This window comes from Pseudophryne corroboree, chromosome 9 (assembly GCF_028390025.1).
Source record: "Pseudophryne corroboree isolate aPseCor3 chromosome 9, aPseCor3.hap2, whole genome shotgun sequence".
NCBI lineage: Eukaryota > Metazoa > Chordata > Amphibia > Anura > Myobatrachidae > Pseudophryne > Pseudophryne corroboree.
In genome coordinates this window covers 254,434,837-254,723,194 of record NC_086452.1, presented here as the reverse complement: position 1 = coordinate 254,723,194, position 288,358 = coordinate 254,434,837, and the positions used below count along the sequence as shown (strand labels likewise).

General features: G+C 44.4%; 2 protein-coding genes and 1 pseudogene across 16 annotated transcripts in view; 1 reads left to right on the top strand and 2 right to left on the bottom strand.

Annotated features, from left to right (window-relative positions):
* Window positions 1–81,014, top strand: part of TPR (translocated promoter region, nuclear basket protein) — a 605,901-nt gene extending 524,887 nt beyond the window's left edge. Inside the window, exons 44-51 of the mRNA XM_063940231.1 lie at window positions 16,981–17,049; window positions 20,082–20,173; window positions 21,012–21,118; window positions 21,337–21,432; window positions 28,293–28,449; window positions 53,283–53,398; window positions 80,001–80,099; window positions 80,843–81,014. Of these exons, the coding sequence (XP_063796301.1) occupies window positions 16,981–17,049; window positions 20,082–20,173; window positions 21,012–21,118; window positions 21,337–21,432; window positions 28,293–28,449; window positions 53,283–53,398; window positions 80,001–80,099; window positions 80,843–80,889 (783 nt within the window). The 3' untranslated portion in view covers window positions 80,890–81,014. The remainder of the gene's footprint in view (window positions 1–16,980; window positions 17,050–20,081; window positions 20,174–21,011; window positions 21,119–21,336; window positions 21,433–28,292; window positions 28,450–53,282; window positions 53,399–80,000; window positions 80,100–80,842) is intronic.
* Window positions 81,015–117,341: 36,327 nt separating this feature from the next.
* Window positions 117,342–254,804, bottom strand: PRG4 (proteoglycan 4). 15 transcript variants are annotated; one of them, XM_063940216.1, is made up of 33 exons: window positions 254,771–254,802; window positions 254,156–254,253; window positions 214,637–214,759; window positions 203,890–204,006; window positions 201,251–201,358; window positions 192,897–192,959; window positions 191,499–191,612; window positions 189,822–189,941; window positions 188,248–188,391; window positions 185,193–185,303; window positions 174,351–174,506; window positions 172,747–172,854; window positions 171,803–171,910; window positions 171,569–171,637; window positions 168,723–168,782; window positions 166,953–167,063; window positions 165,605–165,664; window positions 164,627–164,695; window positions 164,266–164,325; window positions 161,007–161,075; window positions 158,866–158,973; window positions 154,749–154,862; window positions 153,609–153,719; window positions 147,120–147,218; window positions 143,840–143,956; window positions 143,010–143,591; window positions 134,562–135,503; window positions 132,245–132,325; window positions 130,416–130,552; window positions 125,026–125,182; window positions 121,924–122,118; window positions 121,140–121,265; window positions 117,342–117,853 (listed from the first exon to the last, which is right to left on the bottom strand). In XM_063940216.1, exons 2-33 carry the CDS (start codon window positions 254,226–254,228, stop codon window positions 117,753–117,755), a joined length of 4,713 nt encoding a protein of 1,570 aa, XP_063796286.1. In that variant the 5' UTR covers window positions 254,229–254,253; window positions 254,771–254,802; the 3' UTR covers window positions 117,342–117,752. The 15 variants fall into 15 exon arrangements, with proteins under 15 accessions (XP_063796286.1, XP_063796287.1, XP_063796300.1 ...); XM_063940217.1 differs by having other exon boundaries at window positions 153,609–153,716; XM_063940230.1 differs by lacking the exon at window positions 134,562–135,503 and having other exon boundaries at window positions 254,771–254,804.
* A 5,062-nt stretch (window positions 254,805–259,866) lies between these two features.
* On the bottom strand, window positions 259,867–259,986 carry LOC134961581 (5S ribosomal RNA; annotated as a pseudogene).
* Window positions 259,987–288,358: the final 28,372 nt, after the last annotated feature.

The window sequence follows — 288,358 nt, the reverse complement described above, 5'->3', positions numbered from 1 at the left end:
TCAAGCTCTCATTCAGGCGGTTTCATCTCTTTTAAAACGCTGAGTAGTCCTTGCAGTTCCCAAACACCAGCAAGGTCAAGGTTTTTACTCCAATCTTTTTCTCGTAAAATGAACCTGTTTTGTTTTAAACCAATCCTCAACCTGAGATACTTGGAAAAGTTCAAGATTGAGCCCATCATTCAATCATCTGCACCATGTAAGTAGAGGAGTTTTTGGCTTCCATCAATGTAAAGGACGCCTACCTTCACATTCCCATTTGGCTGGGTTATTATCCTCATCTGAGGTTTGCAGTGTGCCCTTTGCATTTCCAATTTCAAGCTCTTCCATTCTGCCTTTCCACGGCCCCTTGGGTGTTCACAAAGGTTATGGCTCACATGATTGCGGTACTGAGATATCAGGGAGTCAACATAACGCCCTACTTAGATGACCTGTTGCTGAAGGCTCCTTCAGAATCGATGCTTCGACTACAATTACAACTCACGATAGACACTCATCAGCAATTTTGGTGGATAGTAAGTTTTCCACACTTCTTTCCTCTCAAAGGATGGTATTACTAGGCCTACTTTTTGACACAAAATGTTGGCGGATTTTTCTCCCACAAGACAAGATTCAGGATCTACTATCCTGGGTCAGATATCTGTTACAGTTGCCACTGGTCCCAGTCCTCCTGTACATACAGGTCTTGGGCAAGATGGTGGCAGTGTTCGAGGCTGTATCTTGCTCCTGGTTTCATGCGCGATCCTTTCAGTCTCAGATCCTACATTGTTGGTTGCGAACGGGACCACATATGGACAGACAGTTGGGTTCGCCTGTCGGTCTCTACTCTGGTGGCTTCAGGCATCCTATCTGGATGATCATGACAATGGCCGCCAGCCTTACGGGCTTGGGAGCTGCATTTCAATCTCACCATTTCCAGGGTCTCTGGGACAGTTGAGAGTGTTCGCTTCAGATCAACATTCTAGAATTGAGAGCGATTCGATATGCACTGCTTCAAGTACGGACTCTCGCCCAAAGACATCCAGTGTGTATTCAGTCGGACAACGCAACAGCAGTTGCCTCTATCAACAAGCAGGGCGGAACTTGCAGCTGGAGAGCCATGCTAGAAGTATCCCAATTCCTCACTTGGGCAGAGCATTGGATTCCAGCCATCTCTGTGGTACACATTCCGGGAGGGGAAAACTGGGAAGTGGATTTCTCAGTCACACGGTTCATCTGGTAGAGTGGGAACCTTCACCAAAAGGTCTTTCTATCCCTGGTATCTCTTTGGGGCACCCCAGAAATAGATTTCATGGCGTTTCGATTGAACAAGAAGCTTCCGCGGTACGGATCCCTATCCCAGGATCCTCAGGCGGTTCTAATGTCATGACCGCTACATGGGCATTTAGTCTTGGGTACGTGTTTCCACCTCTTCCTCTCATTCCACTTCTGCATTTGACGAGCACTACCAGTTATTCTCGTGGTTCCAGATTAGTTTCGGCACCAGTAATACACTCTACTTCGCAGCATGGTGACCGTGGACCCTTACCGTCTTCTGGTGCTTTCAGATCTTCTTCAAGGACCTTGTCACCACCACGATTTACCTTGTCTGGTTTTGCCGGCATGTTCTTTTAATCCCGCATATTAAGAACTAAGAGGCTAATTCAGTTTGGATCGCAAATCGTGATCCAGCCAGAATTTTTGCGTTTGCCCCGTGGGCGCATGCACAGGTCCCATCCTTCACACGTGCCCACATTTACTGCGGGCGACCCGCAGTTATTATAAATGCCATGGCCTGATTGACGGGCAGAGGCATTCGCGGGGTGGCAATGCTCCATTTCCAAGACGGAGCATTGCAGGGGCGGTGGCATGGAAACGGAGGCGCGAACGGGGGCCATCCCCAACCCCCCCCTCCCTTTATCTTGCTTTGGGATATCCCAGCAGTAAGTGCGCAGCGTCTCCCAGATGGAAAATTGGGACGCTGCGATTCATTTCCCTTTTTGTCTGGTTTATTGACTGTTGGTTCTGTTTTTTTTCTCTTTCTGCTTTGTTAAACTTTAACTGAGGGTTTTCTCCTGTGCACAGAGGGTTGATGGGAGGAGTTGGTTCTTTTCATAGCTTTGTACCAAACTACATACACACACTGTAACTCAGCAATAAGTGCGCAGCATCTCCCAGACTCTGAGAAATAGATTTTACGGTGAGTAAAAAATCCAATTTTCTTAACCATTAACTTAAATCTTACAATTAGCTAATGCTACACATTCAAGAAGATATTTTTGTAAAGGTTTTTAGTAGTTTTACTTAAATTTAATAGTCAGAGATTGACACAAATTCAGTTGTGCACTTTTGTTTCCGATAACCATTATAAATTTTCAAATTTAGTAAATCAAAGTAGACTAGTAACTGTACAACCTAACTTTTCAAATGAAAGATATGACCAACCTTGTTTGTGTTCTGTTGCTACTGTATGTGAGACTCTCTTGTTAAGCATAAATGACTGAGACCTAATCAAAGGGTTGCAAAGGGACACAACAATTCAATAGTCCCAAAAAGTTGTCTGAAGAGCATTGGGTACTGCTGTACCATCATTCCTGCATTATATGTCCATTCACATACAGTACATAAACTACATTAAGAAAATGCTGTATTCTCATGGTGTGCAGCTTTATGTATTTTATGTCTATCCTTTGTTGTGGGAGGTTATTGAAGGTCCTTTCAAGTCACTGATGACTCATCTGTACCCCATACATAATAATCAGTAGTGAGTTGATTGTATAACTAGCTCGCCTGTATAGCGGCTAGCTGTGTGTGTTTTTAGTGACTTTATTACAACTTTATTACAACATTCAATACACGCCTGTGATTTCAGTTACCTTCCACCTGCTTACTACAGCGGTGTCCTTATACATCCTTGCTGCAGTCACGCTAAACAGCCCTTCAAGTTTCACCATACCGTGACGGGACTTTGTAGCGCCGAGCATCTTTTTTGCGTCTTGTGCCACAAAAATGCGTTTTAGAGGCAATGTAAAGCCATAGGACGCACGGGCAGCTTCTGCTGATTAAAATGATTTGTGATATGACTATATTCTGTGTGTAATAGCGGCTGTATCTGCATCCGAAATGAAACGTTAGTGTTTTCCAGGAAAACACTGTAGCATAGCATTTTGTATGCAAATACAGCTGTAGTCACACACAGAATATATGCATGCTGCATATAATTTTAATCAGCAGACGCTGCTTGTGCGTCCTATTCCATTACATTGCGATTAAGACCCATTTACGCAATAAATGCAAATTAAGACACTCTGCGCAACTAAGTCACACGGCACTCACGAGTTGTGTAACTCAACTTGTAGCGCATGGATCAAAGTTGTTAGAGGACACATCTGTATACAGCCCGGAAACTCCTTATGGAATAATTTGCTTATATATTGCAATCCTTCTTCCATCTAATTGCCATTTCTCTAGCATCCATAAGGGATATTGGGGAGACTTAGTATGATGGGGTCCAAAGGAGCCGCCGGTGTACTGGCTCCTCCTCTCTATGCCCCCTCACGTAGGCAGTTTAGAAAAAAGTGCCCTCAGAAGAGGATGCGCATCTCTGCAGCTCCAGGGAGTTTTCTTCAGTTTATTGTAAATCTTTGTTATTTTCGGTATGCTGTTTGGGTAACAGCATACCTGCACCGTGGAAGTTGGGGGAAGGGGTAGTCCCTGGCCTTGCGACGTGTCAGAGCCGCTTCCCCGCTGCGGGACCACCGTCCTGAGAGCTTGTTTGTTCAGCGAGGCACTGCGCCTTAGCTGTCGCAATCGCAGCATGCCGCATACCCCTTAAAACTAGCCTGAAGGTGACTACAGTGGTGAGTACGAACCGGTGGCCCTGCTAGGGGGTCCCCCGGTTCAAGGTGCGGCTGACACGCAGGGGAGGCATACGGGACCCTTTTGGGTGGGACCCGCTATAGCCCCCTGTGTACACTGGCTAGCGGTGGCTTAAACTAGCACTTGTGTGATGTTTTTAAGCACTTTAGGAGACATTGCCAGTATAAAAATCTCTGTAGCTCTGGCGCCATTGGGGAGCCGGAGCTATCTCAGAGCTGGACCAGCAGCATTTGGGCGCCTTCCTCTGCTTACTGCAGCAGCAGGCTCACACAGCTCCTCCTGACACTCAAGACACGCTTTAAAACTGGTACAGGGTGTAGCAAAGGGGGAGAGCCTCTATTGTACACAATCTGTGTCCTATGCAGGAAAATAAGACATAAATAAGGACAGGAAAATAAGAGACAGGGGATATCCCCTTCACCAAAAAACTCACAGGGGGCACCTGTGTTAACAAGAGGGACGTTACCTGGCAAGGAGAGGGCTCTGGGACTGCTGAAACGGGGCCCCGTTTTTCATGCACACATCACCATATTCCTAGATATCTCTCTAAACCGGGTATGCCCTCTAAAGTTTTTTAAGGGAATTAAATAAAGTGTTTTATATTATCCAACACCGGTATATTCTTTCGTTTTACATTGAGGATTTACCGTGGAAGTTGGCTGTGAATTTTAAAGAAAATAAAGACCCACCTGCTTTGCTTTTATACAAGGCTCAGACTGTGAGTTTTTTGGTGAAGGGGATATCCCCGTCTCTTATTTTCTCTATATGATGAAGTTATGAGGATGGAATGTCTACCACGCCTTAGATAATATATTCTCTTGTGAGTTCTTTGCTGAAGGGGGCATCCCCTGAGATTCATGGTGACGGTGTTCTACTAATGAATGATTATCTTTGCCTCTTCTTCTCCTCACGATTGTGAGTGGTTTGGTTTAGGGGGTTAAGACCCCGACTCAAATTTACATATCATCACTGGTGTGGCAATTGTTTATTACCTTGAATGTGCATTCATACTCAAACAATACTACACAAGGTTTTTTGCATTTTTTCTATCCCTTTTTTATGTTACAAACGTCGCACTTGAAGGGAAAAGAAATTGTGAAGAGGAGTGCCAAAACCAGGGGAGTACATTTTTTCTATCAATTAACATTTTGTTTTATTGGGGCGCACATATGAACTAGAGATAAGTCTGTTTTTGTTGTATTGGTTTGGGGGATTCTGGGTGCAATCCCATTTTCTTTAGTACATTAGAGCTGCCCATTTGTGCGCAAGGAAAACAGCACCAATTTCCATTTTTGTGTCTAGCTTCTCCAAATAAGTCAAGCTGATAAACCGAGTTAAAATAAATCATCACTTCAGACAACAAAGGATAATTCATCAGTCGATGAAAGCTCTATATACTCTGCTTCGGCACACGAAGAACAGATAAAAGGGTATCCCCTCAGTAAATAAACTGAAAAAATAAGAGCAGTAAAGGCTAGTCCGTTCATAGAGGCAGCAGAGCCTGGGTTAAAAATAAGGCACCCTTATTTAAACGTCCCAAAACACGAACAGCTGAGAATCAGGAAAATGTTTGGGCTACGTTCCAACAAAAAAAAAGGGGGGGGGGGGGGGGGGAGTGCCTCCTAAAATAGGTATGCATACTGGATAGTGCAAAAACCTATATGGCCTCTGCCGTCAACATCAAAAGAGTAATGGTTTTTTTAAAAAAAACCATAATGTCTCTGTCTAGGGCAGTCATAAGGCCAGCCGTGACTTCAGCTGGCATGAAAGCAAATAGCTGCCTGGGCTGAGGTACTGGAAGACGGTTTTTCGGTACCTGCAAGGGAGCAGGAGTCCCATATAAGTTTACAAACAGGCAGCAAAGATATTGGTTATGCTTTTGGGGCATCAACCTTAACATTAGCTGTTAACAGATCAATTTTCTTAATACAGGCAAAGCTGATTCAGAATCAAAGGAGGTTCTGGGAACTTGACTTTGGTTTAAAGTCTCTGTTGAGTAAGCAGATAGTGGGGAATCAGAAGCAGACTCCAAGAAGGTCACGTTTCCTTCCACATATAACCCCTAGTTAGGGGTCTGGTTTAGGCCTTTTCGGTCATAACGGAAAAGCAATAGGTTCGTAACAGCGACCAGAGAGCCAGCTTCCAAATCAGAGGATAACTCATCAGCATGATGGTACAGGTCTTTTTCTGGGGATCCCAGGGAAGGGGGCCGACCTCTTAGATTGCACAGATATGGTAACAGATGCTGCGGGTCAAGAAGCGGTGGCTCTAGTTTATGCTTTCCTTTTCAAGAGCATCTTCCTCGAAGATTCTTCAGCTCCAGCCCATTCCGGGCAAAGGCGAAGATAAGGGGATTGCAGACCGTTCAGAAATGACTTTTGTCAGGAGTAGTCATCCCGGTAACCCATGCAATGGGGACAGGGGGTTTACTCCAACCGGAGGTTGATTCAGAAGGATTATTTACTCCATTCACAATCTCTAAAATCCTAAACAGTTCACATGGAAGCACTCCATAGTTAGGTAAGGAACCAGTATATTACATAGTATCCCAGGATGCTTAACTACAGGTTCCTATAGCACTGTCCATCAGTGTTATTTCAATGTTTACCATCCTTCGGCAACATTCAGTTTTAGGTCTTACCCGTTGGGTAACCACAGCCCCAGAGTATGTTCTAAAATAAATTATGGCTGTTTATCTCCGCAAGCAGGGGATAAGAAAAATTGGCATACCTCGACCACCTTTTTTCTGGAACAAATACAGGAAAGGTTTCTGTGTCATCCTGAACAGACAATAACTTGTCTGTAGGGGTACGGGTGGTTCATAGATGGGGCAAGGTCATCCCTGGTTTCGTCACAATGGATTATTCACGGGGAGGCTGAACTGAATCAAAGTCTGCAGAAAGTATTTACCTTGGGATAAGATATCCAAGGTACAGTCAAGGACTCAGGAGGTGTTACACAGTCGAACAATATCAATTCACGCAGCATGCGAATGATGGGTTTGATGGTGTCAACATAGGTGGAGTATGAAGATTTCCACTCAAGACTTCTGCAGCTTCTGTCTACAGCCGCATCACACCTGATGGGTCCAATCTCATATGATGCTGGAAGTCAACCAGTGTTGTGCCTGATTTAAGAATCTCTGATTGCAGACCAGCTGTGAATACCAGGTGTTGTATGTGGGCCAAATGGACAGTAAACTAACAAAAGTAGTACTGTCACAGAAGGTGGCTACAGACATCTTATTTAAACAAGGGAACAACCTTGTTGGATATCAGGTTGGGAGTTCCTGATAACAAATTCCAGTCTCCGGGGCTGGGGAAGGCCATTGTCCGAAAGATTAATATTCTGGGACTAAGAATCACAGAAGAAAGTTGCCTGCTAATTAACCTTATTAGTATTTCGGGCCACGTACATGATCATGGTTCGGGCAAGGGACATTCCTAAAGGAAAACTAGTCCAGGTCCGCAGAGCAAGGCAATGGCAATAGTGTACCTCAACCTTCAGAGAGGAACACGCAGCTAAACAACAAGGAAGGAGGTAAGACGCATACTAAAGTGTGCAGAACTCCATCTTCCAGCCTTGTCCGCAGTATTCGTTCCAGCAGTCCTAAACTGGAGAGTAGACTTTCACAGGCGACACGCCATTCAGTTAAGCGAATGGGCTCTACACCCAAAAGTCGTTTCAGACTCTGGTAGACAAGTGGGGTTTGCCAGAGATAGATCTCAGGACGTCCCATCTGCAAAAGACCCATACAAGGGTCAGGAACAAGGGATCAGGTAGTGATCTTTTTGTACGTCTTTCGATAAAGGGGGAATTTCTTTTCACTTGTGTGTATCCTCGGCTCATCCTGCTACCACAGGATGGTGAGGAAAAATACAACAAAGGTGCCTTATCTTTTTCCTCCAATCATCCTGCTACAGAGTAGTGAGGAAGATAAAAGAAGCTAAGGGTGCCGTAATTCTAATAGCTCCGGCTTGGCCAGAAGGCGTTGATACACAGATCCGCAGAGAATGTCGATGGATGCTTAATTTATGATTCCTCAAACGGCCAGATTTGCTAATGCAGGGTCCTTGTTATTACAAGACATCTGGATCAGCTGTCTTTTACGGCGTGACTCTTGAAATCTATATCCTGAAGTCAAGAGGATTCTCACAGGTAAATCGTACAATGTTCAGAGCAGGAAAGACTTCCTCGGCTCATATTTACCACCGAATATAGCAAGTCTATAATCATTGGTATAATGGAAGAATTATGGACCCAAAATCTTTCAGAATTTTCAGGGTTCTAGCATTCCTTCAGGTGGGAGTGGATAAAGGTTAAGGATGGCCTCCTTGAAAGTGCTAGTGTCAGCATTAACTGCATGGTTCTGAAAGAAAATGGCAAATTTTCAGGATGTGCCCACTTTTTTCAGGGAATGCTGCATATTCAGCCTTCCTTTTGTTCCGCCTGCGGTGCGTTGGGACTGTAGTGTAGTCCTCAAAGCCCTTTAAGTTGCTCCAAAAAAAAAAAAAAAGTGGATTTTAAATGGTTAACAGCTAAAGTTCTCTTTCTGCTGACTATGGCATCAGCTAGAAGAGTATCAGATTTAGGAGCACTGTCATGTTAATCTCCTTTTCTGATATCCAGATAGTCGTTCTCAGAACTAGATCTGAGTATCTTCCTAACGTGGGGTCTAAATTTCACCTTAATGAAGAAATTGTAGTCCCGTTTTTTTCAGGTATCGGGACTTTCTTCGGGAGATGCGTCGCTGGACGTAGTCCAGGCATTAACCCAGTGCCATCTAAAAGACAGATTCTCTCTTCATTCTCTACTGATTTCACAAGAGAGGATGGCCTGCTACTAAACAGACGCTGGCAAGATGGCTTCAAATTATGATTTCAGAAGCATATTCTCAAGGTGATCTCCCCGTTCCGGCTAATGTCTCTGTTCACTCTACTCGTAAGGTAGGTCCTTCATGAGCAGCACAGCATGGTGCTTCAGCAGAACAGATAGGTAAGGCAGCCATATGGTCTTCCATAACTCACTCTTAGACCTTATGCCTTGGATACTTTGCCTCTCATGATGCTGAATTCAGGCGAAAGGTTCTTCTACCAATCAGGAAAGTCTCCACCACTAAAAATTGCTTTGGGAAGTCCCATTGTTATCCTGTGGATAACCTGTGGACCCTGCCGGAGAAATATACGTTATGGTAAGAACTTAACGTTGATAACGGTATTTCTCCTATGTCCACAGGTTTCCACAGGGATCCTACCCTGACGCACCTGATTTGAGAATCTTTATACTCGCTAAACTCTTCCCTCTTGCATGGAAGAGTGTGCATGTGTGTTCTTCTCGCCTGAATAGGGTTCTACACAATGCTCCTGCCTAAATGCTTTGGAATACAACTGATTTGCCTAAGCCATATATGGACTAGTGTTCACGCTAGGCAGTTTTAGCAGGGCGCAGCGCACTGCCCGATTTTTTAAGGGTAAAACTGCCGCCCGCTTCCTGCCCTCACAGCGTGTAAAGATGCCGCGCGCATGCGCACGGCATCCATTCACGCTGAGAGCGCGCTTGGGGGAAGCCCAGCACCTCTGTAGGTGCTGGGCACGCCCCCAACAGTGACGCCGCCCACACCCCCATTTATTACCCGCGATGATCACGCCCCCCTATTTTGCATGGCCGTGCGCGCTAGTGCCCCTCTAGAACCGGCGCCCGGATTCTAGAGTGAACACTATATGGACGAGCCCGTTGCATCCTGGGAGGACTGAAAGCTTATGATCGTTTGGTGCCAATCCACTGTCGCTCCATAATATCCCATTGTTATCTTGTGGAAACCTGTGGACATAGGAGAAATACCGTTATCAACGGTAAGTACTTACCATAAAGTATATTTATGGAATGTACTTGATAAATGTTACCTCAAAGCTGATTGGTTGCTATGAGTGGTCCGCTTCTCCACTCTTTTAACTGCTTATACATCAACCCCTAAGTGTATTCTTGTGCTTGTAGACCACTTTGACATTCAGAATGTCAACATTCACCATGTAAGCATCAGACTGCCAACATAGTCTCAATGTCGACATGGACAGGAGGTCGGCATTCACAGTCGACATTGGCGTTATGTTCAGATCATGTCGACATTATTAACGTGTGCCTGTCTGCTCTGTTAATTGAAGGTAGTACCAGCAGCAGTTTATCCTTTTTTTATATTGATAAACCTATTGTGAACATGTGTGTTACGTATTCTTTTTGTCGAAGTTGTATAGAATTTACATATGTGGTATTGGTATATAGCTTATAAATATTGTGTCCTGTTCTATTTCTCTAACGTCCTAGTGGATGCTGGGGACTCCGTAAGGACCATGGGGAATAGACGGGCTCCGCAGGAGACATGGGCACCCCAAGAAAGAATTTAGATTCTGGTGTGCTCTGGCTCCTCCCTCTATGTCCCTCCTCCAGACCTCAGTTTGAATCTGTGCCCGGACGAGCTGGGTGCTGTTCAGTGAGCTCTCCTGAGCTTGCTGTAAGAAAGTATTTTGTTAGGTTTTTTATTTTCAGGGAGCTCTGCTGGCAACAGACTCCATGCATCGTGGGACAGAGGGGAGAGAAGCAGCCCTACTCTCTGAAGATAGGTCCTGCTTCTTAGGCTACTGGACACCATTAGCTCCGCTGAGGAGAAGCTCCCCAGGCTCTCCCCTGCAGATCACGGTAGAAAAAGGGTAAAAAGAGAGGGGGGGCACATAATTAGGCGCTAAAAACACAAATACAGCAGCTACTGGGTTAACATTAAGTTACTGTGTTATTCCTGGGTTATATAGCGCTGGGGTGTGTGCTGGCATACTCTCTCTCTCTCTCTCCAAAGGGCCTTGTGGGGGAACTGTCTTCAAAAAGGGCATTCCCTGTGTGTGTAGTGTGTCGGTACGCTTGTGTCGACATGTCTGATGAGGAAGGCTATGTGGAAGCAGAGCGGGAGCAAATGAATGTGGTGTCTCTGCCGACGGCACCGACCCCTGATTGGATGGATATGTGGAAGGTTTTAAATGATAATGTTAATTCCTTGCATAAAAGGTTAGACAAAGCTGAAACCTCAGGACAGTCAGGGTCCCAACCCATGCCTGATCCTATGTCGCAAAGGCCGACAGGGTCTCGGAAGCGCCCACTATCCCAGATTATTGACACGGATACCGACATGGATTCTGACACCAGTGTCGATTACGATGATGCAAAGTTACAGCCAAAATTGGCTAAATCCATCCGTTATATGATTATAGCTATTAAGGATGTGTTGCACATCACAGAGGAAACCCCAGTCCCTGACAGGAGGGTTCATATGTATGGGGAAAAGAAGCCGCAGGTAACTTTTCCCCCCTCACACGAGCTCAATGAGTTATGTGAAAAGGCTTGGGAATCTCCAGATAAAAAACTGCAGATTTCCAAAAAGATTCTTATGGCGTATCCTTTCCCGCCAACGGACAGGTTACGCTGGGAATCCTCTCCTAGGGTGGACAAAGCTTTGACACGCTTATCCAAGAAGGTAGCCCTGCCGTCACAGGATACGGCTACCCTCAAAGATGCTGCGGATCGCAAACAGGAGGTTACCCTGAAGTCCATTTATACACATTCAGGTACCTTACTGAGGCCGGCAATCGCGTCGGCTTGGGTGTGTAGTGCTGTAGCAGCATGGACGGATACCTTATCTGAGGAACTTGATACCTTAGACAAGGATACTATATTAATGACCCTGGGGCATATTAAAGACGCTGTCCTTTATATGAGAGATGCTCAGAGAGACATTAGCCTACTAGGTTCTAGAATAAATGCTATGTCGATTTCTGCCAGAAGGGTCCTGTGGACTCGGCAATGGACAGGTGATGCCGACTCAAAAAGGCACATGGAGGTTTTACCTTACAAGGGTGGGGAATTGTTTGGGGAGGGTCTCTCGGACCTTGTCTCCACAGCTACGGCTGGGAAGTCAAATGTTTTACCATATGTTTCCTCACAACCTAAGAAAGCACTGTATTGCCAAATGCAGTCCTTTCGATCACAGAAAAACAAGAAAGTCCGAGGTGCGTCCTTTCTTGCCAGAGGCAGGGGCAGAGGAAAGAAGCTGCACAACACAGCTAGTTCCCAGGAACAGAAGTCCTCCCCTGCTTCCACTAAATCCACCGCATGACGATGGGGCTCCACAGGCGGAGTTAGGCCCGGTGGGGGCGAGTCTACGAAATTTCAGCCACAAGTGGGTTCACTCACAGTTGGATCCCTGAGCAATAGATGTTGTGTCTCAGGGATACAAGCTGAAATTCGAAGAGATGCCCCCTCACCGATACCTCAAGTCGGCCCTGCCAGCTTCCCCCTTAGAGAGGGAAATAGTGTTAACTGCAATTCACAAATTGTATCTTCAACAGGTGGTGGTCAAAGTTCGCCTCCTTCAGCAAGGAAAGGGTGGTTATTCGACCATGTTTGTGGTACCGAAACCGGACGGTTCGGTCAGACCCATATTGAATTTAAAATCCCTGAACGTGTACCTAAAAAGGTTCCTGTTCAAGATGGAATCGCTAAGAGCGGTCATTGCAAGCCTGGAAGGGGGGGATTTTACGGTGTCTCTGGACATAAAGGATGCATACTTTCATGTCCCCATTTATCCACCTCATCAGGCGTACCTCAGATTTGTGGTACAGGATTGTCATTACCAATTTCAGACGTTGCCGTTTGGTCTCTCCACGGCTCCGAGAATATTTACCAAGGTAATGGCGGAAATTATGGTACTCCTGCGGAAGCAAGGGGTCACAATTATCCCATACTTGGACGATCTCCTCATAAAAGCGAGGTCAAGAGAGCAGTTGCTGATCAGCGTAGCACGTTCTCTGGAAGTGTTACGGCAACACGGCTGGATTCTGAATATTCCAAAGTCGCAGTTGTTTCCTACGACTCGTCTGCCCTTCCTGGGCATGATTCTGGACACAGGCCAGAAAAGGGTTTATCTCCCGATAGAGAAGCTTCAGGAACTCATGACACTGGCCAGGGACCTATTAAAACCAAAACAGGTGTCAGTTCATCACTGCACTAGAGTCCTGGGAAAGATGGTGACATCGTACGAGGCCATTCCTTTCGGCAGGTTCCATGCGAGGACCTTTCAATGGGACTTACTGGACAAATGGTCCGGATCACATCTTCAGATGCATCGGTTAATCACCCTATCCCCCAGGGCCAGGGTGTCTCTCCTGTGGTGGCTGCAGAGTGCTCACCTTCTCGAGGGCCGCAGATTCGGCATTCAGGACTGGGTCCTGGTGACCACGGATGCACGCCTCAGAGGGTGGGGAGCAGTCACACAGGGAAGAAATTTCCAAGGTCTGTGGTCAAGTCAGGAGACTTGCCTTCACATCAACATCCTGGAACTAAGGGCCATTTACAACGCCCTACGTCAAGCAGAGGCCCTGCTTTGCGGTCAACCAGTGCTGATTCAGTCAGACAACATCACCACTGTGGCTCATGTAAACCGACAAGGCGGCACAAGGAGCAGGGTGGCGATGGCGGAAGCCACCAGGATTCTGCGCTGGGCGGAGAATCATGTAAGCGCACTGTCAGCAGTGTTCATCCCGGGGGTAGACAACTGGGAAGCAGACTTCCTCAGCAGGCACGACCTCCACCCGGGGGAGTGGGGACTTCATCAAGAAATCTTCGCACAGCTTGCAAGTCGGTGGGAACTGCCACAGGTGAACATGATGGCATCCCGCCTCAACAAGAAACTACAGAGGTATTGCGCCAGGTCAAGAGACCCTCAGGCGATAGCGGTAGACGCCCTGGTGACACGTGGGTGTTCCAATCGGTCTATGTATTTCCTCCTCTTCCTCTCATACCAAAGGTGTTGAGAATCATAAGAAAAAGAGGAGTGAGAACAATACTCATTGTTCCGGATTGGCCAAGAAGGACTTGGTATCCAGATCTGTAAGAAATGCTCACAGAGGACCCGTGGCCTCTTCCTCTAAGACGGGACTTGTTGCAATAAGGGCCCTGTCTGTTCCAAGACTTAACGCGTTTGACGGCATGGCGGTTGAACGCCGGATCCTAGCGGAAAAAGGCATTCCAGATGAGGTCATTCCTACGCTGATAAAGGCTAGGAAGGACGTGACAGCTCAACATTATCACCGTATATGGCGAAAATATGTTGCTTGGTGTGAGGCCAGGAATGCCCCTACGGAGGAATTCTAGCTGGGCCGTTTCCTTCACTTCCTACAGCCAGGAGTGACTTTGGGCCTAAAATTGGGTTCCATTAAGGTCCAGATTTCGGCCCTATCCATTTTCTTTCAAAAAGAGCTGGCTTCTCTACCTGAAGTTCAGACGTTTGTGAAGGGAGTGCTGCGTATTCAGCCTCCTTTTGTGCCCCCGGTGGCACCTTGGGATCTTAACGTGGTGTTGAGTTTCCTGAAATCCCACTGGTTTGAACCACTCAAAACGGTGGAATTGAAATATCTCACGTGGAAGGTGGTCATGCTACTAGCATTGGCTTCGGCTAGGCGTGTGTCAGAATTAGCGGCTTTGTCACATAAAAGCCCCTATCTGGTTTTCCATGTGGATAGAGCAGAATTGCGGACCCGTCCACAATTTCTGCCAAAAGTGGTTTCATCCTTTCATATAAACCAACCTATTGTGGTGCCTGTGGCTACTACTGACTTGGAGGATTCTGAGTTACTTGATGTGGTCAGGGCTTTGAAGGTTTATGTAGCCAGAACGGCTAGGGTCAGGAAAACAGAATCTTTGTTTATCCTGTATGCTTCCAACAAGCTTGGTGCTTCTGCTTCAAAGCAAACTATTGCTCGCTGGATCTGTAATACGATTCAGCAGGCTCATTCTGCGGCTGGATTGCCGCTGCCAAAATCAGTTAAGGCCCATTCCACTAGGAAGGTGGGCTCTTCTTGGGCGGCTGCTCGAGGGGTCTCGGCATTACAGCTGTGCCGAGCGGCTACTTGGTCAGGTTCAAACACTTTTGCAAAGTTCTACAAGTTTGATACCCTGGCTGAGGAGGACCTTGTGTTTGCTCATTCGGTGCTGCAGAGTCATCCGCACTCTCCCGCCCGTTTGGGAGCTTTGGTATAATCCCCATGGTCCTTACGGAGTCCCCAGCATCCACTAGGACGTTAGGGAAAATAAGATTTTACTTACCGGTAAATCTATTTCTCGTAGTCCGTAGTGGATGCTGGGCGCCCGTCCCAAGTGCGGACTTCTTCTGCAATACTTGTATATAGTTATTGCTGCAATAAGGGCTATGTTATTGCTGCATCAGGGTTGAACTGATGCTCTGTTGTTGTTCATACTGTTGACTGGGTAAGTTTATTTATTATTTATTTATTAACAGTTTCTTAAATAGCGCAGCATATTCCGTTGCACTTTACAATTAGAACAACCGTAATAGATCAAAACTGGGTAAAAACAGACAGACATAGAGGTAGGAAGGCCCTGCTCGCAAGCTTACAATAGGGAAATAAAGTTTATCACAAGTTATACGGTGTGGCTGGTATGAGTCTTGCCCTGGATTTCCAAAATCCTTTCCTTGTACTGTCAGCTCTTCCGGGCACAGTTTCTCTAACTGAGGTCTGGAGGAGGGACATAAAGGGAGGAGCCAGAGCACACCAGAATCTAAATTCTTTCTTTGGGTGCCCATGTCTCCTGCGGAGCCAGTCTATTCCCCATGGTCCTTACGGAGTCCCCAGCATCCACTACGGACTACGAGAAATAGATTTACCGGTAAGTAAAATCTTATTTTTTTCGTTAGAGGTTTGTGATGTGTACAATAAGTGTAGAGGAAAAATATATATATAAAATTAAAAAAATCAGTTTCTGCAAGATGTGTGCGCCTTGTCTTTGTGCTGTGGATTACACGGTTTCTAACAGAAACTGTTCTAGAAAGTAACATCGGAGCTGTGGTTTAGTTGGACTCCTGTAAACTCCTACCACTTTGCCATACTTTGACTATAGAAATTATTTTACTAAATATTTATTTATTTATTTATTGCATGATGGGCAGAAGTTTGAATTGGAATGATCTCATGAATTGAATTGTGAGCTTAAAAGCTTGTAATTTTTATTTTCCTAACAATTTTACATTCTAATAACCGAAAAGCAATTTTTTTTTCTTAGTAGAACGGGATTAGGTACTTTTGTCTTATATTAAGAGCATATCAATAGGATTTGTGCCAATTTATGGTTTGGCACCAATGTGTGAAGCCCTTTACTGTATGTAAGTTACCACCGTTCTTGCGGAATCCTTTGTTCAAAGACCATTAATAGACCTAGAGGTGTCCACTTTGTGTTCATGGATGCCAGAAATTGCCCATTTACTCTGATTATTGTAGCTTCTTAACGCTAACATATGGACTGTACTGCAGGGCTTTTGTGCTGGTGTGCTCCTATGTTTTTTTATGAAATGATTGGGTTTTGACTTGTTTCAAACAACCTCAGGTTGGTCTTTTCTGCTCATTCTTTTTGCCATAAGGTAAATGAATCGTTACCCTATCCTGAAAACACAGTAAAAAGTAATTATAGAGGAGAAAGGGAAAAATTATCCCATACCCACGTATATGCTTTACTCGTCATTTAAAATGTGTTAAAGGATGGAAAAGTTATTAAAATTGTTGAAGGCTTTTGTCACTGATTAGATCTAGTGTTCTTTTCCAGTTAATGAGTAACTGAAATGCAGCCGTATTTGATAGAGGTAAATCCTGGGAATACTGTGAAGGTATACATTGTATCTCTATCTAAATACATCAGGTATGTGGAAGGTTCAATTGATCAATAAGCTTTATCTTTACATTCACTGAAGCAGAGGCTGGTAGACTTGGCCCCATTGCTTGCCTAGTATATTTACATTGTAAAGAGCTGAACGCAGGTGTCCAATATTAAGTTCAGTATATGAAATACACAAATATACGAGTGCTTTATAGTAGCTTTGAAAAGGCCGATGTTGGTAGTATTCCCTAATCCTATTTGTAGTGTACATCAGTCAGGGGCAGTAGTGTGAGTTCTGTAATACTTTCCGAAAAGATTCTAAACTATCTTCACCTGTTTCAGGTTTGGAATGATCCCTCGTGGATACTTAATGTCATGGATATTTCTATTTATTTATTTTTAATATTTTCTGTTTAGAGAATTCAGATGACCCGCAGACAGTCTGTAGGACGTGGCCTTCAACTTACACCTGGTTTAGGTGGCATGGTAAGCAGAAATTTATATATTTTTTAATTCATCCTTTAAATACATCATGTTTGCATCATATTTTCTATGTTATCCCGTGATGTTTATGCTGGATTTATTTTAACTGATATTGATAATGATTTAATGCAATCTTTTGGGTATATTTCTCTGTTGATATGTTAACAGTTTTAAAACGTATCCCTAAAGATGTAGCCACGCTCATTTAGCCCGCGGGGTACACACGATGATCGGCACCATAGAAATCCTATGGGTCATGGGTGCAAATTAGGTGCACGTACATTGCACTAAACAAGTCGCAGCCACAACCAGCGTGGCTACATCTGTATTTACCTTAATCTATGCTGGACACATGGGTATAGAGTTTGGTAAAAATAGTATGTACTTCTTCAGATTAACGTACAATAATTTAAACTAATCCCATTTTGTCACCAGAAGCCTCTTGGAAACTTCAGTTTTTTTATAGCAAAGCAGGACAACAGCGAGAGGAGAGAGTAATATGCTAAAACAACAACAATAAAACAAGCCTAAAAAAAACTAAGAGGCTGATGCTAGATTGGATAAAAACAAGTTTACACCTTGGCATAACCACATTGCACTTTTTGGGGTGGTGATTTTAAAATGTGTGGACTGATTTAGAATTTGGAGTAGTATGTCCTGGCTCAACTGTAAAGGGGACATATACCCCCAATGCCTATGCAAAATACAGAACCCCTCCTCCTTTTGATGAGTGTCAGAATCCGTGTCCAAATTGAGATGACTATTGAAGACCATTTTGGGCTGAAACAGCCTTGTTCTTCATGAAAAGATAAAAAAAGGAGACCTACCAAACTCTCCAGCCATGGAGATTGTTTGAAAGTAGGGTGGTGTAAGGCTGGGTACACGTCTGGGTGAGAGAGTGGCCCATTAGGTAAGTATACACACTTACCAATCGGTTCTCCTATATGTGAGGCTACATGTTATATCTGGGCGAGCATTTCAATTTGACTAACCAGCTGTGATGTTCGTTCGTGAGACAGTGTATGGATGATCGGTGGGTCGCCCATACACACACCCAGATTAAAATGTCTGCAATAGCTGGAACATTCAGCACCACCCATTACATGCTACTGCTGGTTTTTCTCAATGCCAGGGCACTCTTGCCACCCCCCTGCTGTTGATTTAGATAGACTGCCTCTGTTACATCTCCAGATTGTGGTATGAAGGACCTGCCTTGTATGAATTAGACTTCTCTGACTACAGAGTTGCAAATCACGCAGACTTCCAGCAGATTTGCTTTGACTCCCTCCAGGGTATATGATTTTTGGCTTTCAATTAAGTAAAAACACTGTGCTTTCATGGGAAATAATCTGGTTGGGAAACCTTTTACACGGAGTAGCTTGCAGATACAACTTCGAAAAACTCTATGCCCGTGTTCCTGTCACCTCACTGTATGCCTCAATGATTCATTGCCCCTCCCCCACTGGACTCCAAAAGGTTTTAATGTTAATGTAATGCTTTTTTTTCTCCGTTAGAACTTTTATTTTAAATTACAACATAGACAAGATTATGCACTAGAAAAAGTCTGTTTCATTGGGTTGGGTATGGTATGCCGGCGTCCAGTATCCCGGCGGTCAGCTTACCGATGCCAGGATCCTGTCCGTCAGGATGCCAGCATGGGGGGAGCGCAACTAAGCCCCTTGCGGCCTCTGTTCCATTCCCACTCTGTGGGTGTCGTGAACACCCACGAGTGGGAATAGCCCCTATTAGCCGGGATTCCGGCTGTCTGCATTGTCAGTGGTTGGGATTCCGGCGTTTGTATCCTGACCGCCAGGATTCTGACTGCCGGCAATGTAACCGCATCCCCTTCTATTTGGCCTTTTGTATAGAACGCTATGCTGCTTCTGGCATACAGTATATGGCCGTGTGGTTTTGCTCTCTTGCCAAGTTCTTATTAAATGGGCAGTACATTTGGGCCTGGGAGCTTTTACTTTCAGTAACTTTTAATGAGGGTGTTTCCTAATTTTATTAAAAGATGGGTCATAGTAATGGGGGGTACACACGTAGTGATATGTGCTGCGCGATCTAGCACACAACGCTCAGCACACATCTCTTCTCCCTGCTCAGCACACATCGGATGTGTGCTGAGCGGGGGACAGAGATGTGTGCTGAGCGAGGTGGTGAGTCGCTCACTACACCCAGCGGTGAAGTGAGCGATCTAACAAGATTGACCAATCTAAAGTCAGCAATAGCTGTGTACTCTCCTTTAGTGTTGTGTCTTTGTTTTTTTTGTTAATATAATCATAATAATAAACAACTTTGTAGGTTTTGTCTCACACAGACGCTCCAACATGAACATGTACAGTATGCGTCCTGATTTGGGGTCTTTCAGCATTCTTGTTGTTAATGTGAATTTTGGTTGTTCTGTTCCCTTTTTTTTACCATATGTAAACAAGAGGGGTGTGTGTATATGCTGTGCGTGTATTATTTATATATATATATATATATCCATCCAGTGGACAAGCGGCACTCACGGGACTTCATCAATAAACGGTACAATCACCCCAATTCTTGCGACGTTTCGGTTTTATTGCAAACCTTCGTTAGGCATGACGAAGGTTTGCAATAAAACCGAAACGTAGCAAGAATTGGGGTGATTGTACCGTTTATTGATGAAGTCCCGTGAGTACCGCTTGTCCATTAGATATATTTACAACTAGCACGGTTGTTTAAAAGGGGACCGGGTGAGCTGCTTTTATAATGAAATGAGTGGCGAATGCATTCTGGATAGATCTCTCTCTCTCTCTCTCTCTCTCTCTCTCTCTCTCTCTCTCTCTCTCTCTCTCTCTCTCTCTCTCTCTCTCTCTCTCTCTCTCTCTCTCTCTCTCTCTCTCTTTTTCTATCTCTATATATATATTACACACACACACACACCCCTTTCCACGTTAAGAACGGCACTAAGAGACTCTTCCAGTTGTGCAAAACACTGTATAGCTGTATAAATATCTATATAAGGAAAAAGACTTTTCATTTACTTTATTTTCTTTGCGGCACAGCAACATTTCTTTGATGATGAAGACCGTACAGTGCCGAGCACTCCAACCCTTGTTGTTCCTCATCGCACAGATGGCTTTGCTGAAGCAATTCAGTACGTTTTCAATTTGTTGTTGTACATCATTCATTAAAGAATAACCAAAGTACAGTAGCATGCATTTAGGGTGTGTGGAAGTTTCCTTCTGTATTCATTGATCGTTTATGCTGAATTCCTTTAAGGCTTTCAAATATCAATCAGTGGTGACAAATAGAGAATGCATAGTTACTAATACAAGTGTTTAGTGAATTCTGCTCTTAAGGGAAATAATTGTACATTAAAACAACGCTGTAAAACTATGTCTTGGTAATATTATGAACAGATGAAGGTTCACAGCCAGGTCAGCAGTCAACAATGTCCAGTCATTGTCCAGTTATATCCAGGTATTGCCAAATCCTGTGAAGTTTAAAAATTATTTGTCCACATAGTTTGAGTCATTCATCTTGGCGTTTTAAGTATTCCCTTTGAGTTATATAGTGGGACATGGACCAGGATTCCTTACAGCAAGTCCAGATGTTGAAACCTTGACTTGCCAGGGCTTTCTGCCTCTGAGCTTGTGAGTGCAATAGCTGGTCTTCCACTCCTGTGTTTCTGAATACATATCATGTTTATCGAATAGTCTTCTCTTAAATTCACCTTCCAGTTTATATCCATCACATATTATTCTGCACCATTTAACTGGACACTTGCTCAGAGTATGACGTATCTATCAAGTTTCTATGCCTGCTGTTATAGCATCCACTACAAAACACCATCTTGTTTGTTGTTGCACAAGTTAAAATTTGTTTAGAATACTTTTGCACAACTCCCCACTTTATACTACAGCTTGTTATTTGTGCTCTTACCTGCTCCAAGAATTGAAAAGTTAAACTTTTATTGTACTGAATATTTTCAGCTCACCACAAGTTGCGGGAGTCCCTCGGTTCCGCTTTGGGCCACCAGAAGATATGCCTCAGGCAAGTTCCAGCCACTCTGACCTTGGCCAGCTAGCATCACAAGGAGGTGAGTCCTGTAGATACAGTATCAGTAGCAATGTTGAATGGCTGTTTCATTTCTATGTAATTTAGTCCAAAATTGTTCTTCAGTAAAGGTTTCTCACTATATAACTAGTAATCAGTTTGGTATTCTCCTATCCGTATGCAGTTCATTATTACACTGAGTATTTCTAACAATGAACAAAAATGTAAGGAATACTCACACACTTGTATATATGTTACCAGGCTTAGGAATGTATGAAACCCCTCTCTTTCTGGCTCATGAAGAAGACTCAGGTGGTCGCAGTGTTCCAACTACACCCCTTCAAGTCGCAGCACCAGGTATAATCGTATATTATAAAATATTAAGCACAATAAGTATATTTGTTATTGCTCTTAATGATTGGGCGAGTAGTGTAACCTGTCAATATATCCTTAATGCTTTTACTTTAGATAAATAATACATAGGCCAGATCCTGGTTTGCCACTACAGTTTCCACATTGCATGATTGGAAATGTTTGATGAGTGACATGGCAGGACATGCACCATTCATGTACGTGGGTTTGAATTGTTTGCTGAAATATGAAAGAATCTTGAGTTTGTGGAATGAGTCCATATATGGCTTAGGTGCTGGGGCAGGTGGACAGTCCTACAAGACAGATGTTTAAACATTTAAGGGGCCATTTGGCTGTTTGGGCATCCATCAGAGGAATTCAATTGTTGCTGTAATTGGCGCCTGTTATTTTACATGGCCCAAATTGTAGGGGTTTAGCCACGAATAGCGGCTAATCTTGTCTAAAGTCCTGGTTAGGGAGCCCAAACCACGGACTCGGATATTTCTTCTTGCTGCCTCATTAGGGAACAATGGGCTTTTAAATAGAGCAACAATTGAAAACCTATAAATTGCTCCCTTAGACTGTGTTGCTTATTAAATATACCAGCCATTATGTGCTATTAGTCGAAGATCAGAGTGGTTTCACAAAGTCCAATTTTTACTATGTTCCCTTCATTTTTGGGTAGTACTTAATTGGTTTTGTAACCTTTCTCAATTGGCATTTTGCTACTACTGATAATGGACTTTGGGGGTAATTCCAAGTTGATCGCAGCAGGAATTTGGTTAGCAGTTGGGCAAAACCATGTGCACTGCAGGGGAGGCAGATATAACATGTGCAGAGAGAGAGAGTTACATTTGGGTGTGGTGTGTTCAATCTGCAATCTAAATTGCAGTGTAAAAATAAAGCAGCCAGTATTTGCCCTGCACAGAAACAAAATAACCCACCCAAATCTAACTCTCTCTGCACATGTTATATCTGCCCCCCCTGCAGTGCACATGGTTTTGCCCAACTGCTAAAAAATTTCCTGCTGCGATCAACTTGGAATTACCCCCTTTATTTTATAGCTCTGTATTTATGGCTATTGTATATTTCTCTAACGTCCTAGTGGATGCTGGGAACTCCGAAAGGACCATGGGGAATAGCGGGCTCCGAAGGAGGCTGGGCACTCTAGAAAGATTTATGACTACCTGGTGTGCACTGGCTCCTCCCACTATGACCCTCCTCCAAGCCTCAGTTAGATTTCGTGCCCGGCCGAGGTTGGATGCACACTAGGGGCTCTCCTGAGCCCTTAGAAAGAAAGTATAGATTTAGGTTTTTTATTTTCAGTGAGACCTGCTGGCAACAGGCTCACTGCAGCGAGGGACTAAGGGGAGAAGAAGCGAACTCGCCTGCTTGCAGCCGGATTGGGCTTCTTAGGCTACTGGACACCATTAGCTCCAGAGGGATCGACCGCAGGCCCAGTCCTTGGTGTTCGGTCCCGGAGCCGCGCCGCCGTCCCCCTTACAGAGCCAGAAGCAAGAAGAGGTCCGGAAAAACGGCGGCAGAAGACATCAGTCTTCACCAAGGTAGCGCACAGCACTGCAGCTGTGCGCCATTGCTCCTCATACACACTTCATACTCCGGTCGCTGGGGGGGGGGCTCCCTGAGAAGCAATAAAAACACCTTGGCTGGCAAAAACTCCACAATATATAGTCCCAAAGGCTATATATGTGGAAAATACCCCTGCCAGAATATGGAAAAAAGCGGGAGAATATGCCGCGGAAAAGGGGCGGGGCTATCTCCTGCAGCACACTGGCGCCATTTCTTCACAGATCCGCTGGAAGGAAGCTCCCTGGCTCTCTCCCCTGCAGTCCACACTACAGAATAGGGTAAAAACAGAGAGGGGGCACTAAATTTAGGCGCAATATATATATTATATAAAACAGCAGCTATAGGGGACATAACTCAGTCCCTGCATTATATAGCGCTCTGGTGTGTGCTAGCATACTCTCACTCTGTCCCCCCAAAGGGCTTTTGTGGGTCCTGTCCTCATTCGGAGCATTCCTTGTGTGTGTGCGGTGTGTCGGTACGGCTGTGTCGACATGTTTGATGCGGATAATGATGTGGAGGCGGAGCAGATGCCTTTAGAAGGGATGTCACCCCCTGCGGGGCAGACACCTGAGTGGATGGGCTTATGGAAAGTAATGAGTGCACGTATAGACTCCCTATATAAGAAAATCGACGACATGCCAAATGTGGGATAGCCGACTTCTCAGCTCGTGCCTGCCCAGGCGTCGCATGGGTCATCAGGGGCTCTAAAACGCCCGCTACCTCAAGCAGACCCAGATGTCGACACTGATACTGACACCAGTGTCGACGACGATGAGTCTAACCTGATGCCCACTAAGGCCATTCACTGCATGATTGAGGCAATGAAAGAGGTGTTACACATTTCTGATATAACTACAGGTACCACTAAAAAGGGTATTATGTTTGGAGAGAAAAAACTACCCGTAGTTTTTCCCCCATCAGATGAATTAAATGAAGTGTGTGAAGAAGCGTGGGCTTTCCCTGATAAAAAAATTGGTAATTCCTAAGAAGGTACTAATGGCGTTCCCTTTCCCGCCAGAGGATAGGTCACGTTGGGAAACACCCCCTAGAGTGGATAAAGCGCTCACACGTTTGTCTAAAAAGGTGGCACTACCGTCTCCGGATACGGCCGCCCTCAAGGAACCTGCTGATAGAAAGCAGGAGGCGATCCTGAAGTCTGTATATACACACACAGGCATTATACTTAGGCCAGCTATTGCGTCAGCTTGGATGTGCAGTGCTGCCGCTGCGTGGTCAGATAAACTGTCAGAAAACATTGACACATTAGACAGAGACACGATCCTGTTAACCATAGACCATATAAAAGCCTCAGTCTTATATATGAGAGATGCACAGAGGGAAATCTGCCGACTGGCATCTAAAGTAAGTGCATTGTCCATTTCTGCTAGGAGAGGCTTATGGACTCGCCAGTGGACAGGAGATGCGGATTCAAAAAAGCACATGGAAGTGTTACCATATAAGGGTGAGGAATTATTTGGGGATGGTCTCTCGGACCTAGTTTCCACAGCAACGTCTGGGAAGTCAGCATTTTTACCCCATGTCCCCTCACAGCCTAAGAAGGCGCCGTTTAATCAGGTTCAGTCCTTTCGGACCCAGAAAAACAGGCGTGGAAAAGGCGGGTCCTTTCTGTCCAGAGGCAGAGGTAGGGGAAAAAGGCTGCAACAAACAGCAGGTTCCCAGGAGCAAAAGTCCTCCCCCGCTTCTTCTTCCAAGTCCGCCGCATGACGGTGGGGCTCCACAGGCGCAGCCAGGTACGGTGGGGGGTCGCCTCAAAAATTTCAGCGATCAGTGGGTTCGCTCACAGGTGGATCCCTGGATCCTGCAAATAGTATCTCAGGGGTACAAGCTGGAATTCGAGGCGTCCCCACCCCACCGGTTCCTAAAATCTGCCTTGCCGATTGCTCCCTCAGACAGGGAGGCGGTGCTAGCGGCAGTTCACAAGCTGTATTCCCAGCAGGTGATAATCAAGGTACCCCTACTTCAACAAGGCCGGGGTTATTATTCCACACTATTTGTGGTACCGAAACCGGACGGTTCGGTGAGACCCATTCTAAATTTGAAATCCTTGAACACGTACATAAAGAAATTCAAGTTCAAGATGGAATCGCTCAGGGCGGTTATTGCAAGCCTGGACGAGTGGGATTACATGGTATCCCTGGACATCAAGGATGCTTACCTACATGTCCCCATTTACCATCCTCACCAGGAGTACCTCAGATTTGTGGTACAGGATTGCCATTACCAATTCCAGACGCTGCCGTTTGGACTGTCCACGGCACCGAGGGTATTTACCAAGGTTATGGCGGAAATGATGATACTCCTTCGAAGAAAGGGAGTTTTACTTATCCCGTACTTGGACGATCTCCTAATAAAGGCGAGGTCCAAGGAACAGTTGTTGGTGGGAGTAGCACTATCTCAGGAGGTGCTGCACCAGCACGGCTGGATTCTGAATATCCCAAAGTCACAGCTGGTTCCGATGACACGGCTACTGTTCCTGGGTATGATTCTGGATACAGTCCAGAAGAAAGTGTTTCTCCCGGAGGAGAAAGCCAGGGAGTTGTCATCTCTAGTCAGAGACCTCCTAAAACCAAAACAGGTATCAGTGCATCGCTGCACACGGGTCCTGGGGAAGATGGTGGCTTCTTACGAAGCAATTCCCTTCGGCAGGTTCCATGCCAGAATCTTTCAGTGGGACCTGTTGGACCAGTGGTCCGGATCGCATCTTCAGATGCATCGCTTAATAACCCTGTCTCCAAGAACCAGGGTGTCTCTACTGTGGTGGCTGCAGAGTGCCCATCTTCTAGAGGGCCGCAGGTTCGGAATACAGGACTGGGTCCTGGTGACCACGGATTCCAGCCTTCGAGGCTGGGGGGCAGTCATACAGGGAAGAAACTTCCAAGGACTATGGTCGAGTCAGGAGACTTCCCTTCACATAAATATTCTGGAACTAAGGGCCATCTACAATGCCCTAAGTCGAGCAAAAGCCCTGCTCCTACACCAGCCGGTGCTGATCCAGTCAGACAACATCACGGCAGTCGCCCATGTAAATCGACAGGGCGGCACAAGAAGCAGGATGGCGATGGCAGAAGCCACAAGAATTCTCTGATGGGCGGAGAATCATGTACTAGCACCGTCAGCAGTGTTCATTCCGGGAGTGGACAACTAGGAAGCAGACTTCCTCATCATACACGACCTCCACCCGGGAGAGTGGGGACTTCACCCAGAAGTCTTCCAGATGCTGGTAAACCGTTGGGAAAAACCACAGGTGGACATGATGGCGTCCCGTCTCAACAAAAAGTTAAAAAGATATTGCGCCAGGTCAAGAGACCCTCAGGCGATAGCTGTGGACGCTCTAGTGACACCGTGGGTGTACCAGTCGGTTTATGTGTTCCCTCCTCTGCCTCTCATTCCAAAGGTATTGAGAATAATAAGAAAGCGAGGAGTAAACACAATTCTCGTGGTTCCGGATTGGCCAAGACGAGCGTGGTACCCGGAACTTCAAGAGATGCTCTCAGAGGACCCGTGGCCTCTACCGCTCAGACAGGACCTGATACAGCAGGGGCCCTGTCTGTTCCAAGACTTACCGCGGCTGCGTTTGACGGCATGGCGGTTGAACACCGGATCCTAAAGGAAAAGGGTATTCCAGAAGAAGTCATTCCTACGCTTATTAAGGCCAGGAAAGATGTTACGGCAACGCATTATCACCGCATATGGCGAAAATATGTTGCATGGTGCGAGGCCAATAAGGCCCCAACAGAGGAATTTCAACTAGGTCGATTTCTGCATTTCCTGCAAGCAGGAGTGGATATGGGCCTAAAATTAGGCTCCATTAAAGTACAGATCTCGGCTCTGTCGATTTTCTTTCAAAAAGAACTAGCTTCAGTACCTGAAGTTCAGACTTTTGTAAAAGGAGTGCTGCATATTCAGCCCCCGTTTGTGCCTCCTGTGGCACCTTGGGATCTCAACGTGATGTTGAGTTTCTTAAAATCACATTGGTTTGAGCCACTAAAGACCGTGGATCTGAAATATCTCACGTGGAAAGTGGTCATGTTATTGGCCTTGGCTTCAGCCAGGCGAGTGTCAGAATTAGCGGCTTTATCATGTAAAAGCCCTTATCTGATTTTCCATATGGATAGGGCAGAGTTGAGGACTCGTCCCCAATTTCTCCCTAAGGTGGTGTCAGCGTTTCACCTGAACCAGCCTATTGTGGTGCCGGCGGCTACTAGTGAATTGGAGGACTCCAAGTTGCTAGACGTTGTCAGGGCCCTGAAAATATATGTTTCCAGGACGGCTGGAGTCAGGAAAACTGATTCTAAGCAGTCTATTGCTCGCTGGATTTGTAGTACAATTCAGCTTGCACATTCTGTGGCAGGCATACCACAGCCAAAATCTGTAAATGCCCATTCCACAAGGAAGGTGGGCTCATCTTGGGCGGCTGCCCGAGGGGTCTCGGCTTTACAACTTTGCCGAGCAGCTACTTGGTCAGGGGCAAACAAGTTTGCAAAATTCTACAAATTTGATACCCTGGCTGAGGAGGACCTGGAGTTCTCTCATTCGGTGCTACAGAGTCATCCGCACTCTCCCGCCCGTTTGGGAGCTTTGGTATAATCTCCATGGTCCTTTCGGAGTTCCCAGCATCCACTAGGACGTTAGAGAAAATAAGAATTTACTCACCGGTAATTCTATTTCTCGTAGTCCGTAGTGGATGCTGGGCGCCCATCCCAAGTGCGGATTGTCTGCAATACTTGTACATAGTTACTGTTAACTAAAGGGTTATTGTTGAGCCATCTGTTGAGAGGCTCAGTTGTTCTCATACTGTCAAACTGGATATAGTATCACGAGTTGTACGGTGTGATTGGTGTGGCTGGTAAGAGTCTTACCCGGGATTCTAAATCCTTCCTTATTATGTCTGCTCGTCCGGGCACGGTGTCCTAACTGAGGCTTGGAGGAGGGTCATAGTGGGAGGAGCCAGTGCACACCAGGTAGTCATAAATCTTTCTAGAGTGCCCAGCCTCCTTCGGAGCCCGCTATTCCCCATGGTCCTTTCGGAGTTCCCAGCATCCACTACGGACTACGAGAAATAGAATTACCGGTGAGTAAATTATTATTTCAAAGAGATAGAATTGGCATTGGTCAGTATATTAGTTTCATTAGAGTGTTAATTAGAATTTTTTTGTGGGGTGGGGGGGGGTTGAACAGGTTTCTCCTTTTTAATTTGGGATGTTTTTGACCTTGTTTGCTTTAACATTTGTGATGGAGTACTCTTTGTCTTGTAGTTTCAGTCTTTGCCGAAAACCCCAGTGCTGACACTTCTGACCACGCCTCCCAGTCCGTTCCAATGGTTACAACTTCCACTGGAAATGTTTCTACAGCTGTGGAGTCCGGCACAGCAGATGAAGGAGATGAAGTGTTTGCGGAGGCAGAATCTGAAGGGTACACTCTGCTTTCAATATTTTGTAACTGTTTTTAGTTTAATTGCTAATTGGGAAAACAAACATAGAACTGGATCATACCAGTCACCCTAGCCAAAACAGCGTGTGTGTGAGGCAAGAAAAGGGATCAGACTAACTATAAAATAACATGACCTTACACTGTTATGTTTTTTATATATGTGTGTGTGTGTGTGTATATATGCGTGTGTGTATATATGCGTGTGTATATATGCATGTGTTTGTGTGTGTGTGTATATATATATATGTATATATATATATATGTGTGTGTGTATATATGCATGTGTATATATGCATGTGTATATGTATGTATATATATATATATATATATATATATATATATATATATATATATAATGTGTGTGTATGTGTGTGTTCTTTGCTAAACTTGTAATAAGTATTATGAAATTACCGTTTTGCTAAACAAACCTCTCCTCCTTCCGAGTCTGGTCCGTTTTGTTACATGGTACAGGAGTTTGACCACTTTCTTACAGACATGTCTTGTGTTCCTCCTCCCATCAGTAACTTTAGTTACTACCCACTGCTGCTTGGCCACTGTACACTCTCCAGCTGGTTTCAACTGTGCACCATGTCCTTGTGATTGCAACACAGTCACTACTATCATTAGGCTCCTTCATTGGCTATTAGGCTGTGGTACTTTGCTTTGAAAAATTTTTGCCGCCTTTGTCAAATAGGTGCTTGATAAGGACAAAACTAAAGCGGGTCAGTTTTGGGCAGGTAAGACAGGACCCACACCCCCTACAGATTTGTCTTCCTACACCTAGCATTTTTGAATCGTGCATAAGAATAAGACTTTTTAGAGACGCAAACAATTGTCACTATTCAATAATTGTTCGGGCTCACGTGCATATCGCGCATGTCACGGCCAAGCAGATGAGGTTTAGCTGCGTAAAACTGCTGAACCAGTCTAAAGCCCTGCTTTGGGCAGTAGTCTGGACGCGCAAAGAGTTTGCTCCTCAGGAGACTGTGAGAAAAAATGCGTATGGGGGGGAGGGGGGAATCACCCCGAAACTCACCCCTGTCGGAATGTCCACCTTCGGGATTTTGGCGTCTGTAGCACAACCGCTGGGATCCCAAGCGTCGGCATTAAATACTGAATCCGCCTAACCATGCCTCTCCCCGCAGCCTACACTTAACACCGTCCCTTGGGGGTGCCTAATCTAATCCTCCTTTACCATGAAGTATCATGGGGATAGGAAGATAAAAACTACCCTAAAGTCTATATACACGGCAGCCTGTATATCGCAAAGACCGGTCATTGCGGGTTGCTGGATGACCCATGCCATTCATTCCTGGGCCATTCATTTTCAGGGGGGCCCCTCTGGAGATATTGCCCTTAGTTACTATGGTAACTCTCCTAAAACACATTCAGGACACTACCTGTGTCCTCTGTGATTCCCTCAAGGAGATGGGGAACATTAATGCTCGGATTTCTGCCATGGCAGAGTCGGCGCGCAGGGCCTTGTGGTTGCGTTAGTGGATTGCGGACGCAGAATCCAAACGTAGTGTGGAATCCCTCCCCTTTTCTGGGGAATGGCTTTTTGGGGTTGAATTGGATACCTGGATTTCCAAAGTTACGGCTGAAAAATCCACATTTCTCTTACGTCCTAGAGGATGCTGGGGTCCACCAGGAGCCATTGGCTGGGGCATAGACCAGGGTCCACCAGGAGCCATTGGCACTTTAAGGGTTTGAGAGTGTGGGCTGGCTCCTCCCTCTATGCCCCTCCTACCAGACTCAGTTTAGACAATGTGCCCGGAGGAGCCGGTCACAGCTAGGGAAAGCTCTACTGAGCTTTTCTGGAAAAGTTTATTTTTAGAGTTTATTTATTTTACAGGGAGGCTGCTGGCAACAGCGTTCCTGCAGCGAGGGACGAAGGGGGGGAGCAGTGTCCGTCCTGCGGGGTCTGAGCCACTGTCTCCGCTGACTGAACACTGAGCTCGGATCGTTCCCTGTCACAGGGGGGCGCTCCCCCCAGCAGCATGCCGCCAACCCCTTACAGAGCTGAAGATGTGGTGAGTGAGACACCGACCCCTTTAGCAAGCGGGGGGGCGGTGCGAAGATGGGGGTAGCGGGGAGGGAGCGCAGTATTAACTGCGCTCCTGTGAAGGCTCAGCAGCACATGGTGCGGCGCTGTGAGGGGAGCCCTGGCCCAGCGCTTACCCCCTACACTGGTCCAGAAGCCTGTCGGGGTCCGCGGATCTCAGCCAGCACATTTTCCTCAGGCCAGTATAATCTATGAAGAGCGGGAAGACAGCGCCTTTAAGGGGGAGCGGAGCTTCTCCTCAGAGCGGACCCAGCAGCGTTCCAGCGCCATTTTCCTGCCTGCACAGCGCTGAGAGGAAGAATAGGTCCCTCCACAGCAACTCCAGCTATCTGTACATGGTACCAGGGGGTTGTAGAAGGGAGGGGAGGCTGTAATAAGACTGTGTGTCCTATTAAGGTGCACAGTCAGTGCTCACAAGGGGTCTTCCTTTGCTAAAAGCGCTGTGTGTGGGTTGGCTCCAATCTCTGTGTCTCTCTTGCCATTCTTGGGGGGGAAACTGTCTGCCCTCATCTGTGTGTGTGTTTGGGGGTCTCCTTTAGTTATGTCCAGGGACACTGTGTCATATGCTGCAGAGGATTTATCCTCCCAGGATGATCCCATTCCATGTAATCAGGATAGCACTGGTTTAGCACAGATACCAGCAAGGGAAACTGAGTGGTTTTCCTCTATCAAATCCTGGATTTCTCAGATTTCTGACAGGGTTGCAAGTAATGAATCTGCAACCCAGGTATTACAGAGCTCTATGGCAGTATGGCCGGTTTCTGGTACCCCAGGAGGCCCCGCTGTATACCCCCACAAATGTGCGCTTGTGCAGGTCGCACAAGACAACACTGATACTGATTCTGACACCACAGACGGTGATGGGGTTGTGTTGCGGGGGTCCGCATCTCTTGCAAAGGGGGTGCAATTGTTGATAGAGGCCATCAGGGATGTGTTGAATGTTAATGATACCACACCTGAGCAGGTTGAGGAGGCATTTTTCACTGAAAATAAAAAAGCCTCGCTAACCTTCCCTGCGTCAAAGGAATTGAATGTTATATTTGAAAAAGCATGGGTAAACCCTGAGAAAAATTTCCAGGTCCCTAAAAGGGTCCAGGTGGTGTTTCCTTTTCCTGAGGAGGATAGGAAAAAATGGTAAAACCCGACGAATGTTGACGCATCTGTGTCCATACTCTCAAAGAAGGTGGTTTTGCCTGTTCCAGGATCTACCGCCTTAAAGGAGCCGGCTGATAGAAAAATTGATAACATACTTAAATCAATGTACACTGCTTCAGGAGCCATATTACGTCCCACTATTGCTACCGCATGGATTGCAAAGGCAATAGTAAAGTGGTCGGCTAGATGCTTGAGGATTTGGATATGATGGATAGGGATGATGTTGCATTATATTTACGCAATATACATGATTCAGCAGGTTTTATGGTAGAATCCATGAAAGACCTGGGTTCCATGGCTGCAGGAATATCTTCCATGTCTGTTTCAGCTCATCGGGGACTGTGGCTGCGACATTGGTCGGCCGACGCGGAATCCAGGAAAAGTGTGGAGGCCCTACCCTATACAGGTCAGGCTCTCTTTGGGGAAGCTCTAGACGTGTGGATATCCACGGCTACAGCGGGTATGTCTCCGTTTCTTCCCTCAGCTGCACCTGCTCCGAAGAAATCCTTTTCTTCATCTGCAACGCAGTCCTTTCAGCCTAACAGGCCTAGAAAGGCCAGAGCGTCCAATACCTTATTTAGGGGAGGTCGAGTTAAGTCCAAGAAACCTGCAGGTTCCCAGGAGCAAAAGCCTGCTTCAGGTACGCCAAAGTCCTCCGCATGACGGTGGACCACGCGGCCTGGAGATGGGGCCAGTGGGAGCCAGACTCAGACACTTCAGTCACGTCTGGGTATTGTCCAAGGAGAAGCTGCTGCAATCCATTGTTCTCAGGAGTCATGGTTGGATTCTGAACCTTCCAAAGTCACGTTTGGAAACAACCCAGAGGTTGTCCTTTCTGGGAATGATCTTGGATACGGAAGTGCAAAAGGTGTTTCTTCCGCAGGAAAAGGTGTTGGTGATACAAGCTTATGGTCTGGGATGTCCTGAAGCCAGCCTGGGTGTCGGTTCATCAATGCATTCGCCTATTGGGAAAGATAGTGGCCTCTTACGAGGCTCTCCAGTACGGGAGGTTCCACGCTCAGACTTTCCAACTGGATCTCTTGGACAAGTGGTCGGGATCTCATCTCCACATGCACCAGAGAATTCGTCTGTCGCCAAAAGCCAGGATCTCACTCTTCTGGTGGCTCCAATTGCCTCACCTTCTGGAGGGCCGCAGGTTCGGGATTCACGACTGGGTCCTTCTAACCACGGATGCGAGCCTTCGGGGCTGGGGAGCAGTCTCTCAAGGAGTAACCTTCCAAGGAAGGTGGTCAAGCCTGGAAGCCGGCCTGCCCATCAACATCCTGGAACTGAGAGCCGTCTACATTGGTCTTCTTCAGACGGCCCCTCTTCTAAGAAATTGAGCCATTCAAGTGCAGTCGGACAACGTAACAACAGTGGCTTACATAAACCGACAAGGCGGAACGAAGAGCAGAGCGGCAATGTCAGAGGTCACAAGAATACTCTTCTGGACAGAAAAGCACGCGTTGGCGCTGTCAGCCATCTTCATTCCGGGAGTAGACAACTGGGAAGCAGACTTCCTCAGCAGACACGATCTCCATCCAGGGGAGTGGGGTCTCCATCTGTATGTGTTCAAGGAAATAACAGACCTTTGGGGCTTACCCCAAATAGACATGATGGCCTCTCGTCTCAACAAGAAGCTTTGGAGTTATTGTTCCAGGTCGAGAGTACCACAGGCAGTGGACGCCCTGGTGTCTCCGTGGGTGTTCCAGTCGGTGTACGTGTTTCCACCACTCCCACTCATCCCAAGAATCCTAAAGCTCATAAGAAGAACAAGGGTTCAAGCGATCCTCATTGCCCCAGACTGGCCAAGAAGGGCTTGGCAAGCGGACCTTCTGTATCTACTGCGAGAAGAACCAAGGCCTCTTCCTCTTTGGGAGGACCTGCTGCAGTAGGGGCCGTTCGCTTATCAAGACTTACCGCGGCTACGTTTGACTGCATGGAAGTTGAGCGCCTGATACTTGCTCGAAAGTGCATTCCGAAGAAGGACATAGCTACCCTGATTCAGGCTAGGAAAGGGGTAACGTCTAAACATTACTATCGTATTTGGAAGAAATATGTCTCTTGGTGTGAGTCCAAGAAGTTTCCTAAGGTGGAGTTTCAACTCGGACGTTTTTTCCTCTTCCTGCAAGCAGGAGTGGATATGGGCCTGAGGTTAGGATCCATTTTCTTTCAGAAACAATTTGCTGCCCTCCCTGAGGTTCAGACTTTTTTTAAGGGAGTTCTACACATCCAACCTCCCTTTGTACCGCCTACGGCGCCTTGGGACCTTAACGTGGTGTTGCAGTTCCTCCAGTCGGATTGGTTTGAGCCTCTACAAGAGGTTGAGGTCAAATTTCTTACATAGAAGGCGGTCACGTTGTTGGCCTTAGCTTCTGCTAGATGCGTGTCTGAATTGAGGGCTTTATCCTGTAAAAGTCCTTACTTGATCTTCCATGAAGATAGAGCTGAGCTCAGAACACGTCAGCAGTTTCTTCTGAAGGTTGTGTCGGCATTTTATATCAACCAACCTATTGTGGTGCCAGTGGCTACTGACTCCTCAATTACATTAAAGTCCTTGGACGTTGTAGGAGCTCTGAAGATATATGTGAAGAGAACTTCTCGTCACAGAAAGTCGGACTCTCTTTTTGTCCTATATGATCCCAAGAAAATTGGGTGTCCTGCTTCTAAGCAGACTATTTCTCGCTGGATTATCCAGCACGCTTCTTCTACGGCAGGACTGCCGTGTCCAAAATCTGTTAAGGCCCACTCTACTCGTAAGATGGGGTCTTCCTGGGCGGCTGCCCGGGGTGTCTCAGCAGTGCAACCTTGCCGAGCTGCAACTTGGTCTGGGTCGAACACGTTTGCAAAGTTTTAGACGTTCGATACTTTGGCCTCTGATGATCTGAAGTTAAGTCAATCAGTTTGCAGGAGCCTCCACGCTCTCCCTTCCGTTCTGGGAGCTTTGGTACATCCCCATGGTACTAATGTGGACCCCAGCATCCTCTAGGACGTAAGAGAAAATAGGATTTTGGTACCTACCGCTAAATCCTTTTCTCGTAGTCCGTAGAGGATGCTGGGCACCTGCCCAGCGCTTCGTTTTCCTGCAAACTTTATTTGGTTCAGTACAACTTCGTTTGCATTGTTACTTGGTAAGTAATGTTTCAGCAGTTGCTGAGTGTTCAAGCTTCGTTGGCTTCTCGTGCCTTGTATGTGTGAGCTGGTACGAATCTCGCCACTATCTGTGTATAATCCTTCTTTCGAAGATGTCCGTCTCGGGCACAGTTTCTACACTTAGTCTGGTAGGAGGGGCATAGAGGGAGAAGCCAGCCCACACTCTCAAACTCTTAAAGTGCCCATGGTACTAATGTGTACCCCAGCATCCTCTACGGACTACGAGAAAAGGATTTACAGTCTCGCCGGCGAGACGCTCCTATCCAGGGGCCGTCTGTCCAGTCCTTTCAGTTTCACAGATTTCGATCGAAGGCCAGAGGTGCCTCCAGTGCGGTTAGAGGCACCAGAGGTAAGTCCAGAAAACCTGCAAGCACCAGTTCTCAGGAGCAGTCCACCGGTTCTGCTACCACTAAGGCCTCGGCATGACTGTGCCCACCTACCCCCGAGCAAATCTCAAGGTAGGAGCTCGACTGTATCACTTCAGTCGCGCCTTGGAGACTTCCTGCATGGATGCCTGGGTCAGAGAGCTTGTTTCTCAGGGCTACAAGCTGGTGTTCGACAGTACTCAACCAACCCCCCCCCCCCCTGCCCCCACCTTCCAGGCACTGCCCTTCAGCCTGTCTATAGCCCCGAGGGTATTCACGAAGGTGATGGCAGAGATGATGCTTCATCTCCGGGTCCAGGTGGTCAATGTGGTCCCTTATCTGGACAATCTTCTGATAAAGGCAAGATCTAGGGAGCTTTTGTTGCTCCGTATCGGCCGCACCATCCATCTTCTGTCAAACCATGGGTGGATCCTCAACTTACAGAAGTTCCACCTGGAGCCAACTCGGAGGCTCCTGTTCCTGGGGATGTAGCTGGATACTGTGGCACAGAAGATGTTTCTACCAGAGGACAAGGCGAAAACACTTCAGGAGATGGTCCGCATGGTGCTCCGACCTACTCGAGTGTCTGTACATCTTTGCAGAAGATTGTTAGGAAAGTTAGTTGCCTCATACGAGACGATCCAGTATGGGAGGTTCCATGCCAGAACGTTTCATTTGGATCTCCTGAGCAAGTGGTCTGGCTGTCATCTACAGATGCATCGGATGATTCAGCGGTCACCTCAGGCCAGGATTTTCCTCCTGTGGTGTCTACAGTCCCCCAACCTCCTGGAAGGCCGCAGTTTCGGTATTCAGGATTGGACCCTCTTCAGGACGGATGCGAGTCTGAGAGGATGGGGAGCTGTCACCCAAGGGGCGCAGTTCCAGGGCAGGTGGTCAGCCCACAAAAGCCTCCTTCCAATCAACATTCTAGAACTTCGAGCGATCTACAATGCCCTGCTTCAAGCCTCTCCTCTACTCAAGGATCACGTAATCCAGGTACAGTCTGACAACGCCACGGCGGTGGCGTATATATCAATCGACAAGGAGGGGCAAAAAGCAGAGCCTCATGCGAGAGGTTTCAAAGATACTCCTCTGGGCGGAAAGAAATGCAAGAGCCATGTCAGCGATCTACATTACAGGTGTGGACAACTGGGAGGCGGACTTCCTGAGTCGTCACAATCTCCACCCGTGGGAGTGGGGGCTCCACCATCTGGTGTTCCAGCAGATCGACCTGTGGGGTTGCCCACAAATAGACATGATGGCTTCTCGTCTCAACAAGAAACTTCCCTGGTATTGCTCACGAACCAGGGACCCTCAGGCGAGGGCAGTGGACACATTGGCGTCACCTTGGCCGTACCGGCTAGTCTACCGGTTTCCTCAGATCCCGTTGCTCCCAATGGTGCTAAAGCGAATCAGGAATCAAGGTGTCCAAGCAATTCTGATTGCCCCGGATTGGCCTCTGAGGGTGTGGTATGCTGATCTTCTGGACATGTCTGTCGAAGTCCCTTGGCCTCTACCACTAAGAAGAGATCTTCAACAAGGACTGTTCGTCTTTCCGGACTTACGGCAACTTCGTTTGACGGCATGGAGGTTGAGCCGAACATCCTAGCTCACAAAGGCCTTTCCAAGAAGGTTACTACTACCATGGTTCAAGCCAGGAAACCAGTAACGTCAAAACACTATCATATCTGGAGAAGATATGTCTTCTGTTCCGAGGAACGCATGTATCCGCCTGCAGAGTTTCACTTGTGACGTTTTCTGCAGGCTGGTGTAGATAAGGGCTTACGTCTGGGTTCCATTAAGGTCCAGATTTCAGCCCTCTCCATTTTCATCCAGAAAAATATTGGCAGTGTTGCCAGAAGTTCAGACTTTCTTGCAAGGGGTACTCCACATACAACCACCTTTTGTGCCACCTACGGCACCCTGGGATTTGGATGTAGTGTTGGCATTTCTACAGTACTCCTGGTTTGAACCTCTGATGACGGTAGAAGACAAGTACCTCACGTGGAAGATGGTGATGTTACTGGCCCTGGCTTCTGCTTGACATGTCTCAGAATTGGGGTACCTATCGTGTAAAAGTCCGTACTTGGTCTTTTACGAGGACAGAGCAGAGCTCCGGCCTAGACAGCAGTTCCTGCTGAATGTTGTCTTTCACCTGAATCAACCTATTGTGATTCCGTCCAGTTCTGAAACTTCTCCTCCGGAGGCATTGGATGCTGTGCATGCCTTGAAGATCTATGTCAAGCGCACAGCTCGGGTCAGAAAAAACGGATTCCATGTTTGTGCTCTATGATGCGCAGAAGAAGGGTTGCCCTGCTTCAAAGCAGTCCATTGCTCGTTGAATTAGGCTATCTAACAGTCCTATGTGTCGGCAGCCTTACCTTTTCCTAAGTCTCTGAAGGCTCACTCTTCAAGATCAGTAGGCTCTTTCTTGGCGGCTGCCCATGGAGTCTCGGCCTTGCAACTATGCCGAGCTGCTACCTGGTCGGAGAAACACCTTTGTGAAGTTATACAAGTTTGATACCCTGGCCAAAGAGGATACCCAGTATGGGCAGCCGGTGCGGCAGCAGTCTCCATACGTTTCGCCCTTTCTGGAAGCTTTGGGACATCCACATCGTACTAGTTACCCCCAATATATCCCGTATGGATGCTAGAAAAAATAGGATTTTAATACCTACCGGTAAATCCTTTTCTCGTAGTCCATAAGGGATATTGGGCGCCAGCCTCGGTGCATTGACTTTTCTGCAGGTTCTTGTTCTATAGTTACCTGTTCAGCTGTTGCCAGCCGTTGCTGGTTGTTATGTTTGTGGTGTGCTGGTATGTAAATCTCACCACCTTTTGTTATCATGTTCCTTCTCTCATGCTGTATATGTCCTTTCTCCTTTGAGTACGTTTTTACCTATAACTGCCTGTGAGAGGGGGCATAGAGGGGAGGAGCCAGCACACCCAGTTGAAGAAATTTAAAGTACACTGGCTCCTTTGGACCCCGTCTATACCCCATTGTACTAGTTTACGCCAATATCCCTTATGGACTACGAGAATAGGATTTATCGGTAGGTATAAAAATCCTATTTTTATTTTATTTTTTCACCCCCCTGCAGCCTGAACCCGCCATGCTGGACGTTTTTATTAAAGGGGCAATCATGTGCAAGGCTAAACCATGCCGTGTACATGATTGCCCCTTTTAAAAAAAAAAAAAAAAAATTCAGAGTTCGGCCGGCATCCCGGAGTTCTGACTTCATTACATCCCTGCCCGTGTGGCAGAATAAAATAGGGATATGCAAGGAAAGCAGAGACACTCCCATACTATGCAATAAACAATAAGGGTTTTATTTTGTACATCAGCAATGTTTTAGTTTATCTGCCTTCTTCCTTAAGTTATATTCCATAATTATATTAAAATTAAAATGGCTGATCTGTCTACTTGTCATTACAACCTTCTGTGATGCTGGTGTCAATTCACAGCACACACAGAGAATGTATGAAAAGAGACCATTACTTAGTGTGATACCCTCATGTACTGTATATTTGGTACATGTTCAGTTAAATTCTCAGTGCGCAATACATACTGGTATATTCAATTAAAGTCGGATCCATTCCGACATGCATTTTTCGTAATGGAACCAAAAAGCCCTATTCAATGAGCGGCCAAATCAGACTGTCGACGGCAGCAGGGGACGCGCTGCCGGGATTGAGAAGCCTGGCCAGGGGGACGCCCTGCTCAATCCGAATTTCTGATTGAAATTATCAGAAATAGGACCAAAACCTGTCAAATTTGTTCCTGTTTCAAACAGAAGCACACGGATCGACGGCTATTCCACCGACCAACGTGCTTTCCGACAAGTCAAATTCCCCGACTTGTCGGAATAAAAAGCCGGGAATTGAATAGGTCGGAACCCCTTCCGACCTGAAAAAGTCGAAAACTGACGTCTTTCCGACAAGATGGCAGTTTTGACAGCAATTGAATATACCCCATAGCCTTGTAAAGTATTATCAGTTTTAAGAAATTGTACTTATCAACAACTTATTTAAGGAGATATGCCCATAAAATTAAAGACCCACATACATTATGTAATATGTTCAAATAGATCAAATATTGTAAACAGAAATTCAAAGTGAAAAGTGCTTATCTGACATCAGCTCTTGGATCCCCTATTCCTATATCAGGAGTAGTTAGAGGGCATAAAATACCCCAAGGACTGTCTGTCCTGGACACATTTTGGATCATTTTATTCCATATATATTTATATTGATGTGAATAACATCCTAGAATTATTATTCCAGAGGCATTGTTTACTGTGCACTACTTGTAATGCAAAGTAGGTCATACTGGAGACCCTCTGCTACCATTTATGTATATATAGTGGTGTAGAATTTGTTACAATCTGCATAGAATTGAATGCTCATTTATGTTTGTAATTTCTGCATTTATAGGATTTTCTAGGGCACAGTGAATATATTGTTTCTCTGACGTCCTAGTGGATGCTGGGAACTCCGTAAGGACCATGGGGAATAGCGGCTCCGCTGGAGACTGGGCACAACTAAAGAAAGCTTTAGGACTACCTGGTGTGCACTGGCTCCTCCCTCTATGACCCTCCTCCAGACCTCAGTTAGAATTTTGTGCCCGGCCGAGCTGGATGCACACTAGGGGCTCTCCTGAGCTCCTAGAAAAGAAAGTATATTTTAGGTTTTTTATTTTCAGTGAGATCTGCTGGCAACAGACTCACTGCTACGAGGGACTTAGGGGAGAGAAGCGGACCTACCTGCTTGCAGCTAGCTTGGGCTTCTTAGGCTACTGGACACCATTAGCTCCAGAGGGATCGAACACAGGCCCAGCCTCGGTCGTCCGGTCCCGGAGCCGCGCCGCCGTCCCCCTTGCAGAGCCAGAAGCAAGAAGAACGTCCAGGAAATCGGCGGCAGAAGACTCCGGTCTTCATTAAGGTAGCGCACAGCACTGCAGCTGTGCGCTATTGCTCCCTGTGCACACCACATACTCCGGTCACTGATGGGTGCAGGGCGCTGGGGGGGGGGGGGGGGGGGGGCGCGCGCCCTGGGCAGCAATTAGAGTACCTTAAGAGTGGCAAATCACACATAATATAGCCTAATAAGCTATATATGTGTAAAATACCCCTGCCACATTATGATTATAAGAGCGGGAGAAGTCCGCCGAAAAAGGGGCGGGGCTATCTCCCACAGCACACTGGCGCCATTTTCTCTTCACAGTGCAGCTGGAAGACAGCTCCCCAGGCTCTCCCCTGTAGTTTTCAGGCTCAAAGGGTTAAAAAGAGTGGGGGGGCCACTAAATTTAGGTGCAAAATCTGTGTATTATAGCAGCTATAAGGGAAAAATCACTGTGGGTAGTGTGAATCCCTGCATTATATAGCGCTCTGGTGTGTGCTGGCATACTCTCTCTCTGTCTCCCCAAACGACTTTGTGGGGTCCGGTCCTCAGTCAGAGCATTCCCTGTGTGTGTGCGGTGTGTCGGTACGGCTGTGTCGACATGTTTGATGAGGAGGCTTATGTGGAGGCGGAGCAGATGCCGATAAATGTGATGTCACCCCTTGCGGGATCGACACCTGAGTGGATGGACATGTGGAAGGAATTACGTGACAGTGTCAACTCCTTACATAAAAGGTTTGACGACATAGCAGATGTGGGACAGCCGGCTTCTCAGCCCGTGCCTGCCCAGGCGTCTCAAAAGCCATCACGGGCCCTAAAACGCCCACTACCTCAGATGGCAGACACAGATGTCGACACGGATACTGACTCCAGTGTCGACGACGATGAGACTACTGTACATTCCAATAGAGCCACCCGTTACATGATTACGGCAATAAAAAATGTGTTGCACATTTCTGATATTACCCCAGGTACCACAAAAAAGGGTATTATGTTTGGGGAGAAAAAAGCTTCCAGTGGTTTTTCCCCCATCTGATGAACTAAATGTGTGAAGAAGCGCGAGTTTCCCCCGATAAGAAACTGGTAATTTCTAAAAGATTACTAATGGCGTACCCTTTCCCGCCAGAGGATAGGTCACGTTGGGAGACATCCCTTAGGGTGGATAAAGCGCTCACACGTCTGTCAAAGAAGGTGGCACTACCGTCTCAGGACACGGCCGCCCTAGAGGAGCCTGCAGATAGAATGCAGGAGGCTATCCTGAAGTCTGTATATACACACTCAGGCATTATACTGAGACCAGCTATTGCTTCAGCATGAATGTGCAGTGCTACAGCTGCGTGGTCAGATTCTCTGTACCTTTAGACAGGGACACTATATTGCTAACCATAGAGCATATTAAAGACGCAGTCTTATACATGAGAGATGCACAGAGGGATAATTGCCGACTGGCATCTAAAATAAACGCAATGTCCATTTCTGCCAGGAACTCGGCAGTGGACAGGTGATGCTGATTCTAAAAGGCACATGGAAGTTTTGACTTACAAGGGTGAGGAGTTGTTTGGGTATGGTCTCTCGGACCTCGTTTCCACAGCTACAGCTGGGAAATCAACATTTTGCCCCATGTTCCCTCACAGCCAAAGAAAGCACCGTATTATCAGGTACAGTCCTTTCAGCCCCGGAAAGGCAAGCGGGTTAAAGGCGCGTCCTTTCTGCCAAGAGGTAGAGGGAAAAAGCTGCAGCATACAGCCAGTTCCCAAGAACAAAAGTCCTCCCCCGCTTCCTCTAAGTCCACCGCATGACGCTGGGGCTCCACAGGCGGAGCCAGGTACGGTGGGGGCCCATCTCAAGAATTTCAGCGACCAGTGGGCTCGCTCACGGGTGGATCCCTGGATTCTACAGGTAGTATCTCAGGGGTACAAGCTGGAATTCGAGACGTCTCCCCCTCGCCGTTTCCTCAAATCTGCCTTGCCGACAGCTCCCTCAGACAGGGAGACAGTGCTGGAGGCAATTCACAAGCTGTATTCGCAGCAGGTGATAGTCAAGGTACCCCTTCTTCAACAGGGACGGGGTTACTATTCCACAATGTTTGTGGTACCGAAACCGGACGGTTCGTGAGACCCATTTTAAATTTGAAATCCTTGAACACTTATATACGAAGGTTCAAGTTCAAAATGGAATCGCTCGGTGGCCTAGCGGTAATAGGGAGAGGACGCATCGGAACAGGGCTCTGACTCCAACCCTGTTTAAAAACCCCCTACAGGTACTCACAGCCATATATATCTCCCCCCGTGCTCCCCCACTGTACCTGGACACCTCCTGTGCTGACCGCGGACGATCGCGGAGCCGAGGGACTGATTGTCCGGATTGCGGCCTAGGTGCTCCGAGGATCCGGGGACTAGAGTGCGGCGCTTACCCGCTTCCTGAGCTCCGGGAGGCGGGCGCCACGCGATCGCGCACAGAGACGCACAGAGGGGCCGTGGATATTCCCCCGACATCCCTCCACTGCCTGACACTATCCCTGACCCCTTGAGGGCTCCATCAGCTGGGACTCCTGCCAGGGGGAGACTCCAGGGCAGAGTATAACTGTGAGGGGATCGTCTCCTGTGAGCTGCGGCGGCCATCTTGGATTCACAAGAGAAATATTAGATTTGCCTGTCTGCTGCCTGTCGTGATCCTGGTAGCTGCAGGTGGAGTACTTGGACCCACTGCACACTCCTGCATCCAGTGGAGGGGCCCCCTGGTTGCTGACCCTTACCTATCGGTGACCAGAGCTGCAGACGCTTTTGTGAATCACACAGGACCTAAGTATCACTCAGTGGAAGCAGTGATTGAAAGATCATCCTCCACTACGTCTCTGCATACGGTGTCCTCCTTGTTTCCACATGCGATATTCTCCCGGACGTGAGCTACTAGATATACTGCACACTGCTGGACAGGTCCCTGTGTCTTCTCACGGATTCCCACCCCTCCTGGGTCACGTCACACCGCTTCCACCGCATCGAAACTTTCTATTTTCTTTGAGCACACTTGCTACACTTTTGAAAATGCCTGGCTCTGGGGCAGCTTCCATGCACGCCTAAGGTTGGACGGAGCGACCCCCCTGGGTGATCTCGCCCTTTATTTCCCCCACACCCGTACCTGCTTGGTCTCCATAATCCCCCTGCCTATACTTATTTAGTGTTTACCCACTCAGCACTGGCCTGGTCCACATGCAGAAATCCTCGTCAAAGACTCCTAAACAAGGGGGTGCTGATATATCTCAACACTTCACTAGGGCCACCAAAGGCATTCAACAAAGGGGCCCACCCTCCCCAGTCCAAAGCTTAATGGAGACTCCAGCTAAATCGGCCCCGGCACTTTCCACGAAAGATGATATTTTGGCCCTCCGCTCTCTCATTACTGACTTTAAGGGAATCCCTGGAATCCAAGCTAGATAGTGCAGTGACCTCCATTAGGTCAGATATCTCCTCCCTCGCCTCCAGAGCTACTAAAATGGAGTCAAGACAAGATGCCTTCCAAAAAGCTCTAAATGACACGGGCAGGGACCTAGACCACGTGATTTCTGAACTCGCTGACCTCCGCACTAAAAATGAGGACCTGGAAAATCGCGAACGCAGATGTAACCTCCGCATTCGAAACATCCCGGAATCTGTTACTGCGGACAATCTAGAGCCCTATCTCCACACTCTCTTCGCCTTTTTGCTACCGGACCTTGGCGACACTCATCTTCCACTAGAAAGATCTCACCGGGCCCTACGTCCCAAACCCAGAGAGGGTGAACCCCCCCATGATGTGATCCTGTGCTTTCTTAAATTCAAAGACAAGGAGAGGGTCCTTTTCTCTACGCGAGGCAAATCCTCTTCAAATCATCCACACTTCAATTTTTCCACGATCTGGCCCCCCTCACCATCGCCAAACGAAGGGAACTTCGTGATCTCACTAAGGCTCTACGGGATAGGAATATCAGGTATCGTTGGGGGTTTCCCTTCAAGTTGATTGTGGATCTTCACGGAAAGACTGTTATTGTACGGGATCCTCGTGAGGGCAAAGACCTATTATCACACATCGAAGAATCGGGACCCTCCCCTGATTCGGATCACCCCAATTAACACCATATTACAGTACCAAGCAGGACTTCTTCAGGACCCCCCTCCCCGATGAACTCACTCCAATCCAGGCAGCGGTCTTAAGACTTTTAACACCTTTGGCGTTTCATTACCCTACCTTTGCAGACACTGCCTGAGCGTAATTTCTGATTTTTGCTACTGTACAACTCTGAGTGTCTCCTCAACCCCCCCCCCCCCTTTTTTTTTTTTTTTTTTTTTTTTGTCTCCTGTTTTAACTTCAGGATGGTTACATATGCTGTTAATCTATATTCTCCTGCTATTAATGTTTTCCTTCCCTATGTGCACCCTACCATGGTTCAGATTCCAGGCATGCACTCCTTGCTATTTGAACCATTTGATGTTATTTGTCGCACATGCCTCAGCAATATTCTCCAGAACCCGTGACGTATACGTTCCCCTCATACAGTGGGGCGACATATCACACTTATGGCACCAAGTAGCATTTTTCTATAGGGGTGTCCTATGTTTTTTTTGTGTTTTTTTTCCTCTTTATCCTCTCCCCTCCCCCCTTGCTGAATTCGCTCCGTACCCTGCAGATGTCCTCACGTTCTCGACCTACGTAGGTTCAACATCCCACCCCTATCAAACCCACCTGAGCTCCATATTAGCTCACCTCTAGTACCACACCATGTGCGCCCTCTCATGCTTTTTCCACCCTGGTTGACCAGGTATCGGGCCTGCTCTCAGAGCCATCCTGACATTTCTATTAATGCCTAGATTATAGGATTGCTACATCTATGGTTAGACTTTACCCTCACGCTTTTACTGTTTCCCCTCACTGGGTGTGCTCTTGTATGGTTTGACTTTTCTAAATGTACCATTTGTTACTTGAATCAATAGGTATGGTAGGTGGTGTATTCACCAAAATCCGTATTAGGCATGTTCTCCCCAATTGTTGGGGCTGTTTTTCACAACTGTAGCGTTGCTCCGCATTTTACCGTGGGGTTTCCCTCCCTTTTTTTTTTCTCTATCCCCCATTCCCCTTTCCTCTATCGCCCAGGGGTGCTCGCTCCCCCCCCCTGACCTTTGCATATATACCTCTAACTTGTAAATCTTTTCACTTTCCTTCCCACTACGTTCTCAACACACCACTCTCCGCTCCCTCATAACCTTTTCTCTTTTAACGATATCCCCTTTTTTTTTTCTATTTCTTTTTTCTTATTTCTTTATTTTTCACGCTTATCTCTGGGGCGTTCAGGAGATTCTTTTTCCTTCGCCCACTTGGATTCTTAAATCCTATTTGTCGAGTACCTACCACTACGTTGCGTCGGGTGTTATCTTCTCTCACCTAACTTTTCTGCTACACTCAACCCGACCCAAGTAGAGTACTCTTCACCTTTCTCCCTCTCCTTTTATTCTCTTATATATATTTTTTCTTTTCCTTTTTACTTTCTCTCTCCCTCCTCTCTCTCTCTCTCTCTCTCTCTCTCTCTCTCTCCCTCCTTTCCTCACTCTTCCTCTTTTTTCTCTTCTTGACACTAAGCGAGCCGTTTCTCCTATCCAGTCTTCCCTACCCATATCTCTCTTACTCTTGCCTTACTTCTCACCCACCATGCCCTTCACCATAGCTTCCATGAATGTCCGAGGCCTTAATGTCCCCCAGAAACGGTCACACCTGTTTCGCACGATCCGCACTCTACAAGCAGACATAGTCCTACTCCAGGAAACTCACTTCAGGAACCCAGACCACCCCACCATAGCTTCTAAACGATTCTCCACGGTATTTTATTCTTCAAGCAGCTCCAAACATAATGGAGTGGCTATTATGATTAGCAACAAACTTCCCTTTGTTCTATCCTCGGTTCACACTGACGCGGATGGGAGGTATATTATTTTAGTTGGCAGGCTGGGTCACCTAGAAGTGACCATTGCAAACATATACGCTCCCAACTCGGGACAACAACGATTCTTTAAAACTTTTTTCACCGATCTACATAAACATAGAGCGGGCTATGTATTCTTGGGAGGTGACTTTAACGCAGTACTTGACCCGCTCCTTGACAGATCCACTCCCCAGAGAGGCACCCGCCCCAGCCCAATCTCCCTTGCTTTTTCTAAACAGATAAAAGAAGCCTCTTTGTTTGATACATGGCGAGCCCTCAACCCGTCCTCCAAGGACTACACTTTTTTTTCCGCACCGCATTGCTCATACTCCAGAATTGACTACCTGTTCTGTGGTCCTATGGCCACCAAACATATCCTATCCTCTTCCATCGTTCCTAATGTCTGGTCAGATCACTCCTCAATAACTGTTGCTTTTGACCTCTTAGACGTACCTAACTCCCGCCTTTCCTGGCGCCTAAATGAAACTCTCCTTAAGATCCCATCCTTTAAATCTAAAATAGAAGATGTTTTGACTGACTACTTTTCCTTAAATAATCCTCCCACGGGCTGTTCCCCTTTAGTCTGGGAGGCACACAAGGCGGTCCTCCGTGGTCACATAATTAGCTTTGCCTCGCACCGTAATAGGGAACATAAGATACTTCTCAAATCTCTCACCGACCAAGTCCACACCTTTGACTCTCTTCATAAGAAAAATCCCACGGATGCTAATTATAAACAGCTATTTGCCGCCAAGGCAGCTCTTAATGCCCTCCTGACAGAAAAAATCGAGAAATCCCTCCGTTGGCTTAATCAGCGCTTCTACGAAAAGAGTAATAAAGCTGACTCACTCCTAGCAAACAGACTGAAGGCTCGTAAAGCTCTCACATCTATTGCATCGATCAAAGACTCCAACGGCACTACTCACTATAACCCTTCGGACATCAATTCTATCTTCAAGGAATACTACACACGACTATACAATTCCCCAGACATTGACTCCGCTGCTTCTGATGCACGTATACCCACCCCAGACTATTTAGCTTCATGCTCTTTGCCAAAACTAGACTGCCCCACTTCCGAGGCACTATGCCGTCCTATCTCAGAGGAGGAGGTACTTGCAGCTCTTCAGATGCAAAAGCCGTCCAAAGCCCCGGGCCCCGATGGCCTACCTTTCGCATATTACAAAACATTTGGAAGCTCTCTTGTTCCCCACCTAACTTCACTTTTCAATAAAGTTTTTGCTGGCGACTGTTTCCATAGCGAAACCACTAAAGCTTTAATTACGGTCATCCCCAAGCCAGGAAAAAATCGACTACTGGTCTCTAACTACCGTCCCATATCCCTTTTAAACACGGACCTTAAACTTTTCGCAAAAATACTGGCCTTACGTCTCAACCCGCTCCTCCCATCTCTAATACACCCCGACCAAGTCGGTTTTGTTCCCTCCCGTCAAGCTCTAGATAACACTAGACGTACCATTGCCCTGGTTCACCACGCTAACGTTAACAGGCTCTCCTCTATGCTATTAGCTTTGGACGCAGAAAAGGCTTTTGATAGTCTCCTGGGATTTTCTCACTCAAACTCTCCATAGTTTTGGTTTCCAAGGTGAATTCCTCCACGCCATTACAGCACTCTACCACAACCCCTCCACTTCGGTCCTCACAAACGGCATCCTTTCGGACTCCTTTCCCATTGCTAACGGCACACGCCAAGGCTGCCCCCTCTCACCCCTTATTTTTGCTTTAATAATAGAACCCCTGGCATGTCGTATTCGACTTAACCCGGACATCTCGGGCTTCACCGTCAAGGATTCACAATACAAACTCTCCCTCTTTGCCGACGACGTTCTTCTAACACTTACCAATCCAATAATCTCCCTGCCTAATCTATTTAAGGAACTAACCTTATATGGGGACCTCTCCGGTTATAGAATTAATAATGATAAATCAGAAGCCCTGCCCCTACATGTTCCAACGGACACATTGACACTGCTCAAATCCAACTTTGACTTCACTTGGCGTCACAGCTCCATCAACTACTTAGGTATCCATATTACTAAATCGTATCACTCATTATTTGAAGCGAATTACCCCCCCCCCCTATTTAAAAAAATATCTCAGGGAATTCTATCTTGGCGAAAACACTTTATTTCTTGGATAGGTAGGATTAACGCTATTAAAATGAATGTTCTCCCCAAATTACTATACCTTTTCCAGACCCTGCCTATCCCGGTTCCACCCCGTACCCTGAAAACTCTCCAGACCCAATTCTGCAAATTCATTTGGAATGATAAGAAGCCCAGATTATGTAGGGAAATCCTGCAGAACAGTTCCATATGTGGAGGCTTGAGCCTTCCTTCCATTCCAAGATACTACCACGCCACGGTCCTGAGTCAATTAGTGGCCTGGCACTCCCCGCGATGTGTGAAACGGTGGGTGGACCTGGAGGGCGATCTGGCCCAGGTTGACTCCGTTTCTAGCATTCCGTGGCTTCCCAGACTACACCGACCTACAAACATCAAGTCCATTCCCACAGTATCCCTCACATCGTCGATCTGGGACTCACATCAAAATAAACTCCCCACGTATCCCCATCCCCCTTAACTCCTATCTGGAATAACCCTTCCTTCCCCCCGGGCCTCTCTCCTCATATGGCTTCTATCTGGTCCAGCGCAGGTATCACCCGTCTACACCACTTCCTCCATAATAACACACCCTACTCCTTTGCAGACCTCCAGGCAAAGCACTCTATCCCCACGTCCTCGTTCTACCAATATCTCCAAATCCGTGACTTCGCTCTGTCTGTTACGAGGAAAACGCCTATTTCTACTCTTCCCACCCCTCTCGAACGCCTCTGTATTCATTGCTCTATGTCCCGAGGCATTATTTCTACATTATATCGAACTGTTTTGACACCCGTCCCCCCTTCTCGTGCCCCGCATGAAATCGCCTGGGAATCTGACTTGGGGAACCCCCTCGAAGACTAAGTCTGGGACGATATACGTTCGACTATTTCTAAGTGCTCAATCAGTGTATCAGTTAGGGAAAACTCCTACAAGGTATATACACGATGGTATCTTGTTCCAGACCGCTTACATCAAATGTACCCCAATACGTCCAACCTTTGTTGGCGCCGGTGTGGTCAAGTTGGATCATTTTTCCATATTTGGTGGAGCTGTCCCAAGATCATCGTGCCCTTTTGGAAATTGGTCCAGAACCTGATTAATTCGGTCATTCCCTTTTGTCCCCCACTTCCTCCTATGGTGCTTCTTTTGTGTGCCCCGGCCTGCCAGCTGTCTAGACCCGAAAACAAACTGGTACTTCATATTTCTTGTGCCGCTAAGCTTCAAATTGCTAAATTATGGAAACAAACCTATCCTCCCACGCGTCAGGAACTGGTGAACCGTATTTGGTTTGTGGCTAGAATGGAACATCTTTCCTCTCTGCTAAACGACACTGTGGACAAATTTCATGAAGTATGGAATCCCTGGTACTCTGAATTTCAAATGGACCCACCAGGCCTTAACTGATACCTCATCACTTCCTCTTCTGCCTCCTCTCTTTTCATACCCGGCTCGTTCTCTCTTCTACGTTCTTTCCCCACTCCTCCTGCTCTCCTCCCCCACTCTCCCCTCCTCCCTTCGTTCATTCCTCCCCCTCGTTTTCTCTTTCACTCCTATTTCGCTCTTATATTTTCTCCCCCCTTTCTTTTTTTTTTCTTCCTAAACTCTCCCAGATGCTCCACTGGCTGGCCCTGGCGAGTAGTTCTTCTCATCTCCCTTGTCTTCTCTCCTTCTCTCTTTGGTCTTGTATCTGGTTTTCTATCTATTACTAATTTTTCTCTTTCTCTCTTGATATATCAGATTTTTATATACCCATTATCTATTTTGTTATAGTTTGATTTTATCCGTAATCCAGAGCATTATATTGAGAACTTATTATATATTCCTGTTTTCTCACGCTCTATACCAACCGTACTCCTGTCTTCTATGTAATGTTTTCGTTTGTTCTATTAATAAAACTTTAAGATTTAAAAAAAAATAAAAAAAAAATGGAATCGCTCAGGGCGGTTATTGCAAGCCTGGACGAAGGGGATTACATGGTATCACTGGACATCAAGGATGCTTACCTGCATGTCCCCATTTACCCCCCTCACCAGGAGTACCTCAGATTTGTGGTACAGGACTGTCATTACCAATTCCAGACGTTGCCGTTTGGTCTGTCCACGGCACCGAGGGTATTTACCAAGGTAATGGCAGAGATGATGATACTCCTTCGAAGGAAGGGAGTTATAATTATCCCGTACTTGGACGATCTCCTTATAAATGCGAGGTCCAGGGAACAGTTGTTGATCAGAGTAGCACTAGCTGGGTCAGTGCTACAACAGCACGGCTGGATCCTGAACATTCCGAAGTCGCAGCTGGTTCCTACAACGCGTCTACTGTTCCTGGGGATGGTTCTCGACACAGAACAGAAAAAAGTGTTTCTCCCGGAGGAGAAAGCCAAGGAGTTGTCATCTCTAGTCAGAGACCTCCTAAAACCAAAACAGGTGTCGGTGCACCATTGCACGCGAGTCCTGGGAAAGATGGTGGCTTCTTACAAAGCAATTCCATTCGGAGGGTTCCATGCAAGGATCTTTCAGTGGGATCTGTTGGACAGGTGGTCCGGATCGCATCTTCAGATGCATCGGCTGATAACCCTGTCTCCAAGGGCCAGGGTGTCGCTGTTGTGATGGCTGCAGAGTGCTCATCTTCCAGAGGACCGCAGATTCGGCATACAGGACTGGGTCCTGGTGACCTCGGATGCCAGCCTTCGAGGTTTGGGGGCAGTCACACAGGGAAGAAACTTCCAAGGACAATGGTCAAGTCAGGAGACTTCCCTACACATATATATTCTGGAACTAAGGGCCATTTGCAATGCCCTAAGTCAGGCAAGACCCCTGCTTCAAAACTAGCCGGTGCTGATCTAGTCAGACAACGTCACGGCGGTCGCCCATGTAAACCGACAGGGCGGCACAAGAAGCAGGATGGCAATGGCACAAGGATTCTCCGATGGGCGGAAAATCATGTGTTAGCACTGTCAGCAGTGTTCATTCCCGGAGTGGACAACTGGGAAGCAGACTTTCTCAGCAGACACGACCTCCACCCGGGAGAGTGGGGACTTCATCCAGAAGTCTTCCAAATGATTGTACACCATTGGGAAGGGCCACAGGTGGACATGATGGCGTCCCGCCTCAACAAAAAGCTAAAATGTTATTGCTCCAGGTCAAGGGACCCTCAGGCGATAGCTGTGGACGCTCTGGTAACACCGTGGGTGTACCAGTCGGTGTATGTGTTCCTTCCTCTGCCTCTCATACCCAAGGTACTGAGAGTAAGAACTATACTCGTGGTTCCGGATTGGCCAAGAAGATCTTGGTACCCAGAACTTCAAGAAATGATCTCAGAGACCCATGGCCTCTGCCGCTCAGACAGGACCTGCTGCAGCAGGGGCCCTGTCTATTCCAAGACTTACCGCGGCTGCGTTTGACGGCATGGCGGTTGAACACCGGATCCTGAAGGAAAAGGGCATTCCGGAGGAAGTTATCCCTATGCTAATTAAAGCTAGGAAAGAAGTGACCGCATATGGCGGAAATATATTGCGTGGTGTGAGGCCAGGAAGGCCCCAACGGAGGAATTCTGCTAGGTCGATTTCTGCACTTCCTACAGTCAGGGGTGACTATGGGCCTAAAATTGGGTTCCATTAAGGTCCAGATTTCGGCTCTATCGATTTTCTTCCAAAAAGAACTGGCTTCACTACCTGAAGTTCAGACATTTGTTAAGGGAGTGCTGCATATTCAGCCCCCTTTTGTGCCCCCAGTGGCACCTTGGGATCTCAACGTGGTGTTGGATTTCCTAAAGTCGCATTGGTTTGAACCACTTAAAACCGTGGAACTAAAATATCTCACGTGGAAAGTGGTCATGCTGTTGGCCTTGGCTTCGGCCAGGCGTGTGTCAGAATTGGCGGCTTTGTCTTGTAAAAGCCCTTATCTGATTTTCCATATGGATAGGGCGGAATTGAGGACTCGTCCCCAATTTCTCCAAAAGGTGGTTTCAGCGTTTCATTTGAACCAGCCTATTGTGGTGCCTGCGGCTACTCGTGACTTGGAGGACTCCAAGTTGCTGGACGTAGTCCGGGCCCTAAAAATCTATGTTTCCAGGACAGCTGGAGTCAGAAAGACTGACTTGCTATTTATCCTGCATGCGCCCAACAAGTTGGGTGCGCCTGCTTCAAAGCAGACTATTGCTCGCGGGATCTGTAGCACGATTCCACTTGCACATTCTGCGGCTGGACTGCCGCATCCTCAATCTGTAAAAGCCCATTCCACGAGGAAGGTGGGCTCTTCTTGGGCGGCTGCCCGAGGGGTCTCGGCTTTACAACTTTGCCGAGCAGCTACTTGGTCGGGGTCAAACACATTTGCTAAATTCTACAAGTTTGATACCCTGGCTGAGGAGGACCTAGAGTTCGCTCATTCGGTGCTGCAGAGTCATCCGCACTCTCCCGCCCGTTTGGGAGCTTTGATATAATCCCCATGGTCCTTACGGAGTTCCCAGCATCCACTAGGACGTCAGAGAAAATAAGATTTTACTCACCGGTAAATCTATTTCTCGTAGTCCGTAGTGGATGCTGGGCGCCCGTCCCAAGTGCGGATTGTCTGCAATACTTGTATAATAGTTATTGTTTAACTAAAGGGTTATTGTTGAGCCATCTGTTGAGAGGCTCAGTTATATTTCATACTGTTAACTGGGTATAGTATCACGAGTTATACGGTGTGATTGGTGTGGCTGGTATGAGTCTTACCCGGGATTCAAAATCCTTTCCTTATTGTGTCAGCACTTCTGGGCACCGTATCCTAACTGAGGTCTGGAGGAGGGTCATAGAGGGAGGAGCCAGTGCACACCAGGTAGTCCTAAAGCTTTCTTTAGTTGTGCCCAGTCTCCTGCGGAGCTGCTATTCCCCATGGTCCTTACGGAGTTCCCAGCATCCACTACGGACTACGAGAAATAGATTTACCGGTGAGTAAAATCTTATTTTTTTTAGCCCCTCACCGCAAATTGTGTGTGTACTGTATATTGAAGGAGAGGGCTCTCTAACAACAGTGGCAAACTATCAATCCGTTTAATACGTGTGTATATAAGTATATCCTTATATATAAGTGAAAGTGATATATTTGTTTTTTCTATTTTTAAAGAGTTAGCACAGAATCAACATTAGAGATTGAAACGCGACAAGAACAGGAGCCTGTCCAGCCCTCCGGAAGTGACCTTCCGTGCACTAGCCAAGACCCTCCTAGTTCTTCATCTGCAGGTAATTTAATTTTAAAGAGCAAGTCATTAAAGGAGCTGAAAACGTTATAAAGCCTTTCACACTCCCTTGTCTTCTTATCACAGTATATTATGGCAGCTCCTGTTTAGGTAACCCAGGCAACTGCTTAGTCCGTTACTACTGTATGTTTCATTTGTATCCGGGAAGGCTAGGTAAAACGTCTTGAGGGCAGTAGCTGTATGAGGAATGGCACATATCTGCTTTCAGGAGCAAGATAACATCATTTCCAATGCATCTTAAAAGCCACAAACTATTTAAAAAACCCTGGACAACTTATTTTTTTTTTTTAGTTGAAGTCACATATGGCAGCTGCACAATTAGTATATACTAGTGAGTCACACATACTATGGCAATATGCAGTCAGTGTCTATAGATATGACCACATACACCTAGCCTCAATACGCCATGGTGTAGAGAAATTACTTTTTCTTTAAATTTGTGTCGTCTTTGCACTGCAGACACATCAATCTGTACCAGTGACGCCTGTCTGTGACTTTAACCACACCGGAGTTAAGCCTAGTACAGACGGGGAGATTTACCCAGAGATGTGTGCTGAGTGCTCTATCACAGACCGCTCAGCACACATCTCTCCACCCCCCCGCCCCCCCCTTCCCTTCCCAGCACAACACAATGTATGCTGGGGGGGGGGGGGGGGGGCGCGCTCATTTCACCCAGCGGTGAAATGAGCGATGTGCTAGAATGTGTTTGCTTCCAGGCCAATCTAGCACCGGCGATGGTGACGTGCGGGGCCGCGCATCGCTGTCGCCCCTTTACCCGGTGCGATGTGTTCTTAATTTCTAAGCAATCTAGTCAGATTGCTTAGAAATTAAGTGAACATCGCTCTGTGTGTACGCCCCTTTAGTATTTCAAATGTGCTAAATGGTTTATCCAATTAGCCCTGACAAGCTGGCACTTATCGGGGATTATGTTTCGCTTGTCTCAGACATACGAAGCAAAATCCCTGATAGCCAGCCCTGAGAGACCCGCTTTGTTCGTGAAAAACACATGGGTCCAGGATCTTATTTTGGATCCCATGTGTTTTCAACTGAAAACTGGACTTTTTTGTCCTAACAAAACTGGCTATAATTGGATAGCCCAATTTTGACCACTTGGCTAAAAATTGCAATATTAGTATTTTTTGCCTGAAAAATTTGCGCTGCTAACAGGATACCCTCCAAAGATATAGATTTAAAGTGGCAGAATTTGATGTGAAAAAAAAGCTACGGCTGCTGCATCATAGCACTTCATATACATATACAGATTCAGACTTGTTCGCACATATATGTACAAGTGATGCATATCAAATTAAATGGGACCTGGCGTGTCGAGAAGGGCAGTTTATCACAGCAGAAAGAGTGTATAAGGACTCATTTATAGGGTCATACTGTTGACATTCTGCATGTTGACAACAGAAGGTCGCCAGTCATGATGTCGAAACAGTTTAAACTGACATTAGGGTTGACTAGAATCCGGAAGGCCGAACCCGGAAGTCGCGGCACGCGACACACACAGGCATCTCCATTCTCTCACAGCCGCTGCGGCAGCGTGCGCACCCGTGGACACAGCCAAAAGTCCCCCATCCCCTGCACCCAGCAAAAGTCCCCCATCCAAGTTTCCATGGACCAAGCAGGACACATAGGAGGATACACGGGACTGTGCACTTTTTAGGAGCGCTCCTTTACACACTGGATGGGTGAAGTATATCCATCAGCACTACACATTGCATGTGATAAATAACTAAATTAATCTCCCTCCAGTGGCTGTATCTTTTATATCAGAAACTTTGGTGGTTGAACTTTCCATTAAATCAGCAGCCAGTTTGTGTGGAGCCACTAACAATTCTATGCATGTGCATGCGTTTGAGCTTTTGATTGAAGTAACATTGCTCTAACCAAAGCGTCAGTCTGTGTGGCACTATTAACAACTTATGTGGAGTAACTAACAAATTTATTCTGTTCCCTTGTTTTGCACATGTTATTCATGTTTTAGTATGTTCATTTCTCTATCGTCCTTGTGGATGCTGGGGTTCCTGAAAGGACCATGGGGAATAGCGGCTCCGCAGGAGACAGGGCACAAAAAGTAAAGCTTTCCGATCAGGTGGTGTGCACTGGCTCCTCCCCCTATGACCCTCCTCCAGACTCCAGTTAGATTTTTGTGCCCGGCCGAGAAGGGTGCAATCTAGGTGGCTCTCCTAAAGAGCTGCTTAGAGAAAGTTTAGCTTAGGTTTTTTATTTTACAGTGAGTCCTGCTGGCAACAGGATCACTGCAACGAGGGACTTAGGGGAGAAGGAGTGAACTCACCTGCGTGCAGGATGGATTGGCTTCTTGGCTACTGGACATCAGCTCCAGAGGGACGATCACAGGTACAGCCTGGATGGTCACCGGAGCCGCGCCGCCGGCCCCCTTGCAGATGCTGAAGTAAGAAGAGGTCCAGAATCGGCGGCTGAAGACTCCTGCAGTCTTCTAAAGGTAGCGCACAGCACTGCAGCTGTGCGCCATTTTCCTCTCAGCACACTTCACACGGCAGTCACTGAGGGTGCAGGGCGCTGGGAGGGGGGCGCCCTGGGAGGCAAATGAAAACCTTTTTTGGCGAAAAATACCTCACATATAGCCCCCAGAGGCTATATGGAGATATTTAACCCCTGCCAAGATTCACTAAATAGCGGGAGACGAGCCCGCCGAAAAAGGGGCGGGGCCTATCTCCTCAGCACACAGCGCCATTTTCTCTCACAGAAAGCCTGGAGAGAAGGCTCCCAGGCTCTCCCCTGCACTGCACTACAGAAACAGGGTTAAAACAGAGAGGGGGGGCACTGATTTTGGCGATATTGAGATATATATAAAGATGCTATAAGGGAAAACACTTATATAAGGTTGTCCCTATATAATTATAGCGTTTTGGTGTGTGCTGGCAAACTCTCCCTCTGTCTCCCCAAAGGGCTAGTGTGGGTCCTGTCCTCTGTCAGAGCATTCCCGGTGTGTGTGCTGTGTGTCGGTACGTGTGTGTCGACATGTATGAGGACGATGTTGGTGAGGAGGCGGAGAAATTGCCTGTAATGGTGATGTCACTCTCTAGGGAGTCGACACCGGAATGGATGGCTTATTTAGGGAATTACGTGAGAATGTCAACACGCTGCAAGGTCGGTTGACGACGTTAGACGGCCGACAAACTATTAGTACCGGTCCAGGCGTCTCAGAAACACCGTCAGGGGCGTTAAAAACGCCCATTTACCTCAGTCGGTCGACACAGACACAGACACGGACACTGAATCCAGTGTCGACGGTGAATAAACAAACGTATTTCTCATTAGGGCCACACGTTAAGGGCAATGAAGGAGGTGTTGCATATTTCTGATACTACAAGTACCACAAAAAAGGGTATTATGTGGGAGTGAAAAACTACCTGTAGTTTTTCCTGAATCAGATAAAATAAAATGAAGTGTGTGATGATGCGTGGGGTTACCCCGATAGCAAATATTGGCGTTATACCCTTTCCCGCCAGAAATTAGGGCGCGTTGGGAAACACCCCTTAGGGTGATAAGGCGCTCACACGCTTATCAAGTGGCGTTACCGTCTCCAGATACGGCCGCCCTCAAGGAGCCAGCTGATAGGAAGCTGGAAAGATATCCTAAAAAGTATATACACACATACGGTGGTTATACTGCGACCAGCGATCGCCATCAGCCTGGAGATGCAGTGCTGGGTTGGCTTGGTCGGATTCCCTGACTGAAAATATTTTATTCATATAGAGCATTTAATAGGATGCATTCTATATATATGTACGTGAGATGCACAGAGGGATATTTGCTCTCTGGCATCAAGATAAGTACGTTGTCCATATCACCCAGAAGATGTCATGGACACGACAGTGGTCAGGTGATACAGATCCCATACGGCACATGGAAGTATTGCCGTATAAAGGGAAGGAGTTAGTTGGGGTCGGTCCATCGGACCTGGGGACCACGGCAACAGCTGGGAAATCCAACCTTTTTACCCCAAGTTACATCTCAGCTGAAAAAGACACCGTCTTTTCAGCCTCAATCCTTCCTTTCCCATGAGGGCATGCAGGCAAAAGGCCAGTCATATCTGCCCAGACATAGAGGTAAGGGAAGTAGACTGCAGCAGGCAGCCCCTTCCCAGGAAAAGAAGCCCTCCACCGCGTCTGCCAAGTCCTCAGCATGACGCTGGGGCCATGCAAGCGGACTCAAGGTGGGGGGGTAGTCTCAAGAGTCTCAGCGCGCAGTGGGATCACTCGCAGGTTGACCCCTAGATAGTACAAGTATTATCCCAGGGGTACAGATTGGAGAGTCGAGACATCTTCTCTTCGCAGGTTTCTGAAGTCTGCTTTACCAACGGCTCCCTCCGACAGGGAGGCAGCATTGGAAACAATTCACAAGCTGTATATCCAGCAGGTGATAATCAAAGTACCCCTCCTACAACAAGGAAAAGGGTATTATTTTTCCACACTATATTGTGGTACTGAAGCCAGACGGCTTGGTGAGACATAGTCTAAACTGAAATCTTTGAACACTTACATAAAAGGTTCAAATCGAGATGGAGTCACTCAGAGCAGTGATAGCGAACCGGAAAAAAGGGGACTATATGGTGTCCCTGGACATCAAGGATTACCTCCATGTCCAAATTTGCCCTTCTCAACAAGGGTACCTCTGGTTCGTGGTACAGAACTGTCAATATCAGTTTCAGACGATGCCGTTTGAATTATCCACGGCACCCCGGGCCTTTTACCAAGGTAATGGCCGAAAAGATGTTTCTTCAAAGAAAAAAGGCATCTAAATTATCCCTTACTTGGACGATATCCTGAAAAGGGCAAGTTCCAGAGAACAGTTGGAGGTCGGAAGAGCACTATCTAAAGTAGTTCTACGACAGCACGACTGGATTCTAAATATTCCAAGAATCGCAGCTGTTTTCCGACGATACGTCTGCTGTTCCTAGGAATGATTCTGGGCATAGTCCAGAAAAAGGTGTTCCTCCGGGAGGAAAAAGCCAAGGAGTTATTCGACCTAGTCAGAAACCTCCTAAAACCAGGCCAAGTATCAGTGCATCAATGCACAGGAGTCCTGGGAAAAATGGTGGCTTCTTATGAAGCGATTCCATTCGGCAGATCTCAGGGGATTTGCTGGACGAATGGTCCGGATCGCATTTTCAGATGCATCAGCGGATAATCCTGTCTCCAAGGACAAGGGTGTCTCTTCTGTGGGGGCTGCAGAGTGCTCATCTTTTAGAGGGCAGCACACTCAGCATTCAGGACTGTGTTCTGGGGACCACGGATACCAGCCTGAGAGGCTGGGGAGTAGTCACACAGGGAAAAAAAAAAAAAAAAAATTCCAAGGAAGTGTGGTCAAGTCTGGAGACTTCTCTCCACATGAATATACTGGAGCTAAGGGCAATTTACAATGCTCTGAGCCTAGGAAGACTCCTGCTTCAAAGTCAACCGGTGCTGATCCAGTAGGACATCATCATGGCGGTCGCCCACGTTATCAGACGGGGCGACACAAGAAGCAGGAGGGCAATGACAGCAAGGATTCTTCGCTGGGCGGAAAATCATGTGATAACACTGTCAGCAGTGTTCATTCCGGGAGTGGGCAACTGGGAAGATTTCCTCAGCATAAATGAATTCCACCCGGAAAAGTGGAAACTTAATCTGGAAGTTTCCACATGATTGTAAACCGTTGGGAAAGACCAAAGGTGGTTATGATGGCGTCCCACCTGAAGCGCCAGGTCAAGAGACACTCAGGCAATAGCTGGGACGCTCTGGTAACACCGTCGGTGTACCAGTCGGTGTATGTGTTCCATCCTCTGCTTTTCATACCCAATGTATTGAAAATGATAGGAAGGAGAGGAGTAAGAACTATACTCGTGGCTCCGGTTTGGCCAAGAAGGACTTGGTTCCCGGAACTTCAAGAGATACTAAGAAGGGTCTTGATTCGGCAAGAACCGTGTCTGTTCCGGGACTTACCGCAGCTGCGTTGACGCCAAGGCGGGTGAACGCCGGATCCTAAGGGAAAGAGGCATTCCGGAAGAGGTCATCCCTACCCTGGTCAGAGCCAGGAAGGAGGTGACCGCACAACATTATCACCACTTAGGTGAAAATATGTGCCAGGGTGTGAGTCCAGGAAGGCTCCACGGAAGAATTTCAACTAGGTTAATTTCTACATTTCCTGCAAACAGGAGTGTCTATGGGTCTCAAATTGGGTCCATTAAGGTTCAAATTTCGGCCTGTTGATTTTCTTCCAGAAAGAAATTGGCTTCAGTTCCTGAAGTCCAGAAGTTGTTAAGGGAGTACTGCATATACAGCCCCTTTGATGTCTCCAGTGGCACTGGGCGATCTCAACGTAGTTTTGGGATTCCTAAAAAATCACATTGGTTTAAACAACTCAAATCTGTGGATTTGATATATCTCACATGGAAAATGACCATGCTGTTGGTCCTGGCCTCGGCCAGGCGAGTGTCAGAATTGGCGGCTTTATCTCACAAAGCCATATCTGATTGTCCATTCGGACAGAGCAAAGCTGCGGACTCGTCCCCAGTTTCTCCTTAAGGTGGTGTCAGCGTTTCACCTGAACCAGCTTATTGTGGTACCTGCGGCTACTAGGGACTTGGAGGACTCCAAGTTGCTGGATGTTATCAGGGCCCTGAAAATATAGTTTCCAGGTTGGCTGGAGTCAGGAAATCTGACTTGCTGTTTATCCTGTATGCACCCAACAATGCTGGGTGCTTCTGCTTCTAAGCAGTCGATTGCTCGTGGGATTGGTAGCACAATTCAACTTGCACATTCTGTGGCAGGCCTGCCACAGTCTAAATCTGTTAAGGCCCATTCCACAAGGAAGGTGGGCTCATCTTGGGCGGCTGCCCGAGGGGTCTCGGCATTACAACTTTGCCGAGCAGCTACGTGGTCGGGGGAGAACACGTTTGTAAAATTCTACAAATTTGATACCCTGGCAAAAGAGGACCTGGAGTTCTCTCATTCGGTGCTGCAGAGTCATCCGCACTCTCCCGCCCGTTTGGGAGCTTTGGTATAATCCCCATGGTCCTTTCAGGAACCCCAGCATCCACAAGGACGATAGAGAAAATAAGAATTTACTTACCGATAATTCTATTTCTCGGAGTCCGTAGTGGATGCTGGGCGCCCATCCCAAGTGCGGATTATCTGCAATACTTGTACATAGTTATTGCTAACTAAATCGGGTTATTGTTGTTGTGAGCCATCTTTTCAGAGGCTCCGCTGTTATCATACTGTTAACTGGGTTCAGATCACAGGTTGTACAGTGTGATTGGTGTGGCTGGTATGAGTCTTACCCGGGATTCAAAATTCCTCCCTTATTGTGTACGCTCGTCCGGGCACAGTACCTAACTGGAGTCTGGAGGAGGGTCATAGGGGGAGGAGCCAGTGCACACCACCTGATCGGAAAGCTTTACTTTTTGTGCCCTGTCTCCTGCGGAGCCGCTATTCCCCATGGTCCTTTCAGGAACCCCAGCATCCACTACGGACTCCGAGAAATAGAATTATCGGTAAGTAAATTCTTATTTTTAAGGAAACTTTTAAATCACTCTTAATAAATTGCTACATGCATTTGTATCAAAACAGCAGCTGACATTTATTTTTTGTGCGCCTTCATTTACTTTTTTTGTTCATTAGGTTTGACATCAGAATGCCAGCATTTGACATTGTTATAATGTCAGCAATTCCATTATCCTTAGTGTTACTATTGGTGATGGACGTACACTCCAAACACATTGGCAACATTTCAATAATATAGACGCTACGTTAGTGTCGGCATGATCAATGTCAACATTCACATGTTGATCATAAAGACCGTTAAAAATGTTTCAGGGGTAAACAGGAAGATAATGCTCTGCACTTTATACATATTCTTACTTAGACTTCTTAGGGGAAAAATGAATTGGGCTAGTTGTATGTGTATCAAAAGTTTCCTACTGCAAGCTCAATACACATCTTTTCTCTTACGTCCTAGAGGATGCTGGGGTCCACATTAGTACCATGGGGTATAGGCGGGTCCACCAGGAGCCATTGGCACTTTAAGAGTTTGAGAGTGTGGTCTGGCTCCTCCCTCTATGCCCCTCCTACCAGACTCAGTTTAGAAAATGTTCCTGGAGGAGCCGGTCACAGCTAAGGGAGCTCTCCAGAGTTTCTCTAGTAAAGTTTATTTTAGAGTTTATTATTTTACAGGGAGGCTGCTGGCAACAGCCTCCCTGCTTCGTGGGACTAAGGGGAGTAGTAGTTTCCGCCCTGCGGGGTCTGAGCCACTATCTCCGCTGACAGGACACTGAGCTCCTGAGGGGATAGATTGTTCCCCGCCACAGGGGATCGCTCACCCCAGCAGCATGCCGCCACCCCCTTACAGAGCTGAAGATCAGTGGCGAGTGAGTCACCGACCCCCCCTAGCAAGCGGGGGGCCGGTGTGAAGATGGCGACATCAGTGTAGGAGCGCAGTATTAACTGCGCTCCGGAGGCTCAGCGGTACATAGTGCGGCACTGTGAGGGGCGCCCTGAGCCAGCGCCTACACAGGTCACACAGCCTGTCGGGGTCCTGGGATCTTAGCCAGCATAAATCTTCAGGCCAGTATAATCCTAGGAAGAGCGGGAAGACAGCGCCATTTTGGGGACGGAGCTTCTTCTCAGAGCGGACCCAGCAGCGTTCAGCGCCATTTTCCTACCTGCACAGCGCTGTCCAGGAAGAGCAAGTCCCTCCAAAGCAACTCAGCAACTCCAGCTATCTCTCACGGTACCAGGGGGTTGTAGAAGGGGGGGAGGCTGCAAAATGACTGTGTAACCTTTTAAGGTGCACAGTCAGCGTTGATAGGGGTCTCCCTTTATATTAAAAGCGCTGTGTGTGGGTTGCCATAATCTCTGTCTCTCTTGCCATTCTTGGCGGTGAAACTCTGTCTGTCCTCCCCTGTGTGTGTGTGTGGAGTGTCTGTGGTCTCCATTAAGCAATGTCCAGGGACCCTATGTCATATGCTGCAGAGGATATGTCCTCAAAGGATGATCACATTCCATGTAATCAGGAATGCACTGGTTTAGCACAGATTCCAGCAAGGGAGCCTGAGTTGGTTATCCTCTATCAAATCTATGATTTCTCAGATTTCAAATAGGTTTGCACAAAATGAATCTGCAACTCAGGCTCTACAGAACTCTATGGCAGTCTGGCCCAGTTCTTGTACATCAGGGCTCCCCGCTGTATATTCACATAAATGTGCACTTGCACAGATCATGCAGGATGATAACCGATTCTGATACTACAGACGGTGATGGGGATGTGTTGCGGGGGGCAGCATATCTTGCAAAAGGTGTGCAGTTGATGATAGAGGCTATTAGGGATGTGTTGAATATTGTTGATACAACATCCGAGCAGGTTGAGGAGGCTTACTTCACTGAAAATAAGAGAGCCTCACTAACCTTTCCTGCATCAAAGGAATTAAATGCTATTTTTGAAAAGGCTTGGGAAAACCCGGATAAAAAATTCCAGATACCTCAGGGTTCTGGTAGCGTTTCTTTTCCCGGTAGAGGATAGGAAAAAATGGGAAAACCTATTGTTTACGCGTCGGTATCCAGACTTTCAAAAAATGTGGTTTTACCTGTTCCAGGATCTACCGCCTTGAAAGAGCCGGCTGATCGTAAAATTGATAATATGCTCAAATCCATGTACACGGCTTCTGGGACAATACTACATCCCACTATTGCCAGTGCTTGGATTGCCAGAGCTATAGTAAAGTGGTCAGGCACGTTACTTGAGGACTTGGATACTATGGAAAAATGTTATGTTGAATTGTTTTTACGTAACATTTTAAGATTCGGCAGGATTTCTGGTAGAATCCATGAAAGACCTGTGTTCCATGGCTGCTGGAATTTCTTCCATGTCTGTATCAGCTCGTCGAGGACTGTGGTTGCGCCAGTGGTCTGCCGACGCGGAATCAAGGAGAAGTGTGGAGACTCTACCCTACACAGGTCAGGCTCTCTTTGGGGAAGCTTTAGAAGGGTGGATCGCTACGGCTGGTAAGTCACCCTTTCTACCCTCAGCTACACCTGCTCCGAAGAAACCCTTTTCTTCAGTTAAATCACAGCCCTTTTGGTCTACCAAGCCCAGAAAGGCTAAGCCGTCCAACACCTTCTTTCGGGGTGGTCGGCCCAAGTTCAAGAAACCTGCAGCTGCAGGTTCCCAGAAACAGAAACCTACTTCAGGTACACCAAAGTCCTCCGCATGGCGGTGGACTGCACGCACTGGAGGTGGGGCCGGTGGGAGCGAGACTCAGACATTTCAGTCATGTCTGGGTGTCCTCTGGCCTGGAACCCTGGGTGCAAGATATTGTGTCCCAGGGGTACAGGCTGGAATTTCAAAATCTCCCTCCTCACCGATTTTACAGATCAGGCTTGCCAGCTCTGCTCGCAGACAAAATTGTCCAGCAAGAAGCCGTCCAGAAGTTGGTGGAGGCACAGGTCATTGTGCCAGTATCGCCTCATATACAAAACAAGCGTTACTATTCAAACCTCTTCGTGGTACCGAAACCGGATGGTTCGGTTAGGCCTATTCTGAACTTGAACTCCCTCAGAAAGTGGTTTAGTGATTTTAAATTCAAAATGGAGTCTCTAAGGGCAGTGATATCAGGTCTGGAGGAGGGGGAATTCCTAGTATCCCTGGATATCAAGGATGCGTACCTCCACATTCCGATTTGGCTGCCGCATCAAGCTTATCTGCGATTCGCACTGTTGGACTGTCATTTTCAGTTCGAGGCCCTCCCATTCGGCCTCTCCCACAGCACCGAGGGTATTCACCAAGATGATGGCGGAAATTATAAATCTCCTCCGCAGGCAGGGGGCGAACATAATTCCGTATCTGGACGATCTGTTGATAAAGGCATCGTCCAAGGAGAAGCTGTTACGGTCCATAGCACTCACGACCCAGCTTCTCAAAGAACATGGTTGGATCCTGAATCTTTCAAAATCACATTTGGAACCAACCAGGATGTTGTCCTGTGTGGGAATGATCCTCGACACGGAGGTGCAGAGGGTGTTTCTCCCAGAGGATGGTTGGTGATTCAAACGATGGTCCAGGATGTCCTGAAGCCAGCCCGGGTGACAGTTCATCAGTGCGTTCGCCTTCTGGGGAAGATGGTGGCCTCTTACGAGGCTCCGCAGTACGGGAGGTTTCACGCTCTGTCCTTCCAACTGGATCTCATGGACAAGTGGTCGGGATCCCATCTACACATGCACCAGAGAATACGTCTGTCGCCAAAGGCCAGGATTTCACTCCTCTGGTGGCTGCAATTACCTCACCTTCTGGAGGGCCGCAGGTTCGGGATTCAGGACTGGATCCTTCTAACCACGGATGCAAGTCTCCGGGGCTGGGGTGCAGTCACTCAAGGGGAAACCTTCCAAGGAAGGTGGTCAAGTCTGGAAGCCGGCCTGCCGATAAACATTCTGGAACTAAGCCGTCTACAATGATCTTCTCCAAGCGGCCAATCTTCTGAGAAATCGGGCCGTTCAAGTGCAGTCGGACAATGTGTCAACAGTGGCTTACACAGACAGACAGGGCGGAATGAAGAGCAGAGCTGCAATGGCAGAGGAGGTAACAAGAATACTCCTCTGGGCAGAAAAGCACGTGTTGGCACTGTCAGCAATCTTCATTCCGGGAGTAGACAACTGGGAAGCGCACTTCCTCAGCAGACACGATCTCCATCCAGGGGAGTGGGATCTCCACCCGGAGGTGTTCAAGGAGGTAACAGATCTTTGGGGCGTACCCCAGATCAACATGATGGCCTCTCGTCTCAACAAGCAGCTTTGGCGGTATTGTTCCAGGTTGAGGCAAGCAGTGGCGGTGGACGCCTTAGTGACTCCGTGGGTGTCCCGTCGGTGTACGTGTTTCCTCCACTTCCACTCATCCCAAGAGTTCTAAAACTCGTAAGGAGAACAAGGGTTCAAGCGATCCTCATTGCTCCAGACTGGCCAAGAAATACTTGGTACGCGGATCTTCTGGATCTGCTGCAAGAAGAACCGAGGCCTCTTCCTCTTAGGGAGGACCTGCTGCAGCAGGGGCCGTTCGCCTATCAAGACTTACCGCGGCTACGTTTGATGGCATGTTTAAACGCCTGATATTAGCTCGAAAGGGCATTCCGAACAAGGTTATTCCTACCCTGATACAGGCTAGGAAAGGAGTAATGTCTAAACATTACCATCGAATTTGGAAAAAATATGTCTCTTGGTGTGAGTCCAAGAAATTTCCTGCGGTGGAGTTTCAACTGGGACGGTTTCTCCTCCTTAACATGGTGTTGCAGTTCCTCCAATCGGACTGGTTCGAGCCTCTACAGGAGGTTGAGGTCAAATTTCTTACGTGGAAGGCTGTCACTTTGTTGGCCTTAGCTTCTGCTAGACGTGTGTCAGAGTTGGTGGCTTTGTCTTGTAAAAGCCCATACTTGATCTTCCATAAAGATAGGGCTGAACTCTGGACACGTCGGCAGTTTCTTCCAAAGGTTGTGTCGGCATTTCATATCAACCAACCTATTGTGGTGCCAGTGGCTACTGACTCCTCAATTTCATCAAAGTGCTTGGATGAAAATCTATGTGAGGAGGACTTCTCGTCACAGAAATTCGGACTCTGTTTGTCCTGTAGGATTACAAGAAAATTGGGTGTCATGCTTCTAAGCTGGATCAGGTTCACTATCAGCATGCGTATTCTATGGCAGGCTTGCCGTGTCCTACGTCTGTCAAGGCCCACTCTACTTGTAAGGTGGGGTCTTCCTGGGCGGCTGCCCGGGGTGTCTCGGCGTTACAACTTTGCTGAGCTGCAACTTGGTCTGGGTCGAACACGTTTGCAAAGTTCTACAAGTTCGATACTTTGGCCCCTGATGATCTGAAGTTCAGTCAATCAGTTCTGCAGGAGCCTCCGCGCTCTCCCTCCCGTTCTGGGAGCTTTGGTACATCCCCATGTTACTAATGTGGACCCCAGCATCCTCTACGGACTACAAGAAAAGGATTTACCGTTAGGTAACCAAAATCCTATTTTCCCCATGGTAGGCACCTAGCCACTCCCTACGCAACACACACCCACCCACAATACCAATCCCCTTTCCAGGGCAGGGCATGTACAATATTTAGGTTTGGACCAGGTACAAGTCTGTCTGTGTTTCTTGAAATATGTTTTTATTTTATAATTGTTTTTGTTGTACCGCATTCCAGTGTCTGTCCTGTAAGTGCTTTATGTCTGGTACCCTCTTTGCAAAGTGGATATCCTTATCCAGTGGTTCTCAAACTCTGTCCTCAGGACCCCACACAGTTCACGTTTTGCAGGTCACCCAGCAGGTGCTCAGGTATATTCATTACTCACTGACACATTTTAAAACATGAACTGTTTGGGGTCCTGGTGATAAAGTTTGATAACCTGTTTCCTAATATTTAATAAACCTTTTACCTGCCAACATTTTGCAAGTGGGACATTCGCTTTGTGAAGCTGTAACTGTAGAGATATTTAAGTTGCTGGACTTTTGAAATACATTGTTTAAAAAGGCATGTTGTAACATACAAGGGGTGTGCAATAAGTTTCCAGATGCACAAAAAGTATTGTTTCTGCAGTAGGCATGTCAGTCTGACATTCTGTGCTACGCTCCATCACCTCCCTCAGCGGCGCTGGGTACTCACACGCCCTGGTTCCCTTAAGGCACACATCACTGCTGCTGCTCTCCTGGATTGCGTGGCCGCACTTAAGGGAGGAGGTAAGAGGGTCCCCTAGCTGGGACCCGCCGAAGTCGCAGTCCCAGGAGACGGTCCGCGCCGCTGGCGTGGACACTGTGACTGTGCAGGGACCCCACTATATCCACCAGGGCAGGGAGCACAGGTCAGATTTACTAAAATCCGTTTAACATAGGCTCCATAGTACCCGGTGGTGAAGTCCAGCAGAGGGGATAAGGCGCTGACCTGTAGCCCCTCCCCCAGCTCCAGGCGCCATCTACTGCAGGTGTTCCCGCCCTGGAGCTGCATATCTCTCTCCCTCACTCCCTTTCAGCGTTTGGGCACCATTTCACAGAGCTGCGCTGATCCTGGGACTGCTGGGCACGGTCTCATCTGTAAGGCGGCCTGTCTCATCAGCACTGTGCATTTACAGGACACTTAAGTATTCTACATGTTAGACAGCGTTAGTTAAAAACAAGTGCACTCTATATGAATATTTAGTACAAGTATTCTGTGATCTACATCCAGTGTTTACTGTGCATTATTATATATATATACATACTTGGCTATATGTAGTATTACTAGTCCAGTGCAGTTTTATTGATTATATGTAATAATTTCTGCATTGTACTTGTTACTGTGTTTGCCTATAGCTGCTGTGTGAATTCTTTTCTGTTTATCACACACATTACTACAGGTATCACTATATTCTGTACCCTGGGGATCTTAAGTCCATCAGGGTCTCATATACCATGTAGTGTTCCACAGGATATACTGTTTAGTATTTTTCACTGTGTGTTTTAGTCACTTGATACTGCTTAAATCCTCTGTTGTGCTGTGAATTTGCTGTCTCATAACACACAGGGTTTTTGTCAGGTATTGTTTGTCTGGCTATATTGTACTGTTACGCCCTACGGCTACATTCCCAATAATGTCTGCTACACAGGGCAGGAAATCCGCCGACGCTCCTGCATCATGCAGTGCTGATGTCACGGATTTATCTGAGGAAAAGATTTCTGCTGAGGGTTCAGGTAGTGGGTGTTCTGCAAACCTCCCCCCTGTCAGCCCGCAGCATCTGTGGCACATTAAGACCCACCTTGGGCTGCATTTTCCAATAGCACTGCTGACGCCCCCTGTGGGACCTCCTGTGCCATTACAGCCACATATAGTCCCTGTAGTTAATCCATCATGGACAGATACTCTGTCAACCCAGTTACAGCAATTAAATCAGTCCTTGGTTAAGCAAAAACCTAACCCTCGCCCTTCTGGGACCAAAGGGTCATCTAAGCGGGCCATTTCTTCCTCACAATCTACTAATATTTCAGATGATTCTTCTGATTCGGATGAGGAATATACTGATCCATCAGATGCTGATACTGCTGCTTCTGATGATGATTCTACAACACAGGCTGATGTCCCTGACCTAGTGGAGGTTATCAAGCTGATTCTTCAGGTTGATGATGACGTTGACCCTCCTGACACATCTAAGAAACCTGATAAGTTCAAACGTCAGAAGGTTACTAAATTAGTTTTACAACATTCTGACCATTTAATTGACATACGTCAAGAATCCTGGTCTTCTCCAGGAAATAAATTTTCCCTGTCTAAAAAGATGCTAGCTTGTTATCCTATTTCTGCGGAGTTCAGTAACAAGTGGGAAACCCCGCCACCAGTGGACTCACATGTAGCCCGTCTTGTGGTGTCATCTACTCTGCCTGTCACCACCGTCACCTCTTTGAAGGAACCAACGGATAAACGTGTGGAAGGTTGCTTGAAGTCTATTTACACCCTTATAGGTGCTGTACATAGACCCACTATAGCGGCCTCTTGGGCTGCAAAAGGCATTGAAGCATGGGTTCAAGCTATTGCGGAAGAGCTACCTCTTAATTTTTCTGACACTGCCAGACAATATCTGTCATATTACCACAGCCTCCCATTATATTCAGGAGTCAGCCTCTGATGCAGGTGTTATGGCGGCTAAGGCATCTACTACGTCTATCCTAGATCGCTGAATTCTGTGGTTATGGTCCTGGTCGGTGGACCTGGACTCTAAGAAGACCTTGGCGGTGCTCCCTTTTAGGGGAGATATACTATTTGGGGAGGTTCTGAACAAGATTGTGACCGACTTGGCGTCAGCCAAGGCTGCGTTTCTCCCAAGTACTGATCCTTTGGCTCCGAAGGCTACAAGTACTACTTTTCGTTCCTTTCGCCCTCCAGGTAAAGCAAAGGTTCAGGCACTTCCAAATTCTCTAAGCCCAAATTTAAACATTCTTGGTCTGCCCGTCAGCCTGCTTCTAAACCAGACAAGCCTGCTCCATGATGGGGCAGGCCTCCCCCTGGGGGAACCCTGCATCTACGAACGCTGCTTGAGGATCCCTTGTTATTTCTCCGAAGACCGGAACCTTGTGATTGTGTTGAGACGCCATCAGGCCCCACTTGTCCACTAGGAGTTGAAAGACTTCTGGATGAAGACTCCACTCTCCGGAGTGTACGTCCTGACGACTGAGGAAGTCCGCTTCCCAGTTGAGGACTCCCGGAATGAACACTGCCGGCAGATGGTGTTCAGCCCATTGAAGCAGTGTTCATTCCGGGAGTCCTCAACTGGGAAGAGGACTTCCTCAGTCGTCAGGACGTACACTCCGGAGAGTGGAGTCTTCATCCGGAAGTCTTTCAACTCTTAGTGGACAAGTGGGGCCTGATGGCGTCTCAACACAATCACAAGGTTCCGGTCTTCGGAGCAATAACAAGGGATCCACAAGCAGCGTTCGTAGATGTACTGGCAATTCCATGGATCTTTCAGCTGCCATACGTGTTCCCTCTGGTGTCTCTTCTGCCCAGGGCGATACGGAAGTTCAAGAAAGTAGCAGGAATACTACTTCTAGTTGCTCCAGCGTTGCCCAGACGGCATTGGTTCTCAGACCTGCAGGGTCTCTCGATGGAGCGTCCCCTTCTACTTCCTCAACGACCAGACCACCTTGTTCAGGGCCCTTGTGTCTACCAGGACCTGGCACAACTGGCTTTGACAGCGTGGCTTTTGAAGCTTCACTCCTGAGGGCCAAAGGATTCTCTGAGGTGGTCATTCAAACTATGTTAAAAGCCTGTAAACCGGCTACGGCTCGGATTTATTATAGGGTCTGGAATTCTTACTTCACCTGGTGTGCTACTAAGAATTATGATGCATACAAGTTCAGCACTGCCAGACTTTTGGCTTTTCTTCAACAAGGCCTGGACTTAGGCCTTCGTTTGGCCTCCCTAAAGGTTCATATATCTGCCTTGTAGGTGTGGTTTCAGAGAAAAATTTCTTATCTTCCTGACGTTCATACTTTCACTCAGGGTGTTTTATGGATTCAGCCTCCCTTTGTCTCTCCTGTGGCTCCATGGGATCTGTCTGTTCTGAATGCCCTGCAAGAGTCTCCATTTGAACCTCTTGACTCTGTTGACCTTAAATGCCTTACTCTTAAGGTCCTCTTTCTATTGGCTGTTGCCTCTGCTAGGAAGGTGTCGGACTTGGGCGCTGTGTCCTGTCGTCCACCCTTTCAGATTTTTCACCGTGACCGTGCAGTTCTTAGAACTCGCCCTAGTTATCTTCCCAAGGTGGTGTTATCTTTCCACCTAAATCAAAAGATTGTGGTTCCGACCTTTATTTCTCCTGGTTTGTCTTCCAGAGTGGTCTTTGGATGTGGTACGGGCACTCCGTATTTATGTGGAGAGGACTGCCTCCATCCGGAGGTCAGATTCTCTTTTTGTCCTTTTTGGTTTTCACAAACGTGGCTGGCCTGCGAATAAGCAAACTTTGGCCAGATGGATTAGAATGGTGATTTCACAAGCTTATGCGCAGTCTGGGCTCCCAGCTCCTGCTACTATTAATGCCCATTCTACTCGGTCTGTTGGACCTTCTTGGGCGGCCCGCCGTGGCGCGTCCCTGGTACAATTGTGCAAGGCGGCTACGTGGTCCTCAGTGAACACGTTCATCAGGTTCTATGCCTTTGATACTTCCGCCTCCCAGGATGCTTTGTTTGGACGCCGGGTTCTTGTACCTGCTACAGTGCGTCCCCTCCCATGAGGAACTGCTTTAGGACATCCCCGATTGTTATACCCTGTGGAATACCAGTGTACCCCGCTGCAGAAAAGGAGATTTATGGTAGACTTACCATAGTTAAAACTCTTTCTGCGAGGTACACTGGATTCCACAAGGCGCCCACCCTGACGCACTTAGCTTCTTTGGGTTTGTATGGCATTAGCCGCTGGTACCTTCTCCTGTCTTGAGAATGTGGTTCTATGTGGCTAACATCTACCGTCTCTATTTTACCTGCTACTGCATTGGACTGGTTAACGAAACGGAGCTCCAGTGCCTGGAGGCAGGGCTATAGAGGAGGCGGTGCAGTGCATCCTGGGGACAGTCAAAGCTTTAGCCTGTTGGTGCCTTGGATCAAGAACCAACTCTACACCCCGATGTTATTCCCTGTGGAATCCAATGTAACTTGCAGAAAGAGAATTAAGTATGGTAAGTCTACCATAAATCTCCTTATTTACAAACAAAGTGAACATTACAATTTATCAAAGTTTTCGCCAGAGGAGTCTCTGCAGTGTTGCATGCGCTCAAACCACTTGGTGAAGCAGCTGGACAACTCCGAAGCAGGTGTGTCTTCTACATGCTGGATAAAGGTCTCCACTGCAGCTTGCGGTGACTCAAAACGAATTCCACGCATCTTTTGCTTGATTTGTGGGAACATAAAGTCACAGGTGGCCAGGTCTGGACTTCTGCGGCAGATGACCAAGCTCCTGGATGCGTTCATGGACCAGAAAATCCTCTACTTCACAGGAATTGTGGGCAGGTGCATTGTCATGATGAAGGGCACCACAAGAGCAAATACTTGGACAGCGCCTGGAAATGTCTTCCAGCACTTGCAGCAGGCATTGGTTGGCGCACCAGTCTACAGTGACTGCATGTTGCTGCAGTAGTGGTATGGTAATTACATGACCAGTCTTGGCCTTGAAAACAGCCACCCTCTGCTTGGCCTTGCTGCCCTCACGTCCCAATCTCCAACTTGTGTCCACTGGGCCGACTATTGTTTGGTTTCGGGATAAAGCACCACTGATGATCTCCCACACACAGTTTGAGCGTCTGCCATCAAACCTGCCAGCGTATTCCAGCATCAAGTCACCTGAGCCGCCCTCTGCTCTCAAGTCAGCTTATGGGGCAACCAGCTTGCAGAAACCTTGCACAGGCCAAGATTTTCATGGCGTATCGAGTGGGTGGGCCCTGATGAGAGGCCTATCTCCTCCTTATGGTCACCCTGGCACTCAACTATGGCCCACATGACAACAATGTTGTGTCCTCGATGATTGCGGACACAGGTCTGCCACAGCGCTCTTCATCTTCCAAGGACCGTCTTACGTCGAAATTCTGCAAACCACTCAGTCACAGTGGTTCAGGATGGTGCTTACTCCCCAAAAGCAGCTTGCAGTCGTTCAAAACTCTTCTTCTGTCGCAGACCACTCTTGTAGTCGATCATGGCTCTCCAGAAAGAAGTGAACATGCTTACTACTTCGGTGTGCAGTGCTGATTATATACGATTCTGTGCCTTGACATTTCACAAGAACTGTAGTCAGAGGCAGATTGTCTACTCTAGCTATGCACATCTGGAAACTTATTGCACACCCCTCGTATAGTAAAGTGCTATTGCATAATGTTGTGGTGTTTTCAATCTGCTGTTTGTTGAAATGTCACAAACATGTAAATAGCAGCATTAACTTTTATTTCCAACTGTAAATGTAAAATTCAGATTGTTTCCCATGCCTGTGATAGTTATGTTGTGTAGTGTTTGGCGCACACTTATTTGTATAAAACATTGTTTTATCTTACTTAGTATTCCAACTGTGTTTTTGAATGCCAATGTTCCACATGTGGAACATGTGTCCATCTTCCATTCTATTTTACATAGCAGCCCCAAATGTTGTATACAACATTGGAACAAATCTAAATTCATCATACTAAATTTTCTAAGCAATCTGACGTGGTTCATGGTGTGGCAGGTAACAAATTAACTTCAAAAGTTAGAGAAATAAAGCGACCGAGGTAGACATCTTTGCTTTCTGATAGTTCAGTGTACACAAACTTTGTTGATTGCACAAAATTATTAAAACTATTGTTTACAATTATCTTCAGGCTGTGCATATAAGGTGTATATGAAACGTAAATGCATTCTGTGTTTAGACTTGGGTCCCATCTGCAAGACATCTCACTATGGTATAAATATATATTCCAAAATATGGCAAAAATCCTATTTATACAAGCATTTTGGATATGGAACACTTAACCTGTAGTATCATTTATTTTATGGCAGACGTGGGTGTAGTATGATATTCCGGCGGCGGTATACTGTACGCCGGGATCCCAGCAGCCGGCAAACTGAATACCACCCGCAGACGTAGTTATTTGGTACAGACAGTGAAAGATATAGCAATGTTCTCATGTAGTGAAGAGCTGGAACCATAATGGCACTGATGCAGCAAGTTACTGAGAACAGGGTTGAAATTGTTGGCTAAGCAGCAGGATTTCAGGTGAATGCATAATTCACATGTCACAATGTTGCTGCTTCTCTCATTTTCCACGGGTTTAATTAACACTATTTCTGCTGCGGGGTACACTGGGCTCCACAGGGAATGACATTGGTGTGTAGAGTAGGCTCTTGATCCGAGGCACCAACAGGCTCAAAGCTTTGACCTACTTCCCAGAATGCCTAGCGACGCCTCCTCTATAACCCCGCCTCCGTGCACAGGAGCTCAGTTTTGTAGTTGGTGCCATGCAGTAAGCAGGCATACAACAGGGGGGCTGCTCCAGGAGCCCTGAGAAGAAGCTTTTAAAGAAAAATGATGACAGGGGTTGCAGCACAGGGCACTGTCTGTTTTAGATGTCAGTCAGACATCTCCTGCTGCAGCTCCATCACCTCCCCCAGCGGCGCTGTACACTCCCGCGTCCTGGTTGCCGGGTACCTACAGCGGAGGCTACTGTTTTCTTCCAGTTAGTCACACACACGACCGCTGTTCTCCTGGATCGCGTGGCCGCACTCAGGGAGGAGGTAACTGGGTCCCCCCGGCGGGACCCCCTGTAAATAGCGATCCCGCGCGGCGGGCTGCGTGCGCTGGCGTGGACACTGTGGTAGTACAGGAACCCCACTAGACCACCAGGGCAAGGACGCAGGTCTGTTTTCTCTCATAAACCGTCTATATAAGCCCACAGTACCCGGTGGTGAAGTCCAGCAGGGGGATAAGGTTTTGACCTGTAGCCCCAGACCCAGGGCGCCATTTAGAGTAAATGTTCCCGCCCTGAAGCTGCATCTCTCTCTCTCCCTCACTCCCTGTCAGTGTTTGGGCGCCATTAGGACAAGTTGAGCTGATCCTGGGACTGTTTGGGCAAATCCTCCTCTGTAAAGCCGCCTGCATATCAGCGCTGTGCATTTTACAGGACACTTAAGTATTCTACATGTCTGCTGACAGTGTTAGTTAAGAAACAGTGCATTTAGTCAGGGTTATATAGTACAAGTACCCTGTGATATACATCCAGTCTTTACTGTGCATTGTTATATCTATTGAGTGCATAGCAATACATAGTACTACTCTGTATTGCTAGTCCAGTGCAGTTTTATTGCATGTCATAATTTCTGCATTGTACAGTGTGACTATATGTGTGTGCATATAGCTTCTGTGTGACCTCCATTTCGTGTATCTCACTCAGATTGCTATCCCGATATTTTATAACCTGAGGGGGCTAAATGCGTCAGGTTTATCATTTAATATAGGTAGTTCTCAGGATATACTCGGTGTGTATTTTTCTCTGTGATTTTTAGTCACCATAAACCTCTTGAATTCCCTGTTTGTGCTGATATACTGCGCAGGGGGTTCTTGTCAGGTATTGTGCTGCTGATATTGTACTGTGTTGCCTTGTATTGAGCTTTCGGATAGGTCGGCTACAAAGGGCAATGGTGCTGGAGCTGATCCCACATTGCGTGCTGGTGATGCTGCAGACAGGTTCTGGGGGATCCTTACCCCCAAGTGGGACTGTAGCAACGGGGGTTCAAAATGACCTACCTTGGGCTACTTTCTCCACGCTATTGAATACGCTGGTAACTAGACTAACGCCCCCTATGGGACCTCCTGTGTCGGTACAACCGCTTATTGTCCCCGCGGTTAACCCGCAATGGGCAGATCAACTGTCCGCTCAGTTACAGCAATTGAACCAATCACGGACTACTCAGAAGTCTAATCCTCGCCCGCCTAAGACCAAGGGGTCCTCTAAGCGGACCATTACTTCCTCACAATCCACCAGTGTCCCAAACTCCTCGTCTGATGAGGATGGCGTTTATACTGATCCCACAGATTCTGATCCTGAAACTTTTTTGATGGGGAATCTGTTTCACAGGTGGATGTTCCTGACTTGATGGAGGCTATCAGGACCATTCTTCAAATTACTGATGACCCGGAGCCTGATACTGCCCCTAAGAAACAGGTTTAAACGTCAGAAAGTGGTTAAACAAGTTTTACCTCATTCTGACCATTTAGTTGACATACGTCAGAATTCCTGGGAAAATCCAGGAAAGAAGTTCACGCCTCAAAAGAAAATGCTGGCTCGCTACCCCCTCACTGCGGAGCTATGTAAAAATTGGGAAACACCCCCGCCAGTGGATTAGCAGGTGGCGCGGCTGGTAGTATCCTCAGCTCTGCCGGTAATCACCGTCACGTCTCTGAAAAAACTGACGGATAAGCATGTGGAGGGTTGTTTAAAGGCAATTTACACCGTAACTGGTGCTGCACATAGGCCCACCATTGCAGCGACATGGGCTGCAGAGGCTGTTGAAGCGTGGGCTCAGGAGCTGGAGGCAGAGTTGCCTTCCAACGCTTCTGATCATGCTAGACCAGTGGTTTCCAAACTTTTTTGAATCACGGCGCCCTAGAATATCAGAATTTGTTTCACGGCACCCCTAGGCCAAAAATTTCTTATTGAGAAATTTAGAAAGAAATATTACATTAAGTAGATCACGTTTATATATCATCCTTAGGGTCAGTTGTGTGGTGAGGGACAGGATTTGCTTCTGTTTGGCCACATATTTTATGACTGGCAGCCACCAGCACTGGTTTTGCCTATTATATTGACCATGAATAATTTGAATTGGTCCTGGACCACCAACCCAGGGCACCCCTGCAAGTGTCCCGAGGCACCCCAGGGAGCCACGGCACACAGTTTGGGAACCTCTGTGCTAGACAATGTCTATCTTACATTGTCACAGCTTCTCATTACATTAAGGAGGCAACTTCTTATGCCGGTTTTCTGGCGGCCAAGGCTTCTACTACGTCCATTTTGGCTCGCCGGATTCTCTGGTTACGGTCCTGGTCTGTGGATCTGGACTCTAAGAAAACCCTGGAGGTACTCCCTTTTAAGGGAGACATTCTTTTCGGAGAAGACCTCAACAAGATAGTGGCTGACTTAGCCTCTGCTAAAACAGCATGTCTATCTAGTACTGCTCCTTCGGTGCCGAAGGCTGAAAGTACTCCATTTCGCTCCTTTCGTCCTTCAGGGAAAGCAAAAGGTCAGGCGTACCCGAAACAGGTTCGCACTTCCAAACCCAATAAATCCAAACCCAAAAGAGCCTGGGCTGCCCGTCAGCCTGCTTCCACAACTGAAAAGCCTGCCGCATGACAGGGCGGGCCTCCCTCTGGGGGATCCCAGGGTGGGGGGGCCGACTTCTAGGGTATACCCAGGAATGGTTGAGGACCACTTCCGATGCCTGGATACGGGAAGTCGTCACTCGAGGTTATGCCGTATCCTTCAAGAATCGTCCCCCTCATCGATTTTGCCAGACAGACGTCCCTTCGGATCAGGTGATGGCAAAACCTCTTTATGCAGTGGTACAGTCCCTCCTAGACACAGGAGTGGTAGTACAGGTGCCTCTGGTTCAGAGAGGCAAGGGGTACTATTCACCGCTGTTCCTAGTCCCGAAACCGAATGTGTCCTCCCGGCCCATTCTCAACCTCAAGTCCTTGAACAAATTTGTGAAGGTCTCCAAGTTTCGTATGGAAACTCTTTGCTCTATTGTTCTGGCCTTGGAACATGGGGATTATAAGGTCTCCCTGGACATACAGGATGCTTACCTGCATAGTCCCATTGCAGTGTCGCATCAGCAGTACCTGAGGTTTGCGGTTGGCAACCTCCATTACCAATTTTGGGCGTTACCTTTTAGTTTGACCACGGCTCCACGAGTCTTCACCAAGGTCATGTCGGTAACAACGGTGTACTCCGCCATTAAGGGGTCAGGATCATACCGTCCCTGGACGACTTGTTGTTCCTGGCAAATTTCCCAGAAATTCTCCTACGCCATCTGGATCTGACTATCCAGTTTCTGCAAGCCCACGGGTGGCTCATCAACTGGAAGAAATCTTCCCTGGTCCCTGCTCAGAGCATGGTGCACCTGGGGGCGTTGTTGAACACTCACAGCCTGCGGTTGTTTTTGTCTCAGGAGTAAGTCCTGAAGATTCAGGACAGGATTTGATGCTTCCTATCTCATCCACAAGTGTCGATACATTCAGCAATGTAAGTGCTAGGTCTCATGGTGTCTGCTTTCGACATGGTGGAGTATGCTCAATTCCATTCCCGCCCTCTGCAGAAGCTGATTCTTGCCAAGTGGGACGGCCTGCCTCACCGAATCAGGTCTCAAATGATCTCCTTGTCTCCGTAGGTCCGTCTGTCACTGAGCTGGTGGCTTCAGGGCCAACGATTGAGCAGGGGTTGTCCCTTCTGTATCTCCAACTGGGTCCTTCTGACGAATGCCAGTCTGAGAGGTTGGGGCGCGGTGTTGGAGCAACACTCCCTTTAGGGGCGGTGGACCAAGGAGGAATCTCTCCTCCCGATAAACATTCTGGAACTGCGCGTAGTGTTCAATGCTCTGAACTTGGCCCAGCATTTAATACAGAACAGACCTGTTCAAGTACAGTCGGACAATGCTACCACGGTGGCGTACATCAGTCATCAAGGCGGCACTCGAAGCAACATGGCAATGAGGGAAGTATCAAGGATTCTTCAGTGGGCGGAACGTTATCTGCCAGCGATATCGGCAGTATTTATTTTGGGGGTCCTAAACTGGGAAGCAGACTTTCTCAGTCGTCGGGACGTACACGCCGGAGAGTGGAGCCTCCATCAAGAAGTGTTTCTACTCCTCGTGGACAGTTGGGGCCTTCCAGATGTGGACCTGATGGTGTCTACACAATCACAAGGTTCCGGTCTTCGGAGCAAGGACAAGGGATTCTCTAGCAGCGTTCGTGGTTGCGCTGGCCATACCATGGAACTTTCATCTGCCATAGGTGTTCCTTCCGGTGTCACTCCTGCCTAGAGTAATAAGGAAGTTCAAGCAAGATGATGGAATCCTACTTCTGATCGCTGCCGCGTGGCCCAGACGGCATTGGTTCTCAGGCCTTCAGGGTCTCTCGTTAGAGCATCCCCTTCTACTTCCGCAGCACCCATATCTCCTCGTTCAGGGTCCCTGTGTATATCAGGATTTAGCCCGGTTGGCTTTGACGGCGTGCCTTATCTTGTTTTTCACTGTGCTCGGGTGGTTCTTAGAACACGTCCCAGGTATTTACCTAAGGTGGTGTCTTCTTTCCACCTTAATCGGGAGATTGTGGTTCCGGCCTTTGCCTCTCCTGAATTGTCTTCCAAAGAGCGGTCTTTGGATGTGGTACGGGCTCTCCGTATATACGTGAAGAGAACTGCCTCCATTAGGAAGTCGGATTCTCTTTGTTCTGTTTGGTTTTCACAAATGTGGCTAGCCTGCTCACAAGCAGACCCTAGCCAGATGGATTAGAATGGTGATTGCACATGCTTATGTATAGGCTGGCCTTCCAGCTCCTGCTACCATAAAGGCCCATTCTACTCGGTCGGTTGGACCTTCTTGGGCGGCCCACCGTGGTGCGACCCTAGAACAATTGTGCAAGGCGGCTACGTGATCCTTGGTGAACACGTTCATAAGGTTTTATGCCTTCGATCCTTTTGCCTCCCAGGATGCTTCCTGTGGACGCCGGGTTCTTGTGCCCGCTACAGTGCGTCACCTCTCATAAGGAACTGCTTTAGGACATCCCCAATGTCATTCCCTGTGGAGCCCAGTGTAACCCGCAGCAGAAAACGAGATTTAAGGTAAAAACTTACCGTTGTTAAATCTTTCTGCGAGGTACACTGGGCTCCACAAGGCGCTCACCCTGACGCACTTAATTACTTTGGGTTGGTATGGCATTAGTCGCTGACACTTTCTTCCGTTGTGAGAATGTGGTGTATGTGGCTACTAACGGTTGTCGTCTCTTTTGCCTGCTACTGCATTGGACTGGTTAACAAAAACTGAGCTCCTGTGCACGGAGGCGGGGTTATAGAGGAGGCGGCGCTTGGCATTCAGGGAAGAAGGTCAAAGCTTTGAGCCTGTTGGTGCTTCGGATCAAGATCCTACTCTACACCCCAATGTCTTTCCCTGTGGAGCCCAGTGTACCTTGCAGAAAGAGATTTAACAATGGTAGGTTCTTACCATAAATATCGTGTTTTGTTGTGTTTTCATTTCTATTACTTTTCATAAGTTTTGTATTGTTGACATCCAGTTTTTGCACATCAGACAGTATGGGGTATATCTACAAAGCAAATGCCAACACTTTTAAATGGGTTTGACCTAAAAATTTGAAGAAGCACCAAGATGTCCAAAATGTGCCAGATTTTGCACTTAGAAGAGCTGCTTTAAAGGTTGAGGTCAGAACTGCTGATAAGCTGTCGCCGTTTCTGAACTATACTCGGACGTTTCGTATTGCTCATCTGGAAAGTAGACCAATTCCAATTTTTCTTCTTATTTTAAATAGACACAAGCAGCAGCCAAACAAAGCCCCTCAGAAGAGTGAGGCTTCATCCTCAAGGTGGAAGACCTGGTGTTCGTGGGCGTCAGTTTAACAGACAAAGAGGTGTGTTTTTAGTTCTATAAGAATTGGTCACTTACAAATTTACTCTGCTATCTTTAGATATTCACTGCTTCATATTACAGACTTTTGGAGGTTATTTCAATCAAACCGTAAACTTGTTAACTAATGAACTGGACCCAGCATGTGCCAGGTCTGCTCAGCCTTCCCCACTTTAATAACTCAACTTTTATTGCTCTAACCAAAGCATCAGTCTGTGTGGAGTTACTAACAAATACAGTATATGCTGTTCCCTGGTTTTTCATTATTTGTTCAAGTTTTTAGTATGCTCATTTTAAAGTAACTTTTAAAATCGCTCTTAATAAATTGCTATACGCATTTGTATCAAAACAGCAGCTGACATTTACTTTTTGTGCGCCTTCATTAATTCCTTTTGTTCGTACATGCACTTTAAGTGGATTTTCAGGTCCACCTTGTGAAGGCAGCCAGATACATGTCCGTGCATATTTACACATTCTTTTTTAGTACATTGGTATCCAATATAGCGCCTGACACATTGTATGTTGTCCTTTTGCCCCACTGTAATACTTACCTCCAATGCCAGCACAGTGGGAAGGAGTTAAGTATGTATTTATTTTCATTCAATGAGGAGTGTACAATTAACTATATCTGTAATGTCTGCTAAATAGTAGTAATCCTCTCAATCAAAAAGGCATTCTAATTAGCAGACCTCCTTTACGATCATTTCAGGCTATTTAAATGTCATTATTTTTTTCTCTCTTTTGCAGGAGTTCCTTTGGGGAATAGAGGCGGGATAAACAGAAGCAACTTCTGATTCCATTTTATGTTTTCTTTCATTGTGAATACACAGGCTAATGTTTCTGATTTTAAGAGTTCGTTAAATTTCAACATTTTTGTTTTTGTAAAAGTGAAATTAAAGATTTATTAACAAAAAAAAAATTCTGAGATTTTAATCTGTTTAAAACCAGCTCCTTTTTCAGAAGTAAATATATACAAAAGGTCAGACAAACTTTTGCTAATACCGATACAGGTCATCTTTGTATTCTCATAAGTTTTTTGTTTTGCTTGATATTAATTTATTGACATGCTTATTTTACTAGAAGAAATTAACGGGTTTGGATCATGGGGTCGACCACACTAAGGTCGACCACTATTGGTCGACAGTAAGTAGGTCGTCATGGTTTCTAGGTCGACGTGGTCTGTAGGTCGACATAAGTTGTTGTTGGTTTTTTTTTGGGGGGGGGGTATAATTGTTGTTTTCTCCGTAGAGTGACCGGGAACCCCAATTAGTACACGGTGTCTCCTCGCATGGCTCTCTTTGCTCGCCATATTTCGGGCAAGGTGCCTCACTGTACTCGGCACAGGTTACCATTCCCAATTGTAGTCCACGTGGATTGTAAAGCATGAAAAAGTTTTTTAAAAAATTAAGAAAAATTTGAAAAACTCATGTCGACCAAGCACATGTCGACCTACTTACTGTCTACCAATAGTGGTCGACCTACAGACCGGATACCGAAATGAACTATACATGGTGACCAAGGTTTAGCACTGTTTGCACAAAGTTGTTTTCATCTCTTACAGTAGCTCTATAATTTAATACTTACTGGTTTTGACTTCATTTCTGGTTTTCTAATGGTTTGTTGCCCACTTAAGATTGGTTACTACTGTATATATACTATGATGGTATATGTATGTATTCATTGTTCTCCACAGATTTTTTTTCCAGCTGGGTGGGGGTCTTCGCAAAAATAAAATGTTTAAATCCTGACCTAATACTTAATATTATACTTAATACTGCACAATTAGTTTGTCACAGACACAATTACTGCCTGCCATAGAATGCTTAGCATCTCCCAGATAATGCCCCAACTAGTTGGTACCACAGAATATTAAGCAGCTCCAGAGACTAGATAATGCCCCCACAGAATGCGAAACAGTTCCCAGAATAAATAAAGCCCCATGGAATGCTAAGCAGCTCCCAGGTACTGCCCTAACTTTATGGCACCACATAGTTTTCTCATACGTCCTAGAGGATGCTGGGGTAACATCAAGAACCATGGGGTATAGACGGGATCTGCAGGAGACATGGGCACTTTAAGACTTTCAAAGTGGTGACCTGGCTCCTCCCTCTATGCCCCTCCTCCAGACTCCAGTTTAGATTCTGTGCCCAGTGAGACTGGATGCACACTGAGGAGCTCTCCAGAGTTTCTCAGAAAAAGACTTTCTTTTTCATCCACTAGGGGTCACTGGAGTACTCTTGGGATATGGACGGCTTCCGCAGGAAACAGGGCACTGAATATTTAAATTTAGAACTCTCCACCCCTCCATATTCCAGAGTACCTCAGTGTTTTTTCTGTGCTCACTGCACTAACAAGGCTTGTGTGGGGCTCCCACACTTTTCTTTGAATATTTTTTGATTTTCATTTTTACTTTTTTATTACAACTTAAACACATCCCTTCCCAGTTTCTACTAAAAACATGGGTCCGGGATAGTGCCGCTGCACGGAGGCAGCGCATGGCGTGTCGGTCCTCACAAAGAGCACCCTCACAGCCACATGCAGCTCACTGTCTGCTGCAAGAGCTGGACGGAGCTTACAGAAAGAAGCCCCGTCGCAGCCCTCCCTATAAGGAGACAAGGTATGCTGGGGGGGGACGGGGCGGTCAGCGCACACTGCCGCCCCGCTGTGTGGGGTCCGTGTTATCACCGCCGCCCGCACCCGCCGCTAATACAGCCCAGCCGCTCCGTCCGCGCTGTACGTACATCAAAGTACCAGCGCTAAGAGGGGGAGAACCGCCGCAGCTCAGCGCTCTCACTAGCGCCGCCGGAAGCCGCTACGCGCCGCTCCAGCCAGCCGAACTCCGTTCACACGGCCGCTCTCCTCATAAGCGTCCCCCGCCTCCCTGCAATGACACCAAGGTCAGCTTCCAGGCAATCGCTCCCCGCTGAGACACAGCGCTACACGGAGCACAGGGGGAGGGGGGGGTACAAGTCCGCTCACAGGCAGCGCTGCTGCAAGGGAGAAAAACTTATATGGGAAGAATAGGCTGCATGACAGGCTGCCAGATTTCGTGTGCATAGATCCATTATATTAATAGACTATTAAGCCTATATTACACTGCAGTCAGGTACAGGTTATAAAGGCATGTATTGTAACCTGACCTGTGATTATAACTGTAAGCATAGCATGGGGGCCATTTTAACCATGCTTCCTGTTTCTTCCAGTTTGTGATTCCAGAACGTTCCTGTCCTACATCTCTACTCCACCGGATGGCGCAGGGGTGTTAGTGGGAATTTTGGTTCAGGTTTCATATAGGCTGGCCATGTGAACTGCACTTCGGCTATATATATATATATATATATATATATATATATTAGAGATGAGCGCCTGAAATTTTTCGGGTTTTGGTTTTGGGTTCGGTTCCGCGTCCGTGTTTTGGGTTCGAACGCGTTTTGGCAAAACCTCACCGAATTTTTTTTGTCGGATTCGGGTGTGTTTTGGATTCGGGTGTTTTTTTCAAAAAACACTAAAAAACAGCTTAAATCATAGAATTTGGGGGTCATTTTGATCCCAAAGTATTAACCTCAAAAACCATAATTTACACTCATTTTCAGTCTATTCTGAATACCTCACACCTCACAATATTATTTTTAGTCCTAAAATTTGCACCGAGGTCGCTGTGTGAGTAAGATAAGCGACCCTAGTGGCCGACACAAACACCGGGCCCATCTAGGAGTGGCACTGCAGTGTCACGCAGGATGTCCCTTCCAAAAAACCCTCCCCAAACAGCACATGACGCAAAGAAAAAAAGAGGCGCAATGAGGTAGCTGTGTGAGTAAGATTAGCGACCCTAGTGGCCGACACAAACACCGGGCCCATCTAGGAGTGGCACTGCAGTGTCACGCAGGATGTCCCTTCCAAAAAACCCTCCCCAAACAGCACATGACGCAAAGAAAAAAAGAGGCGCAATGAGGTAGCTGTGTGAGTAAGATTAGCGACCCTAGTGGCCGACACAAACACCGGGCCCATCTAGGAGTGGCACTGCAGTGTCACGCAGGATGTCCCTTCCAAAAAACCCTCCCCAAACAGCACATGACGCAAAGAAAAAAAGAGGCGCAATGAGGTAGCTGACTGTGTGAGTAAGATTAGCGACCCTAGTGGCCGACACAAACACCGGGCCCATCTAGGAGTGGCACTGCAGTGTCACGCAGGATGTCCCTTCCAAAAAACCCTCCCCAATCAGCACATGATGCAAAGAAAAAGAAAAGAAAAAAGAGGTGCAAGATGGAATTGTCCTTGGGCCCTCCCACCCACCCTTATGTTGTATAAACAAAACAGGACATGCACACTTTAACCAACCCATCATTTCAGTGACAGGGTCTGCCACACGACTGTGACTGATATGACGGGTTGGTTTGGACCCCCCCCAAAAAAGAAGCAATTAATCTCTCCTTGCACAAACTGGCTCTACAGAGGCAAGATGTCCACCTCATCTTCACCCTCCGATATATCACCGTGTACATCCCCCTCCTCACAGATTATCAATTCGTCCCCACTGGAATCCACCATCTCAGCTCCCTGTGTACTTTGTGGAGGCAATTGCTGCTGGTCAATGTCTCCGCGGAGGAATTGATTATAATTCATTTTAATGAACATCATCTTCTCCACATTTTCTGGATGTAACCTCGTACGCCGATTGCTGACAAGGTGAGCGGCGGCACTAAACACTCTTTCGGAGTACACACTTGTGGGAGGGCAACTTAGGTAGAATAAAGCCAGTTTGTGCAAGGGCCTCCAAATTGCCTCTTTTTCCTGCCAGTATAAGTACGGACTGTGTGACGTGCCTACTTGGATGCGGTCACTCATATAATCCTCCACCATTCTATCAATGTTGAGAGAATCATATGCAGTGACAGTAGACGACATGTCCGTAATCGTTGTCAGGTCCTTCAGTCCGGACCAGATGTCAGCATCAGCAGTCGCTCCAGACTGCCCTGCATCACCGCCAGCGGGTGGGCTCGGAATTCTGAGCCTTTTCCTCGCACCCCCAGTTGCGGGAGAATGTGAAGGAGGAGATGTTGACAGGTCGCGTTCCGCTTGACTTGACAATTTTGTCACCAGCAGGTCTTTCAACCCCAGCAGACCTGTGTCTGCCGGAAAGAGAGATCCAAGGTAGGCTTTAAATCTAGGATCGAGCACGGTGGCCAAAATGTAGTGCTCTGATTTCAACAGATTGACCACCCGTGAATCCTTGTTAAGCGAATTAAGGGCTGCATCCACAAGTCCCACATGCCTAGCGGAATCGCTCCCTTTTAGCTCCTTCTTCAATGCCTCCAGCTTCTTCTGCAAAAGCCTGATGAGGGGAATGACCTGACTCAGGCTGGCAGTGTCTGAACTGACTTCACGTGTGGCAAGTTCAAAGGGCATCAGAACCTTGCACAACGTTGAAATCATTCTCCACTGCACTTGAGACAGGTGCATTCCACCTACTATATCGTGCTCAATTGTATAGGCTTGAATGGCCTTTTGCTGCTCCTCCAACCTCTGAAGCATATAGAGGGTTGAATTCCACCTCGTTACCACTTCTTGCTTCAGATGATGGCAGGGCAGGTTCAGTAGTTTTTGGTGGTGCTCCAGTCTTCTGTACGTGGTGCCTGTACGCCGAAAGTGTCCCGCAATTTTTCTGGCCACCGACAGCATCTCTTGCACGCCCCTGTCGTTTTTTAAATAATTCTGCACCACCAAATTCAAGGTATGTGCAAAACATGGGACGTGCTGGAATTTGCCCATATTTAATGCACACACAATATTGCTGGCGTTGTCCGATGCCACAAATCCACAGGAGAGTCCAATTGGGGTAAGCCATTCCGCGATGATCTTCCTCAGTTGCCGTAAGAGGTTTTCAACTGTGTGCGTATTCTGGAAAGCGGTGATACAAAGCGTAGCCTGCCTAGGAAAGAGTTGGCGTTTGCGAGATGCTGCTACTGGTGCCGCCGCTGCTGTTCTTGCGGCGGGAGTCCATACATCTACCCAGTGGGCTGTCACAGTCATATAGTCCTGACCCTGCCCTGCTCCACTTGTCCACATGTCCGTGGTTAAGTGGACATTGGGTACAACTGCATTTTTTAGGACACTGGTGAGTCTTTTTCTGACGTCCGTGTACATTCTCGGTATCGCCTGCCTAGAGAAGTGGAACCTAGATGGTATTTGGTAACGGGGGCACACTGCCTCAATAAATTGTCTAGTTCCCTGTGAACTAACGGCGGATACCGGACGCACGTCTAACACCAACATAGTTGTCAAGGACTCAGTTATCCGCTTTGCAGTAGGATGACTGCTGTGATATTTCATCTTCCTCGCAAAGGACTGTTGAACAGTCAATTGCTTACTGGAAGTAGTACAAGTGGGCTTACGACTTCCCCTCTGGGATGACCATCGACTCCCAGCGGCAACAACAGCAGCGCCAGCAGCAGTAGGCGTTACACGCAAGGATGCATCGGAGGAATCCCAGGCAGGAGAGGACTCGTCAGAATTGCCAGTGACATGGCCTGCAGGACTATTGGCATTCCTGGGGAAGGAGGAAATTGACACTGAGGGAGTTGGTGGGGTGGTTTGCGTGAGCTTGGTTACAAGAGGAAGGGATTTACTGGTCAGTGGACTGCTTCCGCTGTCACCCAAAGTTTTTGAACTTGTCACTGACTTATTATGAATGCGCTGCAGGTGACGTATAAGGGAGGATGTTCCGAGGTGGTTAACGTCCTTACCCCTACTTATTACAGCTTGACAAAGGGAACACACGGCTTGACACCTGTTGTCCGCATTTCTGGTGAAATACCTCCACACCGAAGAGCTGATTTTTTTGGTATTTTCACCTGGCATGTCAACGGCCATATTCCTCCCACGGACAACAGGTGTCTCCCCGGGTGCCTGACTTAAACAAACCACCTCACCATCAGAATCCTCCTGGTCAATTTCCTCCCCAGCGCCAGCAACACCCATATCCTCCTCATCCTGGTGTACTTCAACACTGACATCTTCAATCTGACTATCAGGAACTGGACTGCGGGTGCTCCTTCCAGCACTTGCAGGGGGCGTGCAAATGGTGGAAGGCGCATGCTCTTCACGTCCAGTGTTGGGAAGGTCAGGCATCGCAACCGACACAATTGGACTCTCCTTGTGGATTTGGGATTTCAAAGAACGCACAGTTCTTTGCGGTGCTTTTGCCAGCTTGAGTCTTTTCAGTTTTCTAGCGAGAGGCTGAGTGCTTCCATCCTCATGTGAAGCTGAACCACTAGCCATGAACATAGGCCAGGGCCTCAGCCGTTCCTTGCCACTCCGTGTGGTAAATGGCATATTGGCAAGTTTACGCTTCTCCGACGACAATTTTATTTTAGGTTTTGGAGTCCTTTTTTTACTGATATTTGGTGTTTTGGTTTTGACATGCTCTGTACTATGCCATTGGGCATCGGCCTTGGCAGACGACGTTGCTGGCATTTCATCGTCTTGGCCATGACTAGTGGCAGCAGCTTCAGCACGAGGTGGAAGTGGATCTTGATCTTTCCCTAATTTTGGAACCTCAACATTTTTGTTCTCCATATTTTAATAGGCACAACTAAAAGGCACCTCAGGTAAACAATGGAGATGGATGGATTGGATACTAGTATACAATTATGGACGGGCTGCCGAGTGCCGACACAGAGGTAGCCACAGCCGTGAACTACCGCACTGTACTGTGTCTGCTGCTAATATATAGACTGGTTGATAAAGAGATAGTATACTCGTAACTAGTATGTATGTATAAAGAAAGAAAAAAAAACCACGGTTAGGTGGTATATACAATTATGGACGGGCTGCCGAGTGCCGACACAGAGGTAGCCACAGCCGTGAACTACCGCACTGTACTGTGTCTGCTGCTAATATATAGACTGGTTGATAAAGAGATAGTATACTCGTAACTAGTATGTATGTATAAAGAAAGAAAAAAAAACCACGGTTAGGTGGTATATACAATTATGGACGGGCTGCCGAGTGCCGACACAGAGGTAGCCACAGCCGTGAACTACCGCACTGTACTGTGTCTGCTGCTAATATATAGACTGGTTGATAAAGAGATAGTATACTCGTAACTAGTATGTATGTATAAAGAAAGAAAAAAAAACCACGGTTAGGTGGTATATACAATTATGGACGGGCTGCCGAGTGCCGACACAGAGGTAGCCACAGCCGTGAACTACCGCACTGTACTGTGTCTGCTGCTAATATAGACTGGTTGATAAAGAGATAGTATACTCGTAACTAGTATGTATGTATAAAGAAAGAAAAAAAAAACCACGGTTAGGTGGTATATACAATTATGGACGGGCTGCCGAGTGCCGACACAGAGGTAGCCACAGCCGTGAACTACCGCACTGTACTGTGTCTGCTGCTAATATAGACTGGTTGATAAAGAGATAGTATACTACTAATATTATATATACTGGTGGTCAGGTCACTGGTCACTAGTCACACTGGCAGTGGCACTCCTGCAGCAAAAGTGTGCACTGTTTTAATATAATATTATGTACTCCTGGCTCCTGCTATAACCTATAACTGGCACTGCAGTAGTGCTCCCCAGTCTCCCCCACAATTATAAGCTGTGTGAGCTGAGCAGTCAGACAGATATATAATATATATAGATGATGCAGCACACTGGCCTGAGCCTGAGCAGTGCACACAGATATGGTATGTGACTGACTGAGTCACTGTGTGTATCGCTTTTTTCAGGCAGAGAACGGATATATTAAATAAACTGCACTGTGTGTCTGGTGGTCACTCACTATATAATATATTATGTACTCCTGGCTCCTGCTATAACCTATAACTGGCACTGCAGTAGTGCTCCCCAGTCTCCCCCACAATTATAAGCTGTGTGAGCTGAGCAGTCAGACAGATAATCAGATATATATAATATTATATATAGATAATAGATGATGCAGCACACTGGCCTGAGCCTGAGCAGTGCACACAGATATGGTATGTGACTGAGTCACTGTGTGCTGTGTATCGCTTTTTTCAGGCAGAGAACGGATTATAAATAAAACTGGTGGTCACTATCAGCAAAACTCTGCACTGTACTGAGTACTCCTAATGCTCCCCAAAATTAGTAAATCAAGTGTCTCTCTAATCTATTCTAAACGGAGAGGACGCCAGCCACGTCCTCTCCCTATCAATCTCAATGCACGTGTGAAAATGGCGGCGACGCGCGGCTCCTTATATAGAATCCGAGTCTCGCGAGAATCCGACAGCGTCATGATGACGTTCGGGCGCGCTCGGGTTAACCGAGCAAGGCGGGAAGATCCGAGTCGCTCGGACCCGTGAAAAAAAACATGAAGTTCTGGCGGGTTCGGATTCAGAGAAACCGAACCCGCTCATCTCTAATATATATATATATATATTAATATTACACACCTTAAGTAACAATTTTACTGAGTCGTGCAAGTGTCTGTCTTTGTCTATTGTGTTGTCTGTCTGCATAATGAGTAAGGCACCAGCAAAGACTAAAAAGAAGTTTTACTGCAATGTCTGTACATGAATCTACCACATGTACAGTATGTTTTGTAGGTTTCCACTCCGGAAGCTGGTTTCATTCCCGGATCCTATGTTAAGCAAATGTAATGGCTGGGTTGAAATCAGAATTGGCCGCCGCTCGACATGAGCGGCAAGATCGGAGTCTCGGGTGAGACCGCCAGAACTAACGGAGGAGTCTCAGCCTTTGCAAAGTTCCAAGTTCACTTTGGGTACAAAGGATACATTTAATTTGTCTTATAATTTACCCGTTTCTGCTATGTTGCAGTCTGACGATTCTATGCCAGACCTCACGGCGCTAAATAAGGGTGAGGAGGGCAAATTAGACCAGCAGTCAGATAGTGCAGCTTTGGACAGCCCAGACATTGATAATCTCATCAGGCCAGTGCGTCAGTCTCTGAAGTTTACAGAGACTAAGGAGCCTCTGACATATAATAAAGTCGTATTTACTAAACGACAGATATCTCCAATGGGGTTCTTATTTAGGAATATCTTAATTAGATGTTAGTAGAAACACGAAAGAACCGAATAACCGGTTCTATACCTCACAGATTTAAGTCTAGTTACCGGTTTCCACAGTCAGTGACATCTACATTAGAGAATCCGCCATTGGTGGATTCGTCTGTGTCAAACCTTTATAAAGACCTTTCAGACGTAAGATAGAAGGGCATTTGGGTCACTAAGGCGCTAATTGTATGGATAACAGAACTCAAGTCTACTCTACATGACGATCACCTTATACTTATCGCTAATCAAATCTGAGAAGCTGCTGAGTATCTATGTACAGCTTCTGCTGCCGGCTGTCAGCTCACTTCTCGCTGTTTATCGTTGCTAGTTACAGCACGACAAGCACTCTGGCTGCGTTCTTGGCAAGCGGAGTCAGAGGTCAAAAGAATACGGTGGCCAAAAGTTGTTTGGTCCTAAATTGGACAAATGAATTTCTCAGGCCACGGGGGGGGGAGTCTAGTTTCCTGCCATTGCCTCCTCCGGTACCGAGACGATAATACTCTGGCCCGGCGTTCAAATCCTTTAGACTTCAGTCCTTTCAAGGCTGTGGTAGAGAAACAGCCATGCCTAGTAACGTCGGGGCGCTAAGGTCACATACAAGCCAGTGGCTTAACGGGCTCCCAGGCCATCTCGGATTTCCAATTGTGGGAGCACGCCTTCAGACGTTACATTTGCCGGGGTTCCAGACATCCACTGACGGATGGATCCGCAATTTAGTGTTAAAACAAAGCTGTCTCCCGCCACTGCGCTTTTTCAAGACAGGACTGCCTCTGTCGGACGACAAGAAGGCGGTTCGGCAAATTGCCATTCAGTCTCTGCTGGATTCAGCCGTTTTAATTCCAGGCCTTGTACAACAAGGTCAGGGTTATTATTCCAGTCTGTTTGTGGTACCGAAGCCGGATGGCTCCGTCAGGCCAATATTGAACTTAAAGGGTCTCGATCAGTAAGTCACTTACTACAGATTAAAGATGGAATCTCTGCGGTCAGTAATTGCAGATTTAGAGCCACAAGAATGCATGATTGCGCTAGATCTCAAGGATGCGTACTTACACATTCCGATTTGGTCACCTCATCAGAGGTTCTTGCGTTTTGCAATACGCCACAACCATTACCAGTTTCAGGCTCTACCGTTTGGCCTCTCGTCAGCGCCTCGGGTATTCACCAAAGTGATGTCTGTGATGATAGCTCATCTCAGATCCCTGGGAGTGACAATTGTTCCGTACTTAGACGATCTGCTCATAAAAGCTCCGTCTCAACAGATGCTCCTCCAACATGCGCTGCTGACGTACAATGTACTGGTTCACCACGGTTGGATTGTCAACTTCAAGAAATCACATCTAATTCCGTTTCAACGACTTCAATTCCTAGGTATGATTCTCGATACGGTAAATCAAAGAATTTACCTACCACAACAAAGTACAGATTATTCGCCATCTGGTACAATTAGTGCTCAAGCCACGCACAGTCTCGGTACATTTTGTGTATTCGCCTCTTAGGAACAATGGTGGCGGCTTTCGAAGCGCTTCAGTTCGGAAGATTTCACTCACGTCCATTTCAACTGGATGTGCTCGCACAGTTGTCGGGCTCGCATCTGCAGATTCACCACAGGGTGAGGTTGTCGCCAAGGGCAAGGGTGTCTCTACTCTGGTGGCTCAAGGTACACAGTTTAACCGCAGGCGGCTGCTGGAATTGGATAATTCTAACGACAGACGCGAGTCTCAGAGGTTGGGGAGCTGTAGTTCAAAAAATTGTCATCTCCAGGGTCTCTGGGCGGATCACGAACGATTGCGGTCTATAAATGTCCTGGAACTCCGCGCAATTTACAATGCGCTACGACAAGCAGTACAATTGCTTCGGTCTCAGACTGTCCAGGTGCAGTCAGACAACGCGACGGCAGTCGCATACATCAACAAGCAATGAGGAACGAGAAGCCGCATGGCAATGCGGAATGTAGCTCGAATCCTCAATTGGGCAGAATACCACCAGGTGATATTGTCGGCAGTGTTCATTCCGGGAGTGGACAACTGGGAGGCGGATTATCTCAGCCGTTGGGATTTTCATCCAGGAGAATGGACATTAAATCCAGAAATGTTTCACATGTTGGTCCAGAGGTGGGGTTACCCTCAAGTTGACCTGATGGCGTCTCGCCACAATCACCAAACGCACCAGTAGGTGTCCAGAACGAGAGATCCAAAGGCAGTGGCGGTGGATGCTCTCACAATCGCTTGGCCGTACAGCCTAGTGTATCTGTTTCCACCGTTCCGCTGTTCCCTCTGGTGCTAAAACGGATCAAAAGAGAGTCTGTCACAGTCATACTAGTGGCGCCTCATTGGCCTCAGAAAGCTTGGTTCTCCGGTCTCCGCGGACTACTCGCACACGATCCTTGCCCGCTCCCACTACGTCCGGACTTGTTACAACAGGGTCCGTTCCTTTACCCCGATTTAGCGCGGCTGCGTTTGACGGGGTGGCTATTGAGAACGTACTCTTAAGGAGAGAGGCCATTCCAGAATCGGAAGCCAGTTACGGCAGCTCATTATTACAGAATTTGGCGTGCCTATATAGGTGGGTGTGAAGCTCGGAAGTTTCCGACATCATCTTTCAAGTTATCCCGTCTTTTGTTGTTTCTACAGACGGGGTTAGATGGAGGACTGCGTTTATCTACACTAAAGGTGCAGGTATCTGCGTTGTCAATTTATTTTCAAAGCCGATTGGCTCTATTGCCGTCGGTACACACTTTTCTGCAAGGTGTCCTCAGAGTACAGCCTCCATTCATTCCACCTACAGCGCCATGGGACTTGAATCTGGTTTTAGATTTCTTACAGTCTTCACATTTTGAAAGTGGATATTACTTGGAAAATAATTTTACTCCTAGCCTTAGCTTCGGCAAGGCGTGTTTCAGATTTGGGTGCCTTGTCAGGCAAGCCACCGTATTTGGTGTTTCATGATGACAGAGCGGAATTTCGGACGAATCCCGCTTTCTTACCAAAGGTAGTGTCATCTTTTCACATCAATCAACCAATAGTAGTTCCTGTGTTAACCGGACATTCTGGAACTCTGGATGTGGTACGCGCATTACGCGTTTATGTATCCCGAACGTCTACAGTTCGTAAAACGGATACTTTGTTTGTTCTCTATGATGCTGCCAAGATAGGTTGGCCAGTTTCTAAGCAGACCTTATCCAGATGGATAAAACTGACTATACGTCAGGCTTACCTTCATGCTAGGTTACAGCCGCCTACATCAGTAACAGCTCAGTCCACATGTTCTGTGGGACCTTCATGGGCATCTGGTCGTGGAGCTTCTACGACGCAGCTTTGCCGTGCGGCTACATGGTCATCAGTGCACACGTTTGTGCGCTGTTACAAGTTTGATACGTTTGCGGCATCAGCATCTAGCTTTGGCCGCATAGTGTTACAGGTGCCAAACAGCTCTCCCGCCCACAAGGGAAACTTTGGTACGTCCCAAGAGTACTCCAGTGACCCCTAGTGGATGAAAAAGAAAATAGGATTTTGGTACTTACCAGGTAAATCCTTTTCTTTGAATCCATAGGGGGCACTGGACGCCAACCCAGAGCAGTTTTACCTGGTTTGTGGTAAGCTCAGGGGATCTTTATGGTAACACACTTTCACCGACTGGTTCAAATTATAAAGTTCTATCGGTTATGGTGTCAACTGTTTAGTTGTCAGTAACGTTTATGTGTCAACTTTATTGTTGTCCGTTATGTTATATGTAATTCTCCATTGTCAACCTCTCTATAGCTCCTGTTCGGCTCAGTAAAAAACACTGAGGTACTCTGGGATATGGAGGGGTGGAGAGTTCTAAATTTAAATATTCAGTGCCCTGTTTCCTGCGGAAGCCGTCCAAGAGTACTCCAGTGCCCCCTATGGATTCAAAGAAAAGGATTTACCTGGTAAGTACCAAAATCCTATTTTTGTTAGGTTTATTATTTTGAGGGAGACCTGCTGGCAACAGGCTCCTTGCTTCGTGGGACTGAGGGGAGAGAAGCAGACCTACTTCTGTGAGTTTCAAGGCTCTGCTTCTTTGGCTACAGGACACCATTAGCTCCTGAGGGTCTGAACGCTAGGTACGCCTAGATGCTCGTTCCCAGAGCCCGCCGTCACCCCCCTTACAGAGCCAGAAGACAGGTGAGTAGAAGAAGATCAGAAGACTTCAGTGACGGCTTTGAGGTACCGCACAGCATCCACGCTGCGCGCCATGCTCCCACACACCGGCACTACAGGGTGCGGGGGGGGGGGGCAGCATGAAAAACGCCATGTAAGACTGGCATTGTGGTTTTTAAGGGCCAAGGCACTAAATCCGAACCCCCGCCAGTATAAATATTTTAAAAAATAGCGGGGCTGAAGCGCGCCTTCCAAAAACACACTACTGTTCATAACAGGGTGAAAAAGAGGAGGGGCACAGTTGATTGGTGCAATATAAGTTAATGAAAAAGCACAATATATACAGATTGGGCGCTGGGTTTTGAGCTGGAAAACTCCTTCTGTGGTTCCCTGACAGAATTTACTGGGGTCTATCTCTTATAGCCAGTGTAATGTCGGTGGGTGTTTGGTACACGTGTGTCGGCATGTCTGAGACTGAGTGCTCTGCCACAAACGGCTGTGGGAATGACCCTGTCGGCACCGCCGACTCCCGATGGTACTTGGTACATGTAAAGAGTGTCAACATGTCGGTAGATGTATGTTTCTCTGACGTCCTAAGTGGATGCTGGGACTCCGTAAGGACCATCGGAAATAGCGGCTCCGCAGGAGACTGGGCACAACTAAAAGAAAGCTTTTGGTCTAACTGGTGTGCACTGGCTCCTCCCTCTATGACCCTCCTCCAGACTTCAGTTAGAATCTTGTGCCCGGCTGAGCTGGATGCACACTAGGGGCTCTCCTGAGCTCCTAGAAAAGAAAGTATATTTTAGGTTTTTTATTTTCAGTGAGATCTGCTGGCAACAGACTCACTGCTACGAGGGACTAAGGGGAGAAGAAGCGAACCTACCTGCTTGCAGCTAGCTTGGGCTTCTTAGGCTACTGGACACCATTAGCTCCAGAGGGATCGAACACGGGGCCCGACCTCGATCGTCCGGAGCCGCGCCGCCGTCCCCCTTACAGAGCCAGAAGCATGAAGATGGTCCTGAAAATCGGCGGCAGAAGACTTCGGTCTTCAACAAGGTAGCGCACAGCACTGCAGCTGTGCGCCATTGCTCCTCATGCACACCTCACACTCCGGTCACTGATGGGTGCAGGGCGCTGGGGGGGGGGGCGCCCTGAGCAGCAATATTAATACCTTGGCTGGCAAATAATCACAATATATAGTCCCAGAGGCTATACATGTGAAAAATACCCCTGCCAGAATCCATAAAAAAGCGGGAGAAAAGTCCGCCGAAAAAGGGGCGGGGCTATCTCCCTCAGCACACTGGCGCCATTTTTCCCTCACAGCTCCGCTGGAAGGATCGCTCCCAGGCTCTCCCCTGCAGTTTTCAAGCTACAAAGGGTAAAAAAGAGAGGGGGGGCACTAAATTTAGGCGCAGATATATATATTTAAGCAGCTATAAGGGAAAATCACTCAGTTATAGTGTTCATCCCTGTGTTATATAGCGCTCTGGTGTGTGCTGGCATACTCTCTCTCTGTCTCCCCAAAGGGCTTTGTGGGGTCCTGTCCTCTGTCAGAGCATTCCCTGTGTGTGTGCGGTATGTCGGTACGGCTGTGTCGACATGTTTGATGAGGAGGCTTATGTGGAGGCGGAGCAGATGCCGATAAATGTGATGTCACCCCCTGCGGGGCCGACACCTGAGTGGATGGTTATGTGGAAGGAATTACGTGACAGTGTCGACTCCTTACATAAAAGGTTTGACGACATACCAAATATGGGACAGCCGGCTTCTCAGCCTGTGCCTGCCCAGGCGTCTCAAAAGCCATCAGGGGCTCTAAAACGCCCGCTACCTCAGATGGCAGACACAGATGTCGACACGGATACTGACTCCAGTGTCGACGACTATGAGACTAATGTAACTTCCAATAGGGCCACACGTTACATGATTGAGGCAATGAAAAATGTGTTGCACATTTCTGATGTTACCCCAGGTACCACAAAAAAGGGTATTATGTTTGGAGAGAAAAAAACTACCGGTAGTTTTTCCTCCATCTGAGGAATTAAATGAAGTGTGCGAAGAAGCGTGGGCTTCCCCCGATAAGAAACTGGTAATTTCTAAAAGGTTACTAATGACGTACCCTTTCCCGCCAGAGGATAGGTCACGTTGGGAAACATCCCCTAGGGTGGATAAAGCGCTCACACGCTTGTCAAAGAAGGTGGCACTACCGTCTCCGGATACGGCCGCCCTAAAGGAACCTGCTAATAGAAAGCAGGAGGCTATCCTGAAGTCTGTATATACACATACAGGTATTATACTGAGACCAGCTATTGCTTCAGCATGGATGTGCAGTGCTGCAGCTGCGTGGTCAGATTCCCTGTTGGAGAATATTGATACCCTAGACAGGGACACTATATTGCTAACCGTAGAGCATATTAAAGACGCAGTCTTATACATGAGAGATGCACAGAGGGATATTTGCCGGCTGGCATCTAAAATAAGTGCAATGTCCATTTCTGCCAGGAGAGGGTTATGGACTCGGCAGTGGACAGGTGATGCAGATTCTAAAAGGCACATGGAAGTTTTGCCTTATAAGGGTGAGGAGTTGTTCGGGGATGGTCTCTCGGACCTCGTTTCCACAGCAACAGCTGGGAAGTCTGCATTTTTACCCCATGTTCCCTCACAGCCAAAGAAAGCACCGTATTATCAGGTACAGTCCTTTCGGCCCCATAAGGGCAAGCGGGTTAAAGGCGCGTCCTTTCTGCCCAGAGGCAGAGGTAGAGGGAAAAAGCTGCAGCATACAGCCAGTTCCCAGGAGCAAAAGTCCTCCCCCGCTTCCTCCAAGTCCACCGCATGACGCTGGGGCTCCACAGGCGGAGCCAGGTACGGTGGGGGCCCGTCTCAAAAACTTCAGCAATCAGTGGGCTCGCTCACGGGTGGATCCCTGGATCCTTCAAGTAGTATCTCAGGGGTACAAGCTGGAATTCGAGACGTCTCCCCCCCCCCCGCTGTTTCCTCAAATCTGCCTTGCCAACAACTCCCTCAGGCAGGGGCAGTGCTAGAGGCAATTCACAAGCTGTATTCCCAGCAGGTGATAGTCAAGGTGCCCCTACTTCAACAAGGACGGGGTTACTATTCCACAATGTTTGTGGTACCGAAACCGGACGGTTCGGTGAGACCCATTTTAAATTTGAAATCCTTGAACACATATATAAAAAAATTCAAGTTCAAGATGGAATCGCTCAGGGCGGTTATTGCAAGCCTGGACGAGGGGGATTACATGGTATCACTGGACATCAAGGATGCTTACCTGCATGTCCCCATTTACCATCCTCACCAGGAGTACCTCAGATTTGTGGTACAGGATTGTCATTACCAATTCCAGACGTTGCCGTTTGGTCTATCCACGGCTCCGAGGCTCTTAACCAAGGTAATGGCCGAAATGATGATACTCCTTCGAAAGAAGGGAGTTTTAATTATCCCGTACTTGGACGATCTCCTGATAAAGGCGTGGTCCAGGGAGCAGTTGTTGGTCGGGGTAGCACTATCTCGGGAGGTGCTACAACAGCACGGCTGGATTCTAAATATTCCAAAGTCACAGCTGGTCCCTACGACACGTCTACTGTTCCTGGGGATGGTTCTGGACACAGAACAGAAAAAAGTGTTTCTCCCGGAGGAGAAGGCCAAGGAGCTGTCATCTCTAGTCAGAGGCCTCCTAAAACCAAAACAGGTGTCGGTGCATCACTGCACGCGGATCCTGGGAAAGATGGTAGCTTCCTACGAAGCAATTCCATTCGGCAGGTTCCATGCAAGAACCTTTCAGTGGGACCTGTTGGACAAGTGGTCCGGATCGCATCTTCAGATGCATCGGCTGATAACCCTGTCTCCAAGGACCAGGGTGTCTCTGCTGTGGTGGCTGCAAAGTGCTCATCTTCAAGAGGGCCGCAGATTCGGCATACAGGACTGGGTCCTGGTGACCACGGATGCCAGCCTTCGAGGCTGGGGGGCAGTCACACAGGGAAGAAACTTCCAAGGACTATGGTCAAGTCAGGAGACTTCCCTACACATAAATATTCTGGAACTGAGGGCCATTTTCAATGCCCTAAGTCAGGCAAAACCCCTGCTTCAAAACCAGCCGGTACTGATCCAGTCAGACAACATCACGGCAGTCGCCCATGTAAACCGACAGGGCGGCACGAGAAGCAGGACGGCGATGGCAGAAGCCACAAGGATTCTCCGATGGGCGGAAAATCACGTGTTAGCACGGTCAGCAGTGTTCATTCCGGGAGTGGACAACTGGGAAGCAGACTTCCTCAGCAGGCACGACCTCCACCCGGGAGAGTGGGGACTTCATCCAAAAGTCTTCCAACTGATTGTAAACCGTTGGGAAAGGCCACAGGTGGACATGATGGCGTCCCGCCTAAACAAAAAGCTAGAAAGATATTGCGACCCTCAGGCGATAGCTGTGGACGCTCTAGTGACACCGTGGGTGTACCGGTCGGTTTATGTGTTCCCTCCTCTTCCTCTCATACCAAAGGTACTGAGGATAATAAGGAGGAGAGGAGTAAGAACTACACTCATTGTTCCGGATTGGCCAAGAAGAGCTTGGTACCCGGAACTTCAAGAAATGATCTCAGAGGACCCATGGCCTCTGCCGCTCAGACAGGACCTGCTGCAGCAGGGGCCCTGTCTGTTCCAAGACTTACCGCGGCTGCGGTTGACGGCATGGCGGTTGAACACCGGATCCTGAAGGAAAAGGGCATTCCGGAGGATGTCATTCCTACGCTGATTAAAGCTAGGAAAGAAGTGACCGCAAACCATTATCACCGCATTTGGCGAAAAAATGTTGCGTGGTGTGAGGCCAGGAAGGCCCCAACGGAGGAATTTCAGCTGGTCCGTTTTCTGCACTTCCTACAGTCAGGGGTGACTATGGGCCTAAAATTGGGTTCCATTAAGGTCCAGATTTCGGCTCTATCGATTTTCTTCCAGAGAGAACTGGCTTCACTACCTGAAGTTCAGACTTTTGTTAAGGGAGTGCTGCATATTCAGCCCCCTTTTGTGCCTCCAGTGGCACCTTGGGATCTCAACGTGGTGTTGGATTTCCTAAAGTCACATTGGTTTGAGCCACTTAAAACCGTGGAATTGAAATATCTCACGTGGAAAGTGGTCATGTTGTTGGCCTTGGCTTCGGCCAGTCGTGTATCAGAATTGGCGGCTTTGTCATGTAAAAGCCCTTATCTGATTTTCCATATGGATAGGGCAGAATTGAGGACTCGTCCCCAATTTCTCTCTAAGGTGGTATCAGCCTTTCATCTGAACCAACCTATCATGGTGCCTGCGGCTACTAAAGACTTGGAGGCTTCCAAGTTGTTGGACGTAGTCAGGGCCCTGAAAATGTATGTTTCCAGGACAGCTGGAGTCAGAAAGACTGACTCGCTATTTATCCTGTATGCGCCCAACAAGTTGGGTGCACCTGCTTCAAAGCAGACTATTGCTCGCTGGATCTGTAGTACGATTCAGCTTGCACATTCTGCGGCTGGACTGCCGCATCCTAAATCAGTGAAAGCCCATTCCACAAGGAAGGTGGGCTCTTCTTGGGCGGCTGCCCGAGGGGTCTCGGCTCTACAACTTTGCCGAGCAGCTACTTGGTCGGGGTCAAACACATTTGCTAAATTCTACAAGTTTGACACCCTGGCTGAGGAGGACCTAGAGTTTGCCCATTCGGTGCTGCAGAGTCATCCGCACTCTCCCGCCCGTTTGGGAGCTTTGGTATAATCCCCATGGTCCTTACGGAGTCCCAGCATCCACTTAGGACGTCAGAGAAAATAAGAATTTACTCACCGGTAATTCTATTTCTCGTAGTCCGTAGTGGATGCTGGGCGCCCATCCCAAGTGCGGATTGTCTGCAATACTTGTATATAGTTATTGTTTAACTAAAGGGTTATTGTTGAGCCATCTGTTGAGAGGCTCAGTTGTTGTCATACTGTTGACTGGGTATTGTATCACGAGTTATACGGTGTGGCTGGTATGAGTCTTACCCGGAATTCAAAATCCTTCCTTATTGTGTCAGCTCTTCCGGGCACAGTATCCTAACTGAAGTCTGGAGGAGGGTCATAGAGGGAGGAGCCAGTGCACACCAGTTAGACCAAAAGCTTTCTTTTAGTTGTGCCCAGTCTCCTGCGGAGCCGCTATTCCCCATGGTCCTTACGGAGTCCCAGCATCCACTACGGACTACGAGAAATAGAATTACCGGTTAGTAAATTCTTATTTTTTCTCAAGAGAAAACTATATGGGGGACACAGACGTGTGGGTGACCATGTCGGCACCAACAATATCTGACTGGGTAAAAAAAAAAAAAAAAAAAATTTGCATGATAATGTGATGCATATCAGAAAGGGCTATACCTATATGTGTATATATATGTATAGTAGGATTACAAAAATCTGTGGCCCAGGCACAGACATAGTAATATTTATGGAGGGGATCATGTTCATAGAATATATTTCCCTCAGACCCCTCGGGGTCGCAAAAATGGTTATTTTGCCCATTTACTACTCCCTGATGTCGACACGAATACTGTTTCCTATGTCGACCGTAATGTTTCCTGTCTTGATCCACAATATAATGTACAGCATTCAGTACGTGTTCATACACATTAAGAATGTATTAACGTCACTAGGGACCCTGCTGGTCCTGTCAAAAGGATAGATAGATAGATAGATAGATAGATAGATAGATATCTATCTATGTATAGGTGTGTTGGAGCTTTCATGCTGCTATTTTGAAATATAAATTGACTCACTTAAATCTCTGAGTGCCGCGGTATGTTTTCTGCTGTGTGATACCATTGGAGCTGAGGGCACCGGAGTCCAGTGTTTCATCTGTGGGAGTGCCGGTTTGAAGGAATTGTTAGTATATATATATATATATATATATATATATATATATATATATATATGGTGAAAACAGCGCCTACTAGTGCAGTATATTAGGATCCTTCAAATGAAAACCTCCACCATTTCAATAACACCCTTAGAAAAACGCAAGTACCATCATTAAATCGCACGCTCTCAAAATGGGAATTCCCGAACTGGATAGATTTCTCCCTTCAGCTCCAGAACCTCATGGTACTTCTAATGCTCAATGATCACCAATGAAAAGAAAAAGGGTAGCCGAAATAGTGTAATAAAGTTTTAACACCAGTTTAATTGTTAAAAAAACAAAGCAAATACCCGTACATCAAAATAATGTAAAAATAGCTTATCTGATGTGTAGTAGATACAGTTCAGTCTCTCTCTCTCTCTCTCTCTCTCTCTCTCTCTCTCTCTCTCTCTATATATATATATATATATATATATATATATATATAAAAATTTATGATGAATGCTGAGGTAAAGCTCCTCATGTGCTGAGCGCTCTGTTGGAAAAAAGTCTAGGTCAGCCCTGACGAGATGTTTTCAAATCCTCAAGAGGATTCCAGGTGTTTATTCTTTTCCCGCCGCGGAGAGGATAAGGTTGGAGCTCCCCCCCTGTTCTGCACGGGGCCCTATCACACAGGATCGTATGCAGGAAGCTACGTTATATTCTAGTTAGGTGTCCACGCGTGCGTAAATTATACTGCGATTACATGCGCATGGGGGAGTGATAGTATTCAGAAATGGTCGGTTACCTTGTCATCCGACGTAGATACCCTGGGGAAAGATGGGATATTCCTTTAGTTGGGTCATATCTGGGACACTGCAGCTTACTGCTATGCGACTACAAGGGAGTTTGCGGGCCAGTTCCATGGCGGTCTTGGCTAGGAGGCCGTGATAGAGTCACCAATGGAATGCTGATGCTGACTCCGAGGAGAAAATTAAGTTTTCTTCCCTATGAAGGTAAAGCCTGGTTTGGTGACGGCTGAGTCAGTTTGATCTCGGCGGATGCCGCTGGTAAGTCTACCTTTTCTTGCCCTATGTTCCCTGACAACGGATGATGACGCATCATTGTCTGAGGCAGTCATTTCGGCATAATAGGTACAGGCCCCCCTTTCTTTGCAGGTTGAGAAAGGAGAAGAGGGAAGAGGTCAGCAACCTCTTCAAGATCACAGGACCAGTTATCATCCTCTGTTTCTGCCACGTCCACAGCAGGACGCTGGGTCTCTCTTGTGGTAGCCCACGCCGGTGGGTCCACGTCTAAAAACTCTTCCGTCAGTCCTGGAACTGACTGGGACCCGTGGTTTTGAAGAATAGTGTCCCAAGGGGGGCATACTGGAGTTTCCAGGCGGTTCCACTCACCGATTTGTCAAATCGACCTTACCGACTCTCCTCAGGACGGGAAGGTAGTATGCGACGCAATGCAAGGGTCAGGATCAGGTCATTGTCCTGGTGTCCCTGTCGCAATAAAAATTTTAAAAAAAAAAGCTGTTAGTCAAGCCTCTTCGTGCTCCTGAGGCCGGACGGCTCGGTCAGACCTGTCCTATATCTGAAATTCCTAAATTTCTAATTAAAGAAGTTCAAATCCAAGATGGAGTCTCTCAGGGCAGTTATCTCCAATATGGAAAAAGGATAAAGGAGGTCTAATTACGGTTTTCTTCCGCATTAGGCTTACCTGAGGTTTGCATTTCAGGATTGTCATTGCAAATTTCACCAGGGTGATGGCGGTAATGATGGTTCTCCTTGGATAGTAAGGAGGCACATTATCCCGTAATGGGCCGGTCTCCTGATTACAGCAAGATCAAGTAACCAAGTGGTGCAAACATTGCATTCTCCCTGACAGTTCTTCAAACATCCCTGTTGGTCCTACTGACTCGTTGTCGGCTTTGGGGATAATACTAGATACAGAACTAATGATAGTTTGGGTTTTCTTCCGGTGGAAAAGGCTCTGTGGATCTAGAGTCGGGTCGGACCTACAACAGTGTCAATCCATCGATACATTCGGTGGCTAGAAAAGATGGTTGCGGCCTACGGGGACATTCGTTTGGCAGGTTCCATGCCAGGGTGTTCTGGTCCAGTTGGACAAGTGGTCCGGTTCCCACCTAGGATAATTCTGGCTTTCAAGACCAGAATCTCACTCCTCTGGTGGCTGCGCAGCTCTCACTTCCTAAAGGGGCGCAGGGTCGGGATCCAGGCCTGGATCCTAGTGACCACGGATACATGCCTCCGAGGCTGGGAAGCCGTTACACAGGGGGGAAAAAACTTCCAAGGAAGAGGGTCAAGTTAGAAAACTTGTCACCGCAATAACGGTCTAGATTTAAGGGCTGTTTACAGCGATTTTCTACAAACGAAAAACATAAAAAAAAATGGCAGAAGCCAGAGGGATTTTCCGCTGGGCGGCAAAACATACAAGCGCTCTGTCGAAAATGTTCGTTCCAACAGTGGACCACTGGTAAGCAGACTTCCTCTGCAGACACGATCTCCATCCAGCAGTGACAAGTCTTTGGGGAATTCCTCAAATAGACATGATGGTGTCTCGCCTCAACAAGAAACTTCAGAGATATGGTTCCAGGTCGAGGGAACCCCAAGCAATAGCAGTGGATGCACTAGTGACACCATGGGTGTTTCAGTCGGATGTATTCCCTCCGCTTCCACTCTTTTTCCAAAAGGGCCTAAGATCATAGGAAGAACAAAGGTTCAGGTGATCCTCATTGTTCCAGACTGGCCAAGGAGGGCTTGGTATCCAGATCTTCAGGAATTACTCATAGGAGATCCCGGGCCTCTTCATCTACGAGAGGATCTGTTGCAGCGAAGGCCGTGCGTGTATCAAGTTTTACCGCGGCTGCGTTTGAAGGATTGGCGTTTGAATGCCAGATTCCTAGCCCGAAAGAGTGTTTCCAGTAAAGTCTTTCCCACACTACTTCAGTCTAGGAAAGGAGTAATGTCTAAACGTTACCACAGAGTTTGGAGAATGAGTCTTGATGTGAATCCAAGAAGCCTTCTACGGAAGAATTTCAGCTAGGACGTTTTCTCCATTTTCTACAAGCTGGTGTGGATGAGGGCCTAAAGTTGGGCTCAATTAAAAGTACAAATTTCAAAAATTGGCCTCCTTTCCAGAAGTTCAAGCTTTCGTGTAAGGTGTATTGTACATCCAACCTCCATTTGTGCCCCGGTGGCACCGTGGAATCTTAGCGTGGTGTTGCAGTTCCTTCAATCACATTGGTTTGTACCTTTACAGAAGGTGGAGTTGACATTCATCACTTGGAAAGTGGTCGTCAGGTTGGCCTTGGCATGCGCAAGGCGAGTGTCTGACTTAGAGACCTGGTCTCACGGGAGACCTTATTTGATCTCTCATGAAGATAGAGCAGAGTTGGAAACGCGTCAACACTTCCTACAGACGGTGGTTGTTTTCTTCCACATGTACCAACCTATTGTGGTGCCTGTGGCTACTGATGCTTTCGCTGAGTCAAAAGTCTCTGCAGGAGGTCAGAGTTCTGAAAATGCATGTCGCCAAGACAGCTCCGTCTAGGAACACAGGCTCTGTTGTCCGGTTGGCTCCCAACAAGATTGAGTGCTCTGCTTCCATGCAGACCGTTACGCGTTGGATCTGTGGTATGATTCAGCTTGCTCATCCCACGGCATGATTGCCTTTACCGAAATACGTGATGGCCCATTCTGTTGGACAGGTGGGCTCATCCGGGCCGGTGAACGGGGGGATCTCGGCATAGCAACTTTGTCAAGCAGTTGTTTAGCAAACTGTTTGGCTATTTTTTTACGGGTTTGCCACCTTGGCCGATGATGACCTCAACTTTGGTCAATCGGTTCTGCAGAGTCATCCGCACTCTCCCGCCCGTTCTAGAGCTTTGGTATAACCCCATGGTTCTTGATGTTACCCCAGCATCCTCTAGGACGTATGAGAAAATAGGATTTTAATACCTACCGGTAAATCCTTTTCTCTTAGTCCGTAGAGGATGCTGGGCGCCTGTCCCGGTGCGTACTGTATCTGCAGATATTGACTATGGTTACACACTGGTTGTGTTACAGTTTTTGTGTCAGCATATGCTGCAAATTCTCAATGCCGTTGGCTTGGGTTCTATTGAATGCCACGTTCTGTGGCATACTTGAGGTGTGAGCTGGTAAGATGCTCACCGTGGTTTAACAATAAATCCTTTCCTCGAAATGTCCGTCTCCCTGTGCACAGTTCCTTAAACTGGAGTCTGGAGGAGGGGCATAGAGGGGGGAGCCAGGTCACACCACTTTGAAAGTCTTAAAGTGCCCATGTTTCCTGTGGATCCCATCTATACCCCATGGTTCTTGATGTTACCCCAGCATCATCTACAGACTAAGAGAAAAGGATTTACCGGTAGGTATTAAAATCCTTTCTTTTTTTTTTAACAGCTCCTAGAGTATACTACACAGAACAGAGACACTCTGAAATTGTGTTCACTGCTGCTCAGTCAGGCGACTGTTCCCGCCTGAACAGTGCGCCCTTGCTTTTATACAGGGTGAGGGAATGTAGCCCTCATCCTGCACTGTGATAGGCCACGCGCCCGCCCCCACCACCCACAACACTGATCTTGCAGTGAAAGGAGTCCATCCCTGACACACGGCACTCTCACCAATTAGATGTTGTTGCAGGTGGCCACTGATTCCGGACGGAGCGCCCAATGGGAAGATCATGTGTCACTGACGTCAGCATAGCTCGGCCGTGTCTCAGTCATATGGTCATCCCATCGGGCTGTCCGTCCAAAATCAGCGTCCACCTGCAACAAGGTCTAATTAATAAGAGTGCCGGGTGTCAGGGGACTCTGAGTCTGTGAGTGCCGGGTGGCATGGCATCTCTTGCCGGGCGGACCGCCCGAAACTTTAAGCCTGGGGAGAACACTGGTATTAAAATGGACTAGCAAAGTATAATCTACAAGTTGCAGGTGTCAGTGGAACGCAGTAAGCTACAGTTGAAAAAGGGATGGCAAAATAAAATATGTAGAGTCACTTTAATGCCAGGAGGAGTGTTAAAACTATCTCTTCTAAATATTAATTTGATAAGAATTAGCTTTCTTTCACTAGCACGACATTACTGCTTATTTTTGATCATTGTAAATCTTCGTCACTCTAAAAATGGGTGATATTCATTGTGGTGTTGTTTTTTTGAGGACATGAGATCTGTGACTGTTATCTTGAAATCATTTTTGCAACGTTATTAAAAATAAAAAAGGAGTTATGGTAGACTTACCATTGTTAAAGCTCTTGCTGCAAAGTACATTGGTTTCCACAGGGAAACATCAGGGTGTACAGTGGATCTGGGTCCAGAGGCACCAACAAGTAAAACTTTAGCTGTCCCAGGATGCATAGGGGCATCCTCTATAACCCCGCCTCCAAGCATTGTGAGCTCAGTTTTGTTAACCAGTCCAGAGAAGGTACCAGTGGCTAATGCCATACAAACCCAAAGAAGCTAGGTGTGTCAGGGTGGGCGCCCTGTTTAACCCAATGTACTTCGCAGAAAAAGAGTTAACAATGGTAAGTCAATCATAACTCTCCTTTTCTGTAGCAGGATATATTGGTTTCCACAGGGAAACATCAGGGATGTCCTAAAGCAGTTACTAAAGGGAGGGGACGCGCCTTAGTGGATATGAGTATCGGGCATGCAAAGGAAGCATCCTAGGAGGCAAAGGTATAGAACCTAAGAAACATGTTCACTGAGGACCATGTAGCTGCCTCGCACAATTGTTCTGGGGACGCGCTACGGCGACCTGCCCAAGAAGGTCCGACAGAGCCAAATGAGCCTTAATCGCAGCAGGAGCTGGGAATCTAGCCTGCGCATAAGCATGTGCAATCACCATTCTAATCTACCTGGCCAAGGTTTGCTTGTTCCCAATCCAGCCACGTTTGTGGAAACCAAACTGGACAAAGAGGGCATCAGACAATCTAATGGAGGCAGTCCTGTCCACATAGACACGGAGAGCCCTTACCACATCCAAAGAACGTTTTTTAGTCGATAAGCCGGGACCACAATCTCTTGGTTAAGGTGAAATGATGACACCACCTTAGATAAATAACCGGGCCGAGTTCGTAGAACTGCCCTGTCACGGTGAAAAATGTGGACAACAGGAAAAAGCGCCTAAGTCAGATATCAGTCTTGCAGAAGAAATGCCAAGCAATAACAGGACCTTGGCTGTGAGCCATTTAATGTCCACCGATTCAAGAAGCTCAAATGGAGACTCTTGCAGGGCTTTCAGTATAACAGACAGATCCCATGGAGCCACCGGGGGGACACAGGGAGGCTGAAAACGTAAAACACCCTGAATGAACGTATGTACGTCAGGGATAGAGGCAATTTTGCGCTGAAACCATACTGATAAGGCAGAAATATGAACCTTGAGGGAGGTCAGATGGAGGCCTATGTACAGGACTCTGCAGAAAAGCAAGGGACGTTCTGAATATGTGGGCATCATAATCCTTATTGGCACATCAGGTGAAGTAAGAATGCCACACTCTGTAATAAATCCGGTTAAAGGCCAGCTTACGGGCCTTCAGCATAGTCTGAATAACAGCCTCAGAGAACCCTTTTGACCTTAGGAGTGATGCTTCAAGAGCCACGCCGTCAAAGCCAGTCTGGCCAGGTCCGGGTAGAGGCAAGGGCCTTGCTGTAGGAGGTTTTGGCGCTGAGGAAGAAGGGAGAGACCCTGAAGGTCTGAGAACAAGTCCCGTCTGGGCCACGCCGGAGCGACCAGAATCAGCCATCCTCCTTCCTGTTTAAACTTCGAAAGTACCCTGGGCAGGAGTGACACCGGAGGGAATGAGTAAGGCAGCTGAAAGTTCCATGGAACTGCCAATGCGCCCACAAACACTGCCTGAGGATCCCTGGTTTGTGATCCGAAGACTGGAACCTTGTAATTGTGTAGCGACGCCATGAGGTCTACGTCTGGCAGACCACATCTGTCCACCAGGAGTTGGAAGACTTTGGGATGAAGATGACACTCCCCGGAGTAAACATCCTGGTGACTGGGGAAATCTGCTTCCCAGTTTAGGATGCCTGGAATGACACTGCCGATATTGCTGGTAGATGGCGTTCTGCCCAACACAGGATTTTGGACACTTTCAAAATTGCCATGCAGCTTCTAGTGCCACCTTGATGGTTTATGTATGCCACCATGGTGGCATTTTCCGACTGTACCTGAACAGGCCTGTTCTGTACCAGGTGCAGGGACAGAGTGCATTGAACACTGCTCTCAGCTCCAGAATATTGATTGGAAGGAGAGATGCTTCCCTGGTCCAACGACTCTGAAACGAGTGTTGCTCCAACACTGCTCCCCAGCCCCAAAGACTGGCGTCCGTTGTTAGTAGGACCCAGTCTGGGATCCAGAAGGGACAGACCCTACCCAATTGCTATTCCTGTAGCCACCAGGTCAGCAACAGACAAACCTCCAAAGTCAGAGATCATTTGAGATCTGATGAGGTAGTTTGTCCCACTTGGAAAGGATCAATCGATGTAGAGGGCGGGAACGAAATTGAGTGTACTCTATCATGTCGAAGGACAACACCATCAGGTGAAGGACTTGCATCGCCAAGTGTACAGACACTCTGGATCAACGAAGGAAGTGCCTTATCCAAAACTTGAAAACTCTCACAAACCTGTTAAATGACTTGAGGTTGAGTATAGGCCGGAATGGGTTTCGTGACCAGAAACAGGGTCGAGTAGTAACCTCTGCCCATCTGGGACAAAGGAACCGGCACTACCACTCCAGTATTCAGGAGGGAGTTCACAATCGTTTGTAGAAATTGCGCTTTCAAACGGGTCCGATGGGAGAGCCGTTGTGCAGAACTGGTGAGGGGGGACATCTCTTGAATGAGACAGCGTACTCATGAGAGACAACTTCCAGTAACCAAGCATCTTAAGTGGTCATGAGCCAGACCAGGGTGAACTGTAGAAGTCTGCCCAGGAGAAGGCCCACCCCATCATGCAGCAGGCTTGTCATGTTTTGCAGCAGGCTGACTGGCTGCCCAGGGCTGTCTTTCCTTGGGTTTGGCAGTTTTGGAAACAAGAGGTTGTCTAGGGTATGACTGACCTTTTGCTTTCCCTTGAGGTCGAAAGGAGCGAAAAGTGGTGCTTTTTGCCTTCTGGGAAGGATTAGAAGTGGGGATAAATAAACAATATGGTAAGAACTTACCGTTGATAACGGTATTTCTCCTAAGTTCACAGGATAACATTCGGACATAATGAAGCGACTGCAGATTTGCAGTAATCGGTCAAAGCTTTTTGACCTCCCAGCATGCAACGGGCTCATCCATATATCCCCGCCTCCTGGCTCAGGCATATCAGTTGTATTCCCAAAGCTCAAGGCAGGAGCATCATACAGTATATTGCCCTAATCAGGTGAGAAGCACAGACATGCACACCCTTCCGTACAAGACTGAAGAGGTTAGTGAGTAAAAGGATCCTCGAATCAGGTGCGTCAGGGTGGGATCCCTGTGGATCCTGTGGGCTTAGGAGACATACCGTTATGAACATTTAAGTTCTTACCATAATGTATATTTTTCCGGCAGTGTCCACAGGTTATCCACAAGATAACATTGGGATTTCCCAAAGCAATTTAGTAGTGGGGACACTTCTGATTGGACAGGATAATCCTTCGCCCAAATTCAGCGTCATGAGAGGCAAAAGTATCCATGGCATAATGTCTAATGAATGTGTTAATGGAAGACCATGTGGCTGCCCATGATGGACCTACCTTACGAGTAGAGTGAGCAGAGACATTAGCCAAAACAGGGAGATTAGCTTGAGAATATGCTTCTGAAATCGTCATACGAAGCCACCTTGCCAGTGTCTGCTTATCAGCAGGCCATCCTCTCTTATGAAGTCCTTAGAGAATGGAGAGAGAATCTGTCTTTCTGATGGCACTGATACAATCCACATAGATCCTTAAGGCACAGACCACGTCCAGTGATGCATCTCCCGCAGAAAGGTCCGGTTCCTGAAAAGCTGGGACTACAATTTCTTCGTTAAGGTGGAATTTAGACACCACCTTAGGTGCTTTATCTAGATAAAAAAAATCAGACATGGGGAACGACATGACATTTCCCCTAAATCTGACACTCTTCTAGCTGACGCCATGGCCAGTAGAAAGAGAACTTTAGCTGTCAACCATTTTAGATCCACTTTATTAAGTGGTTCAAATGGGGCAACTTGATGGGTCTTTAGGACTAAACTTAAGTCCCAAGGCACTGTAGGAGGAACAAAAGGAGGTTGAATGTGCAGCATTCCCTGGGGGGGAAAAAGTACGCACATCCTGTAAGTTGGCAATTTTCTTTTGGAACCATACAGTCTATGCTGACACTTGCACTCTCAAGGAAGCCACCTTCAAACCGTTATCTATTCCTGCCTGAAGGAATGCTAAGATCCTGGAAATTCTGAAAGACCTAGGGTCCATTTTCCGTTCACTGCACCAATGAACATAAGTTTGCCATATTCGGTGATTTAAATGTGAGCTGAGGAAGGTTTCCTTGCTCTGAGCATTGTTTGAATTACCTGTCGTGAAAATCCGCTTGACTTCAGGATAGAGGTCTCAAGAGCCACGCCGTCAAAGACAGTCGATCCAGATGTCTGTGATAACAAGGACCCTGCGTCAGTAGATCTGGACATTGAGGGAGCAGGAATGGAGCATCCATCGACATTCTCTGCAGATCTGTGTACCAATATCTTCTGGGCCAAGCCAGAGAAATTAGTATCATAGCACCCATTTCTTGCTTTATCTTTCTCACCACCCTGGGTAATAAGGTGATTAGAGGAAATGCATAGGCCAGATGAAAATCCCATATCACCGACAGGGCATTCACAAATATCGCTCTGGGATCCTCTGTTCTTGACCCGTATGCAAGAACTTTGTTGTTCTAACGGGACGCCATGAGATCTATATCTGGCAACCCCCACCTGTCGACTAGGGTCTGGAAGACTTCCGGATGTAGAGCCCATTTGGTTGCCTGAATAGCATGTTGACTGAGAAAATCCATTACCCAGTTTAGGACTCCCGGAACGAACACTGCGGACAAGGCCGGATAATGAAGTTCTGCCCACCTTAGTATGTCACTTACCTCCTTCATAGCTTTTTGTCTGTGAGTTGCTCCCTGATGGTTGAGGTGCGCTACGGTCATCGCATTGTCTAAACGGATCTGAACTGGCTTTCCCCAAAGGATGTCCTTTGCCTGAATCAGTGCCAAGTATATAGCCCAAAGTTCCAATATATTTATTGGCTGGCAACCTTCTTCCTTGGTCCATTGCCCTGGAAACAAAACCTTCCTGACACTGGTCCCCAGCCCTGGAGACTAGCATCCATTGTCAGAATTTCCCAATCTGATATCCAAAAGGGTCTCCCTTTGTCCAGATGGGATGTCTGTAGCCACCAGGCTTTTGACCTTCTTACTTCCATCGTAAGGACCATAGTCTGCATTTTTATCATCTGATGTAACCCATTCCATTTGGCAAGGATCAGATGCTGCATAGGCCTCTGTGCATACTCCACCATGTCGAATGTTAACACCATCAATCCCATCACACGCTTGCTGCGTAAATGGATACATTTTGACTGCGTAACAACTCCTGAATCCTTGACTGAACTTTGAATAACTTGTTCAGAGGTAAAATTACTCTCTGAAGGCTTGAAACTAGTACAGCCCCCAAGTGAGTTATCCGCTGTGACGGAACCAGAGACGATTTTGCCTAATTTGAGCTGCCCGTGCTTCTACAGACACGTTATTGTCTGTTGCAGATGACACAGGAGCAATTCCTGCGACTGTGCCAGCATTAAAAGATCGTCTAGGTATGGAAAAATTCTTATCCCCTGCTGGCAGAGATAAGCTGCCATTAGCACCATAATTTTGGTAAATACTCTGGGGGCTGTGGCTAACCCAAAAGGTAGGGACTGGAACTGAAAATGCTGTTGGAGGATAGCGAATCTGCGATAGCACTGATGGGACCGAGCTATAGGAACATGTAGGTAAGCATCCTGGATATCCAGAGATACCATATAATCCCCTGGCTCCATGGCCAAAATGATGGAACGTAAAGTCTCCATATGAAACCGAGGTGCCCAAATGTATTTGTTCAGCACTTTCAGATTGAGAATGGGCTGGAATGACCCATTTGGCTTCTGAACTAGAAACAGGTTGGAGTAAAAACCCTGTCCTCATTGTACAGGAGGAACTGGAATGATTACTCCTGACTAAACCAATTTCTGAACTGCCTCTTGCAAAGGCCTGGCCTTCGTCTCTACCTGAGACGGGCTGGTACAAAAAAATCTTCGGGAAGAGCGCTTCTTGAAGGCAAATGTATAACCTAGAGATACTGCTTCCTGCACCCAGGCATCTGTTGTAGACTGCTGCCAGATCTGTGCAAACTGAAGAAGTTGGCACCTCACCCTGGGATCCCCCAGGTGGAGGCCCACACCATTAGGGATATGACTTATTTTCTGTTTTACCAACCGGTCCTTTGGTAGTCTAATGATTTTTAGTCTTACCAGACTTGTATTATTGGGGCTGCTTGCCATCACTTATTCCTTTTAGCTTTCCCTTGAGACCGAAAGGACCAAAAAGCTGGAACTTTAGGTTTGAATTTGTATGTGGAAGGAAACTTTACCTTCTTGGAGTCTGCTTCTGACTCCAAAATTTCTGTCAATTCTTTACCAAAAGAATATCTCCAGAAAAAGGTAAAGATTCCAAAACCTTCTGAGATTCTGAATCAGCTTTCCACGTACGTAGCCAAACTGCTCTGCAAGCAGCTACTGTTGAAGATGATGCCCTGGAGGCAATAGTACCCATATCCAATGCTGCTTCTTCCAAGAACATCGCAGCCTGTTTTATATGTGCTACTGTATATGGGAGTTTTGCTCTCTAGATGCCATTGAAAAATCCCCTTCCAATGCATCCACCCAGGCAGCCACTGCCATCCAAGCTGAAGCCATGGCTGGTCTTATGACTGCCCCAGACAGGTAAAAAAAAATTTTTAAAAACCATCCACTCTCCTATCCGTGACATCATTTAATGATGTTGAAGGCAGAGGTGATGTAGATTTTCACACTAATTGAATCACATGCGTATCTACTTTGGGAGCCACATCCCTTTTTAAACAATCCCCAGCTGGAAGAGGATAATTGGAATTCAATTTCCTAGGAATTCTAAACTTCTTACTGGGCATAGCCCAAGCCTCTTCCATGATTTCCGTCAGCTGATCTGACCCAGGAAACTCAGTCTTAACTGTTTTGGGACTTTTAAACACAGGTGCCTTGGTTTTTAATACAGGATCTGCTGATTCCTCCAAGGATAGAATGGCTTTCATTGCTTTAATTAACTCGGCTATATCCAATGAGCTGAGACCTTCCTCCTCCTCTTCGTATGCCGAACCAGAGCTTATTGAGCTTTCATCCTCTGATGAATCCTCATTTGAAATATGTGCAGCCTGTGAGGAGGAAGATATACTTACCATTGGCTTATCAGCCTGTTTCTTTTGAGAGGCTGCTGCTGGAAGTGAAAAACTGCAGGTGGGAAACTGCATGTAAGGGTTAATCGTGAAACCTATCCCTGGTACAGGAGTTGGAATTATCCGCTCAGCTATACTGGATAATGTTTGTACAAAAATAGCCCAAGGGACATCAAACTGCACCTGAATTTGCCTTGTATTTTTCAGGAGACCCTGGTGAAAGCTAAAACAATTTGCACACAAACCATCCTGAACCAGATACTGAGAGGTTAACCCAGCTTTGCAAGACAAACATGATATGAGTGTTGGTGTTGCTGTGAGTGTATCTTCCTCAACTTTGCTGCTCTTAGACATGACAAATAATCAACACTTACACAGTGTACTAGACAATTTGTGACTGTAATCTCTTTAAGCTTTTTAAAGTGACATACAATCCGACCCTACCCTGCTATGTACCAGCATTGAGGATTGGAACAGAAAAAACTGACAGAATAAGAATACTGTATATAGTAAAGTCAGCAATCACACTAGCAGTCAGTCATATGTTATACCTTAGTATAATAAGCAATATGAGCACATAATCAACTACAAATACATTTCAAGTATGTAGGAGAACATATTACTGAATCATGTTAATAAAGATCTACTGTATTCAGACGCATAGCAAAAGAAACAGTAATTGTATACAGACTCATGCAATAGGAACTTATCTAACTATTCGTACTCAAAAGGTACTGTAGATAGGGACTTAGTGCTGTATTACCCGTACTCCGTAAAGTGGGAGACTCACCCCGCTTTCAGGACCGATTAATACGTTTGTGATTGCTGAGTGGATCCAGACGCTACTAGTGTACACTGCCTCTCAATGAACCTATAGTGCAGTAGTTTCCAAACTCTTTTTGAATCACGGCGCCCTAGAATATCAGATTTTTTTTCACGGCACCCCTAGGCCAAAAATTTCTTATTGAGAAATTTAGAAAGAAATATTACATTAAGTAGATCGCGTTTATATGTCATCCTTTGGGTCAGTTGTCTGGTGAGGGACAAGATTTGCTTCTGTTTGGCCACATATTTTATGACTGGCAGCCACCAGCACTTGTTTTGCCTATTGACCATGAATAATTTTAATTGGTCCTGGACCACCAACGCAGGGCACCCCTGCAAGTGTCCCGAGGCACCCCAGGGAGCCACGGCACACAGTTTGAGAACCTCTGCTATAGTGAACACAGACGCTCAGTGAACACAGACGCACCCGTCACACAGCTGCCTATGGTGCGACTGGGTCCCCTTCGTATACAGTGTCTCTGATGGAAGCAGGAAAACAGTTCATGGTGGAAGACTCAGAGGAAACTGGTCATGAACCGGGGGGAGGTTCAACCAGGTTCCCCCCTTTTTTTCAACCAGGAGAGCGTCTGACTCCCCACTGCTGACATCAACCCTAGGGATCGCGGCCTCATACTATTCCTGGAGCCTATGATCCCTAAGGCCTAACGCTGGTGAACCCGAGGTGGCAGCCGCGTCAGCGACTGTTTGGAAGTCTCCTCCCAAAACAGTGTGGCGGTGTCCGTATTCCCCTTCTAAGCGGAACCAATGCCTTACCTTCTCCTCGTGCTCCAGCCACAGCCTGGTAACATCTGCTGGACCTGCTAGTATATACAACACAGACGCCCGCCGAAACAGCCTTGTACTCGTGGGTAAGCGTTGTCGCGACTTGGCGGAGAGTTGTTGGAGCGATTCTTTCTAAGGTTTTTCTAAGACACTTTTTAGAAAGATCACTCAAGAAAAAAATAGTAAGACTTTAATAAAAATAAAATTAAGCTTAGGGCTGCTAAAAACCAGCAGCCCTCTGACCATGGTTCGGCACCTGCCACACCAAACAAAAAAATGATTTGCCTGAGCCAGGAGGTGGGGATATATGGACGGGCCCGTTGCATGCTGGGAGGCCAAAAAGCTTTGATCGATTGGTGCAAATCCGCTGTTGCTTCATCATATCCCACTGTTATCCTGTGTATAACCTGTGGACCCTGCCGGAGAATGCAACGTTTGTCGGTCACATATCCTTTCTCTCAAAAACTCGATAAACTGTCAGAGTCTTGGAAAAAAACCTGGTAATCGTTTTCAGATGCCAAAGAGATTCCAGGTGGATTCATTGGTTTCAAGGCTGTCGAAGAATATGGCATTACCAGTCCTGGGAGCTGCGACTATGAAAGACCCATCTGACAGAAAATTAGACACTACTTTAAAGTCCATCTTTACAGCGGCTGGAGTGTCGCTGGGTCAATAAATCAGTAGAACACTGGGCCACGAAGTTAATCAAGGATCTATAGTCTAGGGTTCTGATTGACGAAGTGATTATTTTGGCAGAACACATTAACGAATCTACAGTTTACTTAAATTAAGCTACTGGTCAGGTTAATTCCAGAATATCTGCATCTGCTATCACAACTAGGAGAGCATTTTGGCTGTGTTCATTGCAGTTAGATGCAGAATCCAAGAAGGCTGTAGAAGCTCTTACATTTGCCAGAGAGTTCCTTTTTGGTAATGAATTATACAAGTGAATTTCTCATGCCATGGGAGGAAAATCCACTTATCTCCAAACTCCGACTACACATAGAAGACGTCCTTATGCAGGGACTTCCTTTTGTTCCTTTCGAACAGCACAGGCCTGTCGAGGAAGAGGAAAGGCTACACCTCAGATGTAGAGGGACGTGGTAAACTGCAACCAGTTGCCAGTCGCCAGAAACCTAAACCTGCAGAAAAGACTATGGCATGACAGCCTCTCCACCCATCTGGGAGTATCCAAGGTGGGGGTAACCTTTGAAATTTTCAGACAGCTTGTTTTCTCCTATCCACGGATCTGTGGGTTTCGTAATCTCGTATCCATGGGATACAAACTAGATTTCAAAGTCTTACCACCAGCCAAGTTTTTCACAACAGGTTTGCCCATAGCACAAGACACAAGAATTGCCCTCCAGGGGGCAATATAATCCCTGGTGAACTCAGCAGTGTTAATCCTGGTTCCACTTCACCAAAGGAAGCAGGATTTCTATTCAAATCTTTTTGTAGTTCCAAAACCAGATGGATCGGTAAAACTAATCCTGAATCTGAGTCCCTGAATCAGTTTCTGGCTTATTACTGATTGTAGATGGAATCGATCACTTTGGTCATCGCAAGCTTAGAACCTATGGAATATCTAGTATTACTAGATATAAAGGATGCCTACCTACATATCCCGATCTAGGAACCACACCAAGCGTTTCTCAGATTCACGATACAACAGGACCATTTTTCATTCAGAGCCTTACCATTCGGACTATCTACAGCTCCTAGAGTATTTATTTATAAAAATCATGTCAGTCATGATTGCTCATCTCAGGTCATTAGGAGTTACAATCATCCCTTACTTATACGATCTGCTTATAAATGCGCCATCCAAAGTTCTTCTCCAGGAGCACGCTCTGTTAGCTTATAACATCTTAGTAAGACACTGTCACAGCATCTTCCATTTTTAGGGATGATACTGGACACGAATGCTCAGAAAGTCTAACTACCGGAGTACAAAGCACAGATTACCTGCTGTTTAGGCCACCCTAAGCAATTAATTTTATGCCGAATTATCATGCAGACCCTATTTACCATGTACCAGGAACTGAATTCAATGTGGCCGGTTACTATTATAAGACAACACACACATTTGCAACAAATAACTCACACACTTATTAAGCTTATTTACTATTTACTAAGATGCTACTGCAGAAGAAACTGCATTACATTTCTGGAATTGTATTTATTTGATTTTGTTTTTGTATCGATACAGTGTGGAGGCTTTCAGAATCATGGTCCATAAAATGACATTTGTTGTTTACTTTTAATTGCATCAAAACAAGTTATTATTTTACCTTTTTTAAAGGCACCTGTAATTTAGATTTTCTTACCAATAAATATTATTATTTTTTAACAGTTTTCTCATTGAAGTTGGTCAGACAGAATTACAGCATTTTTGTAAAATAAATAGTCTATAATTTGTTTTTAGCATATTTTTACATTTATGTATCTTATTTCCAAAGTAAAAGTAAAGTCTTTATTGATAAAGTAGTTTAATATTATAGTAGCTTCATGTTTTCCGTTCATTCTTTGCACTTGTACCAATCCTTTGATGTTTTCTGCTCGGATTCAGGTGGAGGTTTCACTGCTACTTTGCTTGACATGTTTATATTGTAGTATTTATCTGGAAAGTAAACAATGTAATTACTAAATATATAAGCAGTTCCTAAAATATCAATTTATTTCCGTTGATAATACTTAAGCAGGGGGGATTTCAAATGCTATTGCCCCGATCTCCCATCTAAAGTGACCATGAGATCGCAGGGGGCAATATTCAGGCAACAGGGGGCCTATGGCATTGATCGCACCAATTAAACCCGAGTAAACTAATGGGCGCGATCGGGAAAAGTGCAGTTTGGGCGCCCAAATGGATCACTTTTCACACATTTCAGCTCACCACCCCCCCCGGCAGGTTCAAGCTGAAAAGTAGATGCCAGCAGCCAATAGCACCCGAACGGAGCTAGATTTGAATATCTCCGTTCAGCACAATCTAGTGGCTGTCGGCGTCAGGAATATTTCAATCTCGCCCAGAAAGTCTATATTTAGTCCACACAGAGAAAAATAGAGAAGATACATGTTCTATTACATGAGTAACATACTAGAAATACGTCTCTCTTGCTTTGTTTTCCAAAAATATGGGATCCTTATGTTGTGTGGCTGCAAACATATACAAGAGATGTTCTCAGAGCTGCATGTAATAATGTTTTAATCTGTGGTTTAAATGTAAAACGTTTAGTACAAACTTATTTTTAGTGTAGCATAAATGAGTACTGCAAACTAAATAGTTTTTCTCCATATGGATGAAAATTTTGGGGTACTCATTGGGGCAGATTCAATTAACTGTAATATTCAGCTGCCCTTTTATTTTGCCTTATTTGCCCATTATGGTAGGCTGAACATCACTTGTTGACCTCTATGGGGTGAGTGCAAAAATTAGCAATGATGCTGGTCACAAAATGCTGTCATGGAACGGCACATTGCGTTTGCTGACTGAATTGTTCATTTGAATGTGTCCAATGATATCGCCAATGATCTCTAGTATTATGTTTCAACAGCAAATCCTCTATAATAATAACTAAAAATGAAAATAAAAAGGTCCTGCATAAAAAAAGAAATCAATATGCACAAGTAGTAGAAATAAAATAAAAAAAACATTTAAAGCCATTAATATGTATGTGTTTTGTATCTCTAAAGCTGGGCACAGACTAGATGATAGCGAGTACCCAGCGATATCGTGTGCAGCGGGTCCCAGCGGGCTGGCTCCATCGACAAGTGCAAACACACTTGCCGATGCGGCGAACGACAAGCATCGGGGGGTGGGGAGCAGGGGCCATGCTGCATTTGGCAGCATGACCCTCGCTGGCTGTATTGCCTGATGGACATGCATGCACGGCCGACGGGGTGATGTTGCTGATGACGCGCTGGAGTACACATCATCAGCAACATAGTGCATACACATTGGACGATATAGTGAACGATGTGTCTGTATCGGCCACATCGGACACTTTATTGTCCAGTGTGACTGTGTACCCAGTATAAGATGCTAGAGGTTGCGATTTTATAATTATGGTTTTGTTTCACCATTGTTGATCGGTTCTATTTTGAGATATACTGTATGTACTACACTGGTTTTTGCATCTGAGAAAATAACTGTCTTGGGGGCCCATTTATCATTAAATATTTGCTTCGTAATCCACAAAAATACCCATTTGGGGGGTTAACAGCAAATATTTAGTATCCCCAAATATATCCCAGGGGGACCGCAGCAAATATTTCCAATACCTGATGTGATCCTGCCATTCCCACCGGCAGCCGTAACCCCCCCCCCCCCCCCCCCCACCCCAATAAGTTTCTTCGGGGTATGCGGTTACGCTAGATTTACCAACTTACAGAATGCAATACATTCCGGAGATTGCCTAGCGCCTTCTGATGATGGCAGTAGCCCGCTTTAGCCTGTGGGCTGCACATCGTAGATTCAGACGGCAGAGGGTTCCCCCAGAACCCTCCCTGGCTGTGACCACCGTGCACGCGTGGTCCTGTGCAGAAGTCCCGGCAGCACTCAGAGCACATCACAGGGACAGACTCTTTTCAAGGCCTCTGTCCCTGCAGGTGCTCAGTGATGCATCCTGCCAGAAGAATTTCATATTGCAATATGATTCTGCATGCTGATATCGCACCCAGATCGCATCTCCAATGTGATAATTAATAAATGGACCACTTTGTACAATAAGTACCTTAGTCAACTTCTCAATGTATGGTGAACACCACAGACTGACATTGGGGTAAAATAAATGTGCAATGCTCATTCATTTCTAAGGAAAAGTAAGTGAGATGTATGGAAGAGGTGTGATGTACTGTTAAACCACCTTATGCATCTTCTAATTCTTTCCTGAGCACAAGATATTAGTAAAGTACTAGGATTTAAATAAAATGTTAGCTGTGAATTTGACTTCTCCCTCCAGTCTAAGTGATAAAATTAGGTACTGCTTCTTAGGGTATTTTCTTCTATTACCAAGGTACTGTATACAACACTATAACGTATCTGGACTGTATAATAACATTATTATTATTTTATTTAAATAGCACTTTTCTCCTAATAGGACTCAACATTTGCCTTTTATAACACAAAATACAGAACAAGCTTAACAGTAGATATCAGTGAAATAGTAAATAGGAAAGTCTTGAGTCTATTTTTGAAGAATTCTAGAGTAGGGGCTTCTTGCACTGTGCGGAGAAAAGCGTTCCATAGAGTCGGAGCCACAAAGCTGAAAGCTTGACCCCCAGATGAATTCTAATGACAAAAATAATGCATTTACACTTGGAAATACATCTAGGGCCTAATTCAGACCTGATCGTAGCAGCAAATTTGTTAGCTAATGGACAAAACCATGTTCACTGCAGGGGAGGCAGATATAACATGTGCAGAGAGAGTTCGATTTGGGTGTGTTATATTGTTTCTGTGCAGGGTAAATACTGGCTGCTTTATTTTTACATTGCAAATTAGATATTCGTTCGAACACACCCCACCCAAATCTAATTCTCACTGCACATGTTATGTCTGCCCACCCGTAGTACACATGGTTTTGCCCATTAGCTAACAAATTTGCTGCTATGATCAGGTCTGATATTAGGCCCTTGGTTGTTACTTTCAGTACAGTCCATGGGTAGTACACCCCTTTAATGCTAGTGAGGAGGTGACTGTATTTTTGTCTGTTTTTACGTATGCTTATTTTTAAATGCACAACTTGTAATCTAGTGCACGTAGACAAAAAATAAATAAAAATAAACATCATGAAGATGTTGCCCTAAATATAAGTTTAAAGTAATAAAAAAATCTTACTCCATGTACTTTTTACCCAGCTGCAAAAGCTGTAATTGTCCTGAAATATATTATAATTGTTATTATTTACCTTTATTAAACACAAAATAATCAAATCCATCTTGCTTCTCCGGATTTGCAAGAGAAACTGCAGAGATAATGTTGTTTGGAACTCCTCTCCAGGTTGAACGAACAGTAGTCTCTTCATGAAGAATGCCTGAATACAAACATTAAGCAGTTATTACATTTCCTAAATGCAAAATGTTAAATTAAATACAGACATACAGTAGGCAATAGAAGCAATATTTTTATGTTCCAAACCATGGTGCTTGAGTAGTAACAAGGCCCTCATTCAGATGTGGTTGGAGGTGACCCCTTCTGCACATGCTCAAACGGGTCCTGCAACGCAGGACGCAGGAATGGCATCAGTGACTGACAGTATAATGTCATTTGGAGGTGGCGACGTGGTCTGTTTGTGAGAACAGGATTGTCCCCGCCAGCTAGGGAGAAGGAAGAGACCAGGGATCGCTATTGCACTGAGATTTCCTGGCCTCTGTGACACATCCCCAGGGATTCCACAAGCCACCCATTGGTGCAGGGGGAGATCCAGTACTATGTCCATGGGCACAGTTCGGATCAGTCATGCAACAATGGCACCTCCACATCTGAATGTGGGCTCAAGTGCAAACTGGCATGGCGGAACTTGGTTTATATCGCAGTATGTTGGGGAAAATGATGATGTACAGAGAAATTAATCGGACTTGTATTTCATATATTACATTTGTTGCTTCTGCTTAGCCACCAGGGAAGCCTATAAATGCCTCCAAGAAAAAAATTGTAGCATGTATATATCAAATAATGTTAGTTAGCATTACCTAATGGCTGCTGATGTTGTACTTTGGAGATCCTACGATGTATTACTATACGATGTCGCACGGTATTTCTTGGAAAACGATACTTTACAGTTTGGACTCTTTGGGAGTAAATGGGGTATTGTACGACGGGACGTTTCTTTTTAATGCACTTCTTGGACTGTTCTTGACGAAATGTGTACTTTTGAACATTTCCACCTATGAAACAATTTCATAACAGTATATTACATTCTCAATACATTACATAGGCAACACTAAGTCATTGTAAATTATGGAGTATAGGCCACCAAACTCCTGTACAGGGTTTCACTGAAAATCGGGGGGGGGGGGGGGGGGGGATTACAAAACTAAAATCATTACAATGAAAAGTTTTCGATTCTGGACAAAATGTTGCTTCTTCAAGTCTTTGGGAGGTTGGAAGGCTGAAATGTACCTGCAGTGATTCTAAATTGAAAATTGCTTAATAAAGTATCCATAAAACTTTTTGTCCACTTTATTAGCTGTGCTTTGCCTCAATACTGAATTACAAATGATCTCATAAGGTACACTGGGCCTAATTCAAGGTTGATTGTAAAAGCAAAATCTTCATCTACTGGGCAAAACCATGTGCGCTACAGGTGGGGCAGATATAACATGTGCAGTGTGTTAGATTTGGGAGGGTTATATTGTTTCTGTGCAGGGTAAATACTGGCTGCTTTATTTTTACACTGGAATTTAGATTTCAATTTGAATGGGTATCTGGACTCCAGGTTGACACACCTTAGGTCGACGCCAATTGGTCGACACCTTAGGTCGACATGGAAAGGTCGACATGAGTTTTTCACAATTTTCTTTCTTTTTTGGAACCTTTTCATACTTAACGATCCACGTGGACTACGATTGGAACGGTAATCTGTGCGGAGCGGAGCGAAGGCACCATGCCCGAAGCATGGCGAGCGAAGCGGTGCACTAATTGGGGTTCCCGGTCACTCTGCGAAGAAAACGACACCAAAAAAACATACTCATGTCGACCTTTTTCCATGTCGACCTTGTTCCTGTCGACCTTTTGTCCATGTCGACCTAAGGTGTGTCGACCTTTTTGTTGTCTACCTGGAGTCCCAGACCCTTTGAAAGCACCCCAACCAAATCTAATTCTCTGAACATGTTCTATCTGCCACACCTGCAGTGCACATGGTTTTGCCCGTTAGAGGAAGATTTTGCTTTTGCGATCAACCTTGAATTAGGCCCACAGTGTGAAAATGTCTGATCAATTGTTCTTGGTCAATTTTAATTAGTGAGAGAATTATGGTTTTAAGGGCATGACATTGTTAATGTTCACTTTTTGCACAAGCTAATAATAATAATAAGCATAAGCTGATGTTTGAAATACAGAGTTTATGCCAGTCTTCACGCAGACACTATACACAGTAGAAATAAAGAGGACCATGTTCTATAGGGGCACTTACCGTGGTGTAAAATCCACTCCTGCCTCACCTGCTACCACTGCGAAGCAGGAACTGGCTATCGCAATTGTTACCAGTAACAGACCTGCCAAGGGGTATCTGGACTCTAGGTCCACACCCATTAGGTGAGCCCCCATTGGTCGACAGTGGATAGGTCGACATAAAAAAAAGAGGTCGACATGAGTTTTTCAAATTTTTTTATTGTTTGAACTTTTTCATACTTTACGATCCACATGGACAATGATTGAGAACGGTAACCTGTGCCGAGCACAGCTAGGCACCTTGCCCGCAGCATGGCGAGCGAAGTGAACCATGCAAGCGGATGCAGTGCACTAATTGGGGTTCCCGGTCACTTGACTGAGAAAACGACACCTATATAACTCATGTCAAGCTTTTTTCATGTCGACCTTGTTCGTGACGCCTAAATGTCTGTGTCGACCTTTTTCTAGTGTCAACCTACCCAATGTCGACCAATAAGTGTCGACCTAGAGTCCCATACCCCCGCCAAGGAGGGTGAATGTTAAATCACTCTCTCGGCGGTGTAGGCAGCAAAGAAGAGACTGGACATGCCCAGTCTAAGAAGTCCAGTCCTGTGCAGAGGAGAGGTTTGTTTTTTTCAACAAACTTTATTGACACACGACCAAAGTTACAGAGCTCACTATTTCTCCAGGGAGGAGAAGCAGATACCGGCAGCTGCAGGAGCTGACACCCAATGTTAGGTGTCCTCTCCTCTTAGTAAACGCCCATACACACTAGAAGATGTGAAAGATGAACAATGGAAGATGAGCATTTCCCTTCTATTCCCTGACAAACGAGATTGACTGTACACACTGAGCTTTTTTACAAATGATCTGAACGATCTGCTCTGCTGGGATTGAGCTACTTGCATGGAAGACTGACAACTTGCTTCAAATGACCACAGGTGCGCGCATCTTTCATCGTTTGCTGTGTACACACTAGAACGATTTGATCGTTCACAACCATCGTTGTCGCTCATATCTATGGAAAATATCTTCTAGTGCAGTCATGTCAAACTCATGGTCATCCAGCTATGTGAAACTGCAAGTCCCAGCATGCTTTACCAGGTGATCAGTGGAAGGTATGCTGGCAAAGCATGCTGGGACTTGTAGTTTCACAACAGCTGGAGGGCCACGAGTTTGACATGCCTGTTCTAGTACGTATGGGCCTTGATACCTGGGACATTTAGCACTGCCATAGTTGCCTATGGCAATGCTAGTAACACAGGTGAAGTGCGATATTGTAGCCCATCAATGGTAGCAGGCTGCGGTGAAAATCCCTTGAGTATATACCGAGAAGTGGTATGTACACGGATTTTCTCTGCCTTTAGCATTTTTCTCCCTACACGAGTGTGCCTTGCTATGGCGCGGTGTGCAAAATGCCTTTAAACATTGGAGCCCTAGGGCAGAGGTAACAGTGCCACAGAAAAAAAAAATCATAGGCCCCTAGTCTCTGCGGGTCCCAGAGGCTTCAGCCAAGTCAACCTTATGGATAATACAGCCCTGGTCATCATACACTTAACAATTCTCACCATCAGTACAAACAGAATGATTACTCTGTGTACTACAGTAGCTATCTTACTCTTACTACCGCAAATACACACACAAACAAAAAATAGAATGCATACAGTATGACTCAAACCTACCTGTTTTGAAGAAATAGACGGACTCTGGCCTTGTATTTAATCCAGCCACTGGCAGAACAGCGGTTACTTTACCACTGAGTCCACCAAATCCTTTAGTAATTTCTTTTGGATATCCTTGATCCATAATATCGTTGGTAAAACGCCAATAACGTGGTCCCTATTACAAAAGAGGAAATGCTGTCTCAGAAAGGTACCATTATTTAACATACTGTAAAAACATACCAGGTGTACCTAAACATATTCACCCAAATACTTTATATTCTGCAGACAAATCAACAAAGTGTAAAGTGCCACAGAAACAGGATAAGTATATGTGGATACTGCAGGTAAGAAAGATCACTTGTTCATACTAGAGATGAGCAGGTTCGGTTCTCAGAGAACCAAACCACCCCGAACTTCCCGCCAGACTCTGAAACCAGAACGATGCAAAATGTCATCATCCCGCTGTCGGATTCTCAAGGGTTTTGGATTCCATATAAGGAGCCGTGCGTCGCCGCCATTTTCACTCCGGAATTGGAGAGTGTAGCGAGAGTACGTGTGTGTGCGGGAGGGAAAGTGGGGTGGTAATTCCAGTGTTGTCTGGTGCTGCTCAGTCCAATGTAGTGTCTTGTGCTGCATCAGTCCAGTCACAGTGGTGGTGTCCTCTGCTGCCGTATGTACAGTGCTGCTGTATAAGTCCAGTCCAGTGTCGGACTGGGGCATGAAGGGCCCAACCGGGGAATGCAGTGATAGGGGCCCATACTTAGGGGTGTGGCCAGCCTACAAAGGGGGGGTGGCCAGCCTCCACAGAGGCTTGAAATACACAATAGTTTAGTGCAGTGTAATGCAACATATCTACCATGTATAAACAAGTGCAGAGTCTGGAACCTGATCCCTAGAGGAAGGAGTGGGCCCTCAGGCAGTGGGGTCTACCAGTGGTTTCCCTGGTACCTCTGTGGGCCAGTCCGACCCTGGTCCAGTCCATTGGTGCTGTGTTGTGCTGCATCAGTCCAGTGGTGGTGTCTTGTGCTCCATCAGTCCAGTCACAGTGGTGGTGTCCTTTGCTGCCATATGTCCAGTGCTGCTGTAGAAGTCCAGACCATTACAGTGGTGCTGTGTTGTCCAGCATCAGTCCAGTGCTGGTGTCCCTGTGCTGCCGTATATGTCCAGTGGTACTGCCATATAAATCCAGTCCAGTGGTACTGCCGTATATATGTCCAGTTGTACTGCCGTATATGTCCACTGGTACTGCTGTATGATTCCATTGATACTGCAGTACAGATGGGTCCATGTTTATCTTGACCTTTAATAGGATTAACTGAGACTGGGCAGTCGGAATTAATCCCTTGCTGTATTGTTCTCTGTATTGTATTGCAGCTGAGAACAATAGATGAAAGGTTTATGTTAATAAACTATGTTGTGCTTAGGCACAGCAACTAGTCAAGATAACCGTGGACCCATCTGTATATGTCCAGTGGTACTGCCATATAAATCTAATCCAGTGGTACTGCCATATAATTCCAGTGATACTGCAGTATATGTCCTGTGGTACTGCCGTATAAATCCAGTGGTACTGCTGCTTAAATCCAGTCCAGTGGTACTGCCATATAAGTTCAGCGGTACTGCCATATATGTCCAGTGGTACTGCCGTATATCTCCAGTAGTATTGCCATATAAATCCAGTGGTACTGTCATTTTTGTTCACTGGTACTGCCTTATAAATCCAGTGATACTGCTGTATATGTCCACTGGTACTGCCGTATAATTCCATTGATACTGCCATATAAATCTAGTCCAGTGGTACTGACATATAACTCCAGTGGTACTGCCGTATTATTCCAGTGATACTGCCGTATAAATCCAGTCCAGTGGTACTGCTGTATCATTCCAGTGATACTGCTGTATAAGTCCAGTGGTACTGCCATATAAACCTGGTCCAGTGGTACTGCTGTATAATTCCACTGGTACTGCCGTATATGTTCAGTGCAACTGCCATTTAAATACCAGTGGTACTGCCATATAAATCCAGTCCAGTGATACTGCCATATAAGTCTAGTGATACTGCTGTATATGTTCAGTGGTACTGCCATATATGTCCAGTGATAATGCCGTATATGTCCAGTAGTATTGCCGTATAAATCCAGTGATACTGCTGTATAAGTCCAGTCCAGTGGTGCTGCTGTATAAGTTCAGTGGTGCTGTCCTGTGCGGTATATTATTTACTCCAAATAAAGGGGTTATTAATATTTAATCCAAATAATTTTTACAGGGTTTGCCCTCTGTGGTGTAGAGGTATGCTCTCCTGTGCTGCATTTTGTTATATAACGCCAGAAAAATAATGGAGAACAAAAATGTGGAGGATAAAATAGGGAAAGATCAAGAACCACTTCCTCCTACTGCTGCTGCTGTCACTGCTGTTGTTGCTGCTGGGAGTCGATCGTCATCCCAGAGGGGAAGTCGGAAGACCACTTGTACTACTTCAACTAAGCAAATGACTGTCCAACAGTCCTTTGCGAGGAAGATGAAATATGACAGCAATCATCCTGATAACTGAGGCCTTGACAGCTATGTTAGTGTTAGACATGCGTCCGATATCCGCCATTAGTGCAGTGGGACTGCAGTGCCAACCCTAGATGGGCCAGGTGTTTGTGCCGCACACTTATGTCACTTAGCTTGGTCATACAGCTACCTCATTGCACCTCTTTTACTTCTTTGCATGTTGTGATGTTTGGGGACTAGTTTTTTTTTAAGTGCCATCCTGTCTGCCACTGCAGTGCCACTCCTAGATGGGCCAATTGTTTGTGCTGCACAATTGTGTCGCTTAGCTTAGTCATACAGCTACCTCACTGCACTTCTTTTACTTCTTTGCATGATGTGCTGTTTGGCAGTGCCGTAACTAGGTATTTTAGCGCTGTGTGTAAGAAACGGCATTGGCACCCCCCCCCCCCATGCACGACAGGGGCAGTGCGTGCCGCAGACGCGTGAATAATATATAGGGCGTGGCTTCATGGGAAGGGGGCGTGGCCAAAAATAATACCAATTCATACTACGGTGCATAGTAGTCTCCATTATTCAAGTTACGCTACACAGTTAGCACCACTACACCAGGTAGAGCCCCTTTTTACACATTACAGCAGACAGCGTCCCCTTTTTACACATTACGGCAGACAGCATCCCCCTTTTTACACATTACGGTAGACAGCATCCCCCTTTTTACACATTACAGCAGACAGCGTCGCCTTATTACACATTACGGCAGACAGTGTCCCCCTTGTTACACATTATGGCAGACAGCATCCTCCTTGTTACACATTACGGCAGACCGCATTCCCCTTTTTACACATTACGGCAGACAGCGCCCCCCTTTTTACACATTACGGCAGCCAGCGTCGCCCTGAGAGAGATACTTACCAACTCTCCCCGCTGGCAGTCAGGCTCCTCGTGCAGGCAGATCCATTCCCGGGCAGCAGAGAAGGAGGAGGGAGGGGGACTGGAGCTGCAGCAGCGCTATGTCATTGGTGGAGGTGCCGCTGCAGCAGCCCCCTCTCCTTCCGCATTGGCTGCCCGCCACTGTGAATGCTGGGATGAGGGAAGCGCATCCCAGCATTCACAGCAACGCCGGGCAGCCAATACAGAAGGAGAGAGGACTGCTGCAGCGGCGCTACTACCAATAGCACTGCTGCGGCTCCAGTCCCCCTCCCTCCTCCTCCTTCTCTGCCTCCAGCGCTGCTGCTCCCCTCCAGCGCGGCACACGGCACAGAACTGGCGGCTTGTAATGAGTCAATTTGACTCATTACAAGCCACTGCCCGTGCGCCCTCGAGGTAACTGCGCTGTGTGCCAGGTACACCTGGCACACATGTAGTTGCGGCGCTGATGTTTGGGGACTATTTTTTTTTTTTTTAAAGCCATTCTGTCTGCCACTGCAGTGCCACTCCTAGATGGGCCAGGTGTTTGTGCCGCACACACTTGTGTTGCTTAGCTTAGCTCGGTGCAACTTTTGGGCCTAAAAACACAATTGTGAGGTAACTAGAATAGACTAGATATGAGTGGAAATTAATGTTATTGAGGTAAATAATAATATAGGATCAAATTTACCCCCAACTTCTGTGATTTTAGCTGTTTTTATGTTCTTTTCAAAAATCATCTAGATCCAAAACCAAAACCCGAAAGGGTGGTTTTGGCAAAACCAATCCAGATCCAAAACATGAGCAGGAATCCAGATCCAAAACCCGAAAGGGTGGTTTTGGCAAAACCAATCCAGATCCAAAACACGATTGAGGATCCAGATCCAAAACACAAAACACGAAAAGTGCCCGCCGCACATCTCTAGTTTACTTAAACACACTCCCCATGGAGGCGTGCCCAAAAGTAAGCAGTATTTTATATACAGTATTACCCAGAATAGTGTGACAACAGCAGGAGCTCACAGATATTTGAATATTCCCCTTTGGGTATTAATTTATTTATTTTTTATTGAAAAATATATTATTTTTTTTATTTGTTTTTTTGCTCTTGGGGTAATTCAGTTATCAGCTTGGCCATGATGGCACATATTTTTTACACTGTAGCATGGACCAGGAGTATTCCTGGGATGACTCCTTTCAGACTGGACCAGTGTCTGCTACCTTCTACGCTGCCGCTGCCTCCTTCTGCCAAGTGAGTTACCAGCCGCCTGCTTCAGCCATGATAGCCAATCAGCAGCTTTTAAACATAATCCAGGATAAATAACCCAGGTCTTGCTTTTCACACTGTAGGTTATCCGGGTATGTCCCAGGTTCAACCCTGGTTGCAACTAGGGTTGAATTCCCAGGACACACCCTTGTACATCAAGCCAGGACCCGGGTTACCCCAGCAAAATCCCTGGTTAGGTGTTCAGTGTGAAAGGGGTAATATTTGCACCCCGTGAGGTTGCATACCTTAAACATAAACGCACTTTTAGGCTTATAGTAGCTGTTTTTACCAATTTTTATTTTATTTACTATAAAGTAGTGAGTACTTGTAATTGGGTGTTTATGCATTTATTATTATTTTTTAAAATATAACTGATCACAATATTTTACATGAACTTTTTGGGAGATGAGGTATATGACAGCAGTATTCCAATGTAATGTTTTAATGGGATTTTTTTGTACAGAACATGTGACTAATTTATTTAGATTCAAAGGAAAATAAAATTGGATCCAATATAAGTTGCTTCTAGTATACATCTATTAACGATATATTGGTTTCTTGATGTAATAGTTCATGCACAAACAAGTTCACAGACTACAGCGAGGAATCAATCTATTCCACAATAAATAATTTAGATTAGGTTGTAGTAATTTTTCATACTTAGATTATTTTATTTTATCTTTTAGTTTGGACTAAAAGGTCAACAAGAATCATTAAAAATACACAATCCAATTCTTACCTTGAAAAAGAAAGTCTTGGCACCACAATTGCATCTAGTAAATACGGTGTCAATCGGAGATGGAATACCCCACACTTCACTGATCTTACGTGGGCTTTCTGTCACTCCTCCCTGATTTAGCGTCCAAAAGTAGTTACCTGAAATAATCCAAAAATGTTTAAAAGAACACAATATTTTGATGTGTTTAGGATATGACTTTATACTATATCCTAGACGGAATCCAGTTAAACAATACTGACTCCAACAAGAGTATTCAAAAATTTTCATGGAAAACAGGGTTTTCATGATTTTTGTAACAATTCTATTTCTCCAGAAGAAAAAAATTCAGTTTCTCACCAAAAACTTGCGGACTTATGTATTCCTCGGCCACGATCTGGTATAAAATTCATACTTCTCAGGGATTTGGTTTCGCCTGCCTGAGACAGGCGAAACAAATTCCATGATAAGTGCCAGCATCAGGGCTAATTAGATAGCCATGTGGGCTGTAATTTTTGTAGGTAAAATACTGTGGCTAATAAGATACGCCCAAGTGTTAATGAAGATCATTTGTCTAGAACTACAAGAATGATTAGAATTTTTAATCACAAGTTTTTTTCTTTTCATGGACTAAAACAAACTAAGAATTTGAAAAAGGCACTGCAGACTAATATATAAGAGATTTGATCGTTCTGTAATCAACAACTTTTACCTTAAGGATGATTAACTTGAACATTTTGTTTAATTACAAATAAAGAAACATTAAGAATCATTTTGAAGCTTATCACAACTGAAAATCATGTGAAAACAGCAGCTTGATTTAATTTCAATGCTATTTACCAAAAACAGGAGAGATCTGAAAAAATTATACAGACGCCATTTTTTTTCCAGTGGGTACTGTGGTCTTCATCTAATTAACAAGTTCTGAAATCAGGCTTATTCGAGCTTGATCACCTGATAGCTACAACCATATTTAGATGAAATAGCCATTATTAGGGTAAATTTACTAAGATGTGAGTTCTGTTTATGATGGGATGTTACCCATAGCAACCAATCAGATTCCAGGTATTATCTTCTAGAAAGTGCTAGATAAATGAGAAGTAGAATCTGATTAATTGCTATGGGCAACATCCCATCTTAAATAGAATTTCCATCTTAGTAAATTTACCCCACAGTGTCTAGGTACAATATAGAAATCCTTCCCCAGGACCTATGCAGTAGGTTATCTGAGTCTGAACATATAGTATAGTGAGAAGTGAACTACTATAACTTATTACTCTTTGCTGAAATGCGCTTTTATCGGAGCCACTGTCCCAGCAATAAATGTTTCAAAAATAGTTCTGAAAAACAATTCCTTTTTGCTGAGTTATGCCCAGAAGAAGCATTTACAAGTGGATTTGGGAATACACTTTTAAAGTATGCTATATGTAAATAGGTGTAAATGTGTAATAACCCATACAAAAACTAACTGGATATCTACAGTTCGTTTAATTCTAGCACTACCGGGATGAATGCTAAATGATGAAAAATTATAATGTACAATGTTCAGTAAAAAAAAAAAAAAAGAATACATCAATGGAATCTGCTATCTATGTTTCCCTCATTTGGAGCATTTTGTCTAAAATCTACTAAATGACACTTGCACTTTGACCTCTTTTCTCTTCATTAAACTGTGGGCCAGAGAAGACACTCATGGGTATAACTCTAGATAGCAGTTGCAGTATTCTATAACTATAGTATCATTTGTAGTTACATTTGATTCTGGATTATAGTTATATTGCTGCATAAATGTCATACCTTTTATTCCTTTTTTGGTCACACATATAGTTAACAAAAAGAACCAATTACGTTACCTCGAAACACCACCATAGATCCATTTTGCAGAGTAGTCATTCCATCTGCTGGTTTCCCAATACACAAATTCTTCTCTGGGTCTAAAAGGTCACATAATTACCATTTATTCAATACTCAATGGAATGTTATGTATTTCCTCGCACTCTTTTTGCTAAACTAATGTTTCCTGCCTTCAATATTTTTTTCAGTTCAGTTATATGAATTTGAATATTTTAGATAAAGCTTGGATATCTCTTGTGCTGTGTATCCCCTCCCATTGTCTGTAATCATTGAAACGCTTTTATTACTTTAGTACAGTGGTTCTCAAACTGTGTGCTGTGGCACCCTGGGGTGCCTTGGGACACTTGAAGGTGCCTTGAATTGGTGGTCCAGGACCAATTCAAATTATTTATGGTCAGTGTAATAGGCAAAACCAGTGCTGGTGGCTGTTAATCATATAATATATGTGGACAATCAGAAGCAAGCCTCACCACACAACTGAACGTAAGGATGACCTATAAATACAAATTATTTCATTTAATATTTCTTTCTAAATTTCTCAATAAGAAGCTTTTGACCTAGGGGTGCTGTGAAAACAATTCTGATACTCTAAGGCGCCGTGATTCAAAAAAGTCTGCAAAGCACTGCTTTAGTAGACAGAGCTAAGAAATGTAATAGAAATGTGCCGTCATTGCACCCTGTAATTTACATATAATCAGTTGAGATTTTTAAATTGTATAAATCAGGGAGATACTGTGTCTTTTTTTTTTTTTATTGTTATGATCATTTATGCTTTTACAAGAAAAAAATATCTAGTTAAACCTATGTAATATTTTTCAAGGAAATGGGAAAAAATAGTGGAACATCCTAGTGAGTGTAAAATGAGGGCAACATTTAAACGACCTAAATGTCGGGAAATATATGGATAAAACACACAAAGCACTTTGTATAGTAGTGTTAAATACTGTAGTTTGATCTAGCATGGCAGAATTTCATGAAATTTCACATTTTTAGAAAAACTGAAATCCAAACTGCTCTTATCTGAGTAAGCATGTCCTTCTCTATACATAGAATATACACTATTTGTGTGTAAGGGTCAAATTCTTAGTCGGATGCAGCAGAGCAATGTTTCTTGTCTGCGCATGCACACCGATTTGGTTCATACAACTCACAGTACAAAGTTAGATGCGCGGTAGCAGAAACGTACAGGGTGTTCCCGGGCGGTGAATAGGAGGTAATGGGGAAGTTAAACAGACGCATGGAGATATTGCATCTTATAGGAGTGTTGCAGGTGCATTGCTGAGAGAGGTTGTGTACAGAGCCGTTCACGACGCCATATTCGGACAGATCATCTGCACCTGCCATAGGGCTGCTGCAAGTTTATATGAGCGACCGATGGTGATTCTAAAGTTGCACCAAGTGATAATTCTGTGTCTACTGAAACTGAAAGTAGGCGTCTCCGCTGTACTCCAGAGAAGAGTTTTGTAGCACCATTTGCATAAAGTTGCAGATAAGACTGTAGCAACATAGGCAAAGATTGTCACAACAATGTGTGCTGAACATTTGCAGCAAAACACATTGTCATTGCTGCAATGCTGGAGCTCTGTTAACCCTTTGTTAACCCTTTAGCGTTTCAGAGACGTTGATCTTTTCCACTTTTGTTAAAAATGCTAAAATAGCAGATAAATGAATGAAAGGTACTTAGGCAGAAAATGGGATATTTCTTTCTGATTATTTGTAACTTTTTAATCTAATAAAATCACCTTAGATATATTTAAAAAAAAACTATACTCCTGACTTATATATTAATGAAAAATCACCAACAAACTATTCATAATAAGGAAGCCAACTCAACCCTTACATTAAGTAACATCAGGCCTGATTCTGAATTGAGAGTAGGGCATGAAAGAGCAAGTAACTGTGCACATGGGCATACCATAATGCAATGTAGGGGTACAAATACATAATTTCTTATTATTATTATTATTATTATCAATTTGTTTGGTTATTTTTTTTGCATGCAGGGTAAATACTGGCTGCTTTTGCATGTAGCCCACAAATATTGGACAGATTTTTTTTTTACTGCAATTTAGCTTTCAGCTAGGACATGCCCCTCTCAAATCTAAATCTGTCTGCACTTTTCAAATCTGCCCCACCTGCTGTGCAGCATGGTTTTACCAAGGTGCACAGGTACTTGCTCTTTTTTCTTTACTCCCATTGTTAGTACTGTACCTCATAAAATGTGTTGTGCAAAATGGTAAGAGATGACTTATATCCTGTGAATAATGTGCAATTATGAATAAATACAGTACATTATATTTAAAATTATTCACTTACCATATGAGCTTTTGATTTTATTAAGCAACAATAACCATACTGTTGGCTTATATATGTTCTGACCAGGTACGATTGTTATATTTATCACTGGAGAATTATTCATTCTCCTATATATTTCTTCAACAATCTCAATGATTCTTGTTTCTGGTTGTTGGTTGAAGTTAGATGCCGCATATGTGTATCTTGGGGGGATATTTCCATAATTTACAGTAGGCTTCCTTGTTTCTGGAGCTGGTGTACTTACAGGTGGTTGCTGTTGTTGCATTTCCATACACATGTCGGTGATAAGCTGCAGGTCATGGTCTGATATTCTCAACTTTATTCCTTCATCCTTAAGCAAATCGCAAACATGAAATGGGTTTTCTAGCTTTGTGATGTTAATATTATTTCCCATCTCTTCATCATTCATTTTCCTGGCTGTTGGAACTCTAGTAGGATTTGTTGTTTTGGTGGAATACATGGATGGGGTGGGTGTCTTTGTGTTGACAGGTTTTGTTGTGGCGTCATAAATTGTTCTCTTTGTTAGAGTTGGCCTTTGCTCTGGACGTACTGTGCTCTTGGCCCGTGAAGAAAGCTCTAGTTCCTCTTCAGGTTTTTTAGTAGAAACAGTATGAACTGAATGCTTCATTGTGGTTTCCGTGGCTACTGTGATGTCTTTATCTAACACTTTTCCAGGTGTAGCAGTGGTAGAAAATACCATATTGTTGTCAGTTGTTGTTGTTTGTGCTGATTTGGTAGTTGTGCTGTATTCTGCACTACTTGTTGGTTTAGAGGTGGTATACTTATTATTATCCTCAAGCGGTGTTTGTTTTGTTGGATCCACTGGCGTGCTATTTAATAACATTGATTTTGTTGTTTCCTGCAGTATTTCAGAGATTGTTGTAGCAATAATATCACTAGAATCTGTAGTGCTTTGGTCCTTGGGAGTTTTCAGTGTGCTCACTGTAAAATTAAAAGAAGGTGCATGTAAATGATATGTTGTGTTTGTTACCATACCGCTTATGTGTTTAGTATCTGTGAAACTGCTCTTGATTAATGACATTGTGGATACACTAGTAGGGACATTTTGTTCAGTCTTACCTAAACCTTGTGTACTAGAGCCAATTCCATGTATTCTGTTTGTGGTATGAGCAGCTGGGGAAAACATTGAACTTACAATTCTATGTAGAGTTGTGGGTGAGATGGGCCCACTTGCATTCTTACTTACAGTTGTAGACATTCCACTTGTTTCTGTGCCAAAACGAACACTCAATAAGTTGCCTTTTGTAGTACCTGAAGATCCTTCACTAGATTGACTTGTAACTTGTGGATTCTCAGTATTTGTTTTTCCTGTGTGCAAATGTTGAGCACTAGTGGTATGCGGAACAGATAAAGTGTTAGTACTAGAAAAATCTGTGTTTCTGACAGTTGTAAGCTGTTTATCTAACAATCTGAAAGCTGTGGAACTTGGTGTAACATTTCTTATAGTGACTGATGTGGATTTTTCCATGTTTCCTTCTGTAGAACTGGGTCTTATATCAAGTGTGGTAAATCTGACTCCCTGCCTGGTGGGCTGTGTAGTCAATGGTCTGGTTTCATCAGTCTTTATTGGGGGACTTCCTTCTACATTTGTCACAGCAGATGACTGATCAGTACTGGAATCTGTATCCAATACTGTAGTGACTGAACCATTAGTACTTACAGTAGTTACCATTGCTTCTTTTGCAACTATTGTGCTAGTTTCTTGTTTTCTGTTGGAAACACCTGTAACAAATGTTGACTGTCTTGTTGTTTCAGAAGATAACATACTTGTTGCCCTTGTCAGTGGTACCCTGCTTGCTTCTGACATGGATATTTGGGAAACTGGGCTTGTTTTCCCTGTACTGGAGGCAGTTTTTTCTTTAGCATTGTTGTAAACTGTACTGAAAGCTGAAGACACATAATTTATTGTTGACACCTGTCCTGCACTTACTGCTACCTTATCAGTTCCAGCATTTATCAAACTGGGTTCCTCAGTAGACACAAAGGAATACATAGGACTAACAGCACTTGCTGCTACTGTAGATATTGTACTAGCAATAACAATTGTTGATAATTGTTCTCCTCTTACAGCCGTGGGCAAAGCTGTTCTGTTGGATAGTTCTCTACTTAGCTGATCTGGAGTTTCCTGCCATTGTGTTGTAAAGTCTGTTCCATGTGAATCTGTCTCAGTTACTATAAGTGTTGAAAAATTATCTGTCTGTGGTATTTTAGGAGGAATTGTAGAGAGACTAGACATGCTGGTTGTAGGTATGCTATCACCAATGGGGGCTGTATTAAGTTCTGTTACCTCCGGACTAGTTGCTAACTCTGGTGTTTTGGGAGGAGATGAAGAGAGACGAGACATGCCGGTTGTGTGTATGTATTCAGTAAAGGGGGCTGTTTTATGTTCTGTACCCTCTGGACTAGTTGCTAACTCTGGTATTTTGTGAGAAGATGAAGAGAGACCAGACATGCTGGTTGTGGGTATACTCTCAGCAATGGGTGCAGTATTATGTTCTGTACCCTCCGGACTAGTTGCTAACTCTGGTCTTTTGGGAGGAGTAGAAGAATGACTAGACATGCTGGTTGTGGGTATACTCTCAGCAATGGGGGCTGTATTATTTTCTGTTCCCGCTGGACTAATTGCTAACTCTGGTGTTTTGGGAGAAGATGAAGAGAGACCAGGCATGCTGGTTGTGTGTATGCCTTCAGTAATGAGGGCTGTTTTATGTTCTGTTCCTTCCGGACTAGTTGCTAACACTGTTGTTTTGTGAGGAGATGAAGAGAGACTAGACATGCTGGTTGTCGGTATACTCTCAGCAATGGGGGCTGTTTTATATTCTGTACCCTCCAAACTAGTTGCTAACTCTGGTGTTTTGGGAGAAGTAGAAGAAAGACTAGACATGCTAATTGTGGGTATACTCGCAGCAATGGGGGTTGTATTATGTTCTGTTCCCTCCGGACTAGTTGCTAACTCTGATGTTTTGGGAGAAGATGAGAGACTAGACAAGCTGGTTGTGTATATACCTTCAGTAATAGGGACTGTATTATGTTCTGTTTCCTCCGGACTAGTTGCTAACTCTGGTGTTTTGGTAGGAGTAGAAGAATGACTAGAAATGCTAATTGTGGGTATACTCGCAGCAATGGGGGTTGTATTATGTTCTGTTCCCTCCGGACTAGTTGCTAACTCTGGTGTTTTGGGAGAAGATGAAGAGAGACTAGACATGCTAGTTGTGTGTATACCCTCAGCAATGGAGGCTGTTTTATGTTCTGTTACCTCTGGACTAGTTGCTAACTCTGATGTTTTGGGAGAAGATGAGAGACTAGACAAGCTGGTTGTGTATATACCTTCAGCAATAGGGACTGTATAATGTTCTGTTCCCTCCGGACTAGTTGCTAACTCTGGTGTTTTGGTAGGAGTAGAAGAATGACTAGAAATGCTAATTGTGGGTATACTCGCAGCAATGGGGGTTGTATTATGTTCTGTTCCCTCCGGACTATTTGCTAACTCTGGTGTTTTGGGAGGAGATGAAGAGAGACTAGACATGCTGGTTGTGTGTATGCCTTCAGTAATGGGGGCTGTTTTATGTTCTGTACCATCCGGACTAGTTGCTAACTCTGGTGTTTTTGGAGGAGTAGAAGAATGACTAGAAATGCTAATTGTGGGTATACTCTCAGCAATGGAGGCTGTATTATGTTCTGTTCCCTCCGGATTAGTTGCTAAGTCTGGTGTTTTGGGAGGAGATGAATAGAGACTAGACATGCTGGTTGTGTGTATGTCTTCAGTAATGGGGGCTGTTTTATGTTCTGTACCCTCTGGACTAGTTGCTAACTCTGGTATTTTGTGAGAAGATGAAGAGAGACCAGACATGCTGGTTGTGTATATACCCTCAGCAATGGGTGCAGTATTATGTTCTGTACCCTCCGGACTAGATGCTAACTCTGGTGTTTTGGGAGGAGTAGAAGAATGACTAGACATGCTGGTTGTGGGTATACTCTCAGCAATGGGGGCTGTATTATTTTCTGTTCCCGCTGGACTAATTGCTAACTCTGGTGTTTTGGGAGAAGATGAAGAGAGACCAGGCATGCTGGTTATGGGTATGCTATCAGCAATGGAGGCTGTATTATGTTCTGTACCCTCCGGATTAGTTGCTAACTCTGGTGTTTTGGGAGAAGTAGAAGAATGACTAACAATGCTAATTGTGGGTATACTCTCAGCAATAGGGGCTGTATTATGCTCTGTTACCTCCGGACTAGTTGCTAACTCTGGTGTTTTGGGAGGAGATGAAGAGAGACGAGACATGCCAGTTGTGTGTATGTCTTCAGTAATGGGGGCTGTTTTATGTTCTGTACCCTCTGGACTAGTTGCTAACTCTGGTGTTTTGGGAGAAGATGAAGAGAGACCAGGCATGCTGGTTGTGGGTATACTCTCAGCAATGGGGGCTGTATTATATTCTGTACCCTGCGGACTAGTTGATAACTCTGGTGTTTTTGGAGGAGTTGAAGAGAGACTAGACATGCTGGTTTCATTATACCCATTGAGCAAAGAAGTTCCAATAGACTGATCTGTATGCTGTGTTGACAGTCTTGATTTCTCTGCATTAGTTGTTGCTGAAGTTGTCACACTTGATGTTGCTCCAACACCTGGACTTTTAGTGGTAAGTGAATTATTTCCATATGGAACTTCAGTACTCAATAGGTCTACAGCGTCCATTGTAGGCAATGGATCTGTAGGTACCAGATCTGCCATTTGGTTTGCTGTAGCTTCTAATGGATTTTCTGTGTCTGTTGCTGCAACGGTAAGTTGATTATCTGTAATTCCCATCAATGTTACAGTTGTTGAGTCTCTTACAGTTGCTATACTGGTGGTTTGTTCAATGTTTGAATCAATAGCTGAAACAAATTGCTTTGAATGTGTAGTTTCTGTAACTACTGCATCTAAGACAGTGCTACTTTTTGCTGTAAATGTAGTGGTAGCACCTGAATTAGTATCACTACTAAATGATACTGGAGACTTAGCAGTTACTTCCCCATCTATAGTCACAGGTGATAACTGTTGATCACTGGTCATACTATAGGGTAATGAAGTTGAGTGTAAATGACTTGTATGTTGTTGTTCCGTAATATCTGATGATATAGCATATGGCATTGTGGAGCCAGGCAAATTTTCATCCTTCAATGTGACAAATAATGTTGGATCTTTTGGTGTGTGAGAAGTTCCTTCTGTTCTCTGGGTCTGCTCCTCATTTAACGTTTCATTTACTGAAACAACTAATTCTGGACCCACATCATCAGTAATTGTCACATTGGAGATGTTCTTTGTTTCTGTTGTAAGTTTACTAGTATGAATAGAGTGTTCAGTGGAAAATAAAGGATTGGTACTGTCAGTAACTAGTGCTGTGACATGTTTCTCAGTGCCTTCATCTTTGTTGACTGTTGTTAACTCTTCCTTTATATTATTGTTTAAAGTTGTTTGCAAATCATCAGTGCTCTGTTTTGCAGTAATGGTCTGTACTTTACTGGAACTAGAAAATATTGTTGTCTGTGCTGTGTTAGATTTTATGTGGTCTTCAGGTGAATGTGTAGAGTCAGAACTTGTCTCTGGCTTCTGTGTACTTAATGTCTCATTCACTGAAATCAATTCTTCTAAACTTTCTACAGTTGAAGGTATTGTGCTTATGATATAATCTGTATTTGTCTTTTGTCCTGACACAAAAGTGTATAAGCTACTAGACTGATCACTAAGTGTAATATCAGTATTATGGTAAAAAGACACTGGAGTGCTTTTATCTATTTCAGTAGAATCACTTGGTGTAACTGTTGTCAATTGTCCTTCTGTTAAGGTTGTTAAGGTATTCAGATTATAAGTAGTTTGAATTTCTTCTGTACTTTCCCTTTCTGTTAGTTGCTCAGGTGTTATATTATTTAGTGTGTTAGAACTAGACACCAATTCTGCAATTGTAACTGGTGCTGATTGACTTTCTGGTGACTCTGTAGTTCTTTTTTCTTCTGTATTACTACTAGACGGGCTTACTGCATTCTGTGTATGCAAAATATCTCTCTTTGTCATAATGGTTGTTGTAGTGTCTTCCAGTATTGGAGATGTTTTATGTATGCTCCCAGTAGGTCTCAGAGTTGGCAAAACTGTATGTTCTTTGGTGACTGTGAAAGTTACATTTAAAGTTTTTTTTTCATGTTCTGTTACCAAACTTGAGCTTGTTTTCTGGTCAGCAGGGAAAGGTGTATTGTTACTGCTGGATGACAATGTAATACTTGTTGATATTACAGGTGGTTCCCGTGAACCTGACTCTTCGGGCAAAGATGAAGTTTGTAATTGGTCTGCACTTATTACAGTTCCCAGGGATGTGATCCCAGTTGTGAAACGAAACAAGTGTTCTGTTACTGTCTCTTCTGTAACTGTAGAATCTAAATTATTTATATTTGTTTCTTTATCAACCATAAGAGTATTTGTGTCACTTTGTGTCTCAGTACTTATTTTACCATTATGTGTCACCAAGGCCTGGTCTTTGTTGTCTGTTACATCGTTGGGTGCTGTTGATAATAGTTCTCCTGCAATGACAGACTGGTTTGAATCTGTGGCAGTTGAAACAGATGTAATTAAATTGTCACTGTCTGGTAACAGTATAACATCTGCTGTCATATGTGATGTTCCTAATATGCTTACAGTCCCACTCCAACTAGATGTCTCCCTTTCTGAGCTGGATTGCCTGTCATTGTTAGTAGTAACCATATCAGGAATGGTTGTATAATGTGTGGGAAGTGTATTTGTTGCAAGTGTATTTGTCATAGGTACTGAGCCAAGCCCATTAACACCTCTAGTCCCGATAGGCTGATTTGTACTTTGGTTTTCACCGGGTTGAATAAATAATGAGTCTGATGTTGTTTGCTGTTCCTTAGTCATCACAAGTGCTGAATGGTCTCTATTTCTCAGTGTTGTATGTATTGCGTCATTTGTCAGCCCAGTCTGTGCTGTGGTTATTGCAGTTAAAATACTATTTTTATTTGTGTTAGTGGTGTCCTCCACAGTATTTCTAGATTTAGTGAAGGCTGTAAATATGTTATTATCTGTTAATGGTATTGTATTATTTCTATTGTTATATGAATCTATAGTTGGTGGCTGTTCTTTTGTGGATTCGTGTGCTGTTGCTCCTAGTAACTGAGTGGTCTTTTCAGTAACATTCAGGGATTCAGCAAAAGTTGTGGACTGAGTAGGAAGTATCTGCGGAGTACCCACTTTATCTGGTACAGTTACTTTGTCCTCTACATGAGGAGTTTTGGTTTTTAGACTTAATAGATCTTGACTTTGCTCTGTTGTAACCATAGTGCGTAAACCATTATTTTCATTTCTTTCAGTAGAAATTACACTAGGAACGAGTTGTTTCCATGTGGAGGTATCAGCACTGACATCAGTAGTAACTCCATACTGAATTGGTAAAGACGCACTATTCAAGTTTGTGGATAGTATAGTATGAGATATATTAACATTTTCTCCTACAGTAGAGACCAGCATTTGTTTTGTTGGATCTACAGCTGTTAAGTCAGAACCCAATAAGTGTTCTGCTATAGTTGTAACAAGTGTTAGATTATTTGCATCTTTAGTCAAACTTTTCTCTACAGTTGATCTGACAGTTAAGGGATGTATTTCTTCTCTGTTCTCTTCTCCTATAACTGTTGGCCCTGAAGATGTAGGAAGAACATTATCTGGCAGATTATCAGCACTGGGTTGTACAGTAGCCAAAGTGGATTCTGTTCCTTCTTTAAACTGCATTTTATTAAATGGCTTAGTGGTTTTTACACTTTCTGCTGGTAATGTTGTGACTTCAGCATTAATTAATAGGTTATTCAAGCTTGGTATATTTGGCTGTTCATATGTTGTAATGGCATCCACTGTTTTTATTATGTCTTCTGTATTCCTTGTCTGAGAACCTACATTGTCTGTATTTGCAAGAATCTTGGTTGTTACTGTAAAATCTAGGTTTCCTGTTGTCCTAAATGCCAGCTCACTTAATAGCTTATTGTTTTGCTCTAAATCTGGCAACTGTGTTGGCACTGATCTTCCTGGTGATCCTTCAATATAATCTTCATGTATTGGATTGGGTGATTTTTCCTTATTAACTCCTTCAGTTGTCTCATAATGTAATGGACTGATTGTGACTGTTGTCACTTGTCTGTTTTTTCCTATACTGAGTGTTCCTCCATTATAACTCCCAGTGATTCCTCCTTTATATGTTGTACTGTCTGTTATAGCCATCTTGGTGGGTGTGGAATAACTCAGTGGATTGTGTTTATCCTTGGTATCCTCCTGCAGCTGTTCTACAGTGGATCCACCGTGTTGTGATAGTTCTGTGACTGCTTCATTGATGTTTTCAGTTACAATAGCAGATGTTACCAAATCATTAAATGCAATTGTGTACTTATTATTCTTACTTTGTTGAACTGGAGTGTTTGTCATCATGCTCTGTCCTGTGGTTCTTTCCTGTGGAGTGTGGGTGCTCATTGTAGTGGAAGTTTTTACAGATTGTCCTGTAGACACAATATTGGAAATACTTGTTGCCTTATATGAGGTTAAGGCCTGAGTGTGGGGACTCATTGTGGTGGATGTTTTTGCAGGTTGTTCCTCAGTAGACACAGTGCTGGGTGTACTTGGTGTTGCCTTTTGTGAGGATAAAGTCTGAGTGTTTGGGCTTATTGTAGTTGAAGTTTTCTCATGTGTTTCTCCCGTTGTCAACAGATTGGGTGTACTTGGTGTTGTCTTGTATGAGGTTACATCAGTACTACGTGTTTGTGGCTTTGTTGATGGAATTACTGTAGCTTCTGTTTTTTTTGTTCCTACTGTAGTTTGTGATTCAGTAGTTGGTGATTGGGTAATTAGAGTTGTAGCTGCCATAGTAGTTGGCATTCCACTGCCTTCATCTCCAGAACCTTCAGAAATAAAGGTGGGTTCAGGCGTTGGAGGGAACTTTTTATCTTTTTTACGCTTTGGTGGCTTTAATGGCTGTTCTGGTTCCTCTAAAAAATAAAAACATAAAAATGAAATACTATTTTTTTGTCATTTTTTGTACTATACAATAATCAAGACTTATTTTGCAAGAATATTGACATTTTTGTCACATTGCCCATTGTTCTTATTAAAAGCAACTCCAACAGTAGATTTCCAGAATTTGAAATGTTGTCATTTCTTTGACCACATTTTAAATAAAATCACACAAAAATAAAGAAAATCTATAAAAAAAAATTATTAGTGTATTATTTCTTACCAGGAATCTTCTTTAAGTTTTTCTTATTTTTCCCTGTCATCCGCCTCTTACTTTTTTTGCTTCTACTATGTGATGTTGATGACTGAGAAGAACTGGAAAACTCACTCTCCACAGTTTCTGATTGAAACATTCAAAATAAATGGATTAGAACCCGGATGAATGACATATTTAAATGTAAATGATCATAATCAGTCCATAGATAATGGCTATAGCGAGAAATAGTGTATAGAAGTAAAAAAGCTAATAGCTGGAACAAATATCTATAACTAATCTTATTTAAGTTTCACCATACGTTTATTCTACTGTACTTGCGTTGCTAAAATATATTTCGTATACTATCTAAGACAACATGGTTATGATATAAAAAACTTAGGTCATTCACTGCAACCAGATCAAAATCTATAATGAATGTTTAAAGGTGCATACACACTGGGCGTTTTTGCCCAGCGTGTATGCACAGCGATGATCACTGACATCGCTGTGCTGAAAAGCGCTCAGTGCGTACACACTGAGCGCTTTTCCCCCCTACCCAGCGATGTTAGCGGGGGTGAGCGGCTTTCCATAGCAGGACATTATGGAAAGCCGCTCACCCCACCGTTCTTCTACTGGTAATACCAGTAGATGAATGGCGGCGGCTAGCGATGATGCGGGAGCGCGCATCAGCGCTCATCGTTCATCTCCGGGGCATACACACTGGGCGGCTTTGTGCTGAAAGCAGCTCAAAACACCAAAAGTGAGCTGATTTCAGCTCAAAATCACCCAGTGTGTATGGGCATTAAGTGCTAATAGTGTGAAATGGATGGACTACAGAGATCCCTATACAATGTGCCTAAACATGTATACTGTATTTTGAAAATAGTATTATTTTCTTACGAGTAACTACCGAAGTTATATTTATACGAGATCCAATGTAAAATGGGGATTTTCAACATGTCTCTGTAAAAGTAAGATTACATAAATTGGCATTCGAAAAATAAAAAAGGGAATATTTAAATATGTGCATAAATCCTTACATACATTCTTCATATGAACTCAGAATTTGGGCTAAATGTGATTAATGAACATGTGAAATCACTTATTTCTGTTATTGCTGGTCTTTAGAATTGGATATTGTGTTTATTAGATATTAGCGAAGGCATTTGTATCTGATAGTTCTGTTGTACAAACATTTCATTAATCAGGACATACTGTTTTGTCCTCAAAACTGGAGTTTAAGTCTTTAGTTTATAAATAATCATGGTCATTTAGTTTATAAACTAGTTCAGTCATTGCTCTTATTACTAATTTTACTACGTCATTTAAAGGAAAATCTCTGTAATAGTTTCCATATGGCAGGAATGGACATAATAATTTAACGCTGGGTACATCCCCTGACATGGACTAAAATTACTCCATAGACATAGGGGGTAATTCAGACCTGATCGTAGCAGCAAATTTGTTAGTAGTTGGGCAAAACCATGTGCACTGCAGGGGGGGCAGATATAACATGTGCAGAGAGAGTTGGATTTGGGTGGGGTGTGTTCAAACTGAAATCTAAATTGCAGTGTAAAAATAAAGCAGCCAGTATTTACCCTGCACAGAAACAATATAACCGACCAAAATCTGACTCTCTCTGCAATGTTATATCTGCCACACCTGCAGTGCACATGGTTTTGGCCAACTGCTAACAAAGTTGAGCTACGATCGGGTCTGAATTACCCCCATAATCTGCACATCTTGATCCTGTTCAGCGTTGCATGATAAAACCATAGTGTTTTAAAACAAAATTTTTGTCCTTTACTGGAAAACAATGTTACCCTTTATTACGTACTACATGTTAAATCACGAAATGGCATAATGTGTCGCAGCTAAGTCACAGAATGGCATACTGTGTCGCAGGTAAGTCACAGGATGGCATAATGTGTCGCAGATAATTCACAAAATGGATTAATAGGTCACTGATAAATCACAGAATGACATAGTGTACTGCAGCTAAGTCACAGAAAGGCAAAGTGTTTTGCAGATAGAAGCCACAAAATCGCATAATGGGTCACAGAATGGCAAAATTTGTCAAAGCAAAAAGTCACAGAATGTCATAATGCATCACAGATAAGTTACAGAATGTCATAATGTGTCACAAATAAATCACAGAATGGCTTCATGTATTACAGATAAATCACAGAATGGCATAATGTGTCACAATTAAGGGGTCTATTTACTAAGCCTTGGATGGAGATAAAGTCGCTGGAGGTAAAGTACCAGCCAATCCGCTCCTAACTGCCATGCCACAGGCTGTGTTTGAAAAATGACAGTTAGGAGGTGATTGGCTGGTACTTTATCTCCAGCGACTTTATCTCCATCCAAAGCTTAGTAAATAGACCCCTAAGTCACAGAATGTCATAATATGTTGCAGATATATCATAGAAGAATGACATAATATGTTGAAGCTTAGTCACAGAATGGTATGTGTTGCAACTAAGTCACAGAATGGCATAATGTGTCACAGAATGGCATAATGTGTCACAGCTAAGTCAAGGGATGGCATAATGCAGTGATGGCTAACCTTGACACTCCAGCTGTTGTTGAACTACACATCCCAGCATGCCCTGCATCAGTTTTAGCATGGCCAAATAACAAAACTGTAGCAGGGCATGCTGGGATATGTAGTTCAACAACAGCTGGAGTGTCAAGGTTAGCCATCACTGGCATAAAGTGTCACAGCTAAGTCACAGAATAGCATAATGTTTTGCAGCTAAGTCACAGAATGGCTGAATGTATTGCATATAAGTCACAGAATGGCATAATGTGTCACAGCTTAGTCACAGATAAGTCACAGCTAAAAGCCACACATTGGCATAATGTGTCACAGAATGGCAAAATTTGTCAAAGCAAAAAGTCACAGAATGTCATAATGCATCATAGATAAGTCACAGAATGTCATAATATGTCACAGATAAATCACATAATGGCTTAATATATTGCAGATAAATCACAGAATGGCATAATGTGTCACAATTAAGTCACAGAATGTCATAATATGTTGCAGATATATCATAGAAGAATGACATATGTTGAAGCGTAGTCACAGAATGGTATAATGTGTTGCAACTAAGTCACAGAATGGCATAATGTGTCACAGCTAAATCACAGAATGGCATAATGTGTCACAGAATGGCATAATGTGTCACAGCTAAATCACAGAATAGTTTAATGTTTTGCAGCTAAGTCACAGAATGGCCGAATGTATTGCAGATAAATCACAGAATTTTCTATGTGACTACGAATGCCAGCCATGAAGTACCTTGTCTTTCTTCCTCCGAGTTGACCTTCTTTTTTTTAACTATGTTTTTGTTTGAAGGTTTCTTTTTAGGTTTTTTCCCTTTGCCTGGTTTTGATGGTTCTGTACAAAAGGAGGTTTGTTACTAAATTACACTGTCATATCAGAACCTACAGTAATGCATTTTATAGTATACTGTCTTTACCATTAGGGCTTGTTTCATCTCTGACATTTTTTATACTAAGGCCAAATACCGTACATGGGGTAAGAAATACTAGTACGAAAATAATTTAAAATAAATGTGAGTAATTGAAAAAAATTATATAAACAAACAATGATGCATATTAAACTTACAAGTAACAATGGGCACTACTTATATTTATTGTGGTTGAAAAATGACAACTGTATTTGTTTACACTTCAAGAACCAATTTCTAGGATATCAAGTAACAATACGCACCAAATTAATACAAAGTTCTTCAATTTCTTTAAAATGTTTGTGATAATTAAGTCATATTTCACTATATTAGGTTTTGACTATATCTTAGATCAGTGATTCTCAAACACAAGGTCAGATTTATCAAGCCTTGGAGAGTGATAAATTGCACGGTGATAACGCACCAACCAACCATTTCCTAACTGCCATGTTACAGGCAAAGTACGTAATTTTTGTAAAGATTTTTATTACCGTATTTCTCTATAATTCCTATATCCATTTGGAATTACTCTCTCCATTACATATGTATTTTAAATAGAGATGTGCACCGGAAATTTTTCGGGTTTTGGGCTTTGGTTTTGGATTCAGTTCCGCGGCCGTGTTTTGGATTCGGACGCGTCTTGGCAAAACCTCCCTGAAAATTTTTTGTCGGATTTGGGTGTGTTTTGGATTCGGGTGTTTTTAAAAAAAAAAACCCTCAAAAACAGCTTAAATCATAGAATTTGGGGGTCATTTTGATCCCATTGTATTATTAACCTCAATAACCATAATTTCCACTCATTTCCGGTCTATTCTGAACACCTCACACCTCACAATTTATTTTTAGTCCTAAAATTTGCACCGAGGTCGCTGGATGGCTAAGTTAAGCGACCCAAGTGGCCGGCACAAACACCTGGCCCATCTAGGAGTGGCACTGCAGTGTCAGACAGGATGGCACTTAAAAAAATAGTCCCCAAACAGCACATGATGCAAAGAAAAAAAGAGGTGCACCAAGGTCGCTGGATGGCTAAGCTAAGCGACCGACACAAACACCTGGCCCATCTAGGAGTGGCACAGCAGTGTCAGACAGGATGGCACTTAAAAAAATAGTCCCCAAACAGCACATGATGCAAAGAAAAAAAGAGGTGCACCAAGGTCGCTGGATGGCTAAGCTAAGCGAACCAAGTGGCCGACACAAACACCTGGCCCATCTAGGAGTGGCACTGCAGTGTCAGACAGGATGGCACTTAAAAAAATTGTCCCCAAACAGCACATGATGCAAAGAAAAAAAAGAAGTGCACCAAGGTCGCTGGATGGCTAAGCTAAGCGACCCAAGTGGCCGGCATAAACACCTGGCCCATCTAGGAGTGGCACTGCAGTGTCAGACAGGATGGCACTTAAAAAAATTGTCCCCAAACAGCACATGATGCAAAGAAAAAAAGAGGTGCACCAAGGTCGCTGGATGGCTAAGCTAAGCGACCCAAGTGGCCGGCCTCCCTCCACATTTTTGTTCTCCATCTTTTAATGTGTGGAATTATATGGCAGTGATATATCAATAGCAATGGCCTACTGTACCGTACTGCTATAGCTATATATATATATATATATATATATATATATATATATACTGGTGGTCAGCAAAATTCTGCAAGGTTCTCCTATATACTGCGCACAACTACAATGCAGCACAGATATGGATAGTATACTTGATGACACAGAGGTAGTGCAATGGACTACTGTACCGTACTGCTATATATATATATATATATATATATATATACTGGTGGTCAGCAAAATTCTGCACTGTCCTCCTACAATGCAGCACAGATATGGAGCGTTTTCAGACCGAGAATGTAGATATTTGCAGCACACTGAGCACAGATATTTGCAGCACACTGAGCACAGATATTTGCAGCACACTGAGCACAGATATTTGCAGAACAGTGAACACAGAAACTGAGAGAACGCAGCCACGTCCTCTCGCTATCATCTCCAAAGCACGAGTGAAAATTGCAGTGACGCGCGGCTCCTTATATAAAATACGAATCTCGCGAGAATACGACAGCGGGATGATAACGTTCGGGCGCGCTCGGGTTAACCGAGCAAGGCGGGAAGATCCGAGGCTGCCTCGGAACCGTGTAAAATAGGTGAAGTTCGGGGGAGTTCGGATCTCGAGGAACTGAACCCGCTCATCTCTAATTTTAAAACGACTATATTTATGAATTACTGTTTGGTAATTGGTCAGCTGTGGTCTCCAATTTATGACATCATTTCCCCTATATAAGGGGGGTTAGTTGAATGGACTATCACCTTTGAGAAAGCTGCCTGGAGCAGCAAAACGCGTCAGTCATCCTAACACTAGGAGACTGGACCACTGCACTTGGTACTACTCGCCCAACTCAAGGACATTATTAAGGATAGCTCAATCGGCATCAGTTTGACCACTGTGAACCAGGATCCGTGCATCATTGCTTGCTGCTACCACACCGGCCAACATTCTTCTGGATTTTCTATTTGGAACACAGGATTGGTAAAGTACCCTAATAGCCGAAAAGCAATTTGAATTGTCCGTATATTAATTATTCTTTGAGAATTATTAATTGCTCTGAACATTATCCATTTGTGGAGCAAATTTGTGAGTCCAATAACTGGCATATTATCAACCGACTACTTATTGTTTTAATCATTATTATGTTGTTTTCCTGTTTTAATATTACTTATTAAAATGCATTTATTATGACAACTTGAATTCTGATAAGCGCTGTATATATATTAACTTTTATGTTGCAGGCTGTGTTTAAAAAATGACAGTTAGGAGCTGATCAGTTGATAATTTATCACTGTGCAAATTATGACTCTCCAAGGTAAATATATGAACAGTTGTTTTGGGGAGAAGCGGTATGAGCGAACATTATGTGCGATATTCCCCCCATGTATGATAGCTATGGTGCGGGCACAGTGACAGGGGCGCTATGCTTTATAGCAAGCCGATATGCTTAGGCAATGTATGAACAGTCAGCATCGCTGACCGTTCCGACACCTGCGCAGTCTATTTCGACAGCTGCAGGTGGCAATGCCCATACAATACAGCAGGGACAGAGCTGTCCCTGCCTGTGGCAGGTGCTGGCTCCGGACTGCACTTGGGATCTTGCTACTAAGTGAATAGCGAGATCTCGCGCATGCGCAGAGGAGCAGGCTGAGAAGGAGACACAGCATGTCAGCTCTGAGCTGTCGCGCTGTGAGCTCAGGCGGCATCGCCGGAGGGGGGAGCAGCAGGAAGTGTTATAGCGGCACGATGCAAGCCGCTATAATACATTTCAAAGTAAGACAGCGCTAACTGAGATGGATTGTAAAAAATGCAGTACTATTTATTAAAATAACATTGATTAACTAAACAATTTTATAAAAACTATTAAAATCTGATTTCACTGCACTCTTATATTATAGTCACCATACATATGATTATTGATCATTTGTAGTTTTGTCCAATGTCCCCGTGAGGTCCGCACATTTATTGTCCCGTATCCTGGGGTTGTGGCACAATCCCTGGGCCGATAATTACGCTGGAGGAATGTCTTATCCCAATTTTTAGGCAAGAGAATGGGAAATGTCCTCGGAAAAATAGATCACTCAAAAATATATTGGCCCCCAGCCATTTGAAAAGAATAGAGGAGAAAAATAGCCCCAATAAGAATCCTGAAAAAACCAACTGGCTTACACAATTGGGAAATAAAACGAAAGGGTTCTTCAAATGTGGGAGAAACAGATGCATAACCTGCGAATTTACAGCTGACCATACTTTAATGATTAATATAGATGGTGAAGGAACACCATATGAGATAAAAACATATATAAATTGTAATACACCCCACGTTATTTATATGCTGACGTGTGGGTGCAATTTAAAATATATTGGCAGGACCACACGCCCCCTAAAAATAAGATTCCTTGAGCACCGCAGGAATATTTTAAACAAAGTTTTAACGCATAGTGTATCTAAACACTATGCGGATTTCCATAAAGGAAACCCTAGATGCTTGAAGATAACAGGTCTGGAATCTATTAGTAAAACAATAAGAGGAGGGGACAGATATAAGACCCTTTGTAAACAAGAAGTTTTCTGGATGCTAAAAATGAATAGCATCTTTCCCGCAGGCTTAAATGAGTCAGTAGAACTGAATTGTGTGATATAGTATACAATGGTCTGTTTTCTCTCATATATAGCTTCATAAACCTTTCAATGGTAATTCTTTTTCCTTTCTTCTCTTTACTCTTATTATCTTATGTAAGCACTCCGTTTTCCAACTAAATATGGATCCTTCGTAGAGAATGATATCCATTATTAATCATTGTTGATCTAATTTAGTTAGAACCCTTCTAATTGAATGATATTGATCACTATATTACAGTGGGTCGTGATTCGATGGCCTAGTTTAAAGGATATATAAAAAACTGTCCGTCCCACATTTCCTAAAAACTACATATAAATAGTAATTGGATATTCCCGAATTTTAGAGTAATTATATTGAACATACAGATCTCTATTTAATCTATGTAAGAAACACCCTAATGATAAAGAAAAGTCCGTTAGAAGTACGATAGAATAATTCATTGAATTAGATAAATGTTAGCAGTATATAATATGTATTAACATACTAAGAGTCACAAAAATATATATTTCTTTTAATGTTTTTAATTTTGAAACTCCTTCCCATATAAATCATATGAACAGTCAATTCATTATGCGTTCCACTGGAGGCCGATCACGTGGCCTCATATATGTAATACTATAGGAAGTAAGAAGGAATTCCCCTCAACAGCCACCTGTGCGGGTCACAGATCGGAAATGACGAATGATTAACATGCTTCGCCGATCATGTGATCCCGCATCTGTTCTGTAATTCGAGGGGAGTTGATCTCCATCATCATTATGCGTTTTCATTGGAGGCCGATCATGTGGCCTCATATATGCATCACTATAGGAAGTAAGAAGGAATCCCCCTCAACAGCCACCTGTGCGGGTCACAGACCGGAAATGACGATCAACATGCTTCGCCGATCATGTGATCCCGCATCTGTTCTGTAACTTGAGGGGAGTTGATTTCCATCACCATGGAAACTAAGGTACGTCACAGACCGGAACATAACGACGGTCTGAGACATAAGATTGAAGGGGACCCATGTGCAAAATAATTAATGCGGGTCACGGACCGGAAGTTCGGTAATCCGCGTGCGTTCCAGCACCACCGGACTAAGTTTAAATGTATCTTTTATTGAATAAAACACTAGGGTTTACAAATTGTATAGAATTTTTAGTAATCCTTGAGTCTATCCTAAATGAATTGTTGTTTTTAATCATTTACACGTAAATTGAGAGATGGATTGTTTTGAATCAGGTGTAATGAATGAGTAATTAACTTAGGTATAAATACACTGCCAGTTAGGACTACAGTCACCTTTGAAAAAGCAGCAGCCAGCTGAGAAACGCGTCAGGTGTGAACCTGTGTCACCTACACTTGATCATCCAATACTGCCCGGATCTCTGAGGACTCCGCCGAACAGCGCAACTTTGCACCCCATCCATTAATAAGGACCGAACAGAAAAATCAACACGCAACACTGGTGAGGACATTTCCCATTCTCTTGCCTAAAAATTGGGATAAGACATTCCTCCAGCGTAATTATCGGCCCAGGGATTGTGCCACAACCCCAGGATACGGGACAATAAATGTGCGGACCTCACGGGGACATTGGACAAAACTACAAATGATCAATAATCATATGTATGGTGACTATAATATAAGAGTGCAGTGAAATCAGATTTTAATAGTTTTTATAAAATTGTTTAGTTAATCAATGTTATTTTAATAAATAGTACTGCATTTTTTACAATCCATCTCAGTTAGCGCTGTCTTACTTTGGTTTGTTTCTGTTTTGTATGATATTGTGGGCGTGACTAGCCCACTCAGACAGCTGCTTATTATACATTGTTTGGAAACACAGCTTGAGCGCCCCTTCCAATTTGATTGGTTACATATTTCTTGCTATAATACATTTACCTATAAGATTTGATAAATCTGGGCCTCAGTTCTTAGTGCCCCACGCATGTCACATTTTCCAGTTCATCCAGCAGGTGCACTGTATATCACCAACTGTCACATTTTAAAAATCCACAGGTGACCTGGAAAACATGAACTGTGTGGGGTCCTGAGGATCAAGTTTGAGAACCTGTGTCTTAGATATATGAAGACTTCCATTGAATATATAACTGTTAAACACAAAGATTAACACATTCCTTTACACATGTATTTTACCTACCATCATCATCATCTTCATCTATGTATATAACCCTTTTCTTTTTCTTTTTTGGTACTATGGTAATTCGCTTCTTTTTTCCTTTGTCTGGTGACGGGTCACCGAATGGATCTTCTTGGGAAAAAAAAAATACTGATTAGTGCTGTAAAATATACTTTAATAAATCCCTTCCATTGCTTATTGGACTTCCAGTTATCAACAAATTGCATGACCTGTGCACTGACTCCTGCACTTTTACTTAATACATTGCCGTCTCTTTCCGGCTTCCTCACAAATGTCTTTATATTATCAGAACAGAGTTGTTTATTTTTGTATTGCCCTGCTCTGTGCATTGTATAGCCACAAAGCAGCATTATGGAGATGCGACTTGATAGATAAAGCAATGTGTTCTATGAAAGAGAGTGAAAATTCTTTACATGGAAGTTGTTTAAGGCTGCAACACTTCAATACTGTATGATTGTGATACAATGGCAAATGATAGCTGTCATCACCATGGTTCTGTTAACTTGTACTGGTGGTGATACTCAGGACCATGGAGACATCTAGCAGGCTTTGGTGCTATAGATGAGGTGTGACCAAGCATGGCCACACTCCAACTGAAAGACAAGGCTGTGTGAAGATTGTGTGCGCTGCTGTGAGGAAACGAAAGGGGCATTATTCTACCTCCCAATCACCCAATGCCAACCACTGTCACTTAATTTGTGGTAATGTAACCACCTATTATTTTCAGTACAAGTAAACGTGTGAAATGTTGGAATAGGTGGGAAAAGTTACAATGATAATAACTGCAGTATGCAAAATAAAATACTGTCATGTCAAAATATAATCATGTATTAGAGCTGCTATAAGAACCCTCTAATAAGGGACATGTATGAATTGCACATGTTATGTGGCTGGCTGTCTTCAAGTGTAAAATCAGTTAGATTGAATCAGCCACAGAACATGTGTAATATCTGAATAAAAGGATAGTAGGGATGGTAATGCCTCTTTTAGAACATTAATAATTTGACAATAGGCTAATCATAGCATGCTAGAGTCCCACACAATCATACCCTAAATTCTACAAATATAACTCGCAACAGCCTATCTTGAATGTATTTCTCTGCATATGACATATTATTTTCATCTCCGCATTATTTTTACCATCTGTGTTTCCCACTGGCTTGATTTTCTTCTTTGGATTCTTGTTTGTATTTGCAGGTGAACGCTTTTTTGTGTTCTTTAGATTAGAAGATGAAGAGGTGTTGTCATCTGTATCTGCAATAGCAAAGCAAGTTGAATGTACATTTCCTAAAACAGAGGTCAGTGAAACACTACAATATTTGTTGACCAGTTTCATTACAGCCAGGCATCACTATGTTGTTATGCTGAGGACCCTGCTCCTAAATCTCAGTCTCTTGTTTCCCACTAGCCTCTATTTCTCCCTAATCTCATTAGACATACATCTGAACCACTGTCAGGCTACCAATACCAGATGTTCTGCAGGGCACCACTTCCTGAGAATTTGATACACCTAATTATGGGAATATTACATGATGGTAACATGGTGTAACGTTTTTGGCTACATTAATGTACAGTCATCTGTATAGTAATTTTCTAACAACTGTTTGTATGATATTTACCTTCTGTCTCTAGGGTACTTAATGTAATATGTCTTATTTCCCTTCCCAGAATTCTGTTACTTCCACCTACGGATGGACATCGGAAGCCCAGCATCATATGGTTGCCAGGCTTCTGATATCAAGCTACTAGCCACTGCATCAAACCTCCCAATTGTATAATTATTGATGGTTATTCTGTTCGCATGCACAGAAGTATTCTGTTCTTCATGCATGTGCATATTTTCTGAGCTGCAGACACCACTTCCAGGTGTCTGCAGCTGCATTGAAGCTGTTAGCCATAAGATGGGCATTGGAAAGGCTGCAATCGATGGGTGGCAACCTTCTAATACCCGCAATTTAATGGACAATGTACTTCCATCAAATCGGGAACACTGATGGTTGCTAACCATTGGCTTCCGTTGCTCATCCCTTGTTCTGCCCTTCTCATCTTGTTGCAGTTTCCTAAACTCACCCGTTACAGTCCAGGTTTTAAAATGCTTAAGCCCAGGTGACTTACATAGTGCCTCATTCAATTTGATTTAACCATCTGTACTCCATCATGGATATCCTTAAAACCTGGACTGTAATGGCAGAGTTTGGGAAACTGTCTTATTGTGTTCTCTTGTGGTCTTAGATTTCTAATATTTTTCCTCAGAAAATATACTACACCAGGGGTTCCCAAACGCGGTCCTCAAGGCACCCCAACGGTCCTGGATTTAGGTATATCCATGGCTCAGCAGAGATGGTTAAATCAAATTGACTGAGGTGCTAATTAAGTCACCTGTGGCCAAGCATGGATACATTTAAAACATGGACCGTTGGGGAGCATTGAGGACCATGTTTGGGAACCTCTGTACTACACAGATGTGTGACTCAGTGGCGGAACTACCGCCAGTGCAGGCAGTGCCTTGCACTGGGGCCCGCCACTGTCCATGGGCCCAAAGCCAGAGCGGCATGTAATGAGTCAAACTGACTCATTACATGCTGCCTGGCTGCTGCTGTGTGCCGCCGCCGAGGAGCGCATCGATCACGAGGCGGGGGGGTGAAGGAGGTGGAAGAGGGAGCCGCAGCAGCGCTGTGTAATTGGTGGAAGCGCTGCTGCTGCTGGCCCTCTCCTTCACCCTAGGCTGCCCTCCGCCGCTGTGAATGCTGGGATGCGCTTCCCAGCATTCACAGTGGAGGAGGGCAGCCTATGGTGAAGGAGAGGGCCAGCAGCAGCAGCGCCTCCACCAATTACACAGCGCTACTGCGGCTCCCGAGTCCCTCTCCCTCCTCCTTCTTCTCCCTGGCTGCCCGGGATCTGTCAGAAGCTGCACGAGGAGCCTGAGCCAGCGGAAACAGTAAGTATGTCTATTCTATCTATTCGATCTATCTATCTATCTATCTATCTATCTATCTATCTATCTATCTATCTATCTATCTATTTATTTATTTATTCTGTCTGCCGTAATGTGCAAAAGGGGGACTGTCTGCTGTAATGTATAAAAAAGGGGACACTGTCTGCCGTAATGTGTAAAAAAGGGGACGCTGTCTGCCGCAATGTGTAAAAAAGGGGACGCTGTTTGCAGTAATGTGTAAAAAGGGGGATGCTGTCTGCCGTAATGTGTAAAAAGGGGGACACTGTCTGCTGTAATGTATAAAAAAGGGGAGGCTGTCTGCCATAATGTGTAAAAAGGGGGACGCTGTCTGCCGTAATGTGTAAAAAGGGGGATACATCTGCTGTAATGTATAAAAAAGGGAATGCGGTCTGCCGTAATGTGTAAAAAGAGGGACGCTGTCTGCCGTAAAGCGTAAAAAGGGGGACACTGTCTGCTTTAATGTATAAAAAAGGGCACGCTGTCTGCCGTAATGTGTAAAAATGGGACGCTGTCTGCCGTAATGTGTAAAAAAAGAAGACTCTGTCTGCCGTAATGTGTAAAAATGGGACGCTGTCTGCCGTAATGTGTAAAAAGGGGAATCTGTCCGCCATAAGGTGTAAAAGGGGCTCTACCTGGTGTAGTGGTGCTACCGTGCGGCGTAATTTGAATAATGGAGACTACTGTACACCGTTATATGAATTGGTATTATTTTGTAGCCACACCCCTTCCCCACAAAGCCACACCCCTATTTTTTTTGCACCCGCCTACAGCGCGCATCGCCCCTGTTTTACATGGACTGGGGGGGGCTCCGATGCCGTTTCTTGCTCACAGCGCTAAAATGTCTAATTACGGCACTGTTGCTAGGTATCCATTTCCCTGGCCCTGAGCAGGTCCCCCTCACCAGATCGTCTCCTGGGGGTAGACTTGGATGGGATGAGGGGGGTGGGGCCCAAAGCATTTTGTCGAACATGGGCCCACCGCTCGCTAGTTCCACCACTGGTGTGACTCTAAGGATTAGCAGACCATTAAAGAATTATCATTACCTAATGGCTTGATACAAGGGGCGTGTGACCCTAAATGTTACCTATATATGTCACCTTTGTCTCACAATTAACATTTTGGCACTTTACATAATTTGCCATCTGTCATATGTTTTTATACATATATACATTTTGTCGGTCTAGCAGTAAGTATAGGTGTTTATTTAGCCACCACCCTTATTCTTTCCTGTTTTGGTGAAACTATCACAAAACAGAGTCTAGGGTATTGCAGTGAGCGATGGCAATGAAGGAGTAGTAAGTATTATTGCAGTGAGCGATGGCAATGAAGGAGTAGTAAGTATTATTGCAGTGAGCGATGGCAATGAAGGAGTAGTAAGTATTATTGCAGTGAGCGATGGCAATGAAGGAGTAGTAAGTATTATTGCAGTGAGCGATGGCAATGAAGGAGTAGTAAGTATTATTGCAGTGAGTGATGGCAATGAAGGAGTAGTAAGTATTATTGCAGTGAGCGATGGCAATGAAGGAGTAGTAAGTATTATTGCAGTGAGCGATGGCAATGAAGGAGTAGTAAGTATTATTGCAGTGAGCGATGGCAATGAAGGAGTAGTAAGTATTATTGCAGTGAGCGATGGCAATGAAGGAGTAGTAAGTATTATTGCAGTGAGTGATGGCAATGAAGGAGTAGTAAGTATTATTGCAGTGAGCGATGGCAATGAAGGAGTAGTAAGTATTATTGCAGTGAGCGATGCAATGAAGGAGTAGTAAGTATTATTGCAGTGAGCGATGGCAATGAAGGAGTAGTAAGTATTTGGTTATTAATAAAATGTGTATTTGTACTGGCTATCACTACATACCTGTTACCTTGTGTACCTGGCATTGCAGTTCTGTTGCAGTATAGGAAATGGATCATGCTATAAACTGTATTACATTACATTTATAATTTACTATTATCATTTATTTATAAAACTGCACCAATTAAGCAGCACAGTATAGGTAGAATAATTGTTATACACGTCAGTCCCTACCCACTCAAGCTTACAACCACTCATCCCTGAGAATTGCAATCCAGCATCATTGCAGATTTCTCTGCACTCTGTGTCCATGAGGTGCCATAGAAGAAATCAGAATGACAGCACCTTGTGGCCCACACTGCTATTAGAAACACAACACCTGTTGTATTGACCGTTCCACTTGGCTGGCAAAAGCTAGTACTCATGTGACCGGCCAATGGTGATGGGAATTTGTGCTTCCCTGCGTCTATACACACTCAAAGCAATTGAAACAAATCTAGCAATCATACCTTCATTTGCTTCTTTATCCTCTTCTTCTTTAACAGTTGGTGTCTTTGTCTTTTGGGGATTATTTGTTTTGTCACCAGGAGATGCTCGGGAACCCTCTGGAGTAGGCTCTGTAGATAATAAATATATATATATATATATATATATATTTTTTTTTTTTTAATGAGTTCATGCTTTTGTCAGTGTTGGAGATTGAGTGACATTAAGTTTGTATATTATGTTCAAGTTTGTACATTATTTAAAACAGAACTATAATTTTAGCTTTGACTAAACTTTGACTAAACTTTGACCCTAGTATTTTTTTTATTACATCTGTACTGAGCATGATACACAGATTAAAAAAGTAACTTTGAAAATTGTTCTCTTGAAGCTTACACTTATATACTGTACGCTCCTGTTATCTACATTGGTTGTTCATACTTTACAGAACCAGCTATAAAAAATGTTTCTAATGCCCCGTACACATGGGGAGATGTGCCCAGAGATTTTCTAGCACAGAACGCTCAGCACACATCTCTCCCCCACTCAGCACACAGCGCGATGTGTGCTGAGCGAGGGGGATCAGACGGAAGGGGGATGGGGGGGGTTGGAGACGGGTGTGGGCGCTCAATTCACCCAGCGGGTGAAATGAGCGATGTGCTAGATTGTGCCTGCATGGAGGCGGCGCTGGGAGATGAGCTTATCTCCTGCGCCGCCTCTCCCTATGCTGTGAATGGGAGCCGTGTCGCATCGGAACGGCTCCCATTCACACTGCACCTGACCCGGTATTCAACCCGGTAATAACCCTTCTTTTTTACCGGGTTAAATTACCGGGTCAGGCGACCCGCTAATTCACCAAAGGAGCTTTCACATGGCACACTGACCTGTTTCGACACGGCAATATGCTGTGTCGATACCGGGTTATTTGTGCGATGTGAAAGGGGTAATAAAGGCAGGTAAGCAATGTAACAAAGCAATGAGGAAGGCTAGTCAGATGCTTGGCTGCATAGGAAAAGGAATCGGCAGCAGAAAGAAGTAATAATGCCACTGTATATGTCATTGGTACGGCCTCATCTAGAACACTGTGGTCAATTCTGGAGGCCATATCTTCAGAAGAATATAAATACATTAGAGAGTGTACAAAGAATGGCAACTAAAATTGTGGGTAGCCTACATCACAAAACAGACCAGGAAAGGCTAAAAAAAATCTCAAGATGTGTAAGGGATACATATTGTTGTAATAGCTATAGTAAATATAAATAAACAAAATTCAGTGGCGCACCCAGGGGGGGGGGGGTTTCCGAGCACCCAGAAACCCCCTCCACTGCTGCATGAGTATTATTAATGGCTGTCTAGCGTCCTCTGCAGCCTGCTGTCTTCCTGGTGGCACTTGTAAGTGCAATAAAAGTTTACTTTATTTTAATTATAGTACATATATAACCATGTGCATACATATATACACATGTATATACATACATACATATAAACACACACACACACACATGATATATATATATACATGTGTATATATATGTGTACTGTATGTGTGTGTGTGTACATACATATATATATATATATATATGTATGTATGCATGTTTAATATGCTATGTATATGTGTATATGTATGTGTGTGTGTATGTATATATATATATATATATGTATATATATATATGTGTGTGTGTGTAGATATATGTATATATATACACACACACACAGACACTAGTTTTACGGACCCAGCATATACTGGGTCACCTCAGTCCGCACCCCCCGTGATTGGCTCCGCCCAGTTCTGGAAACCCCCCCATGCAAATCCTGCGTTTGCCACTGAAATTGCATACTATAGCAACAATACCCTTGGTAAATTTGGTACAATCAAAATGATTAGACATTGTCCTGTAAAATTACACTGAAGTCTATTTAATGTATGCAATACTTTGTTATATATGAATATATGTACTTGTCTCTGTTCATGCTCTTCAGGATCACCACCTTCCTTTGTAATATGGGGTCCAATTGTTTTACTCTTTTAGAATGTGTTTCTAGGGTTGTGTTGTGTTAGAAGATAATATTAGGTATATACTGTATAACTGTTACCTGTGCTATTGAACTACAAAACTGGCACCAAATATTAGTGTTGCTGCACATAAATCATCAATGTTATTACCTTTATTTTTTGGATCTTTGGGCTTTCCGTCTTTTTCATTACTAGGGGAGCGTGGCTTTTGATTTAGCCCTAAAAAAAAATTGTACAGTTTATTATTTGATGTATAAATTGTATGTTTATGTGCAAATTGTTATGCTACTAAAAAAGAAAAGTGTAATAAAGAAACCACATACTGTACATACAGTCATTGGAAATATGCAGTAGTAAAACAAAGTTGTTTGGTAGATATCACAGGTACTGACTACATTATTTTCAGTTTGTTCATTATCTATAAATAAATAACTATCACTTTTAGCTTTGACTTTAAAACTACAAATTTTTATCAGACAAGTTACTCAGTATATTACACAGAGCAGCAGAGTAACTGTATGTCTTTCACTTAAAGCTTACACTTATATACACTCTTCTCTAAACTGGTTGTCTGTACTATACTGTATTTCTAATAATGTACACTATGTAGACAAAAGTTATTGGACACTCCCCACACACATACACACCACATGCAAGCGAAATGGTGTGCTCCTGCAGCAGACACGAGTTGGTAAAAGTATAAAACAGGTAGAGAGGCACTAATTAGATCATGTGCCAACAAAATGGCTTGCTGGCAGTGCTAACCGAGTTTGAAAGGGAGATTGTCGTAGGCTGAGCCTATGTCATGTTTCCAGGGCGACGCTGGACTGGTATACAGAAATAGTAAAAAACACAGAGAAGCGCTGTCATTGAAAGTATTATTGCAGTTTATTAAAAAATATTTTTTTTTTAATAAACTGCAATAATACTTTCAATGACAGCACTTCTCTGTGTTTTTTTTTACTATTTTATGATTTTTTTTTTAGGTTCAGCACGTCAAATTGTGAAGCTGCAGTCAGTGAGAAGTATTTCAGGAATTACCAGTGTCTCATAGCCAGTGTACTAGTGCCCACTTTTATTATTTTTGTGTGTACAGGTATTTGGTATACCAAAATTCGGTGACCCGGATGGACTGGTCAGCTCAGAGTCCAGATCTTAACCCCATTGAGAACCTCTGGGACGAATTGGAAAGACGGATGCATTATAGACCGACTTGACCTTCTTTACTGTCTCAGTTTGTCACTGTACTGACGGAATGGCAAAACATACCGCCTGCTTTGTCCAGGAACTTGTGAACAGTTTGCCAAGAAGGGTGTCTGCAGTAATCACTGCACATGGTGGACCTACAAAGTCCCTCACTGATGAAGTCTGAAAAAACAACTTGAAATACACATGGGATTTCGGCTTCATTCTACAAGTTGCACACAACTGGAATTTGAGGATTGACCAAGCAAGCTTGATATTCCTCCTTCCATGATGGATACCTGGCAGACAGTGCAGGGCTCTACATGAAAAGCTAGAGGATCCTTCGGCCTGCTGCTGCTCATACCTGATCTATCCTTGTCTAATACACATTCTTCTATAAAAGCTTCTGATTTGAACGCTATGTCTCTTTTTGTCTCCACCACCTTCTCCTTCTCTCCCTCCCTCTTTGTTTTTCCTGGGGTAGTGACCTTGATGATGGCATTGCAGTATTCTGAACCTTGCAACTGTGATACCGGTTCTGATGCCTTGGCATGCTGATGGATCATCTTCCTTCCCTTCTGCCATAAAATGCTCCCTAGAGCTCCCTGTGGTCAAGGGGGTAGATGTATTAACCCGGAGAAGGGATAAAGCAGTGATAAGCGCATGGTGTTAACGCTCCAGGCAGTCATTACAAATTAGAAAAATGACAGTTAGGAGCTGTCTTTCTGGTGCGTTATCACCTTGCACTTATCACTGCTTTATCACTTCTCCATTCTTAATACATCTGCCCAAAGGTGTTGCTGTCTTGTTCTGTTTTCTCATGTTAAAGTCAGTCCGTTTCAGTGTGTTTTTCCCTGTACTATAAGTATCTCACGCTTACTCTAGTGCTTCTATTATAATAATCTGTTTGTTGTCTTACATATGTGCATGTGTTATTTTACGTTTTCTATTCTCATGTCTACTGAGACATTGTTACTTACCTCTATAGGTTGTTGCCTATAGCAGTCATCCACGAGACATACTTTAAACATGATCCCCAATCCCCTTCTCTATGTAATTATAATTTTCCACTGCCTTCATTGGTAGCGCACGTGCGCAAACGTTCAATGTGCAATAACATCCCAGAAGGATGTGATCACACTGTGATTGACATCGGCGGGCATCAGGGGGTGTCCACATGGCATTTTGGGGGGAGTGGTCCAGACAACGTAGGTGTATCTAGACCGTTTTCAGGGCGGCTGCATGATGTCACACGCAGCTGCTGCTAAGCAAAAAATGACAGCGGAGTGCCGGCATACACAACCTGGCTGCATATGCAGGGGGGCTTCCCAAGTTTGCCTGGTCTGCGATGTGATTGCAAGTGTATTGTGACTGCATAACTGGGCGGCATTTATCATGCTGTACGGCCTCTGGAATGCCATCGCCAGCAGTAGCAGAATCTGCTACTGAAGCTGAATAAGGTCCTAAATTTGATCACGCTCACCCTTGCCTGAGCCAGTTCACACGTGAGCAAGCTGATTCGTGCATGATTGAACTGGCTCACACACTCAAATAGATGTGATCTTGAACTACAGCATGATTGTGAAATTATATGTTTTAAATGAATGTAAAACCTTAAATGCAATTGGTGAATGCAAATCATAAATGCAAATTTTGAGCAACAAAATGTAATTAAATTGGTGACTTTACGGCAGACATGATCATGGCCATTGAACTGATGACCTTTGAATAGTGACCTGGTATGACATTTTAAAGCATACTGTATTTAATGATTTCACACAACTGCTGTTATACACCCTATCCCTATTTTAGAACTCTGTACAGGGAAGAGTGCACTTATGCAAGATAACTACTTAGTTATAATGAGGTACACCTAAATCACAATTACTGTATATGTTTTTTAAAGAGCAAGAGATATTAAACTGAGTTCTAAGTGATACAGTATAGTGCAAAGTCACTCTTGATATACAAGATATGTAGAGCTTTATTTAAGCACTTACAGTATATGTTATCACCTCTGAGATTGTTATCCATTACTTTCAACTCAGTTATATTTACTCTAACTTATCTCCAACAGTATGTGATATACATATATATTTAAATAGCAAAGCGCCTTCATGAGGTGCCATTGGCATTTCAATGTCATTATCCTTTCTATATAGTAACAGAACACTGTATTAAACCTTCCAGTTTTACTAGTTTATTCATGTTGTCACTCTCCCACCTTCTGGGGGGGTGTCTGGATCTTCAGGATCTTTGTCACCAGGACGCCTCTGATTTGGCTCTGAAATAATACATTAAATGAGTATTTATTGGTTTTCAGTTGGGTCCAGGAATCATACACATGAACAATGATGATAGAAATAAGAATTCAAACATTAATGCTGGCACTTTAATTTGCTTCATAAGGTTTTTTTTATACATTTGTTACCAAAAACATGATAAAATGCAGATAAATGGACATTATTCTGCAAAATGTATACTGACGTCTACTTAATCTGCATATGTGATTGCTACTGTATGTGTCTCTATATTTTTATGTTCTTGCTCTCCAAGATCCTGCAATGGATCATCAATGGTATTACCTTTCAGTTTTGGATCTTTGGGTTTTTCATCTTTTTCATTATTAGGTGAGCGTGGCTTTTGATTGGGTCCTGGGAAATTTAGAACAGTTATTATTTTGGTGATGTAAATGTGCTATTTATTATGTCAGTGTAAAAACACAAGTATAATAAATCAATCACATATATGCAATAGCAAGAAATGTGCAGTATAAAAACAAAGTTTTAGATATCACAGGTACTTGACTGACCTATTATTAGTTTGTACGTTATATGTAAGAGAGATTAGGGGTCTATGTGCTAAGCCTTGGAGAGAGATAAAGTGGATGGAGATAAAGTACCAACCAATCGGTTCCTGTCATTTTTCAAAAACAGCCTGTAACATGGCAGATAGGAGCTGATTGCACGATCACGTGACTATGTCATCAGGGGACACACTTCCTGAAAAGGATCGGAACATGTGACTGTAACCTACAAATCAATGCTCACATTATGTATATGACCATTGGTTGATCCTGGTCACGTGACTTGAGATGGTCACATGATCAGTACTCTGCTTATATGGAGTAGGTATTTTGGTAGTGAATAAGTCTTCTGCACACTCGATTTTGTATTTTCATTAATAAATATCTGTACCAAGTGGGACTTCTATATACTGTACGTTAGATTTTGTTTTTAGTACCGGCTTGTTTTATTATACAGTATTACATGGGAACACAAGTGTCAACAATTAAGCCACTCTGTAGGGTATTTAGGGAGGGGTGGTCTTCACTTTGCCAGCGGCCGGGCTCCCGACGGCCAGCATACCTGAGCCGGAATCCCGACCGCCGGCATACCGACGGTTCTTCTCCCTCTTGGGGGTCCACGAGCCCCCTGGAGGGAGAATAGATAGCGTGGCACGCGTAGCACACCACTGTGCCCACAGCATGGTGAGCGCAGTGAGCCTGCAATTTTTATGTTCTTGCTCCCCAAGATCCTGCAATGGATCATCACTGTTATTACCTTTCAGTTTTGGATCTTTGGGTTTTTCATTATTAGGTGAGCGTGGCTTTTGATTGGGCCCTGGGAAATTTAGAACAGTTATTATTTTGGTGATGTAAATGTGCTATTTATTATGTCAGTGTAAAAACACAAGTATATAAAACCAAGCACATATATACAGTAGCAAGAAATGTGCAGTATAAAAACAGAGTTGGTAGGTAGATATCACAGGTACTTGACTGACCTATTATTAGTTTGTACATTATATGTAAGAGAGATTAGGGGTCTATGTGCTAAGCCTTGGAGAGAGATAAAGTGGATGGAGATAAAGTACCAACCAATCATCTCCTGTCATTTTTCAAACAGCCTGAAACATGGCAGATAGGAGCTGATTAGCTGGTACTTTATCTCTCTGGTGACACTCATTACTCAGTAATATATGGAGGCACCACATCTATGAAGCCCTGCACAAGAAGAAACTAATTTGTTGTTATAGATGGCAGAACTACAGATGGAGCCACGTTCATTGAGCGTGGCTGCATCGCAGGCAGGGGCGCGCGGCGTGCCTAGGTGCACCAGCGCCGTGGCCCGCCACTGAGTGTACAGGGACGCTCCCATTCAAAGTGAATGGGGCACGTGTGCGTCTACAATGCATGCATGTCCCATTCGTTCCCGGTGGTGTGTCTCGCCGGGCGCACATAGTAGCACACGAAGCCACATTTAGCATGGCTCCATCTGTAAATAACAATGGTGAGCAGGGTCGGCTAAGTTTGCGATCTGCAGCCCATAGGCTACAACTGCAAATGCCATCTTCAGATGGTGTTAGGTGCGAGTGCCAAGCTTGGTAATGCTTCGCATTCTAGAGCTTGGGAAGTCTGACTGCATTGCATCCCTCATAGAAACCTATGGGGTTTGCGGCTGCTGTTGGGAATGGAGGAGTTACCTCCCAAAACACCCGATTAAGCTGCAAATATTTAATGATAAATGGGGCATTAAGTAAAAAGGTATGAGCTGCAGTGATCTGTCAGTGGGGTTGTAGTGATATAAGGCAGATGTAGGGAACGCGTGGATAGTGTCCAAATCTGTCTGATGATTCCATGGCAGTAGCCATTAACCTTCTTCTGTACAGATGTCTGTACACCCCTGAGGTTTGTGTTCTGTATTATAACTTACCTGGCATTGAGCTGTCTACTGTCAGGCTGTAACATTTTCATTCACTTACACAACATATTGCCTAACCACACTTATCACATTTGCCAGATAATAATATAGTATATTTGGAAATAGAAATACAGTATGGCAACTCTCTAAATACTATGAATAATGTAATCTTACATGTGAAAGTTTACATTTACAGTATATCACTAACCTTTTGGAGACTTTTCTGTATCTTTTGGGTCTTCACCCTCTTCCTTTGTATTTGGGGTTTTGGGTTTCCTTAGTTCATCATCTTTCAAAACAGGATGGTTTTGATTTGGATCTGAAAGTACATGTTGTATACTGTATGCTCTAGATTCTTAGAGGCAGACTACACACAGGTGGGATGTATGAACTGGTTAGTGACAAGTGAGCGTGCTGGTTCGCACAGTCAAAAAATTTGTTTTTAATTGAATTGTTCGAAATAAATGCAAAATGCAAATTTTAACCACATATTAGAATTGTGGTCAACTCGCAATAATACCCCAGATCTGATGAAGGCCATCAAATTTGATTAGCTATTGACCCGGTTTCTGAATTTTTGGGGTATTTCTAATTAATTCACACAACTGATTTTGTACTTACTATCCTTTTTTATGATTTTTTTATGGGAAAGGGTCCGCATTATGCATGAAGACTAGAAGACTAATTGTAAAAAGGTGTACAGCATGCACAAACAACTAAACAAAACTATATATTTGTAATTAAGTGCAAGATTTACTAAAATTAGTTCTAAGGAGCAGACACAGTGCAAAGTCATGCAAAATTTTAGAGGATGACAAAGTGCCATTTTTAAAGTTCCTATATTTTATTGCCGCCTCATAGAGTGAGTTATCAGTTACTTTCACTTGAATTATCCAACAATATGTTATAAACATATAGGTGTAGACAGCAAAGCGCCTTCGGGAGGTACATCTGCGGCTTCAATATCAGTATCTTTTACTGTGTATAATTTTAAGGCATATTGTTGATATGTCTCACTTTGTGTAAGCATCCAAATTAAACTTAAAATAATTAAAGCATAAACAGATATTAATGGAGAGGCATACCAATATAAGAACATTGCTAAAGGTGTATGTATTTCATGTATTTTAGCTTATTTCATATTTGTCCAAGTCTCAATAGCTGACCCTAATTTGGGGCAGATATATCATAGCTTGGAGAGAGATAAAGTGGTAAAAATATTATACTTGCACGTATCATGTTTACCAAGGCGAAGCAGGAAGCAGCGGCTCCGAGATGTAAAAACATCTCGGATGACGAAGCGGGGGAATGAAAACACCCCCCTCCGGCGATCGCTTTTTAGACTCCCCGCAGCGCATCAGACTAGTGCTGATGCGCTGTGTCTCTGCCCCGGCCGGCTCACTGGGCATGCGCGAGATCTTAGTGTCAACGCAAGATCTCATGTGCAGTCCGTAATCGGCTGCCATCACAGCCACGGACAGCTCTGTCCCTGCTGTGGTGAATTGACAACGACACCTGTAGCTGTCAAAATCGATAGCTGCAGGTGTCGTAATGGTCAGTACTACTGACCGTTCTTACATTGCCCTGAATGTCAGCGTGTTATCTAAAAGATAGCAGCGCTGATAATGACAGGGAAATATCACTAAGCGTCACTGAGCACAAACCAACAGTGTCATACATGGTGGAGCAGTATAGCTCACATAATGTGTGCTGATACCGCCTCTCCCCCATAATGGAGGATCCTACGCTTCCCCCAGAGTACCAATCAATCAGCTCCTGTCATTTTTCAAATAGATTGTAAAGTGACAGCTGATTCGGTGTCACTTAGAGGGGTAAAATGAAAATTGTATTTTGATGATTAATTTTAGAAGGTTATTACAAATTGTAGATACTGTAAGCATAACATGTACAGAACACTATTATACATTACAAATAACTTTAATAGTATGCTTAAATATTTATGTTTTCACTCCCTCACCTGCTGGAGGGTTATCTGGATCTTCAGGATCATTGTCACCAGGACGTTTCTTATTTGGCTCTGAAATTATATATTTAATAAGTATTTTTTTGTTTCAAATTTTCCCCAGAGTCATAAACATCGCAGACAGAAATGAGTTAGAAACGTTGGGCTATCATCTTGGGGTTTTTTCTCATATTGTGATTGTAATCGAATACTTGTTGCTACTTAATCTATATTTGTAATTAATTTTTCTGTATGTGTATATGTTCTTGATCTCCAGATAAGAACCTTTCTTTGTACAGTAATTTCAGGATCCTATTGTTTGTTTTCTATTGTATTTCTGGAGCTGTGGGTTAGACATTAATGTTAGATTATTGTTCCTGTACTTTAAAGCACAATGGAATATGCTGGCACTCAGGACATTACTAACAGCATTCTAGGCCCTGAGTTTAGCAATGTACTGGGGCCCCTATCCATACATCCATGGGAATAAATGGGGAAAAAAACCCATCAATCAGCATGCCAACAGCCATTCACTGTCTGGCTGCATGCTAGGAGGCAGGTAGAGTTTGCTGCTAGGCCGCTCTGATTGTGTGTAATTCACAATCAGAGCCAGTGATGGTCTATGCCAGGGACAGGGTGCCATATGCCCCCTGTGACTGTACTTGTGGGGCCGCTAGCACTCTGAATCCCAGCATGTGGGCATGCAGGCAGTTGTAGTCAACTTGCCAGTGCCTGCTCTTGCTGGCCAAATTTACAACCTGCAACACCTAATAGTGCTTCTGTTCCCTTCCAGTGTCAAAGAATGGTGCATGGAAAACTGGGAGCAGCTGTGGGAAAGGATGGAGCACTGAGCAACTGACAGCTGAGCACACTGCAGCAGCATATCCTGGCATTGGCATGGCCTCAAACATCCATCCGATGCATCCTGCCTCCCTGACTGAGCTCCTGAGGAGAGAGAAGAACCGACTGCTCCTATGTGACAGTCCCAGTACTGCCCGTGGAACCTCTGTGCTGTGAGCCAGAGCCTGCCACCTGCTGAGACATCATGGTGAGCCTACTGTATGTCCCATGAAATCTTTAATAGTTGTTAGTGTGGAGGAGGGAATTTGTGTATAGTGTGTGTGCCGTCAGTGTGTGTGGCGGAGATATTCATGTAACAGAGTTGTGGGGGGGGGGGGCTGAATGTGTGATGGTGTTGTCAATGTCAGGGGTGAGGGGAGGAGGGTGTGTGATTAAAGAGTTGAAAGAGTTAAAATGCAAAATAACGATTGTGTTCAAATATATACTGACATTTGGAAATGAAGATTTGTCTTTAAGGCTCAGATGTTGCTTAATTTCCATTCCCACATACTTCTCAGCAAACTGTATGAGCCAAAGTTCCAGTTATTATAAATGTTACAATATACTAATTCCAAGGTTAGCACCTGCACTCTCATGGACAACAAAGACGATTGCTAAATTCTTAGAAAAGGGTAGAAATTGTAACCATTTGCTTATTATTAATTTATCCAATACTGCCCTCTGCTAGTGTTTATATGACATGTATATGAAAATTGGAAAAAAATTCACACATGCTCAGGATATGAGATGATGCCTACTCAGAAAAGCCTTCTAAACCCCCATGATCCTAATGAATGTTAGGTTAGCGTATGTATGATACACCACTGGTGCATGTGTCCTTACTCTCCAGCTGATAATTAACCTTTTCCTTTCCAGATTGCCTGGATGATTGTCAACTGTCACTACAATGCCAGCACCAGTTTCCCAACACAGTTCCAATACTACTTAAAGCAGTTTTTCCCAATCCCACCACTCACTACCCCCCAATGTTTCTGTGTTTTGTTAGTTTCCTTTTCCCTTTGCCTTACTATATATATATATTAGAGATGAGCGGGTTTGGATTTAGTCGGTTCTTAATGCCAGAATTATCACAAGTTCAGATTTTCTGGATTTTTCTTATTGGCTAACCAAAACACGTGATGCCCAAGAGCCAATAGGAAGATCCAGGTAAATCCGAGTAAAACCGAACCCGCTCATCTCTTATATATTATATATATATATACACACACACACACACACACACACACACACACACACACACACACACACACACACACACACACACACACACACACACACACAGTGTAGAGGGCTCATTAATGTAGTAGCAGGTATAGGGGGATCAGTGATGCATTGTAAGGAATAGAGGGCTCAGTAATGTAGCGTAGGGAATAGCAGGATCAGTAATGTAGTGTAAGGTATAGAGGGGTCAGTAATAATAGTGTAGAGTATAGAGAGCTCAGTAATGTAGTGGCAGGTATAGGGGGATCAGTGATGCATTGTAAGGTATAGAGGGGTCAGTAATGTAGTGTAGGGATTAGCAGGATCAGTAATGTAGTGTAAGGTATAGAGGGGTCAGTAATAATAGTGTAGGGTATAGAGGGCTCAGTAATGTAGTGAAGGGCATAGAGGGCTCAGTAATGTAGGAGCAGGTATAGGGGGATCAGTGATGCATTGTAAGGTATAGAGGGGTCAGTAAAAATACTATGTAGTGCTCTGTACATACTGTGGGGCCTGATTCATGTTTGTAAGTAAAGCAAAAAAGCAAGCAACTGGGCAAAACCTTATCCAATCAGGCCCATATATTCAGAAGGTACTTAATATTTCCAAGTACCTTCGATAAGGACATCTCACAAATCATTTTTGATACTTATGCCCCATAATGTAGAGTTTTACACCGGTGCTTTCAGGCCTCTAGAATCATGGTGCGCAGTGTGCCTATAAGTTAATAAGGCCCTGCTGGCATGATATAAGTAACTGTTGTTAATAATAATAATAATAATAATCTCAATTGTTATTACCTTTAATTTTTGGTTCTTTGGGTTTTCCATCTTTTTCATCATTAGGTGATTGTGGCTTTTGATTTGACCCTGAAAAATTTAGAAAAGATTATTATTTAGAAATAGGTATTTATGTGAAATAGAGAATAAGTTAATAAAGTCTGGAGAAAACGAGGGTTAGTTATACCGATAGATAGAAAAGCCACATAGTTTTAAAAGAGCAATAGTTTAGATCTAATATTTCAACTTTCACACCTCCAGGAGGTGTTTTGGGATCGGTGGGATCATCATCGCCTTTCTTTGTCTTTGGGGTTTGGGATTTTTTTGGTTTATTATCTTTGTCTTTAGGCCTCGGAGTTGGCTCTGTAATTATATATTTGATATGTACTGAATGTAACTATTAGACCTTCAAACATACAGTAACTCAATATTATATTTTACTTATTACAGAAACATTTCTAAATTAATCTTCCAAACTGCTAGTATTTTATAATATTTTATCATTTTATTTACTGAATTTTCATCTTAAAAATGCAATGATCCCTGTGATAATTACGCCAGCTACAGGTGGCGTTATCACAGGGCTCGTGGCAATATGCAGCCTTCTGCAGCACAGATTTCTCTGCTTCTAGGCAGAGAAAGCTGTGCAGGGACATTGGCTCCGGTGATCATCTCTATGTGTCCCATGGACACACAAGCTGATCACTGTGTAAAAAAAAAAATATATATTTTTTCAGTATACTTACATTCCCCGGAGATCAGTGCTCCAGTGCTCTCCTCCTGCTCAGGGCCGGCTGATCTCCGACTCCTGTACTGTGACTCCGGTCATCTGATGCTGTAAACTTGCATTTGCAGCTGTGTGCAACATCAGATGACTGTGCAGGAGTCAGAGATCACATGACCGGAGGCGGAGGAGTGCACCAGTGCACCGATCACCTAGTAAGTATACGGGGAAGGCGGGGTGACCTGGTGGCAGTAGCGGCGATGTTGTTAGTGGCACATGCGCTGCACACACTGCTGCAGAGTGGCATCGCAGCGTCAGAGCTTGCTGCAAGCTCTGTCCCTGCATGTGATAATTGATACATCCGTGTGATGTAATCAATTATCACAGTGCGGATTGGATCGATTTTATCACATCCTATCCACATCCTCAGATGCGGATGGTGATAAATCGTCCACTTATTGTTTCAATTTCACACCTTCTGGAGGGGTTTCAGGATCTTCAGGGTCATCATCACCTTCTATTATCTTTCTGGTTCTGGGTTTCTTTGGCTTACTATTTTTGTCTTCTGGCTTCCGTTTTGGCTCTGCAATTGGACATTTGATGTGAATGTAATACTTACTAATAATATCATATGTAGAACAGTATGGGGCATATTTCTCAAAAATCTTTGTGGGATTTAATGGCTGTTTTTTTTTTGGGGGGGGTACACACAAATATTAAGGATCCCCTGAATACTGTATATGTACGGGGCACTGTAGCAAATATAGGAGTGCCTGTCCTTGGATGTGAATTTTGTTAAATTTGGGCAATACATCATTTCTTAATAAAGCAATAAATGGAATTAAGAAATGATAGTTATCAGGACAAAGTCCTGATAATTAACAAATATGCCCCTGTATATTGCTAATCATGGAAGTAGTCAGCCAACCCATTAGCATTTTTTTTTACTTGATTCAGTCTATTCCTAACTATATTGCTTTGACCAAAATAGAACTTAGAATTTCCAAAACAGCCTAAAATAAAATACTCGGTTGTGTGGAGTTCCCAGGTGATGTTAGGGCTAACAGGCAGCATATACTAGCATTAGAGACATGGATCTCTCAGCTAGAGGGCCCAAAATGTTGAAATCTGTCACTCAGAATCATGATGATTATTTATTAGATGATCACTGTGCAGCCACATAACTCTATTACCGGTACTTTATTACTTAGGCAGTATGCTAGGGACTACCTGTTTATAAAGGAATAGCTGTGACCACTGTACACGTTTGTCCTGCAATACTTCTTGTGGAGGTCACTCTAATCCAGCACTTGTGTTGAAGCAAGTACAGTAGAAAGGACTCTTTCTGCCCAACAGTGCTCTTTACACAATGGGTAACATTTATGAAGATTACTGCATATGAGACAAAATTAACTGCAATTGACGTAATATACTTCCTAAATCCTTACAGACACGCCTTAAAGAAACCCTACTCTATAAGTTGTGCTTATGTGCTTGTTACTTTCCTACAGAAATTATATTGGTCAGTAGTTTGATAGTTGGTACCCACAAGGCTTTTTAAAGGAGGAATGACTTCATAAGTTCCAATGCAACTCATGTCCATACATAATCATATGTATGCCATTTTACAAATGTACTCATGTCCATACATAATCATATGTATGCCATTCTACAAATGTACTCATGTCCAGACATAATCATATGTATGCCATTTTACAAATGTACTCATGTCCAGACATAATCATATGTATGCCATTTTACAAATGTACTCATGTCCATACATAATCATATGTATGCCATTTTACACATGTACTCATGTCCATACATAATCATATGTATGCCATTTTACACATGTACTCATGTCCAGACATAATCATATGTATGCCATTCTACAAATGTACTCATGTCCAGACATAATCATATGTATGCCATTCTACAAATGTACTCATGTCCAGACATAATCATATGTATGCCATTTTACAAATGTACTCATGTCCAGACATAATCATATGTATGCCATTTTACAAATGTTTGTAAGTAAAAAATAACTTTTAACAAACATTTGTAAACAAAAAATACCTGTATTATCTGGGTTGTCTGGATCTGGCTTATCATGTCCAGGCTTTTTTTTCTTTTGATTTTTCCTTGACAGTTTTTTGGATGTTTTAATTCCCTTTACACTTGACGAAGAAGAGGATGAAGAAAAAGAGGAGGAGGACTCATTCTCTTCTGACTCTGCAAATAATAGTTACAGAGCATTTTAAATGAACATTTATTGTTCTACTCCTTGTTATATGTTTTATGTGTGAATGCATGCATACGTGTATGTGTGTCTGTATGTACAGTATATATATATATATATAATAGCAAGGAAGCGTGGCGGCACTCATCAGGCTTAATTCAATCCTTTAATATGGTCGTGGGGCCGACATGTTTCGGGGCTTGTACCGCCACGCTTCCTTGCTATTTTGTTTAGTGACTCTGTGTCACCGGGAAGGCACCGCAGCACTACACTTTGGGGAATATAGGAGTGCCGGGCACTACTTTGCTATATATATATATATATATATATATATGCCGGGATGTAATTAAGACAAAGTTCAGTGGCCATGCAGGATGCTGGTCGAACTCAACATATTTTTTTAAAGGGGCAATCATGTGCAAGGCTAAACCATGCCTTGTACATGATTGCCCCTTTAAGAAAAATCTTCTGAGTTCAGCCTGCATCCCACGCGGCTGCTGAACCCGGACTTCATTACATCCCAGCCATAATGTACAAACAGACCGACACTCTCCTATGTAATTCTAATGCTTCGGTGCCCTCTAGAAACAAGTAGATATGAACCAGCACAAACAAGCAGCGGCACTCAGCGCAACAGTGTAAAAGCAGCTCGCCTGTAAACAGTAGAAGCCCACCATGTGAAACAACAGCACCCAGTGTTTTACATGGTGGGCTTTATCATCTATTTATTTGTTCTTTTACCTTGACAAAGGGGCGTGTGTACCTAAAACATTGGATGTCACTAATGTGTATTCAATAATAACATCTACACCAAGTCTCGGAGTGCCGCTTCTTGTTTGTGCTGGTGTAATCGTCCTTTTTATGTGTAAACATTTTCTGTGGCACAGTTGAAGACTACTGACTCCACTAAATTTGGAACTCAAGTCACTTGTGTGTGTGCATATATAAACAGCTTTCTATTATTTCAAATTTTGTATAATTACATTTATTTGAAAGTTAAACATTAGATAGTGAGTTTCATTATTTCATGCATAATGCAGTATTCCCTATAGTGTGGGTGGATGTAAATATATAGACCCCAAGATGCTATTGAATGCTAACCCTGCCCACTATTGCCATGTCAAGACAATGTTGTTAATATAAGAAACCCTGAAGGTGGATTTCAATGGGTCACTAGGCCTTTGGGATGGATATACTGTATGTATGTGGAACTCTTGTTCAGTACATAAGACACAGATAGGCAGCACTCTGTATAACTACAGATGAACAATAGACATGAGGACTAGGAATTCATTGAACACCTATACGCCATACAAATATTGGGCTGATTTGCCAGTAATTGGGTGTACCATCTGTTTTATTGTGCAGTGTGATGGCATAAGTGATTTGGCCAAACGTTGATAAAGCAGTCAGAAACATCCAGAAATGCTCAGTTTCCATAATCCAATTGGTTGGCCTTCACAGAAAATTTGGTCCAAAATTAAAAAATGGGCAGGGTATGCATTATTGATAATCTGCCAATTTTTCCCATGGTTTAACTTGATTACCTCATCCCTACTTTGGGGGACTTTTGTAAATTCAGTGTGGTGTGGCAGAAGATCTGAAACTTTAAAAATAAATCACTTAATGATATGTACAGCATATATTGGGACCTTCCATTGGACAAAAATTGTCCCTTTTGTTGTTTGACCAAAAATCTTGCATACTGTAGCTTAAGATATATGGTTTTAAAATACTAATTTGTCTAACAAAGAATATATTCTTTGTTAGACAAGGGGAAGGGCTGTGTCTTATTTTTAGAACAAATGTTTGCGTAACACTGGTCTGTGTTCCGATGGATGCATGTATCCCAACTCTCAGAGGTCTTCCTCTAGCAGTGCCACTCAGCATCAGGGTGTTGGGATAATACAAAGGACAAGGCTGAGGCTATTTAATTACATCCACTCCCATATGCATCAAGGAGGCAGACTGAGGAGTCCAAGGACTGAATATTAGTGCTGCAGGTTTAAAAAACAAAGTACTTTACATCATTTTTTTCCACTTTCCCCCCAATTTATAAACCAGCACTGGCGCTTCAGTCTATTGCTGGTTACCACCAAATCAGGGGGAAAATTCACATGGGGCCAATTGTCAATGGGGTCAACACTGGTTCCAACCAGCCCCAGGCCAGTTAGGGACATGGGTGGTTTCATCAGGTGGTGAGCCTTGCAAAAACCCTTGTAGATTTTTCCTCCTCAGTAAAACCTGCCTTAGTGCCAATATAATGGGTAGGGAAGTAATAGTGAAAAAAAGAACAACATTTTGTCATTGGCATGACATGGCTGACAAACATGGCTGCCGAGGCAAGCGGGCACTTAGAAAATCACATGTTCCCGCTTACACTGACACCAAGAACAGCTGAGACCTGTAGTTCCCCAAGTTTAAATGTGAGTAAAGACAGCACAACAGTTTTAGAAAAATCACAATTAAATAAATAAACAAACACACACAGTACTTTTAGACTCCTTTCTCAAATACTTACCTTTTCCCACTGTACTGACATAGTATAATTAGATATTGAAAAATAAAATAAAAATGGAAGCTACCTGTTTTCAGGGACCGAGATAATGAAAATAGGGCCTAATTCAAGGTTGATCGCAAAAGCAAAATCTTCCTCTAATGGGCACAACCATGTGCACTGCAGGTGGGGCAGATGTAACACGTGCAGAGAGAAATAGATTTGGGCAGGGTGTGTTCAAACTGAAATCTAAATTGCTGTGAAAAAATAAAGCAGCCAGTATTTACCCTGCACAGAAGCAATATAACCCACCCAAATCTAACTCTCTCTGCACATGTTATGTCTGCCCCACCTGCAGTGCACATAGTTTTGCTCTTTAGAGGAAGATTTGCTTTTGCAATAAACCTTGAATTAGGCCCATAGTCCAGCTGGGTGCAACCAGCAATACTTCCATATATACATCATTGCACCTATACTAAACATGGGGTTTTCTCATGGGTTGACCGCAAGTAATTGTGAGAAAGCCACATATTAAATACTGTTCAAATGTTAAAGTACAGTATAGGAAAGTAGCGTCAGAAGATATTTTCATTATCCTGGTGACTGTACTTTATTTCTTCATGGGGGGGGGGGGGGGTCGTTTCCTGTTCGGTTGAGTTGCTTCAGGACAACTGACATAATTTAGTATTTAATAAAAATCAATGTGAATTTTAACTGTGTGTGTTTATGAATTTGTATTTCTTCTAAAACTTATGTCATTTTATTTACATTATTATTTGTCGAACTACATGTCCGAGTTGGCCTTTGTGATTCTCCGAGTACTAGCTTGCCCCGGCAGCCATGTTTTACATCAGAAACATGTTAGGACTTTTTCCTCAATACCCACCAGGCATCATGTATGGGCAAGACCCCTGGTACTATTAGCACCTGGCCTGCTTATAGCCAGTAGGAGGGCTGCACAAATTTTTGTAGACTGAACTGACCGGAGGCTGGAGGGAAGCATGATGGTGGACCGTCACACTGCAAGCTTTCCCGCTATGATTCCCCAGCCCAGGCTGGCAAAGCCCAGAGCATGTTACCCTGAAATAAGTGGGGACAATATGTTTGTTTTTCACCTGGTGTTAGTGTAACCAGCACTAAGCTGAAAGATCCCCTTAACCGTAAGCACATTTTTTTAAATTATTAATATATCTTTACGTAACTATTTTTAATTGAAAAGGATGGAGTTTGCTTGTTGGCAAGAACCTAGAGTCTAGCTCTATCTTTACAGTGATCCAGCAGTCAAACGATAATGTGCTGAGTGTTGGAGAGAAATAATGGGCTGGATGTAATGGAGTCTGAGTTGGATGGAGGTACGGGAAGTTTTTTTTAAAAAGTGGCAATCATGTACAAGGCAAAACCATGCCTTGTAAATGATTGCCGCTTTAAAAAAAATGTCCAAGTTCGGCTGGGAACCGCACCTCCAACCAACTCGGAATTCATTACATCCGGCCCAGTATGTGACAAAATACTTTAGAGTACTTGTATCAATTCTTCAACAGAGAAAAATTGGAGAAGTTTCCCATAGTAGCCAATTAGCTTCTAGTTAGCATGTATCTACTGTAGCACAGTTTATAAAAGTACAGCTCATTGGCTGCTAAAGGCAACGTCTCCACTTTATCTCTCCTACAGGTTTGATAGGGTTCCAATTTATAGATAGCCAGTAAATAGGTCAACCCCATGTGGTCAACATGCATTAGGTCGACAAGGTCAAAAGGTCAACAGGTAAAAGGTATACTGTGCTTAAGGTCAACAGGTTAAAAGAGGTTGACACAAGTTTCTTTGGGTTCTTTGCATTCTTTTTAATTTTTGCGTGATTTACAATCCATGTGGACTACAATTGGGAATCGTAACCTGTGCGTGGCAAGTAAAACAAGCCCATGAGAGTATACAGTACGTTTGCAATAACTGTGGTCACATTTGATGAACCAGAGAAAATAACACCCAAAAAACATATCAACCTTTTCTACTGTCTACCTTTTATATGTCGACCTTTTGACACTGTCGGCCTAATGCATGTCGACCATAAAGGGTGTCTACTTAACTGTCTAATTGCTGTAGATACCACACCAGGTTTGATACATATTCCCCTCCTTGAGATAAAATACCAGGAAGGTCTAATGAATAAGTTTTTAGTTTATGAAGCCAACTTTATAATCATTTAGTTGGATGTAAAGTTATTCAGTGTATGGCAACCAATCTGAACCTGTAATAAACCCATGGCCGGGATTATTGCAGTATTAACTCATGGCCAGGCCCCAAGGCTTTGAGGCATTTCAAGCCCCCTCGGGCACTTCAATCTTTCAAAGCTTATGTCATCATTTCAGTATTCACACAGACACCCAGTTGAAATAAAGTCTGCTGACCTCTTTTATCACAGTGCTATTGTTCTTCCTTTTCTTTTCTCTATTGAAGTAGCACTAGATCTCTATTGGTCCGCTGCACCCCTCCCCTACCCTCCGCCCCTCCCATTGTGTCAAAACTATCCTCAGCTTCCTACGAGTGTGCCTTGTTACGGCACAGAGTGCAAAGAGCCTTTAACGTCTGGAGCACTAGGGTACAGGTAATGCTCAGCAAAAATAAATAAAAAATGATGGGCCCATAGTCACTGTGGGACGTTTAGGCAATAAAAAGTGTTTTTTAGCGGGTGGGCGAGCTGGGCGGGTATTTGCAACCCCAGCCTATAGTCTATGCCTGTTGAAACCTCGGGAGCATAGGCTTGCATAAGACAGTTCACTTTCATATCATCAGTCTTGCTGGAGCTCAGTCTGACTGATGTACAGAGCCCCCACAAGGGAAAATATATGAATGTTTCATGTCTTATTTCTATGACTGGATATTTTGTATTGAAATCAGGATCCAGGGAGAAATGGGAAAACAGAGAAGGGAGTGACTGTGCACATATTCAAGTTTTTAAATGGGAGTCACATTGTTTATAAACTAACCCATCTGTGGAATAGGCATATCATGAAGAGCAGTAAGAATCTTACTAGGTCCATTCGTTAGTAAGATTATACATTAGTGTGTTAGTTTTCATTTTATTGTCTTTATAAATTACATTACAAGGAACAAGCACAACAAAAATGTGATATATAATCAAACAAGAATTGTGTTTGCTTCAATGATTAGAAACAGAAATGTATTGTAATGCTTTGTCATTTTTCCTTGTATTATCCTCTTGATGTTGCGTGTTGAGTTACATAAAGCATGTAGGAGATATATTAAACTATTGAGAGGTAGGATGCCATAATGTAACATTTACCTGGGGTAAAAAAGAAAACGTAGCAAGACTATAATTTATTTACGGTATGTATACATACATAAATCCTATTTCTGCGACAGGTATCAAAGATAATCTCTAATCAGTTTTTCAAAGACGCTTAAACTGTGTCTTGGTTAGATATCGATTATCCATATGTGTTAGCAGTTAGGAGAAGTGTCCTTCCATCTGTAACAGTTCAGTGACAGACAGTGAAACAAAGTTTCCGTTTCCTCTATGGATTAGAAATGAGTTAATCATTCAATTGATGAGATATGAAGGTTTAGTTTTCGTATTTTCTGCAGGCAAATTTCTTATGCACCACAATAGTGCTTTTGTAAGTGATACAGTCTATAATAGTAGAATTAATAACTCACTTTTTGTTGGTACTTTGGGTTCCGTGCTGTGCTGCCAGTAGCTTGATGTTTCCCCTTAGGTGATGTTTTCCCTATGCAGAAGGTATCTTCCCCAGGCAGTAAGGTTTTCACATCTCATATTCAACAGTGATTTGGGACACTGCTCTGTTATTCTGATTTTCACCAGAAATGGTGCTACATATGAAGCGGATGGTTTCCTGCATCAGCTGATTCTTGTCCTAGCAGGGTCACAGTTACAGTGTGTGCTTCAGTGCTGGGTGATGCTGTTTCAGTAGGGCAGACGCACTATACTGTAGTTATTGGAGCAAGTCTTTAACCTTCAACAGAGTATACTCTCCTAATTTTGTAGTTAAATTCCTTGTGCCTGCTACAGTAGTTTTTTGTCCAGTTCCAGTAGTGTCATATTTCCATTGGATGTTTGATTTATGATCCTGTTTAAGATCAGATCAGTAGTACTGTAGCACTACAGTCATTAGAGCAAATCTTTAACCTACGCGTTTCACCAGTCATTTTGCAGTTTTTTTCAGGGATGTAGCATACATCAATTTTCTTTCTGGATTTGAGAGGCACCTTATTAGGGCACAATCTCATGAATGAGCTAATTGAGAAGTTCATTGAAGATTAAGCAGTACTAAGGTAGTCATAAGGGTGTTGAGTTACAGTTTTATTGATGATTAAGCAGTGCCAAGATTCAAATATTGTCATTTAGCTTATTAGGCATCCTACCAGTGTCTGTGTGGAAAATACTAAACAAAGTTGATCTTGTGTTGTGACAGAGGAAGAACAAACAGGTTAACAATGTATTACATCCATTTCAATATAAAGCAATGGTCTTTAAAAACTTGATATGTTATGTTTTTAACACCTTCAGGTGTTAAAACAATTAGGGCCAAATTCAGTAGCCTGCAATTTGCAGAAGCCAGTGTGATTCTGTTGAGGTTGTTTCTAGATTAAAGTGGCAATTAGTTTACAGGCAAAACCAACCTGGTTTCTCACCAAAATCGCACCAGCTCCCCCAAATAATGGGCAATTACATTTGGCCCTCAGTGTACCAGCTACTTATAAAATATTTCAGCATGAAGACACCAATAAGGATTATGGGCCTGACTTGGAAATAAAGCAAAAATAAGCAAGTAACTGTGCACCTCGGTTCAGGGCCATTGCTAGTGTGTTCTATGCACCCCTGCACCCTCACCAATCCTATATAATAAAAGGCTAATGCTGCCCCTTGCCTCTATGGGGGAACTGAAGTGTTCTGCACTCCGGCGGCCACTAAATGGCGCCCAACATAGCAATTCAACTTTTATGTTGTTACATCATTTTGACGGGCTGGTAACTCGTACTTTATAAAGGGACAGTGCACACTGAATGCACATGCCACAAAAGGGGTGCAGTCTCACAAGAAAGGGGCATGGCCACACAATAGTACAAATTATGATACACAGTAGTACAATCTTATTCAATTTACACCTCATGTAATGCCCATGATTCACATTACACCACATAGCAGTGTCTCTTATTCATGTTATGACACACAGTAGTGCCCCTTATTCATATTACATCACACAGTAGTGCCCTTTAGTCACATTACACCACATAGTAGTACCCCTTATACACAATGCCCACAGTAGTACTTTTATACACAATACCCACACTAGTGCTCCTTATAGTAGTGCTCCTAGCATATAATACCCACAATGGTAGTGCCCATTATACACATAACGGTCACAGTAGTAATGCCACTTACACACATAATGCCCACAGTAGTAGTGCCCTTTGCACCCATCGGGAAGAGGACAGTGGAGGAAGGAGTGGAAGAAGCAGTGCGCAGAGGGATTGGGTGGGAGGTGGTGAGATGGAACAGGGGATGAAGTTGTTAAAAAAAGAGCTTGGAGAGGACAGAAAGGTGGAGAGATTGGAGAAGGAGAAGATAAGAAAGCAGAGGAGAGAAGAATAGAGCAAAAGATGGACACCAACGTTGTGTATACAATGTTTACAGCCCTTTTGCAGGCAGGCTTTGTGTTCTTGGAGTAGCTTTTAAAAAAGCTTTTAATAAGGAATATGAAAATTTCCTTAACTTACCCTCTCCATTCCAGGGGGAACCACGTAAGGGGGTGGGGGCCTGTGGGAGGGAATTTGTCCTAGGCTACTAAATGGCTGCTGTTGCAGTAGAAAAATCCTATCGCCAGCAGAACTGGGGGACAGATGTTGAAGCACCTTGACTCTGCTGCTGTAGCCCGGCACCTCCCTGCATTGCTTACCACGCAGAGTGCATTGAGCCGCCTCTGACCATGTTGCACTGCACGTAGGTTAGAAGTATTATGTAAGTAACAGTTATATTTGGGAGGGGTGTAGCCAAACAAATATAAATTGCAGTGTAAAAAGAAAGCTTTTCAGCAAATTGTATGGGGGTTCGGTATGCGTGAAGGGCGGTCAGGAGGCCTGCGGTCAGCATACAGACGCCGGTATTGCGGTAGCAGAATGTCGGTGAGGATGGGAGGGGGGGCTCGCCACAGGTTCTAGTCCCACTCTATGGGTATCGTGGAGTGGGAATTGTCCCTGTTGGTCGGCATGCCAACCACCGGGGTTTTGAGCGGGTGGGATTGAGGGTCCGGTATGTTGACCACCGGTCTCCTGACTGCCGGTCATATAACTGCAACCCATTTGTAGGCTACGTGCAAAATCAGCCAGTATTTACCCTACATGCACACACAAAAAAAGTGGAATCTGCACCCCTTGTATTGCAACATAGTTTGTCCAGGTACACAGTCACTTGTTCTTTCTTGTTTTATTCACAACTCTGAATCAGGCTATGTTCCTAAAGAAGAAACTCATGATTTATTACAGATATGTCCTCATACATCCAACCTCAATACACCATGCAGCACAAGATTCCTGAAAGCCGCCAGATCCTGTGCATCTCTGTTTACGTTGGCCATCTTTTTTTGCCGAAAATGTGTCTTATTTGCAATGCAGTGTGGCTAGGACGCATGAGAAGAATGTGCTGATGAATTTGATATATGACACTTGTACATTGTGTGTGACTGAGTCTGTATATAGAGCAGAACAGAACTTGTATGGGAAAAAAGCTGCAGCTTCTACATTGCAGCACTTCATGTACAGATTCAGAGACTAATCGCAGATAGATATACGATTGCCAAATATCAAATTAATCAGCAGTCTCCTCATGCGACCTAGTCATAGCATTTTCAGCAAAAAAGATTCCCAATGCAAGGAGATTTTCACGCGACCTGACATGCCAACATGGGCTGTTTGGCATGACTGCAGCAAAAATGTATAATAACACATCTGTATGTACATTTTCTAAATGCTTGCCTTGCACAACCACAGTAAGAGCTGGAGGGAGCCACCGGTCCCTACCCTAACTGCTCTCACTGGAGGCCTGGCTCCTGTACACACTGCTGAAGGGGGGATGTGGGACAGAATAAGAGAAAGGGAGACAGAGATAATAGAGAATGAGAGATGGAGGGGGGATAGAGACGATTGAGAATCAGGTGAAGGGGCAGACATGAGAGTGAGAGAAAGTGTGAAAAGATCAGGCAAAGCTGGGCATAATAGCTAGCGACCAGGGTCGAAAATACTACTACTAATAATAAATGAGCCTTAAAGTTTTCTTGTGACATATCTATCTATCTCTCTATCTCTCTATCTATCTATCTATCTATCTATCTATCTATCTATCTATCTATCTATCTATCTATCTATCGTGTCATGCCATCATATATATGATTATTTTACTCTTGTCATACATTGTATTATACACACAGTCTATGCCAATGCAGCATGGCAGTATAAAGACATCTTAACTTTCCATTCATGAATTGGTTTTAGAATTGTGTCATATATGTGTAAATATGAATGTGTACTGTTTGTGCAAGAGAAAAAAAACCTGCTGATAAATGCACTGATGTGAGGCATACAGATGCTGTATATACACTGCTGTGAGGCTGGCGTCAGTATATGTGTGACTGTGCTTAACCCCCACCACCACCAACACCACCCCTGTATCCGTTACTGCTCCATCTCTCAGTAGTCAATGATGCTGGGAGGAGGTGAGGGACAGAGAGAAGAATCCACAGGCAGTATAAGTGGATGTAGGGGGAGGGCCAGGTCTTGGAGGATGCCGGGCCCATTAGCAGCCACACCCCCAGCACCTACTATAGCTATGCCCTTGCCCATGATATTCCCATGACACTCCCACAAGACAGGCAGTTGTTGCAACCCTGAAGTGCCCAATTTTACAGAAAGGCAGTTCCATGTGACTCAAAATAGGACAGACATAACAATGTGTAAATTCATATATACGTTATACAAAAACTCGCCACTTGCATCCATACACAAAGACCCCTCTGACTCAAAATCAGCACCTCTGTGCGCAGAAGCCATGTCTATTGCATTTTAGCTCTTGTGTCATTTACAACAGTTGACAATATCGTTTCCACTTAGACACCTCAATGTATTACACCTCCTATTGTAACTACAGTACCTTCAATTTTTTCTTCTGATTCCTCAATTGTCCCAGGTTTTTTGTTTTTGGGGGATTTAGAAGCCTTTTTTGGTGGTGTACTTTTATCCTTTGGTGGATTATCAGTGGAATCTAACATAAAAAAAAATAAAAAATAAAATATAAGTATTCTCAAATACTTGAGCCAACTGCAGTTCACTGAAGAGACTTCTTTATTGCTTTATCCAATTGCTGACATTTTCACAGACCACCATGGCCGTTTTATTACTCCGAACTCTACACTTCGTTCTAACTGATCATTTCTTCAGTGTGGAGACATGGATTGTTTTCATGAAACGTGTTTTGTTCCATAGGTCTCTTCAAATGCAGTATAACAGTAACAGTTGTATAAAATCCACTTTATATAAAACCCGGCGCTTCTGATTGTGTTTATGGGTGGGATGTACTAAAGGGAAAATGCGATAAAAGCCCCGTTTTTGGATGGCGATACCCTATAGAAGCCGCCGCCTCCACCGCCCCCCGCCTCCGCCCCGGCATACATTCCTCCAGGAAGCCTGGACCCGGAAGGTAAACTCCTCCTCTGCACAGCAACACAGCCCGAGGTCCTTCCGGCTGCAGGGAGTAGGAGGAGGCGTCGGGGACAGCCTGCTGCTACTTCCCGGCATGGGAGGAGTGTGGAGAGCCCAGGGAAGTGACGGAGACCCCCCAGCACACCACCTTACAGGTATCGCGGGGGGCCTCTGTTACCACATTGCGTTGTTGATCGCATATGCGATCAACATTGCTGCGATGGGTGGTGAGGGGGCAGCGATATATGTTAATACATCTCGCCCTATGTCTGATATTTAACTTGGCAATGTTTTTATTATTTATTTATAACCAGTTATTTATATAGTGCACGCATATTCCGCAGCACTTTACAGAGAATATTTGCTCATTCACATTGGTTCCTGCCCCAGTGGAGCTAACAATCTATATTCCCTACCACATGTACACGAGCACACATTCATACTATGGCTAATTTGTGTTGGGATCCAATTGACCTACCAGAATATTTTGGGATTGTGGGATGGAACCGGAGTACTCTGAGAAAACCCACGCAAGTATGTTGAGAATATACAAACTCCGCACAGTTAGAGCCATGATGGGAATCGAACCCATGACCTCAGTGCTGTGAGGCAGTAATGCTAACCATTACACCATCCGTGCTGCCTTTACTAGCCGTGTCTTGATTTGTAAATAAACCTCTAAGAAAGTTATAAAAATTAAAAAAAAAGCAAATTACTACTCTCAGTATTACTTAAGTAATTGTTTGTGATTCCTGTATGTTCTTGCCATTTTTCAACTGGTATTTATGAAGGTTGCTTATATTTTTTATAGTAAGCAATTTTATGTGTGCCTAGTAATTATGGGCTGCAAACTGATACTCAGACATACCGGCACCTGCAAGTAAGAGCCTTCGATTTATTTACATAGTGTGTGTGTATATATATATATATATATATATATATATATGTATATATATTCAGTAAATGTTCAGAATCCGGTCTCTATTATTATGTAGTTATATGAAGTCACCATATTATGCAGCATGTACAGAGAATTGTATTCATTTACATCAGTCCCTGCCCCATTAGAGCTTACAGTCTAAATTAGCCAACACTCATTGGTCGGTATTCAAATTATATATCACGCCCAATCTCCTTTCTAAAGTGATCCCCGTTATTGCGCATATCGCGCCCATAGTTATCAGGTTTAGCTCTGTAAAGGGTTGGGTGGCCTCTCTACTCCGGAGGTAGCGAGCTGAAATGATTATACCACGCCCGTCAGCAGAAACAGACGAGTGTTAAAGGGGGTGAAAAGAATTGAATAACGCCCATTGTCTCTTATTTTATTGGCTGAAGGGGATGTAGTAGTTATGTGACCAGCGATCAGGAGACCGCCGGTCACAACACCTCCCCCTACATCCCGCCGCCTATGCATAGGAGACTACAGAAATCCATACCACGTTTATTTGGCCCAGTGGGCAAAATTGGAATAGCATAATTCTGTGTGGACTATATGAGATTGGTGCTATTAGAATGATATGAAAAGGGAAAGAAAAGGGATTAATGTGTCTTTTTCTATACTGTCTATAGCCTAATTTTATCAATATTTAAATTATATGTATGTGGATTGTAATGCCGTCCTGCGCTTGTTTTATTAATGTGTTGTATTAATGTGTACAGTAATGTAATGTAACAGTAAAAAACATTTACATATATGTCCCCTATCGGTGCTGTCCTTTCTATGTACAGTATGTTTAGTTGGTTTCATTTCAGGGAAGAGTTCTGCCCTGTAACAGACGGCTGCAGATAGGAGATTAGTATTCCTACTTTGAGTGATTTTATTATTATTTTTTTTAAATATTGTTTAGAAGATTATTATTTGGTAAACAAAAAACCTCCTTCTCAAACACATATTCAGATATTTCCCGGTATCTTTGGGCGCAGAATCCATTTCTGTAGCCTTGTAAGTGAATGCCTCTTTAAAAAACTATCCTAGTTTGTCCGGCATCCCGCACGGCCGTCGAACTCGGATTTCATTACACCCCACCCAGGGTTATTTTTATACTTTGGGGTTTTTAGCCTAGGGGCATGAAAGGGGTTTTTATAAATTTACTCCCTCTTCTTGCAGAATTTGTGGCACCTTATAATAATGAAATAATGAAACTGCAGGGGAGTTTATGGCAGCTGCAGTCCTGTATATGTGCCTTTCAGCAAGCACAGGATTAGTTCAACAACCTTTGTGTATACACTTGTTAGGTTTTACTGACAATATTTTCTACCTAGACATTTCTGGTTATGTTAAAAGTTACATTTTAATTTTTACCATATGTGACAATCTCTTAACCACTTACCTTACCATCTTCCTTGTAGAAATATTCTCTGAAATTGTTAATAAAAACTTTCAGTGCTTTAGTTTCAATGACTTTGTGATTTGGGCGCAGAGATCTAAGTCAGATTAGATATGACTCAAATCTATGCTCTTTGGGGGCAGAAACTCTGACCCCAAACATGCCCGTTTTTCTAAATACCTTCCGGGTCGTCTTCATACACTACTATAAACTTCCTTTTCTTCTTTCTTGGTTTTTTAGGTGAAGAATTGGTTGGACTCTTACTGTTCTTATTTGGGGGAGATTTTTTATGATACTTAGATGGTGCTTTTCCCTTGTAGGGATCTAGATTAAAGTGAACACACACTCTTATATTTAGAATCAACAGGTCTGAACAAAAAAATGAAACCATGCTGAACTTATGTTTAATGAGATCAATATTTTTATTTTCCCAGAAAATAAATTAAATATGATTTTTAAAAATAATAATAATACGTTTCTGAGAAAATGAAAACCGTTTCTCTGAAGCAGTATTACCCCTATTATTGTTAGCTCATATACCCATGACAAATGCTGAGATTATTTTAAAAACCCAAAGGCAGAGCTGGATCAACAACAGGGCAGCTGGGGCCATCACACAGGGCCCCTCACACACTGGGTGCACTGCAGACCCTTCACCCATAATTATACTTACCTCTCTGGGGTCCTGCGTCAGCTGGCACTGCAGAGCAGAAGAAATCACAGGGAAAGTGCAGCATAGCAGATGCCCAGTAGAAAAGTCATAGGGAACATGGCCCAGGCACCATGTTCCTGGTGAACTGAGCACACACAATAGACCCAAAGCCAGGATCTGTTGCACTGCTAGAGAGGAGAGGGTCTACATGCAGCCTGCAAATGGGCCGTCTGCTCTATTAAACCGCCTCTGGGGTGCTCACAGTTCCCCAGCATTGGGGGTCACTGTGACATATGTGAACTGGGGTTTCTTTGTGGCATAATGTGAACTGGGGCACTACAGTATATTTAGCCCTTAATCCAGCTCTGCTCGGAGGAATACTACAGTCGCCCTTATTTGGAGAAATATACAGTAATATGCCGTCACATTGATGGGGTATCCATTACAATATACTGCTGCTAGTTGACGCAAGTAATCACTGTACTATCTGATAAGCTTATAAAACACTGAAGGCGGTATCCAATTAGCCACAGTAATTTACCACAGTTAATTGACTCACCCTGGGCTATACGATTAGCCCAGACACCGGCGCTTATCTGGGATTTGAGGCAGGTGAAACCAAATCCCCAATAAGTAAAAAAAAAAAAATCTGCAATTGCGGCCATGGAAACATATAGGTTTATGGCTTTTCACGGATCCTTTGTGTTCTCATGCGAAAAGGGATTATTTTTCTTGCAAAAAATAGGCTGTAATTGGCTAGCCCGATAATGACCATTGGCAACAATTGCAAAAATTGACAGTTTTTTTAATGAAAAAAATGACTGTGGCTAAAAGGATCCCCCCTCCTCAGCAGTAGAAAATGTGTAAATGGGGGTATCCATTATCCATTACAACATACAGTACTGGCGCTAGTTGAAGCAAGTAATCACTGTAGTGTCTGATAATCTTATAAAACACTGACAGTCCAAATGTGTAAATAGGCATGTGTTGCCCGCAAACCTAAATGTCATCTAATGAGTCGTGCTGTGGTTCTGGTGATATTACAATGGTGCATATGTATATTGCATATGGAGACCATTTAATATCATCCCAATAAAAGTACCTTCTGCATCATCTTCTGGATATTTTAATTTCCTAGATCTCTTCTTTTCTGGCCTCTTAGGGCTCCTTTTTATAGTTTTTTTTAGTGGTGGTAATGATGAAGTACTCTCCACTGTAGGGTCTATAAGCAAATGTAGATACAATGATCTGTTTTTACATTATTGGATTCATAGCATATATTGGATTCATATCATTTGGAACATTGCAGTCATAAGATGAAGCTGGAAGCGACCCCAAACAAGAACAGAATTGGCAGCACACACACTATTCGGATATTTAAATGAAAGGTATGTAAGTGATTTTGACCAGTCACACAGATTAGCGTGGAAGTCTGGCTACTAGCCCAACACTCTGGCGAAATGGATCTGAGTTTGTAAGGTAGCCACCCAGTTGCAAACCGGAAATGCTCATTTCACTCACAGAGAGAAGTGGCCACACAGAGACTCATCATGGGCGCAAATTGCACAATATCGTTGTATGCTTCCAAATCACAATCAGGGTCTATATTTACATCTAGGTCCGGAATACTGTACATTACATAAATAGAGAGATGATTTCTCACAATGACAACAAGAATGGAATGCATATCATTATCAATCATTGCATATATGTGCTTGTTATGGCTACAGATGCAGATTATAAAATATATAACACACAAGGTAGTAAATGAACACTGACTTTCTTTTAAATGTTATTGATGAATTTAGAAAGTACAGTTGATAGCATAAACAGCAGCACTAAGTCCCAGAGTGGCAAAATAATGAATATAGTTTTATTCCATGCCACAGCACAAAGCCCAGGAATGTTAAATATCGCCATGTTTAATTCATACTCAAGTTTGTCTTCTACAGTGAGAGAGGGAGCGACATAATAAGAAAATGCATTGATTACTAAGTGGATTTGGCACTTGGCAACTAATCACTGTAGGGCCCCACTACTTTAATATCGGTCTCATTCACTTTTAGGTGACCGATAGGGCTACTTAATAATCCGCAAACTGACAGGTTGCAAAGAGAGATCCGAGTCAATTTTTTCTCCAATAACATCAATGCCATTTAATGAGGGTTCCGGTATGAATGGTCGACCATGTTATGGTCGACAGTCATTAGGTTGACCACTATTGGTCGACATTGACATGGTCAACATGGACACATTGTCGACACATGAAAATGGTTGACACATGAAAGGTCGACACATGAAAAGGTCGACATGAGTTTTTTAACTTTTTTTGGTGTTGTTTTTTGCGTAAAGTGACTGGGAACCCCAATTAGTGCACCGCGTCCCCTCGCATGGCTCGCTTCGCTCGCCATGCTTCGGGCATGGTGCCTTCGCTCCGCTACCGCTTCGCTCGGCACAGATTACCGTTCCAATCGTAGTCCACGTGGATCGTAAAGTATGGAAAAGTTCCCCAAAAGAAAAAAAAAAAGTTAAAAAACTCACGTCGACCTTTTCATGTGTCGACATTTCACGTGTCGACCATTTTCATGTGTCGACCATGTGTCCATGTCGACCATGTCAATGTCGACCAATAGTGGTCGACCAAATGACTGTCGACCATAACATGGTCGACCATGTGAATGGATACCTTTAATGAGACGTGCCCTGTTTTTAGTGATATTACAATGGTGCATATGAATATTACATATGGACATCATTTAATATCATCCCCAAAAAGTACCTTCTCTATCATCTGGATACATTATATTGCTATTTGTCTTCTTTTCTGGCCTCCTAGGGCTTCTCTTCCTACTTTGTTTCGGTGACAATGATGGTGGACTGCCCAGTGAAGGATCTATAAGCAAATGCAGATGTAATAATCTGTTTTTACATTGATGACTTCATATCGATATAATTGGTATTTGTAAATTCATTGTAGTGAATTTCAGTTGGATTATTGTAATCATAAGATGAAATGCAACTGAAGTGAGAAAGGAATAGAATTGGCAGCACACACTATTCAGTCACTAGTTCACCTGTAAGAGTTAGATGTGTACTAGGCCACAAACGCTCCTTTTCCTGTATGGCTGTAAAATAACTGCTAGCACTGGTACCAAATGTGTAAGTAAGGAAGGAAAACATTAGACCACCAGCGGTGGGAAACAAGTATAGAGTTAGTCATTTGCTTTTTATTGATTAACTAGGAAAATAACGGGATGTAGTTGTGTGACCGGCGGTCACAATACCAACGCCGGGATCCCACCCCCTAACAATCCTTATAGTCTGCATGCCGAGTAACAGGGACTATTCCCACTCATGGTTGTCCAGGACACCCATAGAGTTAGAATAGAACCTGTGGCGAGCGCTGCTTCGTTGCGCTCCCCCTCAGCCGGCCATCTCGAAGCCGGGATCCCAGTGTTGGAATGGTGACTGCCGGTCTCCTGACCACTGGTCACACAAACCCAACCCAAAATAACAACCAGATATCAAAAACATTAAGGAAAAAAAAGGCTAATCTCCAAGGCATATATAATTTTTATAATAAATTCATTTTGACTAAATGTTATTAAGGCTGGGTACACACTAGAAAGATTTATCCTTAGTCAGAACAAAGGATATATTGGTAGCGGGATAGCCGGTGTGTACATGTGCACAAGCCCTAACAGATGTGGCAGTCCTGCTGTAGCAGCACATATACCATATCTATAGGAGAATAATCGTCCCCATGGCTGTAACAAATGTCATTTTAATTGTTTTCAAGTTTAAATCAATCAGCATCACTTTACTTGCAGTACATATAGCATAATATAATCAGAGTACATAGCAACATAATGCACAAGGATTGAGGAGAAATAAATGTATTAAGTTGATTTATTTTGTAATTCTAGTGATGATGTGGCCATAACAAATGGCTTTTACATATTTGTCTAATTCTGTTACATGCGATTCATATTACATATAGAGGCTTTGTCGTGAAATGGTTATAACAATGCATGGGGAATGAGAAACTTAATAGTTTATATCCTATATTATGCTTAGTGTATACCCTATAGAGTACTGCTAGCTTTATTTTGCAGATGTATTATGCACATCTCACTAGGAGCTTCCTCCCAAAATAAAGCCACTTCCAGAATCTTACCCTTGTTATCTATGGGAATTTCATGTGCTTTGTCTGGCACGGCTTCATCTCTCTGAATATTATCTGCAGTAATATGACGAACAAGATCACTTAAATACATAATAATATAACACATGAAAACATGCTTATAAAGTGATGGTAAAAGTGTAACTCTATTAGAAAATTCATTATAGTATTTGCAGTATTCATAAAGTGTGTGAGGTGCCAATGTAGGAGCCCCTGGTACACACATGCTATAACAGTATGTGACTCCATCACTGCATACTGAATGTGGGAATGTTCTTCCCCATCATATGTAGGAGCCCCTGGTACACACACATGCTATAACAGTATGTGACTCCATCATTGCATACTGAAAGTGGGAATGTTCTTCCCCATCATATGTAGGAGCCCCTGGTACACACACATGCTATAACAGTATGTGACTCCATCACTGCATACTGAAAGTGGGAATGTTCTTCCCCATCATATGTAGGAGCCCCTGGTACACACATGCTATAACAGTATGTGACTCCATCACTGCATACTGAATGTGGGAATGTTCTTCCCCATCATATGTAGGAGCCCCTGGTACACACACATGCTATAACAGTATGTGACTCCATCATTGCATACTGAAAGTGGGAATGTTCTTCCCCATCATATGTAGGAGCCCCTGGTACACACACATGCTATAACAGTATGTGACTCCATCACTGCATACTGAAAGTGGGAATGTTCTTCCCCATCATATGTAGGAGCCCCTGGTACACACATGCTATAACAGTATGTGACTCCATCACTGCATACTGAAAGTGGGAATGTTCTTCCCCATCATATGTAGGAGCCCCTGGTACACACACATGCTATAACAGTATGTGACTCCATCATTGCATACTGAAAGTGGGAATGTTCTTCCCCATCATATGTAGGAGCCCCTGGTACACACACATGCTATAACAGTATGTGACTCCATCACTGCATACTGAAAGTGGGAATGTTCTTCCCCATCATATGTAGGAGCCCCTGGTACACACACATGCTATAACAGTATGTGACTCCATCATTGCATACTGAAAGTGGGAATGTTCTTCCCCATCATATGTAGGAGCCCCTGGTACACACACATGCTATAACAGTATGTGACTCCATCATTGCATACTGAAAGTGGGAATGTTCTTCCCCATCATATGTAGGAGCCCCTGGTACATACATGCTATAACAGTATGTGACTCCATCACTGCATACTGAAAGTGGGAATGTTCTTCCCCATCATATGTAGGAGCCCCTGGTACACACACATGCTATAACAGTATGTGACTCCATCATTGCATACTGAAAGTGGGAATGTTCTTCCCCATCATATGTAGGAGCCCCTGGTACACACATGCTATAACAGTATGTGACTCCATCACTGCATACTGAAAGTGGGAATGTTCTTCCCCATCATATGTAGGAGCCCCTGGTACACACACATGCTATAACAGTATGTGACTCCATCATTGCATACTGAAAGTGGGAATGTTCTTCCCCATCATATGTAGGAGCCCCTGGTACACACATGCTATAACAGTATGTGACTCCATCACTGCATACTGAAAGTGGGAATGTTCTTCCCCATCATATGTAGGAGCCCCTGGTACACACACATGCTATAACAGTATGTGACTCCATCATTGCATACTGAAAGTGGGAATGTTCTTCCCCATCATATGTAGGAACCCCTGGTACACACATGCTATAACAGTATGTGACTCCATCACTGCATACTGAAAGTGGGAATGTTCTTCCCCATCATATGTAGGAGCCCCTGGTACACACACATGCTATAACAGTATGTGACTCCATCATTGCATACTGAAAGTGGGAATGTTCTTCCCCATCATATGTAGGAGCCCCTGGTACACACATGCTATAACAGTATGTGACTCCATCACTGCATACTGAAAGTGGGAATGTTCTTCCCCATCATATGTAGGAGCCCCTGGTACACACACATGCTATAACAGTATGTGACTCCATCATTGCATACTGAAAGTGGGAATGTTCTTCCCCATCATATGTAGGAGCCCCTGGTACACACACATGCTATAACAGTATGTGACTCCATCACTGCATACTGAAAGTGGGAATGTTCTTCCCCATCATATGTAGGAGCCCCTGGTACACACATGCTATAACAGTATGTGACTCCATCACTGCATACTGAAAGTGGGAATGTTCTTCCCCATCATATGTAGGAGCCCCTGGTACACACACATGCTATAACAGTATGTGACTCCATCATTGCATACTGAAAGTGGGAATGTTCTTCCCCATCATATGTAGGAGCCCCTGGTACACACACATGCTATAACAGTATGTGACTCCATCACTGCATACTGAAAGTGGGAATGTTCTTCCCCATCATATGTAGGAGCCCCTGGTACACACACATGCTATAACAGTATGTGACTCCATCATTGCATACTGAAAGTGGGAATGTTCTTCCCCATCATATGTAGGAGCCCCTGGTACACACACATGCTATAACAGTATGTGACTCCATCATTGCATACTGAAAGTGGGAATGTTCTTCCCCATCATATGTAGGAGCCCCTGGTACACACATGCTATAACAGTATGTGACTCCATCACTGCATACTGAAAGTGGGAATGTTCTTCCCCATCATATGTAGGAGCCCCTGGTACACACACATGCTATAACAGTATGTGACTCCATCATTGCATACTGAAAGTGGGAATGTTCTTCCCCATCATATGTAGAAGCCCCTGGTACACACATGCTATAACAGTATGTGACTCCATCACTGCATACTGAAAGTGGGAATGTTCTTCCCCATCATATGTAGGAGCCCCTGGTACACACACATGCTATAACAGTATGTGACTCCATCATTGCATACTGAAAGTGGGAATGTTCTTCCCCATCATATGTAGGAGCCCCTGGTACACACATGCTATAACAGTATGTGACTCCATCACTGCATACTGAAAGTGGGAATGTTCTTCCCCATCATATGTAGGAGCCCCTGGTACACACACATGCTATAACAGTATGTGACTCCATCATTGCATACTGAAAGTGGGAATGTTCTTCCCCATCATATGTAGGAGCCCCTGGTACACACATGCTATAACAGTATGTGACTCCATCACTGCATACTGAAAGTGGGAATGTTCTTCCCCATCATATGTAGGAGCCCCTGGTACACACACATGCTATAACAGTATGTGACTCCATCATTGCATACTGAAAGTGGGAATGTTCTTCCCCATCATATGTAGGAGCCCCTGGTACACACATGCTATAACAGTATGTGACTCCATCACTGCATACTGAAAGTGGGAATGTTCTTCCCCATCATATGTAGGAGCCCCTGGTACACACACATGCTATAACAGTATGTGACTCCATCATTGCATACTGAAAGTGGGAATGTTCTTCCCCATCATATGTAGGAGCCCCTGGTACACACATGCTATAACAGTATGTGACTCCATCACTGCATACTGAAAGTGGGAATGTTCTTCCCCATCATATGTAGGAGCCCCTGGTACACACACATGCTATAACAGTATGTGACTCCATCATTGCATACTGAAAGTGGGAATGTTCTTCCCCATCATATGTAGGAGCCCCTGGTACACACACATGCTATAACAGTATGTGACTCCATCATTGCATACTGAAAGTGGGAATGTTCTTCCCCATCATCAAAGGTGTTCAAAGATAAATTAATTGCAAAGATGTGTGTATTCCAGGGCCGTAACTAGGAGTGTGTGAGTGGTGCGGTCACACAGTGCGCTGCATCCTGGGGGTGGCACCATCGCTGCACCGTAGCCACTGTCAGTAGCTCCATTGCAGAACCGTCTGGAGGTCCTAGGGCAGGGCTCTACCTCCCAGAGCCGGCGGCCCTGCCCCCTACTGTAAGTGTGACATCATGATGTACTGCTGCCCTGTTACAGCGTATTCTGTTAGGACCTGCTGTATCAGGGACATGCAGTCAAGGTAGACATTGGATGCAGGGCCTCCCCTGTCATACTCCCTGTCAAACTCCTGAGATTTTGTATAAAAATGATTAGAATAATACACAGAAGATATTTATAACATAAACATCTTCTATATTTATTCTAATTCTTTTTATAGCTAACACTCAGCAGCAGGGGCGTAAGTTTATCCCAGTCACACGGAGGCAAGTTCTAGTTTGGTGCGCCCCCCCCCCCTCCCCTTAAAAAAAGGAAAAACAATATACTTTAGTATAGCGCCAGCAGTGACTTGGACAGAGCTGATTACCTCTGCAGCAGCAGCGGGTGCACCACAGAGGTCCGTTGGAAGAGGAGCAGTCACACATGGATCCCACTGTGAACCACACAGGTGCTGCTGTATATGCAGGTGCCCCTTCAGGGTTTGAAGCCTGGAGGCATGTGTCTCCATTGCCTCTGGGAATTACGCCTGGAGCTGCAGAGAGATGAGGCAGCAACAGTCCTGCCTCGGTGCTACAGTCAAACACTGCTTTGCAGAGCTGGGGGAGGGGCCACACTATGGGCAGTAATGCTGCACAGAAAGGGAGCCAATAGACGCATGCCTCTGATTGTGGGGGTGTGCCTAGTGCACTGATTGACACTTTGATGTGTCATGTGACCAGGAAGTGCACTGTACTCGGAGATTAGTCAGAAGCAGCAAGAGAAGATGCAGGTAGGAGACTCAATGGACACTGTAGCTTAGTGTGGTGAGGGGAGAGATACAGTGAATTGAGTGAGACATTCTACCAGCATTCCGACCCATCCCCATGTGCGTCTCCCCAGCCATTCTATTCCTATTTTTATTGTGAGAGGCAAAGCAGAACTCTGTTATTTTTCACTGTTCCCTACATTAGTGGTGAAAAACCTGTGTGAAACATCTTACAAAATGGGCACCCAGTGCCAGTTACTATGGTTGTGCAGTAACAACTAACTCAAATATTACTTACTTTTTAAAATGATTTTGTATTTTGATGATCAATCTTACCTGATGTTAATGTATTGATAAATTGGATGAACAGTCCCAAGAACAGATATTTAAGATTTTAGGATCAACAAATTGGAACTTGCATCAATGCTTATTGCTGGATTTATAAGGTGTCAGTACGAGAGTCTTTATATACCCTAAATCATGGTCCTAATTAATACTGTCAAAATGAAGCATGTTCAAAGTTTCGTGATACGGCCTTGGTATACTATTCTGTACTTAACTTTAACAGTTGGTGCCTTCACTTGTTGTTGTTATTATTATTATTATTATTATTATTTATTTACATGGTGCCGCAAAGGGATCCACAGCGCGCGATTATAGAGTACATAAACAAAATTATCAAAACTGGAAAATAGTAACTTACTGTTGAATACAATATAGGACAAGTACAGGTTAAATAAACTTAGCTAGAGCAGCACATGACACTGACATAATTATCATGGGAGGGGCAGACAGACAGGGGTGACACAGATGGGGTAGATAGTTAGTGAAGACCAAAAGATTAGGATGAGATTAGGCTGGGTTTGGTGAAGAAGTGGGTCTTCAGAGCTCATTTGAAATTTTGTAGAGAGGTGGAGAGTCTGAAGGGGAGAGGTAGAAAATTCCAGAGAAAGGGAACAGGACATGAGAAATCTTTAAGGTAGGAGTGGGAGGAAGTAATCAGTCATCAGAAGAGGCGGCGTGCATTAGTGGAGTGAAGAGGACGGATGGGAGTGTAAAGGGAGATAAGGTCAGAGATGTAAATGGGAGAGGAGTGGGTGAGGGCTTTGTAAGTGAGTGTGAGAAAATTGAATTGGATTCTGAAAGGGAAGGGAAGCCAGTGAAGGGCTAGTAGGAAAGGGGAGGTGGATGTAGTGCGTTTGGTGAGGAAGATGAGCTGGGCTGCAGCTTTGAGGATAGATTGGAGTGTAGAGAGGCATTTGTCAGGGATGCCAGTTAGGAGGAGATTACAGTAGTCCAGTCTGAAAAATGACCAGTGAGTGGATAATGGTGTTAGTAACATCCTGGCTGAGAGAGGATATGATCCTGGAAATATTTTTGAGATGAAAATGGCAGGTTTGTGAGAGGTGCTGAATGTGTGGTTTGAAGGAGAGGGAGGAGTCAAGGATTACTTCAAGACAGCTCACTTGGGGGCTAGAAGAGATAGTAGTGCCATCAATAGATAATGAGATTGTGGGAGGTGAGGTTGTGCGGGAGGGTGGGAAGCGAAGTCTTAGACATGTTGAGTTTAAGAAAGCACTGGACATCTAAGAAGAGATAGCAGAGAGACAGTTGCACATAAGTGTGAGGAATGCAGGGGAGAGGTCATGGAAGGAAAGGTAGATTTGAGTATCATTAGTATAGAGATGATTGCAGAAGGAGAGGGTGGTCCACAGTGTCAAAAGCAGCAGAGAGGTCAAGAAGAATAAACAGAGAGTCGTGGCCCTTAGATTTGGAAGCATGGAGGTCATTGCAGACTTTTGAAAGGCCAGTTTCAGTGGAGTGGAGAGAATGGAAGCCAAACTGGAAAGGGCCAAGCAGTGAGTGGAAGGAAAGAAAGGCGGTAAGGTGATTGTAGACAATACACTCAAAGGGAGGAGAGAGATGGGTCGGTAGTTTGAGAGTGTGTTTGGATTAAGTTTAGGTTTTTCCAAGAATAGGGGAGATGAGTGCATGCTTGAAGGCAGAGGGGAAAGTGCCTGATGAGAGGGAGAGATTGAAGAGGTGGGCAAGATGGGGACAAGCAGAAGGAGAGAGGTTGTTACCCCGCATTACTGCCCCCCCCCCCCCCTTTTGTTCCTTTTGTCTTCTCTTACCCTTGCGGTATGTTAAATTATTCATTTATTCACCTCTTTTGCTTTCACAGTTCTTTTTTGTAGGACTCGTATACAGCAGAACCATTGTTATATGCAGCTGCTTTCTGCATTCTAAAATGCTGAATATTATGTTTATCACCTTACTAAGCTGTGGAAGAATTTATATTATAACCCAGTTAACTAATGTATACTGGTTGTTTTTACAGATTTTACATTCTTGATTTCTTTCTATAATGTTCTCTGTCTTGATTATTGTTTGTTATTGTAAAACTCAATAAAACAGATTTATAAAAAATAAAATAAATACTAGCAGAAAAAACATACAATTATTTATTCATTATTCATTAAAAATGGACCAGGGAACCTAAATCTGACTTAATTTTGGTGTAAAGTTTCAGTTTAAATTCCTCTAATCAGAAGAAAGAAAACAAACACTTACTCAAAATGTACAATGATGAATTTAGAGTATTAACACCATATATGGCTCCAACCTATACTTTCCACTAACAGTTTCTTGTGTTATTGCAGATTACAGGTAATATTATGCTATTACACACTATGCTAGCACACATTTCAGATTTTATAATGTTTCATTTATGCAGATAGTTTAATATCTTTTATATGACTCAGAATTGTTTGAATTGAAGTGTGTTGTTAACAGGCCTAATTATTAAAAAGCAGCGACAATGTTGATTTTCTATTGCCATTTATTTTGTCCTTTATCAATACTGGCCTCATGCGGCAAGGCTTAACTAACAGCTAGCCAGTTGGCCCATGCATCTTGAAGCCCAGACTTGGGCTTTCTGCTCCACTAATAAAACAATAAAATAATGATAAGCAGAAAAAGCATTTTAAAATATAAATGTTTAAAGATTATTGGTGATTTAAAAATTGCTTTGTTCAAATAATAAGGCATTTTTTTCTGTCATGACCCTAATCCTTGTGAAACATGTTTCCCCATGCCTTGTTTTCCTTTTCATGGAGAAGTTACTGCTGTCAAAACCTTTGTTACGTCCATAGATAGCAGAGCTCATCATTGAGAAAATGACCAAAAATTACCTTTCATTTCATGAAAAAAATAGACTGGTTTTCAGTCAAAACTCCATAAATGCAGTTTTTGGGGGATTGGTCGCTTACCGCATATGCTCCAAGCTCCAGAATGCAATACATTCCGGATCTCGGATGTGGTAGGCAATGGTGGCGTTACCCTATAGAAGCCTATGGGTTTCTCCATGTTTCCCGCTGAGATGATCCCTCTTCACCCATCACGTGATACATGCGGCACTCGACGCATACACATAAGGACTCCTGGAAGTCCTTCTGTCGCAAAAGACAGCTCTTACTGGCTTTCTTCAAGCATAAGGCATTAATAAACACTGTTATGCTTGCGATGAGTGGCGGGATGCATCACATTCAAAATGTGACGCATCATGCATCCTGCCCAATGTCTTTTGGTGGTCATCAGTAGGCGAGTTGATGTAAATGGCCTACCTCAGAATGTATACTGTAGGAAATATAGTTTATTTGCCAAATATGCTAGAATAATTGTATATATTTTCTTCTACCTTTTGTCATTTCATCCTCTGGTATTTTAGTAGGTTCCGGAGGATTATCTCTTGCCTCAGGTTCGGGATCCTCTGATGAACGAGAAGGTGGCTGCCGCGGAGTCGGTTCTTTTGTACAAGGAAATATTAAATATTACAGCCATTTTATGAAAAATTACCAGCCTAAAAATATTAAAAGTATAAAAGAAATAATAAATCTAAACATTTAAACTATAGAAGTACACTGGAATGGATATGGTGTAGACCTAATTCTGCGCTATATCAGAGCTCAACCCTGGGACATACTCTCTGTTAGATAGAGTACACAAATAGAATACAAAGAATGGAATGTCCAAGGGAGCTATATTCTAATATAGTTTCTTATAGGATTCCTTTCCAAATGTACTTAAAAACTTCAATTTATTCGCATATTAACATTGAACATTAAATTGCAGTAGATACAATTGCTGTGTCAATGTCATATGGCTAATACATCCACATTAAAATACAGACATCAAAACCAAAGGTGGTGAAATATATACAGATTCTTAATCCAATGTAGTCTCTCAATCAATGCATGTCTGATGTTCTCGCATCCGAACTAAACCCAACACTTTTCATCCAAATGGACTTCATCAGGGGTTCATATCTAGATAACAAATGTATGGATGGTATGAATACTTATACAAATCAAACTGTAGTGGTCACATCATAGATTGGTAGTTGTATACATACCAAATGGATCTGAAGAGCTCTATGGGGTAAATTACTGTTATGAGCCACGGCTGTGGCTCATTCCTGTTTTGCATGTCAGTTAGGTATTTTATGTTTATAAGTTGTTTCGCAGGCCAGGATTTCCCGTTGCTCTGTTTAAGAGTACTCTTGGTTGCTGCCGCTGGTGAGTCTGTGTAATTGCAGCTTGTTTCCATGTGTTCAGCCTCACCTGGCTGCTAATTGCATCTTGTCAGTTTGGAGTCATGCAACAGGGCAGCTGCATGAGATTATTAATTAGGCCTCTCTGTTATATGCTGGCTCAGTGCTATTCACAGACGCTGGTGATATTTCTAGGTTTCCAGTCTGCTTGAGTTCTGAGCTTGGTTCCTGCTAGCTCCTGTGTAGCAGTGTCAGTCGAGCTGCTTCCTGTGTCGATTCCTGTGTCAGTCCCTGTGTCGATTCCTGTGTCTGATCCCGTGTCCTGCCGTGAGGCGTTCCTGTCCTGAGGTCCAGTGGCTTTGCCTGTGCCTGGTCAAGTTTCTGGCTTCTTGGTGTCCACCGGTCTGTCGTTTGGGATTCTGCCTGTCCTCCAGTTCTGAGAGTCTGTGTCAGCAGCATTGGGAGTTCCTGTCCGTTTGCCAATATTCGTACCGGTTCCGTGAGTAGCGGCTCTGCCGCGTCCGTCGGCCTAGGCCGCTGTATTCCGTTATTATTTCTGTCACTGGTGTTTTGCAGAGGGTTCTGCTTATGCTGTCACCGCCGGTACACAAAAGTATTGTGTCGGCGTGTGGTCAGCATTTCCTTTGTTGTTCTTTTCCTTTGGCGGCAAGCCGCACATACATTTAGTTTTTGGCTAGTTAGTAGTCCCTGGCTTTGGTTGTTTCAGTAAGAGGGCCCCTTGTTATCACCCTGTCTCGGTACACTCTTTGTCTCTCATTAAGACCTGAGGGGGCATCGAAGTTGGGCAGACGTAATCCGCCCTTCAAATGCGGCTGCCATGGGCTCAAGCAACCATAGTCTCGCAAGAGTGTACTGACAGCACGGGCGAGACAACGGAGATAGGGCGCCAGGGGCTATTCCCTTTCCATTCCCCTTTCTCAGCGTTACGTCCTGGTGCTCTGGACTCTCTTCATAACATCTCCCTTGTTCTGAGCACCAGGAACCTAACAATTACCAACCTTATGGTCGCGCTGCTCCCACAGTAAAAAATATGGAAGAACCATATCACTATATGAAGTGAATTTATAAAAATGGAGTGAATTTATAAAAAAGGGGGCGGAGGTATAAATGACTATAAGGTTGGTCATTTACCCCATAGAGCTCTTCAGATCCATTTGGTATGTATACAACTACCAATCTATTATGTGACCACTACAGTTTGATTTGTATAAGTATTCATACCATCCATACATTTGTTATCTAGATATGAACCCCTGATGAAGTCTATTTGGATGAAACGCATTGGGTTCGGATGCGAGATCATCTGACATGCATTGATTGAGAGACTCCATTGGATTAAGAATCTGTATATATTTCACCACCTTTGGTTTTGATGTCTGTATTTTAATGTGGATGTATTAGTCATATGACATTGACGCAGCAATTGTATCTACTGCAATTTAATGTTCAATGTTAATATGCAAATAAATTGAAGTTTTTAAGTACATTGTGGTCACAATTTGGAAAGGAATCCTATAAGAAACTATATTATAATATAGCTCCCTTGAACATTCCATTCTTTATAGAAATACACTGATGATAAAATAACAAACATAGAACAAATAAAGGATAGTACTTGTCTATTAGGAACATACTGTATATATAGGTTATTATATTTAAAACATACTCAGAACTCAAAATATTATTTTCTAAGCTTTAAAGTCATTGATGACTTCATGTACAAAAAGGCAGACACAGATAAACACATACAGTATATTGATACTTACTCTTGCAAGCCGATTCATAGTCTGGACAGCACTTGCCAAAATCTTTGCATCCCGGGTCACAGTCGCATGCCAGTCCTCTTATAAAGCCCTCATGGCATCGTCCTTTGCATGAGTTCTCTGCATTAAATATATACTTCATCAGTAAACTGTCGACAAGTTTTCCCACAGCACACTTTCCAACAGTGCATCCAGCATTACCGGCCCTGAGAGACATCCTGCCTCCTTCCCTTCCTCTCAGTGCTTTCCTCAATGACCTGACCCTTTTCCTTTTCTCAGTTATGATGCCCTTTCCTTATTCGCATGTTACGTACTGATGGATCTCCTATCAGGTGGCTGCTTTCCTTTTTAATGACAAATAAGTAGATTACAAGTGCACTTTTGTGTAGCTGCACACACACGTCTATGAGTAGCATGCCAACTAGCCCTAGATTGAAATATATACCAAAAAATAATAGATCTGGGACACTTCCCAAAAATATGTTGACACAATTTGTTTATAGACCAAAACAGTCCTTCCTAAACTTTGTCACTAATTCTCCATATTACATTAAGGGATGAAACATAAAATGACGGTAGGATCATACGGTGAGTCTGGATCCTGCACTGCACATCAGTAGACCAGGAGAAAAGAGGCAACCCAAGCTGAACTATATGTTCAGATTTTTCAAAAGGACAGGCGAGAGACTCATAGGGGTATATTTACTAAAGTGTGAGTATTTTAGAAGTGGAGATGTTACCCATAGCAACCAATCAGACTCCACTTAACATTTATCTAGCTGCTTCTAGAAGATAATAGCTAGAATCTGATTGGTTGCTATGGGCAACATCTCCACTTCTAAAAAAAAACTCACACCTTAGTAAATATATCCCACATAGAGAAGTGCAAAATATCTGAAAGGCTTTACACAGCAGTGGGATGCAGCATTCAGTCTTTCCCGTCTTCACACCATGATACACGGAACTCACCAGTGCTCAGAAGAAATATAGAGAGGATATAACATGTGTGATGGAAATACCAGTCATCACTAAACATGCTTTGTACTCGGTGCTAGTGTTACTTACATACTAACTATAGAGGCCATATGCATATTTCTGGGCATTATTCTAATACAGTATTTTGTAATTATTTATTTTTTTACTTTACAATTAGAGTGTTTACAAATATTTAGCATTTAAAAATTATTTAATAAAAAGTGTAGTAAAGACAAATTCCAAACATGTTTTATACATGTTCCATGTGTATCTTGTTATAGTATATAACTTTTTCACTGCAGTCAATCTCTCAATAAACATGACAACAATTACACTTTTTATTTTTTGTACTGCAGTTATCAAGTTCACTCCATTAATGACAACAAAGTTATCTATTATTGCAGTGTGTGTTTTAGCCCTAGAAACACAGCATTCATTAAGATTTCATCCATATGAAATAGATGAAAATCGACCTTTGGTAAATATACCTCCTACTATCAGAGGCATCATTCCTGACCTTCGGGAAGCCCTATAGTTCTCTAATAGTGCCTCCCTACACTGCTAAAGGGCTCTTCCACACTGTACATAAAAAAACTTGGTTAAAGCACGCATAATGTATAAGTGAATTTGCTGATGCACGTGAAGAAAACTACGAAGATGGTTCAATAAGTAACACAACGAGAACTGTCACATGTGTGATGCTCTATATTTCATTATAATTTCTCACCGGGACTGATCAGGTAGACCACTGCTCCCCTCACGGCTGTTAGACTTTGCCTTATATCAGTCACAGTGTCCCAACATCAGCTGTAAGATGGTGGGGCTAGCGGAAACATGGTCAAACATTGTGTGATCAGATTTCTGCATCTCAAGGGCACATTACCAGCTAAAATTCATCACCAACTTGTTGAGGTGTACAGTGATAATGTCATGTCACAGAAACAGGCTTGGGTTTGATGCACTGCCTGTTGTGGGTGTGTTTGGCCAGCCGTATCGTTGCTCATCTTGAATCGCCTGCAATCCAAACCCAAACCTGTACACCTCGATACGTTTGCGATGAAATTCAGCTGCTGATGTGCCCTTTAGACGCAGAAATCTGATCACACTACACACCTCAATGTTTCTGCCAGCCCACCATCTTACAATTGATGATAGGACAGTATATGACTGATATGAGGCCCAGTCTAATGGCCGTAAGGGGAAGCAGTGGTCTTCCTGCTCGGGCCTATTGAGAAACAGAGAACATTACATATGTGAGAGGTCTTGTTACCTTACTTATGCTGGTTACACACTAGATGACAGGCAAACAATGCAATGTCAGCAATGATTTCCCTTGAACTACCTGACAAGCGATATAGGGGGTCATTCCAAGTTGATCGCACGTAGCAACTTTTTGCTGCTCGTGCGATCAACTAGACATCGCCTATGGGGGAGTGTATTTTAGCATAGTAGGGCTGCGATCGCTTGTGCAGTCCTGCTATGCTAAAAAAGTTTTGTGCAGAAGTAGACTAGCCCTGCAGTTACTTACCCTGTGCAATCGATCCAGCGATGAAGGTCCCGGATTTGATGTCAGAAATCCACCCTCCAAACGCCTGGACACACCTGCGTTCAGACCTCCACGCCTGGAAAACGGTGAATAGACGCACCGGAATGCCTCCCCGCTGTCAATCTTCTTGCGATCATGCTAGCGACCACTTTCTTCTTTATTCCGGCCGCCGTGCATGCGCAGTTCCAACCCGTTCGCACCGCAGCGATGGAGAACTGCGTGCGAACGGGTCGGAATGACCCCCATAGTGCGTACACATTGTGCAACCTTGCAAAAGACCTAAAGTTATATCTTCAGTGGCCACATCCAGGAGTATGCTGTCGTTGAGCTGCATGTAGGGACGACCGCGGGGTTTCGCAAATACTTGACCATTTGAGCGATATGTCATTGTGATCCATCGTAATCAGGCAAATCATTCAGATTATTGTCTAGTGTGCACATTCTATAATGATTCTAAAACTTTATATGGGAATATTTAAACATCACAACAGATGTGCATCATTTACAGCTCACATATTAAACATAGAAACATAGAATTTGACGGCAGATAAGAACCACTTGGCCCATCTAGTCTGCCCCTTTTTTTATCCTTTAGGTAATCTAAACCCTTAATTCTCTGTAAGGATATTCATATGCCTATCCCAAGTATGTTTAAATTGCTCTACAGTCTTAACCTCTACCACCTCTGATGGCAGGCTATATATGTATATTAATAACATACATGTTTTTATGTTTGTGTAAACCACCTCTAAGACTGTATTATATGCAATATATTGTATTTTATCTGCTCCCTTTTCTAGGATGAGATTGGAGTGCTTTGTAAATGATTATACAAACACATACCTCCCAACTGTCCTGATTTTCAAGGGACAGGCCCCTTTTTTTGGGGTGCAGTGTCCCGCGGGGGGGTGTGGGGTGGGGGGTATTGGGGGGGGGGGGCAGTTGGGAGGCTCCTGTCATCACTGCTCTGCTGTAGAGCAGCGTTGAATAGATGCTGCGTGCATGCACTCAGCGCCTATTCACAGGAGACAGAGGGACAGCGGACATGGCCATGTTGAATAGATGCTGTGTGCATGTACTCAGCGCCTATTCACAGGAGACAGAGGGACAGCGGACATGGCCATGTTGAATAGATGCTGTGTGCATGTACTCAGCGCCTATTCACAGTAGATAGAGGGACAGCGGGCATGGCCATGTTGAATAGACGCTGTGTGCATGCACTCAGCGCCTATTCACAGGAGACAGAGGGACAGCGGACATGGCCATGTTGAATAGATGCTGTGTGCATGTACTCAGCGCCTATTCACAGTAGATAGAGGGACAGCGGGCATGGCCATGTTGAATAGACGCTGTGTGCATGTACTCAGCGCCTATTCACAGGAGACAGAGGGACAGCGGGCATGGCCATGTTGAATAGATGCTGTGTGCATGTACTCAGCGCCTATTCACAGGAGACAGAGGGACAGCGGGCATGGCCATGTTGAATAGATGCTGTGTGCATGTACTCAGCGCCTATTCACAGGAGACAGAGGGACAGCGGGCATGGCCATGTTGAATAGATGCTGTGTGCATGTACTCAGCGCCTATTCACAGGAGACAGAGGGACAGCGGGCATGGCCATGTTGAATAGATGCTGTGTGCATGTACTCAGCGCCTATTCACAGGAGACAGAGGGACAGCGGGCATGGCCATGTTGAATAGATGTTGTGTGCATGTACTCAGGGCCTATTCACAGGAGACAGAGGGACAGTGGGCATGGCCATGTTGAATAGATGCTGTGTGCATGTACTCAGCGCCTATTCACAGGAGACAGAGGGACAGCGGGCATGGCCATGTTGAATAGATGCTGTGTGCATGTACTCAGCGCCTATTCACAGGAGACAGAGGGACAGCGGGCATGGCCATGTTGAATAGATGCTGTGTGCATGTACTCAGCGCCTATTCACAGGAGACAGAGGGACAGCGGGCATGGCCATGTTGAATAGATGCTGTGTGCATGTACTCAGCGCCTATTCACAGGAGACAGAGGGACAGCGGACATGGCCATGTTGAATAGATGCTGTGTGCATGTACTCAGCTCCTATTCACAGGAGACAGAGGGACAGCGGGCATGGCCATGTTGAATAGATGCTGTGTGCATGTACTCAGCGCCTATTCACAGGAGACAGAGGGACAGCGGGCATAGCCATGTTGAATAGATGCTGTGTGCATGTACTCAGCGCCTATTCACAGGAGACAGAGGGACAGCGGGCATGGCCATGTTTAATAGATGCTGTGTGCATGTACTCAGCGCCTATTCACAGGAGACAGAGGGACAGTGGGCATGGCCATGTTGAATAGATGCTGTGTGCATGTACTCAGCGCCTATTCACAGGAGACAGAGGGACAGCAGGCATGGCCATGTTGAATAGATGCTGTGTGCATGTACTCAGCGCCTATTCACAGGAGACAGAGGGACAGCGGACATGGCCATGTTGAATAGATGCTGTGTGCATGTACTCAGCGCCTATTCACAGGAGACAGAGGGACAGCGGGCATGGCCATGTTGAATAGATGCTGTGTGCATGTACTCAGCGCCTATTCACAGGAGACAGAGGGACAGCGGGCATGGCCATGTTGAATAGATGCTGTGTGCATGTACTCAGCGCCTATTCACAGGAGACAGAGGGACAGCGGGCATGGCCATGTTGAATAGATGCTGTGTGCATGTACTCAGCGCCTATTCACAGGAGACAGAGGGACAGCAGGCATGGCCAGCAGCTCACAGAGCGCTGGCCATGCCCCCACTGTGACAAAAACTGGAGGCATGGCAGGCGGTCGCGGCATTGCCGCAAAGCCACACCCCCTTTTTGGGCAGGCTAGGCTACTCCGCACAGAAGAGTCCCGCTTGGCGTCTACTATTAGAAGTTGGGAGGTATGCAAACATTGTACACTTAAATAAACTGTACAGCAGTAAAACAGATAAATTACAATATAACAGTACAGAAGCAGCGAGTGTGGATCATTAGATCGACAGTGTCTAGGTCGACAATGTTTAGGTCGACCACTATAGGTCGACAGTCACTAGGTCGACAGGGTTTATAGGTCGACAGGGCTTCTAGATCGACATGTTCTAGGTCGACAGGTCAAAAGGTCGACATGACCTAAACATTGTCGACCTAGACACTGTCGATCTTCAGACCGGATCACAATGCAGCATACATAGTAACAATGGGGGTCATTCCGAGTTGTTCGCTCGTTATTTTTTTGTCTCAACGGAGCGATTAGTCGCTAATGCGCATGCGCAATGTCCGCAGTGCGACTGCGCCAAGTAAATTTGCTATGCAGTTAGGTATTTTACTCACGGCATTACGAGGTTTTTTCTTCGTTCTGGTGATCGTAATGTGATTGACAGGAAGTGGGTGTTTCTGGGCGGAAACTGGCCGTTTTATGGGTGTGTGCGAAAAAACGCTACCGTTTCTGGGAAAAACGCGGGAGTGGCTGGAGAAACGGAGGAGTGTCTGGCCGAATGCTGGGTGTGTTTGTGACGTCAAACCGGGAACTAAACTGACTGAACTGTTCGCAGTTGCCGAGTAAGTGTGGAGGTACTCAGAAACTGCTAAGAAGTGTCTATTCGCAATTTTGCTAATCTTTCGTTCGCAATTTTGATAAGCTAAGATTCACTCCCAGTAGGCGGCGGCTTAGCGTGTGCAAAGCTGCTAAAAGCAGCTTGCGAGCGAACAACTCGGAATGAGGGCCAATAAGTTGTGTAGTGTTTTTCATTTCATGTCCTTTCCTGCATATATTACTTTCCCAGTATATAAAACCATTTCCCAGTCCCCAGAAAAGTACAAATAAGAGATTCGACTGAATTTTAAAACAGAGAGAATGAAATTTGTCACATTGTACTGATATCCCTCTGTTTCCTGATAAAGATAAACTGTTGTAGAAATATCTTATGCATTCAAGACAAGTTGGGGGGAAACAGTGTTGTGGTGGAACATACAGTACCTGCAAGTGAATCATGTAATTATTTTTTGTGATTCATCATGGGTGATTCAGTTCTCAACAATGTCCGTGATGTGCTGTTAGAACATTGTGGGGATGATGAGAATGCCAGCATCTCACAGGCGCAAACATTGCCAATTTGTCAGTGTAACCATAGAATAGGTTTGCATGGATGTTGGGCTATTAAAAATTGTTGTGTATGTGTGCAGCAGAACATAGCAACTGCACATATCGAAACTTGAAATGTGCACATTAGGGACCCTATTCAGTAAGGATTGTAAATTCTGCTAAAAAGCTCACATGCTGGGGACCGCCCATCACAGGGCAAGGCCGCCCAGCAGGCAGCCCACCCACTGAGTGGTGCGGCAGCCATTTTCCCAGTGTTTTGCTCATGCCCAGTAGGAAAATCACTAGGAAAACGGCCGCTGCACCACTCACACCTGCGCATGTGACATAGTACTAGGGTCTCCTAGTGACTCTAGTGCTGACAGAGACACTTTGCTGCTGGCTAGAGAGGAGGGGCCCAGGCGGAGACTGCACACGGGCACCCTCCTCTCTTAATATGCCCCTGCCTGTGTTCATTTTTCTGTGGAGTTTGCATTCAGTACCTGCCAAATTAGAATGAGGTCCTGTATATTTTGTCAGCAATCACAATGCCAACAGTCATATTATAGACACCATCATTTTGACAGGCATAAAATGTCGACAATCACAATGTCTGCTGCAAAATGTCGACACTGACAAAATGTTGACAGATATATAATGTTTCCACCTAAGTTTAAGCCTAGCCCTAACCTTAAATCCGTACATCTAACCCCAAACCCTAAAAGCTCTATTGTCAACATTTGGACCCTGTCAATATTATCTATGTAAACATTTTAATTTGTCAACATTATGCAGGTAATGTCATGTTGGGTGTCAATGTTTTAACCATGTTAACATTGACACCCAACAAGATGACACCTGCATATGGTGTCAACCTTTTGACTGTCAAGATTGGGATTGTCGATATGTTGACTACAGTACATCCCTTAGAATCACATGTGGCAATCAGCTTGTAGCTTGGGTTTTCTACATATTGGGATACAGAATTGTCAGTATCCAGGGCTGTAATTAGGGGTGTGCCAGTGGCACTGCCGCCGCAGCCCCATTGCCCTTCTTTCTGGATAGCAGGGTACCTGGAACAGCATCCTGAAGCCAGTCGGCCCAGGGTACTTAAGACAAGAGGCCTCCCCCTCTTCTCAGCTTGTCCCACTGCATGTGACCCCTATGTGTGTGCCTCCTCACCCCACTCCTCCATGAGGCAGTAGCAGCACAGCTCCAACCTGCACTCCTGCTATGGAGGCAGAGTACTTCCCTCTTGTGCCTTTGCAGCAGCCTCACCTCACCCCCCATGTGCCTCTGCAGCATCCTGCTGTTTATTCCAGCTATGCAAGGCAGGCATGGGTAGGTCATTAGAGAGGGGACAGCAGCAGCAGCCAGCCAGAGCTGAGCCAGAGGTACTTAGGAGCTCCCAAGAGGGCCAGAAGTACTAACCCCCTGTGCCCACCCCCCTAAATCTGTCTCTGAGAAGGCCTATCACTGCAGCAGTGCCCCCCAGAGCGTTCTTTGGTCCTCGGGACACTCTGTGCGGTGCTACAGTTTCTGGTCCTTGTTGCTTTGCTGCCTCTGCATGACACTATGCACTTAGGGGGTGAGGTCGGCACAGGGCAACATAGAGCACTATTGAGGCATTGTAAGTATCTATGAAGACCAGTGCTTGAAGTGTGCCGGAATGCACAGTGGTGTCGAGAGAGGGGGGGAGAAGGTACAAATTACCTGGGCCCAGGTCTGATGGAGGGGCCCAGTGAGGGTCCAGTAGGGGCCCATGCCCCCTCCCCCTTACCTGTCAGCAGCAGCTACAGCTCTTCTCCTCAGCCCAGCACACTCTGCTGTGTACTGGGCTGCAGTGTGGCCATGGAGGTGCTTAAAATACAATTTTTGTCAGTATTTTTTTCTGAAAGTACATAACCACACCTCCTGTGATTAGGCCACACCCCTTGAAAAGTACCTGTGCCCAGCCCGGCTCTCGACTGCCCTGGGTATGCAGCGGTATGGCATACCGGCACTTCAGCACTGACCCGGAAGTTGCTGCCTATGTGACAGCCAGAGGTGGGCTGGGCTGGGGGCCAGTGCATATTTGCTGCAATAAGGGCTGCTAGCATGCACTGTACACTGGGCCTGGCTGCAGCTGAGGTAGAGGCGAGCTTACTGGGTAGCTGGGTGGCCCTGACACAGATATATAATATTGATAGCTCTCCTGTGTCTCATTTCCAGAGCCACATCTGCAGAGCCAAATGTCCCCTTACAAAGCATGACTCTAACTCACCCTACCCCCCCACAGCCTAACCCTAACCATCCCCTCAAAGTCTAATCCTAACCCTCCCCTCCCGCAGCCTAACCCTCGCACATCCCCCCGCACCCTAACCCTAAATGCAGTAGCGGATTTACAGCAAATCAACCAAAGCTCCCAGTGGAACACAGAGGTCCGCCGTCTGAGCTGAATATTCACTCTGGGTTGATGAATTATTTTTTTCTATGTGTGACAGCTCTGCGCTGTCTCTTACACTTATCGCTCTGGCAGTAGCCAGCAGGCTCTAGGACCCAGTGTGGCTCTGCAGGAAGCCACAACCTCTGACCCAGTGCGTGGCTCCCCATGCATTTGCTCTCCATTGTCCTATAGGCCTCCCCACTGTATGCACAGATGAGCATCATACGGTTAGCTCCATGGGCTCAACTGATGTATTGCCAGTTGTCCGCAGGTGCGCCTGTACCACATTTATGTTGAATAAGCACCGTGCATATTTTACTGTCACTTGGGCACAATGTACTGAGTAGCCCATTATGTTGTGCTGATCCTGTGTATCTGTGTAATTATTTAGTGTACTGTACTGTAATGATTTTGTGTAGTGTAGTGTAAATGATTTTCTGCAGCATATAGGCGTGTATAGGCCCTCATTCCGAATTGATCACTCGCTAGCTGCTTTTAGCAGCAGTGCAAACGCTAAGCTAAGAACTGCTCGTAAAAATTTTCATGCAGTTTCTGAGCAGCTCCAAACCTACTCCTACCTTGCAATGACTGCAGACAGTTTAGTTCCTGCTTTGACGTCACAAACACGCCCTGCGTTCGGCCAGCCACTCCCCTGTTTCCCCAGGCACGCCTGCGTTTTTACCTGACACGCCTGCGTTTTTTAGCACACTCCCGGATAACAGGCAGTTACCACCCTGAAACACCCACTTCCTGTCAATCACTCACCGATCAACAGAGCGACAGAAAAGCGTCGCTCGACCTTGTGTAAAACTGCATAGTTTTGTGTGAAAGTACTTGGCGCGTGCGTACTGCGGCCTGTACGCATGTGCAGAAGTGCCAATTTTTAGCCTGATCGCTATGCTGCGAACAACGGCAGCTAGCGATCAACTCGGAATGATGGCCATAGTGTATTGTAGTGTAGTGATGTAGTGCAGTGTATAGGAAGGTGTAGTGTAGTGATGTAGTGCAGCGTGTTGAGAGGATCTAGTGTACAGATATACTGCAGCGTATTGGGGGTGTAGTGCAGTGATGTAGTGCACCAAAGTACTGTAGCATATGGGGAGGGCTGTAATGCCGTGATGTTGTGTAGTGGGGAACATGCTGCTGTGTAGGGGGCATGCTAGTGAGACACTGTGGGCACACACTGAGGATTGTTTGAGGAAGGGGGCCCCAATTGGTGTTTTGCTTAGGGCCCCATGATGTCTTAAGCTGCCTCTGCTTAAACATACTGCACTCCGCAGCCTCTCCCTAACAGTCCCCTCCTGCAGCCTAACCCTAACCATATCCTCTACCCCACAGCTTAACACTCACCCTAAACTAACATAGTAAAAAAAAAAAAAAATTATTAAATTGTAAAACATTTTTTTTCAAAAATGTCCCCAAAATAGTAAATAGTCCTCAGAATGGTAGATTTTATTTAATGATCAAGGTAAATTGCCCCTGTTGTCTTAAGGACACACCTCCTTTTGAGTGACCACGCACTTTTTCCTCCACGCATGCAACAAAACACCCTAATGTGAACACTAAATCCCTTTCAAAAATTCCCACTTTGACCACTAATGAAGACACTGCTTTTTTGGAGATACATGAGATGATTCCATATGTAATTAAACATAACTAATGAGCTGTATCATGTTAAAGGTATAATGTTGGGATTTGGCCTTATAGGTTACCTGTTGTGCAAACTGACTTGTAGTCCGGACAACATTCCGAGTAAGACATACAGTTATAATCACAATGGCATAAATCCGCGCGAAGATACCTTTCACCGCATCTCCCATCACAGCTTTCTCGACCTACAATTAAACAGAAAAAGGGCCTAATGTATTACTGCAAAACAAAAATGAATTACCAAGTAAATATTACAAATTACATAGGCGTTCAGAAACCTGTACTGTGCATTATTGTTTAATTGGACCTACTGTATTCAAGTCATCTGATGCTGGATTTCCTACTCAGGCACAACATGTCAGCCAGACATTTCTGACTGATAATTCAAACAAAATGCAAATATTGTTTATTCATGTGGAGTGTAAAATTAACTATTGTATACATATCATTGTATTTTAATGCAAATAAAGATATAGGGTAAAATATGTTTCTTGGAGAGAAATAAAGTACCAGGTGGATCAATTGTACCACTTTTCCATCCATGTCCCGGGTCTCACCATAGATTTGAACACAGACTATTCCGTGTCGGAGCCGTTTACACTGCATACAGGTGCAGCAGCGGCTAGAGTCTCTCAGCAGCAGTAGAGAATCTGGCTCCGCCCCCGATGTCACTGACTCTGCCCTCAGATGTGAGACAGCACTATAGGAAGCAGTGTCCCCGTTGTGTATCTCCCGTTGGTGTAAATGTTTACAATGCCCCTTAAACAGGGTCCTTCCCAGGACCAACCCTGCAAGTTAGCCGAGTTGGATTTCCAGGTCACTAACCAGGGTTTTAGCGGCAGTGGAAAAGAGGTATCAGAAAGCCATCTAATCCAATGCATGTTTAGAAAACCATAGAAAGAATATATAATACAATACCAGTGCCGTTTCTTGCGGCGGGCGAGCCGTGCAACCACACCCACCGCGGCACTTCTGGTATTCTTTGCTTCCCCCGACTCCTGAGTACCCAGCTCGTGGGGCGGAGTTTTGCGGAATGACATGTATGCGTCGTGACATCACGACGCAATCGCGTCATTCCGCGATACTCCACCCCCTGAGCTGGGTACTCGAGAGGAGGGAGGAGGGGGAGCCAAGCTACAGGAAGGGCCGGCGCAATGACGTCAATGAGGGAGAGGTGGGCCGAAGAGCGGGAAGAACTGCTTCAAATGTAAGTCTCTCCCTCTCTCTCTCTCTCTCTCTCTCTCTCTCACTCACTCTCCCCCTCCCCCCCTCCTCTGCCACCTGCCGTAATGTGTAAAATGGGGACTCTTGCCTGCCGGCCGAAATGTGTAAAATGGGGACACTCACCTGCCGCAAAGTGTAAAATGAGGACTCTGGCTGCTGTAATATGTAAAATGGGGACACTTGCCTGCCGTAGTGTGTAAAATGGGGACACTTGCCTGCCTAATGTGTAAAATGGGGATATTCGTCTGCCGTAATGTGTAAAATGGGTACTCTTGCCTGCCATCATGTGTAAAATGAGGACTCTTGCATGCGTAATATGTAAAATGGGGACTCTTGCCTGCCATAATGTGTAAAATGGGGACTCTTGCCTGCCGTAATGTGTAAAATGGGGACACTTGCCTGCGTAATGTGTAAAATGGGGATTTAATGTATTAAGGGCATTGCGGTGTATGGCATAATATAATCTTTTTATGTTTTTCCTGTGGTCGCCGTGATCTGTTGGTGCAAGGTCAAAAACTAGGGTATCAGATGAGGCCACGCCCATTTTACCAAGACCACGCCCCCTTGCCGGGAGCGCGTGCGCCTAGCTTTTTCTTTTAAAATCTATATGGGGGGTACTTTTTTTTGTTATGACAATGGTGGTGGTGGTGGTGGGGGGGGGGGGGGGGGGGTCACATTTTTTAATCTTGCACTGGGAGCCAAATTGGCTAGAAACAGACCTGTACAATACAATGTGTTACAATATCGCTGAGTCCTGATATCTCTTTAGTTAAAAAAAATCGAAATATTCATCTATAGAGAGATTTTATCATGTAAAGATATCAGGAGTCAGCAATATTGTAACACATTGTATTTTATTATGTATTGTTTCTTTGGCTTTCTAAGCATACATTGGATTAGTTGTCTTTCTAACTCATCCACCTGTGTGTACAGGTGGAACATATTAAATGAAGCCATAGGGAATTATCCTGTTTTCTTTATAAAAGGACTTCACTACTGTCCAAATGCATTCTCTTTGGAAAAGCCCACTTGCAGGTGGGTGAAATGCGTCAGGCTTCTCATGTTATTGGTTGCCAGTATTAGGACTGTATTTGTCTGGTGTGCACAGTGGACATTATATATTCCATCTGACTCCCAAGTGACAAGCCATGGCTGCAACGTGAGTAGATGCCACAATGCGGGTGATAGGAGATTAGACCCGAGGCATCTGTAACAACTGCAGCGGAGGCAACACTCTCACCAAGCATGGGCGAGGGGACATAGCCACCTGCTAGTGCAGAAGTGACCTGCCTGGCTGTACTGCTATTAGAGCACGGGTTCCACACATATGCATTTATATCTGCAGTGAGCTCATACAGTGAAGTTATATACATGGGACTTTTAGTTCCACAAATACATTTCTGACTATATGAACTATGTAACACCAGGCCCATAGAAGGATTGGATTATCACAAAACTGCAAATATAACCAGAAAATATTTTTTAGAAGGACTGCAATTTCTTTTATATGATTGTATTGTTTAAATTATAAATGAATGATCTTTTATTGTGATATTATTTAATTAGAGTATTATATTTTTCTATATATATTTATTTGCTTTTTTTTTTTAAAGGGGCAATCATTTACAAGGCAAAACCAACCAGGTTTTGCCTTGTAAATTATTGCTACTTTTAAAAAACCATCCAGGATCGGCTGGCATCCTGCAACTCCGGCAAACTCAGACCCTATTACATATGCTCCAATTGTCTTTTTTGTCTAAGTGGATTTTATTGCACTAAGCCACAGTTGCAGCATCTGAAAAGTGAGAATATAAATTGACCCTTCAGGATTTGCTTAGAGCTGGATTATATATAAAACACTTTGGGGGAATTCAAATGTTTGAAAAGTCAGTTGGGTGTCTGTTTTTTCCTATCTAATAGACAGGAGAAAACAGACACCCATCCAACTTTTCAAACATTTGAATTCCCCCCAATATCTCACTTCACTGTATCTCTCTCCTCTTTATCTGTCTCTAAAGGGGGGTACTCATGGAGCGATCGCTGCTTAAAATCTAGGCAATCTGACTAGATTGCTTAGATTTTAAGCAGCGATCACTCAGTGTGTACCCCTCACAGCGATAGCGATGCGCAGCCCGCGCATCGCTATCGCTGGTGCTAGATTGGCCTGCACACATCTCTCCCAAATCGGGCCATGAATACGGCCCTTAAGTTTGGAGAAATCGTCACCATAGTTTTGTTTAATGTAATGTTCTCCAATAAAAGGCAACTGTTTCAAGTGTTAGGGGGTGGTAGTTAGTTACATGTTCATATCTGTGAAGATTTTACTCACTAACGAAAGTCCTCCATAACCATTTATGGTCTGAGTGATAAATACAGGCTGTTTTGTCAATACAGGCAAAATACTATAACACTAGGTAATTCATCGCGACCTACGGGCACTCTTCACACCGTCATCAGGGGCTACACCCCCTTAACCCTTGCACACCCTTGTGGCATGCAATATTTCTATTATATGGAGTATTACCTCCAATCATAATTGTGTGAGTGGTTAAATATTGCACAGACAAAGGGCGTGCGATGGTTAAGGGGCTGAAGCCCCTTGCAACAGCGTGAACAGCGCACGCAGGTCCTGATGAATCACCTAGTAGGTGCTGTGGTTGGGGGAGTGACGTGGGTGGGGGTACGGAGCCACCGTGGCTGGGGGAGGAGTGGTTGTGGGGGGGCTGCGGGTGGGGGAGGGGGTGGTGCGGCGTGACAGGGAGTGGCTGGTGTCTGGGGGTGCTGCGGGTGTTGGAGAGAATCCGGAGCCACCGCGGGTGCTGGAGGGGGTGTGTGGGGGTGCCGCAGATGGGTCCTGGAGGCACAGCTGCTGTCCTCCCTTTGGCAGTGGCTCTCCTGAAGACTCGCAGAGCAGCCAGTCACTGTTGTTAGCGCCGGTGTCCCAACGAACCGCATTACAGGGAAGAAGATGCAATCAATAAACTACAGCTCCCAGCAGCCCTAAGGGCCAGAATGCTCCTGCGTTAATGGCTGCTGGGAGCTGTAGTTTATTTAGTGCGTCTACTTCCCTGTATAGAGGTGCATTGGGACACCAGCACTAACAATAGTGACTGGCTGACAGGGGTGGTCTTCAGTATGCCGGCGGTCGGGCTCCCGGCGACCAGCATACCGGCGCCGGGAGCCCGACCGCCGGCATACCGACACTTATTCTCCCTCGTGGGGGTCCACGACCCCCCTGGAGGGAGAATAAAATAGTGTGGCGCACGTAGCGCGCCACCGTGCCCGTAGCGTGGCGAGCGCAGCGAGCCCGCAAGGGGCTCATATGCGCTCGCCACACTGTCGGTAAGCCGGCGGTCAGGCTCCCGGCGCCGGTATGCTGGTCGCCGGGAGCCCGGCCGCCGGCAAATCGTAGTGAACCCGGCTGACAGAACTCACTGACTCGCTGAATCAATGTAAAAGGTGAGAGTGCTGTGCAGTGTCAGTGTCACTGCACACCCACTGCACTGCACAGCACTGTCACCTTTTACATTGATTCAGCGTCCAGACATTACCGTCCATGATATCACCCACTCTATTAGTTACATTAGCCATCTTGGGGCTTCCAGGCCGGCAGCCCAGGTGCTGTGTTGTGGAATCAGGTCCTCTGGGGATCTGGGCGCAGCTGTGGCGGGGAGGCACTTCTGTGACATCACACGCAGGGGAGGCTCCAGGGCTCAGAGAGTATGCGGAGCAGGGAGGGCTATGAAAGCCTTCCGCTGCGCAACTTTCATACACATTTATGCCGGTGGCTGCAGCAGCTTTTGCTCCACCTGCGCCATGGCTAGGGAGTGGGGATTGTTGATGCCAGAGGGGGCAGGCGGACTAGCAGCAGGGCATAGGATGCTGCTTCAAAAGGATTTCCCCCCCACCTATCTACAGCGCAGAGACTTGCTGCAGATGCAGTGGCATACCCTCCAGCTGTACCTTTTTGGCAGGTACAGGACCTTTTTTTATGGTCTGTACTGATTTTTGGCTCTCCAAACTTCCATTGAAAGTATAGAAGGGGCGTGGCCACGTCTCTGTACCCGTAGCCACGCCCCTTTGCAAATTTGTATCGCTTTTTATGTGTAAATTATTGGAGGGTATGTTGCTGCAGATGCAGGGGGCCTATTTTGGTGTGTGTAGCTGGAGCTGCAGCTCCATCAGCCCCAATGTTAATCCTGTTCTGGGAACACACAGCAGCCAAAGGACAGAGCCTCCCATTGGATGTAACCTGTGTGGGAAGGCGTTTTGGATGTAACCTGTGTGGGAAGGCGTTTCTCGTCCAATCAGCTGTGGAGTGGGTGTGATAGACCTGCTGCTAACCCAATGAGAGCTCCTAGCCACGCCCAGCGTTATCCACACAGTCATAGAGTGACAGATCTGGGCAATTATATAGGAGATTTAAACAGTTCTCAATCTCAGTCCTCAGGAACCCAAACAGTTCCCATTTTCCTGGTCATCTAGCAGGTGCACAGGTGTAGTCATTACTCACTGACACACTGTCAGGGCCGGATTAACAATGGGGCTGATGGAGCTGCAGCTCCAAGCCCACCCTAAAAAATAGGCCCACGGAATCTGCAAATGTCTTTGCTGCTGTAAACAGGAATTTTTTTTTCCTGCTACGGCAGCCTGCAGCGCACCCTAGTGCCCGCCCCCTCTGGCATCACCAACACCAGCCGGACCCCCCTCACCCCCCAGCTGCAGCGCCGATCAGTGGCACATGATAAATCAAGTTTTTTTCATGTTCGCCTCCCACGGCCTCCCTCGCGGCATTAGGCCACGCCTCCTCGCAGCATTTGGTAAGTGAGTCCCGCTGCTGACAGGTATTCCAATGTCAGGAAGGGAGATGAAGACATTTTTTTTTAGCCCTAACTGAAGGAGCTTCATCACCAGGCTTCCCGGCAAAAGCCCTGGTGCCAGAACAGGAATTCTATTGATCAGCACTGCAAATTAATTGTGGCTCTGTACTTGCATTCTCCTCCCAAGGAGAGAACCGGTGGGCTGATTGGTGTGTGTGGCCGCCTGTCATCTGTGGCCCCGCCTACCCCACCCACGCGTCACTAACTTAATGTACGTTGCCTTGTGCGCTGCGGCCGCAGGCCGCTAACAGGTGAAGAGTTCCTGCCCCCACACCACCCGGCTGTCAGGAAGAGGTCTGCACGCCGAACTCCACTGACGTAATCGCGCATACCTCGGAGGAAGAGACGGTGCGGCTGCGGTGGATCCAGCAGGATTGGTGAGTATGAGTCTTCTCTAACCTCTCTGACCTTTGCCTACAAACAAAGTGCTCTTGTGATAGAGCAGTACTATCACTCCCCTCCCCCCCTACCCCCCCCCCCCCGCACACCCCACTCACGTCACCCCCCGCCCGCGGTGTACTGTGAGTAACAGATGTTGCTGGGCGATGTAAAATGAGTATCGGCTAACACTGGGCTTTGTAATGTAAGTAATACACGTCGCTGTGCGGTGTAATGTGAGTAATGGACACCTCTGTGCGGTGTAATGTAAGTAATACACGTCGCTGTGCGGTGTAATGTGAGGAATGGACGCCTCTGTGCGGTACAATGTGAGGAATGGACGCCTCTGTGCGGTGTAATGTGAGGAATGGACACCTCTGTGCGGTGTAATGTGAGGAATGGACGCCTCTGTGCGGTACAATGTGAGTAATGGACGCCTCTGTGCGGTACAATGTGAGGAATGGACGCCTCTGTGCGGTACAATGTGAGTAATGGACGCCTCTGCGCGGTACAATGTGAGTAATGGACGCCTCTGCGCGGTGTAATGTGAGTAATGGACGCCTCTGTGCGGTACAATGTGAGTAATGGACGCCTCTGCGCGGTGTAATGTGATGAATGGACGCCTCTGCACGGTGTAATGTGAGTAATGAACGCCTCTGCGCGGTGTAATGTGAGTAAAGGACGCCTCTGCGCGGTGCAATGTGAGTAATGAACACCTCTGCGCGGTGTAATGTGAGTAATGGATGCCTCTGTGCGGTGTAATGTGAGTAATGGACGCCTCTGCGCGGTGTAATGTGAGTAATGGATGCCTCTGCGCGGTGTAATGTGAGTAATGGACGCCTCTGTGCAGTATAATGCGAGGAATGGACGCCTCTGTGCAGTATAATGCGAGTAATGGACACCTCTGTGCAGTATAATGTAGGAATGGACGCCTCTGTGCAGTATAATGTAAGGAATGGACGCCTCTGTGCAGTATAATGTGAGTAATGGACGCCTCTGTGCAGTATAATGTGAATAATGGACGCCTCTGTGCGGTGTAATGTGAGTAATGGACGCCTCTGCGCGGTGTAATGTGATGAATGGACGCCTCTGCGCGGTGTAATGTGAGTAATGGACACCTCTGCGCGGTACAATATGAGTAATGGACGCCTCTGCGCGGTGTAATGTGAGTAATGGACGCCTCTGTGCGGTACAATGTGAGTAATGGACGCCTCTGCGCGGTGTAATGTGATGAATGGACGCCTCTGCGCGGTGTAATGTGAGTAATGAACGCCTCTGCGCGGTGTAATGTGAGTAATGGACGCCTCTGCGCGGTGCAATGTGAGTAATGAACACCTCTGCGCGGTGTAATGTGAGTAATGGATGCCTCTGTGCGGTGTAATGTGAGTAATGGACGCCTCTGCGCGGTGTAATGTGAGTAATGGATGCCTCTGCGCGGTGTAATGTGAGTAATGGACGCCTCTGCGCGGTGTAATGTGAGGAATGGACGCCTCTGTGCAGTATAATGCGAGGAATGGACGCCTCTGTGCAGTATAATGCGAGTAATGGACACCTCTGTGCAGTATAATGTAGGAATGGACGCCTCTGTGCAGTATAATGTAAGGAATGGACGCCTCTGTGCAGTATAATGTGAGTAATGGACGCCTCTGTGCAGTATAATGTGAATAATGGACGCCTCTGCGCGGTGTAATGTGAGTAATGGACGCCTCTGCGCGGTGTAATGTGAGTAATGGACGCCTCTGCATGGTGTAATGTGAGTAATGGACTCCTCTGTGTGGTGTAATGTGAGTAATGGACGCCTCTGTGCAATGTAATGCGAGTAATAGACGCCTCTGTGCGGTGTAATGTGAGTAATAAACGCCTCTGTGCGGTGTAATGTGAGTAATGGACGCCTCTGTGCGGTGTAATGCGAGTAATGGACGCCTCTGCGGTATAATGTGACTACGCTGTAATGTGAATAATGTGACACCGCTGTATGGTGTGACGGATGCCACTGGACGGTGTAATGTGATGCTGCTGTACACTGTCATGTGAATAATGTGACGCTACTGTGCGGTGTAATGTGCGTAACAGATGCCGCTGTGTGCTGTAATGTGAATAATGTGATACCGGTGTCCAGTGTGATGTGAGTAATGGATGCTGTTGGGCGTTGTAATGTAAATACCGGATATCGCAGAGCATTGTAATGTGAGTAACAGACATCATTGGGTGCTGTAATGTGAGTAACGGATGTTGAAGGGCGCTGTAATGTGACGGTACTGTGCTCTGTAATGTGAATAACGGATGCCTCTGTGCGATATAATGGGAGCTAGGGATGCCGCTGGGCGGTGTAATGTGAGTAATGAATGCTGCTGGGTGACGTAATGTGCATATAGGATGCCGCAGTGCGCTGTAATGTGAACGGATGCCTCTGTGCAGTGTAATGGGAATAAAGGATGCCGCTTTGGGGTGTAATGTGATGCCGCTGTACACTGTTATGTAAATAATGTGATGCTACTGTGCGGTGTAATGTGAGTAACGGACGCTGTCGTGCGCATAATGTGAACAATGGGTGCCTCTGTGCAGTGTAATGGGAATAACGGATGCCTCTGTGGGGTGTAATGTGACGCCGCTGTACGCTGTATTGTGAATAATGGACGCTGCTGTGCAGTGTAATATGAATAATGGACATTGCGGGGTGGTGTAATGTGAATAACAGATGCCACTGTGCGTTGTAATGTGACTAACGGACATCGCTGGGCGGTGTAACGTAAGTAACAAATGCTGCTGGGTGACTTAATGTGCATAAAGGATGCCGCAGTGCGTTGTAATGTGACAGTGCTGTGCGGTGTAATGTGAACAACAGATTCCGCTGTGTGGTTTAATGAAAGTAACGATCGTCGCTGGGAGCTGTCATAAATAAATCTATCTACACACAGAGATGGGAGAGATGTACTAAGCCTTGAAAAGTGATACATTTCACGGTGATAAAGTACCAGCCAATTAGCTCCTGGGTGGTATTCAGTATACCGGTTGTTGGGATCCCGGCGCACAGTATACCTGTGACGGAATCCCGACACCTGGCATACTGACACCTTTTCTCCCTCTTGGAGGTCCACGACACCCCTGGAGAGAGAATAGATAGCGCGGCGCGCGCCACTGTGCCTGCAAGGGGCTCATTTGTGCTCACCCCACTGTCGGCAAGCCAGCAATCGGGATCCCGGCGCCGGTATGCTGGCCGCCGAGGACTCGGCCGCCGGCAACTCATACTACACCCCAGCTCCTAACTGCCATGTTACAGGCTGGGATTGAGAAATGACAGTTAGGAGCTGGTTGCTTGGTACTTTATCACCGTGAAATTTATCACTTTTCAAGGCTTAGTACATCTGGCCCAAATAATTATCCAGTAAAGGAGCGCAGCACACCACACTCATTTCTTTTATTTAAAACCACTCAGGTTTAAATAAAAGATGCTGAGGTTACCATACCACAAACAGACTGAGACCTCCCCCAATCAGCGCCAGGTGAACTGGAGCTATTGGTTACAAGGGGCTACATAATCTGAATGTGACCACACAGACTGATCCTTCCTAGCAGACCTTGGTCAAGCGGTTACACTCTGATTAGAACAGCCCTATTATTTGAACAGCTACACACTGTTCCTGCAAGTTACTGCCCCCCATACATCAACGGCAAGCGATTCTCCAATCCGTCGGCACCGCTGATCTGCCGATCAGTGATCCATTGAGAAATCGGGGAAATTACATGTTAAAAAAATACCTGATTTGCCAATCCCAACTGTTTTTTAGTAGGAAAGTGTGAGGTGTGTCCAAACTGATGGCTAAATGTATTATACATGCCACTCTAACACTTCCTGCTTCACATCATTAACTAGGCGAAGTAGGAAGTGACATCAACAAGATGTATTAACATCTTTTCTGCCTAGTGCTCCCTCCTCCGGCGATGTTCCCCTGAGCATCAGCTCAGTGCTGACGCACTGTGTCTCCCTGCCCGGCCGGCTCCACTGTGCATGCGCGGTATCTCAGACTCACGCGAGATCCCCTACGCAGTCCGGAGCCGGCACCTGCCACAGCCAGGGACAACTCTATCTCTGCTGCGGTGTATGGGTATCGCCACCTGCAGCTGTGGAAACTGTTAGATAGCAGTGCCGATATGGACAGGGGCTCTATCTGAGCTATAACGTGCACTGATACTGCTTCTCCTCCATACCGGAGGGTAATACATTTACCACTATAATCTAAATTGCAGTGTAAAAATGAAGCTGTCCAGTATTAGTGGGATACAACCCACCCAAATCTAAATCTCTCTGCACATGTTGTATCAGCCCCACATGGTTTGGCCCAGTTGTGTTCTTTTTTACCTTTGCTTGCAACTCTGAATCAGGCCCCGTGTCTGCTGTTACTTCTGCCTGATTGAAAGACTGAGTGACACCACCACTTCCATATGTTGTTTGATTCATTGGACGGGCACCAGAGCATGTTGATAAAATATTGAGGTGTGCCGAAAATGCTGTGACTGGTTTTGGTTTTGTAATTCAGCCAAAAATTGACAAAAAAACTAGAATCACATAATTTGGGCCTTTTTTGTGTTTCCAGAGTATTACTAACCTCAATAACACTAATTTTATTTTATTAATAAACCATCCATAGTTTGTGTTTTTTGTGCTGTTTTTCTTTAGACAGGTAAAAAGTTCATTTAAGCAAAGAGGTGAAGGAGATTGAAGTGGGTAAAGGAAAGTGGGTAGCTATGCCCTCCTTGGTGCTAGTTGCACCTCACGGCACAGACCACACCCCCATATCAGTAGTCACACCCCCTGCGGCAGCCCACAATAGGCCCTTTATTAATTTCAGCTCCAGGCCCATCAGGACCTTAATCTGGCACTGCACACTGTAACAGATGTACAGGTGGAGCTAATTATTTCACTTCTGTGAGGAGACCTAGAACACATGAACTGTTTGGGGGTTCTGAGGATTGTGTTTGAGAACCTATGGAGTTACATATGTAGCCACACTCATCGTGGCTACATATTGCCGGCACCCCCAATGCAACCTATGCGCCTGCACCTGACTGCGCTGAACTGCGATTTTTGCCGCCCCATATACTTTGTATGGGGCACGAATGTATCTAAGACGCATGTGCATGGGAGACGTGCATGCATTCTCAGCAAACAAGGCGCATTCGTTTCTAGATGTAGCCACAATGAGCATGTCTACATCTATAAGCATCATCACAGAATAATAATAGTATCCCACAGTATTACTAATTTACTTTGATTACTGTATCATAGGCAAATGCAGGGGGGTTTCCAGATGACCGGAATCCTTTCTCCTCTTGACAAGTGGCTCAAATGATGACAAAAATAGCAATGGTATACAATACGATCACTAGAGCTGCTGCCACATCATGTAGTTTAAGGGACATAGCAGAGCTGCAGCACATGTCCAGAGGTAGCAGTTTCTGCTTCTAAGTTTGCTGTGTTTGTGGATTTGACTCCTCAATCAATGCACTGGACCAGAGAGTAGCTAGCAGGAAGAGGAGACAGGAACCTTACCATAAGGTGGGAGAATGTGTGCTTAGAAAAGCAGTACTGGTTCTATTATGTTTGTGTATTTATTTATTTATTATGGTTTGTTTAACCTTTTCCTGACCATTTATTTGTATTATTTAAATGTTTGATACAGCCTTTAGTATAGACCATCATTAAGTAGCCAGTGTATAAAAAAAACAATGTCCAGGGTTGTTACTAGGTTTTTCTGCTGCTCCCCACGACTCCCGCACTTGCTCCAATGTTCCGCAGACTGGGAGATTATGGGCTGCATTTGGAAACACCTTTCTAGAAATCCTGCATTTCCCATTGTGTATCTTGTAAAATGCTCAGTAATATATTAGAGTGATTGAAATCGAGGTGCAGTTTTTAGGCAAATTGAGTTTTGTATTAGCACAAACTCTTTTTATTGCAAATTTGCAACATTCTGGCAATACAGTCTTGACAAGATTTTGCTTCACCACTTCATATAATTATATTTTACACTACACCTGTCAATGCACATTTTATTTTTAAATGTAGCCTATACATGGAGTTGCGATGATGATGGCAGTCAGTGTATTGCGCTTCATGATGTGTATGGGATAGGGGGATCCGGTCTTTAGGTCGACAACACTTAGGTCGACACTGCCTAGGTCAACCACTATTGGTTGACAGTAAGTAGGTTGACATAGTTTCTAGGTCGACAGGGACATGACAAAGGGTCGACATGAGTTTTTCACATTTTTTTATTTTTTTTTAACTTTTTCATACTTTACGATCCACGTGGACTACAATTGGGAACAGTAGCCTGTGCCGAGCACAGCAAGGCACCTTGCCTGAGCCATGCGAGTGACACAGTGCACTAATTGGGGTTTCCGGTCACTCTACGAAGAAAACAACACAAAAAAAATGTAAAAAATCTCATGTTTTTTTTTTTCATGTCGACCTAGTACATGTCGACCTAGATTCCCTGATGACCTAGAAACCATGTTGATCTACTTACTGTCGATGAATAGTGGTCAACCTAGACACTGTAGACGTAAGTCTATTCTATCTAACATACCACACCTGGGATTGGAATGGTCAGACCCGGCGCTACCCGCTCAGCAAAGGGATGCAAAGCAGGTAGGCACCAGGTTGGAGAGTTGCTCTCCCTGCTCTGCATCCCTGCTGCTGCGCCGCCCGGCCTCCCCTGCTGCCGACTACTGTGCCTGTCACAGTGACAGGCAGCGGCGTCTGCAGCATGAATGAAGAAGCCTCCACTCCAGGCTCCCCTCCCTCTGGTGACAGCATTATCGAAAGACTGAAAAGTGGGCGGAGCTACACAGGTGGAGGGGGAGGAGCTACATGGGACCAGCAGACTGCAGTGCCACAGAGGAGGACATGCTGCTCCAGATCCTGCCAGCCAGACTGGGTTAAGTAAGTGAAGGGAGAGTGAGTGAGAAAGTCTGTGTATATATATGTATGTATGTGTGTGTATTTATGTATGCGTGCGGGGGAGGCAAAATGTGAATAAAATGCACTTATGTGGGTGTTATGTGTAAGTGGTGCTACTACTGGGGGCGTTACGTGTAGAGCTTCGCTACTACTGGGGGCGTTACGTGTAAACTGTGCTACTATTGGGGGCGTTACATGTAAGCGGCGCTTCTAATGGGGTCGTTATGTGTAAGCGGCACTACTACTGGGTTCGTTATGTGTAAGCAGCGCTACTAATGAGTTTGTTATGTGTAAGCTGCGCTACTACTGGGGTCATTATGTGTAAGCTACGCCACTACTGGGGTCGTTATGTGTAAGCTGTGCTACTACTGAGGGCATTATGTGTAAGCAGCACCACTATCAGGGGGGGGGGGGGCATTTTAAATGGGAGTACTATTGTGTGGTCACGCCCCTTCCTTGTGAGACCACACCCCTTTTTGATGCAAGCTATCCCTTTTATAGTTTCCAGGGGGCGCCAATCACCCTATCACCGGCCCTGGGAATGGTAACACTTAGGGCAAAATTAAACAGGAAAAATGTAATAAGGATAAGTGTAATAAGAGCAATATATCACTGAGCAGATTTAAAATGTAGTTAATCTCTATGAATATATTTGCAATGGTCACATGAAACAGTGGGTAGGTATGTATTTCTGCTTAAATGAATACATTACACAATTTGAAGCATATGTACAACATACTAACTTTTCTGTATTGAATATAGGGAAATAACTCACATCCAACCAGCTCCTCTGCCAACTGGCTGACTAGCTCAGCTGTCAGGAATGTTTCCAGTCTTTCATTATCAGAAACAGAATAATAAACACACATGTAAAACCCCAGAAAATATGCAATAATGAATTAAAAGATACATCATGTAGCAACATTGTTCTATTAAAGGGAAATTGTATTTAAAATGACATTTTAACAGTATATTTGTACAGGCTGCATTAATTTTAAGTTTGTCCTACTGCAAGTATAAAATATGTGCTGTTACATTCACCAATACATCCACTTGTAACTTACAGGGTTATCTTTACATATGGGGTCAATGGGCAGCTGCCCAGGACCCCATGATTCTAGGAGCCTTTGAGCTGGGCTGTTGCCTCCAGAGCTTCTTGGAGGCAGGTAGAGAATGTTGCATGGTTGCTCTGATTATAAATTACACACTGTCTCTACCTGCCTCCTAGGCTGCAGCCAGGCAGCGAATCCCTGTCAGCATGCTGGTTGGTGCATAGCTGGATCTATCCACCAACCAAAGTGGAGCATTCTCTACCTGCCTCTGAGCCTGCAGCCAGACGGTGAATCCCTGTCAGCATGCTGATTGGTGGATGTCTGGAACTATCTACTAATCAGAGTGCTTACAGCAATTCGCTGTATGAAAGCATGTGGAGAAATAGCGCGGGACTGCAGGAGGGCATGCTATGAATGCGTGGGTAGGGGCCCAAGTGAATTACTTTGCCCAAGGCCTACAATGCTGTTAAGACTTCCCTGGTAACTTATTACTGCATATCACTATATTAACAGTTATTTATAAAGTACACACTATTACACAGCACTTTAGAGAATATTTACATAAATTATATTCACATCAGTACCTGCCCCAGTGGAGTTTAGAATCTGTATTCCCTACCACATGGATGCACATCTTACCACCATTCTGCAATTATTATAATCTATGTTACCAGGAAATAAACTTCAGCGTTTGTCCTTTAACAATAATTTAATTTCTCCCGCTAGAAAGTGATGCTGCCATTCAGACCTAATCATTTCTGGGGCATTGTTCTTCTTTAGTGACAAGCTGTGCCAATTGGGGATATCCAGATAGGATCCCGTCAGATGAAATAGTGATGCCGGAATCCCTACATTGCTTGGAATACTGATGCGTGGATCCTGACATGTTGCCTTATTTAGGGTGGCTCATAATTGCAAAGCTGCTCTTAGCAGTTTCGCATTACAATCCTTAGGAATCCAAATGAAGAAGGTTGTACATACCGCCTCCTGCCTGCACTTGCGATTGTTACAAACTGCGATGCAATCACGGTTCAGGATAAACATCGCTACCATCGCCGCGATGTTCATCTGCGACTGCAGCCCGAGTGAATCTGACCTTACTTAGACTAGCATTCACAGGGTACCCAGAGATGCCAAGGAAACTGTGACACTGCCGCAGTCCTTAGTCTCGCCACTACCAGAAAATGGGGGCAACATGCTCCCACCTACGCCCCTGTCCCTCCCTGAGAACGCCCATGCTTGTCACTCAGGCAGAGGCATTCACATCACAGCTAAAGTTAGCACATCTACGATCAGTGTCGGACAGGGGCATGAAGGGCCCACCGGGGGGATGCTGTTGTAGGTGCCCATGCTTAAGGGTGTGGCCACACTCCAGTGGGGCATGGCCAGCCAACACAGAGGTTTGTCTAACCATTACAGAGTACATGTTCTGTGCCCCTTGGTAAATATACAATAACCAATATTCATGTGAAGTATAATGTAACATATGTATAATGCATAAATCCAGTCCACTAGAATAGTCTGGAACCTGATCCCTAGAAGAGGAGGAGGGCCCACAGGCAATAGGGCCCACCGGTGGTTTCCCCTGTTCCCCTGTGGGCCAGTCCGGCCCTGTCTACGATCAGATCTGAATATCCCCCTAGAGCCTCAGAGGACAGTGGAGATAAAGCTGTCCTGGGTCCTGAACTGAAGCAGGCATCTATGAGGATTGTGAATGCTGCACAATTATTCTCACACAGAATTAATTAAACTCACTGGGAGGCCACGCCCCTTGTAATGAGGCCACATCCCCTTTAGCCACGCATGGCTTCGTCACACGTAAATGTCTCTCAGTGTGGTAAATTTTTAAAATATTGGGGGTGGGGGCACATTTTTACTGTTCGCACCAGGAGCCATATTGTCTAAAAATGGTCCTGCACGTGTACTATGATTGGGATTAGTAACCTGAGGCGAGCACAGTGGTAGTGGAGCATGCTACCTTGCTCGACGGGTGGCAAGTGACGTGAGCCCATGAGGGTACATGGTTACACTGATTGCGGTCAAATATGATGAAACATTCAAAATGACACCCAAAAAACTGTCTAACTTTTACCTGCCGACCTTTTGATCCTGTCGGCCTAATGCATGTCTACAATATGTGGTCAACCTAATGACTGTCTCGCTACTGTAGTTACTGTAGATTTTCTCTACACACCCATCAGATCCTAATCAATATGCAAGAATTTATATGTGGTCATGACTAAATGGCTGCAGTATACAGAATATGCCTGTATGACACAGGTCCCCACTATGGACCTAATTCAGATCTGATCGCAGCAGCAAATATGTTAACTAATGGGCAAAACCACCCCCTGCAGTGCACATGGTTTTGCCCATTAGCTAACAAAGTTGCTGCTGCTATCAGATCTGAATTAGGCGCTATATTAGTAATATTAAAATGATGGTGAGTCCCATCTTCATGCTGCCAAGCAGCCCAAACATTGGTAAATATGTAAAAGTATGTCTGCCCCTTTAAATGTACCTTTTAGAGCAGGGGTTCTCAAACTCGGTCCTCAGGACCCCACACAGTGCATGTTTTGCAGGTAACCCAGCAGCTGCACAGGTGTATTAATTACTCACTGACACATTTTAAAAGGTCCACAGGTGGAGCTAATTATTTCACTTGCGTTTCTGTGAGGAGACCTGCAAAACATGCACTGTGTGGGGTCCTGAGGACTGAGTTTGAGAACCTGTGTTTTAGAGCATAAAGATCAGAGATTGCATATGTCTGTAAAGGAGCATACAAAATATCCTATTACATGTAGTGTTAGGAATCCTCTCACTGAAAGGAATAAGGGCACACCTATTCCTGGGAGGGGATGCATTCATTACCCCGGTGTTCGGAATGCCAACACTGCTCAGAATACCGACACCGGGATCCCAGCATGGATCCAAATGCTGGTGCCGGTATCCCGGATGAAGTACTGCAAAGACTCTACACAGGTAAGCCACGTTTAGGCTGTGGGGGAGGGTTAGGCTGCAGGGGTGGGAAGGTTAAGGTTATACTGCGGGGAGGGAGGTTGGGTTAGGCACTCCCGGGGAGGGTTAGGTTTGACTGTGGAAAGGGGGTGGGGTTAGGATTAGGCAACAACAGGGAGGGCTAGGGTTACGCTGGGGAGGGGGGGGGGGGGATAGGCAAATGCAGGGGGCGAGGTCCAGTTGCCTGGAAACCTCCCTTCTGTTGGCAAGTGGCTCAAATTTTGACATTAACAACGGCATATAATATGATTACTAGAGCTGCTACCACATCATGCAAGTTAAAAGACAGAGCAGAGCTTCTACACATGCCCAGTGGTAGCAGCTTCTTCTATCAAGTTTGCTGTGTGTGGATCTGAGCACTCACTCAGTGCAGTGAACCACAGAGTAGCTACCAGGAAGAAAAGCCTTCTCATGAGGTGGGAGAATGTGTGTTTAGAAAGTGCAGTACTGGTTCCATTGTGTTTGCATATTTATTTATTCTAGTATGTTTAACCTTTTCATGACCACTTATCTTATTTATATTATTTAAATGTTTGATACAATCTATACTATAGACCATCTATAGTGTTACATATTAATACTGTATTCCATGTTCTGCAGAGTGGCAGACAGTGGATTACATTTGGAACCCCCCCTCTAGAAATCCTGTGTTTGCCACTGGCGGGGGAAGGGTTAGGGTCAGGCTTCATGAAAGGTGGGTTATGGTTAGTGGGGTTAGGGATCAGGTGATAAAGCAACATATATAAATACTGTATTAAGAAAAATGCAAATGTAAAAAAAAGTATGATCTCAGAAAGCAGTGTACACCTATATATTTAATTGGACATATGTAGAAAAAAAATCATAGAATATGTATACCCGCTATATATAAGGCTCTGATCTGGAACACTTAACCAATATTGTACATGCCAAAGTGAATTGGCTGGATAAACTCTGTAATCAGGTAAACCCGATGCATATACTACCTGCACAGAGCATTTATAATGCAGATTTAGAGTGTGGTAACAAAATAATTTTCTGTAAATAAAGTTGTTACGTACTCTGTGCTCAGAACGTAAGATACTGAGTGGGTTAGTTGAGAGCACAGAAACGTGACGCTGTAATTAACGAAGTTCAACAGCAACCCCTAGGAACCTAACACCATTGTTCCACCCACGTGGTCAGTCTACGCCTGTGAGACTATGTGTTCTTGGGCCCACGGCAGCCGCGTTTGAAGAGCGGATTAAGTCTGCCCAACTCCGATGCCCCCCGGTCTTAATTGGAGACAAGGCGTAAACTGAGATAGGGTGAGAACAATGGGACCACTAACTAAATAAAGAACAGAGCTAGGGGCTACTACTAAACTCAAACAAAACGTATATGCGGCACTGCCGCCAAAGTAAAAGGACAACAAAGGTAATACTGTCCACACCCTAAATGGCACTGTTGTGTACCGGGGAGGACAGCTAGGGCGGAAACCTCCGCAAAAACACCAGCAACAAGTATAACAAAAGAATATCACGGCCTAGGCCGCAAGATGCGGCAAAAGCCGCTACTCACAACACTGGGAGGAACAACCGCAGGTGAACAAGAACCCCGAGATCAAAGACAGGTTTCTACCGACTGGAGGGCTGGAAGGACTCCAACGACCGGCTTCCGAACACCAGGATTCAGGACCATGGAACAAGGTAGACCAGATCACAAAACACCGAACAGGGAATTCTCCAGAGCAGGAACAGCTCATAGGAAGCTATCACCGGCGTCAGTGCACTGAGGGAGAATATAAGAGGTATCTGCACCAATAGCTAAAGAGCACCTAAATTTATAATGTCATACAGCTGCCCTGCTGCACGACCACATGCTGCCAGGTGATAATTTACTTATATGGCAATGGGGAACGCGGGCCGCCTGTGGAATCCCCATTGCCAAGGACCCAGCGGCTCAGAGCGCACAGCGTCCTGGCATTGCCAGGCGCCGAGCGGGGAGAAGGAGGAGGCGCGGCGGACGTGACGCGCCGGGACCGTTGCTTAGCAATGGTCGGGCGCTGGCGAGAGCCACCGCGCCTAACAAAAGTTTGTCATTCTCAAACTTGAATGTTCACATTATAGGATGTCATCTGTCCAACATGAATGAGAACATTTATTTAATGGGAATGTAGTTAAAATGCTGCCAGACAGGATCCCGGCAGTTGAAATACCGATGCTGGAATCCCAAGTGACAGCATAAGACCGCCGGCAAAATCCTGACAGAGGTCAGGATCCTGGCATCAAAATACCAATGACCGGAATTCCAATTGTTCTTTCAGCAGAACGCAATCTCGCTTATTAAGCTTAGGGTGCAGGGGCGGCAAAGGTATGGTTAGGTACCAGGAAGGGGGATTAGGGTTAGGCACTTAAAAGAGGAGGTTAGGCTTAGTCACCAAGCTGGGTGGGTTAGGCTTCACTGGGGAGGGTTATAGTTAGGCACTACCAGGGAGTGTTAAGGTTAGGCACCCACAAGGGAGGATTAGGGTTAGTTTCAGGGGCATAACTAGAACTTTGTGGGCCCAATAGCAACATTTTTAAAGGGCCCCCCAAACTCACCTCTAGAGAGAGAGAATGGCAGCAGGGTCATAGAGACAGGGAGTGTTGAAAAGGACACAGAGAGGGACATCAGGGAAACAGAGAGTGGTGGCATAAACACAGAGAGAGAGAGAGACAGCCACCAAAGACATGGGGACAGAGAAAGGCAGCAGGGACTTAGGGACAGAAAAAGGCAGCAGGGACATAGAAACAGAGAGAGGGGCAGCAGGGACGTATGGAGATGCAGTAGGTACAAAGAGAAAGGCAGCGGGACGTAGGAACAGAAAGAGGCAGAAGGAAAATAGAGACAGAGAGAGTGGTGGCAGGGACAGAGAGAGTGTTCCGGCAGAGACATAGGGACAGAGATAAGCAGCAGGGACTTAGGGACAGAAAGAGGGAGCAGAAGCATAGAAACAGAGAGGCAGCAGGGATGTAGGGACAGAAAGAGGCAGCAGAGGCATAATGACAGATATAGGGACAGCAGGGATGAAGGGAAAGATAGAGAGGCACCAGGGGTGTGCAAACAGAGAGATGCAGCAAGGACATAGGGACAGATAGAGAGGCAGCAGGGATATAGGGACACACATAGAGGCAGCAGGGGCATAGAAGCAGAAAAGGTAGCAGGGACAGATAAAGAGGCAGCAGGGACATAGGGACAGATAAAGATGCAGCAGAGATGTAGGGACAGATAGGCAGCTGGGGCATAGAAACAGAGAGAGAAGTAGCAGCGATGTAGGGATATATAGGGAGGCAGCAGGGATCTAGGTACATATAGAGAGGCAGCAGGGGTGTAGAAACAGATAGAGATATAGTAGGGACAGAAAGGCAGCAGGGATGTAGGGACAGATAGAGGCAGAAGGGGCATAGAAACAGAGAGAGGCAGCAGGGACATAGGGACAGATAGAGAGTCAGCATGGGAATAAAAGCAGAGAGAGGTAGCAGGGATGTAGGGACAAATAGAGAGGCAGCAGGGACATAGGGACAGATAGATGGGCAGCAGAGACATAGGTACAGATAGAGGCAGCAGGGGTGTAGAAACAGAGAGACAGCAGAGACATAGGGACAGAGAGAGAGGGGCAGCAGGGACATAGGAACAGATAGAGAGGCAGTTGGGGTGTATAAACAGAGAGAGAGACAGCAGGGACGTAGGGACAGAGAGAGAGGCAGCAAGGACATATGGACAAATAGAGGGGCAGGAGGGGTGTAGAAACAGAGAGGCAGCAGGGACGTAGGGACAGTTATAGAGGGAGACATAGGGACAGATAGAGTGGCAGCAGAGACATAGGGACAGATAGGGATGCATCAGGGATGTAGGGACAGAGAGAGAAGCAGCAGGGGTGTACAAAACAGAGAGAATCATCAGGGACGTAGGGACAGATAGAGAGGCAGCAGGGGAGGAGAAACAGAGGAGAGGTAGCAGGGATGTAGTGACAGATAGAGAGGCAGCAGAGACAGATAGAGAGGCAACAGGGGGTAGAAACATAGAGAGATAGCAGGGACAAAGGGACAGAGAGGCAGCAGGGATGTAGGGACAGATAGAGAGGCAGCAGGGGCATAGAAACAGAGAAAGGCAGCAGGGTCATAGGGACAGAGAGAGGCAGCAGGGACACAGAGACAGAGTGGCAGCAGGGACAGATAGAGAGTCAGAAGGGGCATAGAAGCAGAGAGGTAGCAGGGATGTAGGGACAAATAGACAGGCAGCAGGGACATATGGACAGATAGAGGGGCAGCAAAGATGTAGGTACAGATATAGGCAGCAAGGGCATAGACACAGAGAGAGAGAGAGACAGCAGGGACGTAGGGACAGAAAGAGAGGCAGCAGGGCCATAGGGACAGATAGAGAGGCAGCAGGGTGTATAAACAGAGAGAGAGAGAGACAGCAGGGACGTAGGGACAGATAGAGAGGCAGCAGGGGTGTAGAACAGAGAGGCAGTAGGGACGTAGGGACAGATAGAGATGGAGACATAAGAACAGACAGAGAGCCATAAGGGACATAGGCACAGATAGAGAGGCAGCAGGGGTGTAGGGACAGAGAGAGAGGCAGCAGGGGTGTACAAAACAGAGAGTCATCAGGAATGTAGGGACAGATAGAGAGGCAACTGGGACATGGGGACAGATAGCAAGTCATATGGGCGTAGAAACAGAGAGAGAGAGAGTGATAGGGATGTAGGGACAGATAGAAAGGCAGCAGGGGCATAGAAACAGAGAGAGGCAGCAGGGACATAGGGACAGAGAGAGGCAACAGGGACATAGGGATAGATAAAGGGGCAGCAGGGGTGTAAAAACAGAGAGAGGCAGCAGGGACATAGGGACAGATATAGAGGCAGCAGGGACATAAGGACAGATAGTCAGTGGGGCATTGAAGCAGAGAGAGAGAGAGCAGGGATGTATGGAAAAATAGAGAGGCAGCAGAGATGTAGGGAAAGATAGAGGGGCAGCAGAGACGTAGGTACAGATAGAGGCAGCAGGGGCATTGAAATGGAGAGAGAGAGACAGCAGGGACATAGGGACAGAGAGAGAGAGAGAGGCAGCAGGGACATAGGGACAGATAGAGAGGCAGCAGGGATGTAGAGACAGAGAGAGAGAGAGAGGCCACAGCGGCATAGAAACAGAGAGAGAGATAGCAGGGACGTAGGTACAGATAGAGAGGCAGCAGGGGCATAGAAACAGAGAGAGGCAGCAGGGACATAGGGACAGAGAGAGGCAACAGGGACCTGGGGACAAACACAGGGGCAGCAGGGATGTAGGGAGAGATAGGGAGGCAGCAGGGGTGTAAAAACAAAGAGAGGCAGCAGGGACATAGGGACAGCTAGCGTGTCAGCAGGGGCATAAAAGCAGAGAGAGGTAGTAGGGATGTAGGGACAAATAGAGAGGCAGCAGGGACATAAGGACAGATAGAGGGGTAGCAGAGACGTAGGTACAGATAGAGGCAGCAGTGGTGTAGAAACAGAGAAAGACAGCAGGGAAAGAGAGAAAGGCAGCAGGAACATATGGACAGATAGAGAAGCAGCAGCAGTGTAGAAACAGAGAGAGAGACAGCAGAGGTGTAGGTTCAGAGAGAGAGGCAGCAGGGACATAGGGACAGATAGAGAGGGAGACGTAGGGACAGTTAGAGAGGCAGCAGAGACTTAGGGACAGATAGAGAGGCAGCAGGGATGTAGGGGCAGAGAGAGAGAGAGAGAGAGGCAGCAGTGGTGTACAAAACAGAGTCATCAGGGTCGTAGGGACAGATAGATAGGCAGCAGGGACGTAGAATCAAAGAGAGGTAGCAGGGACATAGGGACAGATAGATAAGCAGCAGGAGTGTAGAAAAAGAGATACAGCAGGGGTGTAGGTTCAGAGAGAGAGGCAGCAGAGACTTAGGGACAGATAGAGAGGCAGCAGGGATGTAGGGGCAGAGAGAGAGAGACAGCAGGGGCATAGAAACAGAGATAGGCAGCAGGAGCATAGGGACAGTGAGAGGCAACAGCTACATGGGGACAAACACGGGCAGCAGAGATGTAGGGACAGATAGAGAGTATGCAGGGGCATAAAAGCAGAGAGAGGTAGCAGGGATGTAGGGACAAATAGAGAGGCAGCAGATACATAGGGACAGATAGAGGGGTAGCAGAGACGTAGGTACAGATAGAGACAGCAGGAGTGTAGAGACAGACAGCAGGGACATAGGGACAGAGAGAGAGGCAGCAGGCGTGTAGAAACTAGAGATGAGCGGGTTCGGTTTCTTTGAATCCGAACCCGCACGAACTTCACTTTTTTTTTCACGGGTCCGAGCGACTCGGATCTTCCCGCCTTGCTCGGTTAACCCGAGCGCGCCCGAACGTCATCATGACGCTGTCGGATTCTCGCGAGACTCGGATTCTATATAAGGAGCCGCGCGTCGCCGCCATTTTCACACGTGCATTGAGATTGATAGGGAGAGGACGTGGCTGGCGTCCTCTCCATTAGAATAGATTAGAAGAGAGAGAGATTGTGCAGACAGAGTTTACCACAGTGACCAGTGCAGTTGTTGTTAAGTTAACTTTTATTTAATATATCCGTTCTCTGCTATATCCGTTCTCTGCCTGAAAAAAACGATACACAGCAGTCACACAGTGTGACTCAGTCTGTGTGCACTCAGCTCAGCCCAGTGTGCTGCACATCAATGTATAAAAGCTTATAATAATTGTGGGGGAGACTGGGGAGCACTGCAGGTTGTTATAGCAGGAGCCAGGAGTACATAATATTATATTAATTTAAAATTAAACAGTGCACACTTTTGCTGCAGGAGTGCCACTGCCAGTGTGACTAGTGGTGACCAGTGCCTGACCACCAGTATAGTAGTATATTGTTGTATACTATCTCTTTATCAACCAGTCTATATTAGCAGCAGACACAGTACAGTGCGGTAGTTCACGGCTGTGGCTACCTCTGTGTCGGCAGTCGGCACTCGGCAGGCAGTCCGTCCATCCATAATTGTATAATTATATACCACCTAACCGTGGTATTTTTTTTTCTTTCTTTATACCGTCGTCATAGTCATACTAGTTGTTACGAGTATACTACTATCTCTTTATCAACCAGTGTACAGTGCGGTAGTTCACGGCTGTGGCTACCTCTGTGTCGGCAGTCGGCAGGCAGTCCGTCCATCCATAATTGTATTATTATAATATATACCACCTAACCGTGGTTTTTTTTTCATTCTTTATACCGTCATAGTGTCATACTAGTTGTTACGAGTATACTACTATCTCTTTATCAACCAGTGTACAGTGCGGTAGTTCACGGCTGTGGCTACCTCTGTGTCGGCAGTCGGCAGGCAGTCCGTCCATCCATAATTGTATTATAATATATACCACCTAACCGTGGTTTTTTTTTCATTCTTTATACCGTCATAGTGTCATACTAGTTGTTACGAGTATACTACTATCTCTTTATCAACCAGTGTACAGTGCGGTAGTTCACGGCTGTGGCTACCTCTGTGTCGGCAGTCGGCAGGCAGTCCGTCCATCCATAATTGTATTATAATATATACCACCTAACCGTGGTTTTTTTTTCATTCTTTATACCGTCATAGTCAGTCATACTAGTTGTTACGAGTATACTACTATCTCTTTATCAACCAGTGTACAGTGCGGTAGTTCACGGCTGTGGCTACCTCTGTGTCGGCACTCGGCAGGCAGTCCGTCCATCCATAATTGTATTATAATATATACCACCTAACCGTGGTTTTTTTTTCATTCTTTATACCGTCATAGTGTCATACTAGTTGTTACGAGTATACTACTATCTCTTTATCAACCAGTGTACAGTGCGGTAGTTCACGGCTGTGGCTACCTCTGTGTCGGCAGTCGGCAGGCAGTCCGTCCATCCATAATTGTATTATAATATATACCACCTAACCGTGGTTTTTTTTTCATTCTTTATACCGTCATAGTGTCATACTAGTTGTTACGAGTATACTACTATCTCTTTATCAACCAGTGTACAGTGCGGTAGTTCACGGCTGTGGCTACCTCTGTGTCGGCAGTCGGCAGGCAGTCCGTCCATCCATAATTGTATTATAATATATACCACCTAACCGTGGTTTTTTTTTCATTCTTTATACCGTCATAGTCAGTCATACTAGTTGTTACGAGTATACTACTATCTCTTTATCAACCAGTGTACAGTGCGGTAGTTCACGGCTGTGGCTACCTCTGTGTCGGAACTCGGCAGGCAGTCCGTCCATCCATAATTGTATTACAATATATACCACCTAACCGTGGTTTTTTTTTCATTCTTTATACCGTCATAGTCAGTCATACTAGTTGTTACGAGTATACTACTATCTCTTTATCAACCAGTGTACAGTGCGGTAGTTCACGGCTGTGGCTACCTCTGTGTCGGAACTCGGCAGGCAGTCCGTCCATCCATAATTGTATTATTATAATATATACCACCTAACCGTGGTTTTTTTTTCATTCTTTATACCGTCATAGTGTCATACTAGTTGTTACGAGTATACTACTATCTCTTTATCAACCAGTGTACAGTGCGGTAGTTCACGGCTGTGGCTACCTCTGTGTCGGCAGTCGGCAGGCAGTCCGTCCATCCATAATTGTATTATAATATATACCACCTAACCGTGGTTTTTTTTTCATTCTTTATACCGTCATAGTCAGTCATACTAGTTGTTACGAGTATACTACTATCTCTTTATCAACCAGTGTACAGTGCGGTAGTTCACGGCTGTGGCTACCTCTGTGTCGGCAGTCGGCAGGCAGTCCGTCCATCCATAATTGTATTACAATATATACCACCTAACCGTGGTTTTTTTTTCATTCTTTATACCGTCATAGTCAGTCATACTAGTTGTTACGAGTATACTACTATCTCTTTATCAACCAGTGTACAGTGCGGTAGTTCACGGCTGTGGCTACCTCTGTGTCGGAACTCGGCAGGCAGTCCGTCCATCCATAATTGTATTATTATAATATATACCACCTAACCGTGGTTTTTTTTTCATTCTTTATACCGTCATAGTGTCATACTAGTTGTTACGAGTATACTACTATCTCTTTATCAACCAGTGTACAGTGCGGTAGTTCACGGCTGTGGCTACCTCTGTGTCGGCAGTCGGCAGGCAGTCCGTCCATCCATAATTGTATTATAATATATACCACCTAACCGTGGTTTTTTTTTCATTCTTTATACCGTCATAGTCAGTCATACTAGTTGTTACGAGTATACTACTATCTCTTTATCAACCAGTGTACAGTGCGGTAGTTCACGGCTGTGGCTACCTCTGTGTCGGAACTCGGCAGGCAGTCCGTCCATCCATAATTGTATTACAATATATACCACCTAACCGTGGTTTTTTTTTCATTCTTTATACCGTCATAGTCAGTCATACTAGTTGTTACGAGTATACTACTATCTCTTTATCAACCAGTGTACAGTGCGGTAGTTCACGGCTGTGGCTACCTCTGTGTCGGCACTCGGCAGGCAGTCCGTCCATCCATAATTGTATTACAATATATACCACCTAACCGTGGTTTTTTTATACCACCTAACCGTGGCAGTCCGTCCATAATTGTATACTAGTATCCAATCCATCCATCTCCATTGTTTACCTGAGGTGCCTTTTAGTTCTGCCTATAAAATATGGAGAACAAAAAAGTTGAGGTTCCAAAATTAGGGAAAGATCAAGATCCACTTCCACCTCGTGCTGAAGCTGCTGCCACTAGTCATGGCCGAGACGATGAAATGCCAGCAACGTCGTCTGCCAAGGCCGATGCCCAATGTCATAGTACAGAGCATGTCAAATCCAAAACACCAAATATCAGAAAAAAAAGGACTCCAAAACCTAAAATAAAATTGTCGGAGGAGAAGCGTAAACTTGCCAATATGCCATTTACCACACGGAGTGGCAAGGAACGGCTGAGGCCCTGGCCTATGTTCATGGCTAGTGGTTCAGCTTCACATGAGGATGGAAGCACTCAGCCTCTCGCTAGAAAACTGAAAAGACTCAAGCTGGCAAAAGCACCGCAAAGAACTGTGCGTTCTTTGAAATCCCAAATCCACAAGGAGAGTCCAATTGTGTCGGTTGCGATGCCTGACCTTCCCAACACTGGACGTGAAGAGCATGCGCCTTCCACTATTTGCATGCCCCCTGCAAGTGCTGGAAGGAGCACCCGCAGTCCAGTTCCTGATAGTCAGATTGAAGATGTCAGTGTTGAAGTACACCAGGATGAGGAGGATATGGGTGTTGCTGGCGCTGGGGAGGAAATTGACCAGAAGGATTCTGATGGTGAGGTGGTTTGTTTAAGTCAGGCACCCGGGGAGACACCTGTTGTCCGTGGGAGGAATATGGCCGTTGACATGCCAGGTGAAAATACCAAAAAAATCAGCTCTTCGGTGTGGAGGTATTTCACCAGAAATGCGGACAACAGGTGTCAAGCCGTGTGTTCCCTTTGTCAAGCTGTAATAAGTAGGGGTAAGGACGTTAACCACCTCGGAACATCCTCCCTTATACGTCACCTGCAGCGCATTCATAATAAGTCAGTGACAAGTTCAAAAACTTTGGGTGACAGCGGAAGCAGTCCACTGACCAGTAAATCCCTTCCTCTTGTAACCAAGCTCACGCAAACCACCCCACCAACTCCCTCAGTGTCAATTTCCTCCTTCCCCAGGAATGCCAATAGTCCTGCAGGCCATGTCACTGGCAAGTCTGACGAGTCCTCTCCTGCCTGGGATTACTCCGATGCATCCTTGCGTGTAACGCCTACTGCTGCTGGCGCTGCTGTTGTTGCCGCTGGGAGTCGATGGTCATCCCAGAGGGGAAGTCGTAAGCCCACTTGTACTACTTCCAGTAAGCAATTGACTGTTCAACAGTCCTTTGCGAGGAAGATGAAATATCACAGCAGTCATCCTACTGCAAAGCGGATAACTGAGTCCTTGACAACTATGTTGGTGTTAGACGTGCGTCCGGTATCCGCCGTTAGTTCACAGGGAACTAGACAATTTATTGAGGCAGTGTGCCCCCGTTACCAAATACCATCTAGGTTCCACTTCTCTAGGCAGGCGATACCGAGAATGTACACGGACGTCAGAAAAAGACTCACCAGTGTCCTAAAAAATGCAGTTGTACCCAATGTCCACTTAACCACGGACATGTGGACAAGTGGAGCAGGGCAGGGTCAGGACTATATGACTGTGACAGCCCACTGGGTAGATGTATGGACTCCCGCCGCAAGAACAGCAGCGGCGGCACCAGTAGCAGCATCTCGCAAACGCCAACTCTTTCCTAGGCAGGCTACGCTTTGTATCACCGCTTTCCAGAATACGCACACAGCTGAAAACCTCTTACGGCAACTGAGGAAGATCATCGCGGAATGGCTTACCCCAATTGGACTCTCCTGTGGATTTGTGGCATCGGACAACGCCAGCAATATTGTGTGTGCATTAAATATGGGCAAATTCCAGCACGTCCCATGTTTTGCACATACCTTGAATTTGGTGGTGCAGAATTTTTTAAAAAACGACAGGGGCGTGCAAGAGATGCTGTCGGTGGCCAGAAAAATTGCGGGACACTTTCGGCGTACAGGCACCACGTACAGAAGACTGGAGCACCACCAAAAACTACTGAACCTGCCCTGCCATCATCTGAAGCAAGAAGTGGTAACGAGGTGGAATTCAACCCTCTATATGCTTCAGAGGTTGGAGGAGCAGCAAAAGGCCATTCAAGCCTATACAATTGAGCACGATATAGGAGATGGAATGCACCTGTCTCAAGTGCAGTGGAGAATGATTTCAACGTTGTGCAAGGTTCTGATGCCCTTTGAACTTGCCACACGTGAAGTCAGTTCAGACACTGCCAGCCTGAGTCAGGTCATTCCCCTCATCAGGCTTTTGCAGAAGAAGCTGGAGGCATTGAAGAAGGAGCTAACACGGAGCGATTCCGCTAGGCATGTGGGACTTGTGGATGCAGCCCTTAATTCGCTTAACAAGGATTCACGGGTGGTCAATCTGTTGAAATCAGAGCACTACATTTTGGCCACCGTGCTCGATCCTAGATTTAAAGCCTACCTTGGATCTCTCTTTCCGGCAGACACAGGTCTGCTGGGGTTGAAAGACCTGCTGGTGACAAAATTGTCAAGTCAAGCGGAACGCGACCTGTCAACATCTCCTCCTTCACATTCTCCCGCAACTGGGGGTGCGAGGAAAAGGCTCAGAATTCCGAGCCCACCCGCTGGCGGTGATGCAGGGCAGTCTGGAGCGACTGCTGATGCTGACATCTGGTCCGGACTGAAGGACCTGACAACGATTACGGACATGTCGTCTACTGTCACTGCATATGATTCTCTCAACATTGATAGAATGGTGGAGGATTATATGAGTGACCGCATCCAAGTAGGCACGTCACACAGTCCGTACTTATACTGGCAGGAAAAAGAGGCAATTTGGAGGCCCTTGCACAAACTGGCTTTATTCTACCTAAGTTGCCCTCCCACAAGTGTGTACTCCGAAAGAGTGTTTAGTGCCGCCGCTCACCTTGTCAGCAATCGGCGTACGAGGTTACATCCAGAAAATGTGGAGAAGATGATGTTCATTAAAATGAATTATAATCAATTCCTCCGCGGAGACATTGACCAGCAGCAATTGCCTCCACAAAGTACACAGGGAGCTGAGATGGTGGATTCCAGTGGGGACGAATTGATAATCTGTGAGGAGGGGGATGTACACGGTGATATATCGGAGGGTGAAGATGAGGTGGACATCTTGCCTCTGTAGAGCCAGTTTGTGCAAGGAGAGATTAATTGCTTCTTTTTTGGGGGGGGGTCCAAACCAACCCGTCATATCAGTCACAGTCGTGTGGCAGACCCTGTCACTGAAATGATGGGTTGGTTAAAGTGTGCATGTCCTGTTTTGTTTATACAACATAAGGGTGGGTGGGAGGGCCCAAGGATAATTCCATCTTGCACCTCTTTTTTCTTTTCTTTTTCTTTGCATCATGTGCTGATTGGGGAGGGTTTTTTGGAAGGGACATCCTGCGTGACACTGCAGTGCCACTCCTAGATGGGCCCGGTGTTTGTGTCGGCCACTAGGGTCGCTAATCTTACTCACACAGCTACCTCATTGCGCCTCTTTTTTTCTTTGCGTCATGTGCTGTTTGGGGAGGGTTTTTTGGAAGGGACATCCTGCGTGACACTGCAGTGCCACTCCTAGATGGGCCCGGTGTTTGTGTCGGCCACTAGGGTCGCTAATCTTACTCACACAGTCAGCTACCTCATTGCGCCTCTTTTTTTCTTTGCGTCATGTGCTGTTTGGGGAGGGTTTTTTGGAAGGGCCATCCTGCGTGACACTGCAGTGCCACTCCTAGATGGGCCCGGTGTTTGTGTCGGCCACTAGGGTCGCTAATCTTACTCACACAGCTACCTCATTGCGCCTCTTTTTTTCTTTGCGTCATGTGCTGTTTGGGGAGGGTTTTTTGGAAGGGCCATCCTGCGTGACACTGCAGTGCCACTCCTAGATGGGCCCGGTGTTTGTGTCGGCCACTAGGGTCGCTAATCTTACTCACACAGCTACCTCATTGCGCCTCTTTTTTTCTTTGCGTCATGTGCTGTTTGGGGAGGGTTTTTTGGAAGGGACATCCTGCGTGACACTGCAGTGCCACTCCTAGATGGGCCCGGTGTTTGTGTCGGCCACTAGGGTCGCTTATCTTACTCACACAGCGACCTCGGTGCAAATTTTAGGACTAAAAATAATATTGTGAGGTGTGAGGTATTCAGAATAGACTGAAAATGAGTGTAAATTATGGTTTTTGAGGTTAATAATACTTTGGGATCAAAATGACCCCCAAATTCTATGATTTAAGCTGTTTTTTAGTGTTTTTGGAAAAAAACACCCGAATCCAAAACACACCCGAATCCGACAAAAATAATTCGGTGAGGTTTTGCCAAAACGCGTTCGAACCCAAAACACGGCCGCGGAACCGAACCCAAAACCAAAACACAAAACCCGAAAAATTTCAGGCGCTCATCTCTAGTAGAAACAGAGAGAGACAGCAGGGGTGTAGGGACAGTGAGAGAGGCAACAGGGACATAGGGACGGATAGAGATGCAGCAGGGGTGTAGAAACAGAGACATAGGGACAGATAGAGAGGGAGACGTAGGGACAGATATAGAGGCAGCGGTGGTGTACAAAACAGTGAGGCAGCAGGGGCATAGAATCAAAGAGAGGTAGCAGGGACAGAGAGAGAGGCATCTGGGACATAGGGACAGATAGAGAGGCAGAAGGGACATATGGACAGATAGAGAGGCAGCAGGGACATAGGGACAGATAGAGAGTCAGCAGGGGCATAGAAGCAGAGAGAGGGAGAGCAGGGATGTAGGGAAAAATAGAGAGGCAGCAGAGATGTAGGGACAGATAGAGGGGCAGCAGAGACATAGGTACAGATAGAGGCAGCAGGGGCATTGAAACAGAGAGAGAGACAGCAGGGACATAGGGACACAGAGAGAGAGAGGCAGCAGGGATGTAGGGGCAGAGAGAGAGAGAGGCAGCAGCGGCATAGAAACAGAGAGATAGCAGGGACAGAGGCAGCAGGGATGTAGGGACAGATAGAGAGGCAGCAGGGGCATAGAAACAGAGAGAGGCAGCAGGGACATAGGGACCGCAAGAGGTAATAGGGACATAGGGACATTCACAGGGGCAGCAGGGATGTAAAGACATAGAGGCAGCAGGGGTGTAAAAACAGAGAGGCAGCAGGGACATAGAGACAGATAGAGAGGCAGCAGTGACATAGGGACAGCTAGAGAGTCAGCAGGGGTATAAAAGCAGAGAGAGGTAGCAGGGATGTAGGGACAAATAGAGAGGCAATAGGGACAGATAGAGGGGTAGCAGAGATGTACGTACAGATAGAGGCAGTAGGGGTGTAGAAACAGAGAGAGACAGCAGCGACATAAGGACAGAGAGAGAGGGGCAGCAGGGACATAGGGACAGATAGAGAGGCAGCAAGGGTATAGAAACAGAGAGAGAGAGAGACAGCAGGGACATAGGGACAGAGAGAGAGGCAGCAGGGGTGTAGAAACAGAGAGAGACAGCAGGGGTGTAGGGACAGAGAGAGAGGCAACAGGGACATAGGGACAGATAGAGAGGCAGCAGTGGTGTAGAAACAGAGAGGCAGCAGGGACATAGGGACAGATAGAGAGGGAGACATAGGGACAGATAGAGAGGCAGCAGATACTTAGGGACAGATAGAGACGCAGCAGGGATGTAGGGGCAGAGAGAGAGGTAGCAGGGGCATAGAAACAGAGAGAGGCAGCAGGGTCATAGGGACAGATAGAGAGGCAGCAGGGGCGTTGAAACAAGAGAGGTAGCATGGACATAGTAACAGATAGAGAGGCAGCTGAGACATAGGGACAGATAGGGAGGCAGCAGAGACATAGAGACAGATAGAGAGGCAGCAGGGGCATAGAAACAGAGATTGAGATAACAGAGACGTAGGGACAGAGAGGCAGCAGGAATGTAGGGACAGATAGAGAGGCAGCAGGGGCATAGAAACAGAGAGGCAATAGGGACAAATAGACAGCAGGGATGTAGGGACAGAGAGGCAGCAGGGGTGTAGAAACAGAGAGGCAGCAGGGACATAGGGACAGATAGAGAGGCAGCATAGACGTAGAGACAGAGAGTGAGACAGCAGGGGCATAGGGACAAATAGAGAGGCAGCAGGTGTATAAAAAGAGAGAGGGGCAGTAGGAGTGTAGAAACAGAGAGAGGCAGCAAGGACGTAGGGACAGATAGAGAGGCAGCATGGACGTAGGGACAGATAGAGAGGCAGCATGGACGTAGGGACAGATAGAGAGGCAGCATGGATGTAGGGACAGATAGAGAGGCAGCATGGATGTAGGGACAGATAGAGAGGCAGCATGGATGTAGGGACAGATAGAGAGGCAGCATAGATGTAGGGACAGATAGAGAGGCAGCATGGATGTAGGGACAGATAGAGAGGTAGCATGGACGTAGGAACAGATAGAGAGGCAGCAGAGATGTAGGGACAGATAGAGAGGCAGCAGAGCTGTAGGGGCAGATAGACAGGCAACAGGGTTATAGAAAGAGAGAGAGGGACTGCAGTGAAATAGGGACAGAGAGAGGGGAAGTAGGGACAGAGAGAGAGAGAGAGGCAGCAGTGATGTAGAGACTGAGAGAGGCAGCAGGGACATAAGGACAGAGAAAAAGGCAGCAGGGACATACTGTACAGTATGGACATAGAGAGGCAGCAGGGAGAAGCAGTAGTATCAGAGAGAGGCATCAGTTCCATACTGCACCTCCGTAGTGCAGCTTGGGACCACCATTATAAGCTTACCGCTGTCAATATTCTGACCACCGGCATCCTGTCCATTGGGATATCATACTGAATACATTTAATGCTGTGCCAGCTTTACTTGACCGACTACTAGTGACCAGAAAATAAATAAAAGGTAGCACACGTCTATTGAAGGGTCTTCCAATTGTAATAAACCGTTACCAAAGAAAGTCTCTCCATTTCAAATAATTGTACTTTGTTTGAGTCGCTATCATGTGATCACCTGCTTTTTCACAGTGCTTTATTTAGCAAGGTCATTTGCTGACTTCTCTGCCGATCACCTTCCGTGCTGATCAGTAATTTCTTTAGCAGTATAGATGCAACACTTTAATTGAAAGCCTTACAGCCTCTATGGGCCTAATTCAGACCTGATCGCAGCAGCAAATTTGTTAGCTAATGGGCAAAACCATGGGGTAATTGCTGTGCAGGGGTGCGAACAGCTGTGCAGCCCAGAACTTACTTAGCCGATGCGACGATTCGGGATGTTGCTGACGTCAGGAACCCTCCCTGGAAACAGCCAGGCACGCCTGCATTTTCCTGGACACTCCCAGAAAATGGTGAGTTGATACCCCCAGACGGCCTCCTCCTGTCAATCTTCTTGCATTCGCTGGTATGAACACGTTCTTTGTACAGTCTGTCGCTGCCCAGTGACGGCCGGTGATGGCGGCCAATGCGCCTGCGCATTGCGGCCCACACGCATTCGCTGTTCAGACCCGATCGCACGGCTGTGAAAAAATGCAGCGTGCGATCGGGTCTGAATGACCCCCCCATGTGCACTGCAGGGGGTGCAAATGTAACATGTGCAGAGAGAGTTAGATTTGGGTGGTTTATTTTGTTTCTGTGCAGGGTAAATACTGGCTGCTTTATTTTTACACTGCAATTTAGATTTCAGTTTGAACACAGCACAACCAAATCTAACTCTCTCGGCACATGTTAAATCTGCCCCCCCCCCCCCCCCCCCCCCTTGCAGTGCACATGGGGCGTAATTCAGATCTGATTGTAGATGTGCTAAATTTGGCACATCTACAATCAGTTTTACAGACATGCAGGGAGACGCCTAGTACAGGGCTAGCCCTATCCCCCCCCCCCCCCCCCCGCATGTCTGGCCCTATCTCCCCTCCCCCGCACAAGTACAAAAGCATCACACGGTGGCGATGTTTTTGTATCTGACGAGTAGCTCCCTGTCAGGGCAGTACCTGTGCGCTAGCGGGCAACTACTCGCCACGTCCCGGGTCGCAGCGGCTGTGTGTGACATCACGCAGGCGCCATGGCCCGGCCCCCCAACGGTCCGGACACGCCTCCATTGTCCGGACTGCACCCCTGCCGCTGCAGCGATGCAGTCTGAATTACCCCCATGGTTAGGCCCATTAGCAAACAAATTTGCTGCTGCAATCAGATTTGAATTAGGCCATATGTCCACTCATTCAACTCTTCCCAGGTGACCTAAAAGTTATATTCACTTTACCATAGGGGCAGAGATAGGGAGATAAAGTCTAGAGAAATAAACTACCAACCAATCAGCTCCTGTCATTTTTCAAACAGTCTGTAATATGGATGTTAGGAGCTATTTGACTGGTACTTTAATGTCTCCACTTTATTGCTCTCCAAGGCTTAGCATGTTTCCCCCCCCCCCTAGACTGTAACCTCTCATGAGCAGGCCCGCCACCCTCTCCCTGCACTGTCCCTGTCTGCAGTGTGCAGCAACTCAGATCCTTTATGTCTGCCCTTCCCAGACCACTAGGGAGATGTATCAAACCTTTGAGAGAGATAAAAAGTACCAACACAGCAGTGCTTAGCTGCAATTTTACAGTTGGAGCTGATTGGTTAGCACTTTACCTTTCTTCACTTTATCTCTCTCTCTCTCCTGTCAGTGAGTGATACTGTTTTAGCTGTTTGGCAGTTGTTTCAATTTTTTACAGCTGGATCCCCCCCAGTTTGTACCTTTCCCTTTTGAATTAAACTAGTAATGGTCCCATTATCAACTCAGTCCCCCCCACCCACCTTCTTACATTTCTCTATCCTGATGCTCCCATATCTGCCCCCCTCTGCTCTGGCACATCGCCCATCCTGATTTAGGGTGCAAGAAGAAGGCTATTTAATTGAATAGCCTTTCCCCGCACCATGTTGTAATTAGCCAGCAATTAGCCACAGGCTAAACCCCGTGGCTGTTTGACTATACCTTGTGGAGGCATCAGAGGTGATCAGAAGATGGTCCCAGCTACTGCATTTGTGTTTTGCTGTAAAATTAATTGAATAGTGACTAAGGAGGAACCTAGAGGACCTGTCCACAGTTCACCCCACAGTTCTATCATTATGAATGAGATTTTGCAAGTAAAATCTCAGTTTTCAGTGCCCAGATGTCATTTGTCAGTTTTGAGACATATTCTTTCTTTTTCTATTACTGTATTTCTTTTTCTTTTTCTCTTTCAGATCTCAGATTTTGCCAATAAGTCCAATTTCCATTTGACCTATTATAAGTATACAGTACACTATATATACTAGATATACAAACTTTTAACATATACAAATAAATTTGTTGAAAATAAAGTTTCTTCACAGAGTAATAAGACCACATCTATCTCTGGTTAACCCAACATAATTACTACATAAATTAGTAAGTAAATAACCTTTCTGAAAAATCACAGTTGTCTGTGATATTTTAGGACAGCTGCCAGATTCCGTAGACATGTCTAGTGTCGGACGTAATGCAGCTGAAAATTGCCTAAATAACATATTTCAGCCACCTTTATTTCCTCCTCATTTCTGCTGTCATGTCTTTGTCTGTTGGTAATTATTACAGCATTACATAATACAGCCAAATGGTGTCATCTAAACACTTTATCATATGCAGGCAAGGCTCTTTGTAAAGTCTTGAGACTTCCAGTCAAGTCTTAAGGGGCCTACACACGGTGCGATTTTGCTTGTGATATTGACTTTATAGTCAATATCGCAGGTAAAAATAGTGTATATCGCAACCGTGTGTATACACCTTACGATACCGATGCACACCCCGGGCAGGTCGGTATTGCAAGGAAAAATAGACTGTGCAGGCAGGTAAATTTTGACTAGAAAGTGTACAATGTAATTTCTAGTATAGTTAAAATCGCACATAGTCAAAATCGCACCGTGTGTATAGTCCGTACCGGTGGTTCTAGGCTTCGGGAAGTTCAAGGGAAATCTCAAAGTCAAAATCGGCCATAGTCATCTTACCCGTGTGTACCTGCCTTGACACTATGTGCCCACAAAGATTTACATTAAATCAGTCATAAGAAGTGTAACATTTCAGAACCTATACATAAACTGAGATTATCAATCACTTGAACCAGCAATGGAAAACTGCCAACAGTGAAGAAAAAGAACAATAGATAATATCAAGGTCATTGTTTCTTTGAGTGTCTACATACCTAGAAGCAACTGTACTTTTATCAGCACTCTATAAATGGCCATATATCTATATTCCTCATCACATTCACAGATAATTACTGTGATAACATATCACACAGTACATACTATACATAAATGGGTGGTTATAATACATGGTTAACAAAGTAAATGCTAGAAATCAACAAACAAAACACACTAGTAAACAAGCAAAAATGCATGTGATATACACACTATACTTGTTGTATTTAGAAACAGATGAAAACAATCACAAAGCAAACTTCCTTATAAATGATAAAACAGGAAATGTGAAATTGTACCAGTCATATCCAGACTGGGAATGTTCTAAATGTGCTCAGTAGGAGTAAGGCTGGTGTGGGGAGCACAATCAGATTAATATGAGGTGTGCCTTCATCAGTAATTGCATAGGGAAGTTTGGATAATTGTCTATATGTTCTTATTGAGGGATTTAGAATAATATATTAAATTAAGTAAACTGTGTGTATACAGTATGTCATCATTAGGTTCATGTACAGATGTGTGCTCTTACATCCTTGCTGCAGTCATGCTAAACAGCCCTTCATGTTGCGCCGAGCGTCTTTTTTGCGGGTTTTCCCCACGAAGATGCATCTTAGTAATGCTGATTAAAATGATATGCAGCTTCCCTATATCCTGCGTGTAATTGCGTTTGTATCTGCATCTGAAATGCCACATTACAGTGTTTTCCATGAAAACACTGTAGCATGCATTTTGTATGCGAATACAGTGCAGTCACAGAATATAGCATAGTATATCATTTTAACCAGCAGAAGCTGCTCATGTGTCATATTGCATTACTTTGTGACTAAGACACATTTTTGTGTGAAAAACGCAAACGCAAGTCACACCACACTCACACGTTATATGTAAGGCGTCTTGTAGTGTACGGAGCAAAGATGTAGGAGGACACATCTATATATGTGATAAGGGACATCATTTGCTTCTGTTTGTCCACATATTTTATGATTAGCAGCCACCAGCACTTGTTTTGCCTATTACATTGACCATAAATAATTTGAATCGGTCCTGAACCACCAACGCAAATGTCCCGAGTCACCTCAGGGTGACAGGGCACCCAGTTTGGGAACTAATGGTATAATGGACAATAATATTGTTGCCATTAATATGTTCTCTTCTAACCAACTTGTTTGAATAAACAAGGTATAATATTGTAATAAGCTGAATGTTTAGAGTAGACTGAGTATGAGTTTTGTTTTCTGCTATGGAAATATGTTTGATGTTTAGATATTCATGTATGAAATGTGCTAGATGGAAATAGCTTTATATTGTATTCCTGTCATTGTGAGGTTACAGATCATGCCTACCTGTGTTCTTTTAAATGTTATAGATTGTAGATGCTTGTTCACCAACACACAGTTACTAATAAGATGAAATAATTCCATTTTTGTTGGTTTTACTTATTTATATACTACAATATTTGTATTCTACTAAGGAAATTATGAGCATTACATGTCAGCATTGAAGACAATGGGTCACTGAAATATGAAACGCTATGTTTACTATGCACCATTATGTATTTATTTTCTCACAATATACTTTGCATATTGCATACTACACAGATTGTGAACACGGGCCAGACACACACTTCCACACAGATGTAGACATAAGTCTACTACACACACAGCCAGAAAATGACATGACGTACAAAAACAGATGTTTATGTGCCAGCAGTTTCCTCAATGAATTAATGAGTAACAGCAATTTATTTAGCAGAAGAGATAATATAAGGAATGACATCATATGGCTTGGCCTACTATAAAGACATCATTCTGAGATGTACCACATAATGGGAGAGATGTATTAAATTGAAATAAAGTGAAAATATGTACTGGAGGAGATGCATCAAACCTTGGAGGGAGATAAAGTGGAAAGCGATAAAGTACCAGCCATTTTGCTCCTGTTAGTTACTGATTGGTTAGTACAGGATGTTCCCTCTCTCTACTTATCTCTTTTTATGTTTCATACATCTCCTCCAAAATACCAACCAATTTTATAGTCAGTGTTTGAAAGCTGATTGGTTGGTGCTTTATCTCTCATCATGTTATCTCTCCCCGGTTTGATACATCTCCTCCTATATGTTACACTTACTAGTTATTGCTTAGTTCTTTACCAGCATGTCAATATTTATCAATATTGTTAATATATGTTATAAACAATCATTTATTTTGACCTTATTGATTTAAAGGTAAAGTGAAAAAAATAAAGACCAATGTTTAATATTAGTACTGCAAGTAATGGTTTTGCGGATATCTGTTATCTTACCTTGAGCTGACACAGCTGATACAGAGATTATAAAGTAGAGGACCAGCTGAGAGCTGCACATCTTCAGTTCCATGGTAAAAGTCACTTGTGCATTATACCTGTATAGTAGAGACAAAAGTGACAAGTTAGTGACATAATAATAATAATAATAATAATAATAATAATACAAAATCTATCTATCTATCTATCTATCTATCTATCTATCTATCTATCTATCTATCTATCTATCTATCTATCTATCTATCTAAATAAATATTGTACATACACAACGTTTCCTATCACAAGCAATAATGACAGCAGAGAAATATAACTTAGACACATACTGTATGCATACTACGTATCTGGAACCAGAATGGTGATGGAGGCGTTAATGTACAGTACGGCAGCAATAGATGAATGTTGAGCGATTATATTTCATACCGTGCCTGACAATATGAATGCTGCCAGAAAAACGTATGTAAAGATTATATTCTCAGCATTGCACTTTTTTCAAGGCCATAATATCAAAGTATTACATTGGGGAATATTATTCTGTTATAGCATAAGATAAAATAACTGGTATAGTGTGTGCTGACTGCATGACCAATGTTTGGTAAATGAGTGTTTTCCACTCACCTTGTTTGGGAGATGTGCAGGAAATTTGGCTGTGGGGTTTATTTCTAGTCTTATATACTGCTGGAAATGAATCTTTGTCAGACAAGTCAGAAAAAAAAGTAGAAAGTGGGCGTTGACCACTCGCTTCATGAAAGTTAACTTTCCACAAGTGCTGGAAAATGCAGCAGTAACTAGAATTGAGCAATATTGTGAATCACATTAAATACAGTCACAAACTAGTTAACCATATGAAGGATTTCAGCCACTAACTGACCATCATATAAAGCTTTCCAATGTCATTGGGTCAATTCACTGACTGTTGAGCAGTAAATAGAATTTTGTACAGATTAACATCTTAATATGCATGTCACACATGTTTATTATTAGTCATATTTATGATTAATCAGTTTCATTTGTAAAAAAAAAGTCATTGATATTGTTGACAACTAAGTGTTATTTACATTAATAGTATAAATGTTTTACAGAGTGTGAGTGTTTGTTGTGTGTGTGAGTGCCTGGGTACTGGGGTTTTAGCTATAGAGATACTTGATGTCATTTATAGTGCGAGTGTTACCTATAGGTAAGGAATTTGCATTTGTCAATTAATATTTTCTTCTGAGATTAGGCAGGAGACAACTCGATTAAGTTAAATTGTTGGGAAAGGGCTACACAGTGGAGAGTGGTGATATTATTTTGGGGGAATATGGTATTGGTATAATTAGGAAATATATATAAAGTGGGAATACTGTATGTTATTTTGGAAAGTGTGTTTTAAGTGTCACCCTTAGTCATTATTAGTTTAATTAAAGTTGTAGCTGTATTAGTTTTTTTTTGTTGTACTTTTTGTTTTGTTAATAAAATTACCGCCACCATTTTGGGTTAATTAGTTTTGTAATCAGTGACCTTTTGTATTATATTACTGCGTGTGGGAGGGTAAAAGGATCACTACACCTACAGTTAGTATACTTTCCCCAAGTGAACTCATTTTCATTGGATAAAGGAGCCAAGAGAATCTATGGTGGTCCTGGGCCATTATCATTGCTACCTGTCTCCTCTCCACCTTCTTTGCATATTGTGCCACTTCCTGGCCTACTTCCCTTTCTTCTTTTAGCCTCTCACTGCCCATATCCATATCCTCTTTACTTTTTCTCTCCATAGCCTCCCCATACACCAAGCATACTGAGCTACCTCTAACACACTAACTACGCCCCCATTCATACCCATCTATCATATAAGCAATACAGACAAGACTAATAAAAAAGACAGCTAAGAGCAATAATAACAAGCAAGTAAGTAACAGGACAACAACAAAAATATGTGACAACTTTCAGAAACACCCTTCCCAGCAACATCTTAGGGAAGTTCATGCCAATCAGTCAAAGCAAAGACTCTGGCACTGTGTCTTTTGCCCATGTGCCATCTTTCCAAATATTACTGTAGGGTTTAGACAGATTAAACCCCTTAAAAATAAGTAATCCAAACACAATGTATTCATGGTGAAAAATTTTCACAATTGCTAAAAGCATAGAATAAAAAAAATATATATGGCCGGATGTAATGATGCCCAAGTTTGGCAGGCCATGCACGAACGAACTCGGGTGTTTTTTTAAAAAGGGGCAATTGCTTACAAAGCAAACCATGCCTTGTAAGTTGCCCATTTAAAAAAAAGTCTGAGCTCAGTCGGCATCCCGCACGCCCGCCGAACTCAGGCGTCATTACATCCGGCACATAGATTTCACAGTATCATGTGGCAAAATAATAGGTTAATTATGTAATAAAATACAAAATAGTAAACAAAAACACAACAAGATGGTTTGAGAAAGGTGGGTGGCCAGGTAGTATTTCTGAAAGATTGGTAAGCAAAGACCATCATTCATATTGAGACTGAACAAGATCTAGAGGTGAATCCTAAGGAATTTACCCAAGCAAATACATTTTGAAATGGTATCAAGCTTTTTAAGAAAGAAGAGAAAACTTAAACTGGGAGATTTTGGAAAGGGTAATGGAACCTCTGAAGTACTGTATGTTTATAGGTTGCTAGAGCCTTCTGAATCATTTCTATAACAAGATGAAAGTTCGCTGCATTTTGTTGATCATAAGAGTTAGTAAGGTAAAAACCAAAATATTTAAGTTTATCAGTTTGCCAATGAAAATTGTGCTAGAGGTAGAAAGTCATAGAGGTTGAAAGGCCCTGCTTATAAGCCCAGAATCTATAGGGAATCAGGCACTGACACAAGATACGTGCTATCTATTGGATAGTTGTCCACCAGTTTGCAAAGGTTCTTGTTGGGCTGCATGAGATGGCAACACAGCAATGATGAACTGGCGTCAGGAGGAATGAAAAATGAAGAAAGAGAAAATATGTTAGGATATGTGTGGACTGTACAGTGAGGGTGTAATTGGATAGGAAAGCTTATGAAGGTTATGTGAGCAGTTCCAGAATTTGGTAAGCTTGAATGAAGAGGTGAGATTTCAGGGAATGTTTTAAGGCTTGGAGACTAGAGAAGAGTCTTATTGTGCGTGGTAGGGCATTCCACAGAATGGGTGCACTCCGAAGAAAGCCCTGCATTGTGAATGGGAGAGAATAATGCGTGGTAGGGCATTCCACAGAATGGGTGCATCCCGAAGAAAGTCCTGCAATTGTGAATGGGAGAGAATAATGAGTGTGGATAAGATATGTAGATCTTGTGAAGAGTGAAGAGTTGGGAGATATTTAAAGATTAGCAAAGAAATGTACATTGGTGTAGTTTGGATAATGGCCTTGTGTATGAGTAAAAGTATTTTATATTAAATATTGTAGAATACAGGTAACCAATGGAGGGACTGACAGAGTGGATCTGCAGACGATGAATGTCTAGTGAGGAAGATTAGCCTCGCAGCTGCATTCAGAATGGATTGTAATGGTGAGAGTCTCTTCTTAGTATGACCGGTAAGAAGACTATTGCAATACTCAATGCGGGAGATAATGAGAGCATGGACTGGAGTTTTTACAATGCCTTGTGTGAGGTATTTTGGATACGTTTTTTAGATACATGATTTTGAGGCAGATAGAATGTGGGGAACAAAGGTCAGTTCAGAGTCAAGGATGACACCTAGGCAGTGAGCTTGTGGGGTAGGACTGATTGTCGAGTTCTCAACAGTTATAGAAACGAATCTAGAAACTTATAGTTGATAGTTAGAGATTGTAGGATAAACAACAAACTTTGGGTCAGGGGTGCCAAGGACTGACTGAAAGCTATGTAAGGATTAAGAAGCGAACTCTGGTGATTGGGCCTGACATCCTGGAGTTTCAGCTGGGGAGAAAGATGCTGGTGGAGACTGGAGTGAGTGGAATGCCCAAGATTGAGAGTGTCCATCATGCATCACCAGGAGGTGAAAAGGGAATACCCATCGATATCTATTTTAGTGATTGCAAAGTCCTTAGGGGCCTGTGGGATACCTGCAAATATTAGTATCCTCTGGATGTATCTATGGGGGAACCGCAGCAGATATCCCACATTTTATTATCATTACTATCATCATCCCTGTTTTTTTTTTAATGCATTTGGATGTCCTTTACTGCAGAAATAAGATAAAATAATTATTGGGTATAGAACCTGATGATTAATAAATATGATGCTTAGTGACTGTCATGGATCAAGTTCCAAGATACTCCAATCTCTAGCTTGTAAGGTTCAGCACTAACAGCACTCATTTGGGTAGGTGTGATGTGGGTCTGACACAATGCTAGTCATTATCAACCACCTGGTCTGTTTACAGCAATGATTATGCTCCTCAGTATCTCTCCCACTACGTATTAATAATTCCAAAATATGTCACCACAGAAGTTAATTAAAGCAGCAATCCAGTCCACGTAGGAAGATTCTGAGCTCTCTATACAATTACTGTTCCCGTAAGAGCAAGTTAGTATTACACTTACAATAACCTGTAATACCTACAGTATATGTAACATGGATGTACTCAATTCACAGGCAAAATTGATCCATTACGAAATATTGATCCAATATTTAATAATGGTTAATATGAGAAAAAAACCTCACAATGCTTAATGTATATATAAATACAAAAATGGGCATACACAGAAAGTCTAAGGCAAATAGTTTCTATAAACAAAAAGTATTACAAAAGAAATCCAATTTCTTCATACCAGATGGGCTTCCAAGAAAGTGAACACAGCTTCAGGGCTTAGGCATACTATGCCTTCCTGGGCTCACACATTGCCCCAGTTCCCCCTTCTCTTCCCTGGTTTTCTGTGACAATGCAAATTATGTCTTATAACCCTTCATATTGAACAGACTGCCACTCAGACAGGTATGGGTTTTTTCAAAGATCTTGAAGGATTTTAGGGGGTAGAGTAACATGTCATGTGAGCATTGATATACTTGTCTACACATGACCTTCCATAAACCATTATCTGTTCCTAGATCTGTATCTCCTTACATTCTAGTGGGAGAAAGTTTTGGGGGAAGCCGCACAGGTAGTTAATAATTATGAAGTGAGAAGTAATAAGTGTCCTCTAAAAAGCCAACAATTTTATCTGGAACCAATTCCTTAATAGGGTACCCCACATTCATTAGCAAGATGATTGCCTAAATAATGTGTATTGGGTAACCGTCAGCGGTGCTCCCCAAAGTCTGGATATCTGAAGTTAGTGAAAAGAAGAAGAAGAAACAAATGACTCTTTTTGGGAAGCACTCATATTTTAGGGGACTGGATATATTCAAATATATTTAACTGATAAAATATGATTTTTTTCTGTACTTTTTAAAAAAAATTACGGTGTTCCTTCTGAGAGAATGGTTTAAAAAGCGAAAATATATAGACTATTCATTACACAATTATTAGTTAAATACTGTACTAAATTGGTTAATGAGCCGGCTTATTATCAGATAATCTATTTTATGCAGTTAGTACCTGTTGCCAATTGTAATAAATGGTAAGCAATGATGAAAAATTATGAAATAACAAAAAAATGAACCGTCATTCAGCCTGCATATATCCCAATGGGAAATGTATTTGCAGGTAATCAAATCATTGGTTCAACAATATTTTTCATATTCATCCAATCCTCATAACATACCCTTTAGGGTTGATATGTGTCCTGAACAGACAGAATTTTGTTGCAGCACCAGGGTATTCCCAGGTAGTCCCCTTTCCCGGTACTAACCCGGCCTTCCACTGCTTAGCTTCCAAGTTCGGAAGGAATTGGGCTTATTCAATGGAGTATGGCCGCAAAATCGGAATGTCCATATGACACTTCGACACCTATTGGATGTTGTTTGTATGGTGCTTGTAAAGGCAGGACTGCATAAATTGAGGACTTGGCACTCGTATATTATGGACTGTCCATCTAAGAGTACTTTAGTTGTCAGGTGGTATTTATGGCAGGAGGCAGGTGAAATGCAATGGCACGTGCAGGTAACCTCTCAGCTTTTACAGTGTCTCACTTCTGAGTTTTCATCCATCATACCATCGGCATAGGATGGAGAATGAGAGAGTGAGTCACTAGCGTGAGGTCGGAAGGAAGAAAGATAGAACAGCCTGATATGGCGTGTCCACTATGTAAAGCCCTGTTACCTGTGCATTGCAAGGCTAATACACTTGTGGGTCCACAGCACACGACACACTCTTGAAAGAGTGTATCCGGGGTTTACAAATTAATATTGCAGTATCTCTGTGGTACATCTGTCAGTATACATTTCTGATGTGTCAATTATATGGAAAATACAGCACTATTTGTATTATATAATCTGAGGTTTTATATATATATATATATATATATATATATATATATATATATATAAAATAATTACTAGATCACTGGCATGTGCTAGCCGCTCCACGGTTACTGCAGAGTCCTATCATAGACGCAAACAGTTGTGGCTTATATTGTCTCTGCGGCTTGCAGGTGAGCATCAATATGAGATCTATAGTATATAGTGCATTTGTCAGGAAATACTGCATAATTTGTACATTAAATTGTAAATAGTGTAGTTAGTGCTACTTAGTAATTACCAACACATAGCTACAAGATATCTATATACAGACTGCTACTCATAAAGTCTATTGTTGTACAATCAGATATAAATGCGAAATGAATGGCACCTATTGCATATAGCATGTCCACTGCACACCTTATAGTATCACCACTGAGAAGATGCCATGCGATCTGACAGACTGCAAAATGTATAGCAAATGCCAGATCTCTAACATGTGCCGCCCACGCCGCGGTCACTGCACAGTTTTATTATTAATGCAGAGAGTGTAGTAATTACTACCTCTGAATTGTACACATAGGTGTCAAACCAATTTCTTAGTCACTTGCTGGTAATATGATTGTGCTTTCTAGATAGAAGTAGCCACACAGCTACACAGTATCTGTGTAGGGAACATTACCCACAAACACTGAGCAAACAAGTACAATTTTTTAACATCTATTGCCCATACCATGGTCACTGCACAGCTTACAATAACATAAATTAGGGGAGGCCGTATAGATTGTCCCTATATTTGTACAGATCTGTGTAACCTGGGAGTCTGCGATGTGTGCTGCTGATCTGAAAAACACTACACAGTTCAATCCCGGGTGCTGTGTACTATGCTGCTGTTAATGTGACACTTAGGTGCAAGCAACATTTGTGTTGTATACGATACCCTCCACTATTTGGCAAAGAGCCTATAAGGGTCTGTCTCCAAACTGTGCCGGATTTCGGCCCCGTCCTCACCTGCTCCTAACTGAGCCAAATACCGGGTCAATTCTGCTGGGTGGTTTTTTTTTTGTTTGTTTTTCATGTGGGAGCCAATGTGTTTTTTTCCATGGGAATGCAGAGGGGGGCCTTTCAAGATTTTGCTATGGGGCCCACAAAGTTCTAGTTACACCCCTGTATGTACTGTATGTGTATATATATATATATATATATATATATATATATATATATATATATAGAGAGAGAGAGAGAGAGAGAGAGTAGAAGAAATAGCGGCACTCGGAGGCTGAAAAGTTCAAAGTGTATTCCACAAAAAAACATCCAGGTTGTTTTTTTGTGGAATACACTTTGAACTTTTCAGCCTCGAATGCCGCAATTTCTTCTACTCTATGCATTTTGTCTCAGAGGGCACCGGAGCAACGTTGTGTATAAGGAGGGAGTGCTGGTCCTTTTCCACGTTTTATATATATATATATATATATATATATACATATATATACACTCACACACAGTATAAATATATTATATATATATATATATATATATATAAAATTTCACATTAAATCTATTTTCAGAATAAATTTATGGCTTGTCAGAGATACAACTAACTGAGCTGTGTGCTTTATTACATGGCTTTGCTTTATGAATCGGATGAAGCAAATTATAGGAAATTAAATATTACAGTTCTGAATAATGTTCATATTTAATATCAGACTCTAAGCAAAATGTGACAACATAAAACGTACTCCCCACACTTACTCAAACTGAGGAACTAATTACCCCATATTAATTTGGTGACTCATTAGCCAGGATATTTTTCAGGGGATACTTTTATAAAACCAATAGTTTAAAATGTAGGAAAGCACAGGACGGGAACAAGCATTCGTCTTCTTTCAGATAATTAAATCTGTTCATCCACCAAGATGTTGTGATACTGTATGGGAAGAAGAACTACTGTATGCACATTATTTATTGTCAGTAACAAGTAACATGTTCTTAATGCTATAAGTAACGTTCTATAAATGTATAATTTAGTTGACCTGCTCCACATGTTTTTTAACGTTTGCTATATTTACCATCCATGTGGTCTATGGCTGTGAATAGTAATCTTGCCCAAAGTGTGGAGAGTGAAGTGAGCCCGCAAGGGTGTACGTTTGGGGTGTGGTATGTTAGGTAGTTAAGACTTGAAAGTGTCTAGGTCGACCACTATTAGTCGGCAGGGACTCTAGGTCGACATGTACTAGGTCGACATGAGAAAAGGTCGACATGAGTTTTTTCTTTTTTGGTGTCGTTTTCTCCGTACAGTGACCGGGAACCCCAATTAGTGCACCGTGTCCCCTCGCATGGCTCGCCATGCTTCGGGCAAGGTGCCTCACTCCGCTACCGCTGCACTCGGCACAGGTTACCGTTCCCAATTGTAGTCCACGTGGATCGTAAAGTATGAAAAAGTTTTAAAACTGAAAAAAAGTGTGAAAAAACTCATGTCGACCTTATGTCATGTTGACCTAGAGTCCCTGTTGACCTACTTACTGTTGACCAATAGCGGTTGACCAAGACTGTGTCGACCTACTTACTGTCGACCTAAAGACCGGATCCCATACATTTGCACTAATTGTTTTCATATATGATGAAACATAGAAAATTAAACCCCCAAAAAACCTCTAAAAACTTTTTTTAGTGTTGACCATGTCCATGTCGACCTTTTGTACCTGTCAACCTTTTCTGTTGTCTACCTTTTGACCTTGTCAACTTTTTGAACCTGTTGACCTTATTCATGTCGACCATATGGCGTTGATTATTGACTGTCTATCTAATTACTGTAGATCTTTATACCACACCTATTTCTCACATTCTGCCTTTTAAATGCAATTATGGCGTGAAAATATTGCTCCAGCTTGAATTGCGGAAATCACAAATTCTGACAGAATTTATCATTTTTCATGTGCCAGGGCAGAGCTTGTGAGAAAGCTCTGTCCCAGCAAAGCGTTAGAAGCAAAGTTATAGCTGCAAGACCACTATCACTTTATTTCCATCTGTGGGCCAGGTATACCTAAAGTGCATACTGAGGAACCAGTATCAGATTTTACATAGGGACAGCAGATCTGCAGCCTTCTATTAAAATCCGTCACTCACCTGTGAACCATCAGACCCCAGTATGTGAATTTGCAGTAACTTACCATTGGAAGTGTTTTCTGCCAATATCACATTGACAGGCAGTCTCAGGGAAGGTGTTTTCTTCCTTTGGTTCTGCCAGTCCATCATTAGCAGAGAGAGCACGTCCAATGGTAAGCCACTTCTGCATTATTAACAGCAGGATTATTCAGCTTCTATGGGTTGCATGTTCCAGTTTAATTTTTTTTGTGAGTTTTTTTTTTTGCTGATTTTTTTATTATGCATATGCGCATTGAGTAGGGTCTGCGCTGCTGCCACCACCAAGAGATTGGGCTACAGCCCATACAGTCCTCTCATAGTGCTAAGGTAGAAGCTTCCACTGGGAGGAGCCCTTTCTCTCTTCAAAAAATTCTGAATAGTAGTCTGTAGGGGGCTGGTTTTGCGATTGAAAATCAGATATCTCCGATATATGCTGTGGTCACTCATTCATATATTCTGTGGATGCTTATTGTTGGTATCTCCCGAACACGCAAAATTAGTTTGATAAATTGTATACAAAGAAATGAATTGCCAGTTCAGATGACAAGGACCTTTTCGTGTTGATGTATTCGACCATTTATATTTACATATATTTACATTTTTTATCATGTTTTGTTTTTCAATATTCTTTCCATAGAATAAATAAAATATAGATACCATGTTTTCTACAATTACCGTATATACTCGAGTATAAGTCGACCCGAATATAAGCCGAGGCACCTAATTTTACCTAAAAAAACTGGGAAAAATTACTGACTCGAGTATAAGCCTAGGGTGGGAAATGCATGGTGCCTGGGGTTTTCATGCTCAGGGTGTCATGCTCGTTGCCAGGGGTTTCATGCGGTAGGTGTTATGCTTGTTGCTAGGGCTGTGCCCCCAGTGCCACATATACCCCCAGTGACAGATATCCCCCCACAGTGCCAGATAAAAACATGCCCCCAGTAGTTGTGCCCCCTCTTTCTTTGCCCCCAGTAGTTGTGCCCCCTCTTTCTTTGCCCCAGTAGTTGTGCCCCCTCTTTATTTGCCCCCAGTAGTTGTGCCCCCTCTTTATTTGCCCCCTGTCGCTGTGCCCCCATCGCCGCTTACAAACACACGCACACACACAAAATAATAAAAACAATACTTACCACTGCCCCGCTCCTGCTTCCCGACCGCTTCTTCTGCTGCTGCTGCTCCGTCCGTCTGGCCGCCCGCCCGCTCGCTCGCTCGCCCCTCCTCTCTATGGGGGAGAAGTCATGACGTCTCTCCCATAGCAGCGCCGCATAATGACCTCTAGTGTCTGTCCCTGGAGCCGGCTGCAGCGGACACCCACACAGCCCACGGCGTCTGCTGCAGCCGTGAGCTGACTCGAGTATAAGCCGAGGGGGGCTTTTTCAGCATAGAAAAATGTGCTAAAAAAGTCGGCTTATACTCGAGTATATAAGGTAATTATCCATGACCATGTGTATTAAATAGTATTATTTCCTACACATATGGCTGATGGATTGTACAAAACACGAGCTTTCTTACATTTAATTTCTATTATTTATTTTAGATTGTAAACACAGCTCTCACATATTCTGTTTCATAGTTTGTTACAGTGTTTTGCTAATGTATATTCTTCTACCATGACAGGCACATAATAACGTATTGGATCTAATTGTGAGTTCAGTTCAAGTGGCTGCCTTCCCAGATGTACAGCCGCAGGCATAGCAGGCCATAGTCAGGGGGAGAAACCTCTTATAGGGCTGGTGCAAGTTTAGATGGCGTGACCAATGGTGGCATATAAAGATGCATCAATTGCTATTATAACGTGCTCAGCCACTAAAAGCGGGCATCTGTCCGTACATATTCAGCCGGATGGATGTACTCTAGGGAAGGAATTGTTGCTATAACTGGAAAGTGTGCTGAATGCTGTGCTGTAGAGAAAAACGACAGAGATATTATGGTACATGACCAATCCAAGGCATGCCCCCTGTGAATAAAATCATCTGAAAATATTATGTATGCCACTGTGACAAGGCATTGCATACTGCGTAGAACATAGGACCTTGACTTCTTAATGAGCTCTCACAACCTACTTGTTTATTAAAACCTTCCAGCTTTCATCCTAGTTCACTCCTCCTTGCTCCTCATCCCATCCCATGCTCTTCCCTCACTGTCTCTCCCCTCTGTGTCACCTCTGTCTGTCTGCCTCTCTCATGTTGACCACATTGGCACCAAACCTTTAAGCTCAACAAACAGTACTACTTCTGTCAGGGCCGGCAACCGCAATCTTGGGGCCCGGTATACCGATATCTCTGGGGCCCCCCAACCTGGTGGGGACAGGATTTGCTTCTGTTTGTGCACCTATGTTATGATTGCCAGCCACCAGCACTGGTTTTGCCTATAACATTGACTGTAAATAATTTGAATTGGTCCTGGGCTACCAATCCAAGGCACCCCTGCAAGTTTCCTGAGGCACCCCAGGGTGCCACAACACACAGTGTGAGAACCACTGGTCTAGTGTGTAGCCATATTAATTATTGCAGCTGGTCTGTAAGTTACAGCTCCCAGCTCCACTTCTGCAAAAAATGCAACAATGTAATTTGAATGACAAGCTGCAGAGATGAACCCTTTCTATGACTGCTGCACAGGGATCACACAACCTCTATTCATAGGGCTGAATTCAATAAGGGGAGAAGTTCTCGCCCTGCAAAGAAGTGCAAGTACGCATTTACGGTACCATTGGATTTGCAGATATTTTCTTGCAATAAACTATATTCAAAGAAACAGAATTTTACTGCAGGCATTAGGGTTAGTTTAGGGGTCTGAGTTAGGGTCAGGGCCAGCAACATAAATCTTGGGGCACATAGAGGCACAACTAGCATTTTAGGTGTGTACTAGAGAGAACTTTTGACAAATATGTTCAGTTGACTGGATAAATCTGGCGGCATGTTTCTTTATGTTCATGCAAAAATGACTGGTCTCAGGTGGAGGTACAGCTAGGCGTACTGCTGTAGTTGTAGTACTGCAGGAGAAAGCCGCAACCCAGAGATAGGCAACATATACCACCCAGTATAACTACAAGTAGTGGGGCACCTGCAAAAGAACTTAATATAATTATTTTGAAAAATACAAGGAGACTTTATAAGGAGTCAGCTGATGGTGCCCCTATTAATCACACATATTCCAGACAACCCTAAGGTAACATAACCCTGGTCCTACCATTTATTTGTGCATCTATTTATTTATATTGTATCCTTCATTTTTGTATTAACCCAGGAGCGTTTCTGGTGTGCGGGATCCGTTTGAGCCCCCTCCTCTCTAGCTAGCAGAGTCTGGAGGGCATGTGTAGAGAGTGTAGAGTTCCAATGCAGTTCACCGGGAAAATGTCACGGCTGACATTTTCCCAGTGATTTTCCTACTGCACATGCGCAAAACACCGGGAAAATGGCACAACGCCATTTTCACAGTGAATTCTGGAGCGCTGCTACAGCACCTTGGGACTCAGGAGGGTAAGTATTAAAAATAATGGGTGCATGGTATGCGCCCCCCTGGAACCCGGGGGAGCCCGAGTGCACCGCACACACGGCACCCATTATAAATACGCCAGTGTATTAACCAATGTATTGAGATATTTTTATATTCCTGTTTATTATTTTTTTAGATACATGTAACTTTAACCAAACCTGTATACAGTATACCCTACTTTTTAAAATAAATCCTGATAAAATCACATGATCAGGATCGCATAATTGATTTAATTGAATCAATCCTACTTTAATTCAACCTCTAATATTTAGAAACAGAGGTGTGCACAACTGGTTAACCAAACACCCTGCAATACAACCAGTGAGTAAGGAATGCCTCACACAAACCAAGTTCCAGCACAGTTGTGTCTATGTTACCTTCGTGCTAAGGACCTGGACATGACAAAATGAGAGTGCAGGAGAGAACTTCCGCCCTTACAGCACCTACATGTCTTCTTCGTTCTCCGTTCGTTTGGGGTAAAAAATTTTTTCTATGCTGCATTGGACCCTCGCGGGCTCGCTTCACTTGCCACGCTTCGGGCTCGGTGTCTCGCTCCGCTCGCCACACTTTACTATTCCAAATAGATTGTGACATGGACCCAGGGGGTTATAGGAAAGGTCCTCTCCACGAAGGTAAACTAGACGCTACCGTTTCAGCACCCACTACCTCAAGAATAAGCAAAACACTCCCCCCATCTCCACACCAGCATTCTATTTACACACTTTACCTTCAGGGAATGACACTCACAGATCCACCTTACTCCTTATAACTTAGTCTTTCTTCTTACAGTGTTTCACATTTGGTTTTAATAGGCCTATACATTGATTGCATTGCAGACGCCATCATCAAATGGTTTTTGCCTCTCATGGGTGTCTTTCTGCCTGACTCTTCAAAATCTGACCATAGCAATGTACAATTTCACTAATCAAAACTGATATTGTGGCCTTTGTCATTATCCATTGTCTCATCAATGGATACAAAAATCTTCACCAAAAAGAACATGTTCCAGACACAAAAAGTATTGGAGGACAGTTATTAAACCTTCAGAGGACAATTGGAGGTGTTGACCATAGCGACCAATTAGGATCTAGCTACCATTCATCTAGTAAGTTCCATAACATGATAGCTAAAATATGATTGGATGCTATGGGCGTCAATTTGGGCTGAAATCATGTGGTTTTGTTTAAATCATATGCAGGCCCGGATTCCCACAAGGCATCCTTTGTGCCCACCTAGGGCCTAGCGTGTCCCAAGGGGCCCTGCGACTGGGCCTCCACAAAATCTGTCCCTTCCATGATTAATAACAAGGGCTGGCTTCTAGTTAAATGTATTACAGAGGCTCAGTAATAGGGCTGAGGCCATTATTAATATCACTAATACTGGCACTGATCTCCGTTACTGTTTCTCTGCAAAAAAATTCCTAGAGGAGCATTGCGTGACCATCGCGTGATATCATGATGTCATGCAGACCCACCCAGCATTACCAAAATTCTACTGTCTGTGGTGCATTGGATGGTCAGCAGCCAGCCCCAGCACAGCAGCAGCTGCCACTGCCAGCACCTTGGGCATATTGGGCCACCAGAAATATGGGACATTTCCCATTGGGCTGGCCTCCGAACCCCATGCAGCCCACTGTGAGATAACTCAGCATTATTTAGTCAGGTAAACAAACTCTCTTTACAACCATTTGGAGCGTTTTTGGGACAGAGTACCTTATATATAGTGGCTGACCTCTTGTCCCACTTAGCCTGCAAGCTCAGTCTCTGGCTCACCCAGAATGGGCATGACAAGCTTTTACAAACTGCCCCCTTGTGTTTGTTTTCCAAAATTACGTCAAAAGCTTTCAGAATGAATTATTCATGTATTGGGATCTCTACCAATATACTGTGATGTGTTGGTTGTATATATTGGTATAATGTTAAATTGATATGCTATAACATAATGAGTATCCCTCTATGATTAGTTTTTAGGAACCATGCTGGTGTAAAATAATGGTCATCTTTGCTGCTATCTTGCAATTGGCACCACTACTGACGTAATGTGAAGGGATACACAACCAATATAATATGATGTGCTTCCCTGTGATGGGTGCCTTTACTGGTAATATATGTAGGTCATCCCAGCAGCTAGTTTAATATATAGTGTGTTTGTTTGCGTTTCCTGTTGGGATCCAGTGTTGTTTTTTTCCTGTTGGGGGCTAACATTGTGTTATTTTTCCTGTAGGGGCCAATATGTACCTGTCAGGGGCCAAATTGGTTTTCCTATTGAGTCCAATGAGTTTTATTGTTTTCTGTAGTACAAGGCAGTCCTGTCCACTCCACACCTTCCACAAAATGTATATCCTATAGTGTATTTAAATGAAAAAAGGGGGGTGGGTGAGAGGGAAACCCAAACTGGTATCTTGCTTAGGGCCCCATGAGGTCTTAATCTGGCTCTGATCATATGCAGTTGTAGGTATACAAAGAATTGCAGGGGCAACAGGTTGATGCTTTCATTATCTGAACCAACTTCTTTTATTTTTTTTCTTAAGTTTACATCACTAGTTTGTTATTCAATATATTTTGTATTTGTTTTTCTTTCAAATAAGCATGGTAGTAATGACTGTAATAAATATTCTGGGGGTTCGTGAAACTGAGAGTAGGACACACACATGGAAACAATATTTTTTTTAATTATTAGCACAAATTGATTTACACAAAATGTAGGTGGTGGAGTGTGCAACCATTACCTGTAACTGGAGAGAGCAGAACTGGCAGAAGAGGAAGAATTTTAACTGAACATAAATTTTTCTTGTGCTGTTTCCTCTATGTAGTTATGACCTGCATAACTGGATACGTTGTAAGAGGTAACTGTCTTCCCGAATTGCAACTAATGTTGATTTAATGATTTGAACAAATAACATATTAGGGCAGACCATGTTCCTGAAGTCTACGGAATCTCTTTGCTGAGCCAAAGTGCTCTCCTGGGAAGATCCTGCCTGACACGGAACTGAGTAAAATGTCTGGATTTATTTTGTTTTAAAAATGTGTTCATCTTCCGAGAACATACTGTTTGATATACGAATGTCCGATAATACGTTTCTCAGGCCACCTGACAAAACTAATGCAACTTTAATATTTTCCTTTAATTTAGGCACAGTCATTTCTCAGTTTCACAGACTGGCCTCTTGCCTGGCAGCTGCTATAGAACTACATTGAGGAATTCTGAAACTTGTAATTCCTTAATAATGAGAGAGCCATACTGTCGGTTGGTGGTAGTGTTTACAATAATACAAGAGAAGTGGCTGGGGTTAATGGATGTACACCATAAATACACCTTAAATTAAATAACATTTACAAGTATTATAGTGTAAGTAATCAACGTATCCTGTATTTTTTCTTACACACCATCGTATGGTGTGATATAAACTCCTATTACCCCCAAAACATCTGACTACTGTAGCAATTGTAAGAAATTAATGTGTAAAAAAACAACAACTTTTTTTATGTTAATTTATACCTGGATGGTATAACAATGCCAAACATTCTAATAAATTACTAAAGCCTATGTGTAGTCAAGTGTTTTTTTTTGTTAAAATAACAATAAAGCAAAATATGATTAATTTGTATTACTTCTGTGAAAAATATATATATAAATTCTATAAGTTTTTTTTTACTGTGAGACCTATTTGTAGAGAATGGCTGAACATAAAAATATGGTTCAGGTATCAAAATAAGATGAGATTGGGGCAGTGGTTCAAACATTGCAGAGCTAAATTCCCATATAAAGTCTACGGGAGAAGCATGCGTGAGCAGGTTTACATTTGTTGCTTGATATGAATTTATTCTTTGAAAAAACTAATGGTCGATTTTGACGTGCTTCCACTAGTAAACTTGTCAAAATAATAAGTGATTGTGAGAAAAATGTTATAAAATGAATAAATAAAAGGCGAAAATAGTGTGATATGATCATAATTTGAAACTAGGGAATATCAATATGAACAGTGAGATATAAATTCAATATTTTAATTGATCCTAAAAATTAGGGATTTGTAAATCAGATGCTAAATACTATTAAATGAGTGAACAGTGCATGACGTCCAGCAGGCTCAAAATGACTGTTGAAGGCAATATGGTTTAAGTCATTACAATGAAATCCTAAATATGTTTTGCAGACAGTGACACTATAAAGACGTTATTGTTTTATAAAGGTTTTCATTACTTACATGAAAGAATGGATTACCTGTGATTATCTCTAATTATATAAACAGCGCTATTATTTGCATCATGCCTAGATAACTGTAAGTTTTATATAAAAGCCCATCCCTAACAATTGTCATTTTTAAGGAGAGACATTCCCCACTAGAAATGAGACTTTTTCACTTGTCAGAAGTTGTGTTTTTTTACATAGTGAGTCTTGTGGATAGTAAACCATAGCAGGCATCGAGGTTCGGAATGCCTGAGCTATACTGAGTATGCTTTTCTGTGAACCTACAAGTCCCATGAGATGAGATACAGATGCAGTGGGCATTTCAGGGTCTTGCTACTCCTGGAGGTGTCCTAAAGTGAATGCAAAAGGGTCCATTTTATGGGTGTGTCACGGGTGTGTTTGTGAATGCTGCTTCAGAGGCCATGTTTAGTTGAGGAGAGTGGCTAGATAAGAGCCTAGGCTACTTCAACTGTTGATGGTGCGACAGTCGATGGTTGCGTTAGTTTTGTAGTGTTTACAATCTCCAACACAATTGCACAGACCACAGATCTTCAAAGTGGGTGTTCCAGCACTTGAGTACTCCAACACACGGCTGAGCACAAACGGAAGGCTGAGATTACCAGCTCCATTACCAACCATCTCTTTATCTGGCCCATAGTACAGTAGTCTAGAACATTCTTCTGCTCAGTTACTGTATATTGAATGTGAAATCATCAAATTGTATGAAATCTATCTAGTGCACTGAAAATAAAGGGGGATATTGCATATAATGACTTTGATATTATAGAGTATGATTAATATTTGTCACTTATACTGTTTACTGGCACATTTAGCCAGTTTATGTTCATATCTAACAGAGGAAAATAAATATCTGCTGGTTTATTGAATGTGTTAGTTGAGTTCAAGTCAATTTCTTCTTGCTCTAGCACAGGCCTGGCCAACCTGTAGCTCTAAAGCTGTTGTGAAGCTACAAGTCCCAGCATGTCCTTACACAGTTTTAGAATTCGCTAATAGCAAAACTGTGCCAGGGCATGCCAACAGCTGGAGAGCCACAGCTTGGCAGACCTGCTGTAGCAGCAAACCTTCAGCAGCACACCATTCTTCCATTTCCCCACACCACAACGGAGAGGCAGGGGAGTCCCAGTCATCAGAATGGCTTATGTGAAGAGGTTACTGTTACTTTAAGAGATTAATAAACATTTACTCTGGATGGCAAAATATTATTAAGGTGCAGTCTTGGATCAATATTCTTTTTCCAAGTGGTGTAATAACACAGTACGGCTCAGCTTAGTTCCTCATACTGAAGCCAATCATATCCAACTTATAGCAGTGCTATCAATGAATGGTAGGTTTTACACAATAATAGCATGGATTCTAGCAACCCTTCAGACCTATTCAATGTGCATTAGTGCTAGATTGAGTCCTCAGCCTATAATCCTATAACGCTGTTGTCTAAATGGTGTCTTCTAACTGAACAGTCCTGATACAGGTAAACTAGTTATATTTTATTTGAACATTTGAAACCCAGGCCACATTTAAATAACTCTAGTAAGTCAAATGCACTGGTGGGGCCCTTTAATGATATTACAGCCACATACCCAGATTTATCAAGCCTTGGAGAGTGATAAATTGCACAGTGATAAGATACCAACCAATCAGCTCCTAACTGCCATGTTACAGGCTATGTTTGAAAAATGACAGTTTGGAGCTGATTGGTTGGTACTTTATAACTGTACAGTTTATCACTCTGCAAGGCTTGATAAATCTGGGCCATTACAACGCTGTTACTTAGCAATTTCTGGAATGCCTGTGGCACTACAGATCCTAGGTTAACCAGCACTTGCTCACTGTAGCACTTGTTTGTAACTCTTAACCCTGGTATCTGCAGCTGTCCAGTAGCATCCAAACATCTTAATTACAGGCAGCTTTCCAATTCCTCTTCTCCCTTTTTCATGCAGCTTACACAATATGCTTTTGGCTCAGCAGTAACTCCATTCTGCACAACTCTACGGGGGTCTCACATCTCACTGTGCTAGTTTACATAAATCTGTTAATGTGCCTGCCCTATGCTCAGCAGCTACACATGGGGCCTGATTACATGGGAGTAGCAGCAGTAGCCCTAATATGGTAATGCATCTAATGCTTGCATTAGTGATCCGATCTGCATCCTTTGACGCAGCATTGTATCATCTGCTACACCATCAGTCAGTGGTGTGACCCATGGGGTCATACAAGCTGACCATTGCAACTACAACAGAGAGCCCAGGAAATTGCTATCATCTGACGGAGTCATGGGTTCATACCTTCCCCCCAACAATAGCGGTGACATGCCTCCATTTTGGGAAACAGAGGCTGTAGTGCCTCCTCCCCCTATTTAGCATGTAACAGCTCACAGATAAGGCAAAAGGGTGTACTTCAATGGATATTGAGTTTGCAAAAAGATTGCTGTCTAGATTGGTATACTAATCTAGCCACCTAATCAGGCACTTCTACACAGGTGGGAATATAATTAATAAAGAAATATATTAATGCAGAAAAAATTCCCCATATACAACACCTGGAATCATACTACAAGTCCCAATTGGGAAGTATCATGCAGAAATAGTGTAGGCAGAAGTTGCTAACATATATTGCATATTGTCTAGATAAGACAGAATATTCTTTATGTCTATCTGACAATATTGTTATCCAGCTGGTTGTGTCATTTAGTACAGCTGAAATTGCTTCAGAACACTATAGTGCAGACATAATTGCTTCGTGAAAACAGCACATTGACACCCGACATGTTCTTTGAATCCAGCAGGTAATATTGTTATAATCAGCTGACTAAATTGCTTACAGCTAAAAAGAAACCAGAATCATGGGTTGAAGCTTAGCAAGGGGATTGGAAAAGAAGAAGGGGAATTTATCTTTTGTACCGGTTAGTACACCTGTATTCATAAAAGATGCTAGCAGAGAGCATGTTAATAATATCAGAGTGATATTCAACTAGCCATGTTATCTCACACAGTTGGAAACGTTATAAAGTAACACTTTTGAAACATAACAAAGAAGGTTGTTAATGTCTGCTAGCTACTTAGTTGTAGCAACAAATGTTACAGATCCCCACATAAGTATGTGTCAGAATGAATTCATACAGAGAATATCCCTCAATAGTGTTCTGTGACTAAAGTGCACTTGATCAAAAAATAGAAGTAAAGGATTTTTTTAAACAAGCCTTATTAAACAATATTTGCGAATCTATTACAAAGGATATATCACAAGAGTCTTTTCAATATAAGTGTTTTTATACGCATTCAATTAAAAGTTAAGTTTTAACTCCTATATGGGGTTTCTTTCTTAATGAGTGCACCAACAAAGGGTCTTTCTTTTCTGTGTCTCATATGTTGACCTCTTATCTCATATTTCAGTCATTTACCAAATTCATGAAATACGTCCTGTGAGTGCTGTCTTTTATTTTGAAGTATATGCAGGAAGTGGTGTTTTTGGTGTGCAACTTCCTGTTGACAATGTAAAACAAGCGCTAATGTCTAGTTATGGGTGGTGGAGTAGGCTCAGACAAACTAATCATGCCACTTAGAGTTTCAGACAAAGCTGAGGTAACTGAGAAGGAGGGGTGCATTATGAACAGTTTAATTTTCATCTCCTGTTAGGTAACAAAGAGGAAAATTCTTAGTCCAACACAATTCAGTCTCACTTGCATTTTCTTTACATACACAGAAATATAGGCAGATATTTGTCTGTGCGCAGCATTGTATGAATCTACAGTATGTTACAGTGTAACCCCTATCCAGTGGTGTTCGTTTAATGATAGATAGCAGGAACAGCCATACTCACTGTTACATGGACACTGATACCATGTTGGAGAGTAGCTTGAGTGGAGCTGGGGTTTCATACAGCTCACCAGATGGTGAGTGTATGTAGGCACTGTGGAGTGATGCAAGAACATTGTGAATTGCAAGTATAATCTCAGATGTCTCTGTGGTTAAGCAGCAGACTTTTGCCTCCCACCATGTCATACTCCACAGCCTTAAGGTGGATCCTTGCACATGCTCTTGGTGGCCATCTTTGGAAAGGGCTTGATGACTCCCCAGAGAGCAGGAAGACAGCAGTCTGCAGAGTAACACGCTCCTCTTTCAGCCAAATGTCCCATTGCCACCCAGTACACCCATTCAGCAGCACGTGCAGATGCATGAGATGTGTGCGATTTGCCATTAGATGGGTATGGTTGTCTTCATAGCAAGCACAGTAAGATAGCTCACATGAACTGTCCACAAAACGGACTTGTGTTCATCTCTGAATAGACCCAAAGTGTTCCTACAAACAGAATCTTTCTCCTTCATCATGGTTGCAAAAAATAAAAACAAAAATAATTATGTAAAACTAAAATAGTAACTTCAATTATTTACAATACACTCACTCTTTAGGATGTTAAAATAAAGTTTGACACTATAGATTATATATTATGTATGGATATTTGCATTTAGAATTTTAATCCACTATAGTTTAGGCATTCCAGTATTGTCTTTCTTACATACAACGTTTCAGCCAAATTTATAATTTAGAAAGTGAAATTCCTTATTTTGTATAGTAACTGTATGCTTTGCTTTATGCCTACATTTCTGACATTTCCTAGGTGCTCTCTTTATTATCAATAAAATGTTAATCTCACCGCTCTGTTTTAATGTAGAGATCAGTAGAGCGCAATAAACTTTCCTTACATTTGGTGAAGTACAGTATACCTAATATCAGAAAGATTTCAGTTTTACAGAAAGTAATTTACTTTGGGAGATGAAAGGAAGAAATATGAAGAGAAAGACCAAATGAGTGTTAAGGAATGGGTGGAATATTTTGTGGTCACTCTTGGCTCACATTTAAAAACCTGATGATTTCATTAAACCATAATTCAGTAGTGATGACTGCACTTGCTTTTTTTAGTGTGATACCAGAAGTGTTTGGAGATATTTTGAACACATAGCAAATATTAAGTGTCACTCTTTAGATTTAATGTCAGTAAACAGGTGTCTGGTTAAAAAAAAACAACTAACTTTTTCAATAATTGCATAGAGATTTGCAATACAGTACATTATATATGGCTTCAAGCTTCTAGTCTCATACACATTTTATATACATGATACCATGTTAAAATAATTATTGCTTTTACAGACAGATGCTCCTTTTGTTGCATATATAAACATTTATATTACTTAGTACTGTATTAAGATAAGCATATTTCCTAGTGAGCTAACAATGCAGTAAACAAATGCCTTCATATCAACATTCCACTCATTGTCCCACTTCTATTCTCTCAGCATTGACTGCTTGCCCATAAAAAAAAAACTGGTGGAAGATGTCAGATGGATGGTGTGAGACAACGTGAGTGCGATTCAATTGTTTTGGCCACTAGATGGTGCCCGGCAGAGGAATTCAGTTGTTGCACCATTTGGAGTTCACGAGTGCCGTGAGGAGAGACATTTCTTCTCACCCCCTACTGAGGAGCATTTTTTTGCAGCGTGGCCAGCAGGGGCATAGAGAGACCTGCATGCTCTGCAGGGGGTACCATTCTAATGCAGGGGGGAGGGGCAGGAGGGGGTGCAGGGAAGGGCATCTGCTTCCTACCTTGCTTATGAGAAGCGGGTCCCTCCTCCTTGCCAGTGCCATCTTCCCAGTGATATTTGGGAAGATGGAGCATGTGCCATCTACCTGAAGATATCACTGGGAAGAGGGGGTCGGCCTTCAATATAGGCATACTTGGAAGGGAGGGGGGGGGGGGGGAGCAGACACAGACACCTCCAGAATCTTGAACCCAGGTAATTAGTACCTGCTCCCCTCCCTCTTGGCACCACTGATGGCCATTGCTTTAGTCATGTTTAGCCACTTTACATGGAAATAAGGAAATAAAAAGAAATAGATTTTATGTGCTGTTTATGTTAGCAGTAAGTTGCATCTTTCCTTGGTATGTACTGTAGATCTAATTGTGGCTTTCATGTAAATTGATATTAAAGGCCTGATTCAGCTCTGGACGCTTCTTGCAATTACCAGCAGTCTGCTGCGCTACATAAAGCAATTGCAGACTGCTCATGTGCAGCCCCACATATACACACTTTGACAGAGGATACTGGCATGGAGCCGTGGACGGATCTTACCATCCATGAAATGGGTATTATTTCTGTGTGGCATATATAGTTGCAGATGCTCAGTTAGCTTAGTGATATCACTCAGGTGCTTGAAAAGGGATGGGTATTTCTAAGCATTTTGTTTCCCCCAGCACATTGAATGCTACCAGTAGCAGTGCCGTAACTAGGTATTTTAGCGCTGTGTGCAAGAAATGGCATTGGCGCCCCCCCAACGTAAGATAGGGTCAGTGCGCGCCCCAGGCGCTTGTAAAATATATAGGGACGTGGCTTCATGGGGAAGGGGCGTGCCCACAAAATAATGCCAATTCATATTATGGTGCATAGTAGTCTTCATTATTCAAATTACGCTGCACAGTAGCGCCACTACACCAGGTAGAGCCCCTTTTACACATTATGGCAGACAGCGAACCCTTTTTACACATTACGGCAGACAGCATCCCTTTTTACACATTATGGCAGACAGCGTCCCCCTTTTTACACATTACGGCAGACAGCGTGCCTTTTTACACATTACGGCAGCCAGCGTTCCCCTTTTTCCACATTACGGCAGACAGCGTGCCTTTTTACACATTACAGCAGACAGCATCCCCTTTATTACACATTATGTCAGCCAGTGTCCCCCTTTTTACACATTATGGCAGACAGCATCCCCCTTTTTACACATTACGATAGACAGCATCCCCTTTTTACACATTACGGCAGCCAACATCCCCCTTTTTCCATATTACGGCAGACAGCATGCCTTTTTACACATTACGGCAGACAGCATGCCTTTTTACACATTACGGCAGGCAGCGTCCCCCTTATTACACATTACAGCATACAGCATCCCCCTTATTACACATTACGGCAGACAGCATGCCTTTTTACACATTACGGCAGACAGCGTCCCCCTTTTTACACATTACGGCAGGCAGTGTCCCCCTTATTACACATTACGGCAGACAGTGTTCCCCTTTTTACACATGGCAGACAGCATCCCCCTTATTACACATTATGGCAGACAGAGTCCCCCTTTTTACACATTACAGCAGACAGCATCCCCCTTTTTACACATTACGGCAGACAGCGTCCCCTTTTTACACATTATGGCAGCCAGCGTCCCCCTTTTTACACATTACGGCAGACAGCGTGCCTTTTTCCACATTACGGCAGACAGCTTCCCCCTTTTTACACATTACGGCAGGCAGTGTCCCCCTTATTACACATTACGGCATACAGTGTACCCCTTTTTACACATTACGGCAGACAGCATCCCCCTTTTTACACATTACAGCAGACAGCGTGCCTTTTTACACATTACGGCAGACAGTGTCCCCCTTTTTACACATTACGGCAGGCAGCGTCCCTCTTATTACACATTACGGCAGACAGCGTCCCCCTTTTTACACATTACGGCAGACAGCGTCCCCTTTTTACACATTATGGCAGACAGCGCCCCCCTTTTTACACATTACGGCAGCCAGCATCCCCTTTTTACACATTACGGCATACAGCGTGCCTTTTTACACATTACAGCAGACAGCATCCCCATTTTTACACATTGCAGCAGGCAGTGTCCCCCTTATTACACATTATGGCATACAGTGTCCCTTTTTACACATTACAGCAGACAGCGTCCCCCTTTTTACACATTACGGCAGTCAGCGCCCCCTTTTTACACATTACGGCAGCCAGCGTCCCCCTTTTTCCATATTACGGCAGACAGCATGCCTTTTTACACATTACGGCAGACAGCATGCCTTTTTACACATTACGGCAGACAGCATGCCTTTTTACACATTACGGCAGACAGCATCCCCCTTTTTACACATTACGGCAGGCAGCATCCCCCTTATTACACATTATGGCAGACAGAGTCCCCCTTTTTACACATTACGGCAGACAGCATCCCCCTTTTTACACATTACGGCAGACAGCGTCCCCCTTTTACACATTACGGCAGACAGTGTCCCCCTTTTTACACATTACGGCAGACAGCGTGCCTTTTTCCACATTATGGCAGATAGCTTCCCCCTTTTTACACATTACGGCAGGCAGTGTCCCCCTTATTACACATTACGGCATACAGTGTCCCCCTTTTTACACATTACGGCAGACAGCGTCCCCCTTATTACACATTACGGCAGCTGGTGTCCCCCTTTTTACACATTACGGCTGCCAGTGTCCCCCTTTTTACACATTGCGGCAGACACAAGAGAGAGAGAGAGAGAAAGAGAGAGCGAGAAAGAAAGAGAGAGAGAGAAAGAGATACTTACCATCTCTCGCCGCTGGCAGTCAGGCTCCTCGTGCAGGCAGATGATCAGATCCCGGGCAGCGGGGAAGGAGGAGGAGGAAGAGGGACTGGAGCCGCAGCAGCGCTATGTAATTGGTAGAGGCGCCACTGCAGCAGCCCCCTCTCCTTCCGCATTGGCTGGCCGCCGCTGAGAATGCTGGGATGAAGGAACCGCATCCCAGCATTCACAGCAGCGCCGGGCAGCCAATAAGGAAGGAGAGAGGACTGCTGCAGCAGCACTACTACCAATGACATAGCGCTGCTGTTGCTCCAGTCCCCCTCCCTCCTCCTCCTTCCCTGCCTCCGGCGCTGATGCTCTCCTCCAGCGTGGCACACGGCACACAACAGGTGGCGTGTAATGAGTCAATTTGACTCATTACAAGCCACTGGCCGTGCGCCCTCAGGGTAACTGCGCTGTTGACCAGTAGTATTTCTGTCTGGCAACTGGCTGGCTACTGGAAAAGATCTGCTTCATGTGAAAGTCATGGGAATGTCATGGGTATGTAGCCAGGCTGTTGTGCTAGTTTGCGGGGTGCTTATAGAGAAAAGATGCCTGTTTCTGGTAGATCTTTTGCATTGGGCTGGTGCTGATACTAATGATAATATCTTCTCCATCACAGCCGCACCTCTCACTGCTATGACCTGCAGTTGACTCAGAGATTTTGTAATTATCAGAAGAACACTCTGCATAGTAGCTGTAATCTGCAATCCTAACCTAGATCAATACTTCGTGATTGAAGTTGATATCTCTGATGGAGGGGCTGGAGTCATTTTATCTTGAGTAAACCAAAAGTTAAATTACTTCACCCTTGTACTCTCATTCATTGAAATGTACTTCTGTAGAGATGAACTGTGGGCATGGTATAGGGATCCCGGTGCTTGGGATGCTGGCAGTCAAAATACAGACATCAGCATCCTGCCGCTCAGGAACCCGACATATAGCAGGTAAGTATGCTAAACCGAATCCCTAACCTCCCTAACCCTCCCTCCCTCCCCACAGCCTAAACCTAACCCTCCTTCCCCCACAGCCTAACCCTAACCAGCGCTCCCCACAGCCTAACCCTAATCCACCCTTCACGCAGCCTAACCCTAAACCTCCCACCCCACAGCCTAAGTCTTACCCTCCCCCTGCAGCCTAAACCTAACCCCCTCTCCCCCCATGGCTTACCTCTGAGCAGTGTCAGTAGTCATTCATTTGGGATCCAAGTGTTAGGGATATTCTGGCACCGGCATTGGAATCCACGGTGGATCCCGGTGCCAGTATTTCTGAGCAATGTCGGTATTCCGACTGCCAGGACCCAAATGCCAGTATCCTGACCGGATCCCAAATTGTGATGTGGGCAACAGAGAGTTAATGACCATCAAGTGGTCATTTGAAGAGTGGAGATAATGGCCAGAGGGTGTTAAATGTGCCATAGTAGTGCTCACAGATTATTAAAACCCTCCAATATGTTGAAACAGCTATACGGACAAATCCCAGAGAGGTTTGTTGGATGCTGTTTTCTCCAGATTTCCATCACCTATAGGCAAGACTACACTAATCATCTATCACGTAATTGTCTGCAACAACATACAGAAATTACATTCCAAACCATAATATTTCCACTGCCAATATTCCTGTTCTTCTTACACAAGATTTAACTGCACAATATTAGACAACTCAACTCCCACTGAGGAGACTCCACAGAGACGAAAAGGTTTCTTCACAGTAAGGAAAATACATATTTGGAATTCCCTGCCTGAGAGAGTAGTAATGGTGGACTCGGTCATTACTTTTAAGAATGGGCTAGATAAATTCCTAATGGATAAGGATATACAGGGTTATGGTGGATACAGATGGAGCTGCGCTCATCTGAGGCGGCTCTATCGCAAACAAGCACTCCCGGCGTGACTAGACGATCCGTCTGCCTTGCCATGCCGGGAGTGCACAGAGATGCTCTCCCATTCATGGCATATTAGAGCGTCTCTGTCTGGGTATGCGAGCCCGCCTTTGCATGTGATTTTGGTTATGGCTGTTTCTCCTGGCTTCTGACTCTTTATTCTTTCTGGATACACCTGCAGAAACTAGGTATAATAATGCACATAAGACCACTAGATCAGTAATAGAATGCATGTTTTGGCTATTAAAATATAGGTTCAGAAGCCTTATCCATTATGGTAACATTTTGCTGACCAGTTTCCGACATTGTGCTCTTCTGCTGTCTACTACATAATCTATGTGTGCAACAACCTCCCCTGCCAGATTATGCAGGCAGGTGTATTTGTTACATCTGGTGACTCTGTGAGCACAGAAAGTAGGAGGCAGGTCAGGTAATCATTGATTAACAGCTATTTCACCTGTAAGTATAATACACTACATTACTAGTTTTACCTTCGTAAAAAAAAAAAAGTGAACATGCTTGTGTAGTAATAGTAACTAAGATGTTTGTAAACAGTGTCCCAAATTATCAACTTAAAATACTGTATTAATATGGTAGCATTGGTGCATTTTTTAAAGTATTGAAGGATTTTAAAGTATATGATTGAAAATGGGTTGTATATGCATGAACGGCGGTCAGGAGACCGTCAGTCAAAATACTGATGCCAGAATCCCGGCTTGCAGATGCCTGTCAGGGGTAGGGGGGTGCGAGTGGAATGAAGCCCCTTGCGGGCTTGCTGCTCTTCCAACGCTGCAGGCTCGGTGGCGAGCTGCTGCGCTTGCCACAGCTTATATCTCCACTCTATGGGTGTCGTGGACACCCACAAGTAGGAATAGTCCAATAATCCCTGTTAGTCGGCATGCCGACTGTCAGGACTTTGATGGGGCGGGATTCTGGCTACGGTATTGTGACCGGCGGTTTCCTGACCGCCGGTCACGTAACTGCCTTCCCTTGAAAATAGGGAAAAATATATGTTTTAAAACCAAAGACACTTATGATTGTAAAGCATACATGTTAAACACTATTATCTTTATATTGCCTTTGATTTTAGTCTATATAAATGATTTTCTTAATTAAACCATGCCTTAAACATGTGTACAGTACTTGTGAATCATGATGTCCTAACTACAATTCCTTTATTTCATTATCCATTATATATTCAATGGGTACCAAAAAGAAAGATAGCAGCGCTAATTGGAATATTATAAATCAATTCTAATAAGAAGGATTGAGTGAAAAACTTTTTTCAATTTAATAAAACATAGGTTTAGGCCTCATTAAAAATTGGATACAAAATCCAAATACAATTTATGACAATAAAAACAACAATTGTGGGTCAATTATTCATAACTGCCTATCACATTAGCATCCGTTCCTATTATTAAACCTGGAACATATACCAGATGGAGACAGACTGACAGCGCAGTCACACCAGTGCACTTTACCCAAAGACCGCTAGAGGTGTAGTCCCTTAAGAGTGTCTCTGATGATTTGCTCAGTACCAGCCAGGTTCGGGATCCTCATTTAACACGGTGTCCTCTGTATAGAGATGGGGTTGATGGTGTTTCCAGTCATAAGATGTTTGTCTCGTTTTTTCTGCAGATGGTAAAGTCCAGTATTTGGTCCGGATGTGATGCGGCAGTATAATTGTTGACCCAAATAGCCTCCTCCTGACGCGTTTCGCTGCAGGCACTGCAGCGAAACGCGTCAGCAGGAGGCTATTTGGGTCAACAATTATATAAGTTTTACTGCCGCATCACATCCGGACCAAATACTGGACTTTACCATCTGCAGAAAAAATGAGACAAACATCTTATGACTGGAAACACCATCAACCCCATCTCTATACAGAGGACACCGTGTTAAATGAGGATCCCGAACCTGGCTGGTTCTGAGCAAATCATCAGAGACACTCTTAAGGGACTACACCTCTAGCGGTCTTTGGGTAAAGTGCACTGGTGTGACTGCGCTGTCAGTCTGTCTCCATCTGGTATATGTTCCAGGTTTAATAATAGGAACGGATGCTAATGTGATAGGCAGTTATGAATAATTGACCCACAATTGTAGTTTTTATTGTCATAAATTGTATTTGGATTTTGTATCCAATTTTTAATGAGGCCTAAACCTATGTTTTATTAAATTGAAAAAAGTTTTTCACTCAATCCTTCTTATTAGAATTGATTTATAATATTCCAATTAGCGCTGCTATCTTTCTTTTTGGTTTCTTTTGGTGTATGGTTGGGGCGTGACTACCCCCAAACGTTATAGCAGCAGCATTAGAGACACAGCACCTGGAAGCGCCCGATCCTCCACTCGATTGGTAGATTTCTTTGCTATATTCAATGGGTATTCACTTTACAAACAATTAAACAAATTGTACCTCTAAAAAAAGAGACAAAAATGGTGTAATATTTTGATTAGATCACACCTTCTAATGAGGTTTGAGGCAAAAGTTGTATAGTGCTCATAACAATATTAAACAATTTCTTTACCAAACAAGCAAAATTAACAATAAAAAAATTAGTAATGTTGTAACCAAAAGGTTTTGTAACATAGAAACAGAACATTTGATAGCAGATAAGAACCACTTGGCCCATCTAGTCTGCCCCTTTTTACCATATCTTTACCTGAAACATTGGGGGTCATTCTGACCCGATCGCACGCTGCACTTTTTCGCAGCCGTGCGATCGGGTTGGAACTGCGCATGCGCTGCGTCCGCTATGCGCAGACGCATCATTACCTGGCGACGGCTGTCGCTGGGCAACAACAAGAAGTACGAAGAAAGTGCAGTGGTGAATGCAAGAAGATTGACAGGCAGAAGGCGGATGCAGGTGTCAACTGACCGTTTTCGGGGAGTGGTGAGTCCAACGCAGGCGCATCGAGGCGTTTGGAGGGTGGATGGCTGACGCCAATTCCGGGACCTGACAGGCTGAAGTGATCACAGTCGGTACGTAAGTCCAGGCCTACTCCTAAACTGCACAAAATGTTTTTGCATAGCTCGGCTGCACAAGTGAACTAAGCCTTGCTATGCAAAAATACACTCCCCCATAGGCGGCGACTATCTGATCGCATGGCAGCTAAAAACAGCAACCGTGCGATCAACTCGGAATGAGGGCCATTATTTGATTATTTCTTTTTAAGGATATCCTTATGTCTGTCCCTATTTAAACAGCTCTACTGTCTTAGCCTCTACCACCTCTGATGGGAGGCTATTCCACTTGTCATCTACCCTTTCTGTGAAGTCAGGTTGTACTTTAGGAAAATACTATTTTTTTTAAGCTTTGCTTTTAGCAGGGCTTCGGTGTCTAGAGCCACCTCTGATGCAAGCCCCACCCCTTGGTGGAGTAGCAGCTGCATAAATGTTGTGGGGACTAGCCCCAAAGAAAATTCCTTTTTTGGAGCACTCTTTTGAAATATATCATTTATTTCAAAAGAGTGCTCTAAAAAAGGAATTTTCTTTGGGGCTAGTCCCCACAACATTTATGCATGTAAGTTTCTCATAATTCCAGGAGCACCTCCAGCCTGTTTATGACTTGATAGGATTGTCCCTTGGATTAATAGTAGCTGGTTCTCTTTAAACGATTTATATTAGATATTAAATATCATGTATCTGGTGCAGGATAACAATTTCAGCTTTGTAAGTAGAGTAGCAGCTGGCAAGGGATTCTAACTTGGGCTGCTGGTGGTGGTTCTGCCTTGTGGCTCAGGTAAACGAGCAAGTGCCTGGTTTACAAAGTTAACATGACTATTTAAGTCCCGAATGGCATTTATTTGGGATTTATATATTATTATATATTCCTGGAACGGGGTATTGTCATAGGTGTGCGCAGGGGGGGTGCCTGGTGTGCACAGGCGCCCCCTAATGTCTGGCACCCTGATCTCACATGCCTGATGCAGCAATTGCCGAGCAGGCTGATTACTGTCCCCTCTGCGCTGCACCCTGCAGGACTGCATTACTGACCGGACGCCTGGGTTAATCAAGGGTGCCACTGCCACCGGCTTTCAAGCCCTAACCGAGGGAGCAATTACTAAGGATGAGTACTTATATCTTTTTACCCCTTATCCAGTTATCCCCACATACTATCACCTCCCCAAAATCCATAAATCCTTGGTAGCACCTCCTGGGCGTCCTATTATTTCTGGTGTTGGGTCCCTCACATCTAATCTATCTGCATTCGTGGATTCCTACTTACAACCCCACGTCGTCGGACTTCGGTCATACATCAGGGACACCACTCACTTTCTCCATCTAGTGAGTGGTATTGAGTGGCGAGAGAGCTATGTACTTTTGACTTGTGATGTCGAGTCGCTTTACACCAACATCCCCCATCAAGGAGGGGTTGAGGCCTGTCGCCACTATCTTGAACCCGTTGTGGGGCTGTCGTCCAGGCGACGGGGGTTTGTGTTAGAATCCATGAATTTCATTTTATCACACAATTATTTTTTATTTAATTCACAGTTTTATCTTCAAGTGCACGGTACCGCCATGGGCACCAAGTTCGCGCCGAGTTTTGCTAATCTATATATGGGGCTCTTTGAGGGGCAATATGTTTGGGGGGGCCCCTTCGGCGCGAATTTGGTGCTCAATGGTCGGTACATTGACGATCTATTTATTATTTGGGATGGGGCTTCTAGTGTGTCTTCTTTTCTTTCTTATCTTAATTCCAACACTTTTGGGCTTAAGTTTAGTCACTCTTGTCACTCTACACACATTAATTACCTCGATGTTGCTCTCTCGGTTAGGGACAATAAATTAGTCACTAAAACCTACAAAAAAGAGGTAGACTGTAACAGTTTTTTGAATTATGGTAGTTATCATCACCGCAAATGGAAAGAGAACATACCCTCGGGACAATATCTTAGGATGAAACGGAACTGCACCGATGAAGAGTCATTTCGAGAACAATCAAATGCTCTCACGTGTGCATTTCTTGACCAAGGTTACCCTAAGAAACTTCTAGATGATTCCTTGGAAAGGGTGGCCATGAGGGAGAGGAGTTCTCTCCTCTCTACGACTACCAAATCAGGGATACTAAATGAAAGATATGACAATAATTTGATTATGCCTTTTATAACTAAATACAACACATATGCAGAGGATGTTAAGAAAATTATAAAGAAGAATTTTGGACTTTTGAAATTGGACAAAATACTCAACCCCTGTTTGGGAGATTCAGCCAGAGTAGTATTTCAAAAGGCTAAGAATTTGAAGAATCACTTATCTCCTAGTTTTTTTCAGGCCAATGCACAAACATTGGTTAAAAAAACCTGGTTGAATCAAAGTATAGGTTGCTTTAGATGTGGTAAGACTAATTGTATCACCTGTAAATTCATAATTCATAGAAGTGTCTCCTTTAAATCAACAGCATTCGAATTGGACTTTGGAATTGAGACCTTTATCAATTGCCAACAGACTTATGTTATTTATTTGATTAGTTGTATATGTGGAAAACAATATGTGGGGAGGACGGTTAGGAGTCTCAACATTAGGTTTCTCGAACACAGACGAAATGTCTTAAAGAAGAACAATTATCACAGTGTGTCGAGACATGTAACTCAACATCATGATGGAAATGTTGACTCTTTGAGAGTACAGGGTATAGAATCTGTGGCCCCTACTCCTAGAGGAGGCGACAGGTTCAATAGGCTGTGTACAAGAGAAGCATTCTGGATCTTTAATCTAGGAACTTTGGTTCCTGACGGCTTAAATGAAAATATGGAGATCAACAACATCAGATAAAGTCCAGGAGTTTATCTATAAATTGGTTGCCATCTTTATATACCATATGCCTTTCCTCTCCGTACCCATCTTTCCTTGTTTTCTTCCCTTTAATCCTTCACAAAATATCTATATGTCTAATGAGCTCCATAAAGGGGTTTAAATTTAATAATGACATTAATGATAATGATTAAAATAAAATAAAATGACTATTAGATGCTGCTATTGAGTAAACTATAAGTAATTTAATAGGACCAAGAGGTGTGGAGATAAATGGGGGTCATCACCACTGCTTTTGGTTTACTTGGTTCTCTTCATTATTGTTCTCTAGATATAATGCACTTGAAATATATCTTTATTAGTTGTAATATATATATAGGAATTGTAGATTATTATATTCAAAGAAATAATAATGTATATAAAAATAAAAATTATTATCTGAGGTTGTGATCTGTTCGGGATTTGAACCTGGGACCCTGTGTGTGCTAGTGCATGCATTAGACCACTAGCCTATAGTAGAGGCTTTATAAAGGATATAGTTTCTGGTAGACTTGTTATTTCTGTATACATTTAGTGATTGCATGCCATCACCTCTGTCTTCTGTCAATTAGGTATTTTAAAGGTAATTTATTATTCATTACCATACTTACATTTATATTGCTGTATAGCAAAATTACTTTATACTGCAATGTTATATTGGTCACTATATGGTTGTAATTCATTAAACACATGTGAGACTGTATGATTATTCAGGTGTGACAATGAGGCAATTTGCAACGTGATTGGTCCCCTGGCATTTAAATAACAAGCAAGATAGCCCCCTTTTTATCCTCTAACGAAACCGCACACGGATAATTGCGGAGAAACGCGTAAGGACTGGGGTTATATTCTGATGTCCTCTTATCCTGTCAGCGATTTATACCTACCAATATCATCTTGGTTGTTTGGAAACAGACCATTGAGAGAATCCCAGGTGCATCCTGCATTAAGGAGAAGTGTTACTACTCGGCTGTGACTGACA

Coding starts and splice junctions, on each gene's coding strand:
- PRG4 (XM_063940216.1), bottom strand. CDS start 254,228: ATGGAACTGAAGATGTGCAGCTCTCAGCTGGTCCTCTACTTTATAATC. Junction 214,760..254,155: donor ATCAGCTGTGTCAGCTCAAG/GTAAGATAACAG, acceptor GTTTAATTGTAG/GTCGAGAAAGCTGTGATGGG. Junction 161,076..164,265: donor TCCAGACACCCCCCCAGAAG/GTGGGAGAGTGA, acceptor ATTTTTTTTTAG/GGCTAAATCAAAAGCCACGC.